Genomic DNA, 243,793 nt, shown 5'->3' on the forward strand with positions numbered 1-243,793 from the left:
ATGTACTCAGGGAAAAGCAGAAAAGCAAAAAGAAGGAAAAAGCGCTGGTCGTCCCACCATCTATACAGAAACCATTATGAATCCACATGATAATCCCTCTCCTCATTGTACACCTTGTTTCACATTTTTTCCAGTTTTTGTTTATTTGTCAGAGAGAGAGAGCACAAGCAGGGGGAGCCACAGGAAGAGGGCGAAAACTCGACTCCCCACTGCACGGGGAGGCTGATGCAGGACTGGATCCCGATGCAGGACTGGATGCCGGGACCCTGGGATTGTGATCTGAACCGAAGGCAGATGCCTAACCGACTGAGCCACCCAGGCATCCCTATGTCACATTTTTATACAAAATAAGTACATACAGAACACCTTACTTTGTACCACTTGTTTCCCATAGCAACATATCATAACCACTCTGTCATTCAATGTTCCTACATAACTGTAGTGAACACCAAAACTTCAGTACAAATGAGCAGGATAACATGAAGAGAGCAAGAAGATTAATGTCCTGAGTATCCTAAACATTAGATATTGCATCACCCATTTTAAAGATGTAAAAACAAAGGTAGATGAGTGACCAGTTAATGGTGGACCAGAAATGCCCACCAAGCTTATTTCCAACCAAAACCGCCACATACCCCTGCTGACTTTGCATGCGTGATTATAAGACTCGCCTTGAAAATCTGAATTTTTAACATTAGCATATTTGATCATAAACAGAACTCCAGATGAGAAGCCAAGAAGAGCCCCCTGGGGTAGCCGATGACCATTACTGAGAAGAACAAGTTGAGTAGAATTTTGCCTCTGGAATAGACAGCCAGGGTCAGATATGGTTTCTTGCTCTGTCAACAATCTTATGTGTCAAGATTAAAAAAGAATTCTGGACTAGATAGCAGGAGATCTGAGTTTCGTTCTCACCTCCTCCATTTACCCGCCAAAACGTCATGGCCAAACCAAGACCCTCATTTTATCTGGACTTCCTCAACTTTCCTCAGCTCTGTGCGAAGGTAACACGACCTGCTCTGCCAAGCTCAGAAGGTTCAAACAACAAATGAAAACAATGAAGCACTATCCAAACATAAGAGATCCTTACAAATACCTTTATGGATCTATCAACAGAGAATTTATCTGACACTAGAAAGTACGTCAAAGAATTTTAAATAGGGAAGGAAACTCTGAAGCCAACTAATTTTAGAAATAAGGAAACTGACTTCCTGAGAAGTTAGGAGGTTGGCTCAGAGTTTCACAGTGAGTTAGGAACCCAGCTATCGCCGGAAGACAGCGTTGGGATTCCCAGGGCCATCTTCCTTTTAATAAGACCCCCTTGGAGGTGATGACCTTCCCCGACATGCTCACAAAAATGGGTGGGTGAAAGGCAATTCAGTTCATTTCCGTTTACCTTGGTTCAATAAAAAATGAATGTCTGCCACATATCGTGACCTCCTCAGTCATCGACACCCAGCCCTAACTGTTCTACCTAAACTTCTATCAACTTTGAAGGTTGTAGTTTTCTCATCTAAGAAGAGCTGTCTGAAAAGAACGGGGCGGGAGGGGAAGGAACTTGGAGCTTATGTTTTGCACGTGCTGGGAGCTCTTGGCCCAGAAGCCAGACACAGGATTCTCCTGAATGGGACCTGAAGTTGTTGCGTCAAGTGATCACATCCTAAGCATCTGCAGAGCCCCCGGCGCCCGGAGCATTGGTTACAGAGTCATAGCGGTGAGGCCCCATCACATGAAAGTCACTTCCAGCTTGGAACGGATTGCAAATTCCTGCCTTCTGACTGGTGTTTCAGATGACTGGGAGCTGGCCTGTCTGTGGGCAGTCACCAAAGCATCAGAAGGAAGTCAGGGGGAGCAGAGACATCCGACACCCTGGGCCGACACCCACGATCACAGAAAACGGGATTTGTGGTGCTTCTCCAAGCCTTGCCTTGCCTTAAGGTTCCTGATCAAAAAATATATCAAGTTTCAATTTGCCTTCATTTTGAAACACAGAAAACATGCGTCATTTAACAGCACAGAGGTTCTCCTGTCCCAACCTGGAGGCTTTCCAAACTGTCCGCATGGCACTGGTGAGGATGACAAGGTTTCACACATGTATGTCAGAGCCTCCTCAGGCTTACTGTGTGCCAGGCACAGCGCTAAGTGTTTCACTTGCCCTGACTCATCTAATCCTCATACTCGGGCTCAGGAGGGAGGCATCAGTATCACTAATACAGCCAAGCAACCTGGGACGGTTAAATGACTCCTATACGGTCAACAATGGGTAACTGACAATGGAGGAACTTAACCCCCTCCACCAGACTCCAAAGCCCGAGCCACCCAGAGAAGAGGCCTCCCAGCCCTCCCCTCCACCAGGCAGAAAGACCTCCAATCAAGAAAAAAGCAATAAGGATTTGATCTCTGTTTTGTTAATTCTAGGACTATCTCAATTCCCAACCACCCATCACAAGGTTTCACAGCCTGAACTTCTGGAAGGTTTTCCTTATGTCGGAATGTTTCGTCACCCTTTATCCCTGCCCGTACACAGCACAGTCCCCCCCCAGATCCCAAACTGCCCCCTGAGAAGCCGGCCTCCGGCCCCGTTCCCATGAAACGGATCCCCTGCCATCACAAAGGGATTTCTGTCTGACCTCCATCCTTCTGACCACCGTTTAAGCAGAATGCTTCTTGCTCTCATTGACGTGAAAGAGCACGATTGTCCTCAATTTCATGTGGTCCCCACGGTTACAATACGTGCTTACATCTGGTGGTGTAAAACATGATTAAATTTTTTTTCCTAAGACCCCAGGGCTGGAAGGGGCTTGGAAATTCTATCTCGTACTTCCTCCTGCCTTCAGACAGGACGTTCCCCACCGCCCCAACCCTGACACATACCCCACTAAATCAACATAACATAGAAACACCCAGTGAGATCCGTAGGAAGGCTGAGTATGACTAATGCACCTTACATACTAGGAGAGCAAGGCAGAGTGACCAATCAAGCAGACTGTGGGGAAGGCAGGCACTGGGCTTCCTGGAGGGAGCCGTGGTCCCACACAGCCTTTCCCACAGCAGGGCAGCCCTCTCACCCACTGCGAGCTATAGACATGATAAAGGTACACAGACATGTGAGCAGAATATCTTCTTAAAGGCATTCAGCTTCATTTACCCAACGGTTCCAGCACTGCGCTAGGGCTACAGAGGAAGATATATCAGATTGCCAAGCCCCAAAAGCTCAGGCAGAGGCCTCAGTGTAGATAGCCACCTCCGTAATAGGCTGACCTTGAGCGCCCTCTGCAGGCAAAGCAGGGCCATCCGAGCTCATTGTTAGGACTGTCCCTTCCCTGACCCTCCACGATCCTCTGCAGTACGCGGAGCATGAACCAGGCCTCGGGGGAGTCCTGGCCCAGCACTGCCCCCCACCAGCTGAGCAGCTATGGGCAAACGAGCTGCGTGGATTGAAGCCCAGTTTTCTCCTATCTAAGGGCAGGGTTAATAATACTTTGTAGTGGGCTGAATGGTAGCCCCTTAAAACTACATCCTCATCATAACCTCCAGAACCCATCGATGAGAACTTAGTTGAGAAGGGAGTTTTCGCGGGTCTAATGAAGTTAAGAATCTGAGATCGCCCTGGATTATCCAAGTGGGCCCAAACCCAACTAGGATCTTCCCGAGAGACACCAAGAAGGAAAAAGACAAGGGAAAAGCTTAGAAGTCTGTGGAAGACAAAGACAGAGCTGGGATTATACAATCACAAGCCAAGAAATGCCTAGAGCTGGGGCGCCTGGGTGGCTCCGTGGGTTAAAGTTTCTGCCTTCGGTTCAGGTCATGATCTCAGGGTCCTGGGATCGAGTCCCACATCTCAGCAGGGAGCCTGCCTCTTCCTCTCTCTCTGCCTGCCTCTCTGCCTACTTGTGATCTCTGTCTGTCAAATAAATAAACCTTTTTTAAAAAAGAAGAAGGAAGAAGAAGAAGAAATACCTAGAGACCCCAGAACCTGCAGGAGGTGAAGGATTCTTCCCTAGAGCCTCTGGAGAGACCGTGGCCCTATTTGGACCTTCATCTCAGATTCTGGCCTCCAGAACTGTGAGAAAATAAATTTCTGGAGTTTTTTTCAATTCACTAAATTTGTGATGATTTGTTAAGGCAGCCCGAAGAAACACCTATTTCATGGGCTACTAGGCATGGAAACAATCCTATCCTGGAGTCAGCCCTTCATTATATAATTGGTGTTATTCTTGCCTTGACTGTGCTCAGAGTCAGCTCAAGCCCCAGCCCGTTCTGCCCACTCCTCCCAAAGACTGTCACCCTGCCAAGGGTCCAGATCAAGGTTTTCATTTAGGGTTGTTTATTTGTTGTTATTTATCCATTTCCTGTGGACACTGTTCAAAATAAGAACCCCACATTTTTGTTCAAATGAATCTGGATGGGACCCAAATACTGTACTTTAAAATACATTACACAACATAGTTCTGCTAATAGAACACAATAGTATTAATACAATATCTGACTGCGGATGTTTCTGAGACGAAAAGTGACTAACAGTCAGCCAGCACACTGACCAGCATCCTCTCTGCCCAGTTTGTGGCTGGGTCATAATGGGCAACTGCTCCCCTTGCCCCCACCCACAGGCCCTGCTCGTCCATCTCCAAGGAAGGGGGAGCATCACTGCAGCGGCGGGCTAGGCCTAGAACAGAGAGCGGAGAGTAACCAGTCCAGGGGGTTGAAGCTGGGTTTGGGAAAGCCAAGTTCGCACGGAGGAGCTCTGCGGAATGCGTGTGGGACTAGAGAACGACGGGGGAAAGGCAGACAGGACCCTGGGAGTTCCCACCTCCTTCACACAGCACTGCTCTTTTTATGTTTTATAAACTTGGAATATGCATGTGATTCTTTTTTGGAAAAAAAAAAAAAAAAAAAAAGGAAGGCACTCTCATGCTTTTTAAAAAACACATGTTTAAATACTGATAGGACACGCTTCCTTTGCAGGCGGAAAACTGAGGTCCGTGGAGTGGGCGGGGCCCACTCAGGATCACTCAGCAAGGGACAGAGAGCCAAGACCAGAAGGCTGGGCTCGCCACTTTATCCAGGGACCGTCTGCTCCAGCCCCAGCCAGCCAGCCCCACCGTGAGGCCTGGAGCACAGCCGCTATCAGCCCTGGGGGTCCTCTCCAGGTGCAAGAGCCCCTGTGCCTCTCAGGAGGACGGGATGGGAGGGGGCGCCCAGGCAGCCCAGTCTCCAGGCCACTGGGCCAGAGGGGGCATTGGTGCCTTTGAAAGCTTCCTCTCCACTCTAGCTTTCTCCTTCCTTAGCACCGGCACCCAAGCCTTATCTCAGGTTAGGAAACATCTAGCATGCAGGACTGCTGAAGTGTTTCTTAGAACACAGTTGAAAGGCTCATGTTTTCACGGAGAAGAAAAGGAAGAGCAGAAGCCACCCACCAATTACCTAGCAGCTTCTGAGAATGAGCCCTTATCTGCTCAGCCCCAGGTCTGTGCCCAGGGGCTGGTGTTGGCCTCCCACCTGGCCAATGGGACAGCCAGGAAAAGTCCAAGCCAGGGAGAGAGAGCCTAGCACACAAAAATAAAGATGCCAAAAAGAAAATAAAATGAAATAAATATTATCGAGAGAGCTGTGGTCTCCAAGCCCTGGGTCACTCCCAGCTGCTGTGCCGAAATAAAAAGACAATGAAGCACCAGCAGATGTAGGCCTACATGAGGCTTCCGGCACGGCGGGGAATGGCGACAAACCAGTCAGGTTAGACATGCCCTCAATGGACCCCAATGCGGGAGCAGGGGACTAGGTGCATTTGCAAGCTAAATGGCAAGGAAAGCCCGACAACAATTCCAAGCAGAAGAAGAAAATAATTTTAAAGGTGACACAGGTACTACATGGCTAGCAGATGACCAGTAAATGGTGGAATAAGTAATTACAAAAGAGTTCAGAGGGGACGTCCAGGCGAGCAGAATTCATAGGATTTGGCTTACTGACATCTCTCCTTTCTTAAGTGCCCACCGGAGTCTGCCAGAGTCTGAGGATTCCCCTGTGGACAGCCCTACAAGGACTGCGTGACCATCTCCACATCACGGAGCAAAGCTGGACGCAGAGTGACCGGGGGTCCCGCACCGTGGCTCAGGCACAGACCCGGAGAGGGCATGAGACCCAGAGAAGGACCTGCCTGGGCCTGGTACTTCCTAGGCGCGCTCAGCGAAGGAGGGGAAGGAGAGCGTGGGCCCAAGCGGACGGGAGGAGACATCATTGCAGGCCGGTGAGAGGAGCATCGCAGATCAGAGGTAGAACAGTCAAAAGCACACTCAAAGCCACTTACACTTGGCTGCGATAGAGGGTTCTGGAATGCTTAACATTGACTGAGGATTCACTACATGAGGCGAACTACTAAGAATGTTGCATGTATCACCTCATTTAAGCACCACAATAATCCTGTGAGGTATGGAGTATATTCATTCCCAGTTTGGGGATGAGAATACAGAGGCACAGAGAAGTTAAGTAACTTGCCCAAGATTACACAGCTGGTAAGTGGCAGAGGCAGGATTTGCACACATTCTGGATTGAAAACCCATGTATTTCATCGTACGTTATACTTGAAAGGGTTCCCTGGGAACAAGCTAAAGAGGCTGGATTCGGGGCAGGCACTGCCTTCAGCAGCAAAGAAATGAAACTGCGATGAAATAATTGTCCCCGTAAACACAAAGTGACAGCAGAGACGATCTCCTCAAGAACAAAGTCCAGGCAGGATGGGGCAGCAGCCTCCCCGCCCCGGCGGTCCTGTGCATCTTTCACTGCAGGGCACTCGTGTGATGGAAGCAGAAAGGATCGTGGGAGGGAAGGTGGCCAGGGAGGGGAATCAGTGGGAGGCCAGAGCCCGGAGCAGGAACCGGTAAAGGTACAAACTGAGCGGGAGTTCCAGGGAGACGGGAACAGTGGAGGGTGCCCGTGGCAACAATGGAGAAGAAAGAATGAAACAGAACGGGGGGGATGGGGTGAGAAGAGTCTGTGTTGCTGGTTGTGGGGAGTTTAAGCTATGGTGGACTCACTTTCTGACCCAGGAAGCGGGCTCATGGGTCCTCGTGGGAGGAAGGAGGCAGCGTGTCTGACACGGAAAAGTCAAAAGCACACTCAGAGCCACCAACGCTTGGCTGGGATGGGGTGGAATGCGTAACATCGATTGAGGATTCACTACATGAGGCGAACTACTAAGAATGTTTATGTATCGCCTCATTTAAGCACCACAATAATCCGTGTCTGTTGCCATGTCTGCGCCTGGCGCCCTCTGCCTACCTCTGGACAGGACTCACTATGGCAGTGGGAGGTCTGCCCAGCACCTTCCTCTAAGGAGAAAGATCAGACACGAGAGGAGAGGCCCAGGGCCCAGCCTCAAGAGCCTCCAGACTGCCTTGTAGAAACCCACGTGCCGTTCCCTGGCATCCACGCGGGAATTTCCTCTCACAAAATGTCATGTATATTCCTTCCCTCCCTTCTGCCAAAGCGACAGGGTGTGGGGCAAAGGGGCACTTGCTCAAGGTCTGTTCTTTGCAGGCAGTGCGCGGGGCATGCTCTGGAGCTGCCCACTCGGTCCTTGCCCTCCCCGGGCTCTGGGTCTCCCTCCTCCGACGTCACAGTTGAAGAATGGAGCTCTGGTGCGATTCGACCAATTCTCACGGTCACACGACTAAGGGAAGAGGCTCACGACAGGACACCATCCTCTCCCGTTTGCCGTGATAGGAGGGAGCGCCCAGTCCCACCGTTTCCCAGCTGAGGAAGTCCAGGCCCCGAAACACCATGCGGGAAGACGGCAGAGTGTGGCTGGTACCCCTCGTTCACAAGCTCTGGGTCCACGTTACTTTTGCCTTATTGTTTTGAGTACACTCGTTTTTTCCCCCTTGTTAGACAGCAAGTTCCTCACAGAAAAGGGGAGATCTTTCAATCCTGACGTCCCCACAGGGCCCACGGACAGCCACCACGGATGGCCCCTAAAGACACAGGCATGGCTTGCTGGCCTGCTGGATGAACTGACTGTTAAGTCACCTCCTTGGGCCAACAGTTCACTTCTTCAGTCCAGCCTTCCTGCTGCCTCTAGAAGTACCGTGCCAAAGCCTTTGTCTCCAACAGATGGGGTCCTTTTCCTGCTTAAGGCTAAGCGAGTTGAAAGGCTGCCTTCCCCAGGGAGGCTTCCGGTCCTCTCCACGACAATCTCCCTCGTCACCTCCTCCATGCTGCTCTGCTCTGCCCTGCGGGTCTCTGCTCCATGCTGCTACCCACTCCCTTCGGAGCTGTCATGACCATCTCTGTATTCTTAATAAAAGCTGAGCAAACATGTACAGGAATGCATGGCTGACTGGCCGGATGATGGATGGACAGATAGATGGATTCATCAATGAACAAACAAATGTGTAGAGGGATAAGAGGAGGGAAACACAAAGTACTGGGACACTGGGATTAAGAGGTTTATAGTAGAAAAAATAGTGGGTTCCATGGCACACGCTCTAAATTCTACAGAGCTTTACCCCTCACTTGCTGTGTCATCTAGGAAAAATCATTTACTCTCTCACGGACTCTTCGTATTGTTGTTTTATAAAAAAGGTTGCAAAAGACCAGAATTGCGGCAAGTCCCATTCTTCAGTTCTATGAATGGGAAGTTCACCCTTAGACAAACCCATTAACGGATGTTTTGCACCTCCACCCTTGGAAACAGCCAATCTCTTCAACCAGCATCTTATCTGAACCCACCCTTCAGGCCTCATCCCCACCAGGAGCTGCTATCTCGGAGGGGACCTCCTGGCGTGCTTGTGGACAAAAGCAATAGTCTTATCTGGTCAGTCTCTCCAGCACGATCCTGCCCTTGGAAAACAGGAACGGATTTGCAGACTACCTGGCCTCTGATAGTCTTCCCCTCCCAGGAACCGCGAGCAAGGACACCTTGGCTTCTGAGAAAGATGGTGGATTTCACGCTGCTATCGGGCCTGACATGGAGACAACTCCTAGGCCTGGACCCTTCAGCTAAGTTCAACTTCAGGTCAAGTCAGGGGCCCCCAGCAGCTCAGAGGCACAGGATCCACAAGGAAGGAATTTCAGAATGTTGCCAGAAGCTAACAACAGTCCCCAGCTGTTCCTGGCCGCCTCCTGCCAGTAAAGTAGTTTGGAGTGCGGGTCTTCTCTCTCTCTATTTTTCTATTTCCCTCTCTCTCTCTCTCCCTCTCTCTCTCTCTCTCACACACACAGAGCAGAAGGAGGAGTCAAATGAACAGCTGTTACTCTGGGCCAGGATGGAGGGCAGGCCAGGGGGAGCAGAGGCCTGTTACTGGAAGCTGCTGCACACAGCCGAGACCCCTGGCAGAGAGCTCTCCGTCCGGGACCCCTGGAGGACCCCTGACATTGGTGTACGCCACGTGACTTGGACACCTCTGTTCCCAGCCTGCCTGTAGCCTGGGGATTCGCTCAGCAATTCCTTTCGGAGCACACGCTGTGAAACTCTCTTCATAAATAGCTGTCCCAGAACTGGTCTCTCCAGAGCAAAATCGAGAACACCTACCTTGGAATGAATTCGCTCGCTCTCAGCAACCCCACCGCCCCCCACCGGCAGCCCTGCTCTTTGCCCGCCGGGCTCCCACATTCTCGGGTCTCATCTGTGATAAGTTGTGCCTGCCCCCTGTAGACCCACTCTGGCCCCTCTTCCTGATAGACTCCTCCACTTCCCCTGGGTGTGCTCCTTCCCAGAACTCAACGTGCACTTGTACCTGTTGGTGTGTCCTCGTAATGACCATGTCCCTCACCCCCACTTCCAACCCACAGTGACGGAGGCTGGGGCTCACTTCTGTCATCACTGTCTGTCAGGAACCCACATACTGCCTGGTCAGGAAGAGATCAACAAATAGTTGTTGAATAAAATGAACAGAATCAGGAATGAATTCATTAACTGCCAAATATAGAAGAGTATTACTGTCAGAACCCTAAAAAAGCAAACTCTGTACTTACTAAGAGCTGACACACTTAATACATGGTCTCCTAATTCATCCTTTTTTTTTTTTTTTTAAGATTTTTATTTATTTCAGAGAGATAGCACAAGCCGGGGAGGAACGGAGGGGATGGAGGGAAGGAATCTCAAGCAGACTCCCCACTAAGTGCAGAGCCCGACACAGGGCTCAATCTCACTACCCCGAGATCATGACCTGAGCTAAAATCAAGAATCAGACTCTCAGTGGACTGAGCCAACCAGGCACTCTGTTAACTCTTCCTTTTTTCTATGGAAAAGACAGAGATGAAGAAGACAGCCTCGTGCCCTCAGGAGCTCACAGGCTGCTGGGGAAGTAGATGGGGCACCTGCAGACGACAACTAGCACATTGTCACTGACTCCTCCTGTGTGGGGTAAGCACTGCCGTCCCCATTTGACCGAGGGGCCTCTGAGGCGCAGAGACCTTAAGTTCTTCACGCAGAACACAGAGCTAGTGAACGCCGGAGCTGGAATCCAGGTCTCCTGAGACCTACCAAAGGTTTTCTACTCTCTGTCCTCCTGTCCTTCTCCACTTGGCCTGGTTTTTTCTTGCACTTAAAAACAGAGGGGCCCAGAGCTCCAGCAACCCACACCATTTCCCGGAAGTGACTCAGAAGGACCAGGAGGTGGTCTTACTTCTGGACCCTGTTGCCCTGCTCCCTATTCCTGGCTAGGTACTGGACCAGTCTGAGAAGGAAGCATGGACACCCACTGCAAGCAACCACCCTTGTCCCCACAGCTGGTGTGGACACCTTTCCTGGCTCAAGACATTCTAGAAGCCTTGCAAACAAGAGGCTTCTTTGGAATGGCAGGCACCGTGGACCAGGCACACCAATAGCAAATGGTCCATCTGACCTGCAGGGTTTTCAGGGTCCTGTGGACGCCCTGAAGGAAAGACGCATCAGACACAGAAACTGCTCCCTCCCAAGCAGCATCAGGGAGCGCCCTTCCAGCAAAGCTCCTTCCCTGGAAAGCACAAGGTTTGGGACTCACACAAAACTGCCTCTGACACCAACTGTATCATTTGGGACAAGCTACCCCAATGCTTTGAACTTCACTGTCCTCATCTGAAAAATAGATGCTCCTGGTTGTGGGGTGGACAGAGCAGATGGACCACACAGAGCCACTGGCGCACAAGCCACGTGACGTGAGTTCTGTGACAGCTCTCCCTGTCCCTGCTCTGGTCCTTAAACCTTTGTCGTCCCCCCCCACCCCCACCCCCCCGCTTCCTAGTTGGAGCCTCCTTCGGTCTCTATCATCCTGATATCTTCTGACTGTTCCTCCATTATCAAGGTCCCCAATCCCTTCAGGGGTGTAACTCCCACCTCCCCGCGGTCAGCATGCAGGAGAGCGCAAACGAGCAGATCCGTGTTTCCAAGAGCGCTGAGAACAGCTACGCAGAAGAGGAAATTCTGAACCAAACCGCCTGCAGAGGGGAAGGCTGCCGGGCGGAAGAGGTCCCAGCCCGGGCCCTGGAGCCAAAGCTCAGAGCTGAGCCAGGGCAGCAGAGGAAAATGGGGCCAAGCAAGTGTCATGGGGCCTTTGTGAGAGTCCTGGGTGTCACCAGGAGACCTCCAAACGCCATCCGGTGGCACTGGAAGGGTTTTACACCCAGGAGTGAAAAGATATTGCCTGTGTTTTAGCAGCAGCCCAGGCAGGCCGCAGAACGGACACACTTACATTTTCAAGGTGACCCAGGCAAGACAGGATGAGAGCAACGGACAAGGAGGATGGAGAAGAGGCAGTGGGTCAAAGGGCGTGCCAAAAACACGCCTGCCTGTTGATTTATGTGGGAGGCGGTAGAAATAACATAAAAATGCCTCTGAGGGGTCTCGCTTGGGAAGCCAGGTTTCCAGTGTCACCATTAACAGAGATTTTAGATGTGAGAGACGCACCCTCAGCAGGAAGAGAAAAGGAGCTTGATTTGCGACCGGCGGTATTGTCCAAAAAGGATGTGACCAAACAGGTCTGGAGTGGGGATAGAGCCCAGGGGACGGTATGAAGGTGCCTAACGGGATCCATAGGTGGGTAAGATCACCCTGGGATAGGATTCCCATTGGGAAAAAAAATAAAAAAATTTAAACACCAGCATTTCAGAGGCACCTGGAAAAGGAGAAGTTTCCTGATGGGAGCAGGAAGGAGGGGGCAGAAATGCAGGAGCACCAGGCAGACAGGGAGGGCCTGGAGAAGGAAAGGACCAGAGAAAGCAGCCCCACATGGGGTTACAAAAATCTATACAAATGCTAAAATGCACAGAACCATACACCAAAATGAGTCCATTTTATTATATGCTGAATTTAAAAATCAAATAAACGAAATACAAAAAGAGAAAGTCATTCTGAGATCCTACCTACCAACAGTGGAAACCACTACTAACATTTCAGCATATGTCCTTCTAGTCTCCTTCTAGTCTTTTTTTTGTTTTGTTTTTAGGCATTTTTTGAAATACAATCGTATCTACACTTACCAAGCACAAATGTGACTTTTCCTAATTTATGTTGCATTGTTTAAAATTCCATGCTGTTCAATAAATAAAGTGGTGCCAACACAGGAGACAGGGAGCGGGGAGGGGCCGTAGATACTGCTGAACCCCCAGCAAAGGGGAAAAGACAGCACAAGCCTGAGAAGCGGATATAGTTTCTTTCAAATTCATTTTAAATCCTACCTAAAGCTAGAAGTATACATCTTCTTAGAAAGTTCTCTCCCCATTTTTCAAAGAAGAGGGGAAAACACACACACACACACACACACACACACACACCCACCAGTTTGCTGCTTTTTTTCTGGGGCGGGAGGTGGTGGCCATTCTGGTCACCGGCGCAACAGTCCCGCACGCAGTAGCATCGCCATCTGCTGGGCGTGATGGGACCACGGGGGAGCACAGCCTGTTAAAGGTGCCCAGACCTTTGCCAGAGCCTCACCAAGACAGGCCTTTCCCCCTGCCTCCTCCCCTTTAAACACTCCACCACTCCAAGGCCACAAAGAATTTGGAATTAAACACAATACCAGGGAATACTGGGGTAGAATGCTAGTGGGACAGGACGGGATTTAAGCCTTTTGGGGACCAAAAAAAAAAAAAAAAAAGCAGGTTGGTGAGGAGCCCCACTATGGACTCTCAGGCCCCAGGCCAGCGCTGCCATCAGTGTGGGGAGACTCAGGGGCACCCAACGAGATCACGGGCTTTGCCACCAAGCAGATGAGCATCTGGGACTGACATCACAGCAATGTTTTAATAATTAAGTAGATTTGTTTTGCCTCCCACTGCCCATCCTCTCCCCACTTCTTTGTACACTCTGGACATAGAGTGCAAAAAAGGGGGTGTGTCATTAATTAGCTCCTCAAACTTTGTATATCTTCCCAGAGAGTATCTACAAGATATAAGTAAATAAATAAGCAAGGCTAGTCAGGCAGAGCCTATCACAGAAGCCAGGGATCCCCACCCCGCTCCAAGACCCCCTAAGAGAAGTTATACGGAGCGAGAGATTTCTCCTTACCCCGTTCTGTGACCCCCCACATATGAGACTCCCACCTGCTCGCACACAAGATCAGGCCCTACAACGCTGCCCCACTGGAGCCTCTGACGGTAGCTCCAACATGGGATAAGTCTTACTCTCCTTCTCCGAGCTCACCTGCTGACAGCCCCGGAGCAGGAGAGGCTGAGAGTTCCCAGAGAGGGAGCTCAGGGCCCCAGGACTCCCCGGGTTGGTTGGCTTCGTATTAGCTCTGAAACTAATGTGATTCTCGGGCCAGGACTGCAGCCAAGTAGACAGATGTGGGCCTAACAGCTGCTTCCAACAAGGGAGGAGGGCAGGCCAGAAGTGGCATCACCAAGCAAGTGGTTGGCAAGGGCCAGGAGGAGAGACAGAGGAGATCGGGGACCCTCTCTTCCCACCGTTTGAAGGGTCTGGTCTTCAGGCTGTAGTGCACACCCATGAGTCACGACCATGACCTCAGCCTCAGGGGAGCTCCATACTAGATCATCTGTGAAGCACAACACTCAGATGATAGAAATTTCTGGCATAAAAGAGAAGGTTTGATTTGGTGAGGTAGGCAAAATGCCCAAAATACCTAATTCCTCTTCTCTTTGCTCTCACTCACTGATTCCACTCACAGAAACTACCAGATCCTTGGTGTTTGGGGTTTTATGCTTTCTTTAATACCATGTGTTCATTTAGTGTGTCCTGTGGTCAGGCAGCATATGGACCCACACGGGGAAGACAAAAGCCAGTCAACGGGGCTCAGGCTTGTCCTCCGGGAGCTCGCAGCCATAGGCGGCAGCTTCATGCAGAGGGGTACGGGTCCTGGGACCAGACAGTGGGGTTCCCATCTGCCACTTCTTACCTGAGTGACCTGGGGCAGAATGCTTAAGCTCTCCATGTCATGATTTTCCTCATCTGAAAAATGCACGTGATGCTAGTCCTGACCTCATAAAGCTGATACTGAGCTTCAAGCAGGGCCAGATTCATGATAAACATTTAATAAGTGTGAGCAGTTACTACGACGTGGCAAGTCCAAAGGGTCCCCATCCTCGCACAGCAACTGTTCTGAACAGCACAGATTATAGGTGTTAGGAGGGGAGAGATCACCTTGAGAGTACACCGACTTAAAGCCTTCCGTGGATACTGTGGCAGGCAGAATAATGGTCCCAAAGACGTCCGTGTCCTCACCCCTGGCACCTGGAACTTTATATGGCAAAAGAGACTTTGAAGATGTGACTAAGTTAAGGATTAGAGGGGTTGGGGGAGGAGATGATCTGGGTTTAAGAGGCAAACCCAGTGCAATCAGAGGGTCCCTGTAAAAGGGAGACAGAACGGTCAGCGTTCCAGATAGAAGGTGGTATGATGACGGAGGGAGGGGGGAAAGTGAGGTGACGGGACCCCTCTGCCCTGAGTCAGGGAATGTGGACAGCTCCAGAAGCTGGAAAAGGCAAGGAAGCTTCCAGAAGCAATGGAGGTCTGATGACACCCTGATTTTGGCCAATGAAGGCTCATTTTGGAATTCTGCTTCCAGAACTGTAAGAAGATAAATTTATGCTGTTACTGACCACTAGGCTTATGGTAACTTTTCACAGCAACAGTAGAAAACTAATACAGATTTCAAAAAAACCAAGAGTATCATTTCCTTGCAAGTGTCTCTTTTGAAAGACAGCATAATAAAGTGGAAAGAACACTGGGCCTGGGGTTTGAATCTGGCCCCTATACACAGTTGTGTGTCTTTGGGTAAGTTATTTAGCCTCTCTGAGCCTCACTGTTCCATCTCTCAAATAAAGATAATGATTTCAAGTGTTGGCTACAAAACTACAAGGTAGGCTATACAGCAACTATATGGCTCTTTCCATGAAAAATACAGTGCCCTTCCCACCCACCCCCAAACATCTGACTATTGAAAGGCTCTAGCTTTTCTGTGCTTTGATTAAGGTGTTCACTGTACACAGGCCACTGTCCATTTCTAAGTACCTGACTTCTCTGCTGTCAGAGGTCAGGACTGACCTAGTTACCATGTGCTTCCTAGAGATAATATTTTGGTTTCTGTTGCCATGGCCTCCTGATAACCTGAACTCCACCCAGCCACACTCCCCCACCCTATTCGGGATGATGTCAGAGACCCCCTGGCTTAGAGTCTGTCCTCTGCTCTAGGTCACGCTGTCATCAGACCACCAATTCATCATCACCTCACCCTACGCTGGGATGCTGGACAAAGAAGGTCAGAACGTTCAGATGCCCATTGAAAGTACCACCGCTCTATCATTTCCACCGATTACAACGATGGTAGCCGACGCGGATTGCCCACACTGCACTAGAGACCGTAGAAGACAGTGGGGGGTGGTCTTCCAGCCCCTCTAGTTTTTTCCTGGGAAGGTGTTTCAGTAAGAAGAAGAATGCAGCCTCTGTTAAAAAATGACGTACCAGAATTCTACAGGAAAAGGCGGTCAGTGGTCAATAGTGGCAAACAGGAAAGTTTGTCTTGGAGATGTTTCACTCTACAAGAGTGAAGACAAGAGAAAAGCCCCCCACTCCCCACCCCGCTCCATCTCTGCCCCCACCTCTAGCTACAAAAGGGGTTCACATGAGGTTCATTCCACCCTAAACACTATCAAAGCAGGGCAAGATGGAACTCATGAAACCAGAGCAAATTCTGGGTGGGTAGTAGGACCACTGAGAAAGAATGAAGGGAGGGTATCAGGACAAGGGGGCTCAGAAACGTCCACGGCAGACCCAGGGCAAGCTCCCTGCGGCCCTTCCTCTGACTCCACACACACTGTCATCCAATAACGTGCCTTTCATCGCGGGAATGAACCACACATTCCTATCGTTCCCAGGGCTGCAGACAGAGCAAAGACGCTGCATGCACACACACATGCTTTTACTTCTCCTTGTCACAAGAACCTGTTGAGGCAGTTCTGTCATTCTCATAATGCAGATGAGGCACTGATGCCCAATGGTCAACATGTCCAAGATGACCTAGTCAGACGAGGCTCTAAACTCCACTCCAAGGCCCATGCTCCTTCCAGGCAATGCCCTACCATGGCCGCTGGCCCTTGCCTCCCCTCCCCACAACGGCATCCAGAGCCAAGAACATTTGCAGGACCTCTTCCAATAGGCCTGAAGTCCTGGGTGGTCTAGAAACCTTGAAGCAAGCGTTGAGTTTTATCCCAGAACGAATGAAGGGTCCTTCCCAAGCTAGAAACAGCTGGGCCCAGCTGAGGGGCAGGCTAAAATCACCTCTCCGTGCAGCACTGTCCAAGACAAGGCCTAGCTACTGAGGGGTTTGGAAGTGGGCCAGGGCCATCTGCACAGAGTGGACACTGCCGGTCGGCGCAAGCGTGGGGCAGGGTGGCCACAGAGGCCAGACAGCTGCTCAGCGAATGTGGCCCCGGGCTGGAGGACTGCAGAAAGGCCACGGGAACTCTGAGCATAGCTGGAAGTCAGGCCAGTACACACACATGCCGTCCCAGCACACGGAGAGTCACGTGTTCCCGGGCACCCAGTGTGTGCAGCAGACACTGACTGACAGAGACTGTCAGAGAGCTTCTCAGGGGCCAGACTCTCCACCACCACCTGCTGCAGGCCCTGAACCTCCTCCACTACGACTCTGCTTGAGTTCAAGTTCAGTCCTGTCCTGGGCCTTTCTCTTGCAGCCCGAAGAGACCTATTTGGGAGCTACTCCTCCCAAGTTCATCTTGGTTCTAAACCTTCAGCATACATAAGGATCACGGGTCTCATAGGTCCAGAAAGAAGAAGCTTGAATGTTTCACAAGCATCCGCAGGTGACTTTTTTAGAAGGATTATCCCCAGACTACGCTTTGAAGGGCCACTCCTTCTCTAGGCTGCTGTCTCCAAGCCTCCTCTCTCAGACCAGCCACTAGCATGAGGTGCTGGTGCCTGTGCTCTCAGATCTGCTCTCTGATCTCCAGGCTCCTGCTCCAACATCTGGGCCAGCCCAGTGGTTCAGCCAGCAGGTACTGGATCAGGTGGTGAACCTTACGAGACACCTGAGAACACCCTACCTGCAGGAGGGCTTTTTCTGAGATTGGTCTTGCCCGATGGATTCTACTTTGCTTGCTTTCTAGACCTCCGCACTCACCGCCCCAGCTCCCCTTCTTCCATCACTTGACTCGAGTCTCTCTTCGCCAGGCTGGGTCTCGTCCGAGCCTCACTTGACCCCTCCTGGTCCAGCCTTGACCCCAGAGAACCTCCTCCAAGCTACTCCTCATCCACCAAGGCTCCGTGGCAGGGGAGAGAGCCCCGAAGACCTCCACAAGTTCTCAGGCATCACGAAAATATATGGTCTGGCAGGAAGGAGAAACAGAGCAAATAAGTGCTTTTCAGACTTTGTGAAGGAAGCAGGCCAAACAGCAGGAGAATGTGGTAGGAATTCTGACCTGGGAGCCCAGATTAGCCTCCGGGAGGGAGGACATTCCTCTGAAGTGTCTGGGCTCCCTCACAGTCGCCTGTGAACTGTGCGCTCTGCTCTGTCAGAGACCGGTGCCGGTTCAGACCCACCATTCATGTTGCGAGTCAGCTGTGCGCAAGGCAGATGGCGGTAGGCGGAGGTGAAGAAGCCCCTCTCGTGACTCATCTGTGTCTCCGTCTACCGCACACCTCGATTACAGAAGTTGGGTTTTAACACTCCAGCATGATGCAGACAGTCCGACCCACTGCTCAGAGATGCACAGAGGAATGGGGTGAGATGAATTTGGTTGTCGGGAGCGGGGAGGCAAGGAGCCCGAGCAGGACACGAGCCCGTGTCTCCACAGCTCTAGAACAAGCTTGGGAGGTAAGGACAAGGGAGGTTAAAGGAAGCAAGGAAGGTCACGTGGACAACGTGGCGAGACGCGGACAAGTGCGGTGGGACATGAGGGCCTTGCCTCCACTGCTGCGGAGCACAGACCAAGGGAAGTCCAGGAAACTGACCACCCCCACCCTCACCACAGAAAATCACCCTGCTCAGCCCCATGTTACAGGCAGGGAAACGGGGTCCAGAGAGACGCGGTCTGCCCTGTGATGTGGACCCGAGGTCTGAAGCCAAGATGTCATCAGCCTCGCTCGGCCGGCCCCAGGCCTGTGCTCTGTCCGCCGGGCACGCCGTTCCCAGGCACGAGCATCTCCCCTTTCGGTACCTGGTTTCCCATTCATCATGAGGCTTCAAGGGCTTCTGTGATAGGCATCAAAGTGCCGCGCTCTGACCTGCAATAAATCACCGCCACTAATGGTCTCCCTGCTCCCCACGACCAGCCGTGCACAGCCCTGCTCTCGCTCACGCGTGCGGTGAAACAGCTGAGGCCGCTGCCTGCCTCCAGGGAAGTGTGGGAACCAGGAGAGAGGAGGGAGCCCCTGGGCCGCTGGGCCACATTCCTTTCCCTCCTCCTTGCCCTCCTGCCTCCAGCCTGCCCTCCCTCTCCCCCTCGCTCCCTCTCCCCCTCCCTTTCCCCTCTGGTCCCTCCCTCCCTCCCCCTCCCTCCCCCCTCGCTTCCACCCTCCCTTCCTTCCCTTCTTTCCCCTCCTCCCTTCTTTCTTTGGACCTTCCTTCTGGCATCATGTAAACAAGGCACTACAAACAAACAAATTCCACGGTAAGCCCCAATTCTGCCACCTCTGTCGTTGGTAACATGCCCCCGTACTGGGGTCTGTAAGGTTCTGAAGGTCTTACGCGGTATGGTCGGCCTCGCTCATGATCCCCTGTCCACTCTGGGCATTGCAAGGACACCCTTCTCCCTGTCCCCACGTGCTCCACGTTGGACAGCTCTCCGCTGCTTCTGGGCCAGGCTTCCACCTTGGGAACCCCTTGCCAGCTGCGTGGGGTCGCAGCTCCCACGACCACCAGCCCGTCCTCCCTCCCATGGGTCTCGCTGCCTCCCCGAACGCTGGCTGGTCTCCACTGTTCTGGAGCCTGCACACTCCCTCCCCACTCCCCAGCCCGGGAGAATCCCACCTGGTCTGGTGGCTAAGCTAAGTCCTTTCATTGCTTCTCCCAGTCACTTTGCCCATTCCTTCTCCTAACGACACAGGCCTAAGCTGTTTACCTCTCTGCGCTGGGTTTCTTCTTCTATAACAGTATCTACTCATAGGATTCCTGAAGATGTAATGTATTTAGAACACTGGCTGCCACACAGAGAAATCCTATAAACCATCGCCATTACCATCACTGGTATCCTGCCACCGCCTCCCACCTAAAGTACATTTTAACAAGAAGGAAGAACATGGTCTCAGAACAGAGAAAACCCTTTAAATCATGAACTTAATTTCTGGAACCCGTCTACCCTTCATCCCAAGATAAAACCTCATCTGGCCAAACAAAGAAGCAGGACACCCGTACAACAGCCCTAAAAAAAAAAAAAAAAAAAAGCATGGTGGAAAAAAAATCAATCGAAACTCATGAGGACAGAGGAGAGTCTGCACTGGCCACTCTGACTGGCCTTTGGAAAGCTGCATTCTCTCCAGTGCCCACACTGGCTCCCCCATTAACCATAACCCTCCCATGTAATCGGATGCTTTCGTGTTCGTGTGTTCATCAAGCATTCATGGGGCACCCACTGTGCACCAGCAATGTTCTCGGTTCTGAGAAACAGAGCAGCAAAGGCAAAGTAGGGGCACCTGCTCTGGGCTCCCCTCACTGAACTGTAAACTCCTAGAAGAGCAAATACCTACTGATCTGTCTGTCTCTGGATGCCCAGGAGGGTCTCAGGTTCAGACAAGTCTCAGGTTAAGGACTGAGACTAGCTCTGCAAGCTTCTCAGCCCAGATGAGTTATGTGGCTGTTCAGGCGACACACTGCAAAGACATTTGATCAAGTAACCCTTGGGTGCAGGGACAGCTACATCACTACGGGTCCCTGCGCAAAATAGCAATAGAGCAGCCCTTGTTCAAAAAAGAAGAAAAAAGTGTCCTTATGGCAATGAAGGTATAACGCTTTTCCACCTTTCTTGGCATCTTTTTCAATTAGTCTTGCTGTTATCTTATTTGCTATTTAATATCATTCTGAGGGAAAAATTTTGAGACCTTAATTAGGATGACTACTCCTCCCGATATTGCGCCATGCCAACTTTAAAGGCAAATATAAACACACTGAACTCAGGAAGAATCACTGAAAGTACACGATGCAAATTTGGTAACTGGTGGGGGCGCCTGGGTGGCTCAGTGGGTTAAAGCCTCTGCCTTCAGCTCAGGTCATGATCCCAGGGTCTTGGGATCAAGCCCCGCATCAGGCTCTCTGCTCAGCAGGGGGCCTGCTTCTCTTCCTCTCTGCCTGCCTCTCTGCCTACTTGTGATCTCTCTGTCGAATAAATAAATAAAATATTTTAAAAAAAAAATTTGGTAACTGGTGTCCCGTTCCTGCCAGAATGGCAGGAACCACACAAAAGTAAGTCGACGATTTTTCTTTGACTTCTTGATCCACAGATAATCTACCAATGCTCTGCCTCTGGCTCCCCGATGACAAGGAGGGACTTAAAGGGAAGGAACTTCATCTTTTGTTCTTTGTCATTTCATCAGTCTAAGGGGCTGATGAACCCAGGAAGTAGCACAACAATGGAGAGAACTTCACTATCTTCCTTCTGTGTTCCACACCAAGTTCCAGGTCACGTAGGAAGCTTGGCTTCTTGAGGCCATCGGCACCTCCGCCCCCGTGTGTGTAGCTACAACACGCCCACCTGATGGGCGTCAGTCTAGCTACAACACGCCCACCTGATGGGCGTCAGTCGTGCTCACCTCCCATGTGTCACAGCTCAGACTTCAGTGCCCATGGGCACCACAAACACTATGTGTGAACAAGAAAGCACCAACAACACCACACTGTGCACACTTCACTGTCCCATCAGATCCACTTTCAAAGTACAAGTTCAAGGAGAAAACTAGTAAGAATTTTGAGACTGTGGCAACACATCATTGAATCAAGGTCGGGGCCTTTCTAAGCATGGATTTTGTGCACCTGCACAGGTCACATGCCCATGCAGCCAGCTCTACCTAGACAGGACCGAAGGTTCACAGTCAAGGGAATAGTCCCCGAGGCCTGAGTAAGGCCCCAGCTGGAGCATCAGCAGCTCCTGAGGAGCCCAGGACACCACAGACCCAGTGAGGCTAGCCAGTTCGGACTGAATAAAGAGGGGAACTTGGTTCCTTCCAGAAGCCTCCTTAGTAAGGAGAGAAACTCCAGGTCCTACAGAGAGAATGGCAGGGAGTTCCCCACAGAGTTCAGAGAGGAGTTTGCGGTGAGAAGCAAGAGAAAGCAATGCAATCCTGCCAAGTCCAGCCTCAGAGAAGCCTGCTTGAGCCTCGAAAGGGAAACATGGCCAAGACAACATTCCCATACTCACCAGGTCTCAGAACCGAGGGCAATTTCAGTCCCAGCCAGAGCAGAAGCCTTACACACATGCTGGTTAACAGAGGCCAGAGAAGCAGCTGCGGCAGGGTGCTAGATGGGACCAGCCATTTGGCACCGGCCATGCAGACAGGTGGGTTTCTGCCATCACACGGCCCTCTTCTAGACCTTGTCCAAGCACTGCCAGATGGAAATGTGGAATGCCATCCTTCACCAACAGCAGACAAAAAGGGACAAAATTCCTCTTCTAACACAAAGCCTTCTCCAGCTGTAGAACTACTGGCTCTCTTTCTGGTATGCCACCGAGATGTGAAAACCCTTCCCACTCCAGGCAAGTGTCCATGCCACCAACTAGATGAGTGTCCTTGGCTAATTACTTTTATGGGCCTCAGTTTCCCCATCTGAAAATAGGGATAAACATTCCTGCTCCATAGAGGCATCAATGGAAGACAAATTAGGAAACAATGTACAGAGAAAAGAAAAAGGGAGGAAGGATTTTCCTCGAGCTTCTTCTGTTCTCCCCCCCCATTCTCTGAATCCAAGAGGACCTCACACAAGTCTTACACCATCCATGGGGCTTCTGTCTCCGATTCTCACCGAACTCGCCCTCCAGACGTTCAAGAAACGTGTTTTTCTATCCCACACCCTGGAGCAACTGGTTACAGTCGACTTGCTGACGCTCCCGGAAAGGTAAAAAATAGCACTGGGAGAGTTTCTAAGCTCATGGTATTTGTTTTAATAGGAGCACCCTTGGCACGAAGCCTGATGTGTCAGAGACACACAGTAGGTTGAACTAGAATCATGCCCAGCTTCAAACTCTTGAACAGTTTCTCTTTGACCCAGGAAGGAAGGAAGAAAGGAAGGGCAGGGGAGGCAGGAGGGGAGGCAGGCAGGGGAGGCAGGAGGGGAGGCAGGGGAGGCGAGAAGGAAGAAAGAGATGGATGGAGAGAGCAGGGGAGGGAGGGAGGGAGGGAAGGAAGGAAGAGAAGGAAAGAAGGTCGGTGGATCCCAACTTTGACACTACCTGGTCTCTTTCTATCTCTCCAATGTCCTCTCCCTTCCACTGTGACTCTCCTGTCCTCAAGCCTATTTTCTAAACGTCTCCTCGAAATGTCTACCTCTTTTCCACAATAGGGCTTTGCGTATGCCATTCCCTCTGTCTGGAAGCCCCTTTCCCCACGTTTGGCATGGGGGTCTCTTTCTTGTGTCTGAGACCTCAGCCTACCGGTGGTGATCCTTCATCAGCTAGTCTCAGGCGGTCTCCTGCCCTGCCCTGGTGGTAGAAACAGTACCTCTGTCGCTCATCTCCGGGTACCAGCATCTAGCACATGCATGACCCACGGTCGGTAATTAATAAGGATGTGTTCATGCATTAATGCATGAATGATAAATGAAATAAATATTTTTTCTTCTCCCCTGTGCACGCAATTCTTTGCTGGGTGTCTTACAAATGCAAATCGTGTCTCCCATTAGAATGCAGGCGGGGTGAGCGTTGTATATGGCTTTTGTTTCCAGCCCAGTGTGCAGCACAGTGCTGCACTTGTACACAACACTTAAAACATGTTTGATGGATGAATGAATAAATCATTGAATAAATGAGCAATCGGGCGCTTGCCCAAAACTTGCTGGAATGAACTGAATGGAGGAGACCTGCACGTGTAAAGGAAGTGCCACATCCTCGAGACAGGGAACATGTGTTCTGCATTTGTCAGCGGGGCTTTCTTGCGCTCGCTCCCTCCCAGGGCCGTCACCCATCAGCCTGCTAATGGGATCATAAAGGAAAGGGAATCTGGGTCCTGGGCTTTCTCAGAGTCATCAGCTCAAAGCCCTTTTAATGCGAGTTCCTGACTCAATTGGGTGTGGAGAGAAGAGAAAAGGTGATGAATGGCCCCAAGACAGGGAAACTCAGATACCTGACTTTGTTCTTATCTCGGCAAGAATGCGCAGCCTCAAAGAGTCGGCAGCCGGCACACTGAGTCGGGATGAACTAAGAAACTCAAGAATGTCCCTTGATAAATGTTTGCTGGATAAATGAATGAATGCTTCTGTTGCTTATTACCTTTTAAGTGAATAGGGTCAAAGGTTGGTATTAACCCAAGGCTCATGGGGTAAAATATTCTTTGTGACCTGGCAGGAATTATTACCAAGGGCGGGCTGGGCCAGCCGGTTCACAGGGCTAATGAAGCCAGGGTCACAGGTTTGAGGCTCCCTGGAGACTAGTTATCCGTAGGCAGAGGAAAAATCTGCTTCCCAGCCATACGCTGTGTGTTACAGTTAACGCCAGGCAACAATCTTGCAAATTCAAGCACTTGTCCCGGAGGGGAGGGTAATAGTAGGGATGGCTTAGGTGAAACCCTTCAGCAGAGAAAAGCAACCCAGATCTTGCTCACCTTAACACAGGACCCCTACAGGCACGGTGACGATGAGAGATCATATCTACTGGGTAGTCACTGTGGGCCCGGCAATGTGCAGAGCCCTTTGCAGGACACGTATGACCATCCCACTTCCCGGATGAGACCGGTGGAGTGTAAAGAGGTTTACAGGGTCCTTTCACGCCTGCTCTGATTCAGGTCATCAAAAGGAACTGGATGCAGCCTTGGGAGGTAATGTCAATCTCTTTCCTCTATGGAAGAGAAAAACAACAGGGGAAGAGATTTGCTGACTTGCCCAAGATCACCCAGCTGGGAAGTGGCAGAGCCCAAACCCAGGTGCAAGTAGTTGCCAAAGCCAATTACGCTCTCTTAACCGGGATGCCAGAGACACTGATTTTTTCTGGATAAGCAGATGAATAACATGGTCTTTACAGACAACAAGTGACTAGTTCAAAGTCACTGAGAGCAAGGCATTTCACTGTTGCCAAGAACTGCCACCGAAGACATCAGGTGATTACCTAAGACAGGTAATCTCCCAGATTCCAAGGCTAAGGAAGGGGGCAGTGATAGGCTGGGGAAGAGCCAGGCCTTGGGCTGGGGCCTTTTTGTAAGTCCCAGCTTTACCAGTCACTGTGTGTTGCTGGACAAGTGGCTCCACACCTCTAGCCTGGTTAGGCATGGTTCTAAATGCTTTAGCTGCATAACCACTGCTTAAGGTGGGCAGGACTAGTCCTCCCCCATGGATGAGAAAATTGAGCCATAAAATGGCTAAGCAGCTTATCCCAGGGACTCAGCTGGAAAAAGGCAGAGTTGGGATTCCAAGCTAGGTGCTCCAGCTGGAGTGCCTGGGCTCTGAAGGCAGCAATAATACTAATAATAATACCACCGACCTCAGGCTCTGGGGACCTTACGCATGCAAAGTGCACAGCAAAATGGCCTGTAGTAGTCTTAGTCCTTCAACACAGGGCACATTTTATTGTTAACTGAATTTACCACCTCATTTTTTAGTAGGTGCTGAGGAGTGCCCTCATTAGCTGCAGCTGTGATACAGACAGACGGTCCAGGGGCCCAAGGTCTGAAGTCAAGCATTTTGTGCAAGGGCTGAGCTGCAAGTTCTGGGGAGGCATCCAGCCCCACAGGCTGACTCGGGGGCAGGCCATCTTCACTCATGATGGCTGCTAGCTCAGCATGACCACTGGCCATGGAAGACAGAACACAGCAACAAGAAACCAGGGGCAGTCCACACTCAGAAGCTCTAGGAGCACGGTCTTCAGCCAACAAGACCTGAATCTTGAAGGTCTGGGCGCTCAGAGACAAGGTGACAGGCCCCAGGGAGAAGATCTTACTAGGGCAAGGCAGGGCTCGGAAGTATCTACATCAGGAAAACAAGGGCTTGTCCCAGAGAATGTAAAAGGGATGGGAGCCTCGGGTCAGGACAATTTTGTCCCAGTGACTGGGCAAAAACAGGAGACAAGAGGAAGAGCCCGGTGGGACCCGAAGTTGAGTTTCATGCACCAGATCATCTAGAGTTTGTTAAAGCTCCTGCCTTGGGACAAGCAGGGGTCCTGAGAGCTTGGCACAGGGGAAGGCATGGAGGATCTGGGAGCTTCCAGATGGCAGAAGACACCCACCAAGGCTGGTGACCAGGCAGAGCCCAACACGCCCAGACTGCAGCTGGATGGATGCTCGTCAGGGATGTCGGGGAAGCGGTTCTTGCGTTTGGTGAAGTGTTGCATCGGATGACCCCCAACCCACCTTCCACTCTGCCATCCCGTGATTCCACCAGGCTCATTCCCTCTTATGCCCCCCAACCCACCCCCGCATCAACATTAAGCATCTTTGGGCTCAACCAAGACAAATTAGGACTGCATACATGATTCCACTTCAGTTCCAAATATGGAGACAGCACAATTCTCCAAAATCTGAACCTGGCAGAGATGTCTCTGGGAACAATCTCCCTATAAAGTCAATGCTCATCCCGAGATCTAAGATTCCACAGTGGCACATCTGTTCTCATAGGTTGGGGAGGCAGGAGACCCACGAGTGGCGCCAAGTCTCTCGAGGAGCATGGATGGGATGGTCCCAGCCGTCAATGGAGCTTTGTGGCCTCAGTGGAAAGCAAGGAACACCCTGTCTCAGGAATGCAACCTCAGAGTGCTGAAGACAGCCACTCTTTGCCATTATGAAACCCCAAACACTCTGGGTGTGGTGGGGTTTTTAAAAGCGTATTCTGTACCACTGAGAAGCCTTGGAAATGTGGAGAGCACACCACCCAAGCCAGTAAATGCCCAGACAGCTCGGGACAGAGGCAAGAACAAGGAGCCAATGAGTTTGGGGCAGAGTGTCTCAAAGAAATAAACATGCGGTGAAGGTATTTCCATAGCCCGTAAATACTGTCTTTCAGGGGGCTCAGAGGGAGACCAAACAGCCTACCCCCACTATCCCCCGATAAAAGAGTGACACTGTGTATCTAAGCAGCAAGCAGCCAGGCACAGAAGCCAGATTTGCCAGCCACCCTTTAATTTATAGGCCGTAAATGATGGAGCCCATGATCTACTGCCCCTGACTTGGGGGATTTATCCTGGCTAGGAGCACACACAGAGGCCACTGATATACGTGATGGCCTTGGATGGAAAAAGGTCGAGCTCTCACTAAATGCTAAGTAAAGATGTTTGGAACAGACAGTTACATTACTAAGAGACAGTCCCAAACACATCACAGGAAGCAGCTGTCACTAACCATCCGGGCCGAGGTCCTGAAGGGGAAGACGACTCGGGATGCGGTCGCAGAGAGGCAGTCCCCAACAGCTGGTGGCCGACCTTGATCTCTAATGGCGTCCCCACTGTCCATCCTTGCAAGCTGTCCTCCTACCCAGCTCTGGCCCCATCCAAACCCACCCTGAGGTCAAGGTTGGTTCCACTCCTTCACATGAGCTGCTGGTATCAAAGCACCATGAGGGCCCAGACCTCATCTGTTCCACCGCTACTGCAACACAAGACGATTCAGGGCCCATCATGGACCAGACACTCAGTAACTCCTGATCCAATGAGCAGACAGAAACAGTGTTTCTTTTCATCCATACATCCGCCAGCTCTTCCCAAAGGGCATGACCAATACATCTTTTGTGCCTGGCCAGAAAGAGGACATTTGATAATGTTTTCTGTCACGCATATATATTTTATCACTGTATACAGTACGTGATACTGATTCGCCATTTGAGGTAGTGATACAAACATTTTGTCTTCAGATTTCTTCATATAAGAGTAGAGAGTCAACTGAAATACAAACAAACAATTAAATCAAAGCACAGCTTTTATACAGATACGGCAAAAATCTTAAACGTGGCACAGGAATGGTTAAACCTTAAGGAGTACCACACTCAACAAAGATTTGCTGATTAGAAACAGTTCTGGAGCGTGAACAGTCCAAGGTGAAACCACCCACAGGGAAGTGACATCTTTTCGAAGTTCGTCTTTATACACTGACTGAAATTTTCTGTCCTTCTTTTCTGTCCTTCCCAACACTCATGTTGTTTGTCACTGGTACAACCTTATTACTTGTTTATTTTCTAAAACCAGTCATGGTTAAGGACTGAATTGTGCCCTGCCCCATATTCATGTGTTGAAGCCCTAACCCGCAGTACCTCAAAACAGAACTAATTTGGAATTAGGACCTTAAAAGATGTTAAAATGAGTGTGTTAGTGTGGCCCAAGTACATTCCGACTGGTGTCTTTATAGGAAGAAGAGATTTGAGGGGGCACCTGGGTGGCTCAGTCGGTTAAGCGTCTGACTTGGGCTCACGTCATGATCTCAGGTCCTGGGATCAAGCCCCAGGTCATCAGGCTTCTCAGCGGGGAGTCTGCTTGTTCCTCTGCCCCTCCCCCGACTCATGCATGCTTGAGCGTGCTCTCTCTCTCTCTCCCTCAAACAAAGAAACAAAATCTTAAAAAAAAAAAAAAAACCAACTGAAGAAGAAGAAGAAGAGATCTGGACACACAGAGAGATACCAGGGGTGTGCTCACACAAGGGAAAAGACCATGTGAGGACACAGGGAGAAGATGGCCACTATAAGCCAAGGAGAGAAGCCTCAGGAGACATTAAACCTGTCAGCACCTTGATCTTGGACTTCTAGCCTTAAGAACTAGTGAGAAAGGGGAGCCTGGGTGGCTCAGTTGGTTAAGCATCTGCCTTCAGCTCAGGTTGTGATCCTGGGGTCCTGAGATAGAGCCCCACACTGGCCTCTCTGTTCAGCAGGGAGCCTGCTTCTCCCTCTTGTCCCTGCTCATGCTCTCTCTCGCTATCTCTCTCTCTCTCTCAAATAAATAAATATCTTTAAAAAAAAGAAGAGGAAGAACTGTGGAGAAATCAATTTCTGTTGTTGAAGCCACGGCCACCCCAGCAGACTGAGACAGTCGATACACTGCATTGTTTTCCCGTTGCTCACGAGGCGTCACGTGAACACGTTTAGATGTGAGTGCAGAGAATGGCGGACAACATCCCGGAGGACATGGGGCCAGTGTGTGAGCAGGGAGGACCTGAGCTCTCCTTGATTAGTATCACCCATCAGCAGGCTGATCTAATAGTGCCTACGGCATGTTCCCAAGAGTGGAGGTTCTGAAAACACTTATCTTCCCATAAAATCATATTATTTTATAAGCTATGTAGTACTAATCGTTTGCTAGTTTTAAGTAAAATATCTGACAATTCTGTTTCCATGGATTCTGTGAACAAAACCTCAAATGTCCTTCCCAAGAGTGGCCAAAAATTCATGCATTTTGTGTTATTTCACCCACACAAACTGCACTTGTGTTCCCATCGGGCAGTCAAGTGTCCATCTTCTGGGTAAAAAGGAGTTCATGATAGCAGGTGAAGGTCTGGTGTTCTTTTCACACAGTGAACAGGGCAACTATGTCCACACCCTTAAACAGAGTTGCCCTGTTCACCCTGTGAAAAGAACACCAATATATGACCTACAGCCTCTCCTCATGAACTTTGTATCTACTAGAAGAAACAGATGAGTGAAAACTCCCAGTCCCAGGCACAATGGAGTAAGCAGAACTCAGCCTATCTCTCCCAGTATTTGCAACTAAAAACTCTGCAAAGCCAAAGCTGATTGAACCAAAAAGAGAAAGAGAAAAGTCAGCAATTATATTCTGAGATTCCAGTACCCATCCCTCAGGAGTTGATAGAACAGGAAGCACACAGGAGATGAGAACAACGCTATCAACCAACCGGCCCCGACTGACATTTACAGAACACACTACCAGTACCAGGATACGTCAAAAAAAAAAGACAGCAAATCTAGTAAGTTGGCAGGAGCCAACAGTCAGAGCCTGTGCTTCTCCCAACACAGAAATCAGACACCCCCATGGGGCTGTGGCGAGAACGAACAGGACAGCGCCCATGACCCTGTTTTAAGAGGCTAAAAACCACCAACTCAATGTAACGATTAATCACTATTCGTTATATCAACATCCAAGATTATGAATGTGAGTCCTTATGACGTCCTGATACTAGGACATACCAAATACATTTCTTTTTTGGCCTAAATTCTTGCTTAACAGAAAACATTTTGAAAACCAGTAACTAAACTGTGTCCTGAGTCCTGAGATAAATACACACACTCACACTCACGTACCACAGCGTGCGTCTCAGACACATATGCTGTATATCACACACATGTTATGCATGAGGACACTCAGAGTAATTCCAAAACACCAATGCTATTAATATATTCATACATAGACATGATTTATTACATATTAATGAACACACGCACAAACATTATACACATTTGCAATGATGCCACCTTAACCACACACACACAGTCGATTACAGGTGTGTAACATAACGTCAGCTTATATTCACATATTAACTTACACTTTACATGGCAGTTTCATAGTCACCATTTCATTTAAGGTCCCCAGTTGTCTTCCACTGTAGTGGCGTTAGAAACCATCACAGCAAAGCATAAGGGGACAAGCATGGGTTCTGGAGACAGGAAGATTCGGTTTGAAATCCAAGCCACGTCTGTCTCAGAAGCAAACTCACAGACATATGATAATAAAATGTGGTAAGTGTGGTGGGAAACTGAAATAGGTATTAAGAAGCCCAACTTTAGGTACCTGTGAGAGACGATTCCTGGAAGAGGTATCGTCCGGACTGTCCCAAAGAAGGGACTGACATAAAAGTCGCGGACCCCAGGAAATGAGGACCGCGCACAAAAGCATGGCGACAAGGCGTCACCTTCCTTCATCCTCTTCCTGCTCTTGAATCCCCAACCTGTGACCTCTCCTTGGGTCCATACACGCTATGGACTAAACTGTGTCCCCCCAGAATTCCTACATTGAAGCTCTAACACCCAACATGACTATATTGGGAGACAGGGCTTTTAGGAAACAATACAGTTAAATAAGGTCATGAGGATGGATTCCTAGTCTGATAGAACAGCATCCTTTTAAGAAAAGAAAGATACCTCCCTTCCCTTCTCCCTCTCTCTCTCTCTCTTTCTCCATGCACCTAGGAAAGGCAAGAAAACAGCTGTCTGCGAACCAGGAATCTGATAGTCTAAACACCTCAGTCTTGAATTTCCAGTCTTCAGAACCATGAGAAAATAAAGTTCCACGAAGCTACTCCCTCTCCGGCATTTTGTTATGGCAGTCCAAGCAGACTTAGACACCCACCCCCCAGGCCTTCCCTTGGTTATGGCTCCACTACTTATTTTAATTACTGCCTCCCATTTTAGAAATGGTCTCTCTCCTCCACTTCAGTCCTAAACGTCCAGCTGCCAGATCAGACGCCCAGCCAGCACTCACAGTGCAGCAAAATCTATGGTTGGTCTCCTGTCCTTGTCTCACTGCAGATCACTGTCCCAATTTACTTATCTTAGCTAAGAACACCACCATCCTTCTAATCATCAAGAGGCTAAACTTTACTGACTCCTCCCTCTCTCCTTCCTGTACCATATTCTTCTATAGTTCTTCTCAATAACTTCCCTAATTTCAATTACTTTATTAAAGTCTTCTCATTGTTCACCTGTATTAAGTATCCTGCAGCATTACCAAGGGTTCTTTACCAAGGGTTCTTTTTCCAAAAATGGCAGAAATTCCAGGTTAAACTACCTTTATTAAAGAAGATAGTCTGTTGGCCAGTGGAACTGAAATGCAGGCTTCAGGCAAGGCTGAATCCAGGGCCTCACTGTTACCAAATACCAATCTCCATAGCTCCGCCCTAATTCGCTGAGTTGACCCTCAGTCAGGCTCCCCTCATGTAAGGGCAAACACAGTTTTGGACTCACATCCTACCTGTTGGCAATGCCACTGGTAACAAGGTGCCTTGTCCACTGTTCCAGCAAACATCCTGAACAAGTGATGACTGTGGCTCGAGAATAATGTACTGTGTGTACTCTTAATAGTCAGACCCAGTCCACTGACCCTAGCCACAGGGATGGGGGGGTCCCCCTAAGTCCTAATGACTGTAAGTGGGAGGGATGGGTCCCCAAAGCAACACTGAGGAGCTGATACCCTAAAGTAAGGAACACTAATAGACAAATAGACAGACAGAATAAAACACCTGTCCTGTATGCCTCTTAATCATACTTCTTAATTCCAATGTCACTCCACTCTCACTCATCTTAAAAATACCTGACGTGTCTTTCCTCTATTCCCTAGACTCTAGCGAACCCCACTGAAGGCCCTGCAGGGTTCAGGAATGGCAATTCACAAGCACAGTGAGAAACTTCAGAGCCCTCCTTGAATAAGAGGAAGAAACTTGGAAAGGGCTGAAGCTCTCATGACTGCGTCACTGGGAGGGAGAGCGGCGGTGGGGGGGGGGGGGGCGTTACGGTTTTGCTTCGTTTCCTGCAGCACTTTGGGTTGGTAGTGCTCGTAAACAGGTTTGTGACAGAACAATCCACACATCCAACATGGTATCCCCAGAAAAGCACCCAGAAACGCAGATTCTGGTGGCCCTGGGTTCCCCGTGCACCTGTCAGGAGCCTCACCCACCTGCTGGAGTCCTTGTTCCCTCCTCCTTCCCCAAGAGAGCTACAGTTTTTCTTTCCTCATTATGTCATGAGCCCCACAAGAAGGTAATCCTATGAGGACAGGGAGGAGATCAGTTTTATTTATGTCTCTATTTCCAGAGCCTGGGCGAGAACCTGGCAAGTTGTACCCCTAATAAATATTTATCGATTGAATGAAGGAACCAGAGGGTCCAAACATGATTATGTTTTTGCACTTTGGCCACACTTCATCCCGAGTCTAGGGTATGGCACGTGCTCCAGAGATGTTTACCGGATCTAATTTATTTCAAAATACATAAAAAAGGATCCTAATCAGATTTTCTTGTTTGGGGCCAGTGCAGATTTGGGGAAGCAGCTGGATTTGAGTTATCACTGTGCCAGCATCCCTAAAATTGACAGCCTCTAATCATAAAACTGTAGAACATTCACAGATGTGAGGCACTGACTCGCAAACAAGCCATGTTCTATTTTCCGTGTCATTCCTGTTTCATGGCAAGGGCTGCTGAAGCAAGTGTCAAGGACATCTGAAAACAAACGTTATCCTTTCTTCGATATAAATCATGTCATTTCGCGCCACCTATACGGAGGAATAACGGCCATGTATGCACATCCCTCCCTCGACCCCAAGCAAACTCTGCTCCTTCCAGGGTTTTCCCACCTCGACGCCCCCCCTCCACCCTGCCAGGTGGCCATCCGGGCTCAGCATCCAGCAGCTTCTCTTCTGCTTGGGGAACCCAGTGAATTTTAATGCTATTGAGCAACTCAGCTCAAACACTCCTGGTGTGAACTGAGTAAAGCTCTGGTTGCTAGGCAACCGTTACAAAAGAAGAAGAATTTCCAAAATAAAAAGTGACCCAGAATACACTTAAATCAAGTACAACTGCACACTTAATTTGCAATTGGTTGGGATGCACCCACACCTTGGCTAGATGGTCTATTTCTTGGTTACTCTAGGAAATAGCCTTTCAAATTTCTAATGAAGCAGGAAGTATTTCTGACTCCTCCCAGAGACCGAGTGAAGAAACAAAGAAAAATGTTTCAGTGCTGGGATTCCTGGCCAGCAATGGGGGCTCGATAAATATTGGTTGAATGAATGTATGGACGAATGAATGAATGGCTATGTGGGCACAAGGGCCTGCTTTTGCAACCTGAGGAGTCGTGGCCTTGAAAAATATAGACACGCAAAGTCATATATGTATGTGATGGTTTCAAAATAAGTCCACCAATTCTTTGGTCTTTCTCCCCTCAGGAGATAAAGCAGGGGTGGGAGTTGGGCTTAACAACTAATTTCTAACTAATACAATGGGACAGAATTCACAGCATGGGACTCCATCACAGAAAAACTGAAACTTTCCCTCCCTCCCTCCCCCTCTCTCTCTCTCTCTCTCTCTCTCACTCATTCTGGGGAAGCTACCTGCCCTGTCCTGAGGCACTCCAGCCAGCTATGGAGAGGCCCGTGTGGTAAGGAGCTGAGTCTTCCTGCCAAAAGCAAGGTGAGAGAATTATCTTCTAAACAGCCTCTGGCCTCAAGCAAGCCTTCAGATGCCTGTGGCCTCTGCTAACCCTCCAGTGCCCTCTCAAGAAAGACCCCCCCCCAACCAGCCAGAACCACCCCAGGGAAGGCCACTCCCAAACTCCCGACCCACAGGAACAGGGAAATATAAATTAAAGATGTCCTATTTTAAGCCATTGTGTTTTGGGGTGGTTTATTGTGGGACAATAGATAATCCTCTTTCTCCTCTCTGGACACAACACAAACAGAAACTCCTTGAGGGTGTCTCGCTCACTCTTGTATCCTCAACACCTGGCATTTTGTGAATTCAGTGAACTACGGGGAGCAGCTCACTGAATGACAAGCTTGTCCCTAATCCTTTAGGGGAAGCTATACAGACAGATTCACACCCCACAGACAGGATCATCCTTCACCAGGGAAAGAGACTTTTAAACAAAGAGCCATTAGAAAGCTTAATTATTTAAAAAGGAACTATTAACTTGAATTTTATAGAAAAAGAAAGAACATTAAAAATTTTTAATGAAAAGGAACTATTTGAAACTATGGAAACAGTGCTGTTAGAATTAGCATAATCCTCCTCCCTTATGGGGGTGGAAAGGAACTACATCCAGAGGGAGTATGAGGCATATAAGGAACATAATGTATCCAAGATAAGAACCACTGAGGAGCGGCGGAGCCTGAGAAGTCCATTCTTGTCCTGAGAAGGAGAAAACATTAGAGCACGGGACACAGGGGGAACGGTGGGTCTCGGGTCCCACTTGGGGATTTTCTGGTCCTTCTCCTGAAGCGACGTCATCAAAGGAGTTTAAGGACACAAAGGCCAGGTGAACAGGATTTCCCTCCTACCTTCGTGCCTTTGAGCTGCTGTGATGCTAAGTCCTCCCCCAGCCTGTGCTCCAGGCACACCTAGCAGGCAGTGGGGCGCACGCCTGCCCTCTGCTGGCCTGAGGACACCTCAAGAGTAGACCTGAACCCAAAAGGGCCCACATTCAGGCTCCCAGGAGTCCCACTTCCATTATCATAGGACATTATCATTTTAGGGGGGACCATACGCCCCTGCAGAAATAAGAGAAGGTGACCAATGGAAGGAAATCACTGTCTTATTTCCTCTGTGACAATTAGGGCCGTGAAGATTAAAGCCAGGATTTGTCCTCCAGCCTCAGGCAACTGAGGGCTAATTATATTCAAATGCAAAGACCCACTGATGTTTGTGTTTCTTTTTAACAACTGTTAATATGCTCTCTATCACTTCCTGTGAAGTAGGCCAGGAAAGAAGTTCGTGGCCGGAGTTACCTATCATCCCACTCCCATGGGAGGGGACATTTTTAAATACGCCCAATTGCCTAAGAATACCTAAAAATTAAAATAATAATTCAAATGTCCCAGAGCAGAGAATCCTACTCTTCTTGTCATCCACTGCTTTTGAGTCTTCCCGGGGTCACCATATCAAGTACCAGAAGGACTCCTAAACTTAACGTGTTACTGTTGCCCTTGGTTATTTCAAGGAAAACTCACTCTGTGTTGGCTGTGTGCTAGGCACTGTGGTAGGCTCTTGACATACATACTCAGTTGGGTCCCAAAGCACTTCAATAAATGAGAAAGACGAAGCTCAGAGAATCTGAATTCTTTACCAGAGGTCACAAAGCTGGGGATCTGCAGATTCTTGCAGCTGTCCCCACTAAGCGATCACAACACTCTGAGCTTCTGAAGACAAGCTCTGTTTCCAACACGAGAGTGAACCCCACACTGTCGCCCCCTCTGCTGTCACATGTGTTGACCAAGCTTCCACTGTTTTCAAAGAGTTTAATTTCTTGGCTGAATTTATTTAGAAATAATATATCCCTGCTTATTAAGAACTCTTAATCTGGGCTTTTGCTCAGCACAAGACAATCAGATTTATCACAGAATTCATAATGATCCTGGTATAAGCTACTGACATTTTACTAAGGTATAGCTTTTCTGAAACATTGAACATAGCTCTAAATTCCCCATAATTCAGGTCTTACGTCCCAGAGATCTTTAAGAGAGACATTTATAATACAATCAATGTAGTGTTTAAGAGGGAGATTCTATCCTGAGGATATAAAAAGAACCCAGCGTTAACCGCCTCTGCCACTGCCCCATTTCTCCCAGCCTCTTCCATGTTAACCCAGCAGGGAGGAAGCTGGAAGGGGAAGGAAGGGAGAAGTGGGGGCAGGGAGGCAGCCGAGACGCGCTGGAAGAGAGGAGACTGCCTTTCCTTCCATAGGTCCCAAAGCAAAGAGAGGACAGAGTGCCTGGAATCCCCAACAAGCTACCTGCTGTTTGACAACGCTGCCACCTTCTGGCACCAAGTGGAAATTCATGGGAAAAGACAAGCAGTCACGACCTACCACTCAGTAGATAAGCCAACAAAGATATGATCCCCATAGACGAATAAAGTTAGAAAAAAGAATAATTACCCTCAATACATTCCTGGGATCTATTTAAACTAGAATCGAGTATCTTCGCTTTTCAGGCTCCTATCTTTTCAAATATACCATCTACTGCCTGGACAATTGGAGAAACTTCTTTAATATTCTCGCCACGCCCCTGCCTGCCTCCTTCCATTCCACTGCCCCACCCAGCAGTCACAGCCTCCAGCGACTTCTCATTTTACCTGGGGAAAAACTTGTTGCTCTGGCCTATGAGAGAGCCCAAGCTGGCTGCCTGCAAGCCCGGTTTCAGCAGCTCCAAGAGTGTGTGTGTGTGTGTGTGTGTGTGTGTGTGTGTGTGTAGACAGCAACATTTTCAAGTGCTTTAAGTGGGACACTCCCTACCTCCTCAGTCAGCTGCCAACCCCTACCTATACCCTATACGGATATGCACACGTCTTCACACCCCTAAAGTCAGGAAAGCTCACTCGGTAACTCACGTCCACCCAGAACCTTAAGATGTGACCTTATTTAGAAACACATACGGTTGCAGATACACTCAGTGAAGAAGGGTCGCACTGGATTAGATGGGACCCTAAATCCAGTATGACCGGGGTCCTTATCAGAACAGATGCCATAACAAAGACACGCAAGGGAGAGGTCGTGTAAAGACAGAGGCAGACACTGGAGTGATACAGATTCAAGCCAAGGAATGTCAAAAATTGCCAGCAACCACCAGAAGCTAGAAGAAGGAAGGAGTCTCCCCAGGAGCCATAGGAGGGAGCACGGCCCTACTGACACCTCGATGTCAGACTTCTAGCCTCTGACACTGTGAGAGAAAAAACTGCTGTTGTTTTAAGCCACCCAGTTTACGGTCCTCTGTTTCAGCAGCCTTAGGAAACTCATACATTATTTGTTTTCTGATCTTCTACTAAAATAAAGAGCCCTGAAATAAACCTTCACAAACGTGGTCAAATTATTTTTTACAAGGGTACCAAGAGCATTTGGTGAGGGAAAAAACAATCTCTTACACAAAATCAATACACAAAAAATCTGCTGTGTTTCTATACACTAATGACAAACTATCAGAAAGAGAATTAAGAAAATGATCTCATCTACAATTCCATCAAAAAGAATAAAATACCTATGAATACATTTAATGAAGGAAGTGAAAGATCTGTACACTGGAAACTATAAAACATTAATGAAAGAAACTGAAGAAGACACAAAAAATTGGAAAGATATTCCATGCTCATGATTGGAAAATTAATAATGTTAAAATGTCCATGCTACCCAAAGACATTGACTGATTCAATGCAGTACCTACCAAAATTCCAATGGCATTTTTCATAGAAATAGGACAGATAATCCTAAAATTTGTGTGGAAACAGAAACACCCCAAATAGTCAAAGCAATCTTAAAAAGAACAAAGCTAGCAGCATCATGCTTCCTGATTTCAAACTACATTACAAATCTATAGTAATCAAAATAGTCGGCCTTGGCAAAAAAAACAAAAACAAAACCAAATCCAAACAAACAAACAAAAAACAGACACATCCATCGAGGAAACAGAATAGAGATCCCCAAAATAAAACCAAGCGTCTATGGTGATTAATTTACAACAAAAGAGCCAAGAATATACACGGGGAAGGCAGCCTCTGCAGCACTGTTGGAAGCACACGGCGAAGAATGAAACTGGGCCACTATCTCACACCACACACCATTAACTCAAAATGGATTACAGCCTTGGCTGTAAGACCTGAAACCATAAAAACTGTAGAAGAAGACAAGGCGGGAAGCTCCTTGCCGTGAGTCCTGGTGATGACTCTTAGACTAGACCAGACAGAAGGCACGAAACAAACAAGTGGAAAGACAGCGAAGCAAAACTGCGCACAGCCCAGGAAACCACCAACAGAACGAAAAGGCAAACTGCCAGACGGGAAAAAGTATTTGCAAATCCTATTTCTGATAAAGGGTTACTATCCAAAACATACAAAGAACTCCTACAACTCAAAAGCAAAAGCCAAACCACCCAATGAGAAAACGGGCAGAAGATGTGAAAAGACGTTTTGTTTAAAGAAGACATCCAGATGGACAATAGGTGGGTGCCTGAATAGATGTTCAGCCTCACTGGGCATCAGGGAAATGCAAATCAAAACCACAGTAAAATAGCACCTCACCCCTGTCAGAACAGCTACTGTCAGGAAGACGAAAATCAACGAGCACTGGTGGGTCTATGCACTGCTGGTGGGACAGTAAACAAATTCGGCCAATATGGAAAACAGGAGGAAGGCTTCTCCAAAAACGGACAGTGGGACTATCGTTATGTTCTAGCAATCCCACTTCTGGGAATCTACTTAAAGCAAACAAAAACACTGTGTCAAAGAGATATCTGCACCCCTATGTTCACTGCTGCTCTATTAAAATAGTTAAGTCATGGAAACCTGAGTGTCCACCAACAGATACATGGGTATATCCGTTTAAGAAGTGGTGGGACACACACACACACACACACACACACACACATTATGTAGTCATAAAAAAGAATGCAATCCTGCTATTTGCAACAATATGGATGGACCTAGAGAGCATTATGCTAAGTGAAGTAAGCAGAGAACGACAAATACTGTGTGATCTCACTTATATGTGAATAAAAAAACTTCACAGAAAAAAGAAATCGGATTTGTGTTAACCAGTGATGGGGTGGGGGGGACAGGTAGAAATGGATGAACCAGGTGGTCAAAAGGTGTAAGCTTCCAGTTATAAGAGAAATAAGTACTAGAGACGTAACGTACAACATTATAGCTATGGCTAACACTGCTGTATGGTATTTTTTTTAAGATTTTATTTTTTAAGTCATCTCCACGCCCAACATGGGACTCAGACCCACAACCCCGAGACTAAGAGTTTCATGCTCCACTGACGGAGGCAGTCAGGTGCCCCTGTGTATGGTATATTTGAAAGTTGTGAAGAGAGTAAATACTAAGGTTTCTCATCACAAGGGGGGAAAAGTGTGTTTCTCTCTTCTCTTTTTGTATCTGGAGGAGATGATGGATGTTAACTAAACTCACTGTGGTCATCATTTCATAATAGATGTCAGTCACGTCATAATGCTGCACACCTGAGCACACACAGAGCTGTATGTCAACTAGATCTCAGTAGAACTGGGTGGGGGGAAAGAACTGTCAAAGTTTAAAATAAGAAAAAAAATTTTTAATGGACAAAATATTTAAATAAAGACTTCACCAAAGACGATCCACAGATTGTGGGGAGGTGGGGGTGAGGGGGGCAGCACAGAAGTCTGACCCCATCAGTCTTTAGGGAAAAGCAAGCGGAAGCCGCAGGGAGGGGTCCGATGCAGCTATGAGCACGGCAAAAATCAAAGCACACGACAAGGCCCAGTGCTACCAAGGACACAGAGAAACTGGAACTTCATTGGGAATGCAAAATACAGCAGCCACTTCCAAAAAACAATTCGACAACCCTACGTGAAGTTAAAGAACACACACCACACAACCCAGCGGTCTGAGTCTTAAGTGTTTACAAGTGAAATGAAAACCTATGTTCGCTGAAAAACGTGCACAAACGAGTTCTTGTGCAGAAGAGCTCCAAACCGGAAACAGCGGAACTGTCCCGCCCTGGGGAGCCGGTGAGCGCAGCCTCAGCAGCAGAAAGAAGCCACACAGGGGACGCACGGGACGGCACATCACAAGATGAGACAGGAGCCAGGAGGCTCAAACGCACGGGGCTAAGAAGCCAGACTCCAAAGGGCGCGTACGGTAGGATGGCCTTTACCTGCTTAGGCAGAAAACCAATCAGTGGTTCTGAGGGGCTGAGGGTCAGGAGACCCGTAGATCACAAGAAGCCACAAGGATCCTTGGGTTGGGCGGTAACCCACTGGAGACATTTGCTGAACCTCATAAAAAGCACATACGGGTGTGTTTTAGTTTATATAAATTACATCTCTATGCAACCGACTCCTGATCACCCCGCACGACTGCTCAGAGCGCTTCAGTGAGCCGCTGCTGTCCTGCCAGCGGGGTTTTCGGACCCAGCCCCAGACATGTCAGGCCCCTGCCTCTCTTTCCAGGTTCATCCATCAACCTGCCTTTCCACCTACAACCACACACATTTCCCTCATCTCTGCACAGGTTCCCCCACCCAGATCACCTCACGCCTCGGCCCTCCATTTCAGCCCCCTCCCCGCCGCCCAAGGAAACCTCCTCCAACATCCCGGTCCGCTCCGCACTGCACTGCGCATGCTCGCGCACCCTCTGGCCTCATGTGTTTCGGGGCGCACCGTGCCTTGCTGGTGACAGGTGTCTGATCACTGAAATGCTAATTTTAGAAAACGAGTGATTGTAAGCACATTCTCTTCTCTTTGAAATACATATAAGTCCTTTTGGAAACTCAGTGTTAGGACTGTCTTTCTCCAGGACCTGAGAACCAGGGAGGGGTAAAGATGAAGAGGTATCACCCCTCCCAGTTCCTGGGGGAAGGGCCAGAACCTACATTCAATGGGTTCCTCGCTCCAAGTGGCAAATGTACTTCCATAAAAATAGGAGAAGCATGTTTTTCTTCTAGGTAAAGCTAATTAGCTAACATACATGGTCACCCCAATTACCAGGTAAAGTGAGTCACACACAATTCTGTGTGATAGATGGTGCTGTCAAGCCTGTTTCTCCGAAGACTAGTTACCATTTATCTTGCCAGTGTGTATGAAATTGATGTATTTGTGTGGCTGTATTAAAAAGTGAGATTTCTTGGTCTTCGCAGTCTCCATATCGCGTGATGTGCACCACATTCCGGTTTAGCACTGACTCAGTAATGATGCTCTCTTCTTTCTTGACTACCTTGGGGGGCAGGTTTCTTGGCTTGGGAGAAGAATTTCTTCTTCATTCTATTTCCCCAACAGCCGAATCTCAATAAAGGCATTCTAATTTCCCCCAAAGTCACACAGTAAGTGCGATAGCAAATTACCAAGCTGTTCTGCACATTATTTTCCTTTCTGATCTGTTTTGAGGATTAAGTCAGATCTGATAAGGCCCATGTTCACTGCACTGGGTCATCGTAAAGTCTCACTCTCTTCAACCTTAGGCCTAAAGTGTGTCTACAAGCCCCACTCACTTCCCAGTGGACAAGTGACCTTCAGACAAGAAGTGACCTACTATGAGGTTGACCTTTCATCTCATTCCAGTTCACACCTTCCAACATTTATGGAAATGGCGCTCCATGTTCCTCTTCCCTAAATTAAAAGCACTTTATTATTCCCCATGACCCTTAATAGCACTACCTTCTCCTTTTGCCCTCAGCAGAGTCTCTGACCTCTGTCTAAAATGTGAATCCGATCCTCCTCCCTACCCCTCCACAGACAGCTGCTTTGGGCAGGGCTGGTCTCTCTTCGGAAGCAAAGCCCACTGATTCGGTGGGGTCGGAGAGTTTAACCCCTTCCATCTACTGCCACTGACAGCGGGTAAGTGACACTGGGATGCTCCTGTAACAAAATGTTGTCGTAAGGATACTATAAGGGGTGTGTGTGTGTGTGTGTGTGTGTGTGTGGTGAGGGCATCCCTGCATCCCTGAGGAGCTGGACCGCAGCTGTACCAGGCTCACTCTACCTGGGAGCTCAGTTTGGGAAGGGACAGGCCAAGAACTCTGAGCTTGTTGTGCCCCCAGCACTCCCCAGTCCACCCAGCAATACAGCTGCTGTTTGCTCCAGATGGCTCCCCCCACACAGAGCCCAGAGGCAAGGGTGCTGGGGCACTGAGGCGAGCAAGGGAGGGAGAGGTGTAGCTAAAGCCCTGCCTTATGCTCCGAGGACATTATGTCTGCAGTTCGGTTTGGGATTCTGCTACTATCTCAGGGGCTTTGACCCGAGGCGATGGGGAGCCTGGAGAGCTCCCTGGGGCTCCCCAGGTGAACTGCTCAGAGTGGCTTGAGTGAGTCCTTGACCGAATAGGGACGATGGGATTGGGGCTGCACTTCGCCCCGTGCTAAGGACACCTCTGCGCTGGGTCCCTCTTTGTCCCTCTCCATGTGGGAGACTGTCTCTGTATCTCCCCCGGCAGCGTTTCAGGCCGTGCCGGGCGGGAGGGGGCCGTGGGTGGTGGGGTGTGTGTGTGCCCCCACGGCTGGGAAACGTCCTCAGCCTTCTCCACGAGTGGGCAGAGCCGCCAGTGGAAGCGTGCTGATGCTCCTTCCCCTCCCCAAAGCTGCTCTCTCCTGAGGAATACAAACAAAAACAGGACTCACTTCGAGAGGTCAGAGACTCCTGCTAAGCGTACCAGGAGATGGTAGGGCCACTAAGCTCACAGTAAATGAAAACATGCTGTACATTTAGGGAAGGCAGAAAACATAACACTGGATGTTTTCCAACTGTTTGTGAGCATGCACTGAAGGAAGGTGAAGGCTGCCGCCGCAGTGCCTGCAGGTCACCCCAGGTCCACTAGGGGGCGAGCGGGGTTTGCTGTTTACACATCATTACCAGGAAGAGACAGAACCTTTAACATGGCCCAGGGCAGCCGACCTTGGACTTACATGAACTACAGTAATCATCACGACAAATCAGAGAGGGACCTAAGTGTAGAATAGCTCAATAACTCGTCACAGCACTGCTGTGCAAGTTCAAAGAAAATCAGACTCTGTCAGCCATCTCGTCTATAAAATGGAAACGAACCCTCCTCTCTAGAGTGGCTGTGAGAAGCAGGACCGAGAGGAGGAGCAAGATGGCAGAGGAGCAGGCGACCCAGATTTCCTCTGGTCCCAGGAATTCAGCTTGACAGTCATCGCTCTGAACACCTATAAACTCAACAGAAGATCGAGAAGAGAAGAAGAGCAGTAATCCTATGAACAGAGAAGCGACCACTTGCTGGAAGGCAGGACCTGCAGAGAAGTGCACCGAGGCGATACACGGGAAGACAGACTGTGGGGAGAGGGGCCGGCTCCCAGCAAGCCGTGGCGCAGCAGAGCACAAAATCTGACCTTTTAGAAGTCTGCTCCACTGAGGGACATCGCTCCAGAGGCTAAGTGGGGGCTGGAGCTCTCATGGGGACAATGTGGTCTCGGGTCCCACGGGGTCACAGAGAGACCAGGGGTGCCTGAGTGTGGCAGAGCTCCCCGGTATCAGAGCAGGGAAGCCAGCTGCAGAGACAGAGCTGAGCAGGGGGCTCTCAGCTCAGAGCTGCCATAAGCTATGATCCAAGGCACAGTCGGGATATTGCTCCTTGAGCAGAGACCCCGCAAGTGGCAGATCCAGGGAGACCCCCCTCCTTCTTCCACCGGAGGAGTGGCGCAGGATCATGCTGCAGGAATCTGCTGGGAATGGAGACTCCAAACGGGGCTGTTTGCCAGAGAGAGAAATGCTCAGTCATAGGCTGGCTGAGCACGGAGTGCAGCCAGAGAGCAGGGAGACAGGTGTGATTAACTGCTTTTCTCTGAGGGCTCACTGAAGACAGGACCCCCAAGCTCTTGGCTCCTCCAGGGCCAGAGACTAGGAGGTCACCATTTTCATTCTCATCCTCCAAAGCTGTATGGAAAGCATTCAGGGAACAAAAGCCGGCAAGCACAAACCCAAGCAGATTGCCTAGTCTGGCCCCTGGCAAGGACGGTGCAATTCCATCTTGAGTAGACATTTGAGAATCACTGCAACAGGCCCCTCCCCTAGAAGATCAGCAAGAACATCCAGCCAAGACCAAGTTCACGAAGCAACAGAACTGCAAAACACCAGTGCTAAGGGAAAGCAACACACAGAATTTACGGCTTCTTTCACATTATTCTTTAGTCTTTCAAAGTTAAAATTTTAGTCTTTCAAAGTTAAAATTCCAAAAAAATTTTTTTCCTTTTTCTATTTTTTCTTAATTTTTTGAATTTTTCCTCTTTCCTATTTTAACTATTTTATCTTATCAATTATTTTATTTTTAAAAATATTTTTTGATGGAGACAAACCATAAGTGACTCTTAATCTCACAAAACAAACTGAGGGTTGCTGGGGGGAGGGGGGTTGGGAGAGGGGGCAAGTTATGGACATTGGGGAGGGTATGTGCTATGGTGAGTGCTGTGAAGTGTGTAAACCTGGCGATTCACAGACCTGTACCCCTGGGGATAAAAATACATTATATGTTTATTAAAAAATTTAAAAAATTTTTTTAAAAACTTGGTACTCCTAAAATCTTGCCTATTTCAGTAAATAAATTCCATTGTTTAATTATTTAAACCAAAAAAATATATATATACATATATATTTTGATTTTTATAGTCATATTCTATCCCTTCACTGTATTTAACCTTATGTTTTGCATACATAGAAGTTTTTCGTTATTTAAAATTTTGGAATACAGTTTCTTCTCACAGATCAAAATATACCCTAAATCTACTGGATGCCTTTTTTCTACCCTCTAGCCTGAATACCTTCTCCTTTTTCTTTTTCTTTTTTCAACCAAATTCTTATCTTATCAATTCCTTTTTGAGACCTTTTTAAATTTTCATCTTTAAAATTGGGAGGCAGTTTCTTCTAACAGATCAAAATACACTGAAAATCAAGTGTGTCGCTCTGTTCTATTCACCAGCCTAGTTTTTGGGTTTTTTTGTGTGTTTTTTTTTTTCCCTTTCTTCTCCCCATGGTTTCAGGTCTCTTCTGATTTGGTCAGTGTATATTTTTCTGGGGTCATTGTTACCCTTTTAGCATTTTGTTCTCTCAATCATCTATTTTTTTTTCTCTGGACTAAATGACAACGCAGAAAAACTCACCTCAAGAAGAAAAAAAGAACAAGAGGCAGAACCAACTGCTAGTGACTTAATCAGTATGGACATTAGTAACGTGTCAGAACTAGAGTTCAGAATGACAATTATAAAGATGCTAGCTGGGCTTGAATAAAGCATAGAGGGTAGCAGAGAATCCACTACTGGAGAAATTAAATCCCTCATTACAGAAATAAAAGAACTAAAATCTTACCAAGTTGAGATTTTTAAAAAAAGCTATTAATGAGGTACAATAAAAAATGGAGGCTCTTATTGCTAGAATAAATGAAGCAGAAGAGAGAACTAGTGGTATAGAAGACCAAATGATGGAGAATAAAGAAGCTGAGAAAAAGACAGATAAACAACTACTGGACCATGAGGGGAGAATTTGATCCCATAAGATGAAACAATATTAGAATAATTAGGATCCCAGAAGAAGAATAAAGAGGAGGGGGCAGATTGAAACAAATTATATTAGAGAACATCCCTAACTTGGGAAGGAAACAAGTCGCAAAATCCCGGAGGCATAGAGAATCCCCCTCAAAAATCAATAAAGATAGGTCCACACCTCATAATCTAATAGTAAAACTTACAAGTCTCAGAGACAAAGAGAAAATCCTGAAAGCAGCTTGGCACAAGAGGTCTGTAACCTACAATGGTAAAAATATTAGACTGGCAGAAGACCTATCCACAGAGACTTGGCAGGCCAGAAAGGACTGGCATAATATATTCAGAGCACAAAATTAGAAAAAAAAAATGCAGCCAAAAAAATTATATCCAGCTAGGCTGTCATTGAAAATACAAGGAGAGATAAAAAGCTTCCAGGACAAACAAAAATGAAAAGAATTTGCAAACACAAAACCAGCCCTACAGGAAATATTGAAAGGGGTTCTCTAAGCAAAGAGAGAGCCTAAAAATAACACACCAGAAAGGAACAGAGACAATATACAGTAACAGTCACCATACAGGCAATACAATGGCACTAAATTCATATCTTTCAATAGTTACCCTGAATATAATAAATGGGCTAAATGTTCCTATCAAAAGACACAGGGTATCAGAATGGATTAAAAAAAAAAAAAAAAACCAGTACCCATCTATATACTGTCTGCAAGAAACTCATTTTAGACCCAAAGACACCCCCAAATTTAAAGTGAGGAGGTGGAAAATAATTTAATATGCTAATGGACATCCAAAGAAAGCTGGGGTAGCAATCCTTGTATCAGATAAATTAGATTTTAAGCCAAAGACTACAATAAGAGATGAGGAAGGGCATTATATCATACTTAAAGGGTCTGTCCTACATGAAGATCTAACAGTTTTAAATATCTATGCCCCTAACATGGGAGCAGCCAATTATATAAACGAATTAATAACAAAGTCATCAACAATAATACAATAATAGTAGTGGACTTTAACACCCCCTTCCCTGAAATGTACAGATCATCTAAGCAAAAGAGCAACAAGGAAATAAAGGCTTTAAATGACACACTGGACCTGATGGACAGCACAGATATATTTAGAACATCCCATCCTAAAGCAACAGAATACACATTCTTCTCTAGTGCACATGGAGCATTCACCAGAATAGATCACATCATAGGGAACAAATCAGGTCTCAACTGGTACCAAAAGACTGGGATCATTACCTGCATATTTTTGGACCACAATGCTTTGAAACTAGAACTCAACCACAAGAGGAAAGTTGGAAAGAACTCAAATATATGGAGGCTAAAGAGCATCTTACTAAAGAATGAATGGGTCAACCAGGAAATTAAAGAAGAATTGAATAAATTCATGGAATAATTTCATGGAAAATGAAAATGAAAACGCAACTTCTCAAAATCTTTGGTTTATAGCAAAGGCTCCTGAAAGGAAACTATACAGCAATACTTTCTCAAGAAACAAGGTCTCAAGTACATAACCTAACCCTACACCTAAAGGATATGGAGAAAAAACAGTGAATAAAGTCTAAACCCAGCAGGAGAAGAGAAATACTAAAGATCATAAAAGAAATCAATGAAATAGAAACCAAAAGTACAATAGAACAGATCAACGAAACTAGGAGCTGGTTCTTTAAAGAATTAATAAGATTGATAAACCCCTGGTCAAACTTACCAAAAAGAAAAGAGGGACGCCTGGGTGGCTCAGTGGGTTAAGCCGCTGCCTTCGGCTCAGGTCATGATCCCAGGGTCCTGGGATTGAGTCCCACATCGGGCTCCTTGCTCAGCAGGGAGCTTGCTTCTCTCTCCACCTCTGCCTGCCTCTCTGCCTGCTTGTGTGCTCCCTCTCTCTCTCTCTTTCTCTTTGACAAGTAAATAAATAAATAAAATCTTTTTTAAAAAAGAGAAAGAGAGAGAAAGGCCCCAAATTAATAAAATCATGAATGAAAGAGGAGAGATCACCACCAACACCAAAGGAATATAAACATTTATAAGAACATATTATGTGCAATTATACACCAGCAGATTTGACAATCTGGAAGAAATGGATCCATTCATAGAGACATATAAACTACCAAAACTGAAAAAGGAAGAAATAGAAAACCTGAACATACATATAACCAGTAAGGAGATTGAAGCAATAATCAAAAATCTCCCAACAAACAAGAGCCCAGGGCCAGATGGCTTCCCAGGGGGAATTCTACCAAACATTTAAAGAAGAATTAATACCTATTCTCCTGAAACCGTTCCAAAAAATAGAAATGGAAGGAAAACTTCCAAGCTCATTTTTTGAGGCCAGCATTACCTTGATCCCAAAACCCACTCACAGGAGTATTAATCTTGGTTAACATGGATGCAAAAGTTCTCACCAAAATACTAGCCAATAGGATCCAACAGTACATTAAAAGGATTATTCACCACGGCCCAAATGGGATTTATTCCTAGGCTGCAAGGTTGGCTCAATATCCACAAATCAATCGATGTGATACAATATATTAATAAAAGAAAGAACAAGAACCATATGATACTCTCAACAGATGCTAAAAAAGCATTCGACAAAGTACAGCACCCTTTCTTAATCAAAATTCTTCACAGTGTAGGAATAGAGGGTACATACCTCAATATCATAAAAGCCATCTACGAAAAACTCACAGTGAATATTCTGAATGGGGAAAAACTGAGAGCTTTCCCCCTAAGGTCAGGAATAGGGCAGGGCTGTCAACTATCACCACTGCTATTTAACAGAGTACTAGAAGTCTTGTCCTCAGCAATCAGACAACAACAACAACAACAACAAAAAAGGCATCTGAATCGGCAAAGAAGTCAAACTCTCACTCTTTGCAAATGATAGGATACTATACATAGAAAACCCAAAAGACTCCACTCCAAAACTGCTAGAACTCATACAGAAATTCAATAAAGTATCAGGATATAAAATCAATGCACAAAAATCAGTTGTATTTCTATACACCAACAAGACAGAAGAAAGAGAAATTAAGGAGTCAATCCATTTTACAATTCACCCAAAATGATAAGATACCTAGGAATAAACCTAACCAAAAAGGCAAAGAATCTATACTAAGAAAACTATAAAGTATTCATGAAAGAAACTGAGTAAGACACAAAGAAATGGAAAAAACATTCCATGATCATGGACTGGAAGAACAAATATTGTGAAAATGTCTAAGCTACCTAGAGCAATCTACACATTTAACACAATCCCTATCAAAATAACCATCAACTTATTTCAAGAAAATGGCACAAATAAGCCTAATATTTATATGAAACCAGAAAAAAACCCCAAATAACCAGAGGAATATTGAAAAAGAAAGCCAAAGTTGGATGCATCACAATTCCAGACTTCAAACTCTATTACAAGGCTGTCATCATCAAGACAGTACGATACTGGAACAAAAACAGACACATAGATCAATGGAACAGAATAGAGAGCCCAGAAATGGACCCTCAACTCTATGGTCAACTAATCTTCAATAAAGCAGGAAAGAATGTCCAGTGGAAAAAAGTGTCTTCAACAAATGGTGTTGGGAACACTGGACAGCCACATGCAGAAAAAAGAAACTGGACCATTTCCTTATACCACACACAAAAATAGACTCAAAATGGATAAAAGATCTCAATGCGAGACAGAAATCCATCCAAATCTTTGAGGAGAACACAGGCACCAACCTCTTCCACCTCAGTCACAGCAACTTCTTCCTAGAAACATCGCCAAAGGCAAGGGAAGCAACAGCAAAAATGAACTATTGAGACTTCATCAAGGTAAGTTTTTGTACAACAAAGGAAACAGTCAACAAAACGAAAAGACAACAGACAGAATGGGAGAAGGTATTTTCAAATGACATGTCAGATAAAGGGCTAGTATTCAACATCTATAAAGAACTTATCAAACTCAACACCCAGAGAACAAATAATCCAATCAAGAAATGGGCAGAGGACATGAACAGACATTTCTGCAAAGAAGACATCCAGGTGGCCAACAGAGACATGAAAAAGAGTTTAACCTCACCTGGCATCAGATCACCTGGCATCAAATCGAAAGCACAATGAGATACCACTTCACACCAGTAAGAATGGCTAAATTACCAAGTCAGGAAATGACAAATATTGGCGAGGATGCGGAGAAAGGGAAACCCTCCTATGTTGTTGGTGGGAATGCAAGCTGGTGCAGACACTATGAAAAACAATATGGAAGTTCCTCAGAAAGTTGAAAATAGAGCTACCCTACAACCCAGCAATTGCTCTACTGGATAATTACCCCAAAGATACAAATGTAGTGATCTGAAGGGCATGTGCACCACAGTGTTTATAGCAGCAATGTCCACAATAGCCAAATATGGAAAGAACCTAGATGTCCATCAGCAGATGAATGGATAAAGAAGATGTGGTATATACATACAATGGAATATTATGCAGCCATCAAAAGAAATGAAATCTTGCCATTTGCAACAACATGGATGGAACTAGAGGGTATTATGCTGAGTGAAATAATCAATCAGAGAAAGACAACTGTCATATGATCTCCCTGATATGAGGAATTTGAGAAACAAGACAGAGGATCATAGGGGAAGGGAGGGAAAAATGAAACAAGATAAAACCAGAGAGGGAGACAAACCCTAAGAGACTCTTCATCTCAGCCAACAAACTGAGACTGCTGGAGGGGAGGAGGGTGGGAGTGACGGGGTGGCTGGTGAGGGACACTGGAGAGGGTATGCGCTATGGGGAGCACTGTGAATTGTGCAAGACTGATGAATCACAGACCTGTACCCCCGAAACAAATAATACATTATATGTTAATTAAAAAAAAAAAAAAGAAGTAGGGATGAGTCTGGTGATAAAACTGACAAAACTGACAAAAGTCATCCTCCCCCCCCATTTCACCTGGCTCCTTCCCTGTGGCCTGACAACCAGATCAGGTACCTGTCATCTCACAAACCCCTCACCCACGCGTCACGTCTAATTAGACCCTCTTCCCAACCACTGTCCCCTCACACACCACTTCCTTAAAGAACCATCTACATGCTGTGCTCTCGCTCCTCCCTAACATTCAACCTGGACCACCGGAAGTCTGTCTCCTAGTGAATGTACAGATGTCACCAAGAGCACACACTTGACTATTCCATCCTCGGTGCTCTCAACCTCCTAGATACTAGAACACCCTGCTCCTTGGAGTCTCCTTTACGGTATCATTTCTATTCTGCCTCCTCCACAGGCTCTGGTCCCTGGACAAACATTTAAATCCTACTGTTAGGCAAATCCCACATCTCAGCACTTGTTACATGCAGTGTGAAATCACCCAGAAAGAGGGCAGGACTGGGAGCAGAAACAGGGAAGGGAGGAGACCTCAGGAGAGTAAGACGAAGAGCACCAGACAGACCATCCTACGCAAAGGAGGAGGGACAAAGCCACTTACCAGAGACAGTTCTCCAGTGTCAGAGAGCACAGTGACAAGGTGCTTGACCAACCAAGGTGCTTGTGTAAAAGGCAGGTTCCAGGCTCCTCTTCAGAGTCAAGTCAGGGATTCTGAGTTTTTTGTTGTTGTTGTTTGTTTGTTTGTTTTTTGTTTTGTTTTGTTTTAAAGATTTTATTTGACAGAGAGAGGTCACAAGTAGGCAGAGAGGCAAGCAGAGAGAGAAAAAGAGAGAGAGAGAGGGGGAAGCAGGCCCCCCACGTAGCAGAGAGCCTGATGCAGGACTCGATCCCAGGACCCTGAGATCATGACCTGAGCTGAAGGCAGAGGCTCAACCCACTGAGCCACCAAGGCAGTCCCAGGGGTTCTGAGTTTCAGCCAGCAACACAGGGGACTATGATGGAGGGGTCCCCAGGCCCCACTGAGAAGAGCTGCCAGGGGCGGCCTGGAGGGGGCGGTCTGGGGCTGTAGGTGCCGGGCTGTGAACCAGTCCAGCAGGAATAACCTCAGCTGTCCTGGCCTGACTTCCTCCCATCCAGACAGTCTTACCCCAGACGACAACAAGCCGAAAATCTTTCCTGGAGGTAACTCCAGAGCTGGACAGGTTCTCTGCCTAGACGTAGGCGCCACTGAGCCCTGACCTTCATTTGGGGTCAAATGGAAAGCCTGTGTGTCTTCCCAGCCCCAACCCAAGGGCACTCTAAAGGCCCAGGATGTGTTTTGTAGGATCATTAGGTCCTTTCAGAGGGACCTGAAAGAAAGTTCGGTGCATGTTACAGATTCATGTGGTGGCAGAAGTGGTGGCAGTGTTTGCCAGTGGGAAAGGAAGGCCTCACTGAGACGTGACATTTGACAGGTGAGGAGCAGTGAACTAGGCATGTGGCTCTCTGGGGAAGGGATTTCAGGCAGAGGAGTGAGCAAGCACAGGGATCCTCCAGGAAGAAAGACCTGGTATGAGCCCAGGTGCAGGGCCTGAGAGAATTCATCAGAAAGGCGGGGTGGGGGGGGGCAGGTGGGGGCGGGCCCTTGCTGGTCATTGAGAGGACTTACTTTTTACCTGACGTGGGACTGGTGGCTCTTGGAGGGGGCTGAGCTCAAGAGGGACAAGTGGGACACGGCTTTTGAAAAGATGCCTGTGTTTGCCGTGTTGACCACAGACACAGTGGGGCAGGAAGAACAGAAGGAGGGAGTCTCGTTAGAAAGGACTGCAGTGACCCATCACTGAGCTGATGGGACATGGGGCCAGGGTGCTGGCCCAGGAAGCCACGAGAAGCAGTCGGGTCCTGGTCTGTGTGGAAGGTAGAGCCAACATCTACCAAGAGAGTGGGCTGGCGAGGTGGCCCCCAGGGCTACTCAGAGCTCTGACACTCAGAGTCAGGAAGGTGGCATGCATACATCAGCAGACTCATTCTGAAATGGGCTGTGTGCTACAGAGGGGGATGCGCAAGGGGAGCAAGGCGAGGTGGGGGAAACAGGAGTCCTGGCAAACAAAGGGAAGCTGGCTTGCGGATCCAGACAACCGATTCTGTCTGCATGTGTCACTACTGCGATCTCAGCGAGCTTGTAGGGATAAGGCTGTTTCCATGTCTCTCTCTCTCTCTCTCTCTTTTTAAAGATTTTATTTATTTATTTGATGGAGAGAGAGCAAGCACAGCAGGGGGAACAGCAGGCAGAGGGAGAGGCAGGGGAAGGCTGGCAGAGCAGGGAGCCCAATGTGGGGCTGGATCCCAGGACCCCGGGATCATGACCTGAGCCGAAGACAGACGCTTAACAACTGAGCCACGCAGGTGCCCCTCCACGTCTCTTATTTTTCGATGTTTAAAATGTGCGCTGTCACTCTCCCCACAACGAAAAGAGTCTCTGTGCTGGGGCCTCTGCCCTACTACCCTCCCTATCCCCAGCACGAAGATGTGCAGCGAATGTATACCTGGAACCTACAAACCGTAGCCGGCACTCAGTAACTGTCTGGGGACGGACTGCCCCACTGAGCTTTGGGCGGCTCTAATTATTCACAGACAGTGGGGAGAGACTGGAAGAGAGGAGAGAGGAAGAATAAGAAATAGGAATAGGAAAGTAGGAGGCAGAGAAGGAGTGAGTCAGAGAGTGAGAAGTCGGGGTACGAGGGGGAAAGAAGGGAGGAGGGGGGAGAAGAGGGAAGGGGAAGGGAGGGGGGAGTGGGGAGGAGAAGTGGGGGGAGGAAAAGAAAAAGAGCAGAGGGGAAAGGAGGGGAGGGGAGAAGAGAGGAAGGGGGAGGAGGAGGAGAGAAGCGACCTCCTGGAGAGCTGCGGAAAAGCCTAACCTGGAAAGGTAACTGACGGAGAGTTTTGGAGAGAGCAACATGTGCTGTGCGAGCGCCGCCACCTCAGTTCCCGTGCGTCTCAAGTAAACGGACATCACTCACTCTTGGCCACTCTCGCCGAGGATGAGAGCTTAAGAGCTTCCTGGTGATAAAGGGCAAAAGTCCAAGAACGCTCTTATGGGCTGTGGCAAGAGGGATGCAGAGCCGCTGAAGGGACAAAAACAGCTGAGTGCGCCCTACACACTTAGGACTCTTTCGAGAAGGAATCTGGAGCTTTTCCTCAAGCTTCTTCTCAGGCTTTTCTAGACCACTGCGTCCCCAGCCCCCCGTGGATCAGCAAGCCTTACCTGCTGCTCGCTGCTGGACCTGCCCTTGCCGCCCTGCCTCCAGAGGGCTCTAGGCTGCTCTGGGAGAGGAAACGGAGCCGGGTGAGTAAAGCTATCAGCCACTTCACCGCGATGATCTTTGCTCTAAGCCACATCCGTTCGAAGCCTAATCAAGAGAAACAGAAAAACGCAGGGTTCACCATGATGTGGTTTTGGAATATGGATGAGGTCTGACGGGGTGGGGTCCAGAGCCGAAAACCAAGAAAGAATTCTTGAGACATCTCTGGGGCAAAAAGGTGGTTTTATTAAAGGTGGTTTTATTAAAGCTGGGGGACCGGACCCAGGGGCAGTAAGAGCTGCTGCTCTGGGGCTGTGAGCGGTGACTGATTACATAGCAAGGACTTAACATTCAGATCCTAGGGGGCTTCCTGGATGAACGTCACACAGATCCTACCCAGAAGTGGGGGCAGGGGGGTGGGCGTACAGGGGGCGGTTGCTGAGGGTCAGCTTGCCTTCTAACCCCCTCATCAGTAGTACTTCTTCCTAAAGTTCTCCTTAATAAAGGAGAATTCCAGATAAATGCCAGTGTATAAGGCTCAGGGATGTATCTTTGATACACCTTTATCCAGGTCCGTTCTCAGAAAAATCTTTTGTTCTCGTCACTTTCTCTCGCCCACTGATCTCTTCCATGACCCACTTCCGAGACCCACACTAGATGGAGATGAAAGTCATAGCAAGGATTTTACAGGAATTGTTGAAGTTCTGTTTCTATTCAGCCAATAAATATTTAATAAATATTCAATAAATATTCAAAAGTTGAATTCTGTCTAGCTGGGAAACCCTGTCCCTATTTCCAATTTGTGGTCTGCAAAATTCACTTTGCATTTTCCCCTCTGCAGCTATGAAATATTCATTAATGCCTTCATCTACAGTGCACTGGTTTCAATTTCCACTTATACACAGATAACTAATTTACATCTCCAGGGCAAGTCTCAGCTCTAAGCTCTGATCTGTGATCTGTAAGACTGTTTGCGGGGTGGTTATTTTGGGGATTTTATCCTTTTTTTTTTTTTTTGGCTTTACTGAGGTATAACTGACAAACAAAAACTGTGTATGTTTAAGTTTAAGGCGCACAACTTGATATACTTTGTGAAATCTTGGCCACAACCAAGCTAATAAGCATATCCATCACCTCACATAATTACTGTTGTGTGTGTATGTGTTAGGAACACTTAAGATCTAGCCTCTTGGCCAATTTCAAGTATATAATACAATATTGCTAACTGCAGTCACCACACTGTTTATTAGATCTCCCAGATTTTTTTGTCTCGTATAACCAACACTTAGACCAACGTCAGTCCATTTCCTCCTTCCTCTAGCCCCTGGCCACCACTATCCTACTCTCTGCTTCTACAAGTGCGGCTATTTTTTATTTTTATTTTTTTAACAACTGATACTCAATTCATTAAAAAGGTTGATTTAAGCATCTGCAATGGTGGCTTCAGCCTCAACTCCTGGCCCAGTACTGATGGAAGTCACCTGCTTAACCGTCTCAGAAGGACTGTGCGAATCCATGGGTCTCTTGTGGATCCTCATCTGAAGACGATCTCAAGTCTTGGAACTTTCACCATGATGAGTTTTTCTTGTAGTGATTTTCAGACTCTTGGTGGGCATCTGAACTGGTCCTTTCACTCTGAGAATCCTTTTCCTTTGTGCCTCTGATCAAGTCAGTACTTAGCTTTTCGAAAGATTTACGTTGCAGCCAGTGAGAGTAATTCTATTTCAAGGAATTGCCGCCTCTGGTTCCATGGATGTCTTCCCCATGTCTTTAAAAGCCGTGGCTGCTGTGTGGCTTTCTGACGGGCTTGTTCATCCGTGAGAGCAGACAGTCGTGAGTCAGGGGCAGGAGAGGGGCAAGCCTCTACTGTAGCCGAGACCATATCTTCCGCAAAGAGCAGTGTGGCTCTTTTAGATTTCACACATGAATGAGACCTTGCAGTACTTGTCTTTCTGTGTCTGGTTTTTTACTTAGCATAATGCCCTCCAGATCATCCATGTTGCTGCAAATAGCAGAGTTTCATTTTTTTAAGCCTTAAAAATACTCCAGTGTGCGTATGCAAATTTCACACCTTCTTCATTCATTCAACCATCAAAGGACACTTAGGTTGTTTCCATATCTTGGCTATTGTGAATAATGCTACAACGAACTTGGGAATGCAGATAGCTCTTTGAGATATTGTTTCATCTCCTTTGAATATATGCCCAGAAGTGGGATTGCTGGGTTTTAAGGCAGTTCTTTTTTTTTTTTTTTAAGATTTTATTTATTTATTTGACAGACACAGCGAGAGAGGGAACACAAGCAGGGGGAATGGGAGAGGATGAAACAGGCTTCCCACCAAGCAGGGAGCGCGATGTGAGGCTTGACCCCAGCACCCTAGGATCTTGACCTGAGCCGAAGGCAGACGCTTAACGACTGAGCCATGCAGGCGCCCCTAGGTAGTTCAATTTTTAATTTTTTGAGGAACTTCTATACTGTCTTCCATAATGGCTATATTAGTTTATATTCCCACCAATGGTATGCAAGAGTTCCGATTTCTCCATAGCCTCACCTACACTTGTTAATTTTTTTTTTCTCTCTTTTTTTAGAGAGCAAGAGAGAGCACACAAGTGGGGATGAGCAGAGGAAGTGCGAGAGAGAGAATACCAAGTAGGTTCCATGCTGAGTGAGGAACCTACTCAGGGGCTTGATCTCATAACCCTGAGATCATGACCTGGGCTGATATCAAGAGTCGGATGCTCAATTGACTGAGCCACCCAGGCACCCTTTAATTTTTGTCTTTTTTTTTTTTTTTAAGATTTTATTTATTTGAGAGAGAGAGAGAGCATAAAGAGGGGGAACAGCAGGTAGAGCTATAGGGAGACCTGCTCCCCTATAGGCAGAGTCCCATGTGAGGTTTGATCCCAGACTTTCAACTGACTGGGCCACCCAGGCACCCCTTGTTTTTTGGGTTTTTGTGTTTTGTTTTGTTTTTTATAATAGCCATTCAACCAGATGTGCAATGTCATCTCATTGTGGTTTTGATTCGAATAGCCCTGCTGATTGGTGATGTTGAGCCCTTTTTCATATACTTGTTGGACGTTTGTATGTCTTCTTCGAAGAAATGTCCATTCACGTCCTTTGCCCAATTTTAATTGACTTATTTGGTTTTTGCTATTTATTTGTGTGAGTTCCTTCTGTATTTTGGATATTGACCCTTTATTCAACAGATGATTTGCAAATTTCTCCCACTCCATAGGTTTCCTTTTCACTCTTTTGATTTGTTTCCTCTGCTGTGCAAAAGCTTTTTATAGCTCAGTGCAATCCTACTTTTCTGTTTTGCTCTTGTTGCCTGTGCTTTTGGTGTTATATCTGTGAAACCAATGCCAAGACCAACATCCTGAAGCTTTTTCCCTATCTTTTCTTCTAGTAATTTTGGAGTTTCAGATCTTACTTTTAAGTCTTTAATCCAGTTTGAGTTCTTCTGTGACTAGTGTAAGACAGGGCCCAATTTCATCTTCTGCATAGGCATATCCAGTTTTCCCAGCAGCATTTGTTGAAGAGACTAGTGTTGAAGAGATTATCCTTTCTCCCACTGGATATTCTTGGTACTCTGTTGAAAATCAGCTGGCCATAAATTTATTATAAAGTATGAATCTATTCTGTTCCTTTGGTGCATTTGCTTGTTTTTATTCCACTCCCATATTGTCTTGATTACCACAACTTGTAATACACAAAAACAGAAAGTGTGATGCCTCCAGCTTTGTCTTTTTTTTTTTTTTTAGATTTTATTTATTTATTTGACAGAGAGAGAGAGAACACAAGTAGACAGAGAGGCAGGCAGAGAGGTAGGGGAATGTAGGCTCCCTGCTGAGCAGAGAGCCTGATGCCGGGCTTGATCCCAGGACCGTGAGATCATGACCCGAGCCGAAGGCAGAGGCCCAACTCACTAAGCCTCCCAGGCACCCCAACTTTTTTCTTTCTCAAGACTGCTTTGGCAATTGGGGCAGGCGTGTGGTTCCGTATAAATTTTATAAGTTTTTTTTTTATTTCTGTAAAGAATATCATTGGGATTTTGATAGGGTTTACACTGAATCTGTAGATCACTTCTGGCTGTATAGATATTTTAAAAATATTAAGTCTTCTGGTCCATGAACATTAATGTCTTTCCATTTGCTTCTCTTGTTTGATTTTGTTAAGCAATATTTTGTAGTTTTCAGTACATTAATCTTATATCCCTTAGTTACGTTTATTCCCAAGTATCTTATTCTTTCTGGTGCAATTGTAAAGGGGATCACTTTTAAATTTCCATTACAGACAGTTTGTTGTTAGTGTATAGACATGCAACTAATCCGTCTTGATGTTGTATCCTACAAATTTACTGAATTTGATTATTAGTTCTAACAGATTTTTTTATGGGGTCTTTAGAGTTCTCTGTTTATAAAATCGTACCATCTACAAACAGGGACAATTTTAATTTTTCTTTCCTGATTTGGGTACTATTCATTTCTTTTTCTTGCCTAATTGTTCCGGCTAGGACTTTCAGGACTATGATGAATAAACTGACATCCTTGTCTTGTTCCCAATATTAAAGAATAGCTTTCTTTTTGTTTTTTTTGCCATTGAAAATGTTAGCTATGGACTTGTCAAATATTAATGTTTATTATATTGAGGTACATTCCCTTTATAGTTCTTTGAAAGTTTTTATCATGAACAGGTCAGGTGTTCCATTTTGTCAAACACTTCTGCATCTATTCAGATGTGATTTTCATCCTTTAAATGACTTTGCGATTTTCATCCTTTATTCTGTTAATGTGGTGTCTCACATTAATTGGTTTTTATATTATTTTGCTGAGTTTTGTTGAGTCCCCCTTGCACCCCAGAGATAAATCCTGCTTGGTCATGATGTATGGTCCTTTTAATATGCTACTTTATTCAGTTAACTAGTATTTTGCTGAGGATTTTTAAATCTATATTCATCAGGAATATTGACTTGTTCTTTGCTTTTCTTGTAGTTTCTTTTTCTGGCTTTGGTATCAGGATAACACAAGCCTTATAGAATTAGTCTGCCAGTGTTCCCTCCTCTTCAAGTTTCTGGAAAAGGTTGAGAAGGACTGGCATTAATTCTTCTTTAAATCTGCCATAGACTTTACCTGTGAAGCCAAATGGTCCTGGGCCTTTCTTTGTTGGAAAGTTTTTGATTACTAGTTCAATCTTCATACTAGCTATAGGCCTATCCACAAACTGTTCTTTGTAACATTTCCATATAATTTATTCTTTAACCTGAAAGTTATTCTTTAGTTCCAATAAATTGGGGGTTAAAGTATATTATTATTTTAAATTTAATGGCATTGTACATCACAGAACCAGTCTATCTGTTGACAACCGTGCCCTGAACCTACAGGATGAAAGTTTTGCCTGGGGCAGTGACAGCCTTATTAAGGGTAAGCAATGAGCCTGGTGACCAGAACTCCACCCCAGAGAAGTGGATCTGTCTCTCCTCTGGTTTTTGAGGGGCTAGCTTGGGTTCCAGCACACCACCAAGCCACCCACAATATCATTTGATGGCCCCTTCTATATCTGTCCTCCCAAAGCTCTGTGGATGGACAAAGCCTGACCAATTTTTAGGGGAATGACTTTGCTCCTCCCTGTGTTGGCCAGAAATGTTGGAACAGTGCGATTTCTCAGTAACTGATTTCCTACAGTGTTGGTTCTTCCCTCCAGGTTGGGAGACAGTAACCGCCATCCCAGGAATTCTCAATAAATTTTTATTAAGCAGAAAAAATATATACAAATAAATAAATTTAATGGTACTGGGATAAAAACGTAATCTGAATAATATTGATTCTTCATATTTGTGGCGACTTAATGAGGTGTGTGTGAAAAGAGTAAGTCTCTTTGCAAGGAGTATACGGAGTTTTGTATATACTCAGTCAATCAAGCTTGATAACTGCATTGTTCATATCTCCCATGAATATCTCCTATGACATTTTCACACCTGAACCATCAATTACTGACCTCTTTGTCTAACAATATTTGTTTATACGTTTTCACACTTTGTGAGGTTCACTCATGTTTTGACTTACTACATGTTCTTTTTTTTTTTCTCAAGATTTTATTTATTTGTCAGAGAGAGGGAAAGAGAGTGAGAGAGCAAGCACAAGCAGGAGGACCAACAGGCAGAGTGAGAAGCAGGCTCTCCGCTGAGCAGGGAGCCCAATGTGGGACTCCACACCAGGACCCCAGGATCATGACCTGAGACAAAGGGAGATGCTTAACCAACTGAGCCACCCACACGCCCCCTACATGTTCTTGTTATTATAACATGACCCTGTTCTACTCCAATGTTTATTAAATTGAATCTATTCTGCCTAATATGAATATGTACATACAGGTTTTATTTTGATACTTACATTCTTTTCATTTTCATTTATTAATCATAGTGTTCTAAATCTGTCTTTTGTCTAAAGACTTCTACATTTTATTTTTAATCTAATCTAGCAACCTCTGATTCTTTTTTTTTTTTTGCAACCTCTGATTCTTAAGTGAGAGTTAATCCATTTCTATTTAATCCATTTATTGTATATTTCGTTTTCTTTGTTTTTTAGATTTTTATTTGACAGAGAGAGCACAAGCAGGGGGAGCAGCAGGCAGAGCAGGCAGAGGGAGAAGCAGGCTCTCCTTGGAGCAGGGAGTCTGATGCAGGGCTCAGTCCCAGGACCCTGGGACCATGACCAGGGCTGAAGGCAGTCACCCAACTGAGTCACCCACATGCCTCTACTCTGATTTATTTATATCATTTTATTTGAACTTTTTATTCTAAAATTTTATTTGAGAGAGAGTATGTGTGAATGAGAGGGTGAGGGAAAGAGACTCTGAAGCAGACTCCACACTGAGCACAGCCCAACTTGGGGCTCAGTTCCACAACCGCAAGATCATGACTTGAGCCAAAATCCAGAGTCATATGCTTAACCAACTGAGCCACTCAGACGCCCCTTATTTGAACTTGCTATTTTCCCTGCCTTTTCTTCCTCTTCTTTTTCTTTTATTGGATTGTGTTTTCTTTACTCTTCCCTGCCCACCCCCACCCTCACACACACACCCCGCCCCGGTCTGGAAGTTAAATATTCAATTTGTACTTATTTCCTGGTTTTCCTTAAATTTTGAAATACCTACTGGATTTAACAAAATGTAAAACTGACTTCCTTGTCAAAAAATACAAAGATAGGGGCACTTACCTTCAGCTCAGGTCATGATCTCAGGGTCCTGCTCAGGAAGTCTGTTTCTCTCTCCTGCTTGTATTCTCTCTCCCACTGTCTCGCTCTCTACCAAATAAATGAATAAAATATTTTAAAATAAATAAGGAATCACTCCCTTGAGAAAGACTTCGCTGACCTCCTGACTGCCCTGACCAAAGAATGAAGACAATCTATCATAGGTTCTGAGAGAATCAGATGCCTCTCCTTTATGAGACTCATCATGATTTACACATGCGCATGTATTTATTGGGGAGTTCATTTTGTAAATAGCTGTGCTTCTCGCTAGGCTGCAAACCTCAGTGGGTCAGAGACCATTCCTACTCTTTGTTTACCATGGCACTGCCAATTCCTAGCATGGAACAGGCTCTCATTAAAAATTTGCTGAATGAGGGACGCCTGGGTGGCTCAGTTGGTCGAGCTACTGCCTTCAGCTCGGGTCATGATGCTGAGTCCCGAGATCGAGTCCCACATCGGGCTCCCAGCTCAGCAGGAAGTCTGCTTCTCCCTCTGACCCTCGCACTTCTCATGCTCATCCTCTCTCTCACACTCTCTCTCAAATAAATAAATAAAATATTTTTTTAAAAAAATTGCTGAATGAATAAGTAAAAAAATGAATGAATAAGTGAATTTACAGAGGATCAATTTCCCCGGGAACCATGTCTCTCCTCATAAGCACTGGTCTTTGTTTCTTGTACTACGACTGGTGGGTATCCTGAGTTTGCCGACGCTGAAAATGTTTAGGAAGCATGACGGCGTCATCCAGGATGACGACTACCTATCCAGGGTCCCGACACCTAGCAGGACTGACTTTATCATGTTTCTACTGATTCATGGCCCACCCAGCACAATGCAGGCTTCTGGGTTTATTATTTTACCATTTCATCCCATCTTCATGCAAGTGATTCTCTTGTCCTATTTCAGTCACAGCAAGATTGAATAAAATCTTCAAAGGCATGAGTATTGTGGCACTATACTTAGCCAATTCACAAACATATATAAAGCACTTCTCTAGCTGCTATACATAAACTATACAACTTGCCTGGCTTCATCTTATCTATGGAGGCATAAGAAATGCATGTTTGTCCTTTGGAGGGGAAATTCCTCTCTTTGCCACTTCGAACATCTGAACCAGGTGCTCACTAGTCCCCTGATTCTGCCAGCATTTTGTGGCCTAGATCTTATCTCTGACCTCTAAAGATCACCTGCTATGGCACCTGGGTGGCTAACTGGTTAAGTGACTGTCTTCCACTCAGGTCATGGTCCTGGAGTCCCAGGATCAAGTCCCACAGCCGGCTCCCTGCTCAGCGGGGAGTCTACTTCTCCCTCTGACTCTCCCCACTCTCATGCTCTCTCTCTTTCTCCCATTCTCTCTTTCCCAATAAATAAATAAAATCTTCTGGAAAAAAAATAATAAAGATCACCTGCTACATATCTACCAAGCTAGATCTAAGGCCCATTCCAGCTACAAATAAGGGCATACTGATGTATGTGTATTACTTCACTGTGCATACATAACAAAGGCCTAAGTCTCTGAGGTATTCAAATCATGGTCAGCTCTCTCTGAATGACATACTAAGACCCGATGAATCTCTTCTGTAAGAGCAGAAGGAGCCTAGGACAACTGGGCGGCTCAGTTGGTTAAGTGTCTGCCTTCTGCCTAGGTCATGATCCCATGTCAGGGTTCCCTGCTCAGAGGCGAGTCTGCTTCTCCCTCTACCTGCCCCACCCACCAGCTCATGATCTCTCACTCTCTCTTACATAAGTAAATAGAATCTTTGAATAAATAAATGAGCAGAAGTAGCCCATAAAAAGCATCCAGTTTGTCCCTACAAGCTCGCTGAGATCACAGTAGTGACACATGCAGACAGAATCAGTTGTCTGGATCCGCAAGCCAGCTTCCCTTTGTTTGCCAGGACTCCTGTTTCCCCCACCTCACCTTGCTCCCCTTGCTCATCCCCCTCTGTAGCACACAGCCCATTTCAGAATGAGTCTGCTGATGTATGCATGCCACCTTCCTGACTCACTCTGAGTGTCAGAGCTCTGAGTAGCCCTGGGGGCTACCTCGCCACCCCACTCTCTTGGTAGATGTTGGCTCTACCTTCCACACAGACCAGGACCCGACTGCTTCTCGTGGCTTCCTGGGCCAGCACCCTGGCCCCATGTCCCATCAGCTCAGTGATGGGTCCCTGCAGTCCTTCCTAACGAGACTCCCTCCTTCTGTTCTTCCTGCCCCACTGTGTCTGTGGTCAACAAGGCAAACACAGGCATCTTTTCAAAAGCCGTGTCCCACTTGTCCCTCTTGAGCTCAGCCCCCTCCAAGAGCCACCAGTCCCACGTCAGGTAAAAAGTAAGTCCTCTCAATGACCAGCAAGGGCCCGCCCCCACCTGCCCCCCCCCCACCCCGCCTTTCTGATGAATTCTCTCAGGCCCTGCACCTGGGCTCATACCAGGTCTTTCTTCCTGGAGAATCCCTGTGCTTGCTCACTCCTCTGCCTGAAATCCCTTCCCCAGAGAGCCACATGCCTAGTTCACTGCTCCTCACCTGTCAAATGTCACGTCTCAGTGAGGCCTTCCCTTCCCACTGGCAAACACTGCCACCACTTCTGCCACCACATGAATCTGTAACATGCACCGAACTTTCTTTCAGGTCCCGCTGAAAGGACCTGATGATCCTACAAAACACATCCTGGATCTTTAGAGTGCCCTTGGGTTGGGGCTGGGGAGACACACAGGCTTTTCTATTCTAGCCATAGAGGGCAATGAATTTCACAGTAGCACTTTTCTCCAAAGCCTAGACTGTGTTTAGAATACCGAAGTTGAAGTTATGATCTATTCTAAAAGCTAAGTTAGTCTCATGTATTTGTTCTCTGTTTAAGGAACAATATCAAGCTCCGTGAGAGCTTCCCCCTCTCAACTGAATTTCAGACAGCTGTTCCATCTGCTCCTAGCAATATGCCCTCCCTGTTTGAGCGTATCAGCAAGAACTTGGTCAAAGAGATTGGAGCCGAAGACCTGAGGCCCATAAGATCCCTGCAGAGCGCCAGCAAATACCGAGTGCTGTCAGTATTACGGAAGAAGAGGACCCGCTCAAGGTTCTGGGAATCACCTGACGTTCCGGTAGAGTACACGCTCACGGACTTCCTGGAGCCAGGCTCTTCAGTCCCGGGTACTGTCAACAAGGACAAGGGGGCGGGGAGTGGAAAACATAGGTGCTCACAAGCAGTGCGGCACGCAAGGGTCCCTGAGACCCCCACAGTCAGCGTTAGCATTAGTTTTGCCAAAAGGCCCTGGGCAAGAAGCTATGGTTACTTGAGACTCTACAACACCTGGACACAAGCATGTATTAGTTCGTCTAATTCTCACCGCAGCCTCTTATGTCAGGGACATTATCCCCACTTACACAACGGTGAATTGAAACATAAAGTAATCTGTGCCAGGTTATGCACCTGGGAGTTAGTAAGAGTAGAATCCAAACTCAGATCCGCCTGTCTCCATATGCTTCACCCTTTCTGCTCCAGGGCGCTTCTGCCTGGGCTGGATGTTGTGCCTGCTCCAGAGGAAAGATGATGTCGTGGGCCCCCTCGACCGGTGCACACATGATGTTACTCTGTCTTGGGGTTTGGAGTGCTATCGCTGTTTTCCAGCCCCTGGGCCGATTCAGACATTTGTCCTCAGCAAGAATTTACATTTAAACATTAACTGAGGGGCACCTGGGTGGCTCAGTTTGTTGAGTGCCTGAATCTTGATTTTTGGCTCAGGTTATGATCTCAGGGTCAAGAGAACAAGCCCCCATATCAGGCTCAGAAAGGAGTCCACTTGAGGATTCTCTCTCTGCCCTGCCCCCACTTTCTCTCTCTCTAATAAATAAATCGTAAAAAATAAATAAATAGCCATTCGTGTGCTAGATTCTCAACTGACAGATGTAAGTGAATAGGAGGGTTGGGACAACACAGGACTCTGCCATTCACTTTCCCTCCGTTCCAGAGTAAATTCTTGGCTCACTCTAAGGCCACTTTTTCTGTCCCCAGAATTTGATGTCTCAGGACCGTTTCACCTCAGCAATGCTGCGGGCCAGAAGCGGAAGGCTTCTGCCAACGTGACTGCTGGGCTAGAAGCGAGGGTGTCAGGGGAAGCCACTGAATGCTGTGGATCCTCCCTTCAGTTCCAAGTTGTTCGTATCCTGACCCATAAATGGAAAGACCTTCAAAAGAGGTGAGGCCACAGGAAGAAAGGAACTGGTCAACAGGGCCCATAGCGCTCTCCTCGTGAACAAAAAAACCCCTAGCAGGCTTTGCTGCCAGGTTCGGAGTGTAGGCAGGACATCCCAGACCATGCTGTTCTTCTCGGGTATTTATTCATTCATTCGGCCAACTGGCCATTATTAGTTATCAGCTATCTATTTATTAAACCTGTGACAAAGAATCCGAAACTCTCTGCTTAGTAAGTCAAGTATGCAGCTGTGTCCTGGGATTCCATGTACCTGCATGTATATGGGCAAAGGCAGATATCAAATGATCCTCTGTGAGCTATGGACAGCTTCCTACGTCAGCTTAAATAGTGTGTTCACAAAGGCGACACACTGGTAGGCAACAAGTTAAAAAACAGCAAACCTTTTAGAAACTGAAAGTTACTTTCACTGGGCCTTGGGAAATTGCTGTATTCCTGGGTCCTTACAAGGACCTTATTTAACATAACATTTGCAAAAAAAAAAAAAATTTGCAAAGACTGTTTATGGTACAAAAGAGTATCTCAGATTCCTTAGCTGCGTGAAAAGAAATAACAAAACAATTCTCACTATTTCACTAGTGAAAGACCCAATTTCTAAGGTACCTTTTACTTAGCTAGCTCCAAGTGAAGTAAGTAAGCCTGAGGTCAAACCTTTAAATACAGGGGCCAGGGGCGGGGGTGGGGGCTCTGGAAGGCAGTTGGCGATTTCTAGTAAATGGGAAGTGGGCATTTAATGTATTCAGCTACGAAGGCACTTGCAGATCGTGATGGGAACTCTGGAGATAAGAAACAGGACAGGGGCAAGAGACACTGCAGGTGGTTGGCTTAAGTTTCTCTGGCCACGAACAGCTGAACTCGGGCGTAAAGAATGACAGAAGCAAGTAAGAGCAGGAGGAAAGGAGTTCAAATTGGGGTTTAGAGGTCCTGAAGCATGGGAGAGCTGGATGTTTCCAAGACCAAGAGGAGGCCAGGGAGGCCAAAGCTTAGTCAGCGGGGAGGAAAGTGGTATAAAATGAAGCAGATGAAGCAGGTAGAAGTCAGATGACACGTCCCTTGGACGCATGGTAAGGAGCTTGCATTTGTCTCCAAAGGCAATGGGAAAGCCCACATTGGATGCTCAGTGACCACCTGCACTGAAAGGCAAATTTAAGGATCTCACAGTATTCCCCACAGCTGTTACCAGGGCACCAGGCAAATGGGGCCTGGAGTAGAACCGGAGTTGGGTCTCAGAATTGAAATGGGGATGGACTTTGTCTTCAGCACTGCAGACCTTCCCCATCTCCCCCATCCTGGATTTTTCAAGTCAAGCTGCACAACCACCTTCTAGGGACAGTCAGCCCACCAAGCCCAGCTGAGCTAGTCATGAAGAATCACCCAGCATCCACCCACTTCATCACACTTTATCCACCCACTCCACATGCAGTGTGCGTAACCGGCCTGGACTACGGGACTTCCCCAGCACTGTTCTCAATCACCTGGCCTCGCTGACGTCCAGCCTCCTTCTGCTGAGAGGCCCTAGTACTGAAAATCTATAAACTACCCTAATAGGACAAAAGTAATTTTGGAAAATACAGATGTCTTTCATCATATGAGATGCACACCCTCGAACCCTGTCAGAGAATGGGGGCCCCGCCACCATACATAACAGAGAAGATGTTCTGTTGCCCTAAGCCACCTAACCTATAAGCAGTATCTTCCTACACATTGAGAGCTCACCTGTCAAGTTCCAAACACTTTCTACCCCATCCAGGTTCTTAGAAGAGTAACCTAGAATAACCCAAGAAGGCATCCCTTTCCCACTATGACCTTTCTCTTCCCATCTACCGCAGGAAAGTGCTGGATCCAAAGCTGTTACTGATGGTGAAGTCCCAGGACAGAGGAAACAATTTCTATGTGGTGACAGAGACCGTGGAGCTGACCCAGACTACTGAGCTGCATGACAGCGGAAGTGTGACTGCTACGGGAAGTTGCTCAATCCCTTGGACTCTTTTGGTCAAGGTACATGGTTGTCCCTGTTGTGGGTTGGGGACACTAAGAGCACAGCCAGCCAGCCTCACTGTCCAGGGGCTTTGCAGTCCATTAGGACCCATCTTTGGGGGTGGAATGAATAGGGCTAGTATTTCCCACTTCTCATGTGCCTGACTCCTGACCTGAGAGTATGTTCTAACATCCTCATTTTAGTATCTTAATATATGAGATTATTCATTATTGATAAAATAGAAGATAGACTTAATTATTGGTGATTATACTTTGCTTTGGGTAAATAATAGATTCTGGATCCTCTAAAGCATGGCTGTTCTACTTCATACAAGTGGGGCTCTGTGGCTGCAGAAAGAAGAGACCACAGTACAAAACTTCAGCAGTTGAAATATCCTAAATAATGGCAACCCCTGAGTAGAAAGTGTTCTATGGCTTACATACCTCAGTTTATCAAATATTAAGTCAACATGAACCATGATTCAGGAACATATAAAGTTTGTGTATGTGTGTTATAATGGACATTTACACACAATATATTTCATATGTAACTTGTCCTCACTTAAGAGATTTAGGAACTAAAACAAAACAAAAACTGAGATGTGCGCTAACGTTCCAAGATCTGTGAATAAACCCGAAAGGAGAGCAAGGCGCCACCCAGTGTTAAAGAAGTCTGAAACAAAACTCCGTCCAGCTGGGAGGACCGCCCTGGTCAGCTGCTTTCCCACCTGTTCGGACGGGTGGACTGGGTTTCGTGAGGACAGAACACCCTGTGGCACCTCGCACAGGGTGACTGCTCAGCGGTGTGTCCGGCCACCGCCCCAGCTGTTCACAACCAGTGCCATCTAAGTGTGGGCTCTGGGGCTGTGACATCGAACAGTCTGTAAGTCACCCCTGGTTCATGGCTGCCTCAGTTTCCCATGCCGTTGATTTGCACTTGACTCTCTTAGGTAATATTTGATTTGCCAGGACATTCAAAGAGTAGGGCTGAATTCTGGAGAAGCCATTTACTCACTTGGCTGCCTGAGGACAGTATTCTTGTTTCTGAGATAGGGTTCCCTCATCCATAAAATTAAAATATAACACGTCCGTAGAAGTCCACTACAATATGTATTAACAATCAGGTCTCTAGAATATAGTAATTACTACTCCATGGGATGGTTCATTTTACATTGCCGCTGTGACTGGTCCATGATACTTGGTTCAGCGTTACTCTGGGTGTGTCTGCGAGGGGGCTTCCAGATGAGCTTTGAATGGGCAGACTGGTAAAGCAGGGTAAGTGGGCCTCATCCAGTCCACTGCAGGTATGCACAAAACAAACGTGGAGAAAGACTAAGTTCACTCTCGGCCTGAGTGTCTTTCAGCTGGGACACTGTTCTGCCGTCAGACTGACTTACACTGTGAGCTACACCATAGACTTGCCTGGTTCTCAGGGCTTTAGATTCGGATGAGAACCATATCAGAAGTTCTCCTGGGCCTGCACATCTTGGGACTTCTCAACCATTATAACTGCATGAGCAGCTCCCTCACAATAAAGCCCTTTAGACAGATAAATATACAGACAGAGAGACAGAGAGCCCAGTGGTGCTGTTTTTCTGGAAAACCCAGACTGATAGTCTCAGTAAAGTTTGTCAGCTTTTCGCTTGATTTGAAGACAGAGTGACAATTTCTAAGCTCTTTACGTGCCAGACCAGAAACCGGAAGTCTGGCATTTTTTTTTAATAGAAGTCTACATTTTTTTTAATAGAAAAAACAAAATATAATAATCAAAGAAATATCCCCCCCCCAAAAAAAGTAAGGAAAATGTTCATTTTAAAATAAAGAGGGTTAGTCCTGGAGATCCAAAATGTGAATAACAGGAGTTCCCGAGAGAGCGGAAACACAGTCAGTCAGTCACCCAGGAAATAATACAAGAAAGGCAGGACCGGAGGAATGTGCTTCCGGATGAAAGAACCAACAGGAGGCCAGTTTCATGGGTCCACATACACCACAAAACCTGAGTGCGAACTATCAGGATATTTGCTTCCAAAAGAAAATCAAGAATATCTCTAAAAAAGGAAAACAAGAGTCATTTTCCAAAAAATTACAGCTTAGAATTCTATGTCCAGTCAAAATAATGCTCAGGTGTGAGAGTAAAAGAAGGAAGTCTTCAGAAATGCATGATCTCCAAAAATGCAACCCTACATCCCCTGGGAAGATGAGTAAGAGGCAGAGAGGGCACATGACGGACACAAGTAATTAACTGATAAAGGAAAGATCTGGAATGAGGAGAAGCAGTTTCCCCAAGAGTAAACAATGGATTTTCACGTAGATATTGGGATGTGAACATTTTAGGAGGATGGGGGAAGGATGGGTAGGCTGGGGAAGGGGGAAGAGTAGGAACCTTCTTCATTCAAAGGAGAAAATAACTGGATACACTTAAATCTGAAAAAAAAATAATAAATCACTGAAATACAAACATGAACCTGAGAAATATGAAATTAAATACTGGACCAAGAAGGATTATGGGGCGCCTGGGTGGCTCAGTGGGTTAAAGCCTCTGCCTTTGGCTCAGGTCATGATCTCAGGGTCCTGGGATCGAGCCCCACATCGGGCTCTCTGCTCAGCAGGAGCCTGCTTCCTCCTCTCTCTCTCTCTGTTTGCCTCTCTGCCTACTTGCGATCTCTGTCAAAAATAAATAAAATCTTTAAAAAAAAAAAAAAAAAAGAAGAAGGATTAAAGAGCAGGACCTGAAAATCAGGACCAAGGGAGAGTGAGAGGAGGAAGATGCTGGGTTCTCTGAGCACGAGCCCGAGTTTGAAGATCACATGCATACGGGACCGCACTGCCTGCTTTCTCTCCCCAGGGTCAATGCCAGGGAGAGGTTCACAAAGTGACAGAGAAGATGCTGACTCTGTCACAGGGCACAGTGTTGGCCTACAAGAGGAAGCGGCTGTTTTTTGAGGCGAATGGCTGGGGTAAGCAGAGGCTGAAAAGAGGCAGCTGGGGAAGGAAGGGGAGAAATGAGAGGGGAAGGAGCATCAGCGTGCTCACGCTTCCACTCGCGGCTCTGCCCACTCACGGAGAAGTGAGGACGTTTCCCAGCCGTGGGGGCACACACACCCCCCACCACCCACGGCCCCCTCCCGCCCGGCACGGCCTGAAACGCTGCCGGGGGAGATACAGAGACAGTCTCCCACATGGAGAGGGACAAAGAGGGACCCAGCGCAGAGGTATCCTTAGCACGGGGCGAAGTGCAGCCCCAATCCCATCGTCCCTATTCGGTCAAGGACTCACTCAAGCCACTCTGAGCAGTTCACCTGGGGAGCCCCAGGGAGCTCTCCAGGCTCCCCATCGCCTCGGGTCAAAGCCCCTGAGATAGTAGCAGGATCCCAAACCGAACTGCAGACATAATGTCCTCGGAGCATAAGGCAGGGCTTTAGCTACACCTCTCCCTCCCTCGCTCGCCTCAGGCCCCCAGCACCCTCCCCTCACACACGCATACCCGCGCGCACACGCGCACACACACACACACACACACACACAGAGGTACACACTCACACACTATTCTCTGTAGTATCCTCTCTGCAACATCTTGTCTCAGCACATTCCTCACAGAGAGCGTGAAATCACCCATGTCTTCCTGGACAGGACTGGGAACAGAAACAGGGAAAGGAGGAGACCTCAGGAGAGTAAGACAAAGAGCACCAGACAGACCATCCTACCCAAAGGAGGAGGGACAAAGCCAATTACCTCTACCTTACAGAGACAGTGCTGCAGTGTCAGAGAGCACCGTGACCAACCAAGGTGCTTGTAGAAAAGGCGGGTTCCAGGCTCTTCTTCAGAGTCAGGTCGGGGGTTCTGAGTTTTAGCCAGCATCACAGGGGACTATGATGGAGGGGTCCCCAGGCCCCACTGAGAAGAGTGGCCACGGGCGGCCTGGAGGGGGCGGTCTGGGGCTGTAGGTGCCGGGCTGTGAAGCAGTCCAGCAGGAATAACCTCGGCTGTCCTGGCCTGACTTCCTCCCACACAGATATTCTCACCCTAGACGACTACAAGCCGAAAACCTTTCCAGGACGCACCTTGGTGTTCAAGTCGGGAGACTGTAAGCATCTGCTTCGGCTCGGGTCACAATCTCGGGGTGCTGGGGTCCAGTCCCACATCAGGCTCCCTGCTCAGTGGGGAGTCTCCTCCTCCCTCTCCCTCTGCCCCCCACCCGTTTGTGCTCTCTGGCTCCTGCTCAGCTCTCGCCAATAAATATAATCTTAAAAACAAACAAGCAAACAAACAAAAACCTTTCCAAAAGGTGAGCTCCAGAGCTGGGCAGTTCTCTGCCTCAACTCAGACCCTGCTGAGCCCTGACCCCCTCTGGATACAAGTAAGAGCCATGCACAGGGCTCAGCCCCCACCACCCACAGGGAAATCTTTCCAGCCAGATTCCTCCACCGCCTCCTACTCTCCCCGGCCTTTGACCTGCACAGGCCTCAGCCACCAGAAAGCCTCCTTTCTCCTTTGAACACTGAATAGGGTTGTGGGGCTGGGGAGGGGGGGCTGCCTGGGTCTCCGTGTGCCTGGGGGGGTGCTGCCTGGGTCTCCGTGTGCCTGGGGGGGTGCTGCCTGGGTCTCCGTGTGCCTGGGGGGGCTGCCTGGGTCTCCGTGTGCCTGGGGGGGTGCTGCCTGGGTCTCCGTGTGCCTGGGGGGGGGGGGCTGCCTGGGTCTCCGTGTGCCTGGTGGGGTGCTGCCTGGGTCTCCGTGTGCCTGGGGGGGTGCTGCCTGGGTCTCCGTGTGCCTGGGGGGGGGCTGCCTGGGTCTCCGTGTGCCTGGGGGGGCTGCCTGGGTCTCCGTGTGCCTGGGGGGGCTGCCTGGGTCTCCGTGTGCCTAGGCACCACGTCAACTGCAGTAGCGGGAAGAGGTGAGAAATGCAGGGTAGGCAGAGGAGGAGGAGAAAGCTGGGTGCAGGAAGGAGAGCGGTGGGGAGGAGGCGAGGGAAGAGGGCAGTAAGGCTTTGGGAATGAGCATTTCTGTTTCTCTTTCCAGCAAAATGGTTCAGGGGTTTTATCCCGTTACCAGCAGGTGAGTGGTGGTTTTCAAGGCAGGATGGTGGGAATGCAGCCCTCCATGAGACCACTTTGCACGAAATCCCCCATGACTGCCTCTGCTGTCCCTACCTGAGGTGGGAGATATGGCCCCTGGGCAAAGGGCAGGAGTAGATGGACAGGAAGGGGTCAGGGAAGTCAGGGGCAGAAGGTCAGAGAAACTGAATGTCTTCAGAAGCTAAGTCTTGGGCAGGGGACGTACTTTCTCTTTCAGACGCCCTCACAAGCAGTCCCCTCCCCCTAATAGGTACGTGTCTGCTGGAGGAGAGCAGGGCGATCTCATTCTGCCCACATCCGGTCAGCAGGGCAGACTGCCCTGGCCTTGCCACCCAGGCCCTAGTGCCTGGCCCTAGCTCTTGTGGAACAGGAGAGGTGCAGGAAGGCCATGGGGTTGGAGGGATGGACCCAGACTGGGGCAGGAAGAGGACAGGCAAGAGGAAGTGGAGAGAGGACAGAAGCCTCCAAAGTGTCTCAAAAGCCGATCTAAGCAGGAGAAAAGAGATGATCACTTGTGCTTCTCTTTCCAGGAAGAGAATGCAGAGTCCTCCTGTAAGAGGAGTGTCTACTAAGAGGGAATTAAGGGACTTCCACGGTAGGAAGCTGCAAAGCTGAGAACCCAAACTGGAATTTCCATTCAACTCAGAACACTGAGCTCTTCTTCCAAAGAGATGTTCTTGTCCAATCTGCTTATTCATTCTTTTATTCACTTCTGCCTGCCTGCGACAAACATCCATGAAGAACTCAGTGGGCAACAGGCATTATTCTGAGCCCTAGGGATACAGCAGTGACCCAAAGAGAAACGCCTGTGTCACTGCAGCTCCCATCCCGCTGGCCCCTCAGTCAGCAAATCATCTTAAGGCCACCTGAAGTCTGCTAGCAGAAGCAGAAAGCCCCAAATTCTTTCCTTGGTTAACTCTTTAAAAAAAAAATTATTTATTTGAGAGACACAGGGGGAGAAAGAGAGACAGAGACAAAGAGCATGAGCAGAGGGCCAGGAAGAAACAGACTCACCGCAGAGCAGGAAGCCCGACATGGGGCTCAACCCCAGGATGCTGAGATCATGACCTGAGCCAAAGGCAGACGCCCAACTGACTGAGCCACTCAGGCACCCCAGTTCTTTGGTTAAAACTGTCTGTGGATATAGACTATACAAGTAGAATTACACAATAAGAAGGATAAGTCATGTGCACCCAGTATTACCCCAAGCATTTTCCATATGTAAACTCAATTTAATCCTTTTAACATCCCCATTTAACAGATGTAGAAACTGAGCCCAGGGCACGTAAGATCCTCATCTCTAATGGCCCAACATGAGAATCCACGTTATGTCACGCATGTCCCAGAAATGAGGAGCTGGTCATTTTCTCCCACTTTCCATGACCGCTTTCCAGAATCTCCATCCCTTCTCCCTGCTTTCTACCCCTCTCATTTCAGAGCTCAGAGTTAGAGGTCTGCTACTTCTAACCTATTCAGAGCTCAAACATGCCATCCGCAGAGATGCTCTTGGTTGATAAAAGGGCTCCTACTGATAGGGAAGGGCTGATCATCCCAGGAATGTTCTAATCAAAGAATTGTACCCATTCTCATTGTTGATTCCTGAGGGCAGAATTTGAGGACCTACGGCAGGAGATTTTCTGGGAAATGGAGGCCCTGTCCCTGCTCGCACGGGACGCTCAGGATGCTATACTCCATACGATCCTGAACATGCTTGGGAACCAAGAGGCTTTGCAGGACCTCATGGATGAGGTGAGGGGTTCTACAGCTACCTAGAGCTAATCAAAAGTGGTAATGGGGGCAGGTTTAGGAGATGCTGCTACCAAGGCACATGGAGGAGGAGGGACGGAGCAATTCCAGGGGAAAGAGGAGAATGTGAGAGATACAGGACACTGGCCCCAAGCACGAAAGGGCCAAGGAGTGCAGTCGCAAATACTGAGGCTGCGAGGAATCCCCTGGCACAGGTAAAGTGCCCTGACCTCCCCAACCTTGTTAATCACATACAGCCTTAAAAGACACAGACAAAATTATTTAACAATACTAGTTGTACTAGTAGTAGTATCATACTACCAATAACACCAATCTCCTACAGCTGGATAGGAACCCCTGGGATCCTCCGGATAGCTTTGGTGGCAAAATCTTAAATGAGATGCAAGAGGACATAAGAGACCTATGGATCCAGGAAAGATTTCACATCACTTACCTCCTTGAAGCCATAATGGGTAAGAGTGATCTGGGGGACATGTACGAAAGTCACAAGTTTGGCCGGCAGACCTCATAAAAGCCATGGGTTAGATGCCACTTCTCCAAAACCCTTCAAATATCATGATCTTCATCCTCACATATCACCTCTCTCCAAAGTCTGGCAGGCTTAGTGAGATCAATTTGCCATGTGGACAGAGAACCAGCTTCAGGCCCAGAAAGTGATTGGCCCAAGTTCATCCAACACATCACTGTGGGTGGATGATTCCAGCCTCTGGCCTCAGGATCCCATTCTCTGGACCATGTCATGTAGCATCCTGAAGACCATCCCAAGAGTAGAAGGGGGACTTTCTAGTATAGGGAACTTGACCTTCAAGTCCAGTGGATTATTCCTCTGCCTCAGAGTTCCCCTCTCATTGGGTCTCCTAGTTCACAGCGGGGAGAGGAAAATATGACTTTTCATCACTCTTTCCCCAAATGTTCCCAATCCCAGTGCTGAGTGACACCCAACGTGACCTGCTCGCCCAGTCCATGAAGAAGAGGATCCTGCTCCAGCAGCAGGAGCTGGTGAGAAATCCCCAGGGGCAATGCCCAGGGAAGAGGGTGAAAAAACTGGAGTTAAGAATGACTCTGAGGAGGGGCGCCCGGGTGGCTCAGTGGGTTAAGCCGCTGCCTTCGGCTCAGGTCATGATCTCAGGGTCCTGGGATCGAGTCCCGCATCGGGCTCTCTGCTCAGCAGGGAGCCTGCTTCCCTCTCTCTCTCTCTGCCTGCTTCTCCGACTACTTGTGATTTCTCTCTGTCAAATAAATAAATAAAATCTTTAAAAAAAAAAAAAAAAAAGAATGACTCTGAGGAAAAAGAGATGATGGAGGCTTCTGCCAGGAAGGGAGACAGGATCCTGCTCTGGCAACGGGAAATCCCTGGCTGCAACTGCCTCTAGGGAACAGGCCCAGTGGCTATGAGGCTACTTTAGGAGGGTCTCCATTTCCCTGGCAACCCCAGCAGAGGGGCCTGCCAGTTCTAAAATAGCCATATAGGAACCCAGGTTTGGGAACTGAGGGGCTTGGAGTCATATCCCTGCTTTAACACAGTTACCACTTGAGAATTGCTCTCTCCTTCTCTCCCCTCATACCTATATGTAAGTACATATGTGGTGCAGACGTATGCATACCCATATACACACACTGCCCGCGTGTACGCACATGCACACACATCTAACTCCAGATGCCACTACTCCACACGAGAAATGCTAGTGTAACCATTTAGCAGATGAGGAACCAATGCTCAGCGTTTTCCAGTAATGTGTCCACAATCACACTGATCACAGGACATGACCAGGACATGACTCCTGGTCCCCTTGACTCCAAAAGTCTTACCATTTTCAGTTACCCAGCATTGACCCTCTTGGGGACAAATTTTCTCTTTCCAACCTTAAATGCTGACTTGTAACATCAGATACTGTTTATTCTAGGTAAGGAGCATCCTGGAGCCCAACTTCAAATACTTCAAGGATATCCCCTTCACCCTCAAACCTGAGCTCCTTGCCACACTCCAGGACGAGGATTTGGCCATCACCTATGGCCTTCTGCAGGAGTGTGGCCTGAATATGGAGCTGAACAGCCCCAGTTCAACCTGGGATCTGGAAGACAAGCAGACTCTGTCTGCCCTGTATGGGACCCTCTCCCTGCTGCAGCGGCTGACAGTCAGTCCAGAGAGGCCTGGCCTCGCCGCAGTCTATGCTGGGAGCATCCCTGATGAGCTCAGGGGCCCAAAAGCCACCACTTCTGGCGTTCCGGGTAGCATGGAGCCAGGAATCAGCACACCTGAGGGAACGTTCTGAAGTGACAGATCTGTATCTGGATTCATGCAATTGTCAAAGCTCATCAAACAGTATCTAAAGATATGAGCATTTTGCTATATATTAAAGCTACTCCAAAACAATGTAAACAAATACTGAACTCTAGGAACAGTATGAATTGTTTGGGATGAAATGTACTGGGATCTGTAACTTACTGTGAAATGTATCAAATAATAAGGTGATTGATGAAGGGAGAGATAGATATGTGACCAGGAAGAGGTAGTAAAAGGTCAAAAACAAGAGGGTTTTTTTTTTTGCTTCAAAAAATAATTATCTCCCCAAATTATACCTGCATATTGATCACTATGTATTGTACATATTGCACATATGTATGCACATGTACTTTTCCAAAATTGTGCTTTTTGAGCTACTTTAAAGGGAACACTGAGGGATGTCTGGGTGGCTCAGTCGTTAAGCGTCTGCCATCAGCTCAGGTCATGATCTCACTATCCTGGGATCAAGCCCCGCATCAAGCTCCCTACTCAACAGACAGGGGGCCTGTTTCTCCCTCTCTCCTACTTCTCCTGCTTGTGTTCCTTCTCTTGCTGTCTCTCTTCTGTCAAATAAATAAATAAAATCTTTTAAAAAAATTAAAAGGAACAATGAGAGAACAAAAAAAAGAGGTCTTAGAAATGAAAACTATTATCCAAACATCATATGCCGCGGCCACTGCCCCTCAGGGGTCCCCTCGCCTCCGCCCGCCTTTCCTTCAACTCCTTAAAACCTCCTCAGCTCCATTCCTGCAGCAGCAGGTCTCTAATTAACAGATGATGGCAAAGCCCACCCACAGCTCCATCCTCCAGCAGCTAAACTACCAAACGGAGTGGGGTTTTCTCCATGATTGCTGGGCGGTAGTCCATGACATTCACTTTCAAGCACATAAAGCCGTTCTGGCTGCCTGTAGCTCCCCTTTCAGAATGTTTTTCTTGAACTGTCAGCACAGGACAGCACAACTGAATCTCAGCAACATAAAAATTAGTGCTGAGTGTTCTGATCTCATTTTGCAATTCATGTATTTAGGGAAAACCATGACTGCTCCCTCCAGTTTTGAGCAGGTTAAAGTGGCGATGAGCTGCCTACAGATGTACAACGTCCCCGACTGCTTAGAAGACATACAGGATGCAGACTGTTCTAGTTCAAAATGTTCGCCTTCTGCTTCTAGCAAACAGAAGAGAAAAATGGTTATTTTGGGGTAAGGCACAGTGGCTAGAAATGGCAGTGAAGCCAAAAGGTGGTGTGCAGAGCCAAGTTCAACAGTACCATGCACTTGAGAGCCTGATGAAGTCTTTACAGTCAGGCAATTTTCCCAAACCACTATCTGATGTATGTAAGAAAACGTTCAGCATCTAAATTATCTAGTCCAAAAGATCCCATGTCACGGCACTTTGGACGGAGTTTTAGGTGTGATAGTTGGGGATTTGGCTTTAGCTCTAAAAAAATTTCGAGATGAGCATGGGCTAACCTGCATTAAAGACATTCACACCAAAACACAAGATCCTACCATAAAATAGTAGATATGAGAGATGGAAAAATGGTACTACCCAAGCCAAATGTGGTGAAAAGGCATCTTCTAAAACATTTTGTACACAGACAGCTGAATACGGAGGAGACACCAGCCAGGCTGCTGCTGATTCCACTGCAACCGCCAGGAGCAGAAAGAGGGCATGGTGGAGTCTAAACTAGCCAGCGGAGAAAAAGCAGAGCTGCAGAGAGGGAAAGAATCCTTACCTAGATGGCCCAGAAGATGCCCCTACAGCTGAACTGAAAGACTTTAACACTATTAAAGTTACTGATAAAGACTGTAATGAATCCACTGATAACGATGAGTTGGTGAGCCCGCAGAGCCATTTCACAGACACTAGGCTGAAGAAGGTACCACTATTAAGAAAAGTGGTAGGGGGCGCCTGGGTGGCTCAGTGGGTTAAGCCGCTGCCTTCGGCTCAGGTCATGATCTCAGGGTCCTGGGATCGAGTCCCGCATCGGGCTCTCTGCTCAGCAGGGAGCCTGCTTCCTCCTCTCTCTCTCTGCCTGCCTCTCTGCCTACTTGTGATCTCTCTCTGTCAAATAAATAAATAAAATCTTTAAAAAAAAAAAAAAAAAGAAAAGTCGTAGGAAAAGTCTGAAACGGTGGAGGTCGATAAATGCTGATGGACCATGCTGATGGTCCTCTAACAGCCCAGGCATCCTGTGAGCTGCGTGCACTGACAGTAGCCACGGACCTGTCATCTCGTTCTTCAGCCAAACACACTGAACATATCTGTGTGCGGGGGAAATGTGGACAGATCCTCGTTAAGGGCAGGCAGCTTCAGGACCCCAGGCAAAGATGAGGAGAACCCCACAACCTGACAAGGAACGGGCTTAGGAAATACCGAGGAGAAGATGCACATGGGAGAGAGTCCCCATGAGCAGTCAGAAGAGATGTGTTTGTGGAAATGCTGGATGATTTTAGAGACAATCGTTTCCAGATAAACAGTATCCCAAAAAACCAATTATTTAAACATTCTGCCTGTCCTCGTCAACATCCTAATTGTGGCCAGTGTTCTGAAACTGAAAATCTAGTGCTTGAACACATGCCTTGCTGCCTAGACCAGGATGTGTTTTAAGATGCCATCGTGGAAGAAAATGAGAGACCACAGATGAAGGCATTTCTGTAATCCACGTGGAAAAGGATTTTATCAGCGGCATCACTCAAGAGAACACGATACTGTCCATACGAAGTTAAAACAGTCTGTTTGTTGGACACGTGGAAAGCACATAAGACCATAAGGCATGTCTGGTCCACCTGTGATCAAGGAAACCTCAGAAAACATGACCCCTTACGGCACATGAGTTCTCATTTAACTGCTGGCGGGGCTACATGCCAGGTCTGCTTTCCGATATGCCCAGACAGGAACAGCTGAACAGGACCCGGATGCTCATCTGCATACGTGTGGAACATACAGAGTGAAATTTAATCTGAGGAAAGATAGGCGATTACGTGATAATGCCAACCATTTGCAAAGAATAGAAGTGATTTTCTACTGTACTAATAATGCCTAGTTGATAGCAGACAAAACACCAAACCAAAGGATAAGAGCTATTTCGAAATCGATTTTATGAGATGAATTGTTGGGAAAAAATTTCAAGGCCATTTTAATACTTTTGTTTGGGGTCTTATCTACATTTTAGGTGTTATTAAATGTTTATCATTTTTATTATTTCTTAATAGAATTTGTTGATTTTCATTTGTTTTAGATATGATTAAAATTACTTTGGGGGCGCCTGGGTGGCTCAGTCCCTTGAGGCTCTGCCTTTAGCTCAAGTCAAGATCCCAGGGTCCCACTGATGGGCTCCCTGCCCAGCGGGAACGTGCTTCTCCCTCTCACTCTGCCACTACCTCTGCTTGTGCTCTCATGCTCTCCCCACAACCTCAGATAAATAAATGACTTCTTTAAAAAAATAAAATAAAATTACTTTTCAATGTAGACTACAAGTGGTCATTACCCCTTCAATGTCTATTAAACTTTAGTTTTTTTATTTAAAAAAAAAGAAATTAAACTATTATAATAAAAACTCAATAGAAGGATGAGAAAGTAAAGTTGAGGAGCTTTCCCAACAGGTAAAGTAAAAAGTCATAAGACGAAAAATAAGAAAGAGGGAAAAAAGGAATTTAGAAGAGCAGTTTAGGAAGCCTAACAGCTGGGTAAAACAAGTTCTCAAAAAGAGAACACACACACACAAGTGGAGAGGAAATTATCAACAAGATAATTCAATAAAATATCCCATAACCAGAATATGAGTTTCCAGATTTAAAGAACCCATCACATACCTGATACAAATGGATGAAAATGAGACCATATCAAAACACATCTGTGTGATGTTTCAGAACATGCAGGACAGAGTAAAAATCCAGGGAGAAGAATAAATGTTATCTACAAAAGATCAAACATAAGCATAACTTTAAGGGGTGCCTGAGTGGCTCTGCTGGTTAGGTAGTGGCTCAGTTGAGAGGATGTGATACAACAAAATGAGAGAGACCCAGGAGGAAGACACTGGCTACGGGGAAAAGATTAAGTGTAGAATAGAGACAGGGGGATTCCCAGGATGACAGTGTGGCTGGAGGGGGCACAAAGGACAAGTAGTCCCCATCTGAGCAGATAGGAAGGCTTTGGGGGAGATTTCTCCAGGAAGAGGAAATTGATAAAATACCTTGAATCTGGGGTATTAAATACCAGATTTAAGGAATTTTGGATTTAATTAGATACATAGAAAGTAGAAGGAAAAACAAAAAGTGACAATGAGAAACAAAACAAAAATCCTACAGGAAAGGAAAAATAATTATGCTTTATTAAAGCTCAGTAGTGTTTACATAGTCACAATTTGATGGGACCTGTGCTGTGGTGTAGAGCCAAGGGGACCTGAAATCCTCATCTCCCTTGGTATAAGTCCATGGACAATGCCACAACTGAGCAAGCTTATTGTTAAGAGATGTGAGACACAAAAGGCCACATATTATATTATCCTGTTCATATGAAATATCTAGAACAGGCAAATCCAGAGAGACCAGAAAGTCTATCAGTGGTTAGCATGAGGAGTAATGAAAAGGTTCTAAAACGGGCTGTGGTCATGGCTGCACCATTCTGTAAACATACTAAAGCCAATGACTTGTATACTTTCAAGGGGTGAACTGTATGGCTTGTGAATTACATCTCAAGAATGCCCTTTAAACAAGAAATAAGGGAGGTAATTACCAAAACAAGTGATCGTTTCTGGGAAGAAGCAACAGAAGTGGGGGGGGGGCATAAAAGAGGGGGCAGGATCAGATCAACTTCAGTAAGTCAATCCCAGAAAGACAACTATCATATGATCTCCCTGATATGAGGAATTTGAGGGCAGGCTGAGGGTTTGAGGGGTAGGGAAAGAAAAAAATGAAACAAGATAGGATCTGGAGGAAGACAAACCATAAGAGACTCTCAATCTGACAAAACAAACTGAGGGCTGCTGTGGTGGGGGGATGAGGTGGCTGCCTGACAGACGCTGGGGAGGGTATGGGCTATGGTGAGTGCTGCGAAGTGTGTAAGCCTGATGACCCACAGACCTGTACCGCTGCGGCAAATAATGCATTATGTTAATAAAAATAATTAATAATTTAAAAACAAAAGAACACAAAGCATAAGTATTAATTTAAGTCCACACGCCCTCATTGGAAGCTGGAGGATCACCCCATGTGTCAGGGTTAGGACTGGAGAGGGCGGGGGACCAGGACCCCTGCGCAGGGCTGCAAACCCTGTAGTGCCAGACGCGGGTTCCGAAGGCTTCCTGCGCTGGGCACAGCCTACAGTCCAGAACCATCCAGCCACCATCCTACAGGCAGCCGCCCCGGGCCTCAGATGGGTGTGGGCAGGCCGGGGACACGGGTCCTGGAGGGGTGGCGGGACTGGGAGGCAGGCAGGGGGCAGCAGGCAGGGGGCAGCAGGCAGGAGGGCAGACGTGCTCCAGGCCCCCCACTCCTCACCCCACCCCTTCCTCCTGCTCCCGGATGCTCCCCGCCCGTCCTTCTCTGGCCCCCACCTCCTCTGGAGAACGTCTACTTCCCTCCCCGACTCCGAGCTGGCGCTGCCCCCAGGCGGTCCCCGCAAAGTCCTCCTGGTCATCACTTTAGCCAGCCCCATCTGCCACTGCCCCGCAGCCGCCTCGCTCCACGCTCGCGCGGACGCGTCTCTGGCGCCCCCTGCAGGCCTGAGCAGGCCCGCGCTTCCCCCGGCCGCAGCCCCTTTTGCGGGGAGTGGGGGCGGCTTCCTCCATAAAAATAGCAACTATTGTCATCTAAGGCTGTGTTGGCCCATTCCCAACAACAGGGAAGTTTCTCTTTCACTTTAAGTTGGAGAGAAAAAGGAAAAAAGACTATTGGCAAAAAGACGAATATATTAACACTATAATTAAGACACTCTCTTAGACCTAAAAGCTTGTTTCTTTCTTCTGATTTTAAAGTAAATTAAAACATTTTGGTGGGCCCTAAAAGTAGTGTGAGTCCTGGGCACCGTGCCTAGTGGAGAAGCTGGCCCCTCACCTGCCTCTTTTCCCTGGGGCTGTGCGAAGGCTGGCCCCTGGCATCTCACATCCCGCTGGAGCCCAGAGCTCACTCCCCTGGGCCGGAGTCATAAGCTCCCGCAGTCTCCCTTTCCCCTGGGCTGTGAGTGCTCATCCTAAAACACATGCACTGGCTTGCAGTGTCCCTTCTCATGCCACCCCACCTCCTCTCCCTCTTCCCACCCACCCGGGCACCCACCACCTCAGAAAAGCAAGCAAGGCCAGAATACAAAGGGTAACAGCTTAACAACCTATGCCAACATCAACTTGTTAGTCCTCATAACAGTCCAATAGAGGATATACTGTTCTAGATAGTAATTGTCTATATTTTACGTAAATATGAATAAATTTCTGCTTTACAACTGAGGAAACCAAGGACCAGAGGGATTTAGTAATGTTCCCAAGGGAACACCTGTTCGAAAACTATGAGAAGGAAGTTCTTGGCCTTGGAGTTTCTCCAGGCCCCATGCTGGCAGGAGGGGAGTGATTTCCAGGGCAGTATTTCCAGGGCAGTATTTCCAGGGTGGTTTTGGCCACCTGTGATTTCCACCTCCCTGCTGACTTTGGAACCCAGCCCAGCATCAGAAGCACCTGGGGGAAGTGGGCTCGGGGCTCCCCACTCCTCACGCTTCTGCTAGAAATTCAGTTCAGCTGAGAGACTTCACTAAGGTCCCCATGGCTTTGGAGGACACCTGCCCTCCTCGCCCCTCCAGGAAAATGTCCTTCCTGTTTGCAAGGGATGCTAGGACTGTGGCCAGAGAACTGGGCAGGAGAAAGGAGCTGGTACCTGCAGACAGCCTGGACAGAGGCCCATACCTGCGCCCCTTCTGCCTGGTGAGGAAAAAGCGCAGACGTCACCCCTGGCCTTAGGACACCGCCCTTCATCCTTACACACTTCTCCCTCATCGCGGATGTGCTGGAGCCCAGCTCCCCCATCCCAGGTACTTTCAGATGGACAGGGGACAAGTAAAAGCATGATGAGAGGCCCACTGGGTAGCAGAGGGCTGCAAAAAAAGACAGATTCATGTGGCTGAGAAAGAAAGCCTCTGCCCAGACACAGAGACCCCTGGACTGCCTCGCCTGGAGCACGCAATGGACCCCCACGGACCCCCATCTTCCATGTAGGGGAAGGATAAACATCTTTTTCTTCCTGCTGTCCCCAGCTGCATGCTAAGTAATATAACTTTAAACAACAATAATGTTTAACACAGGTCAAGGGCTTGCTGTGTGCCAGAGACCCATGTTGGCAGTTCCTCGGTTAATCCTCACAACCGCCCTTGGGGGAAGACCCTGTCACCCTCCCCTCCCCTTTTTTAGATGGGGCAACTGAGGCTCTAGGAGTTAGTGGCTTGCTCGGGGTCGCACCCAGCCAGTAAGTGGTGGAGGCCGAAATGGATCCCAGGGCTGAGGCCTTGGCCACACTCAAACCTGCCCCCCTCGCCACCTGGCTCCAGCCTGGACCTCTCTTCCCACAGAGCTGACCTGTGGCCAGTCCATCCAGACCCGGAGATGGTGGCAGGAGCCATGACAGGGGCCATGAGTGTGAGCACCAGGCTGCCACTGCAGGTGACAGGGGACAGTGGGGTGACCCGCAGCTCCACACTGACTGTACACACACCCATGGTTTTCCCTCACACCTGGGAAACTCTGATGAGGTGGCCTGGGCCCACCAGGCCAGCTGGGCTCTCCTGGCCGAGGTCTGTCTGCCGGCTCAGGTCCTCCAGGCTGGAGTAGGGATCGGTGGGAGGAGAGAAAAGCCCAAGGCTCCAGCCAGCTTGAGGCCTCCGATGAAGCCGCTCTGAAGAGCAGGTTGGGATGGGAAGGTCCACCATCAGCAGAGAGCCCAGGGGCCCAGGGACAAGGGAGTGGGTAGTGAGAAGGGACATAAGAGAGCCCTGCGTGAGGTGGGAGCCGCACCAGGCCAGGACTGTGACACCAGGACCTCCTGGTTAGGCGGAGGATCCGAGCAGGCTGACCCTGGGCAGGGGATCTGGGCCCAGGAGCTGGGGGTGCCTATCCTCTCTCCACAGCTGCAGCCTACAGCTGGGCCCTCGGTGAGGAGCCCAACTTCCACGGCCTGCAGAAGCAGACAGGTACCCATTTGCAGGACCTGGCCACACTGCCCACAGAGCTGCAGCATCCACTGCTAAGTGCCCTCCCAGAGCTGCTCCAAGACCCTCAGGCCCTGCAGGAACTCCAGGACACAGTAAGGGGCCCACAGGCCAGACCAGGGACTGAGGACAGATCCAGGAAATGGGGGAGGAACAGGGGAATGAGGAGCAGGAACGGGATGTGCTCTGAGTCTCGGTAGTGCCCAGCCTTGGATGGCATGGTGAGGCCGGCCCTGTGGTGACCAGGCACAGACCTGGGCCAGCTTCTGTGTCAGACTCCCACTGAACATTTGCTCACTAAATCCCACAGGGGGGGACCTGGCTCAGCACTGCTGGCATCAGAACCCAGACTCATGCCATCCTCACTGGCATCAGAGGGCACACGGTGCCAGGGGATGGAGAACAGGAGCTTGGGTGGTTGTGTGGTTGGGTGTGGGGCCAGGGGACAGAGGATGAGACCCACAGCCTGTCCTTACTCCCCTTTGCCCCTGCCCTGCAGATGGAACAGGATCTGGATACTGGGGTGCTGGGACAGCTGGTTGGCCCTGGGGGCTTCATCCTAAGCACTGGCAGGAACCCTTCAGGCAGCCTGCTGACCTCGAAAGGCAGGGCCATCCTCTGCATTCTTGGAGCTCTTGTGGGTAAGAGGGATGACAAGGGGCTGGGGTAGGATGGAAGAGCCCAGAGGGAAGTCCTCGCAAGACCCCTACCCAGCAGCCCCTGTGTTCCCTGCTCACCCCCTCCGAGTGAGCCTTCTCCTGTTTGTTCTGTGCTCTAGATGGTCACAGGCCATTTCCACTCACATCTGAGTCTCTGTCCAAGCTCTGCCCAAAGTAGGCATGGAAAAGCCCAGCCCCCTTTTTCTCATTTTGCTTGTGCCTTGAGTGACACTGACCTTGCAGGACGCTCCAGCGCTTCCTTCGGTGATGGTTTTCTCAGCATCTGCTGTGTGTGAACAGGTACCAGGAAAAACTGAGGCAGCCACTCTCTTCTTTCAGTCTGTAGTGGGAGCAGACAGCACACCAATATGGACAGAGAATTACCGATAGCATGACAGTGTCTAACAGAGGCCCTGCTCCAACCCGGAATGGAGGTGAGACTCACAGAGGGAGCTAGGAACAGGATCCCCACACTGATGGCCTGCCGTGTGGACAGAAGCCCTGGGGCAGTCAGGAGGACAGAGGCTTTGAAGCCCGGGCCGGGCTGTTCTGTTGTTATCTTAGGGTCTTCATTTCCCAGAACCCCCTTCCCTGGGTTCTGGGTGAGAATCCCTCAAAAGAGGAACCAGCGTGAGACTGGGGGGCCAGAAGTGAAGCAGTAGCCATTCATCTCTGCAGGCTCCCTGACGGACAGATGCTGCCCAGAGTCCCAGTGCTTCCTCACAACTGCTAGTGCTGCTGACCAGTAAGGCCTTGGCCCTGTCCCCATACACAGAGGCCACAGCTCCCCATCAGCCTCTGTCAGCTGCACCTTGACAGTCCTCTTCCCACTAGCCTTCACGACTTTCCATCTTGCTTCCTGCACTCCAGCACGGCACTCCCCATGCTGTCATTGCTTGAGTAAGTCAGCTGGCTTCGGCCTCAGGATCTTTGCACTGGGTAATCCCTCTGCCCAGTGGCATATTCTTTCGCCCCAGATATTCACAAGGCTGACTGTGTTCACTGTTTATCTTCAGGCTCCCCCTGCCAGAAATGTAAGTGCCATAAAAGCAAGTGTTACGGTCTGTCTCATATGTCTGTACATCATAGGTGCCTAACGTCCATTAGGTCCCTCCCCAGGCATGAAAAGGAGATTGCGGGGCAGATATGCTCCCATGGGGCTAGAGGCATGCTGTTCCCCAAGACTGGTGCTTCAGGTTTGGAATCGGGCCAACCTGGTTTCTTATCATAGTTTTGCCCCTGACAGGATGAGGAATCACCATTATCCTAGTTAGTAACCATCTTCCAAAGCCGCTGGGGAGCAGAAAGACCTTCCTTCATAAAATGAAACCGACCATCTACCCTTCAAGGATCATGTTTTAGGAAAACTGAGGGGTTGGAAGGGGTGGGAACTTAGCACATCCAAGCAAGCACAGTTCCTACCTTCTTGAACTTTCTCGGGGAGGATGGCCCGAGAGGTACCTAGTGGAAATTGTCTCCACCTTAGGGCTCCAGTATCCCAGCCATTCCTGGGACACACAGGATGCCTCATATGCCTGGTGGTCCCCAAACCCTATCTCTCAACAGTCCTCAATGACACCCAACATTGCCTGCTGAGCCAGTCAGGAGAGACGGATCACACCCCAGCAACTGGAGCTCGTGAGAGCCACCAAGATGGGGTGTGCAGGAAAGACATCCGGGGAAATATCCCAAGTGGTTTGCTGGGGTCCAGTCCCCAGGCCCAGGAGAGCCCTTTATCAGCCCTCACTCACAGAGGGGGGCACACCCTGGCTCTGACTTCTGAGCCCCCAGGCCTGTGCAGCTTCTGCTGTGTGGGCCACATTCACTCATGCATGGATTTACTGATTATGCTGAGTCCATAACTTGTGTCACCAGGCTCTCTGCTGGAGATGAAAATACAAAAGTGAAAGAGGTTCCACCCCTCACAGTCTGGTTGAGGGACTAAGCAAACCAGTGACAACAGACAGCACCTGCTTTAGCTCAAACAAGCAGCTATGAGGACACCAACTACAGGGCTCGGGGCATTTTCCAGGGAGTGATTCTCCATGCAGTTCATGAATTCAAGGATGAAAAGCTGGGGGTTGGGGAAGCCAGGCAGAATCCTGGCAGAAGAGTGCCAGCAGAGGCTGGGAGTTACTGGAGAGCGCTGGAAACCAATGACTCCAGCCAGTGTGGTAAGAGCAGTTTTGGCGGTTCACTATTTTTTTTTTTTTAAAGCTTTTATTGAGAGAGCATGAGCGGGAGGGGCAGAGGCAGAGGGAGAGGGAGAAGAGGGCTCCCCACTGAGCAGGGAGCCGGATGCTGGACTGGAACCCAGGACCCTGGAATCATGACCTGAGCCAAAGGCAGCCACCTAACCAACTGAGCCACCCATGCATCCGGGGTGGGGGTGGGGGGTACACTACTTTGCCAAGCCTCAGCTGTAGTAGGAGATGGGGGAGCACTGGCCCCAGGAGGGTGGATTCCACTGATGAGGGACCTGGGAGACCTGTCTGTTCATTCTGGGTGGTTCCTTGCAGGTGGAGAGCATCTTAGAGCCAAACTTTAGTCAGAAGGAGGAAACCACCTTCCGTCTCCCACTGGAAGTCCTCTCATCCCTGCAGAGTGAGGATGTATCCCTCTCCCTGAGCCTGGTGGAGAGCTGTGGACTGGAGCTGCAGGGCCCAGCCAGCAACTCATGGGGGACCCTGACCTGGTGCCACAGCTGTCTGCACTCTCTGGGTCCCTCGCAGGGCTGCAGATGCTGGCTGCACCCAGCCCTGTAGCCCTCCAGGCCAGTAATGCCTGAGAAGGGTGCCACATCCTCCCCTAGGGTTCCAGTCCTCCTGCCTCTGGGGAGCCGCTGCCCCAGGCAGCCATAGGTGATTATGGGCTCCACCAGGACTGGCTCACATGCTCTCCTCCATCTCTTTCAGAACTGGTCTCCTGACATCAGTCACCCATCCAGACGCGAGGGGGCAGGGACACCCATTAGTGTAGGGTCTCACCTTGGATCAGAACTCTTCCTTGAGAGGCAGCAGAAGCTGGTTCCGGAACAGCCTGGGCTCCATCCAGCGCCCCAACACCGACAGCTGTGTAGCCCTGGGCCAGTTACTCCCTCTCTGTGCCCTCTCCTCCTGCAACATAACCCCCCGATGAAATGGGGCCAAGAATCCCTAGCTCACTTGACCATAGTGGAGACTTAAAAGTTGTCCATCAAGTGCCCAGAACAACGCTTGGCTGTCAGCTATCATTGTGTGATGCGGATGTTACTGATCGTCCGGCTACTCCGGAGGAAGCTGCAGGACCTTTCCGCAGGTGCACAGAGGACCTGACAGCCTCCCCTTAACGCGTGCTTTCCCCGCGCAGGATGAGGGACATGGGGGGGAAGTTCCACTCGGCCCGCAGGGGCCTGCGGGCTGGGACTCCTGGGCTGGGCCCTCCTTATAGACTTGTCCGGTGGTGGGAACGTGCGGGGTCCTATCCAGCAACGCCACACAGTGGCAAGAGGACTCTCTTCACAGTAAGAAGAGTCGCTGGTAAAACTCACACGACCCAACATGGCCGTGACGTACAGGCGCTGTGAAGGAGTGCGCGTGCGCGTGCGTGCGCGCGCCCATCCGTGTGCGTGGCGTGCGCGCGCCGCGGGAAAGGCAGAGCCCGAGGGTGCGCGTCGGTTTCCGGTCTTGCAGGCCTAGCTCAGTTCTCTTTCTTCCGCAGAGCCTTCCGCCGCCGAAGCAAAACCCGGCACGGATCCCTTGGTTTCGCCTAGGCCCGGCAATCACAGTATATGTTTGTTCCCCCTGAGCAAACTTACCTCACCGTCAAAACAAGGACCCTTGTTAAAAAAAAAAAAAAAAAGGTCTCAGAAATGTAAGAAGAACGTTTGAGTCTCCGTAACTCTGCTTCCCAGATACAAGCAGTATTGACATTTTGGTAACATCTGCCCTGCATATTATTCCCATGCATTCATACACATCATCTTCGTCTTGGAGGTAGCGGTGTGAACCTAGGCAAGTTTCGCAACTTCTCCGAACTTCTGTTTCCTCTCCTGTAAACCAGAGGTTAAAGCATCCATGTTAGAGAACACCGTCAAAAAGACGCGACTGCCAGCTGACCTGTGAGCTGGACCAGGCGCTCCCAGCCTCCTCACATCCTCCTCTGACCTTGGAGAGGAGAGAGGGTTCCGCTTGCCTCTTCTGCTCCCAGAGCCTGCTGCAAGGACTCAGCCTTGAGATGGTGATGCAATGTTGAAAACACCCGCATGGTGTATAAATGAACACAGTTAGGGCCTCTTTATAAACTTTTAAGATTTGGAGGGCCCGTGCCCATTCATCTTGTTGCTGCCCAAGACCAGACCTGTGTGTAAGTTCCCTTCACTGACATTAAAACTACCGACCTGAAGTGGCCTCCTGCTTTCTTAGGTCTCTCTCCCTGCCCTCTGATTACAGGGGCCAGTCTCCGATCATACCCAGGAACCTGAAGCTCCCAAGAAGACTGTGAACCAGCACTCTATGTGTTTGTACCCCTCAGTAACATGCTCACATACAGTGGCCCCTCAAAATTATTTTCCTCCCTTTGTAGGACCCTCTAGAGAGCCCTAACAGTACTCACAGGACGGTCCTTGTCTAAAATTCCCTTTCAGCAGCTAAGTCAGAGTCTCCAGGAGCTCTGAGCTGGTGGCCAGCAGAGGAGGTGGTGTGGATGAGCTGCCTTGTAGCCATCCGGGTCTGAAAGAAGAAGCATCTCTCTGCCTTTGACCATCCCTGTGCAGCTCTTCCCTTTCTTTGGACTTGCCAAAGCACATAAGGCACCGCCCAGAGGCCAGTGTTGCCTGAGCAGCTTTTCCAGATCTGAGGTGGGACCTTAGAAATAGGGAGAATGAGTCATAAAGCCACAGACAGGTAGAAGGGGGACCAGAACCCATACAGTGGAGTCTTTCCCCTGTCCAAACCGTTTTGGTGTCCACCTGCCATGCCCCTCCCATCTCCCACCCTCTTGCTGCCTAATGCTCCTGGAAAAACACTCCCCCTCTGGACTAACGGGGGCCAGAATCTCAGGGCAAAAGCGCTTAAGTAGTGAAAGATGCTAGTGCTTACTGAGCCAGAGATAATCTCGCTGCTCCTGCCAAATATGCTCCACTCACCTCCTTCCCACTTCTTTCCCAACCCGTCCCTCCTTCCAGGTGTTCAAGCCCCAAACTTGGATCATTCTTAACTCTAATCTGTGGGGGACACCTGGGGCTCTCCCTCAAAATATATACCGAATCTGATGCCTCCTCCCCACACCCACTGCAATGATCTGCCTTTATTCCTTGCCTAGACTGACTAATTGCCTCTTGGAATTCCTTAACTGGTCTCCTTGCCTCTGTCTTGCCTCATCTCAATCTGTTCTTGGCAAGGCAGTTAGAGAGTTACAGTTAAAACTTATCAAATATATCAGTTTATATCACTCCTTACCCAGAGCCTTCTGATGCCTCAGAGCAAAATCTAAAGTCCTCTGGTGGCTGCTATGGCTTTACATGATCTGATCTCATTACCCTTCCGACCCACCTCTCTCCCTGACATCCTCTGGTCATCAGGCACTCTCTTGCTTTGAGGTATCTGCCCTTGTTCTCAGCTCTATCTGGGACACCTCTCCCCAGATACCCGCACTGCTAACTTCCTTCCCTCTTTCAGTCTGGACTCTCATGAGGCAAGACTTGTCCACCCTACTAAATTGCTAACTGATCTTCTGCCCAGCCCTCCCAATCTACCTTAATTTTCCCATAGCCCTTAGTATCTTCAACTATACTGTACAGTGATTAAAATCAATCTAGTAATTGGTTACATCTGGACACTGGGAATGTAACAGTGCAGGGAACAGACCTGGTCCTGCTCTAATGGAACCAACCATCTGGGGTACGACACAGGCACAAAACAAAAAGTCTGCGATCGCTTTGTTAATTCCTGCCATGATGAGTGACACACAGGAGACTGCCAACACTGGTTATGGGAACCCAGGGCCTCCTCAGAGCTGAACATGCCCTAAGATTTCACTTTGGTCAAGCACATTGATCAACAGCATGACTTTCCCAGGTATCACTAACAAATGTGCTACTTTGGGAGATATGACTGAGGGCAGAGAGAGAAGGATAAAGAAGGGTGGGGGCAGGCCTCCTATTGTCAACTTTGACCAACCACAGATGGGCACTGGTGGATGAATACTCCCCTTGTCCACCTTTAGAAGGACAGATCCAAGGGGCTTTCTACAAAATTTCCCAGAAGGGCCAGAGGCACAGAGTCCCAACTTAAGAACCCAGCCTTGTATTGGCTTTCCCTTCTGGCCTGTTTCACTCTGCCCAGCCCCTGGTTCTGCTCCCTAGGACATTCTCCCAAAACTGCCCACAGTGCACAGCCCTTGCTCATGCTCTGCTTCTCATGGACACTCCAGGCTAAAACAGCAGGTTCTAGATAAGTGCAGTGGAGACAAAAACAGAGTACACGTGTTGCGGAGTGTCTGGGAGGTTGACATTTTCAACAGCAGGGTCAAGGTAGGCCTGCCTGGAAAGTAACATCTGCACAAAGACAAAGGGCATGACCCACCCACAATCCAGTAGGGGGACCTGCCACTGCAAAGGACTTGGGACAGCAGAATGACCACCCTGTGCTCAAGGAACAGCACGCTTAGCATGGCCAGGGGTGATGGATGTGAAGTAGACACATGATTCTTGCACACATACATGAAGTCTTGTCCTCACACTGTTGTTCACAGTAGTCTAGAAAAAACCGGAGTCCATCAAACAGAGGGATGCTTAAGTAAGTTATGATACATCCATATAATGGAATACTAGACAGCATTCAAGAAGAAAGAAAACACTTTTTATATAAAAATATGGGACAACTTCCAATTCATATTAAGTGAATAAAGCAAAGTGTGGAATCTGCATATAAGAAGTTAAATTTGGGGTGCCTGGGTGGCTCAGTGGGTTAAGGCCTCTGCCTTCGGCTCAGGTTGTGATCCCAGGGTCCTGGGATCAAGCCCCGCATCGGGCTCTTTGCTCAGCAAGGAGCCTGCTTCCTCCTCTCTCTCTGCCTGCATCTCTGCCTACTTGTGATCTCTGTTTGTCAAATAAATAAATAAATAAGTAAATAAATAGGACATACCTGTAATTCTATGCTTAAAAAAAAAAAGAAGTTAAATTTGGGTAAAGGGATGGAAGAATAAATATGAATGGTATAAATTTGAACCCAAGTCTATTGCATTTAGAAAAGCCATACTATTTCTCCTACAACCACACATTATTGAGTGATTTCTCCCAAAAAAGTCTTTTTTTTCCTCTCTTTTTTTTTTCTCCCAAAAAAGTCTTGAATGATCCTGGTGTTTTGTGTCAACACAATATTCAGACCACACCACAAAGAATATACACTCAACATTTCCTTTTACTGTGGCTTCTTCTATCCAAATGCCCTCTCTGAACCCCCAGAACATGCTGCCCTCCTCCATTCTGGCCCTCCCGAGCACTAGTCCTAGGACAAAGTCTAAGTGGGCTCTGGAAAGTTACTTACTAAATGTTGACTGACATAAAGATAGACTTGTGAACACACTAACCGAAGCAATGTATCAGTACACTAGAGCTTGTTGCTTAAAATCATTGTGAACCGCCTGTCCATTTAGAACACTGGAACAACCACACAGTGTCTATTAGTTACAGGATCTTTAAAGGGTTCTTCAAAATTGTGCAGCTTTGCCTAGCACCCAGACTGAGGGAAGTAGAACTGGTACTGCTGACTACTCCAGAATAAATGGAAAACAATACATGTTAGTGGACAGGACACTTGGAATAGACTGTGTTGTTGTTTTTAATACAATTAAATGTCATGGTAGACATAATAAAACTGACAGTGAGCACTTTTTAAAAAAATTAACATATAATGTATTATTTGTTTCAGGGGTACAGGTCTGTGATTCATCAGTCTTACTCAATTCACAACGCTCACCATTAGCACATACCCTCCTCAATGTCCATCATCCAGCCACCCCATCCCTCTCACACCCCTCCCCTCTAGCAATCCTGAGATTAAGAGTTTTTTATGGTTTGTCTCCCTTGCTGGTTTCGTCTTCATTTTTACCTCCCTTCCCCTATGATCCTCTGTCTTCTCAAATTCTTCATCTCGGTGAGATCATGTGATAATTGTCTTTCTCTGATTGACTTATTTCGCTTAACACAATACCCTCTAGTTCTATCCACATCGTTGCAAATGGCAAGATTCCATCTTTTTGATGGCTGCATAATATTCCACTGTGTGTGTCTGTGTGTGCACACACACACACACACACCCCTTCTTTGTCCATTCATCTGTTGACAGACATGTAGGCTCTTTCCATAGACTGGCTATTGTGGACATTGCTGCTATAAAGCACCCAGTACTGCAATTGCTGGGTCATGGGGTAGCTCTATTTTCAACTTTTTGAGGAAACTCCATAATGTTTTCCAGAGTGTCTGCACCAGCTTGCATTCCCACCAACAGTGGAGGGTTCCCCTTTGACAGTGAGCACTTTGATATGTACTGGGCATTACTGGCATTTTCTGGGCATAATCATCAGGGCTGCTGTAGAGGAGTAGGTATCCAAGTATTAATCATTTTGTAAGTGAGGACGTGCACTCACCCAAAGTCACGCGGACTTAAACTGCAGTCCACCAGCTCCAGTCTGTTTTAACTCTTCACATTCCTACTGCCTTTTGCAGACAGTATATAAAAGACATGCAATAAACAACATGGAATCAAACATTAGAGATTTTGTTTCAATTCTCTCATTTACCAATGAGACAGAGTTCCAAAGAAATGATGTGGCTTGGGTTTCCTGACTCTCACTGCAGAGATCCTTCCATGCCATCTTCTGTGATCACCCTGTACAGAGTTTGAAATATACTCTGTAAGGGATTATGAGAATTTATGAGCTGGAGTTTATTCAATCTCAAATGGAACCAGAACGGCAATTTTAACTCAAAAGACCTCGATTCGAGCACCAATACTATCTTTAGGACGAGTCTAAACTGTTTGGAGCACTCTCAAAATAGTCCAGTGCTTTTTAATCCCAATCTGTAAGGGGGAAATAGCTCATTGAAAGGTCTTACTTGCCCACACTGAAGGCTGTAGAAATAGGGCACTGGTGAAGAGTGCCCATTACAATGCAATGGGTACTTTGTATGGTGAGGGAAGACAGAAGAGTGTGCAAGCACTGGCCAGAGAGGGGTAGAGATACTGAGCAGAGCTGTGTTTTAGAGGAGAGCGGGGGTGAAAGGAGGCCCAGCTCTGAGTGATGAAGACTTACCAAAGTGGAACAGGGTCCCACCTCCCTCCAATACACAGGGCAGACCCTGCCCACTCGCCCTGGCCCTCATTTTTGGTGAGCCCATGGCCAGTATCATCATCCCTCACTCTAGGACGAATATTAAATGAGATCACACTTGGTAGGTGGCAAGTTGCCGATTTGTTCTCTTTGGCCATCTGAATGGCAACTACTAGACCTGAAATTAAGTCTGTGGCAGCAGGGACAGCTCCTTTTATCTCCCTGAGCCCCATACTTCCATCATACCCAGTTCTCGAATAAACCTGCTCTTGTAACTAGCGAAGGGGTCAGCAAACTCTTTCTGTAAAGGGCCAGATAGTAAATATTTTTGCCACTGAGGGCCATATGGCTTCTGTCACAAGAATTCCATTCTGCTGTTGTAGTGCAAAAATAGCCAAAAATAATATGTAAACAAGTGAATGAGGCTGTGTTCCAATAAAATTTTATTTGTGGATACTGGAATTTGAATTTTGTATACTTCACACATGCTATGAAATAGTCTTTTGATTTTTCTCAACCTTTTACAAATGTAAAAGGTATTCTTAGTTCACAGGCTGTACAAAAATAGAGGAGGGGGGTGGACTGGCCCACAGACCAGCTTGCCAGCCCACAGACCAGCTTGCCAGCCCTCCGTCCAGAGTTAGATTCTTCTACTTCTCCCATATGTGGAGCGTGCGCTGTGCCGACCACACAGGCCACAGCAGTATTGCCTTTTCTCTTCCAGCTGCCTCATTATTTTTTACTTGTATTCACTCCATTCGAGCATTCGCTTGGCCCCTATTCCAGTCGGGGCACTGTACAAAATCCTTGGGGCAGAGGGAAAATCAGACATGGCTCTTTTCTGAGTCTCACAGGGTCAGAAAAGGTACCCACAAACGTAGTCAGGTGTCAGAGGCACTGGATGAGACACCTGTGTTACATTCCCAGGGCTGCCGTACCAAACTAACACAAATGGGGTAGAAGTGTGTCCTCTCACGGTCCTGGAGGCCAGAGGTGGCAGCAGGGTTGGTTCCTTCTGGAGACTCCCTCCTTCCAGAGGGAGAATGTATCCCATGACTCTCTTCCAGCTTTGGGCGATTGCCAGGCAGTCTTGGATCTGTGGCTCGTCCATGTGCTGCTCCTATCTGCCTCCATCTTCACATGGCCTTTTGCTGAGTCTGTTTCCCCTTCTTTTCTCTTACAAGGATTTGTCATTGGATTTAGGGCCTACTCTAATTCGGGACGTCTCATCTCCAGATCCTTGATAATATCTGTAAATACCCTTATTCCAAATAAGGTTGTATTTTCAGGTTCCAGGTAGACATACCCTTTAGGGAGCCACGATTTAATCCATTACAATACTCAGAAGACTGGGGTTAATGTTTTCCTGAAGGCTTCATGAAGAAGGTCTCAAAAAATGCAAGCTGCTGCTCATCAGATGGACTGAGTGGGGAAGGGCAGGGCAGGTTTGGGGACCAGCCAGAGTTAGGGAGGTGTGACATCACATGCAATTTGTAAGCTGCAGGCAGCTGAGCTGAAGACGAGCTGGGTATGCACTGGGGGAGCGTGCGATGAAGGCCAAGGAGGTCAGCAGGGAGTCCATGATGGCGCTGTGGGCATCACGATCCAGCACTATTAAGCCAAAAGGATTTGGTGGAAGCCTCTGGCACTCCTTCCACTTCACATGCACTGCCAGAGCGGAGACACTCAAGACACCCATCACACCACCAGCACAACGGGACTAGACAACCTTTAAGCTGCATCTCACAATCAGGACATTTTGATCTCATGATTAAGGTTTTATGATCTTCAAATAACATACACACTGGTTTTCTACCACTGGTGTCAAGGCTTGTGGCTTCAAGCCCCCCTTGCACACACGCTCCTCCCCATGGTGAGGGCTGCTCTTCCTGCCACCCTCCCTCTTCGCCTCCTGTGACTGCCCTCTCACTCCTGGGAACTGTGAATCAGGCAAGTGCAGTTTTCCCCCTATTACTACAACCATACAAAAGTAAATCCAGAGTAAAAAGCAGATTAACAACAAGATCACTGGTCTTACTGCATTTGGCAAGATTTTAAAAGCAACTAAAACTACCTACATAGACAATAATGAAGAAAAAAACTAATAACAAAGAACCAGTTCTCCTCTACAAGAAGTGGTAATATTTGATGTTTGTATGCATTCTGCTAAAATAACACAGGGAAGGCTTTACAAGCTTAAAAACAAAACACCAGTAAACCAAGCCACACTTAGAAAAATGAAAGCTGATTTTTATTTTATCATCAACAGCCATTCTTTAAACATGAACATGCATACGTAATATTCTACGCACACATCACAGTTTTTAACGTTAGTTAATAAAGGTTAAACACACAACATACATCCTTACAAAAAAAGTCAAATGCAAACTTAAAACTTTAAACAAAAGTCTTACTAATTTAAAAAAAAGTTTGTGTTGGGTACCATTTGTACAACACAGTTAATTTAAACATTTTCATTTTGGCTGCACATGAAAAAAGCGGCAGTAGAAAATAAAGTCATTGAGGGTTTTTAAATAGCAGAATAGGCAGTTTTGCCATGCAGGAGAAGCAATATTAAATATTAGTTTTCAAAAAAAATCCACATTTAAAAATATTTAGTTCAAGTCACAGAATTTTTCTCAGTAGAGACCCCAATGCAATGCATAATTAGCTGCCTTAGATGGCCCGTTTGAAAGGACAATATCCCTTCAGAGTATAACTTTACTGATTTTGGCACAGAAAAGAAGTCTTAAGAACAAGAACATGATTAAAAAAGAGGGAAGAGGAACAGAGGCAAGAAATAAAAAGCAAGAGTACATGAGATAGTAATTGCAATCACTAAAAACTGTGCATTCCCAGTCACTGCAGAATACTGTCTTCCGCCCACAGCAGGTGCGCACGCCACAGCTGCTACTGCAGCATGGACTTGATTTGCTTGGAGGTAGTCTCATCATTCAAATGTTTTGTTGTGTACCTACAAATAAAAACAGAAACAAAGACAAAAACAGCAATTTTAGGGAATTAAAAAAAAACAACATTACCTGCACTGGGTTCTAGAATTATCACAAGGTGAGCAAATAGATAAATCTTCTCTCACAATTGTGCCTTTAATTTTCAGCTTCAACTGGGTTCAGGTTCTGCCTCGCTTAGCCTCCCGACCAGCTTTTTGACAGAAGATCCAATAGCTGTGTACTGAGTCACAACTACCTTGCTGAAGTGAGCTGGTTAAAGCCTAGGGAACACCTCCCACTCGGAGGAAAACAGTCTCCACTCCATCACAGGGACTGACAAATCACTGGCCCAATCTAAGCCCCCACCTATTTTTGTATGGGCTGTGAGTGAAGTGCCCTTTTATAATTTTAAATGAATAGGGAACGAATCAAAAGAATATTTCACATTAACATGGAAATTATATGAAATGCAAATTTCAGTGTTTTTTTTTTTTAAAAGATTTTATTTTTTATTTGACAGACAGAGATCACAAGTAGGCAGAGAGGCAGGCAGAGAGAGAGGAGGAAGCAGGCTCCCCGCGGAGCAGAGAGCCCCATGTGGGGCTCGATCCCAGGACCCTGGGATCACGACCTGAGCCGAAGGCAGAGGCTTTAACCCACTGAGCCACCCAGGCGCCCAAATTTCAGTGTTTTTATAAAAAGTTTTTTTTATTAGTATTTAATTAATTTGGGGGGGGTTAATTATTTAATTATTTATTTTGACAGAGAGAGATCACAAGTAGGCAGAGAGGCAGGCAGAGAAAGAAGGGGAAGCAGGCTCCCCACTAAGCAGAGAGCCTGATGTGGGGCCCGATCCCAGGACCCTGAGACCATGACTGAGCCAAAGGCAGAGGCTTTAACCCACTGAGCCACCCAGGTGCCCCTTTTATAAAAAGTTTTAATGGAAGACAGCCATACTGATTTACTTCAATATTACCTACGGTTACCTTCTTGCTACAGTGGCAGAGTAGCTGTGACAGAAACCATGTGGCCCCAAACCCTAAAAGGTATGTTTACCCTCTAGACCTTTACCGAAAAATACGCCGAGCCCCACTCAAGTCCCAAACCATCACATCCCCAAATGTCTCAATATTCTGAGTGCCTTGTTTCCAACTAGACATGTTTTGCTATAGGCAAGTAAACATAAAAATCATGAAGAGGGACCACTGGTTTATGAGAAGATTCACCACAGGAGCCCTTTAATAGCCCAAAGTCAGTGAGTAAGCCTGCTATGTGTCCGGCACTGTTCCAGGAGCTGACAATCTGGCAGAGCAGACAGACGGTAATACACTCATACCGGGGCAAAGGAGAAAATTACTAGATGGGGCCTTCCGGACCGGAAAAGCCCAGCTCACGAAGACACCGCAGGTCACAGTGAGAAGCAGGGAGGTTATTCTAAGTGCACATGAAAGCCAGTGGAGGCTATCAGGTAGGGCAGTGATAGGGGATTTCATTTAGGTTCTGAAAGGACTGCTCTGGCAGTTGAAGAACTGTAGAGAAAAGAGGAGCAGCACAGGGACCAACCAGGGGGCTGTTCCAGGGGCCTCAGTGAGGCGACCAACGCCTGGACGAGATGAGCAGCAATGGAAACAGGTGCTCAATGCCTGAATGTGGGACAATTCAGACAGAACTTAATCATGGATCAGTTAATTTGGCTTACAAGAATTTCAAATTTAATCTTTAAGGAATAGATCATTTTAAAGCAAGTACACACAGATGGTCTTTGTGTCTTCAAGAAATTCTTGTTTCATTTCAAATCAATTAAAAATTGAAGAGAGGACCTGAACTCAAATCCTGCAGAGATAAGGACACACATGTACTTATTAAGTACTTGACATATTCCCAATGTTTTACTTAGAAGGCTACTTCCAAATTGTTCACGTACTACTGAAGAGACCAGAGCACCTGGCATGTGATAGATGCTCAATTAGTACTCGTGGAAAGAAGACAAGAAAGTAAGCAGCCAGGCTGGAAAAACCATCCCTAAAGAATATTTACATTAAGTGGCAAGTGATGTAGCCAAGACTAAAGCCTTCTGTTTTCTTTTCCAAGTGCAGATAAAGTATATTTAGCTGCGCATAATCCTAATGATGTCAGCAAATAACAAATGTTTAACATCCTCCCCTTTCTTTTTTTCCCCCCTTTCCTTTATGCACCTGAACAGGGGAGAGAGCCATGCAAGCGGCACACCGACATTTCACACAGAGTGGTTTAAGTACCACTACTTATCAATGTTCTCAGACATCCCAGGAGCTGTGAGTGCTTTCCTCTTTACCAGACACAAGTTCTTGCTGCTTTTGCAGGATGTGATCATGCGCTTCCTGCAGTTCTGAGATCCTTCCCCTCAATGGGGCTGACTGGGAGGCAGACTGTCACATCATTACATTCTTCTCAAGAAATGGTCAGGAATGGAGGCACCTGGGTGGCTCTCAGTTAAGCATCCAACTCTTGATTTCAGCTAAGGTCTTGACTTGGGGTTGTAAGATGGAGCCCCATGTCAGAGTCTGTGATGGGTGCGGAGCCTGCTTGGAATTCTCCCCTCTCTTTGCCTCTCCCTCTTTAAACAAATAAATTAAAAAAACAAACATGGGGCGCCTGGGTGGCTCCGAAGGCTCTGCCTTCGGCTCAGGTCATGATCCCAGGGTCCTGGGATGGAGCCGCACATCGGGCTCTTTGCTGAGTGGGGAGCCTGCTTCCTCCTCTCTCTCTGCCTGCCTCTCTGCCTGCTTGTGATCTCTGTCAAATAAATAAATAAATAAAATCTTTAAAACAAACAAACAAAGAAGCAAGGAGGGATGGAGGGAGGGAGGGAGAAAAAGAAGGAAAGAAGGAAAGAAAGAAAGAAAGAAAGAAGGGAGGAAAGCAAGCAAAGGGCAGGAGCGCCTCACACACACCCACAGGAAAATCACGTTTGGACCCACACGGCATTGCCGCACTTCAAGCGTAACAACAAAGTTTCTTTTTGAGAGCGTATGACTTTTCTACCAAAGAAAATCAAATATTATTTAACTTTACTCTGAAATTTAGTAAAGAACGGAGTTATCTAGCACCGAATCTTAACTCCCAGCTCTAGCTTGCTCTCTCATGATGAAAACACTTGGTTCCATTTTTCTATCTATAAAATGCAGGCATGACTTGCTGCTTTTCTGTAACCACATACTGTAAGTTGGAGGCAGTATATATAATGATAGAGAAGCATTTAAAATAAACAGCATATATGTGTGTATGCAATTAAAATTTTAAAATTTTTAGCTATTGGGGTGCCTGGGTGCGCCTCTGCCTTCAGCTCAGTCATATTCCCAGGGTCCTGGGCTGGAGCCCCATATCAGGTGCTCTGCTCAGCTGGAAGCCTGCTGCTCCGCCTGCTTGTGTTCTCTCTGCCTCTCTGTCAGAGAGATCAGTAAAATCTTAAAAAATAAAAATTAAAAAATTTTTAGTTATTAACTGCTGGCTCTGAGGAAGTTGATGGAGTGAGTATCTCTAGTAAAGCAGCTCCTCAGAAAGTAATTCCACAAAACTATCTCCCATTCTCTAGAGGTCTAAGTAACAATTAACAATTGCACAGCACTTTTGGGATTACAAAGTGCTTTTCAAATAGTATCTCCTTTGCTCTGAAAGTGAAGCACATTAGGGGCTGTGGTAATTAGTGTGAGCAGTATTTCTCAAAGTGCCACCATGACATCAGCGAGGGTGTTTACTTATAAAATGAGGTTCCTGAGCCCCACCCCAGACCTGAGAGAGACCCTCTGGGGGATGGTGACCCAGGGATCTGCATTTTCCCCTCCTTCCTAGTTATTCCAAAGCACTCCAGGGTTTGGTCACATAGAAAACCTAAGGCTCAATGCTACAGCATCAAGCATACAGGATTTTAAGAATGAAAACCTGAATATGAAAAGATTCCGACACTTATTAGCTATATGATCTGTGAGTCTCTCAAGAGCACAAGGTAACTATTTGTTCGATGGAGACATCCCCAAGCACCTCATATCTACCATCTTCCTGCAGTGTGGATTAAATAAAGTCATGCGTATGAAACGGTATGAAATGACATATGAACATACAGTAATATAAAAATGTTACTAATTATAACCACTACTATAAAGCATCAAGTGCACCAATGAACCTTACACAACTTCCCAGGTGAAAAAGAACCAGACATGTAACACGTTCACTATGTAGAAAAACAGTTCAAGAGTTATCTCTGCGAATAAACCTTCATCTTCTACTTTCCATTAGATATGTGAAACAAACACTGAAAACAGTTAAGTGGCCCTTGCCTCAATGGGGCTTTTCTTCCCTTTTCCTCAAACACAGACTCCTACCTCTCACTTAGCCCTCATGCCTGGTGCTGCCCTAATGCTAGAATAGAAAAGACCCAACTACCTTTAAATTCTGAAAAACAAAAGCAAACTCTGAGGTTTTTTTTTTTTTTTTAAAGATTTTATTTTTTCATTTGACAGAGATCACAAGTAGGCAGAGAGGCAGGCAGAGAGAGAGAGAGGAGGAAGCAGGCTCCCTGCTGAGCAGAGAGCCCAATGCAAGGCTCCATCCCAGGACCCTGGGATCATGACCTGAGAGCCAAAGGCTTTAACCCACTGAGCCACCCAGACGCCCAAACTCTTGAGTTTTTAATGTGCGGAGCACTGCCCCTTCAAGGTAAAGAAATGTAACACCAGGCCTGGGGCTCCTGGGTGACTCAGTCAATTAAATGACTGCCTTTGGCTCAGGTCATGATCTCAGGGTCCTAGGACTGAGCCCCACATAGGGCTCCCTGCTCAGTGTGGAGTCCGCTTCTCCCTCTCCTCTGCCGCTCCCTCTGCTTTTGCTCTCTCTGTTAAGTATAAAAATCTCAAGGAAGGAAGGTAGGAAGGAGGGAGGAAAAGAAGGAAGGAAGGAAAACGGGCAAAGAAGCAATACCAGGTCCTCCTAGACTTTGATTCCCTCTTCCTTTTCAAAGCAGGTTTCCTGTCACTAACTGGCTTCGCGGAGTCTCACCAGTAAGAAAAAAAGGGTCTTGGTAGACAAACCGGGCTGACTGGGTCCCAGGGTGTCTTCAGAAAGGAATCAAGTAGTAAAGATTCACAATACCTCAAATATGGATAAAACCAATGAAGTTTATGTTGTAAAAACCTCCAGAGTAAAAAATTCCCAGAAGTTGAGGTTTCTGTAGGCTTATGGTTGAAATAATTTGACATTATGAGGCTTTTTATTGTTATATTATGATCCTGACTCTTTCTGATCTTTCTGTAGAAACGACCTCCTTTGCTCAGGTAGTCACTGCTCACAGAATACTTTTCATAATCCTAATAAAATCATTTACTGGTTCCATTCAGCTGAAATGATACAGCACAGAATTCTGCTTTATGATGCACCAAGTGTGACTAAGCATTCAAGAGGAGTAACAACCTGTTTTGCTCATTAAACATGAGAAATTTAATACTGAGCTGGACATCATTTTTGGTTATCACGTGAACTACAGTGCACTACAGTAAAAAGCAAAGACAGCCCATGACCTCAAAAAGTCTCTTTATAAATATTTCTGTGCTCATGCAATTTTGTGTTTAAACACAAAATAATTTGAGCAATGAGCAAATTATCTTTTATGTTAGGGAAATTAAATTGCAAATTAAATCTCTGTAGTTAAGATGTTATAGTATGCTGAGATTTGCATTTAAAAATACAGCAGCATTCAAGAGATGCCTGGCTGGCTCAGTCCATAGAACTTGTGACTCTTGATCTCAGGGTCATGAATTCAAGCCCCATGCTGGGCCTAGAACTTACTTTAAAAAAAATGGAAAGAAAAAATCCTCTTAAAAAAAAAAAATTACAGCATTCTTAGGAGTTACAGTAACAACATCAAGTAGGTTTAAGCTGAGAAAAGACAGCAAATAACTGTTTTTTCATTATAAGAAATATTGTAAGAAATATACAAAATAAATAAAGATATCTGTGAAATTAGAAATGTAATGATATTAAGGGAAAAGAGCTAGTTTTTGCAGAAGAGTTTTTATGGCATTTGTAAAAAGTAAGTATCACAGACCTATGACTATCTATAAAGTGTAAAGAAAAAGTTTTGCAAGACTATATACCAAAATTAAGAGCAGTTTGTTTCAAAATAGTGAGACTATGTGATTTCCCTATTTTGCTTTAAATCTTCCTGTTTGCTGAATTTTATTTTATAATTAGCATGTTGCACATTCATTAAAAAAAAATAAACATCCCAAGCCATCAAAAAATGAAAGCCAAAATCTTTGGCAAAGAAATAAAACTGCTATTTTCAGGTGAACGCCCCCCCCCACCACGCACACTATCTTTATTATAAAAATATTGTAACCAACAGTTGAAACCAAGAGTGACAATAAGCAAATGAGATCTTCCCATTTCTAACATGAACATATAAATTCATATTCTTTGTACTACTGGCATTTTGAAGTATTTCCTTATAGATAGTTTTTCTATACATATTCACATGTATATATATATATATACACACCTGAGAGCATTTAGAAGACCTTCTACACTATTGGGAGGTTGGTCCTTAAGAACTTTGATACAACCTTTCATCTAAGAAGAAAAGGAAACAGAAAAGGTAAAAATGTTTTTCTCATACAACAGTCATTATCTCAAAACAGTAGTACTTAAATCAGTACCACAACTATGGAACTCATGAGAAATTACATTCTAGAAATGTCAAAATCATTCTTCTTAAAAGAGGGGGAAAAAAATCAACCCAACTGTTATTTTGTTTCTTTGTCAAGCAAAACTTTTAAAGAACTGAATCTGGTCAAATGAAAGCACTACACACACGAATGAGAGAACAAAGGGTTGGCTAAGGGACGACTTCCCAGAAAAGGTGTGGAGAAGCTTTTGAGAAAACAGACTGAACACGTAGCCAAGGAAGAGAGGAGCCTTTCCAGGTAGACAAACACTTTGACAAAAATAATACATCTTATCACACACTGAGAACAGCATTTTGCATGGCTGAAATGACTAGCATAGGGGAGTTTACAGAGGGCCTCACAAGCCAAGGAAGACTCAACTGTAACTAATGGGGTAGGGACTTGTGATCGGTTCTAAAAAGGGAACTCAGTAAAGATGGTATGTAAGGCACATGAGCCTGATGATTTTGAAAACATGGAACGTAGCAGAAACAGCACCGGCTTGGAGTGCCTGGGTGGTTCAGTCAGTTAAGTGTCCTCGTCTTGATTCTGGCTCAGGTCATGGTCCCGTGATCCTAGGATCAAGCCCTGCACTGGGCTCTGCGCTCAGCGTGGAGTCCCCTTGAGATTCTCTCTCTCCCTCTACTCTTCCCTCAACTAAAGTGCCATGCTCTGTCTCAATAAATAAAATAGAATGAATGAAAAGGGAAGGAAAGGGAAAAGGTAAGGAAAGGAAAGGAAAGAAAAAACAAAAAACAGGAGAAAAGAGAAGAGAACAAAAGGTGAGCACAGGCTTTGCAAGCCATGGAGATGTAGGTTCAAAATCCCGAGATTATACTATGTAATTTCCCTGAATTTTAGATTCTCTATTAGTACAGAGGAAATAACATCTACACCCTGGGAGTATTTTCCGAGGTAAGAGGGAAACTAGCATAAAATTCCTGAGACACAGTAATAATCTCAATAAATGTTAATTCATATCTCTTCACAGAGGATGGACATGAATAAGAGGTAGAGAGGCTGGTGGGCAATCAGTAAGCTAGACACGAAATGCCGAGAGCCTGAGCTAGCTAAGAAAGGAAAACTGGAAGACAATTCTCACCAAATACTGGTTATAATTCTGATGAACTAGATGTGACAGGGTTAGCGTGAGAAATTACGAAACAGAGAAACCAGAAACCTGCTGTATTCCTAATATGAACTTCTGTAGAGACAAGCCAAGTAGGAACCCAGACTAGAGCCACAAATTATTATGATTAGGAGGGAGGAGAAATTCTGTATTATATGGTCTTTTTTCATTGGGAGAACATCTACTGAATTTCTATACACATTTGGAAATAAGTCTTTTGTTTGAAATGGCTTTTGGTCCAAGAATGAAAGTAAACTTCTCATGTCTAAGTATTTATTTATATTGCCAAATATGCAGGACGGCTGAGGAGTAAGAGGGACAAGGAGGCATGCTAAAAGACTGCGGCTGTTGTACGCGGCTATTAAAAACCCAGCACAAAACAAGAGGGAAGAGAAACCCACTATTATCAGAAACTGTAAAACTGAGGGCTGTGACAGGGTGCAACCTGCAGCTCTTTTAAATAAATGCCTATGAATTCCACTTCCAGAAATGGTTTGAAATTAAATAAAACAATATAACTTACATCAATCTTTGAAGTTTTGGCAAATGCTCCCACTGGATGTACATGGTCATAGAGTATTATGACACCCACCATTACCCTCAAGCAGAATGACACCGTTTCTTCATTTGTAAATCTGCTTCTGTATTCCCTGGAGGGTAGAAAAGATATGGAGGGATGAGGCACATCACTACTTAATGAACTGATCCAACATTCAGTTGACCCTGAAGGATGTATCCTGTTGATCTCTAAAAGGAACGCTAACGTATGCCCCCCTTTCTCCAGGGTGAGATTCCCAGAGAACTGAGGTGGGTGCAGCAGGTATCACGTATTCTCATCTCTGTATGAACCCTCCTTGGTGTTATCACCCTTTCTGCTTGGCAGAGATGAGGCAAATTTAGAGAAATCAAAAGTAGCCCCACAGTAATGTTTTCAGGATAGGTGCTTTGTAAAGGTTGTTCCCGCCAATATGATGAAAAAAGCCACTAGCTTAATTGAGCAATATGCTTGCTATTTAGAAGCTAACTTAATCTAAGTATTTACATTATTATATCACTGGATTCTAATTTCACTAAAATTCACTCTTATTCTTCTCTCAATTGGGAAAAAGGGAAACAGAACTTTCATCTATCTATAAAGCAGCATGACATAGCAGAAGGCGTCCAGAACCAGGATGGGGCCATCCAGCCACGTGTGGCAGACCAGACCAGCCAGTGTGCATTCAAGTCCCTTCATTTCCCAGGACCTTGCTCCCCTAAAGAACAATGATAACGATGAATAGTTGCCCTCCTACTTCATAAAGTTTTCCAGTAAGATGATGTGTATACTACTGCTTTGGAAAATGAAAAGCTCCACAAAAACAAAAAGTTATCTAATAAGACCATTTGTTATTTAGGAATCCAGGAGGGATTCTTTCTTCCGACTGCTAAGAAAATCCAGCCAGACACCACTATGGTATACATGATAAATGGCTTGAAAGTGAAGGGAAACCCAGCAGAGAATTCAGATTAGTGTTGGAAAAATAAATAAAGACTGAACTAATACTGAGAGAGGGGTTAAGTGGAAGAGTAACTCTAGACCTCTAGCAAAAAGACAAGGTTCTTAATGAAAAGGAGAGAACGCTGATGAGAAGTATAACCAAAACACCAAAGCTCTTCCCCTATTTCAATAAGAGCACCACAAAATTCCCCATTCCGAAGAGTCAAGTAAGCGAGTCTGACTGGCCTTAGGCCTTAGGCACCTGAAAATCCACTGTACTTTCTAGTTAACCAGTTACATTAAGCTCCAAATTATTTTAATATTGTTCACATATTAACTTTGGATACTTCAGATATACGTATTTTCCGCCTTCTAAATAAGACCTGTTCGTATCTAGACAACCGTTTCAAGAGGATTGTTAAAGTGAAAAAGAATCAGCTAATACTCACGGTGTTTCGAGCATGACTCTGCATACACTAGCCATGGTGCTTAGACAATCTGTGGTATTTTCTATTGGTAAATTTTTATTCTGTAAAAGTGTATGGAGAAAAAAGTGAAAGTGATAGTTATTACTTAAGCATAATTTAAAACTTAGCATAATGTGAAAAACTGACAACTTTAAATGTTCGTTTCTACTCCTAATTTTGTTTTTAAAAAAAAAAGGGGGGGGGGACTAGATTCTAGATACTATTCCAAGCTCTAGGGAAATGGCTATGAGCCAGAGAACCAAGACCCTGCTCTCCTGAGAGTCACTTACATTGCCGCTGAGTGGAAACAATCATTACATGCAGACAGGCCCTTACAGGTCATGAGGTATAGGGATTTTATCCCAAGGATACTGAGAAGTCACTGGAAACATTTTATACAGAGGAAGAAGGGCTTCTTAAAGGGCTTTTTAAATGTTTGAAACATTTTAAACAGAGGAAGAAGTGGTTTTTAAAAAGAAGATTTTTTTGGCTGCTCTTTGGAGAAAGGACTACAGCGGGGTAAGAGCAGAAGAAGTAGGACCAGGGGAACACGAATGCTGTAATCCAGGTCCGAGGTGAGAGGGCCGATCTGGAGAGGGAGAGCAAGAAAGGGGCTAAGTTTTCAGACTCAGGGTCTATTTTAGAGGGAGAGTCAATAACACTGTCTCACAGAGGAGATAAAAGAGGTGAGATAAAGAAAGGAATTCAGGATTATAACCCATAAGTTACCTCCCTTTATAGTGGTACTATTAATTAAGACAGAAAAGACTGGAGAAAGGGCAGGGTCAGGAGATAACACCCAACACTTTGTTTGGCCATGACACCACTGAGGTGTTGACTATACATCCAAAGGGAAGCTGCTCATAGGCAGGTAGATGCGTGCATGTGGGCCCTGGGGAAGGGACAGGACTCAGTGCTTACGCACTCAGAGCTGGCAATGTCACAGGGCCTGCGGAGGTCACCGTGGCTGCAGACAGGAAGAATAACACGAAGATAATCAACCATCCAGGCAACGCTTACCTCTGATACAAATTTTGTCGTGGCATCACTTAAGGTTTTCAGCATTGGGGTTGCCTCAGCATAAAACAAAGACATTCGATTTGCCAATTCATTATTTACTTCATTTTCTCCTTCTGCCTATGTAGAAAGTAAGAGCGTGTGATATCAGTTCACAAATTATTAAATATGATAACATCTATAAAAGAAGAGCCTAGGGCGCCTGGGTGGCTCAGTGGATTAAGCCACTGCCTTCGGCTCAGGTCATGATCTCAGGGTCCTGGGATCGAGTCCCGCGTCGGGCTCTCTGCTCAGCAGGGAGCCTGCTTCCCTCTCTCTCTCTGCCTGCCTCTCCATCTACTTGTGATTTCTCTCTGTCAAATAAATACATAAATTCTTTAAAAAAAAAAAAAAAAAAAAGAGCCTAGGCAGAGTGCCTGTTTCGCTAATGCTTGTTATTCTATTAAGTACCCTTCAATTATATTTCAGATCCTCGTGTGCAAATAATACTTAAATATTCTTTAAAACAGGTTAAAAATGATATTAAGCAATTTTTCAGAAAGATTAACATCTTTTAAAATATTGTAAATAATATTAAGCTGTTGAGTAAAACCTGGATGGGCTGCCTACTATAACAAGGCATTATTCTTAATGCTATGGAAGACAGGAAGATGAGGAAGACGCTGCCCCAGCCTCTGTTTTAGGATCACACAGGTACCCAAAACACACTAAGAAGTAATGACCAAAAAAAAGAGGTGAGAGGAAGACTACATTAGACTGGAAGAAACTGAGACGGACAGACTCTGAAAACAGCCTTTGCAGATGGGCAGGTAGGCACAGCATTTCACAAAGTCAGGGAAGAAGAGCATGTTTTCAAGTGGCTTAGAGTAATCCAGTGTGTTCAAGTGGCTTAGAGTAATCCAGTGTGTTCAAGTGGTTTAGAGTAATCCAGTGTGTTCAGTGTACAAGGGGGCCACGGCCAGCGGACAGTAAGGTTGGGAAGGAAGGCTGGGGTCAGACTGCAGAGTGTCTTAAGAGCTAGCTTAAATTCGCATTTTTCTTCTGCATGTAATGGGGGGCCCCTGGACATGTTATTAGAAAGGAACAACAACTAGGTCAATTTTCTTTTTCTTTCTTTTTTTTTTTTAAAGATTTTATTCATTTATTTGACAGAGAGAGAAATCACAAGTAGGCAGAGGCAAGCACAACAGGGAGGGGCGGCGGGGGGGGAGGGGTGGTGGAAGCAGACCTCCCGCTGAGCAGGGAGCCCAATCCGGGGCTCAATCCCAGGACCCTGAGATTATGACCTGGGCTGAAGGCAGGTGCCAACCACCGAGGCACCCCTAAAGCAAACTGACTAATGGTGGCGGGCGGAGTGTGCCAAAGGGACCATAGGTCAAAAAATGAGTTCTACAGAATGCCTCCCAACAAGAATGAGAATGAGGCTCTCAACTGGAACAGAAAAACAAAGATGAAAACAGGGGTGGGGAAGAGATGTGAAAGATATTTCACTTGGCAACAGTTGGATGTACCTGTAATTACTGAGGATGAAAGACAGGGCAAAGATGAGTTTATGGTGTCTGGCCTTGAGAGGTAGCAGGACAGCTATAACAGGAGGACTGACTGGGTGTTACGTGTTTTGATTTGATTGGATTCGATTTGACATGGTGGATATGAAAAAGACAAATGATAAGTCAACATCACAGCAGAAACTGGTCTATGCAAAACCAAACTGATGTAAAATAACAGATGCTTCATGGAAGAGAAATCCTTTTCCTACCAAGGCCCATCTTACAATAGACACTTCAGGAAATACTGACTCAATGAAAAAAGAAAAAGAAAAAAAAAAAGAACGGTCGCTCCTTTGGCATTTTCTTCTTTTTATTTTTCCTTTGGCACTTTCTTTAACCTCTTACGCCACTTACCACTCCTTACACACTTATGTAATCTTTAGTATTAAACTATCCAGTTGAGGCTACAAGGCTGATCCTAGAAATTTCCCCATTTTTCACACCAATTAGCACAATGTAGGTTCCTCAAAATCCCTAAAGAAATAGAGAACAATTTCTATTTAAGGTTTTACTTATGGTATTTGACTCCCTGGAGGTAGAAAAGGGTAAAGACAAGGAGAAATCAAGGCAAATCAAGCCCAAGTAAAGCAGAAGAGCATTTATGTAGTCAAGGAACAGGCACAAGAGTGCTCACGGTCCATGACCTTGCTCTCCCCTCTTGCCAGCATCAGTATCCTCCCATTCCAGGTCAAATTCTCTCCAGGATTCTTCCATTCTAAGACTGTGGAGTCAAAAAACTCACAACCACGATTTCACAAAGTTTTTGTGCAATTTAAATGAGAATCCACATGAGGCACCTGACTGGCTTGGTCAGGGGCTCTTGATCTTGGGGTTGTGAGTTCGAGCCCCATGTGAAGTGTAAAGATTACTTAAAAATAAAATCTTTTCTAAAAAAATCAAAAAATAAATAAAATGAGACTACACAGAGAATTTTTAAGTATCAATGTTGTATGAACAGACAGCAACTGTACTGAAGGAAGGAGTCATGGCGATTGAAGGGACTCAGTGGAAGGGCAGGCCAGCACTGTGGGTGGTCGGGGGCATCCTGCCCTTTCCTCTCACAGCGACAGCCCATAGTGAGTTACCGACTTTATCATCAGCTTGAACTTCATCTGAATGGACGAGCACATGAACAAGCAAACTAACGGCTATCATTACTATACCCAATTCAAAGCATTGACTTACTGGGACGTTATTAATCCTCATACGACTCAATGTTCTTCTGTAATAGCTGAAATCGTTCTGTATGGCGGGATTTGTCATCTAAAGAAGACATTCACGAAAGAAAAACATATTATGCACGCTAAATGACAGTGTAAAAATTAAGTGAAAAATCTCCTAAATACAGCTTTAACGAGTTAAGTGACAACTCCCTAATTTAAGAACTAAAACTGGCATAACCCAAGATAGCTTTTTGTACCTAAATTACATAACATTGTACTTAGTCCTTCTGAATATAAACCACGTAAACTGTTTTATAGTCATGATCCATATACTTCCCTTCTTTTCAGTAATTTTAGGTAACATACGAAATAAACGGTTGTTTCCCAAAAACCAGTATTATCAAATAAAAGAAAAAAGAAGAAATATGTAAGCACTTAGTTTTGAATTAATACAATAAAAAGTACGTATGTCTTGGTACGTCTATATGGTCAACAGTGCAATCCTCAGACTAAAATTTTATATACAAATTCTTTGTGCTCAAAGTATTAATAAAAGAGAATCGCTTCCTATTTTGTAAAATAAATAGAAGGCTGTAATTAGGAATCCACCTCTACCACCTATCAGATAAGGTCCTCGAGGTCTTGGAAAGTTGGAAGGACCCACCTCACACCTGGTTACTGTGACAGAGTCTCAAGTGGATCAGGTCTCCTCACATGAGAGTTACTACCTATTTCTTTACACTCAGTCCTTCCAACAATGTGGGGGCGGGGAGAGTGTGCAGGGAAATAGGAAGACAACATAGAGAGATGAGGAAGAAGGCAGGCAGGCAGGCACAAGGAAGAAAGGAAATCTCTTAACATCTTTATATAAAGGAATGCTGAGAATTAGGGATGAGTAGAAAAGAAAAAATAGTATTAGAAAAGGTGACTATTGCTCCAGAGATATTTTTAAAATGAAGTTAAATGAAGACAAACTATTGGGTAATTTGCTATTTGCTACACGTATAATACATCAAAAGATTTGCCCTTTTAAATGTAGTTTTCCATGTTTTGCTATGAACCAACAGACACCACGTAAACACACTGTGAAGGTCTCCAGGCACTTCCTACTGTGCTCACTGAGAGGCTCACGACATCCATGCACCTCGGGGCCAGTAGGGAGGCCTACCTTGAGCTCGTCGAACCGGAGTGTGAAATGAAGAATCTCTGCGAACTGTTTGGCAAGAGCCTGCTCTCGCTCTAGATGCTGCGTGGGAGAGTACGGGGTACTTGTCAAGGCTCCCAGAAGACCTCTTAGTGCTGCTTCTACAGAAAGGAAGATTAAAATCTTAGGCTGTAGCTCCCTGATTTTTATTTAAAAATGAGCAATTTATAAATGTTATGATTTTAATTCCCATAAAAATAAGGTCTCTTCAAAAGCCAGATCATCTAAATATAATCACTGAAATGGAACAGTGTTAAACAGAATAAAAACCTTGAAGGAACCAATTCAGCTTTAAAATTCCATAAACCCAAATTCAAAATAACACAGAATGCAAATCTAATGAATTTAACACCAGGATCAAACAGCAAATTTTCTGTTTTCATCATTCTACGTAGTGTTGGTTTTTATGAACTGGTAAAGGGTTACCCTACAGCTGAGTAACTTTCAGTGGCATCATGTCCACAGTCAAATCTCCACATGGCTGGGAATCAATCAGCAACTGTTCGTACTTTGAATATGTTGCTTATTTATAAACACAAATTGCTTTCTTTCAGATACTAAGGGAAATGAAGTTTTTGATTTAATAATTAGCTTCCTATCTTAGAGCTTGGCATCTTAGAATCACAATATAAATATCCTGATTCATTATGTAAGTAAAACGGTCCCTTCGAAATAAATGCTTTTTGGAACTAATACATACTGTGTTTAAAAATAGATATATTTCACTTCAAAAAAAAAAAATCAAAGAAATCAAACTAATTCATTCATAGATTCCAGAATCAGAAAGAAATGCTACTCTATTCAGAGAAAACAGGAACTTACGGTAGTAGATGGTGATCCAACATTAATGAAAAACTGTCAGATTACTAATATTTATTAATAATAAATTTATCAGATCATCAACCCTTAACTTAAAAAAATACCAGCTCTACTATTTATGAAGACCCTAATAAGAACTAACATCTCTACTACGCATATGACTTGGTCTCCTATTAAAACTTTCACCGTCAACTAGGACATGAGCATTACGATGGGTACATACTAAGTTTCAAAGATTTAGACTCCCAAGGGTATAGCTAGTAAATGCTAGATGTTTCTGACTCGACAGCCTTATTCTTTCTACCACAGTACAGAACTGACTGTCTCTCAAATAAAGCAACACTCTACCCAGCCTTCTGTAACCTTCTAAAACGTGCATCTATGGATTACTACACAGGAGGTACTTCTTGTATGTCTAATATGTGCTGGTACTAAGCTAGATAATACAGAGACATTATTTGTCACCTACACAATAACTCCAAACAATAGTTCTTATCTTTTTTTTATAGCAAGTCAGAAAAAGTCCTGTCGACTGTGTGCCAGGCACTGGGGGAACAGAGATGAAAGCAGACATGCTCCTTATGCCCACACGGAGCGTGACTACACAGAGAAGAAAGACAAATTATTATCGTTGTGATGTGTGTTAAGAAGTACATGATACAATGACAAAATATAAAAATAAAACCTCACCTAGTTTAAGGCTCAGGAAAAGACCTCTCTGAGTAAGTGACATTTGGGCTGAGACTGAGGTGTGCATTAAAGATGAAAAAGAGTTTGCAGGCAGGGCAGTGAGCCCGATCCTGAGCTGAGAAGAGCAGGACACAGCAGAGGAATGGCAAGAAGACCAATACATGTAGAAATGAGAGCACAAGGAGGAGAGTAACCTAAGACCAGAACAATACGTGTGTAATTTATGTGCCATAGTAAGTATTCTGCTCTTGTCATCCTAATGTCCCTGGAGAAACTACTTGAGCAGGGTGGTGCTATCATCAGATTAACATTTATAAAAACTCCATGTCATCTGCTATGTGTAGAATGGATTGCAGAAGTACAGATGGTTTACAGAAGTGCAAGAGTGGATGTGAAGGTCAACTAAAAGGAAAAACACATTTTAGGTATTTTAAAAAATGGCTACTCATCTCTTGAGATTCATTCCGTCTGTCAGTATTAATGTAAGTGGAAAGCAAAGTTTGAGAGAGATGAGAATAGTAAAAAACTGTTAAACACACACACACGCACACCAATACTGTTACAGGCTGTTAAAGAAAAAAGAAATTTGCATTTCCTAGACTTTATCAAGTCTCAGGGTAAAATTAACATTCAAGGTGCTCTGCCACTTTGGGAGATGGCAGAGCCGCCTCCCGGCCCGGCCCCCCCACCCCCAAAGAGTGCAGTCCAGTCACTAGGCTGAGCTGGGCTGGACAATAACCATGTTGGAGAACTTCTGTCCCTGAATGGCTGAAGCACTCAAGGGCAAATCTGCGAAAAAGGGGCATCTCAAGACAATGGCACTGCATATCTGCCTCTGGGACACCTAGACCAGCCTCTCATTTTGAGAGCCTCTGTGGATACAAAACAATCCTACTAGTCTTTAATGCCCTGTGTCAAGAAAGGAATCAGAGACAGAAGATCCCAGAAGACGGCTCAGGTCTCTGGCTGAGCTGTAAAGAAAGGGATGTCAAGGAGACGGTGATGTAGGGATTGGTCTTCCGGATGGAGCTCCTAAAACAAAATCACGTGAAAAGGATTCTTAGGAAAGGTGACAAGAAGAAATTAACAAGTTACTAAGTTCTAGAAGAAATTAGCTGGTAGATCAGTGCACAACGTTACAAGGAAGAGACTAACTGGGAAAAATAATAAAGACAGATTAGTCCACAAGTAGAACAATAATGGGAAATGACTGGATGCCTAGGAAGAGGAGGCCCCTGTCCAAAGTTCTCCTTTAGAGACAAGCATTTATTCTCACCACTGCCATCCACATCTAAATCAAAGACTTATATCGGAACTTAAATCCTCAGAAGAGAACACAAAAGATGTGGATGGTGGGTGACTTAACATAGCCAAGAAACATGACCACACTCATTGTGGGCAATCTAGCCCAGAGAAAGTGAGCCAACATGTTGGAGAGACCTACCCATTATGATCCCAGGGGATGGTCCCTATTAATAAGCCCCTGAAACAGGAAGATGACTGAGGAAAGACAAAGGAGTCTGTTTATTGTCTGATCATACAACCTTCACTGAGTTGCCTCAACTAGGAAGGCCTCAGACTAAAATAAGCAGGTACAGAATATTCCCCAGGCCGGCAATATTAATCTTATAGCCTAAGGTCAGTGTATCTTCCCAATTAGTCGAGTGATCCCTTCCCCCTCTCTCTAGAAGGATGCAAACTGGCAAGGGATCAGGGTCCCTCTTCTGGAATACACACCACAGTGTATCTGCAGTGCTGAGGCCAAGCACCCTCTCCTTGGGATAGCACGATTCTGAAGGATCATGTGGATCTTAACAGGTGGTGCTTTGTGGGCTATTTGTAATGTTTATCCTCACCGGTGGCTCAAGCAGGAACAAAAGAGACAAAAGGTTTAGTGGATATAGACCAGATGGCCTACCAGACTTGAAGTCCAGATAGGGTACTGAAAATCAGAGAATTTAAGTCATGTGGTCAAGACCACACAACTAATACATGGCAAACACCAGATTTCTAATAGGAAGCTATGCCTCCAAAGCCTAAAATCTGTATTATTGCTCCTCCTAAATACCCAATACATATCTGATAAATCAAATGTGTGTATTCATTTTTTTAAAAAAAGATTTTTTTTATTTATTTGACAGAGAGTGAGATCACAAGCAGAGGGAGAAGCAGACTTCCCATTGAGCAGGGAGCCTGATGTGGGGCTCCATCCCAAGGACCCGGGGATTATGACCTGAACCCAAGGCAGATCCTTAACGACTGAGCCACCCAGGAACCCCCAGATGTGTGTACTCATTAGTTCACCCTCACTCACTCAAGAAACAGTGAGCTCCTATCATATGTAAACAAGGATATGTTACTGTCCACAAAGAACCTGGAAACATTATTAACCAGGTTACTGGGGAAGAGATGAGGAGTAAACTGTCCTATATTAAATTTGTACTTTCCTTATAACTTTACAGAAGTCCTTAGAGTAATCAAAGTTCCAGGCTCCCACATGACGGTATGAAAAACGATAGCTTCTTGGTATTACCTATATTATAATATACTCTGGTGAAATGGAACAGAGACCACTAGCCTGATTTAATTCCGATAGTTAAAACATGAGAAAACATGTAACCCTGACTGGTTTGGCCTATTTTACAATTATTCTTTTCTAACTGGCAAATGCTAAGAGACCAAGATGAGTCTGAGTAGGCCTGAACACCATCCAAAGCAATGTAACTTCAAATGCAGCCAGGAACTAGCAGCACAACAAACACTCTAAATATGAAGGAGTCAAGATGGATAATCACAATTAAAACACTTCAGTCCAATGAAGCTACAAAATTACAGATTACAGAGATACTTGATCAAAAGGTTGGCAGTGTGAAAGAACTGACTGTCCTGTTGAGGTAATAAGCTACAATTTTTATTTCTAGTAAAAAAAGGATAATTTGTAACAATACTTCTATTTCAATAATCTGTACCTTTAACAGTCTGTCCTTCATCTAAGAAAAAGAGCAGTTCTCTTAGTTTTTAAAAAATGTAGGCATTTTAAAAAAACAACAACAAAAAAAAGTAGGCATTTTAAAAAATTGAACTTCAGCTTTGAAGTAGGTCGCAGACCCAAGTGGCCTAGTAGCCAATATGAAAGTTATGGAGAGCTAGATAGAAAAAACTAGGAAGTGACAGTGACCTACTACAAACTATAACACTCAAGCCCTACACCAATGGACACAGAGATGCTTTGCCATAGAGATCGCTCTAGCCAATACCAATCAACTGTCCAAGCTAATGATTTTTCCAAGGCATCTAGAGACTTAAAAACATACTAATAAACAACAAAACACAGAACTCAAGTAATTACCAATTTCTAAAACCTGGCAACTTATGTCTTTCAAATTACTCCAACAGCTAACTACCTAAATCTTAACCTGCTCTTCCTCCTCCTTTAACAAAAAGGGAATTCCAATTCTGCTTACTCACTATATGGAAGATACAATTCTGATCTTTGAGTAATTTTTCCCACACCAGGGAAAAAGCAAATGGTTTTGAATGCTTTTTGTTTTAATAACTCCCCAGATAATTTTGGGCACATCATCAACTTGCTATTTCTCATCTTGTACCATTTTAGATACATGAACTGACCATAATCAGCAATTATTTTTAAGGATACAAAAATCTAAATAACCCAAGGGCCTGATGATTAGTTCCCACACATGGGACAGGATGTGCTGTAGAGCTGGAGAGAAATTCTAGCACGTGTTTCCAGGACCCTTTAGGCTAAAATAAACAAATAAGAAAGTAAGTAAGTAAGTAAATAAATAAATAAATAAATAAATAACAAAAATCAGGCATTTCCTTATGGAAGTTATAATTTATTGGGGGAAATGGTCTAAATAATTTAAAGACCTAGGTTGATAGGGATGATACAATTATGCTGTAATATTACAGTCTAACAAGATTGCTGTATCTATGTAGCATATAAATTTAGCAAGGTGAATATAAAATACTCTACATTAATTCCTTATCAATAAATGACTTTTTCACTAGGGAAGTCATAATTATGAAACTTTCAACTTACCTAACCTCTGAGAAAATTCATAAAATGTCTTTAATTTGCCTACTAGTGGGACAACTGCACCCCAAGCCTTCTCTTGCAACTTCTCATCTGCTGGATGCTGGATTGCCTTCAAAATCCAAAGAATAAAAATAGTTAGAGCTTTAAAAATCAAAACAGTATTATTTTTACATTAAAATATAGGTTTTGGCAAGCACAGGAAACCCTGGTATACTTGATAAAATATGACCTGCCTTTCAGACCACTAAGCAATCTTTTGTGAACACAGAGGGGTCACTCCCAAAGAAAGGTATTTTCTTGCTTTTATCTTTCTTTTGCTTTTCGTACTCTTTTATGGAACTTAAGGCCTTTTTTTTCAACCATCTGGTTTGTTTTCTCTAACATTTTCAAACAAGCTAAACATGCTATCTGAAAGTTGAAACTCATAACCAAAATGGGGGAGTCTCTGGGGGGTTCTTCTTATAAACATTATCAGGAGGTATCGACATGTTTATATTTTCCAAAGGCAACTAGTACTCTGACTCCATCCACACTAAACTGAAAAACAAGAAAGCAAAATAAAATTGAAAGCAGACAGATTTAGGGAATGCTCTGAATAAATAAGCTACAAACTAAACAAATGGGCTATGTATTATTTACACAATGCGTCTTATAAGCTTTCCGCTACATGAAAATTTTGATTTTTTTATATGAAACTTTTTTTTTTAAAAGATCATATTCATTTATTTGAGAGACAGGTAAGAGCTTGAGAAGGGGAGGGGGAGGCAGAGGGAGAGGGACAAGCAGTTTCCCCATCAAGAGGGAGCCCTGGCAGGGGTGGATCCCAGGATTCCAGAAGTCTAGGACCCCAAGATCCCAAGACGACCTAAGCCTAAATCAGATGCTCAACCAACTAGGCCACCCAGGTGCCCCCTATATAAAATGTTTATGAATTCTATCCAAACACAGTAGGATTCTGAAGTGAATCCCATTTATGTCACTACCTACAATTTTAATATTAAAGAAAATCAGACGTTACATGTAACAATCCTTCTTTCACATTAATATGAATATTTCAAAGGGACTGTGATACTGTCCTGACAAATACGAAAAGTTCTTTTAGCCTCAAGACCCAGTCTCAGCAATGCTTTATATCAAGTGGTAAAAATCTGTTTATTATTCAGGAAATAACCAAACAGCTAAAAATGAAAATTTTCTTTTCTTGAGAAGCATATCCAACTTCTCTTGCAAGAGCTAAGAATTATTTTCAAAATAATAACTCATTCTCATAATATCAAAATGGTCTGGCAAACATACCTACTTTCAACTACAACCTACCTACAACTGAGTGAGTTAACTGCTTCTCTGACCCTGCCCTGCCTGCATTTAGACTGGGACACTGGTTGCTCTTTTATGATAACATGTTATGGTTCTCACTGTAATTGTGATTCCTTTTCCTTTCACATTAGTTTCACTGCGTTAGGCGACATTTCTGGTACAGCACCCAGACAGCCCAACATGCAAAGGACACTCAGTACAGGTTAGCGGTGAGACTGTCATGGAGCAGATATGTTAACTCCCAGCTCCAAAAATGTCACAACTGGTATAGATTCATCAAAACAGTAGCTGAGTGTTCTTATTTCCCTCACCAGTGGCCTATCCTAGAGAATAAGCTTTGTTTATTTAACAGATTCTGTATTAAATCAAATTTTATTCTATTTCAATCATGTTTACTAAAATGTTACTTAAACAAAAATATAAGTAATTCCACATCCACAGCACAGGTTTGTACATTTACCTTGCTCTTGAATGATACTGTTTCGGAGAATATTTTCTAAAATGTAATCTAAAAAAAAATTTTATAGATCTCATTTTACAACTAGCCAAACAGACCTCCAAAAAAGGAAACCATTTTATAATAGCACTTGCATTAAAATCACTACCTTCATAAACCAACCAATATTGAACTTTTAACAATTATCATATATAGTAAAACTGCTTGACAGTGATGTGCATTTATTAGTAAATCTGAACACTTTATTTCTATTGTCTGTGTTTTTTCATAGGTAGAATAGTAGTTCTCCCAAGTTTATTTAAGTCTTTCTATTGACAGTTACTGTAGTGGTATCTGTTCTCTGTATATTTGTATATAATCAGCTTTTATTTGTACCTTCCTTTCTTAAATTGTTTTCCTATTATTCTGAAATATGCTATTTCTGCTTAAAGAGTTCAACCCAGACATCAATATGCATTCCTCAGTGAAAGTTTCTTCAAATGCTTGAATAGTTACACACTTACCTTAATCTACAGATTTAAATGCTATTTTGTTTTCTAGCTTACATATTTTTTATCTATTTTATTTACCTATTTCTCTGTCCTTAATTCCTTTACCAAAGAATTAATGAAGGTACCTTAATAGGTAGCCTGGTAAGGTGAATCTCTTACTATCTCTTGTGATTCTCCCCTTTCCTTTTAGTGTTATTTTTCTATGTAAACTTTAACTCTGTGACATGTATTTATTTGCCCGCACTACCAACCACGGAATGCCACAAGTGCACTGAATATGGTGACGGCGCTAAACTGGGTGACCATAGGGTCCTACGGTACTCCAACCTTTGGTCACTGCCTCTAAAATTCCTGGTTTCACAGCTCCCTAAGTCCTCTTTGAAATGACTCCTAAAGGTTTCCATCATTTTACTGTCTTTTAGAAGATGACAACTACATTCAATTAAGTCAATAGATGCATTTCATTAAGTCAATATAAAGACTGTAGTGAGCCTTTCCACAAAGAAGGAGAGTAACCCTTCACTTGGTTAAATTAAAAAAAAAAAAAAAAAAATCCTAAGGGCGCTAACCTTAAAAACAGATAAAAGTCTGTATCTCTATAGTTTTTTTCTTTATTGCTTATGGGAAACAACTGTAACCAGCTATCAGAATTCAACCATAAAACTTTAAAAAATTTAATAATATAATACTGAACAATTAAAAATAATTTGTAGCACTGATAATCAATATGAAGACACTAAAACACTTTTAGAACAAACTATGAATTGTTGTGACCTACAGGAAAAGAATTTGTCAATTAGTTAATTAAATCCTGTTTAATCATTTAAATCTTCCATTTCCACAAATGTTTGGATTTTTCAAATTATGTTTAAATGTTTAGGATTTGAATTTCACAGAAATGGTTATATGCCTTTATTTACTGAAATCTAAAGGTTTCACTTAAGCTAATGATACTGGCAAGATTCGTCTAAGCTCTTGTATTTATTTCTTCGACAGTTACTAAGTGCTTCCTAAACACTGTTTTAGGTGCTGATGACACACCAATTAGTAAGAAACCAGGTTTACCCTCCTCCTCAAGCTGGAGGTGGCAGTGGAGTTATCAACATTAAATTTCAATAATTTTTTAAAAAAGTGATAGTTACCGTAAAAGAAATGTGTGCAAAGGACTGGGGCAAGACAGTAGGGGAAGTAATTACTGGGATGTGAAAGGAAGGAAAGTGTACGTGTGTAAGACGTTCAAGAAACAAACAGCCCAAGCCAGGAGAGCTTAAAAAAAAAAAAAAAATGAATTCACAATATCTATAATTTCCCTCAGCTCATGATATCACCAATGGCTAATCTAAACCAGAAACCCTGGAATCATTAACTCCCCTTCTCCCTTATATTAAACATCCAGTCAATCACCAAAACCTGTGGCCCCTTGGTCCAAAACTAAATCGTCTTGAATCATCTTCTGGTACCTACACTTAATTCTGCCTTCATTAACACTACAAATGTCATCAGAGGAATGGAGCTGGTATGCGGACCGTAAAACCAACAGACTGCTCCTTGACAACCTCTGCACTGTTAGTTATACAGAAGAATAGAAGAAGCAGAAGGGTGGGAAAAAATGAAGAAATAGGACAATGCCCTTAAGAAATGCATCATGAGAAAGAGATAGGTCCAGAGGCTAGGGTGTTTCTTTGGGTGGTAGAGGACACCCAAGTATGTGTATATTCTGAGGGGAAGAAGCCAACAGAAGAAAAAACATAGAAGATGTAATTAAGAGAAGGAATAATTAAAAGAGCAAAGTTCCAGGGGAGGATGCAGAACAAAGGTAGAGACATTAATCTTGGTACCAAGTAGAGATACAGCTTTTTCTGAAAAACAGAAGTGGAGTAAGAGGTAGTTAGAAACCTGGATGAGTTCAGAGGCTCAGGAGAAGATAATTGAAGAAACCACACCAGATATTTGCTCCATGGTGTAAAGTCATCAGACAGTTGGGGGAGTCCAGACCACAAGGATGACAGCAGCCTTCTCCCAGGAAGCATAGGAGTGGGGAAAAAAATAAGAATAGCAGGACAAAAGGCCACAGAAAGTTATGTTCTCTTCTCTGCCCAAAAAGTATGTATGTATGTATGTATAATAAATAAATAAATAAATAAATAAATAAATAAATAAATAATATAAATCATCCCTAATGGATACTGTAAATTTCAGATATGAGAGCAACCAAAAAATAAAATTTTCTCCAACATACATAAATTACATATTCAGAACACCATTTTCCTTTAACCCTTGTATCACTAAAACCACATCTGAAATAGTCCAAGTAAGTGATCATTCTTTAAGTGTAATACTTAATATGCAACAGAGAATTCACAAGTATGTACAAAAGGGCTTAAGAAGAGGGACACAGAGAATTTTAGTTTATTGGAAAATGTTTAAACATCTTTACCTCTCGTATTTCATGGCCAGCTCCTCTATATGATTGCAAATCCTCCAAGATACCTTCTGCATCTTTTAATACTACATTCACCTGATTATAAATTTCCTTCTCAGACTCTGTAGGCTGGGCATCTAAATAGCAGGAAAGCACAAAAAAATTTACAGTCACATGATTTTTTTAAATAAATGTGTAACTCTAAGCAATGAACAGTCTCAATTTCTAAAGATGGCTCACATCTTATTCAATGTTAACTCCGAACTTCTCAGAAAAGACTGGTAATTATTTCATACTTCTACAACATTTGAATAGCTAGCCTCAAGTCTGTAAATACACAAGGAGCAAGGGACCATCAAACATTACTATTTGTCTTAAGTTACAAACCATGACTTGGTATATTAAATAAAATTGAGAATTTTAATTCAAAGTTCAAATTGTGATAGTGGTAATAATCACTTTTACTACTATAGTAATCATTACCAGTAATGACAGTAAATGCATGAATAATGATTTATTTTAATGCAACAGAAATGGAAAGCCTACTAACATATCTTGTTCACCTATGGTTTAAAATGGAAACTGCTTTATTTTCCTAGAAAGTTCATTTTAGTGATTTAAGTGTCAATATAAAATAAATTAAAAACTATCTGAAAATAACAGTTGTTAGACGTTCCCCTTTCCTAGGGACCACTTTGAATTCTGTGCCAATGAACTTCTCTGCTGATAAGCACAAGGTCAAAACTCTTGTGTAGAGGAGTTCAAATTATGACACTGTTTCAGAATGGCTAGGCTGCTGAAAACCAGATACTTGCAGCTATAATACTGTCTCTGAAATTCTGAAATACTAAAGCAAAAACGGGTTCCTCGCACACTTTGGGACAGAGAGAAAAATGAAGGGAGAATTATAGTCATAAAAAGCACAATCAGGAACACAAACATATGGGCATTTCTACCACCTGTGGTGTTAGTCACACAGCATATGCTAACAGATGACTAAATCTGGATTTCTCTCTCCTAAAATTGAGGTAGCAGAAACCCTGTTTTTAATAACTTGGTCATTTGTTTCTCTAAGGCTAAATCTTTTTTATTTAATATAATTCTTTTCTTTTCTTTTCTTTTCGAGAAAAATGGGCAATCTGTGTGAAATGGGAGTTTTTCATAAACCTTTCCATATAGACTACATTTGATGCTACAGATAAGGCATAATGCACTAAAAATTATAAACATTATGATCATCCTCATATTTTAGAGAGGAACAGTGTTGGATGAATTCCTCCACACAAAAATTTTTCTTATGGAGTCAGGGGAGGAAGACCAAATTGATAATATGAATTCAGAACATTTGGGATAAATCACTTTGTCTACCAATCATATACAACTAGTACTTAGACTTTTCTACATCCACTTTACCTTCCCACAAATACAAAATATATTTATTTCTTTCCTTAGAAAATTTAAAGAAACTTAGTTCACACATGAAACTAGGAGTCCAGATGCCTAAGAACTGTAACTTTATTTTGCACATGGGGCAAGTCGTAACTCAATTCCATCTATTAAAGCTGCAAACTAGTCAAAAATATTCCAGTTTTTTAAAAAATCAACAGGGTACCAAATTTTAACTTCAGCATACTTAAACAGTACTATGGCAACAATAACATTCATGTGTAAAGTCCACTTAATAATTTGTGTTCTTGTATCTGTTCCATTATTTTCTGAATCTTTCAGAAATCATCTACTTTTTTAATAAAAATACTGTGACAAAATAATTACACAAGAGGAGCCAAATTAAAAACACTCTGTATCCAAAGCTGTAACGTATATTACTAGAAGTAAATATTTATATTGGAGCTAAATGATTTCTTAAAAATCAGGGTTTGTTATTTAGCAGTAATAATTTCTCATATTTAGCCAGACCATATTCTCCAAATTAATAGTAAGACACACACTAAAAAAAAAGTACACCTCATAATTTTTATACTTACACCAGATGCAATAGAGAAAAATAATTTTTTAACATGCAAAACAGCAGTTTTATACTTTTTCATATGGAATTGTGAAACTACAGACATAACATCAATAGTAGACACATATCATAGTTTTAATTCATGAAGTGGGAATTCATGACAAAGGACAATATTTTGACTGATATATTTATCAAAAAATACTTGTGAAGTTTGGAAATACTAAACTGTATTTTTGGTGTGGTGACTAGCCGTTAACAGAAAAATGTGACACTGAGACTTACATACAAAAGAAACATCATTAAGTAGATTTAAGTAGACCTTGAAGTGGTTAATAATGATCAGAAGTTTAGTAAGTACCAAGAAATTTAAAAATAAAGGAGAAGATTCCAGTTTCCCCTAAGGGTGGAAAAAATACCCAGCACCACACTGATTAAACATTTTTTAGACTGTCACAGGAAAGTCACATTTATAATTTTGAAAGCTGCTGAAGACTGCTGTAGAAATGAAGACAAACAGAAAGTAGCAGACAAGTAATAAGCACTACTTTACTGAGAGCAAGTCATGCAAAAGGGTGAAATACTAGGGAGGGAGAAGGACTATAAAATAAAGCATTTTTTCAAAATATGGTATCATATAATGCAACCAAGACTTGTCACTTTGATTTTTCATGGCAAAGAATGAAAAGTTTTATTACTTGAAGAAAAAACTATCACTTAACCAGCTGACAAAAGGACATTCATTTGAATGCAAAATAAAGTATCTACTACTTAGAGTAGTAGTGATTACTCATCAAGCTTAGTTTTAATAGCTGTTCAAGGGAAATTAAGGCATGTTTCAGTTGCTCTTATTATTTGAAGGTAAAATTAAATACTGTAATTTCACACTGGTTTCCTATTAAAGAGTCACTGAAAATAATTGCTAAAATTCAATCTGAATTTTATACAATTTTATACAAGTAAATATTTATGATCTATCTCCCTAAGTTACATTGAAGCAGGGACCTCAATGTATAGCACATAGGCCGTACAGGATGTAAACTCAGTCCCAAGCAGATTTTCTGTAATAAATTATTTGGTGAATGATTGAGAAGGTAGAGACACAAATGCACCTCCACCATGAGTTAAAGGAAACTATTATGCATTTTCAACTCTGTATGAATATAATCTTTCATCATTTCAGAAAAATAAATAGAAGAAAATGCCACCAGAATAAAGATATTTCAAAGTATAGGGAGGGCAAAAGCAACTGAAAATATGCAAGAAGTAAAATAGGAAAATAAAATTAGACTAAAAGAGTGGATTTCAGTAGTTTTACAAGATTGCAGGGGACAAGTGACACAAACGACACAAGAATTAGAGGAAATGTATGATTAAATGGAAAGGCACTTTAACAAAGAATTAGAGAAAGTAAGATTCCATTCCTCCTTTACAAACAACCACCTTTATTTACTCTCCTATTCTGGTCTGCCTTGAGATAAGTTAAGTCAAGTTAACTAACAGATACTGAACCTCTAACACTCAGAGAGCACTCTGTGAAGGACTGAAAGGGACATAAAAATAAATAGAAGTCCCTATTCTCCTAAGAACCACAATTTAATGGACTAACAGATACAACAGTTACTCAGGCTACAGATGTGTCATTAGAATGAGCTGTATCATTATCAAATAAGAAATTAAAAAAAAAAAAAAACTAGAAGAGGCTATACTGCCCCCAATTCAGTGCTTTTTATACGCTGCCATTAGCATAACTGCTGCCAAATTTTATGGGGGCAATTCTGGGCTTATATCTTAGTTGAACCATTATTCTTAAATAAAATCTTATTACATAGTTATAATTTTAAAAAGGTCCTCTTTCTAGTTCACCTCGAGTAGGTAACAGTCTATTTCATTTAACACAGAATGTCATTTCATGCCTTAAGGCCTTTGTAGATGCTGTTCCTTCTTCCTAACAATGTCCTTCACTAACTTACCCTGAAACATTCTAACTCACCCTCTACAACACAATTCAAAGGTTACCATCAGAAAGTCTTCCAAGATATCCCATCTACTCACTGCTAGGTCAAGTTAATCCCCTATGATCTATACCTTGAATGGTAAAGGATGCAAAGGAAATTATTAGTTTTTCTATCGTATTATACTGAGAACTCCCAAAAGGCAGGGGTTGTATCTTTGTTATCTCTGGATCCCCAGCATCCATCTACTGGTTGGCATACCGGAGGCAAGCTACAGACATTTGTTAACTGAACTGAAAAACCACGTATGTGCATGCATGTGAATAAGTGAATCATGATTTAAAGACATTTTCATTCTGTAAACTACAGGATTCCATCAGATCATGTTTTATATGCATAAAAATACTTAATTTGTATACAACTTGATACAAAATGCCAGTATATCTATCTGTATGGAATTATTGCTCTAGCTGCCCAATCATGGAGACACAGTGATCTAGATTTAACCACTATAAATGATCGAAGAGTAAAGCCAAATTACTCTGGTAACCTGAATTATTATTGTTCAACCAGAAATAAACAATGTAGTATGAAATATGCTACTTAAAAAAAGAATGTGGCTTTATTCTCAGTAATCACAAGGAAATGGCAAATCAACTATATTGACAATTCCTAGTCTGCTATGAAGCTGTTGAAGACAAGACCCATGCGTTGGGCTATAGTCACTGAAATAGTCTAATGATAAGATAAACTTTTACAAACGGGAATATGCAACAGATCAAAGATAAAACTGATTAAGAGAACTCAATGTTAGAATCAAAAGAAAACATTTAAGGGCGCCTGGGTGGCTCAGTGGTTGAGCCGCTGCCTTCAGCTCAGGTCATGATCTCGGGGTCCTGGGATCGAGCCCCGCATCGGGCTCTCTGCTCAGCAGGGAGCCTGCTTCCTCCTCTCTCTCTGCCTGTCTCTCTGCCTGCTTGTGATCTCTCTCTGTCAAATAAATAAATAAAATCTTTAAAAAAAAAAAAAAAGAAAAAGAAAACATTTAAAAACCTAGATAAGTAACAACCGGCAAACTCTGGCCGAGTATACAGTATATCAAGTGTCAAACTGGAAGTTCTACATTGGCTGATAAGGACAACAAATACGTTTTACTTTACATCTGTCTTTAGTTAACACTTCATATATAGTTCTTCATTACTGGTTATTAGTGTTGGTAGCAATTTTAACCTATTCCTGTCACTAAATTAGCTAATTAAATTTTAAGGATAATGGTTCAAACCCCCAAAGACTGTAAAATCAAGACCAAATAATACTTAAAATACTACAGTGAATTCGTGCTTCTCACTTGACCACAACATGATGCTAGGTTTATAAAAAGATCAAGTGCCAAGTCTTGAACAAGATCTTGACTGTATCAAGCCAAGATTCTGCAAATGTAAGGAATTTGAGACAGAATAAAAAGGAGACAGAATAGCAGAAAAATATACAAGACCAGTTTGAAACAGATGCAAATAAACTAAAATACAGCTCTAACGTAAGCTGCCTCATCTGAAAGAATAATCTTCAAGTCAGCAATTTGCTTAACATCCCCAAGCTGATTAAAATTCATGCCAGACATGCACTTAAAATGGCACTGTTAAATTGTTGAGAAGGGTCAAGAAAACTAATACTCATTTAATAAAATCTTCCCCTAAGAACCCAACAATTTAATATGGTCCTGATATTCACATTACTTTTCTTTGCTAGCCTGTACACAGGACCCAAACTGTAACAGAACAGTTCTAGGAATGTAGTAAAATTTAAAGAAAAAAGAAAAAAAAATCAGAGACCACAAATAATTCCATAAAACAGAGATAAGCTACAAACTGATTCATATGAACTGTCCTAGTTTAAAGAAAAAATATATAAATTATCCATAAAATAGAATGAATTATATAATATCACATAAACTTAAGTTGATGGAAAATACAAAGACTCTCTGGAGATAGATTTTAAGGGATTTGCTTATTTTGTTTTTAAAACCCAAAAAGGTCTTAAATTTTAAGAATTTAAAAATCTGTTCAAATGCTTTAATCTCAAATAAAAATGCATAGGATCACACAACTTAAAATTTTTTATCTCTTCACCCCTTCCTAACAATTTTCTAATAATGATCAGTTAAAACAGCAACATTCACAGTGAAACAACCATTTAATTTCATTGTTCTCAATCTGACAACCAGGTAAGCTAAAGCGATACAGACAGCCAAAAAGCAAAAGCTCTCCAACATGCACAGGGGTCAATGACACTTACCTGCCACTCTTAGACCATATTACAATAGGTCATGCAACATAAAACAAACAGAAGGCAAATTACTTAAAGGTCTGTGAACCCATTATTTTTCTTTTTATTTAGAGTTAGGAAAAAAAAAAAAAAAAGGATTCCTGAAATACATACATATAATGAGTTTAACTTTTCAAATTAATTATCTGTAAAGATTAAATAATTAAGGTTCACACTTACCTTTTAATATTATGCCCAAATTACTGAGCTTTGAATGGCCTTCATGAACAGATTTGTAATTTAAAATACTTCAATAGATACATAGAGTAATTAAAGCCTAGTCAATTTTTCTCAACTGCAATAAATTTTCCCCCAAATATTGCTTCTATTAACAAATCTCAAAGTAGCATTTGTCCTTTCCACCAAAATTTTCTCATGAAAATTTTCATTAGAGTATCTCCAATTACAAAATAATGTCCGACTAGGAGATAAGACTCTCCTATAAAAATTCAAGTAAAAACATTTTATCATAATTTAATCTATAAAATATGATTTCTAGTTCTAGAAGGCACCAGAAATTTTACTCAAACAATTCATAGCTCAGTCATGCAAAGCAGTTAAAAGATGGCAAAGTAGAAACATTCATTTAGTGCAAGACAGACGCAGTCTACTGCAGGCAAAGAGAAATAGATATAAAATCATCTTCTCACTTTCAAAATCAAGGAAAAAATTTGGCCCCTGCTCAAGGTCTGTGCATGTCAAAACTTTAAGAAGATTCCCCATGTTAAGGTACCTGTCAAGACAAGAATGAGAAAAGAGAAAATATCCCTTTATAAAAAAGAACATCTGAAATTAAAAAAAAAAAAAATAGTAACAGGGAAAATGTTCATTAGGCCATGAATTCATCCTTCAGGTTACCCAGACTGTGCTCTGGCAGACAGCAAACCGGGTTCTCAGGGTGTTGATATGTAGGACCTAGAGGTGAAATGTGGTTTTCCTGTACACAATGGCACAACTGTTGGTCTAATTCTTCTCAAAATTCTCCCAAGACAAGTTTCATTAATGGCCTTATAATGAAAAATTCTTTAAGTATTCCAATAGTGCTAGTATTCTGAAAAAGAAATTTCTTATCAAGAATTATTCACATGTAATCTTGTTTAATATTGCACTGAAACAAAGATTTATTTCAAAGCCAAATATGGAGAGTTTTGGCCACAGCTCACCTTTGCATTTCATCTTAACATAGCAGAATATTCAGCTTACTTCCTGTATGCCATTCATTAAAGCATATATTTCTAACCAAATTTGGATTATTAATAAATTTGTGGAGGTTGTATAAAGTACTGACTCTGGATATGCAGCACCATACTGGTTTTCTGTAAGATTATCACAGGATTCTGAGCAAACACATTGCTGGGCGTAGTCACCAAGGCATACTATTAGAATGTTCATCATAAGGCTGGTTGCTTCATGGACTAATGAAAGGACGGCACTGGCTACAGACTCAACATGATTTTAGCAAATGAAAAACTAAAGAATTATACATATGATGGTGATGTTTGCCTACGATTAAGAAAAAAATCATGCAAACTTTGTTTGATCCCCATATTTTATTAACAAATATTCGGGCCAGCCTTCACTGCGGTGTGACCATCTTTCACCTTTACCATTATGCACCAGCTGTGAAGGGCTAAAGAGACTTACTTTCAAAGTCCAAGAAAAAATGTGCTGCATTGTGGTCTATGTCCCTGGTTAGCACCTTAATGAGATTACCCATGCCAGCAAACCTAAAAATAAAAATGGCAACATCATTTAGTTCCAGTAAAAAAATTTTAAGCAGAGGCCTGGGATTTGGCAAAGGCTGGCTTGCTCATAATTACCAACAGGTGCAGGTTTATATACTTCTGGCATTGAAAATTTGGAACAACAAAAGCACATTGGCTCTGAGTTTAGAGCCCTTTCCCTCTTTTCCACACATCAAAAAAGTTACATAAAGCAAGATTGGAAAAAAGATATTTTTACATATAACTTGCAATATTTACATTTGATTAGTAACTATGCTAGTGTTACTCCTTTAAAATGTTTGAGGCATATATTCTCAATTTAACATCAAAAACAGATCTCTCAAATAAGTGAAAACTGAAACTATTATTTTTAACAGGGAGAGTTTCCACCCTATTGGGAATACTAGGAAGACAGTATTTAAACCACATTTAACCATTAAAGACCGAAGGGAGTTATCCATCGATGACCCATTTAGAAAGTTTTCCCACACATAAACCAGTATTTCTTACATCTTCTATACTCCTAAAATTAATCAGATTTTTCATTATTTAACTCAAAGACGGATAATTCAACAGTATCAACTATTTACAAACACTCAAAGTATATGACTTGGAACTTAACACAGCAAACAAGCAAAAGGGAGCCAGCAATCATCACAACTTAGTAAGTTTGCAGAGGAAAAACAGTAAAAATTAAGGCATTAGCATAAATCTTGCCCCCTAATCTGCCATCAGTCAGTGAGGGTGGAAGGAACATCCGGGAAACCAGGCTCAAACTGTGAAACTGCAGTAACTATAAGGAAGGCAAACTGTGATAGCAGAGGCACCCCACACCCTCCCTTCTCAGTTTCAACTGTTTTTTCTTCTCCAAATAGGGAACTGCTAGCAAATATAAATGAAACAAAACAAAAAAGTAACAGTATTTTTTATCAGTGAAAGGAGACATCTTATTACTCACCCCCATTACAGACCATCTGAAAAGAGTTAGGACTTCTGGGCATCTATACTGTCCATTCCCCCCACCCCTTCCTCTACTTACTCTCTGGACAGTGGCATACTTATCTGACTCTGAGCATCCCAAAGAGGAGCTAATAGTATATGTGTAAGTTATTTGCTTTATCAGTCAAAGTGTGGTGGACTGACCACACACTTCTTAGAAAATGTTAAAATTTATTCACAAATGATAAACACTGAAAAGTCCTCTCTTCCAGTCGGAGAGGTCAGAATCTATCTTATTTTTGATATTAAAATCCTTCTTACACAGAATTTCACTGGAAAGATTTCATACAATGTTTTACACAGATAAACTGAGAGTAAAAGAAAGGGAAATATTTCATCTTAATTATCTTATCCACTGAAATTCTAGGCTTTTTTATAGACAGAAAATATAAGTGTTTTTCCAAAATCTTCACATCCAAATAAGACCTCAAATTGGTTACCAAATTTATTCAAGAATTGTTTTTTTCCCTTTGGAACTATTTGGAAATAGAGTACTTCACAGCTTTAATTTCTAAGTTTTCACATATATATGGAATATCTGTTTCTAAACCTATATAAAAGTCCTTCACTAACAAGAACTGAGACCAAATATACAAAGAATTACCTAATGGTATCAAAATTTCAACTACAGATGGAAAATAAGCACAAGAGAGGACTGAAATTATCTTTAAGAGAAAAAAGGCAGCACACCATTTGGTGTTAAGACAGTACTTCTGTGGACTCGAACCAGAATTCCACCTCTAGCTGACAAGCTGTCGGACCTTGAGGATGCCAGTTAACATTTCCAGGGCTCATTTTCTTCATCAGCAAAATATACATACCACAGAAACTATTTTAAAGGGTTATTAGGAGAGTTCAGTGAGATTAAGCACTAACTTAGCACAGGATCTGGCACACAGAAAGCATGAGATAAATGTTGGATACTGTTAACTATAACCCTAGAATTACAAAATTATTTTTAAAAAACAGTAATAGCTCTACTTCTTTAATACAAGCCAGTCTTCAACTTACCAATGAATTTCAATGTCATAAATCACAGTAAATGACAAAGACCGCTTATTTTCAAGAATATTGCTGAAATGCTATCCTAAAATTATTCTTACGAGATCATCATCAGGTACAGGAGGAAGGGAGATTAGGTTTCCTTACCTTTTTACTTGTATGCACACAGTCGATCCTCAAGGAAAATACTCAAAATTGGCCAAGTCTGTCTGCTTCATTTCCCTATACAAACCTCTGTGAACTTCTTCTACTATGTGGTCCTTCTTTCAAGGCACCCTAGCCCGATGTGACCTTAATCCCCTCAACAAGTACTCAAAAATTTAGAATTTCTTACCTCTTCATCCCAAACACTTAGTTTGAAAACGGCCCAGCTTATCTAGTACAGGTTTCTCAACTGCAGTACTATTAACATCTGAGGCTGGACAATTCTTTTGTGGAGAGAGGACTGTCTCACACGGTAGGACCTTTAGCAACATCCTGGGCCTATATGTATGGAGGCTACATATGCAATATAGCACACAAGTTGTGACAACCAAAAATGACTCAAGATACTATCACATGTTCCCAGGAAGAATCATCCTTGGTTGAGAACCACTGAATGTAGTATGAATGCATACAACTCAGAAAGTTTCTTTACCAAAGAGCACTCAAGAAAGATCTACATAGGGATGCCTGGGAGGCTCAGAGGGTTAAGCCTCTGCCTTTGGCTCAAGTCATGATCTCAGGGTCCTGGGATCGAGCCCTGCATCAGGCTCCCTGCTCAGCGGGGAGCCTGCTTCCTCCTCTCTCTCTCTGCCTGCTTGTAATCTCTCTCTGTCAAATAAATAAATAAAATCTTAAAAAAAAAAAAAGAAAAGAAAAATAAAAGAAAGATCTATGTAGGCAAACCAAACTACATGTGCCTGTTTGAACAAAAACTCACGGAATTCAGGGAGTTAGGGTGGCTCAGTTGGAGGAGCAGGAGACTCTTGACCTGAGGGTTTTGAGTTCAAGCCCAACGATGGGTGTAGAGATTACTTAAATAAATAACTCAGGGAATTTTTCAAAGACCTGAAAACAGTTCATTATAATATCATCAGTTATTATATCTTTTTAATAAGGATAAACGAATAATCAAAACCATATCCCTGTCTTGCACAGTTTAACTCTTTAGCCAAAACCACAATAAACAAAACCTCTCTATCCCCTGATTTCAACAAATACAGTATGGTAGCTGTCAGGTCTGGTAGGTACCAGACTGCCGGGGTACCCCAAACCCCAGCTCTGCTACTTATTTCTAAGCCCTGCAACTAGAGTCAGGTTTCTTAATTTTCCCATGCCTCATCTGTAAATCATAAATAATATTAATATCCACTGCAGAGGGTTCATAAAATCAATTAAATGGGTTAACAGAAGCAAAACTTGTTGTAACCATGCTTGGCACCTATTTACTGCTATTGCTATGGCCATGTTAGAGGATCTGTTCCAGTAGCACACCCCAAGGAACGCTGAGGCTTCAGTGTGTGGAAGCCATATTTCCTGCCACAGAGAAAGCCAGTCTGTCACAAAGGATAAAGCCAGAATGCACTAGAGAAAAGTGTCCTGAAGTCACTAATTTCTAATTCCATTTGTTCCTGAACTCTAGGCTGCCATTTCCCTTGGTTCAGTTGCTGGATTTTCCTCTGGCTTTAAGATATCCTAGTTTATTTCAACCAATTTCCTTTTTATCTGTTTAGCTGAGGTGGGTTTCTGTCATTGACATCTAAAACATTCTGACTAGTAAGATTTCTAAGTTTTAGATTAATAAATGTGATACAAAAGACACTAAGAGATAAAAAAGAGAGTGTTAAACTCGGGCCAAATGCTTTTTATTATTTGAGAGGCACTAGTAAGTAATAAATAGTATAATTTAGAATAATAAACTGTTTTACAATCTGAAAAACTAAATATTATAAATAAACTAAATATTATAAATATCTACTAAATAAGCTAAGAAGAAATGTTACACACAGAAATCAGATATAGGTCACTTCAAGTGTTCACAGTATTTCTGGTAAAATTTTGTGATTGTGAGCTCTTATGTTATATGTTTGTTTCCAAGTTGGTGAGTTACCTGCAAAGGAACTTGCTCTTCCTGGCCTGGAGTCTGTGGAATGTATTTTTGAGCGCACAAAAGGCACTTCATAAATACACTAAACCATTTTCCCACAAAACATTTGAAAAGAAGCTTCTTTAATTAGAATAATAGAAGCCAACAGAAACATAACTATACGTTACAGTTAATGTACTATTTCCTCCCTTTTTAGAAAATTCCTAGGAGATGCTGTTATTTCATTTACCCTTCTGCGCTCAGGGGCTTTATAAAGCTGCCTCCTCTGCCTAGAATGCTAGTCCCCAAGATTCTCCCACGGCTGGCCTTTTTCTCATTCTTCAGGCCCCACTAATGCGTCCTCTTCAGATGCGATCTGTCTGCCAACCTTATCCACAGTAGATGCCTTCGATCACATTACCCAACTTCTTCCGTCAGCATATTTAACATAATCTGAATTACTTTATTTGTCAGTTTGTTTCACATTTGGTTGATAAACTTACTATTTCTGGGTGGGGGATGAGAATAAAGAAAAGCTCAAACACATCAATTAGCTTCCTTATAAATGAGGGTTTCTTCAACTCGGCATTATTAACACTTGAGCCATATAATCCTTTGTTGCGGGAGCTGTCCTGGGCACTGCAGGATGTTGAGCGGTACTCATTCCAGGCCTCTACTCACTAGATACCTGGTATCACCCCAGCACCCAGCTGTGACAACCAACAGCGCCCCAGATGTTGTCAAATACCTCCTGGGGGGCAAAACTGCCCCAGTTAAGAACCACTACTTTAAATGTAGAGCCACTAACATGAAATGCATCCTCAGTTCTGCCCCACTATCCTATCAATCAATCTACTCTCCCACTTCACCAGGTGACCATTCCACAAGGCTTATTTATTTTAAATCTCCTCACACCTCTAACAACCTATCTTCCATCCTCAAGTGCACGAAATGACTTCACTACGTTGTCGAAAGAGAGAAAGAATGAATCATCTACTGTTCTTTCCACCCCTTCTTCACCAGTAACCATTCAGTGTGCTTCTCTGCACCTATTCCCGAGAGACCTGGTTCTCCTACCCAAGGCTTCAGGTCTCCCGTACACCGTCTTGCGTATCGTCTTTACAGCAAGAACTGTTCACACAAGTTGCCTGTAGTTATTTCTTTCACTTTTTACCTCCCATTCTTTCAATGTTCCAATCTGGCTTTTAGTCCCACCAATATGATGAAGCTAGTCCCTGTCAAGATCCCCAAAGCTTGCATCTGGCTAACTCCAAAGGGCAATTTTCATACTTCAACTTCGATCTCCTAACAGCCTTTGACCCAGTTTATCACTCACTCCTTCCTGAAATATGTTCTTCATCTGACATTTAGGACAATCCGTTCTTCTGAGTTTCTGTTCTACTTTAAAGCTGTTCTTTTTCCATACCTTTCCCTTCGGCATCCATAGTTACTTCTTCCATCCTAAACAAAACAAAAACTTTCCTTGATTGCATTTCCCCTTCCAGTTCCCACCCTATTCCCTGCTTCTCTTGGCACCAAAATTCCTTACGAAGAGTTGCTTCCACATTGTCTTTTAGTCCTCTCCAACCAGGCTTTTGTCCCACCCTATACCACCAAAATTGTTTTGGCAGGTTCATCAAATAACCTCCATGTTGCTAACTCCAACGGTTAATTCTCAAGTCCTCACCTTACTTCCCCTTTCAGGAGCATCTGACATAACTGACATTTTCTCCTCCTCAATACACTTTTCTCATCAGCTTAAAGGAGAGCCCATCTCACCTCTTCACTGCTGTATCAGCCTTGTTCTTGCCACCATCATTTCTTGCTGGGATTACTTCGAAAACCTCCTAACTGCTTCTACTTCTGCTTCCTGTTACAATGTCTTTTTATTTAAGAATCAAAGCAATCTCTTAAAAATATAAATCAACCACATCCTTTCTCTGCTGAAAAACATGCAATGGCTTACACATGCACTCAGAATAAAATCCAAACTTCTTACCAGGTCCTACAAAAGCCTACATGATCTGTCCCCGACTCAATCTGGCCTCATCTCCCACTACTCTCCACAGCAGCCTGTTGCAGTTTCTCTAACAAAGCAAGGTTTCTCTCTCCTTGGAGCCTCTGGACCTGCTTTTTCCCTTGCCTGGAATGCTGTGTCACACACCTTCAAATGAGAAGCTACCGTGCTTCACACGTCACAGTTTCAATCAGACCACCCTACAGAAGGCTTTCTTGACTAATCCACCTGTAAAATCTCTCTTTCCTATTCCCAAACTGATGGTTATCACCATCTAACACAGATCTATACCTTTATCTATTTGTGTCTGCCACTGCAAGGTAAACTTTTAAGAAGATAAGGGCTCTATTTTGTACAGCACTCTATCCCAAGCACCTGAAGCAATGCTTGGGGATGTACTAGGTAGTCATAAATATTTTCTCAATAAACAAATGACTGAAAATACAGAAAACAAAAATTTGTAAAGTTTTAGACGTGTTTCAAGAAAGGAGGAGGAAAAACCAAGATAAATACTGACAACTGAAAACTGAATTAAAAAAAAAAAAAAAAAGGCCTGAGAATTTAGAAAGCATGCATGTTTTCCCAGTCAGAATAATGAAAATTCTCGATCTCTCTCTCAGTAAAAGCCACAGTCTTATGAGCAACAAGAATTTATGAAATACTAAAAAAATTAGAGAAACAGTGACAGATAATATGAATATCAAGAAAGTTTACAGTATGCCCACCTAACTAAGCAAGAACATAATATCCTTCTACAGCCACCAGTATGGCTCCAAGTAAGAATGGAGACTAGCCTACATCATAATTCTGATCTTTGTAAAACTGAACAGCATTCATAACATTAAAAAAGAAAGCTTGGAAATGTGGGTTTAAGTTTTATTTAGTTTCCTTTAGACTGTAAGTCTTCCCCCAAAAGCCCTATTTGGGAATTCTTCAAATCTGAGGAACTAAAAACAGAGTGTTGATCCTGTACTATCAAAATTTTACAAGGAGAACAATCTCCAGTACCAAGCCAACATCTATTATCATCTTCAACGTGGATAAAGGAATAAAGAACTCAAGGAAATACGATGAAGTGTTAGAGAAAAGGAGATACTGAAAAATATACTTTCTTCTCTTTAAAACAAAAACTCACAACAACAGATTTTATAGGAATGCTTTAATACAAAACTATACCTTCTAATTTATAGTGACTAAGAAAGTTTGAGTGCAAAAAAACTTATTGAAGTGACCACTAAAAACCGCCAACCATTTTTAGTGTTGAAGACAAAGAACTTCTTCTATCTATCCAGCTCGGAATTCTAGGCAAAAAGGTCTTCTAGAGAACATATTACCATAAATTGCTGCTGAATCATATTTTGTTGTGCATAAAAACATCACTTAATATTAAATATTGTATTTCTCTGTATTGTCGGACATTTAGACCTGTAAAAGCAACAGGAAGAGTTTAAAATGGACAAGATGGGGGCGCCTGGGTGGCTCAGAGGGTTAAGCCTCTGCCTTCAGCTCAGGTCATGATCTCAGGGTCCTGGGATCGAGTCCCACATCGGGCTCTCTGCTCAGCAGGGAGCCTGCTTCCTCCTCTCTCTCTCTCTGCCTGCCTCTCTACCTGCTTGTGATCTCTGTCAAATAAATAAATAAAATCTTTTAAATAAATAAATAAATAAAATGGACAAGATGGTGGGTTAATGGAGAATTCAACCACACTTCTGCTTTACTTACCAAGAGATTTCTGGTTCTCATAAAACATGTATCATGAATCTGAAGAAATATTAACAGAATGGAAAATCACTAATGAAAAATATGATTCAATTTTCACTGACAATGAAACACACATGATGAAGGCTAAGGGTAGCTGAGGAATCACAAGCTTAAGCTTTGTTCACATTCTTCAGAGGTGTGTTCAGAAACTAATTATGACACAATGTAATATAGCAAAATATATTTTGCATTAGCAAAGATATAGTGAATCAGTTTCATAACTCTCCAAAAAAACCCCACCAGATATACAAGAAAGAGATTCTGGAGTTGCTCAATCAAGCAGCTAAGTACTTGTTAAAAAATCTACTTTAATATTAAAAAATTAATATTGCATTCTGAATAATAATACCAACAAAAACAAAATTACTAATAAGCAATGGTTCTTTCAGAGAAAGTACTTCACCTACCGGAACCTGTTGAAAAATTAAATTAGCAGGCTCTTAGAGAATAATTACACTGGGTTCTGAGAATTAAATAGTCCCTATGGCACTTGACAACCCATTAAGTATCGGAAATATCTTAAAATACATTAACCTGAGGTCAAAAGAAAGTTACCCATTAGACTATAAACACATACTCACATATGCAAAAAATTACAAACAAGCTATCTCCTTTCTAGTAATTATGATGCTTTAGTTTCCAAAGAGAACGAAGTTTAGAAAGGGTTATCTAGGAATATTTATCATAAGGACCTTCTTTAACATTACAGACTGAAGGAACTAAGGGCATCAAAACCATCTTGCCCTGAGTGTGACTTAACTTAATTTTCATGTCCCAAGCACTTTGCAGAGGCCCTTGAACGCTTTGAGGACTGAATGAAAGTAAAAACAAATGACTGAGATCTTTCTGTGTGCAAATACTATAGGACATATGCTAGAATGATCCTTCTAATCATTTCACAATAAAGAAAATGTTGCAATTAGGTGAATGCAAAGTTAAAAGGCAGGTAGAAATTCAGTTTTGCTATCCTGCAAGCCAGTTATAAAACTCTAATGCCATATTTCTAGGTAAAAGGTTTATTAAAGATAAACATTTCTCAAGTGACTCCATGAAGCAGCAAGTACAAGCTAAAATAGAAGGAACTTCAAAAAAATTTCAAATGGTATCAACAATATCACTTAGCACATCTGCTTCTAAAAAGCACCATCCCCTTCAAATACAGCACAAAGTCTTGTTTACAGAACTACTTCTATAAAAGTACATCATCACTATTTGAAAGCCAATGTTGATTTAATATTGCAAATGAACATCAGAGTAGCCCAGGAGTCACTGAGCAGCTGACAATAGTGTAAGAACAAAATATTTTCAGTAGCTCAAATTTTTAAAATCTGTTCAAATTAGTAACATCGTAATAATTACATTTCAGTATATTTTCTGATAATATATTCCAGAAGCATATTCTATGACGATTTTTGGCTTTGGTCTTAGCTGAATACTGACTTTATTGGCCAACTATGTATGTGATGCATCTCTGATACAAGCACGCAAAGTAAATCTTCAAAGAGCTACAGAGTAAATAGCCAATAAATACCTACTGAATTCATTTACAAACTGTAAACAGGTTAGATCTAGTGGCATTTCTCTTATTTGAAGAATCATTCAGGTACACAGTAATTTAAAGGAGAGGTACGATCTCCTTTAACATGGCTTCTAACATGGCTACACTTACTTTAGGAACATAGTGGTTGATTGTACTGAACATACTAACTTTGTGCACGCAGTGGGAAACCTTCAATAGTTAGTTGAGTGCCACTGTAACGGAGAGAAATAACCACCTCAGGCTAGCCTCCCAATAAAGCATCTATATTAATTATCCCGACATGACACTATCCGCTCCACTGACTGCACTACAAATGCACATCACACCCTGACCTGCCAGTACCTTCATCTTCAATTCTTTCTTCCCAAGAAGGGAAGCTGCTAAACAGAATCTTTCTTCTAACACAATCACAATGACTGGGCAACAAACATTTTTTAATAAATGCAGTAACAAGATATCCCTTTTCCTCTTGCCCCTCCTGTTTTCTGATCTTTACAAGGTAAACATGTTTAAGCAGAATCTAAGCTCCCAGGACTTCAACTCTCTCTCCACTCCTGGTTCCACAACATTTGGTAAAATAAGCAGACTGCGCATCCCCTCTGGGATCCTAAGACCATCTGAGCATGCACTATCCAAGTGTTAGATAGAATTCTAAAAGGAAGCATGAAAACAGTGGCACTGTACTCAAAACAAAAAAGATGAATGATTACTGTGTGGTCAAAAAGGTAGACTGTGACAGTTATTTACCTACTAATGCTCACCACCAAGCCCATCGTTCTATAATATCCTTTTAATGTTGGGACAAAAAAGCTGAAAAGGGTATCTCCTAGATGACTTTGTCAGATGGCTTCTCACTGGGCCCCACCAACTACAAGGAAATTGGAAGGTGGGAAGAAAGAAGGTCCCTCTGTGGGAGCTTCTAGCTGACTGAGTTGGAAGAGCATGAGACTCTTGATCTCAGGGTCATGAGTTCAAGCTCCATGTTAAGTGTAGAGATTATTTAAATAAATAAAACTTGGGGGGGGGAATCACTGTTTTCAAGTCCTGTCAGCATTTCCTGTCATCAAAAGCTAGCTATTTGGGGGCACCTGGGGTCGCTCAGTTGATTAGGCGTCAGACTCTTAATTTCGGCTCAGGTCATGATTTCGGGGTCGTGGGACTGGGCCCCTGCATCAGGTTCTGCGTTCAGCAAGAAAGTTTGCTTGTCTCTCTCCCTCTGCTCCTGCCCCCATTCACACATGCTCTATGACTAGGGGAAAAAAGATTTTACTTATTTTGGAGAGAGAGAGAAAGAGCACAAGCTGGGGAAGGGGCAGTGGGAGAGGATGAAGCAGGCTCCCCGCTAAGCATGGAGCCTGATGTGGGGCTCAATCACAGGATCCTGGGATCATGACCTGAGCTGAAGGCAGATGCTTAACCAAATGAGCCACTCAGGGGCCCCTAAAATCTTAAGAAACAAATAAACAAACAAACAAAAGTTCACTACGGCTCTAGGCTCTAGGCTCCAGCTCCCAGGGAACGCCAAGCAGCACTGCAGTCCCTGACCCCTCCGGAGGTCTGAGCTTCCAGTCTTACAGAGGTCCTCCTTCAAGCTCCTAAATTCTGTCAAACCTACCTTTCCCTTCTTTCCCCCAGCTCAAGAAGTGAAAGCTGCTTCCTGTAGTTATCATTAATATCTTAGTTACCTCATGAGACAGAATAGCACATGTATATGGTCTTTATCCCACCTGCCCTCCCCATGCCTAACCCGGGATCCTAAATCCCTTGGAATTTCCTGGGTGACAGGGGCATCTTTTAATGAGTCCCCTGTAGCTTCAAGATGAGGGTTGGTCGCCACAAAGACCAAGGCACACTTAGACTGCAGCCCTACCACGTGACCTCTGGCAAGGGGAGAGGGACTAGAGATTGATCACCAATGGCCAATGATTTAAAATCAGTCATGCCTATATAATGGGACCTCCATAAAAACCCATAAATGATGGAGCCTGAGGAAATTCCAAATTGGTAAATACATCCACATACTAGGAAGGGAACACACCCCAACCCCACAGAGACAGAAGCATCTACGCTCAGGACATTTCTGGACCTCACCTTACATACCTCTTCATATGGCTGCTCATTTGTACCCTTTATAAAATTCCTTTATAATAAACTGGTACTAGTGTAAAGTGTTTCTCTGAGTTCTGTGACCCATTACAGCAGATTTTTAAACCTGAGGAAGGAGTCACGGGAACCCCCCACCCCTGGCCCCCTTTCACACCTGGACGGTCAGAAGTACAGGAGGCCTAGATTTGTGAATGGCATCTGGAATAAACTGGAGCATTGTGGGACTAAGCCCTTAACCTGTGAGGTCTGCGCACCAACTCTGCATAGCTAGGAGTCAGCATCAGTACTAAAATGAACTGTAGGACTGGTGTCTGGAGAGTTGGGAGAATTGACTGGTGTGGGAAAAAAAGCTCCACACATTTGGTATCAGAAGAGGTGTTGGGAAACACTTCAGAATTAATGTCAGCAGTGCTGTGAGTAAAAACTTGCAAACCTTTTTTTGCTCAAGCTTCCAACATTTGTATAAATAAATCCACATGTTAAATTCCTTTTGAAATATACCTAGCAAGGTTTCTGCTATCTTGGTTGAAATCTGACTGATAGAAAGTTTTAGAGAGTAGCTTACTCCTTATCCTTACCCACAATATCTAATCTATCATCATCAGATACTAGTGTAGCTATTAATAAAGAGATCCTTTTATTCTCCTTCCTTTGTAAAATGTAGAGGAGAAGATGCAGGATTCAGGTATTACTGGGTGCCCAGCCACACTACCACCAGAGAACTACTAAAATTTCACCATAAATCCCAAGAGCAATATAATTAGCCCAGTAATAACACGGAGAGGAGTTACCAGTCTTGAAGAGAGTGACATAAATGAACAATAGAATGGCAACGAGGAGACCTAATTTCTAGTCTTTACTCTCCCACAAAATATGTGACTTGACCCAAGTCAAGTACTTGGTTAGACTGAATCTCTCATATTGCTTCTGGCTATGACTCTACACGTTACACTGCATCTCTCCTAATGCTGACATCTAGTGGATACACTTAGATTTAGTATGTTAAAAGAAAAACCTTGGGACGGCTGAGTGGCTCAGTCCATCAAGCAGGTACCTTCAGCTCAGGTCATGATCCCAGAGTCCTGGGATAGAGTCCCACATCGGGCTCCCTGCTCAGTGGGAATCCTGCTTCTCCCTCTGCCTGCCGCTCCCTCTGCTTCTGCTCGCTCTCTCTCTCTTTCTCTCTCTGTCAAATGAATAAATAAATAACATTACTTACACTATTTTTTTAAAGATTTTATTTATTTATTTGAGAGACGGAGATCACAAGCAGGCAGAGAGACAGACAGAGAGAGAGGGGGAAGCAGGCTCCCCACTGAGCAGAGTGCCCGATGCAGGGCTTGATCCCAGGACCTAAGGATCATCACCTGAGCTGAAGGCAGAGGCTTTAATCCACTGAGCCACCCATGTGCCCCTATACTATTTTAAATAAAAGACTCACTAGGATGCCTGGCCATGTGTGATAAATACAATAAATTAGGAGATCAATACTATTCCTTAAATGGAAGTGAACCATAATAAATTACTATCACTTCAGACTGTCATGGCATCTTTGAGTTTGATTCAGAGATTACTAGTAACAGTACTCTTCCACGCCTCAAACCACCACTGCAAATTAATGCCTGAGTTGCAAATTTAAAACAAGAAAGCAAAGACATGCTTCCTGCTACGATGCTTTACATCAGGTACAAACACAGGTTATTAGAAGGGCTAATATAAAGTTCCAAGGCAAGTAAGTAATTTAAGAATGTACAGGAAGGTGATGAGAATATGAAAAAAGCCAAAAACGCTGAACCCCCAAATTACCTATTTTACAAAGATTAAAAAGATTTCTCTTGAAAAAATATGATCATTACACAAGAAATAGAAATAGTACTGTGAACTCACTTTTTAAAATGTACCCCTATTTTATGGGCACCTGAGTGGCTCAGTTGGTTGGGTGGCTGCCTTTGGCTTGGGTCATGACGCTGGAGTTCTAGAATTGGGCCAGCATCGGGCTCCCTGCTCACTGGAGAGTCTCTTTCCCACTGCGCCCCTCCCCCAGCTCATGCCCTCTCGCTCGCTTGCTTGCTCGCTTTCTCTCAAATAAATAAAATCTTTTTTTTTTTTTTTAAAAGGATGACTGGGGCGCCTGGGTGGCTCAGTCCTTAAGCAGCTGCCTTCTGCTCAGGTCATGATCCCAGGGACCTGGGATCAAGCCCCACATCAGGCCCCCTGCTGGGCAGGAAGCCTGTTTCTCCCTCTCCTATTCCCCCTGCTTAAGTTCTCTCGCTCGCTCGCTCTCAAATAAATAAAATCTTTAAAAAAAAAAAGGACTACTATTTTGAAACCCATAAAAGATTATATCCATACATATATGGTAAAATATATAAAAATGCAAGAGAATAATAAACACCAAGTTTGAGATACTTTTTATCCCTGGAGAGAGACAGGGCCATAGGACCAGGCAACTTCAAAGGTCTGGGTAACGTTCCAGTTCCTCAGTTATCGCTGGATCCAGGGAGTCTTTTAGGCTTTCATGCTTACAAATAAAGGTATTCTTTTGTATCAATAATTTTTTTTTAAATTAAATACAGAGGGGCACAGCTGGGTGGCTCGTCAGTTAAGTGTGTGACTCTTGATTTCCGCTCGGATCATGATCTCAGGGGTTCCTGAGATGGAGCCCCATAATATGGAGCCCTGAATCTGGCTCTGCACTCAGCAGGGAATCTGCTGAGATTATCTTTCTCTCTCCCTCTGTCCTGTCCTCCACTCTTCTAATCTTAAAATTTAAATGTATAGTCACTGATACACTGATACTGATACACATACAACTCATTCAAAGATGCCCAACAAAAACGACTGGATTGGAATTCAGGTGTCTGAACACTTTGCGATACCCATGCAACAATGCATGGATGAGCCATTAAATAAAACCCCTTGCATTATGTAAAACCTTGAGTACTTCTACAGCTAACTGGTGCTGACAGTGCCTGGTGATAGTTGCTATTTTAAATCAAACCACCTTTCCTTAGTTCCTGTCTGCCGAATACTACAACAGACAGTGAGTATCTGGCACAGAGGAATTCACAGACGAGTGGAAGAGACCAGCCACGACGGTGCGGCATGCTCCACGCAGAAGCACGCAGACGACGCAATGAGCATACGGAAAAAGGAACACCTCACCAAAGCCTTCCTAGAGGAGCTGATTCTTAAGTCCTTCTTGCTTTCTATTTCTTAAAATTAGAAAATAACTTAAACATAAATAAATATATATACTCATATACTCTACCACCAGATTAAAGCAATGACATTTCGCCGTATGTGCTTCAGAGGCCTCCCTATGTTTCTGAGCAGTTAACCTTCCAACCTTCCCCAACCAACTTTCCCCTCCTCCATCCCCTAAAACTAATCCTAAAAGTATGCTTCCTTTCCAAACATATTTTACAATTTTTACTATGGAGGTCTGTATTCATAACACAGCTTTTCAAATATGCATGATTTATTGTCCATATTCTTTTAGAACTTACTTTTCTCAGTCAATGTTTTGAGAATTACCCATGTTCACTTAGTATACAGTATTTCGTGGTTCAAAGAAACCAGTTTATTTACTTATTCACCTATTGAGGGACAATGCCTTTTCAATTTTTCTCTATTAGCAAAGTATGCTTTACACATATCCTTTCATACTACATATACCCATGTACAAGAGTTTCCACCAGATGGCCATATAGAAATTAAAGGGCAACTATAATTTTACTACATTGTGCCAAACTGCTCTCCACAGTACTTCTATCAATTCACTGTTCCACTAGCAAAAGATCACCTCTCTTCCATCCTCCAAAACCTCAAGCTTTAACGTTTAGATTGTGAAATATCTCAATGATGCTTTAATTTACATTTTCTTGATTACCAGTAAAAATGTGCCTCTTCATGTTTATAGGTCATCTGTAAAATTTATATTCATGCCCTTTGTAACTTGTATTATTTATTTTTCTACAATCTTTCCTACACCTACATTTCTATACACTGTAGTCCACACTGCGGGGGCCCAGAATCTGTACATGACATTCTTTCCAGTTGTTAGGTTATGTCAGTAAGAGGCACTGGAAAATGAGAAGGCAGGAGAGAGAGAGAAGCTTTCTGTCTCTAGCCAGGACACACCAGCAACTGCTCTAAGAGCAGTCAGATAAGGGGAGGCCAGTATGTGCTGCCCCAGTTAGAGGCAGAACAAAGTGCAGCCTGTGGGCTGCAGTCTAATGGTGGGAGCAGCTTATCTCTGGTAGCAAAGCCATCATCCCACCTTTTTTTTTTTTTTTTGGCCATTCTATGTCTTTTCTTCTCCTTTGCTCTTCTAGTCTAATACCTTCATAACCAATCCTCTATATTAAATTCCCTGTTTAAAATACCCAGGGTGGTATGTTTTCCTAATTCAATTCCAGCTGATATGCCACTCTCCAGTCCCCACAGTTGGACTTTAGGAATTCTAGATAGGACTTTTGGGTACCAATGTTTTGATGGTGCCATGCTTATACACATGGCAAATATTTTCTCCTCGTCTGTAATACTGCAGTATCCTAGTCTTAACTGTGTCTATGGTGCCATCTGTCACATGTAAAATCCACTTTTCTTTGTGGTCTGTGCTTACCATTTAAGTAATGATTGATCTGCAAAAGTGCCTTAGCTAATCTGGTCTTTTGTTCACCCACAAAACTGTCAAGTTCTACAAATTATCTTATTGGGATTTTGACTTGATTTTGCATTAAATACACAACACACACACACACACACACACACACCACTCTGAGGCAGAACTCTCATCTTTATCATATCAACCATTTTTTCATTTAATCTATGAATATGAGATTATAAGAATATAAGATTACATGACTACATTTTTAACTGTTAAACCATCCTTGCATTCCTGGTATTAACACTACACAGTCACTTAAAAATTTGTATTTCTAGATTTGGCCAAAGATTCCACTTTAGATTATTTTGTAAGTAAGACAACCTACTAATTTTTTTCTCTGTTCTTGTCTGGTTTTGCTACCAAGCCTATTTTATATCAGCTCTTTCTATTCTACATAAAAGTGCAAGAGATAGAACATGAATGTCTGTGTCCCCTTATAATTCACCTGTGAAATCCTAAAACCCAAAATGATTAAACCCTTTGAAAGGTGATCGGGTCATCAGTGTGGAGACCTCATGAATGGAATTAATGCCCTGACAGAAATGACCCCTGAAAACTCCATTGCTCTTTCGACCATATGAGGACACAGCAAAAGGACAGCTGTGTTATGAACTCGGAAGTGTGCCTCACCTGAACCCAACTATGCTAGCACCTTGATCCTGGGACTTCCAGCCTCCAGAACTATGAGAAATAAATTTCTGCTATTTATAAGCCACCTAGTTTACTGCATTTTGTTATAGCAGCCCAGACTAAACACAACATGTGCTAAATGGAAGACTCAAACTTGACTGTCTAGTCAAATATGTACCTGTTCTACAACATCCATGCCAAGCAGCCAACTATATGACTATATCCAGGGGTAACTCATTCTATTCTCAAATGATTCAGAGGCACCTGGGTAGCTCGTTGGTTGAATGTCTGCCCTTGGCCCGGGTCATGATCTTGGGGTCCTGGGATCAAGCATGTCAGGCTCCCTGATCACTGGGGAGTCTGCTTCTCCTTCTCCCTCTGTCCCCACCCCCTGCTTATGCCCTCTCTCTCCAAGAAATAAATAAAATCTTTTAAAAAATTTAGACTTTAGTCAATTTTTAGAAACTTTTTTAGGAACTTTAGTGGAAGATTAAATGATGCACAATTAATCCAACATGAATCCTGCGAAGAATCACACAAAGCTTATATTAAGCTAATATTTGCCCATTTGCTAATTTCTCCTCACTGGCCTCAGTTCTCACTGGGTTCTGAGAATTAAATAGTCCCTATGGCACTTGACAACCCATTAAGTATCGGAAATATCTTAAAATACATTAACCTGAGGTCAAAAGAAAGTTACCCATTAGACTATAAACACATACTCACATATGCAAAAAATTACAAACAAGCTATCTCCTTTCTAGTAATTATGATGCTTTAGTTTCCAAAGAGAACGAAGTTTAGAAAGGGTTATCTAGGAATATTTATCATAAGGACCTTCTTTAACATTACAGACTGAAGGAACTAAGGGCATCAAAACCATCTTGCCCTGAGTGTGACTTAACTTAATTTTCATGTCCCAAGCACTTTGCAGAGGCCCTTGAACGCTTTGAGGACTGAATGAAAGTAAAAACAAATGACTGAGATCTTTCTGTGTGCCACACACGATGCCAAGTAATATATACACAGTATTATCTTATAAAGTTCTCCACCATTTTGGAGGTTGTCTAACACTACAATCCCCATTTTACTTCTGAGCAAACTGAGGGTCAGAAGGATTAAATAACTTTCTCAAAGTCAACAAATTAGTAAACAATGAGGCTAGAATTCTCACTCACACAAACCTGGCTCCTAACAGTTCTCTTAACCATTCTGCCATCTTCTTCTTAGTCATAGATGAAAATACACATAATTCAGCCAAAAAGAGTAAAGAAAATTAAAACTCTAAGAAAAAAAAAAGAAAATTAAAACTCTGAAGTCTTCTTGAAAGAAATTAATACCAGCATGAAAATTTCTAAATTAGGAATTAAAATTCTCAGAGAAAAAAAATATTTTAAGAAAAAAAAACTAAACTAAACAAAACACTGACTAGAAAAGATGACAGATGGTGACTAAGAAATGTCCTTAAATATTTCTCTACCATTTGTCAGGTCTCTCTGTTTGGACCCAGCATATTAAAGGAATTCAGTACAGTGACATTACAGTTCCTGAACTTCAATTAAAACCATTCTCTTAAATATAACTCCTCCAGACTCATCATAATCAAACAGAATATGAAAACAAAATATAAATTTCCTCTTCTTGGTAATCACATAATCTTAAAAATGTGTACTTGAATAATCTTCCTACATTTAAAAATCAGTACCACTTGTAAGGCTAAAAAGACTCCAGCAGACCAAAATGCAGAGTATATACATCATAAAAACATTCTGAACAAAGTATACTATCTAATAATTATAGCTTTTAAAGTTTTGTATAGCTTTTACTAGGACAATATTTATATAAACAAAAGTTCAAACTACTTAACAACGTTGAGTATTTTTACCATCTTTCAAACGCTGCTGGTAAGGAGAAAGAGAAAGGAAGGGAAGGGTCCCAGAAACGGTAGAAAATCAGCCCAGAATACCGGGTTCATGAGAGGACCTGAAATCATGTAGCTCAGGTTCTCTAATTTTATAGGAAGAAACTGAAGACTAGAGAAACTCGGGGATTTGGCAAAAGCAGCAAATTAGTTTTTAGAAGTGGGGCTTAATCTAATGATCCTGATAGTGAAGCCTTTGAGAACATTTTTAAAATACGGCATACGGGCAGATCACGTCACCAGAACAAACCAAGTGCACCACAACCAAAAAATACCGCAAAGTCAGATGCCCCACTGTGTCCCCTTGAAAAAATAGTGTTTCTGCTATCAGTCAAGCTTCAACAGGTCTGCCAATCCCTTTATTGGTAGTCAGCTACAAGGTTCTGAATGACCATTTGTCAAATTTAGTAACACCATTCTGGGCTCTTCCTAGCTTAGGCTGGCACATAATCATTGTACAGTTCATGTTACTGAATTAACTGTAAACATTTGATGACTTTTTATAAGTCTTGACCTTTCTTTCTGATTCCATAATACAAGCATCAGACCTAACTATTTGTATCCTTCTTGTGGAAATCATGATATTTTTTTTCTCATTAAACTTTCAACATCTCAAGCTGGTATTTTATTTTTTACATGTTAATTTCGTGTTCCTTAAAACAGAATGTGAATTCTCTGGAGATGGGCACTCTCCAAGGCTTACCACTTATCTGCAACTCCCTTTTCCACAGAATATGCCACTGTTTCTGTGATTATTGACCAGCAAATTGAAGTTTCTTCAAAGCTATTTATTTCAAGAACGTCTAGCCTACACCATTGGGATATTTCTTAAGAAATGAGTGTGTAACTCCACTCTTTAAAGATCAATTATACACAACATTAAAAAAAAACACACACTTATTCAAATATGATGGAGCAAGAAAGCCTAGCTAACTTTTCATAAGCATGAGTTCTTAATCTAGGGTCCAGAGGAAAAATTCAGTGACCTGTGGACTTGGATGGGAACCTTTTCACTAACCTCTAGGTGAAGTTTTACAATTCCTTCAATCAAAATTATAGGCAACAATGCAGTGTACTAGAAATACCTATGAACTTATCATCAATAGAAATCAGAGGTATTTTCATATTATACTACAGTTACTGCAAATTCATCACTATTTAAAATTACAATAGTTAGCAAAATTGTTGCTGAAGTTTATTCTCTACTGTGAGAAGCATACATATTACTCTATCAAAAAATTTTATTTTTAATATTTGTTAGTTATACTTCAATATAACTAATTTCCTTTTTAATCTTATGTGTCTTATTTCATAACATCACAAATCATTTTCAAATCATTATTCTGGGAAGGGATTCACAGGCTTCACCAGATTACCAGAGGTCCACGGCCCAAAAAAAGGTTGACAACTCCCGCACTGTAACATACACAGAGTAGGTGAGGTAATTACAATTCCAAAAAGATGATCATGATAACTGTCTTATTATCAGCTCTAGTAAAATGACAGGCAAGTTTTGAAATGTAAATATCTCTGTTTAAGACTAGGAAGAGCACAGAAAGAAATTTTAAGCTGCTCATTTTCACTTGAAGAACACAAAATATATCTACAGAAAAATTACATTTGTAAATACCTATTAACTTGTTATAATTGAAACAATTACAGAATGATAAATGTTTAAGTACTGAGGACACCTGTATCAGTAACTTTTGTGTCGGCTATTGTGTTCTTGGCAAGACTTTTTCAAGAAGACCAAAATTGGTAACAGCTAGAATTCTTATTGATGAAAGCATGGAAAAGTGTCTTCCTTTGTAGCACATACATATTAAAACCACTAGAATTATGGGTTAGACCTTTCCTGATTAACTATACTGGAAACTAAAATGACTTAAAAAGGAATTCAAAGAAAAACACATATCTTCTCCTACTGAAAGAAAGTTGTTAAAAAAAAAAAAGTTCTAATTAATTTACATTTTCCCCACTACTTCCTATTCTAAGAAACTAAACAGTATAGGGTATTTCCTAAAGATATTTTTAGCAGTTCAATATTATATACAGAAAATCTTCCTTAAATTATATTGAGCCAATGTAGTTTTTTTTACTTAAATCATAACTTTTCATTTATATCTGAATTATCATTTCCCCCAAAAGACGTATTTACCTTCAGCCAGTGCTGGTGATTCTGTTCTTGTCCTTCTATCTGTTTAAAGAAAGAAAAAAGGAAGAAAGTCTAAAACATTATTATATTTTAAAACGTGTAATTTTATTAAAGTTAACTTTAACAAAGTTTATGAATGCCATCACATATCACACACATACGCTATATACACTTATGTGTGTGTATGTATATGAACAAACATACACCTCCTTGAATTAAATCAACAACTATTTACAGAGAACCTACTAAAAGTAAGCCATTATGTTAAGCCCTGGAAAATACCAACAGGCTTAGATAAGACACCCTAATTGCCACCCTCAAAACACTCAAAGACTACAATCTTTACCAAGGGAAGTATATAGTCCTCATCATATCATGAAGCAAGAGACAGAAAGGGAAGAAAATTTCTAATTCATCTTTTTTCTTATAAGAGGGGCCTAAAATTACCAAAAAAGATATATTTCTATACTATTATCATAGTTTACAATCATTTCCTTTCAATGTATTAAAAATACCAGTTTTGTTAGAGGTACTAAGATCCTTATATTCCATGACAATAACCCATTACTTGCCCGAGGTAAATCTGGCAAAACCCAAGTGAACCACGAAGTCCTCTGTAAGACTGGTTTACTAATACTATTAAGGTATCTGCAAATCCTAAAACATCTGAGGTAAAATTAAATCTTCAAAATGATTTTATTCTAACTTTATAACCAAGAGCAACTACAGCCACTAGAACAAACTAGCTGAGTTCACATGCAGTGGGGGACATATTTGACTAAGGTAACTACTCACCTTTACATAAAAATCTCTTTTCCTAATTGTTTATTCTATGGCCAGAGTCCTGGACTTTGTGAACACAATTTCTATATGCTTAGTAACATTTAGAGGGGATAGGGCACTGCCTTCCAAGATGGTAAATGACCAAACACGTACATTGTCTTCTAAAGGCTAAAATGTGGTGCTGTGTCTCTGACAGATAAGAAAGGGAGGGAGGGGGGCGCCTGGGTGGCTCAGTGGGTTAAGCCGCTGCCTTCGGCTCAGGTCATGATCCCAGCGTCCTGGGATCGAGTCCCACATCGGGCTCCTTGCTTGGCAGGGAGCCTGCTTCTCCCTCTGCCTCTGTCTGCCATTCTGTCCGCCTGTGCTTGCTCTCTCTCCCTCTCTCTCTGACAAATAAATAAATAAAATATTTAAAAAAAAAAAAAAAAAAAAAAAAAAGAAAGGGAGGGAGGGACAAAAAGGTCCTGGAACCAACAGATGGAAATAGGATTGACAACCTTCAGGTTCACTGGATTAGAAATTCTGATAGCGGAGGAGGAGAACAGTGGTTTCTGCCAGAAGACACAGGAAATATTCTGAAGCAACTACCACCTGGTTATCTTGGACTCCTTACCAGACCAGCATGCTAAGGAAAGAGTTACCATATCGGGGAGTCCTGTAACAACGTTGCTACACAATGGGGACAGAAGGAACTCCATCCAGAACCTAGGGAATTCGACTGGGGCTGCAATGCTCAGTAATAACTGTAAGTGAGCAGCTGTAACAGTTATGACCCAACAATGATAAGTCAATTACAGGCATTGATCCCTTGGAGAAGGTCTGTGTCATTGAACCAGGACAACGCCCTGACCTGTTCAAGTGCGGGCTGAAGGTAAGGCAAATCTACAAAAAGTCATAGAGGACTGCAAAAATGAACATTATTTCACTAACCCTCCTATTATAAGTCTAACATAGACAGTGTTGCCGGCCACAATCTTGAAAACTCTGCAGCAGAATGGACTAAACAGCAAGTGCTTAATGGAAGGTTGTATGGGATACTTCTCACACACTGCCTCACAAGTTCACTTGAGCTGAGGCACCTCCCCTTAGCTGCACTAATGGGCTCACTTTCTGCTCACAAGCTTTGCTCTAAGAGATGCTTAGAGGAACTCTTCAGCCATCCTGGGATATATGAACCCTGACCTGGAAGTATGAAGAAGTTAACATCAACAACCTTTGAGCAACCCCTAACCACTGGGGAATGGGATCTAGTATATAAATACCCCCTCCTTCCCACCCAAAGGCATATTCTTATTTCTTATGTCTTCTCAGAGGACTTCCTCAGAATTGAGGTCCAGGTACTCACAGATGTGACCAGGTCAATACAGACCCTTGTTTTGACTTTTCCTTCCTCCCTGTTCCATGGGCCCCAGTTCTCCAACTTGTTTTTTTTTTTTTTTCCCCCTTAAGATTTTATTTATTTATTGAGAGAGAGAGAGACAGAGAGAGAGACTCAGAGAGGGAGAGGGAGAAACAGGCTTCCCACTGAGCCCGGAGCCCCATGCAGGGCTTGATCCCAGGACCCCGGGATCATGACCTGAGCCAAAGGTAGACATGTAACGGGCTGAGCCACCCAGGTGCCCCACCAACTTGTTTCTTATTAACAGGTCCCTAAATTACCTGCCTAATAAGGGTCTGTCTCCAGCTCTGCTTTTGGGATGAAACCACGTCAGGACACTTGTCCTTTGGGACACCATACTCCGTTCCATCTCATTCTCACTGGATGCTCTTTATCTCTGTTGCTGAACTTCTCTCAAATCCCCAGATGCTGATGTGCCCAGAATGCAGTCCATTCTCCTCTGTGATTTCATTCCATCTCATGCCTTTAGAATCAACTACGTATCTCAAATTTAATTATCCAGTCTAGACATTCATCTCCAATTCCATACTCTCATAGCCAATGCCTATTCAATATCTCCTCTTGGATGTTCAAACAGATACCTCAAACTTAACATGTCAAAACTAAACTATTCATCTTCCCTCCTCACACCTGATCTACCTAGTCTCCCTTAACTCGGTTGATGGCATCTCTATCCTCCCAATTGCTCAAGTAAAAACCTTGGATTCCTCTGCAACTACTTTCTCTCATACATCCCAAATTCCACTACAGCTCTCTTTACCTAAAATCTTCACACCTACTATTCCAGCTTCTATTAACTCGAAGTGGAGGGTTCAGCTGCATTAGCAGTCTTAGGTCTGTGATTACTTCTTAATCCAACAGCCTCCAGGGGCTGCAAAGTTAAATGCATCTGGATTGGGTGGAGCCACATTAGAAGTGCTAACTAGGGAAACAAATGTCTATGCTTCATCTAAGGGGTGCCATGGCTACTGACATGCCATGCTAAAAACACAGGTGATCTGGGGCTGGATATTCAGGTAAAACAATTTTTAGAGGTTATCAACTAATTAAGCTTTAGAAATAACCAGTAGGCCAAAAGAAACAGTCTGAGGGTTAAATTTGTTTGATGAAACGTGAATCTGCAAATCCTGCTCTAGGATTGGTCTATAATTTATATACCAATAATCCTAATCTTTCTTTTTTTTTTCTATCAGCTAGGTGATGAATGGGAGCTATTTATGTTCAAAGCTGAACCATTCTGGTTTTCCTCAAAAGCTCCTCTTGGATCAATGTTACTACAAATGGAATGAATAAACACATTTTCTGCCAAAAACAAACTTCCTTCCCTAAGGCAGACCAAAGCCACTCAGAAATAAACAAAACAAGTGGCTTGGCTGACCACTCTCATTAACCAGAGGAGCAAAACCAGTGCCACTTGCATAAAGCTGTGGGGAAAAATTCTATTCATTTTATCTAATTCTTAATAAATCAAGAAGTAAGAAAACACTTGTAATTGTTTTATCCTTAGAAATCAAATGTCAGGTCATTAGTAGTGAATATCAGATAGTATGCAAATTAGATAATCCAGGCATCTAAAATCCACAAACCTAGAGGTTCTTCAAGGAAGTGTTAAAATTCTTTTGCCTCCAGCAAAACATAAAAGCTATGACTTCAGAGCATTCTGTCAACCACATTTACAGCTCTGCAGCATTTCAAATGATGACACATAAATCTAACTTGTTATGCAACCTACACTGCATTCCTCCTTCATTTGGGTATATGAGAAAATCAAACTCAATTGACACACACAAAGCAATCTTAAAGCCATCGGAGAAACAGAAACAAACACTTGAATGAAAGGGCCTATTGACCGTGTTCCCAGATCAGACAACATTATGAAAGTGCATTACTATAGAACTCCAGCAAATATCTAAATTTTGTTTTTTAAAAAAGATCTTATTTGGGAGAGAGAGCGTGCTCATGTGCAAAGGGAGGGGGAGAAGCAGGCTTCCCTCTGAGCAGGGAGCTGGGATGAGATATGGGACTCCATCCCAGGACCCTGGGATCACAACCTGAGTCCAAGATAGCGGCTTAACTGACTTCACAGCCACCCAGGTGCTCCCTTAGAAAGTTTTAAGAACTTGAAAAGGTTATTCCATATCCATTTGAGGGAAAAAAAAGAAACAGGCAAATCTATAAAAAAATTTTAAAAACAGAAGAAAAGAACCAGTCCTACACATTAATAACTAAAACTGAGTGGAACTCATACAGATATATAGTCAGGGGAAGAGACCAGAGAAATCACAATGGTCAATAAATGTAAAAGAAAACTCAGACCAAATACTGACTGGAAAGTCTATTATGTACACAGTACCAAAATAAATACCCAAGGAGATGTTAGGATGAAAAAGACTGACTGCACTCTCTAGAAGCATTCTACTCTTCCTGTAGCAATTAAAACATTCAAGGTAAAAATGAGGTATCATGAGAAATACTACATAGACAGTTGTGGCAATTAAAAGAAGCTATCTCAGCTGGGGCAGAGCATGGACACTGACTGGGTACTGGAAAATATTTTATGAAGCCCTGGGAGCTGAGACAGATTTGAAGAATGAACAGCAAGCAGAAAAAGGAGGCAGAAGGCTCAAAGAGAATATTCCAAATGACGAATGTATAAAATAATCACTATATAGGGCAATGAAGAAAACTTTATTTAATAAATGGTACTGAAATAATCCCATGAAAAACTGAGATACAACCTTCTCAGCCTATATATTCTAAGTAGATTAGAGTATACTTCCTTAAAAACTAAGTCTCAAAAAAAAAAAAAAAAAAAAACCAACCCAAAACCCTAAAAAATAATACCTTATTTCTATAGGAGTAATTTGAAGCAAAATAAGAAACTTAGAGCTAGGTTGAGTTCGCACTTGTTTAATTATTAGGTTCTTTGAACAGTTATTTTATTTGTAAAATCAGATTTTCATTTATTTAAGTTATCTAAGCATCAGTTTTACCTATTTGTAAAGGAGCAAAAATAATCTCAAGATTTTATGAAGACTGACAGAAATGCCAGTTTTATTGAACATGGTCACTACTTCTCTTATTAACACTAAAATTACAAGAATATATAGCTATCAATTTTGACATTCCATTGCAAGCACAGTACACGTAAGAATATCCATGTCTGAGACACACTAGAACTCAAACATCTGAATACAAATCTCAGGCTTTTATATCTTATACCATGATTATTAATGTATGTGTAGCACTTAGAACAGTCCCTGACATACAATAATATTCTGGAAATGTAATGATCATCATTATCATTACTATATAAATCATACCTATACACCTTTTCTAAAATGTCTAGTCTCTTTAAAATGTAATTAAAGATGAAAATACTGTAGATACAAAATGCTTTATAGTTTTATCATTTTCTCCCACCTTTTCCATCACTATTAGTGACCAACCACATCAATTCTTTCAAGTCTATCAGTGACTGTTCACTGAATATCAGTTACTCAGGTCATGCACAGACTGTAAAGTGTGTCGCTGTATTATCCCCTTGTCTCCTGGTGACAAACCTGCATGACATTTTAGAAAAATGGATAACCAAACAAGGGAATTTTCCAACAAAGATAAAGTGCAGCAAAAACCCAGGAAGTGGTAACCCTGCAAGTAAAAAATCTAAGAGAACATAAATGAAGTTACAGAAGAAAGGGCTGACTGCAAGAATGTGCCACTACTGCCCTCAGAGAAACTAAACATGCCAGTCAGAGGAACTCTATGAGGGTAAACTTCATCACCATAAATGAAGAAAGTGGTTACAATGAAAAGGAGGAAAGGATGAAGACGTCCCAGAAGTAATACCACCACCACCAAAAAAAAAAATTTCAGATTAAAAAAATTCTGGGGGCTGGCACCTAAAAAACTCAGTTAGTGGAACATGTGACTCTTGATTTTAGGGTTTTAAGAGCCCCACACTGTTCAGGAAAACAGGAATTCTTGGATATATTTCAAGACACTGAGAATACAACGGATAAAATGTTAGAAGCAAATCCAAACTTCGAAAGAAGTATGACAATGTGGCCAAGGCATAAAAATAATGTTCACTCCAAATTATAAGCTCTATGAAAAAGAAAAAGCAGGCAATTACTCACTTTTAATTAGATGCAACCTATGTAAAAATATATATAAATATCAATATATCTAACGAAATATAAAACAAAGGAAAACAGTGTCTTTTGGAATCAAAGAATACAATGCCCATCCACTCAAGTCCTTCTCTACAACTGTGAAACTTTGCAGAATACCTTTGAATTATACCTAATAGTAATAGAAACACAGACAAGTTCAAGGCTGGGAAACATAGAGTCCCAAAGCTAAGTTTTCATATCTTAATTTGCCACAGACATTTTTTCTATTGGGGAAATACATAATATAAATAAGTGTTTAATACCAATAACCTAAAGTACTAAAACAGAGATAATGTTCATACAACATGTTGTAAGTGTAACATATTCTCATTCCCTTTTTTTTTTTTTTTTTAAGAGAAAGAGTGCATGCACAAGCAGGGAGCATGGGAGAGGGAGAGAGAAAATCTGAAGCAGACTCCCTGCTGAGCGTGGAGCCCCACAAGGATGGATCTCATGACCCTAAGATCGTATCTGAGCTGAGATCATGACCTGAGCTTAACCAACTGAGACATCCAGGTACCCCAACATGTTCTCATTGTGTCTGAATTGTATACCACAAATTTCAAAATACAGATAGTTGTATCTTGAGTCACCTGTGCAATGTTTTTAAAAGCCTATTCCATATACTAGAATGAAAATCCAACATATGCACAAGAAAACTAGAAACCACTAATAAAATCAAATACCCACATCCCACTCTTAAAATTTCTTAGTTCTTAATGTATCATTAAAAACTAGAGAAGTAATTTGCAAAATCTGGTTGGTTTAAAGGCAGTTTGTGTTATTCATAAATAACATAAGCCAGTGCAGCGTTTAGTTCAGGATGCTGCAGCATTATGTCAAGCAGGAGAGCATTACAGACCTGATCCCCATTCGGCCGTGAGCTTCAGAGAGAAGGAGCTCTGTGCCTGGATTGTCATACACTGCTTTCCTAATTCCATAGAATTCTATGACCAAAACAAATATTTAATCACCTTCCTAGCAAAAATATGCATCCACATATAAATGTATTTTGACAGAAAGAGTCCATCGGTGTTTAAACTCTTGAGCAAGAATCTTAAGTCTCTCAAAGCTTCAATTTCTTCATCTGTAGAAAGGGAGATAATACCTACCCCCCACTAAGACTGAGACTCAGAGAATGAGAGGCACCTATTACACTGTCTGGCTCTTTTCCTAGGTCTTACCCATCACATCAGGCCAATCTTACCCTCTGCACAGGTGCTGTTAGTACCATTCTTATAGTTCTAAGGGACCAACATCAGAATATTACAGAGTTTGTCTGTCAATTCCACAAGTATTATTAAAAATGTATATGTCTCCAGCAGTGCTTATGACACAAAGTAACACGACAATCTTTATCTTGAAAGAGGTTAATGACTTCCTATGGAAATAATACTCCCACACATAAAAAGTAACAAGCCCATAATAATTCTGTCCACACTGTATTATCATTACAGACTACAATTATAATAGAAATTCAGAGAACAGAACAGTGTGAAAGAAGAGTATATTCCAAATTTGGGTTAAGTATCTTCAAATGGACCAGATAACACATCATTTCAACTCATCAAAATGTCTGGTTCTTTCCCAGGACTGAAAGCAGTTATCACAGCCTGTTCATTGTTATTACAGCCCCTGAACTAAGCACAATGCTTGAAACATTGTAGTCTCCAGTGTGCACAGGAGTGGATGAGTGATTTAGCAAACAACAGGAAAAAAGATGTAAGCAGGGGCGCCTGGGTGGCTCAGTGGGTTAAGCCTCTGCCTTTAGCTCAGGTCGTGATCTCAGGGTCCTGGAATAGAGCCCCGCATTGGGCTCTCTGTTCAGCAGGGAGCCTGCTTACCCCTCTCTCTCTGCCTGCCCCTCTGCCTACTTGTGATCCCTCTCTCTCTGTCCAAAAACAAACAAACAAAAGATGTAAGCAGCCTGTCATAAATACAACTAGTTTGGAGTTGTGATCCCCTAAGACTGCCCACTCTGCTAAAAGGATTTGTTTGGGAAAAATAAGTGATAAGATTGATATGTAGGTAGCAAATACCTGACAAAAATTTTAAAAAGTGTGCAATTTCTCCCATTAAAAATTAAAGTGATAGAGACTTTAAATAATACACTAATGGTTTTATAGACAATGATTTTTCCAGACTGACAAAATGACTTAATGACAAGAAATGCAGATAACTGATCTCTGGAGATCTAGTATCTCTGGGGAGATATTGTACATCTGATACATGATATTATTGCACAGCTACCTGCCTTGGTAGCAGTCAAATAACAGATTTGTAAAAGGCTATTAAAAATGCTCTGCCACAATCTTAAATGTGAACTGCTTCCTAATGGCAATTCTATGAAGATTAGAAGACCTCCAACAGGCCAGATGTTATGCAATGCAGAGTATAAAATGCCAAGTAAAATAAGACCTGCCCCCCAGAAGCTCATAGTCTATGAAGAAGACATGTAAAAAATTATTACACTGGTGCATCTGGGTGGCTCAGTCGGTTAAGCCTCCGCCTCTTGATTTTGGCTCGGGTCATGATCTCATGAGATAGAGCCCCACTTAAGATTCTCTCTCCCTCTGCCTGCCCCTCCCCACCATGTGTATGCATGCTCTCTCTCAATAAACAAAAAAATATATAATACTACAATGAAATAAGTCAAATACTACAGAACTGGAGTTCTTTGGATAAACTAAGATGGGAAAACTGGAATAACTGAATTATACCTAGAGGATAGTCTCAGAGAAAGAACCGATATTTGAGTCTGCCTGATATGTTTTTAAAAATACCATCACCATTAACAACTTTCAAAGGCATTTTTTAAATTCAGTAAGTTTTAAATTAAGGTTTGTTTAGGATAAATATAAGCATATTCACTCACCTGGAAAAGCGGAATATTCTCTCCTTAGAGACATTTTAAGTGCCGACTGTTAACAGTTCATAATAGATTAATGCTAAAGTCCTTAAAAAAAAATGCCTTGCTAAACTGAGACTGAGGCAACATTAAGAAATTCATAAACAATGCGTAAGATTTTTCAATGTGACTAAATACAAAACACACACACACGATAATTTTTTAATAACTACTATTCCATCTGCCATGCATGTCTGAACCTTAATCTGTCTGCTCTTCTTTTATTTCTACTTACTGACGTTTAGATAATTCCAGATTTTAACTACTCAGTCTGAATTTACAAACCAGGCGCCTGGGTGGCTCAGTGGGTTAAAGCCTCTGCCTTCAGCTCAGGTCATGATCCCAGGATTCTGGGATGGAGCCCAGCAATGGGCTCTCTGCTCCACAGGGAGCCTGCTTCCTGCTCTCCCTCTATGCCTGCCTCTCTGCCTACTTGTGATCTCTGTCTGTCAAATGAATAAACAAAATCTTGAATTTACAAACCAGATGCAGGGAAACATTTTCAAAAAAGGACATGTACTATTCTAACTCTTTAATGACCAAAGACTATGTATGTATGTGTTAAAGCTTTATCTTTAAAACAAATAGATCAACATGCTACAGTTCCTGGAATGGGGAGTGGGGTGGGTGTAGAGGCTCTCTTTTCTCTTTAAAAACAACCCTACATGTCTTACAGGCTTTTCTCCTAAAAATGAAATGTCCACTAGTAGCCACAGGTTACCTAAAACATCAATACACAAAACTACAAAAGCATCACATCATATAGATTAACTTTACTTCTCAAATGAGCCGGTAACCCCCCCCCCTTTTTAAAGATTTTATTTATTTGACACACACATACATACATACACAGAGTACAAGCAGAGGGAACAGGAGAGGAAGGGAGAGAAGCAGTGCAACTCAGGGCTCAATCCCAGGACCCTGGGATCATGACCTGAGCCAAAGACAGATGCTTCACAGACTGAGCCACCTAGGCACCCAAGAGCTGATAATCCTTTAGTGGAATCCTAACTTCTAGAGGTTGTGCAGAGATAATCAAGTTGAAAACATTCAGTATTTGCAGATTTTGGCATATGCGTGTATGTATATCACATCATGTTGCCTACTGTGTAATCAGAAGGGACTGTCACTTCCTGAAATCAATGTCAACACGCATACATACTATTTTGTGCTACATGCTCAAAACAGTGCATTTGAAGGTTTCATTCTCAAAACAGTAGAAACACAAGAATAGAAAGCAAATCAACAAATTAAAACTTCAACTAGAATTGCTTTGGCTATGTTAAATTCACCAGGCCAAGGCCTCCAAATAAAGATATGGAGGGTCAATGGAGCACAAGTGTAGAGGTCAGGGAGGATCAGCCCACCAATACTGCCCCTCTACTCCCACGACTTCCTATCTTAAGAGAATGGTCCAAAGACCCTGGATCCTTGAGAAATCATTCACAGAGACAGAAACAAGACCAGTGCCACAGTGTCCTGACCAGACTGTTACTGTAATATAATCTGCTTCTTGCCCTCCTGTGGTTATTGCTCATTTTTTGAACCTGAATTCCTAACCTCTCCACCACCAATTCTGTGAGCTACCTGCCATCATGCCAATAAATTACCTACTAAGTTTCTCCAACTTTTAACCAAAGACCCCTGAATGAATTATAAAGACTATTCTGGACTCCTATAGAAAGCGAACTATAACTCCCTTCCTAATTTAAAGCCATTCCTACAAATAAGCAAAACTATGTTACAAATGTAACTTGGGGTTCAGAGTGTAAATAATAAAGATACTCTGAAATTAAAAATTATATAAATCATTTTTGAGACTTTTAAGAGGTACCTATATTATTAAAATTTTAAGTTTCAAAGTATAAAATATGAACATTAAAAAAAGTGGAAGAGAACATTTGGTCATGACATTTGGTCATGATCTCTGGGTCCTGGGATTGAGCCCCCGCATGGGGCTTTCTGCTCAGCAGGGAGCCTGCTGCCCCCCACCTCTCTGCCTCCTTGTGATCTCTCTCTTTCAAATAAATAAAATAAAAATCTTTAAAAAAATGTATTAGTCCAATAAATAATTTTAAAACTTCCCAGAAAAAGAACACTGAAACATTTCGAGGAAAAAAGGACACTAAAATGATACTGATTTGTATGAACTACTCTCTCTGTAATAAGAGGCCTTCCTTTGTTTTATATATTCTAAACTGTTCAAGAACAGTAATGAAAAGATTCTCCACCTGGTCTTACCTTTTCTTTAAGATCCTTAATTCATGTTTCCTCACTAAAAAACAACATGTAAGTGAAATTAGTTTTCACTCTTCCTGAAAATGTATCACATTTCAAATCAAAAGTGGAATTTTTAGCTCTCCTAAAAACCAGCATTTCTTACATCCTGGATAGCATCCTGTAGTCATACTCAATCCCCTAACCCATCTGGTATTTTCAGAGAATACATTTAGAAGAAGCAAAGCACATATTAAGGAGAGTAAGAATATATTTAAACCTTTAGGAAGCATTTGCTATAAGGGAAGAGGGTTATTAATATTTGTGAATACCTACTGTATACCATGCATTTTGCTACAGATCACAATTTTTTCATAAAACACTGCAAAACAGATGATGTTACCCTATAATGTTACCCATTCCATAGAAAGTAAATGAGGAACATGAACCTCAGAAATTGGTTTACTTAACTCATGTCAGTGTTAAGGGTTCATCTGACTCAAGCACAGATCTGACTGGTCCCAAAAATGATGACATTTTAATCCATAACAAAATGCCTCAATGGGCACATTCTTCTTTGTTTTCATTGATAGTTTTCTTAATAGAAAAACAATTGTAACCATTACCCTGTACAAGCAAAACCTGTGGGATATAACCATAAAGCAATGTTTTATCTACCACTGTCCTTTAAAGTTATTCTGTGGCGGCAGTTTAATGTCCCTGAACTTTTATTTAAGCAAGCCTATGACTCTGGTCATTTTCAAGTTATAAAAACTGTCAGAATTTAGAAACTGAAAGACCCAGTTTAGTAGAATGGTCACAATTTGTCATCCTGCACTACCGCTTCTCGCCCTGTGCCAGTTCCGTCCGCAGCCCGCTCACTTTCAGGCCTGACAGGAGCACAGTGCTTGACCGGCTCTCCCTTCCACCTCACTAGCCCTGCATGTAGCAGTTCAGGGCCATGAGAGGGCATGGGCACTCTCAGCTCAAAAAGTACTTAAATTTGATCAGTCAGGGAATGCCTTCTGGAGTTCCCTGCAAGCTCTCACCCACTCTAGGACTGGGATCTCTCACCACAATTTCTTGATGCAAGATAACACATCTCCGGCGGGAATCCGACCATTTCTTCCTCCCCACTCTGCCTCATACCACCCTGATCCACTCGGGGTGCTCATCCCGTCGATGGGAAACATGTGCCCCTTCAGAACTCAGGGAGGATGGGCAGTCCATCCCCGCAGTAACCTGGCTTTGCTGTGCTGCCAGAGCAAACAGCTTCTCTTTCATGCAGCAACAGTGAGACATCAACCCACTGTGTCCCCTAAAACTACACAAGTTACATATTCAGCTCTCAAATCATTACCAGAAAGCTCCTGTACTGGAGAGGGAGCACGCCAAGAAGGGAGAGGGTAGGTTAGAAGAAACTCCTAGCACACTAACAACCTGGTTTAAAAACACTTTTCCAATTTACAACAACTCAGTTCAAAAACTATTCTAGTATACAGCTCCCTGATTTTTTTCTATCAACATGTGGGGTGGGTATTTAGCGGTCACAAATCCATTTTCTGGCTCTTAATTTTGCATACCTGCATGGGATGCTTATAACTCTCTTTAGAAACGTGCACCTCTCAACTTAGGGCCAAACTCAGAATAAAAAGAGTTCCATTTTCACATCTTATTACATGATATATTTAGCACTTCACTAAATTTTCCACAAAAAGTAGGAAGAAAAATCCGTAATCCCACCACAGTTAGCCAGTTAACACTTTAGCATGTTGATTTCCTTTCTGTAAAGAGTCCATTTGTCATCTGAGAATTTCTTCTTTTAAGTTTCCTTTTTAAAATCTTGTAGAAAAACACCTCATTTATATAATCCTATCATGCAATCCAGTTTCCCACAGAATTTCAGCATGCTTTTCACAAACACCAAATTTCCATTAAGCCAATGTAAAGGTGGCTTTCTGAAACTTGTCACACTGTCAATCCCCAAAATCAAAACCATAAGGCTCCCACTGCCAGAGATTAAACTTCAATCTTTTAAAATTAAGACAATTCTATATGGTCTCCTATATATGTTATGCCTCTAAATGTAACTTGAAGCCCTGTAGTCACAATATAAAACTCATACTCCAAGAAGCAGGTGAATGTCTGGGGAGTTTCTGATCATGGGATCTGACCTATGCCCAAGATGAGAAAGTGTTTCAGGGACTGGTCACAGTTCCACAATGATTGCTGGAAATATCATGAGACGAAGCTTTATCATGATTACACGCAGGCTGAACCCATGAAATGCAACAGAGCATATCAACGTGGCAAGAACAAACTTGCAGCATGGATTGGTCCTCACATGACTGCAAATAAAACTCTATCACCACACATACAATATTTACTGGCTCCACACTCGTGATCACAACGCCAAGAATCAATCTAATGCTCAAGAGCAGATTTATGGAAACTTTAAAGTGTTTAAAACTGGATTTGGGGATTATTTTTGTTAATGTTCCACAAATAATCTACCACCCATTCACGGAGCACACTCTAAAAAAATTGTTTTAAAGTCATATTTCAGCAGATGAAGTGAGAAATAAATTCCAATTAACATGCTACCAAGAAAAAAAAGCACTCAGTTCTTAGCCCAAAGAATCTTTGCTTTTCTCAGAAGTGGATGTCAGTGAGAACTCACAGAATTACAGAAGTGCCTGAAGAAAGAAAAATAATCAGTTCTCTCTTAAAGTTAACAATAAATGTATTGACTCAAAAGTACACAAGAACAATGAGCGTGGGCAAATACTGATGCGTCTTTATGTCTAACTGTGGAGGACGTGTGTACACTCATACAACATGCACGTATGTGCAGAGATATCCGGAGAGATGTTCACCAGAACACTACTTAGATGGCGATTTTTGCCTTCTTTTTTTTTCCATTTTGTCTCATTTTTAAAATAAATGAGCATACACTTTTACAATGAAAGAATGCTATTTGCACTATTAAAATATGGCATGATGAATAAAAACAGACACATAGACCAATGGAACAGAGTAGAGCCCAGATATGGACCCTCAACTCTATGGTCAAATAATCTTCAACAAAACAGGAAAAAATATACAGTGGAAAAAAGTCTCTTCAATAAATGGTGCTGGGAAAATTGGACAGCTATATGTAGAAGAATGAAACTTGACCATTCTCTTACACCGTACACAAAGATAAACTCGAAATGGATAAAAGACCTCAACCAACGTGAGACAGGAATCCATCAGAATCCCAGAGGAGAACATAGGCAGTAACCTCTTCGATATCAGCCACAGCAACTTCTTTCAAGATACGTCTCCAAAGGCAAAGGAAACAAAAGCCAAAATGAACTTTTGGGACTTTATCAAGATCAAAAACTTCTACAGAGCAAAGGAAACAGTCAACAAAAACAAAGAGGCAACCCACAGAATGGGAGAATATATTTGCAAATGACAGTACAGACAAAAGGTTGATATCCAGGATCTGTAAAGAACTCCTCAAACTCAACACACACAAAACAGGCAATCATATCAAAAAATGGGCAGAAGATATGATTAAACACTTCTCCAATGAAGACATACAAATGGCTGTCAGACACATGAAAAAATGTTCATCATCACTAGCCATCAGGGAGATTCAAATTAAAACCACATTGAGATACCACCTTACACCAGTTAGAATGGCCAAAATTAGCAAGACAGGAAACAACATGTGTTGGAGAGGATGTGGAGAAAGGGGAACCCTCTTACACTGTTGGTGGGAATGCAAGATGGTGCAGCCACTTTGGAGAACAGTGTGGAGATTCCTCAAGAAATTAAAAATAGAGCTTCCTTATGACCCTGCAATTGCACTACTGGGTATTTACCCAAAGATACTGATGTAGTGAAAAGAAGGGCCATCTGTACCCCAATGTTTATAGAAGGAATTGGCCACTGTCACCAAACTGTGCAAAGAACCAAGATGCCCTTCAACGGACGAATGGATAAGGAAGATGTGGTCCATATACACTATGGAGTATGATGCCTCCATCAGAAAGGATGAATACCCAACTTTTGTAGCAACATGGATGGGACTGGAAGAGATTATGCGGAGTGAAATAAGTCAAGCAGAGTCAATTATCATATGGTTTCACTTATTTGTGGAGCATAACAAATAGCATGGAGGATATGGGGAGATGAAGAGGAGAAGGGAGTTGAGGGAAATTGGAAGGGAAGGTGAATCGTGAGAGACTATGGACTCTGAAAAACAACCTGAGGGTTTTGAAGGGGCGGGGGGTGGGAGGTTGGCAGAACCAGGTGGTGGGTATTGGGAGAGGGCACGTATTGCATGCAGCACTGGGTGTGGTGCAAAAACAATGAATACTGTTACGCGCTGAAAAGAAATTAAAAAAAAAATACACTAAAAAAAAAAGCTCATGAATAAAACAATAGTAACAATTAATAACAAAAAAAAAAGGCATGACGAGCTACAGTAATCAAGACATGTGGTACTAGCAGAATAAGAGACATGTAGACCAATGAAACAGAAAAGAGAATCCAGAAATAAACCCATACATCTAGGGTCAACTGATTCTCAACCAAGACACCACGGCAAAGCAACAGGGAAAAGGACAGACAGTCTTTTCAACAGATGGCACTAAGACAACTGGTTATCTACATACAAAAAGGTCAACTTAAGAAATTTACCTCACACTATATATAAAAATTAATTAGGGGTACCTAGGTGGCTCAATCAATTGAGTGTCCGACTCCTCATTTTGGCTAAGGTCATGATCTCAGGGTCGTGAGATCGAGCCCTGTGACAGGCTCTGTGCTTGGCACAGAGTCTGCTTGGGATTCACTCTCCTTCTGATCCTCCCACCGCTCACATGTGCTCTCTCTCTCTCAATAAGTAAATAAAATCTTTTTAAAAAGTTAATTAAAAATGGATCACAAACCCAAACATAAGTAGTAAAATGATAAAATATGGAACATTTAGAATCATAGGCATAAATCTCATGGTCCTGGGTTGGACTAAGACTTCACGGACACAGAAACAAAAGCAGGATTCTTAAAAGCAAAGAAAAAGGTAAACTAGACTCTATCAAAGTTCAAAACCCTTGCACCTCAAATGATACCATTAAGAAAATAACAAGACAAGGCACAGACTGGGAGAAAATATTTGCTAATCATGTGACTTATAACTGCCTGGGATAAACTGTCTCACAGCACCTGTTTAATCCTACTTTACAACTCAAGGACAGTTTCCTATGACACTGTAAACCAGTTAGACTTTAAAAAAAAAAAAAAAAATTGCTCACTCATCTCTCTCTTATGAGACCCAAATAAGACTCGAGAAAGGATCTGAGAGACCAGAGGCAGGGAAAGGACTTCACTAAAGCTTTGCCTGTATACCTCAACTAGGAAAACATGAGATGTTTAAATATTCTTTAATTATTTAAAATCACAGGCTATCTACTTACCCAAACTAAGCAAACTGAGAATGGTTTAAAAATTAAATTTGATTTTAATAAAATATAGGTGGATTTTTAAAAGCTGCTAAGAACACTGAAAATCAGCTAAAACAAAGTTCTTAAACAAACTTTTAATATGCTATTAGACTACTAAGAAGGGGTCAGTGACACATACCAAAGACAGAACACTGGCCAGTTGTCACCATGACACATACTATACTGGAACTTTGGCACACCCATTTCAAAGGGTTGCCAACCCCAGGCTACATATTTCGACTACAGCTTCAACATACTGTTCTATAAATAAAAAGGAAAAGCTTTGGTTTAACTATATTCACATTTTAATATAGGAAGCCCCAATTATCAGAGAGTTTGCAAAATGTAAGCTTTTATCCACTAGCTACTTAGAAGTGGTGCCACCATAGCTATTAAATTTCTTTACATCTCCAGCTCTGTACACTCATGTACACTTTAACCCAAATGGACAGAATAAATGAAGCTAACTTTTCTGAACTTCAGAAAACAACTTGGTAAATAATATTTATGTTAATACCAGAACATATTAAATATTTAAGTAAAAACAAGTTTAAACATAACAATCTTCAGCAAGTAAAGTTAAATTTTGAAATAATATTTCTTGAATGTGTTTACAGAAAATAACTGGACAGGAGTTAAAAATGCTGACTGATAAAATGAAGCCCAACCCCCTTTTAAAAAAATGAAAAAAAAAAAAAGTTTAAACCTTCCTCCAACTATAGCCGCTTCCCCCGCCTTTTAAAACATTTATTTATGGGATGCCTGGGTGGCTCAGTTGGTTAAGCAACTGCCTTCGGCTCAGGTCCTGATCCTGGAGTCCCGGGATCGAGTCCCACATTGGGCTCCCTGCTTGGCGGGGAGTCTGCTTCTCCCTCTGACCCTCCCAATTCTCATGCTCGCTCTCCCTCTCTCTCTCTCTCATTCTCTCTCTCTCAAATAAATAAATAAAATCTTTTTTAAAAAAAAATATTTATTTGTCAGAGAGCAAAAGCACGTACCCACAAGCAGGACAAGCAGCAGGCAGGGGAGAAGCAGGCTCCCTGCTGAGCAAGGAACCCTAGGCATGACTTTACCCCAGGACCCTGGGATCACAGCCTGAGCTGAAAGCAGATGCTTAACTGACTGAGACACGCAGGCATCCCTATGCTAGCCCCTAAATCTATACTGTCCCAAGATCTAAAGGAAAGGAAACCTCATTAAAAATGTGCTTATATTGTTGTTAGAATTTCCCAGAATTTTAAATAGAGAACTATTGTATGACATAAACAAAAACACAGTAATCTCATACTTTGCAACCCAAGGTGGTTTTCCCATAGTTCACTTTAATATGATGTCCCCCAAATTCTTAAGAAACATGTATCATTTTTTTCAAAAGATGTCTGGACATGTTAGCCATTACATTTTGAGTAGATACCAACTTACCTTGGAGAAAATACATCTCAAATGCTGATGCTCTGACTACTGCTATTAGTAAAAGTAATAATACTGCCCTTCCTCTCTTGCACAGGAGTTTCATGTTTTCTACCAGCATCCATGAAAAGGTGGCATGGTAACTTACTAGCTTGTAAGTAGGGTATGATCTCAGATCATCATGGTTCTGGACAGTTTTGGCAGTAAGGATGGGATACTGACAGAGCCATCCACGACTTTCTAGAAGACAGAGCATAAAGGCCCCCAAAGGCAGAGGTCTACGAAACGGGAAGACACCCTGGGATCTGAGAGTGGTCCTGACGGTAGGTGGGAAGAAGGTGAAAATATGGACCCCTACCGCCCTACCTGTTAATGAATAGGAGCTGGATTAATGTTCAGAAACTGAGTAGTGAGAATGGAATTGAAATCAGCCATCCAAATGGTGACTCGGTAGTAGTTCATTCTCCTCTGGACTGGCAGAGGAAGAGATATGCCAAGACAACGGGGCAACAGCCCTGTGTTTCCAAATGAAAGGCAATGTGGCTGTGACTATTGAGCTCTGGAATCCCCAAAACTAAAATTGATTATGTAAATAATGATGGTCTTGCTGCCAAAGTGAAGGTTTAGTTGGACAAAAGTATTAGAAGTTCCTTTGACCGAACTATGAGGGAATGACCAAAAGGGAATACAAAGCTTTGACTGCTGGTACAGATGCTTTCTCCCTCCATGCTGCCATCTCCACCCTACTCTACTTCTACCCCCAAAACTCTTCTGCTTTACAGAAAAAATCATATAGTATGGGGCTGAGGTCTCCCTGACCCCAAGGCCACAAGGCCAATAAGCTGCCTAGAGAACTTTAGAGAGGGACTCAAAGCTTTAAGGTTCGTTTAGATATAGACACCCATGTCATCACCCTACCCAGTCCCAAGAAGGGAGAGAAAAATCTAGATTCAATTAATAGAGTTTGAGCAGGATTTAGAGGGAAAAAAAAATGAATGTGACCAAAGGACAGGGCTCTTTGGGCCAGTTCAATATTCTGTTGCTGCCTCTACATCCCAGTGTGTAGTTAGAAGTTTCCATATGTTACGTGGTTGTCCCTCCCCACCGTGTAAGTGCCAGAGGAGATTCTCCCAATCAGGAAGAGTCACATGTACAAGAATACTAGTACTTTTGGGGCCCCACAAGCCTAATGACCCGTTTTTTGGTTGGGTCTGTGTGACTTGCGATTTTATTGATTAGAGCTTCTGACAGAGGGAGGCAGTCTCCACCTGCAGGTGCCCCAGGGGGTTCTCAATTCTTTGTCTCTGCATGCTCCTTCTCTAAAGTAATTGTGAGCATACTATTGGCCGCCTGTGGAAACTGAGTGCCTGACTCACAGAGGCCTCATGAGTCTCCAGGCTGATATTACTACTTTGGTTTTCTAACCTACTGTCCCCTCCCCACCCCCAATTTACTCTAAAGGGCAGTTTTTAAAGGGGTCAAATGTGTCCCAGCTTCCAAACCTCCAGGCTTATCCTATGAAAAAAGCATTTGTCATTCACTTTACCAGCTCCCCCTGCCAAATAAAGGACCCAACAGCGTAAAGTGTCAACTGCTAATGTTCGGCAAGGCTCTTCTCTCCCTAAATCAAATTATTTGGAATCCTGAGCAATCTTGCTGCAAAGAAGGTATAGGTAAGAGCTTAAGCCAATTGGGGTGCCTGGGTGGCTCAGTGGGTTGAAGCCTCTGCCTTCGGCTCGGGTCATGATCCCACGGTCCTGGGATCGAGCCCCGCGTCAGGCTCTCTGCTCCGCGGGGAGCCTGCTTCCTCCTCTCTCTCTCTCTCTCTCTCTCTCTCTCTCTGCCTACTTGTGATTTCTCTCTGTTGAGTAAATAAAATCTTTAAAAAAAAAAAAAAAAAAAAGAGCTTAAGCCAATAGAAGAGAGCTGATAAAAGCAGGTTTACCTTTCATTTCCAATCAACCTAGATCCAGACAGGGGCTGCTTAGAGAGCTGTTTCCACATGGTTTGTCTCCTCTGTCACTGTCCACAGAACCCTGAGAAGCTGTAGGAATGCAGGTGCAGACTCAAGGCGTGGTGGAAATGGACTGTACATCATGGGGCAGAACCCTATGCTCTTCTATCCCACCTGGACAGAGCCCAGGGAGATTGACCTCCCAGGAGTATCCACGTTGGTCTGATAACCTAAGTCTAGGATGGGCCAACTCCGTAACTAACAACGTCGAGAGTCAACTGAAAATTCATATTTGAGCATACATCTGGTTTTGTCTTAGCCCCAGCAGTATCTCAGCTTTACATGAAAAAGTAGTAACAGGACCCTGGGGAAAATTTATGCCCTACTCTATTACTGGAAGCAAAGTTACAGGCTCTACAGAGCCTAAGTCCAGTAAATCATCAAATCTTATGGATTTAATCCCATTTCTCCATTGTCAGTACTCCCATGCTGATCGCTATCAATTCTTCCCTGGACTTTAACAACAACAGCCTCTTAGTTTGCCGACTTGTACTGAATCTTACTTTACCTTCAATCCATTCTCCAAAAACTGTCAGAACAAGCTAGTATTTCACCTCCCCTCCCTTAAAATCCTATAATGGTTTCCCTATGGCCTTCAGTCTAAACTAACCTGAACTTGTTAACACCACTCGTGCAGCCAGGCTTCCAGTTTACCCATTGTGTACCTCCTTCCCACCCCTCTTTTACAGAACCAGTATCCATTTCTAAAATGTACCTGACCTCTCTTATCTCAAAGCTTTTGCCTCTCCCTCATTTATGCCCATGCATTCTCCCTTTTGTCTGACTGACTACTGGTCCACTCCTTAGGTTTTAGTTTAATTGGCATTACAACATGGGCGTTTACCCTGACTCCTAAGATTAGGTACCTATGGAATACACAGACTGAACTCACATTGTCTATTTTTCTCTCTCCTACTCTAAGGAGAGACCACTAGTATTTTATTCACTGTTATTATAAGCCTGCTCCTGTGTTTATTAACTACTTGCAGGATTAATAACCATCATATACCAAGTATTATGCTAGTTGTCAAAAAATACATTATCAAAAGCAAGGTTTTTTTTAAAGATTTATTTATTTGAAAGAGCAAGTGCGGGGGGAGGAAGAGAAAGAATCTCAAATCAGTGGGGAGTTTGCTTGAGATTCTCTCTCCCTTCTCCCTGTGTCCCCCTTCCCAAAAAAGGAAACATGTTAACTTAATAAAATTATATTTTGCCCTCCCTACCACATTGCACTGAAATATGAAAACTTCGTAAGAATTGTGAAGCACACAGCAAGGATATTATTATTTCCATTTCATAGGTAATCGGAGAATCTTCACTCTCTGAACAAAAGCCAATCAGGGCTTAAGTGCAAGGTTTTGTCCATACATACTAAAATTTTACAGTGAGTAGAATCTCTCAGTTAAAGTACAAATCAGAAACTGTAAAAGTCTACTTCAAGACCTAGTAAATCACGGATTATTTAAATTAGTGCCTTCAACTCTCTGTTACTCTCAAAAAGAACAGAGAAATGGCATAAATAATCCCCAAATAATTTTTGGGAATATGTCATAACTTTTTTCATAGAAAGTATGTCCTAAAATTGTTTGACCTGAATTATTATTCAGTGTAACATGAATTATCTGAGAACATGCCAATTTATGATTAGAAGAAATATTCTAAGCACAATGAAGTGTATTAGTTTAGGTTTATAATACAATACCAGATACACTGCACCAATGAGAATGTATCAAGCAGAAATTACTCCCATGGCAGAATATAACTGTACAGAATTGAAAACTTCACAGTGTTGCATACAACAGCACCACAGAATGTCATCTTTACAAAATAAATTAAATAGCTATAAAAATATATCTTTGCATTAGGTCTTCTACTTAAAACAAAATCACCCCAACATCTTCAGAAAAAAAGCCATTCTCACCAATGGTACCACTATCAGGACAAAGGATGTGTCACCAGAAATGTGTGTGTACATTTTAAGAATGATTTCCTTGTTCAAAAAGTTTTACATATGTCACTCACCTTCATTCCAATATACTTACAGGAATGGGCAAAGGGTGAAGCTAAGCAGGAAATTATAATCCTGGCTCACAAGATAGTAGAGAAGTGGTGAACATTTTCCATCCTGTATGTCAGCTGACAAAGTTTTTAGGTTGGCTGTCTTAAGTATGCCTTCTAAATATATAATATAAAATACAGGACCTCAAATTAGTACTTTGAAATAGAATTTTAGTAAAGACTACAAAGCACAGAAGCCTGGGTTTATGCCACCCACCCTACTTGGGAGGCATACTTGGAGAAGTTACCTAAGCTTTCTGAGCCTGACATTGCTAATGTTAACTTGGAGTTAACTAGGAATTAACCTATACCATGCAGGATTGTCATTAAACTGATAAAGAACTGGTAAAGAACTTGGCATACAGTACACGCTCACTACCACAGCATAATAATTAAAGAGCCAAGACCAAGTTCTATCACTTAGTAGCTGTGTCACTTCAGTTATTATTTAACTTCAGTTTCCTAGTGTGTGACATGGGAATACTAACACTCACCTAACAAAGTGTTATAAAGACTGAATTTCTTAGAACTCAACCAGGCAAGTGGTAAACACTATGTGTCAGTTACTATTAATGTTATCATTACCACCACCACTGAAATATTACTTAACCACTGGGATGCCTGGGTGGCTCAGTCAGTTAAGCATCTGCCTTCGGCTCAGGTCATGATCCCAGAGTCCTGGGATAAAGTTCCACATTGGGCTTAGAGTCTGCTTCTCCCTCTGCCCCTGCTCACTCATTCTCTCAATCTCTCTCTCAAATAAATAAGATCTTTCAAAAAAAAAAAAAATTACATAGTCACTGTCACATTATTGATGATACCTTCCATTTCTGCCACCTGAAAAAATATCTCAAAAAATTAACCTCATTTTAGTGAACTGATCATAATACAGGATGGGCTTACGCAGCTGAGAATTTTTATGGTGACTTTAAGTGCACAAGATGTAACCTGAATTGACTGTTGCTCAGGAATACTGAGAAGATATCAAATATCCATTCTAAGTGAACAAATCCACTCAATGGACTAAAGCATACCACAAAATGACATGTCTACTGTACTTTCTTTGTATTTTCTCCCCCAAAAGATCTCAAAGCAGTAGAAATAATCAAATACAGCAATCCTCAAAATATACAAACTTACGAAAACTGCAGCTGAGAGCAATCAACGTTTTTCCCCAAACTTTTGCCACACAATTACAAAATGATGCTATAGTCAAAAACTCTTTGACCTTGCCATTCTTTCAATTATTCAAAACATTTGGGTATCTACTGAGCACCAGGCTAAATTCTGGTGCAGTAAAAGAAAAGGAGAGACCAACAATAACCGTGGCAATGTCACTAACAATATAATTAAATACTTCCAAATATTATAATTGTGTTTCCTTAAACAGTGAAAAAGCAAATTATAGGCCCTAACGGTTAAGTGCATCAGTACTTAATGATTTAAGTAACCTCATATAAGCAACAGTCCAGGATTTTCCCCAAGGAAACCAGGAGTATAATGAAATAGGCATCCCTCTATACTCCTCAATTACTTACAATGGTAAATGATCATTCCAAATATGAGTATAATAATCTCAAGAGTCAAACTATGTAACAGATTTTTTAACCTATTCTGGGGGAAAGTTCAGAGAAATAGAAAGTTCTAAGTCTGATCATGTAAAATATCACCTGTAATCTATCAGAAATAAACTATATTCGCTTAATCTTAGAACCTGAAATTTTATTTTTGTGGGGGCAACTAGAATCAATTTACTAATCATGTCTTCCTTTGATGAACCAGCTTCATAGGAGAGAAAAATCTAGCCTCTATTCAATTATGAAATGATCTAGAGTTTATACTACAGATCCAGGACCTGAGACAATCCATGAGCTTCCACTGGAGCAGCTATGTAACTGTTAAAAGTTCTAAAAAATTGAAAAATGTATTACCTAACAAAATTGTTCTGCCAAAGAAAGGCAATCCTAACTATGAGTTATAGATCTTACTGCTAGAGTGGTTATCCAAAACCTATAAGAGAACAAACATCCAAGTGCCTTTTTAATACCTAGCTCCCCAGAAAGGCTATTAGAAAATGCTGACATTAACGCTGATAGCAATGGTATCATTCTGATATCCAGGTAGGTATACCACAGGACTAAAAACCTTTCTTTGACTTCATTATTACAGACTATGACTGTCATATGAAAAAAGGGGAGCCTATCATTTCATTTCATGGATGCTGATCAGGCAGTTGTAGCCAACTACAACACTTCACCAAGGGGTTATCGAATAAGCCCCAATTACCAAGTGCTATAGACACAAAGCTTCTGTTTCTATTATTAAATATAATTAAAGAATTAAAAGGATCAGTGTATTTTTCTAGAGGTACCTTTGTCTAAATGATTCGCAATAAGTCCCCAAAGACCCAAGTGATTGAAATTCCTTCAGCTATATAAAACACTCCTCTGGAATGTCAGTATGCCAAACTGCAAGACTGTAAGAACACAAAATTGACTGATACACATTTTCCACATAAAGATTATGGAGTAAAATGATGGCAAACGCAATAAATACACAGGAGGGGGGAAAAAATGTAAACAAATTCCACAAATCTTTGTCTTATCCAGAATGGCACTTTGTGGTACTGCAAGAATTCAGGCATTTAATCGGTATTCCACACACCAGGGGACCCTCATGACTGCTGTTGACAAATTCGAGGAGAAAAAGTCTCACCAACCAACAGTAGTAACAGGTAATGTTGCAAATCAGTCATGAAACCAAGAGGGCAGGAAGGTGGAGGAGTAGAAAGAGTAACAATCTTCTGCCAAATTTTACATTCTAAGAAAATTAACCCATCATAGATAACACTCCCGGGGAAAGGAAAGAAAAAAAAAAGATGATGATGATATTTGGTACAGCCTAGAATAGCCATGAGTTACAGACACACACAGCAATTGCCACTTGCACTACATTTTGACAGTCACAGATTTGGGTAATTATAGTAGAAACTGTGTGTTTTGGCAACACCCTAAGACCACACCCTAGGGCTGAGAATCTGGACTTTGTAGGGCTGGGAATTTAAGAGGTCATCGCGGTGTTTGGGTTGCACGGTCCGGCCGCGCAGGTGGAAGGGCGGAGAGGGGCAATAAAGACACCAACTTTCACGCGGGTGACCAGGAGGGCTGGCGGCCGCGGCGAGGCGTGGCGGAAAAGGGAAAAGGGGGTGTGGATCTGTGGGTGAGTCCGCGGAGAAAGGGAGGGAGGAAAGGCGGCCGCGAGGAGGAAAGGGAGGTGGGCGCCGCGGCTGGGGGGCGAGCGCCGACGCGGGAGGGGAAGAGCCGGCGAGCCGGAGATCACGCGCGGCTGCCGGCGCTGGGGTTGGGAGGGCGCGGCGAGCACGCGCGCGGAGTTGCGGGTGGGAGGAAGGGGAGGAAGAAAGGAGGTCCGAATGAATGAGCGCCGGCGGCGCCGGGGCCGGGGCCGCGGAAGAAGGGGTCGGGGCGCCGCGGGCCGGCGGGCGGGGGGCGCCCGCAGAGGTGCAACCGCAGAGCCGGGGGTGGGCGCCAGGGCGGGCCCACGGCGCCGGGGGCCGAGGAAGCCCCGCGCCGGCGCGGCCCCCACCGTGCCCGCCTCTCCGCCAAAATGGGGTCGAGGGGCAGGAAAGCGAGGGGCGTGAGGGAAGGGGGGAAATGGTAAAAATAAATCACTCACCCTCCGCGCGAGCCTCCGGGCTCTCTCAGCCCCGCTCCTCCGCCCTCCTCGAGCCGCGGCCGCGGCTCCTCAGCGGCGCTAGAGGGAGCCCCGGGCCCGGAGCGGGGCAGCGGCGGCGGCCGGACCAGGAGCCCCTCCGCACCTGCCCCTGTGGCGGAGCCGCGACGAGCCAGGCGGCGGCGGCAGCAGCGGCGGCGGCTCCGAACGGGGAGGGCAAGTGACCCGGATGTACAGGGTAACGGCGAGGAGGGGGAGGGGGGGAATGCCAGGAAGTGAGGGCGCCGCGGACCTGTCCGGCCGTGCGCATGCGTCGCGCGCCCGCCCCGCAAGGTAAATCCTCGGCCTTCCTTCCCCGCCCCTCTTCTCCCGCCCCTCCTGAAGGGGGCGGAGCGAGGCCGGGGACAGGTGGTCCGGCGCGGGAGGGAGGAGAGCAAGGGGGCGCGGCCACCGCCTCCGCGCCCCCCCCGCCCTCCTTAAAGGGGCAGCGCGTCCGCGCGGAGATGGCATCTGGGTGGGTCCGAGTCTTGCAGCCTTCTCATTTTACAGAAGGAAAACTGAGGTTCAGAGGTCGGCGGTAGCTGCCTCAGGTCAGCGAGCTCGGAAATAGCAGGAACTGGAACTCGGAGCTCGCAGTTCAGGGCTCTTTGTGCTGAACTCAGCGAAGCTGCCACCTCCCACCCCTCTCCAGGCCTGGAATGGCTGGGCTGGTTGGCACGCCTTTCCCTCTCCGCCAGGTACTGAACTTCACTCCCGCGCCCCGACAAGGCAGAAGCGCTGGCAGGTTCCCCAGAGGTGCACCGTTATTGCCTGTGATGGTATCGTGGACACGCCCTGGGGAAGTGTTAAATGATCAGTCTGAGAACAGAAATCAGGCGCCGCTTGAGACTTGTACCTTGCCACGCATGGCTCTTTCAGATAAATGAGGTTTTTGTTCTAGGGTTCCGCTCTGGGCAAAAATGTCCGGAGCGGAGTGTGGGGGGTGGGGTGGGGGGACAGAGAACTTGGACGTGGCCCAGGGCACAACATATTATTCCCCTAATCCACCTTCACCCTTGAACATAAATGCTCCCTCTTTACATAAAAAACCTGAACATCCCATCTAGCTGGTTCGTCCCAATCCCACTATGAAACTCAGATTTTTTCATTAACACTAAAGTATAAATGATCACAATGTTACCTTTCTCTGGAATATTTTATGTTTGAGCACATCGTCACCGTGGAGGTAAATGGTTCTGAATATTTGGGGTCAAGGCCCTACTGAAAATCACACAAAAGTAGGGGTTTTACTCCCCCAGAAAAACTGCATACAATGTCAGGCGATTCATGATCCCAGGAAGCTTACCTACGAAACCCTGATTATGAACTCTGTTCTGGTCAAATAGGTAAAATCCCAGGAACTATCCAGTCCTTACCAGATACAACCAAGAAATCAGTCCTTGCCCCAAACATAGAAGAGCAACCCTTACCTTATTTTAGCCTTTTGTCTTCCCATTGAGTTACATGGAGACTACATCGTATGAGCTATACTATATAGAAATGTGTTAAAAGAGTCACAGGGAGATTAGATGGCTTTTTCAAGGCACACACTAAAGGCAAGAGTCCTAGGCCTCAGCCTTTTGCCCTAATTATCATAATTTAGGATGATTTAGGGGTCCTATACTGTATCTATTATAATCTTCATCAATTTTGATTAAACTGAGGGAGCCAATTTTTTGCCAACACTGATGCTAACAGGATGGTCTTCACAATCCAAGAACTATGGTCCATGTTTATGACACACTGATACCCATCCTTAAATAACCATGGTCCAGAGAAACCCACCATCCTCGATTTGTACCAAGGAAGAGAGTTCATACACCTGCCCCATCCCTTAAATATGTGCTCTGTGTAACCACATACCTCTACCTCAATATCCCAACAAAAGCAGAAATATCTTCCATTGTATTCCCACCCCCATCCAGTTTAGCTCAAATATCTCCCATTATGGGGAACCCATTACTGCACTGTCAGCCTCTTCTCATTGTGAGGAACCTCTTCTTTTACACTGAGCAAAAATCTGATACCCAACAATTTTCATCCACTGGTCCTAATTTCATCTCTAGAGAGCAACACAGACATGATGCCAGCCTGAGGGAGCTTACAGTCCAGCCAAGAAAAGTCCATGATGAGTGATAACCATAAAATAAGATCAGCCCCCTTTCAGAAATACCTTTCTTCTTGTCAATTCTAGACCCATTCCTAGCCTGTGTCACAACTCACATGTAAGCTCGATCACTACCCCGTGTAGGACATCCTGAAAATGGGAATAAAAAAGAAGACCTTAAGAGAAGTGCTGAATTTATTCTTCCCCAGTCCTTTCTTTGTCATCCTGCCTGAATGTAATCCCACTTCAGCTGAGATCGAAGCTTTCAAAGTTTTATGTTGAAAAAACAAGCAGGAGGATGCAAAAAAGAGGTTTACATAAGAGAACTAGGCTCTTAAAAAAAAAAAAAAAAAAAAAAAAAAAAAGAGAACTAGGCTCTTGATGATTTAATCACTGTGACTTGTTAGCATTTTTCTTTGTGAGTCCTTCCTATGTGCCAGGCACCGTACTAAGCACTTTACTTGCATGTCCTCTGTTGCTTTTTAGAATCTCCCTATATGGTACTGTTATGTACATCTTATAAATGAGGCAACCAAGGCTCAGTATCAGAACCAGGATTCAAACCCAGTCTGTCAACTCCACAGTTGTCCATTTACATAACTAGACTCTGTTTTTGTGAATTTCAGAAGTTCCTGATGCCTTCTTTAAATGCTGTTTCCTTTGAAAATTGCACTACTGAATCAACTTGAAAACATTACAAAGAATCAATTGTTTCACTTAATCATTGATACATTCAATCAACACAAAATTCTGCCCCTCTATTATGTCGTAGGCACCATGCCAAGGGGTTAAAGTGGAGTACAGTAGACAGGGTAGGTGCCTGTCCTGGAGGGGCTCAGGATTTAGTGAAAGAGCTGCGACCTCAGATGACGGCAGAGCACGATTCGCTGTAACCTAGGAAAGCGGAAGAACCAGCCATCCCTGGAACGGCTGTGAAAGCTTCAGAGAGGATGGGTTTGGTCTTGAAGAGATCAGGAAAGGGATGAGAAGAAAAGGCACGTGGGCAGAGGAAGGGGAGTGCATGACATGCTGGAGGGAAGACTGGGTGAGATGGTGGAGAATCACCTCAACCACCATGCTACGGAGATTAAACTTGCCTCCTGAAGGCAGTAACAAGTGAACAGCAGCGTCTCAGCAAGGGAGAGACATATTTAGATGTTGTCTTATATCAAGATCACTCCAAGAGGGACTACAGTGGGATTGAGAATGGGGGCCTGCAGACCACTGAGGTTGCTGTGTAGTGCAGGAGAGAACTAATGAGAGCCTGCTTTAGGAAACTGGCAGTGGAGAGCAAGAATGGGCACTAGAATTAAGATACTGATGTCGAGGGGTGTCCAGGTGGCTCAGTTGGTTAAGCAACTGCCTTTGCCTCAGGTCGGATGTCAGGGTCCTCAGATCACGTCCCATGTTGGGCTCCTTGCTTGGTGGGGAGCCTGTTTCTCCCTCTCCCTCTGCCTGCTACTCTGCCTGCTTGTACATGCTCCATTTCTCTTACTCTCTCTCTCTGTGTCAAACAAGTACATAAAATCTTTTTTTTTTTTTTAAAGATACTAATGTATCTACAGGAGTTTGTAACTAGTTGAATCCTGGGGAAGAAGCAGCAGGAGCTGTGGGACTCTGACATTCCTAGCTTAGCAGACCAACTGGAAGGTGATACCACTCCACCCCAGTACCTTCACATAGTTTTCATTCCCCTCCTCTTCCCACCTTTACCCATGTGAACGCACGTTGCTTCAACTGTTGTCAGATACACGCAACTGTTTCCCAATGCCGTTTCAGATTTCTACAGTCAACATTTATCATTTTAATGGCTGCAGAACATTGCATCACATTGAAATAGCTCCATTTCCTTCAGTTACTAAAGGTTCACACCCTGCATGCCTCGTTTATCCTAGACTCATCTGGTTCTGAGCATTTTGCAAGGGATGGGTTCGGTGAGGGAAGAGGGCGTTTAGGTGAACGGTGTAAGAAAAGTGTGGCCACAAGCGCCAGGGAAGCTGCAACTCTAGTGGGAGTCTACTGAGCAAAGGTGTGGCACAGACAACTGCTGAGCCGTGGAAGAGAACACATCAGCCTTCCATTTATTCCCTCATCCAGCAATGCATTCTCATGAAGCTGAGGACAATAGAGCAGAACCCAAACCCCCTCAAAGCTCTAGGTTCAGCCCAGCCAGGGCCTGAGTCCTGTTCTTACACTTTGTACAAGTTACTCAACCTCTCAGGGCCTGTTTCCCCACAAGTGAGTTGTAAAGATGAACCTGGTGAAAACTTACAAAACTAGAATGGAACTAAACGTGCGTTAAGTTCAATAATGATTTCTGGTGTTGGTCCCTTCCCTATGCTTTCTTGACTCCCATCGTTTTCTTGAGTTTCTGAGCAAAACCACCAGGCAGCAATGCATGTACTAGAAGTAAGAGCCTGAATCTGCCAGAGTGAACCAGGGCCACTCACTTGACCTCATGAACCTTTCATTTTCCATCCGGGAAACCCACCTAAGAACCTTGCTCACAGGAATGTTGCAAAGCTCTCCTTCAGTACTATACAGGAAAATGTGTTCAAAGACCCAAAGCACAATGTTATTAACAACTATTACTGCTGTTAAAGACATTGCTGTATTCTTGGTTTCTCCCCACTAAAAACAAACACACACACACACACACACACACACACACACATTCCCCCTCCACATCAGTTCCTTGGACCGAAGTTTCTGGGTTAAAGGAACAAACCACTGTTACGGTTCTTGATCTGCACTGTTCAGATCGCTCTTAGGGAGGACTCTGGATGGTGCTACCATACTTAACTCAGGATCACCATATAACTCCTCAGCCTAACATTCAGGGACTTCTGTCAACTGCTTCCCTCCTCCTCTTGGTGGAAAGAAGAAATATTGAGGAAAGAGGTACCCTCCCAAACATGTCCAGGATGGGTAAGAACAAAGACTCTAGTGTCCTGCCTTATGCCTGAGCATCCAATGGGCGAGTCTGACAAACCCAGAAGAAGACCGGGAAAGAAGGCCTGGACATCCCCAGGGCAACACTCCAGGCCTGTCTGGCATGAAAGATGGCATCAGAGCTCCTACCCAAAAGCAATGAAGTACAAAGCCAACAACTCAAACCCTGACATACTCCTGACACTCCCGTGACCTAGCAAAACATTAACCAATCTCTCAGGAGTCACAAAGTTGTCCTTAGGGCTGTATTTCCCCAGAGGCTCTGTGTATGAGCCTCTGTCATGTTCCCAAATGTAACATTCTCACAAGTGGGCAGTTCCACAACATCCGCTTTGGCCAGCCTTCGGGGTGACCTGCAGGAAGGTGGCAGGCTCTCACAGCTGGTCCTTCCCTGTGCCTCCAGTATGCCTTCCAACCTCTTTAAGTGGCTGTTTCTTGGCCTTGCAGTTCAAGGGTCACCTCCTCAAAGTGGTCCTCCCCATCGCCCCACACCTAGCTCCTGTCAGTCATTCCTATAGGCAGTACTTATTACAACTGTAAATATTTTTTTATTTTCTAGCTTAAAAATGTTTTTATTCTTTTTTAAAAGAGTTTATTTATTTGAAGCCCCTGGGTGGCTCAGTTGGTTATGCATCTACCTTCGGCTCCGGTCATGATCCCAGGGTCTTGGGATCCAGCCCCACATCGGGCTCCCTGTTAAGCAGGGAGCCTGCTTCTCTCTCTCCCTCTACAGCTCCTCCTGCTTATGCACTCCTGCTCTCTCTCTCTCTCAAATAAATAAAATTTTAAAAAGAGATTTTACTTATTTGAGAAAGAGTGAGTGAGAGAGAGAGCAACACCGGGAAGGAAGGGCAGAAGGAGAGGGAGAAGCAGATTCCCCACTCTACACGGAGCCCAAAGCAGGGCCGGACCTCGGGACACCTAGGGTCAGGACCTGAGCTGAAGGCAGACGCTTCAACATCTGAGCCACCCAGGTGCCCCTTAAAAATGTTTTTAGAAAAAGCCTCCCACGAAAACACCAGCTCTGTGAAGGCAGAGGCCGGAGCTATCTTGCCCAGTCCAACATCTGTCATTGTGCCCACACTGCTCTTATGAGACCCTCAATAAGCATGCAGAATGACTGGGTAAAAAAAGGAGGTTCCCAGCCACTCCATACCTTCCTTTCACCCCAACTATATGAATAACACATGTTGACTGCAGAAAAATTTGAAAACACAGATGAGCAAAAGGAAGAAAATATAAACACTTATGATCCAACCTCCCACCATGTGGATACCCTTCCAAATGTTTTTTCATATCTATATAAAGATAATGCATATATTTTTATAAAAATGGTTCCTATTCTAAACTAATCTGCTGTGCTCCATTTCATGGTGTATCTTAATCACCTTTCCTTAATAAAAGTACTTGAGCTGCCCTGTTGTGAAAAGCTCTGTAACACTCAGCCCTGTCACTATACCATAAAGGATGTAACACATCTCCTGGTGTTGAGCTAAAGGGGAGGTTTCTTCAATGTCAATAAAGGTAACATGTTTTAACACAGCACTTCCCTCTTGACAAGCTTCCCATTTTTTCCTCTCTGTCTGTATTGCTTTGGACCTTGTATTTCTCCAGAACCGTACTCCCCACCGCCCATTCACCACCTGGAGTTTAATATTAGAGTCCCCGTCAACTGCAGAAGCAAAATGGTCTGCAGCTGACATCTGACGAAGCCAGGACAATGCCTCGGAGTTCAGTTGGAGAATCTGTGGCAGGTACAGGGGACAGAAATCAAGATTTGTGTTTTCTTGCCAAGATTTTAATGTAAAAAGAGGAAGAAACTTCCAAAGCAAGCCTTAGTTTGGCCTCCCCAGCCCTGCCCCAAGGCAGTTTTTCCCAGTTTTACAGGCTGGTGGTTCACAGGGTTTACTGATGTCCTAAGCAGTCTGAACCCCAAAGCCCACTGCCCCATGGAAGACAAAGAGCTGGCTGCAAAGAAACCCAAGAGGGCACGCTCAGGATGTATTTCCTTTCCGGAAGTACTCTTCAGGGCTCTTTTAGCCCCTGGCAGGGTTCAGGAGCCATGTGGCATTTTCAGCACTGACAGTCACTCCCCTCTAGGAGGAAGGGCCTCCCCAGGCCTGCCTGGCAAAGCAGACCAGAAGAGCACACCCCACACCAGCAGGAAGGAGCCGTGCCCAAGGGCACCCACCACATGGCCCACCTGCCCGCCCCCAATGTGGCTGGGCCCAGGAGGGTGTCACCTGAAGGAGGGGGACAACACGTTGTCCAGTTGGAAATGGCACCAGACGACGGGAGGGAGAGGAACAACTGGGTGGGCCATCTGCTCCTGGACCTCACCCCACAGTGACCCAGAAGCCCAAAACGAGGTTCATCTCTCTTGCCCCACCCATCTTATACAGCACCCCATGCAAGTGAGAAGACAACTTGATCTGTAAAGAAAGAGACTCCCCAACAGTGTCAAGGGTCGTTAGGTTACCCATGCCATTGTCAAGAGCTTTTTTGTGAGTTTCACAGAAACACCAGAAGAGATGGGTTTGCTTTGAAACAGCGTGGCCGAAGGAACCACCACCACCACGAGCCCTCACACTGATTGCTTCGTTCTGCCGGTTTTGAACAAAGTGATTTCCACCCATTTCACAAACTCAATCTTTATAATGACAGCTTTCAGATGAGAAATGAGCTATAAGAATTTTAAGTATTTTGCGGGAGGTCACAAAGCCCCTGAGACGCGGAAGGAGGATGGGAGCCAGGTATTAGCCGCTGATTACTTGGCCTGGGTCATGCTGTTCTCCTTGCCTCCTATACCCCTTCCTCCCATCTCTCTGCAAACATTCCTGGCACCACCCAGTGTCCAAGCTCCAGTTGAACTACTAGGCTACTCGTGCATAAAATAGGTACAATACCACCTAAATCACCATTATTGTGAGGATTAACCGAAGTAACGGAACACAAGAAGCCGCTAACATTCACTGATGTTTTACCCTCAAAACAGCAATTACATACAGTTAAACCTAGTATGTCAGCATTCTTGGAGAACTCTTAAGTGTTTAATAGATGTGCATTCCTGATTATCTTCCTTTTTGAAATTTGTAGCTTTTGTATCCAAACTTGGAAGGCGGCACATCATGGTGACTAAGAGCTCAGACCTGAGTCTGAATCCCTTCATTTCCTCATCTGTAAAAAATAGGAAAGTAACAGTCTTTGCTGTCAGAATTAAGTTATTTCATGGAAAGCACTTAGCACAGTGTCTGGCAAAAATAAGTGCTCAATAAATATTAGCTTCTTCTATTATTTATTATTATTACTGTTATTATTAACTTGCTTTCATTAAGATGGTATTGGTGTAAAACTGCCCCCCATTGTAGCATTATTTATAATAAAAACCAGAAACAAATTCAATTTCCCACAATACGGAAACAGCAAAGCAGGGCTCTGAAAGGATTGAAAGAATTAATGAAAATCAATTTAATTAAAATTTAAAAGCCCCTGCTTTGCCACTTAAGGGCTGTATAATTTTGAGCAAGTTATTTCTTTTCTCTGGACCTGTTTTTCCTCACCTCAAAAATGAAGGATTTGCTCTCGATGATTCGTAAGTCCTCTCCAGATTTAAAGTTTATAGTCCTAAGGCTCTAAATGCTCTAAGTAAAATATAATCCATCAACATCAAGGATAATATACAATCCCTGAGTACACAGGCAGTTGGTAGCAACATGAGAAAATATTTTACATACTCCTGACCTTCTTTAACACTCCTGTTTCTTTCTGCAACAGTGGTCACCTCTTAAGAGAATTTGTATTAAGCATGTTGTCTCTCTCCAGGAACCAGGCATAAGCTTCAAGGAGAGCCAGGATTTAGGTCTGGTGTGTTCACTGATCCATCTACCCTAGCCATTATAATGATGTCCAGCACATAGTAGGAGCTCAACTAACATTTGCTGGTTGAAAATTTGTGACTATTTTAGAGGAGCAAAGTACAAAACTGTATATATACAAGAATGCCGTTAATATACATGATGTAGCCCCATGGGGAAGTGGCAGATAGGCTCAGAGAGGTTAAAAGGAGAGAATAGGGGTGAGATTTTTTTTTTTTTTAATTTTCCTTCAGTGTTTTGAACAATTTGTTTAAAAAGATGGCCTTCAAAAAGGGAAGGGGATAGCCAGAAGAAAAATAAAAGAGAATTAGAAGACTTGGCCAAGGGGGCGGGAAGCGACTCTGAAGGAGGGCAGAAGGGGTGGCGGGTCGTGTGGAAGCAAACAGAAGACTCTCTTAATGGAAACAGAATCACAGAAGCAGAAAGGAAACTAGGTAATAAGATGCAGAAAAGAAAAGCTGATTTATCCTGGACTTTTAATTACAAGCTAGTATCTCTTAAACTATTCCCAAGTTGACAGGCTTCTCCCATTAATTGCCTCAATTGATGGAAGCTTTAGTGAATTTGAGCACAAAGGGGCACTTGGGGCTGTTACCTGTTACTCTTCCCACAGGTCCTGAGACTTCCTGTGATAGGCTACTGTGGATGTATGAAGGACAAGTTCCACATACTAAGGTTAACTGGTGAGCCACGGCCCTTGAATTTCATTAACCAGCTAAGCAGCAATTCCATCCAGGGTTACACACTTTGGTGGGAGGGGCTACACACCAAGTATAGGAACAGTCTTCCCTTCCAGGGGATGAAAGTCATGCTGCCTTCCTACAATACAGATCAACACACATCTGCCAAAGAAATGATACAGACATAGGGCCTGGAGAAAGAGTAATTCCTTTGGCTTTGGGGAATTAGAGGGGGAGGGGCAAGAAGTTGTCAAAGGAAGGCCTGGTGTCCTGAACTTTATCAACTCACAGGGACCCTAGCACTCTTTGCAGGCTTAACTGTGAACCCTTTACCTGTTTCCATCTTGCATTCGATCATATATGACTCTTAATGCCTCCAGCTTCCCCAACTGCTTTCCTGAGCTCTTCCATGCATTTGAACTTTGGGCAAAGTTGGATGCCCCACTGTGAGAGTGCTCAAGATCTTGTGCTTCTTGTCTATAGCATGCACATAACTGTAATTGCACAGTGATTTCTGTACTTCCTTAAATACTGGGAACCCCACAAGGATACTACTGTATCCCCAGTGCTAGCACTGAGCCAGGCATCATGCCTGGCATAAAGCATGTACTCAAACAGGTACAGCTGCTCAAGCCTGGTCCAGCCTGAGTTATCCCAGTGCTAGGGCCATAACCCTACTCCAGACTCCCAACATGGACACAGCCCTAAAACCAGGGGATCAGATGAGCAACGTGAGAAGACAAGATATAAACCCTCCCCACCAAAGTCGCTAAAATGATCAAGTGTCTAACCAACTAGCTGAAATACAGAACAATGCGGTTGATGAACATGACCTGACAGTGTGAAAAAGTTATAAGTTTTGAGGCTACAGAAGAAAAGACATTGCATAAGATTTAAAAAACCAAAAAACCAACCAAAAAAATCCCCACCACCTTTCTATGAGAGAACCAATATGATCCAAGTTAAGAAGCAGGTTAGCTGGTTTAGCTAGCTTGCTCTCTAAAATCCTGGTGCTGATTTCATGTTCGAACACAGGTTTAATGAGAAAGCATCCCTCCTTCCATTTTAATGCACAGACCACGGTAGAGAAAAAAAATGCTACCCCGCCCAAACTCTGGTCTATCTAAACCCACAGCCTTGAAGAAAATGTCTGCGGTATCCATTTCAGTATTCGCGTAGCATTTTTATTTAACAGGACATTTGCATTAATAAGTACCTGATGGGTCACCTAATTTTAGACATGTAAGGGACCTTGGAATTCGCCTTCAATCTAACATTTTACACTGAAGGGAACTGAAGGCCCAACAGGGTCTCAGAGAGGTCTCAATGGAACACAATTTCCAAGGTCTGGACTTGGAGTGAGAGTCCGACACCTGCAGAGTTCATTTCCAATGGTTGGATCCAAAGGTTGAGGCATCAACAGAGTCCATAAAAAAAATCTCTACTAATAAGCATGTATACAACATTGGATGTATACATGCCTCCAGCTTCCCCAACTGATTTCCTGAGCTCTTCCATGCATTTGAACTTTGAGATCACACATCTGGTGTGATCTTTGAGGGTAAACAAAGTCGATGAAAGTATTATGCTTATTTGGCCCTTCACTATACACAAATCTCTTCCAAAGCAGGGGGAAAAAATGTTAGGAGACGTACCAAATAATAAAGAGACAAGTGACAATGCAGGTTGTATGGGACCTCTCAATCACCCATACAGTGGGGAATGATGTCTTTCTTGGTACTAATACCAAACTGATTTATAGAGTTCCTATAAATGCTCCTTCCTGCTGCTGTGCTTGCCTTTGCCCATGCTACTCTCTATGCTACAAACACCCTTCCCAGCACTACCACACCCCACGGCCAAACTCCCACCTACCCACCAAGACTCCAGCCAGGCATAGTGTTTCACTATCACTTAGCTCCTGTTATCATCTATGGTAACCCATGTCCCTACTGATGCCCAACAGTCCTCCTAGGATGCGTCAAGAAGACCAGCAATGGTATGACGTTCCTATAGCACCATATATCCCATTGAGAAAAGCACTACAAACACACCAGGTAATGTTTCATTAATTTATTTAACCTGATTCCTTGAAACACTGACTGATTTTGATGGATGAATCAACCTAACCCAAGATTAATAGCTTGGTTTTCTACACTCATTTCTCTCTCAAAGCCGCAAGCCAAAATCAACTCACTCTCAATTTATAACTTTGCAAAATATGCTTTTGCATATCGACTCCTGAATCCACTGTGGTTATTAAAAGGATGGCTGCATCCGTCTGGATGGGCCAGGTTATGCTGTGGTAACAAACAGCCCTGGAATTTCAGCCCCAGTGATGACCACAGGGGTCATTCTGGGGTCAACAAGATCAGCCCAACAATTCTATCTTTCTGGACTATATCTTACAATCCGGATTAAGCCACTCTGTGGTTGACATCGGTTTAAAAGATATGACCCCCCCCATTCCCGCTTTTCCCTCTCCAACCACCTACAGAGCTGTGTGGCAGGGCTGCAGTATGGATAACATGTGACAACATTTGTCACACACCCAGGATACTGCCTGGCAGATAGGCAGCAGTCAGTAAATGATAATGACGGCTAGTACCATTGTCATTACCACTGTCCCTACTCGTCGTCAGGTAATAACAGGGATGTTATTAAAATTCTCCTAGACAAGTGGTTCTTGAGCTTGTCTGCAAAGTGGAACTCACCCAGAGAGCTGAACTCACCCAAGAGCACCAACCCAGAGTTGGTGAATTAATTCATCTATACTATGTTCTGGGCTTTGGAATTTTAATTGTAATGAGTTTGAGAACCACTACGATACACAGGCACCAGATTCACATCTATACTTACAGAAATTTGCTTGTTCACCCATTCACATGTGCATACACAAGCTGGCCAGGTTCCCGGAGTCCTGCCCCCTCTATGATAGTGGTGGTCACATAGGTCATGATGAGTTAGGTTATACTGTGGTAACAAAAAAGCCCTAAACACTAGTCCTAATGACAACCACAGTAGCCACCCTCTAGAGTCAACAGGATGAGCTCAGCAGTCCCTCTTGACACAAAGCCTACACATCTACCCTTAGGTCTTTCCTGTTTCCTCTTTTGAACTTCACCCTTCTTCCAAGGTCCAGTCTAATGAGTTTGCCAGGCCCAGAGTAAAGCAGAACCAGAAAAATATACTGGTATGGACAGACAGGGAGGAGATCTGTACAAAGGATCACCACTGAAGACTCTCAGTAATGGAGACCATGCTTTGCTTGGCTCTCTATCCCCAGGACCCAAAACATGGTAGACAACTTGATAGAAATTTAGATAGGTAGATTCAGTGTCATCAGTAATAACCTGAAAAAAATGGAAGGCAGATACAAGAACTCCAAAAAAGAGTATCGAACTTGAAAGTCAACTGTGTCAACTTGTCACCAGCCACCATTTTGATTTCCCCATTTTGGTAATTTCTCCCAGGATGAAACCATGTGTCCAGCGGGGTGCAAGTAAGTGAAGGTCAGGGTATCTATGAATAAACCAGTGCTCTTTCCCACGGGTGGCAAAGCTCAAGACATGCACCGTAGGTGCAGGGGGCAGTAAGAACACAGACATCTGACCACCAGCATACACATGAGTTTTGGTCAATCATCTCCTGCTCTGTTGGATGTTCTATCTTTACAGAGTCTGGAGAAAACCAGAAAACCGGCTTGCATGTCCTTGTTTTGGCAGTTTAATTTAGGAATCACACTGGCTTTACATAAACTCTTCACCAAAAAATATATTCTGTCTTTGGAGCACATGAGTTAACTCGGGCCCAGGGGAAAGAAGCATTGTATACAATTACATAATAGTTACTCTATTACTTTAAAACCAAATGGAAGCCTCAGGCAGCAAAGTCAAAAGGAGAGGGAAATCATTTTTGTAAAATTATCTGAATGCAACCATCTCTTCTGATGCATTGTGAGTTGACAATGGTTCTGCTTTTCTCAGAAGCTCATTCAATTACAGCTTGCTTATCTGGATCTGCAGAGGAGTTTTCTTCCCCTCTAGAGTTAGCTAAAGAAAAAAGCCGGCAGAATTCCACTAATAAAAGCCTGAAATGAAAAGCGCTATCTACCCCCAAGGCCCTGCTTGTTGTAAAGGCATCATCAGATGAACCTTTGTAGGTCTCTGCAACCATCCCAGAAAGAAGAGGAAGGAATATGGGATAGCCTCTAAACGCCATGCTCTCTTAGGTGTGTGCCTGCTAACAAGCGACTTAACCTCTCTGAACTTGCTTCCTCATCTGTGAAATGGAAATACCTACTTGACAGGGACATTATGAGAACTAACTAAGGAAACACGTAAAGTGCCTAACGTTCAATCAGTGTAGTAAATGCCTTTCCTCTGATCACTGCCCACATCTCAGGAAGCTCATTAGAATGTGAGCTTTTTAAGAGAAAGGGCATTTTTTTTTTTTTTTTTTTAATTTCAGAGACGGGACCTTGCTCATCTTCCCACATGCATATCCTACACATTGCCCCCTTACAGACTGTAGCTGCGTCTTCAACATCCATTCTACCCTTCCCACCAGGCAGTATCCTTCAGTCATTCCGCCCTCATTGCCATTTCCAGGAATGATGAGTCTAAGCCACTCAATGTTATCGCATTTCCTCTGCCGCCATGATGGACTCAGATGGAGGCGTCCTGAGGTGGATCTTATCAGAGGGAAGCTCAGGAATCTTGTTCCTGAGCCTGGGGAGAGATGCTAGCTCTTCCTTGCCTGGACGTGATCCAATAAAAATGTGGTCTGAGAGGTCCCAGCAGCCAGGTCACCACATCGGACAGCTCTCCTCTGCATTCCCTGGAACTCACCTATTCCTCCTGACATTTACCGGCATCTAACAAAGCTGCTGGCAGCCCACTTACTACTATGAAGGGAGTCAACCTGAGAACAAAGCCAACAGACACAAGTGCGGAGCCCAGAGAACCACCAAGAAATGAAGCCGGAGCCCTGATCAAAGTGTGCCTGAAACCAATCTCCTATGTGAATCACTCCACTTCTCCTATCAATTATCCAGTTTGAACTAGGTTCTCTGTCCCTTAGGACTCAAAGCATCCTAACTGATACACCCTCCTGCATGGCTCAATGAATCACCAAGCAAGGGAGTGTGCAGAGATATCACCTCTTCAGTGATTTAACTCAGACTTCAAGTTCCCTGGGAGTAGGAGCCCTCATTGGTCTTCGCCAGCCAGTATCTCAGGCTTAACAGAGTTTCTGGACTCAGGCCCTCAAAAAATACTTTTTTAAATAGGTAAATGGAATGAAACTGACCAAATCACCCAGAATATCACAGCCTTTTAAAGGCCTACTCCCCAGATGTACCTCGATCAGGGGAACATGAAGAGGGAGCTCACAGGATTGGGGGCCATCAGACAGGCCCGAGCTCAAATCATAGATCCAACTGAGCCTCAGTGTCCTGCCCTACAAAATGAGGTTGTTAATATCTACCTCCCCGGGCAAGGAGAGCCATGCAAAAATACCTGAAGTTGCATTCAAGAAATATGTATTTCCCTCCTTCGTTTAGATAACCCTGCCATATGGCTAACCTCACCATATGGTGAGTCCTGGTCTGGGGTTCAAAAAATAGGACCATCATATGTATACAATATGGGCCAAACCCCCGATTACCCAGCAGAGCCGCCTGGGAGGGTGAAGACAGGTAATGCATACCTTGAGCCTCCCATCCCTCAACATACACCCATTCCCTTCCAGAGAGGGATCCTGGGCAGAGGGCATAGATCAACGAGGCCTCTGGCTGTGATGCTTCCTCTTTGTCTGCTGGTTGCTTCCTGGCAGAGGCAAGGAACTGGAGCAATCAGCAGCCCCACAATCATAGCCCCAGGGGCTGCTGGTCCAACCCTTTACAGGGGAGGCGAAGCTCAGCTAGACAGTCAGCTTCAGGAAGGCGGGAACCTTGCCTCATTCACCAGTACACCCCCAGCACCCAGTAAAAGAGTTCCTGAGCGCCTGAATGAAAAGAGTGAATGGATGTACAGGGAGTGATGAAATCAGGATTCTCAGAATAGAATGGTAGTGAAACCCTGTTAGTGCACACACTGCTGGTTATGTAGCAGGCAAACCCCAGCCCAGAAACGAGAGTGGACTTCCGAGGCTGGCACACGGGGACTGAACTCTGGCCGAGGATTTCAGTGCCTTGGTCTGAGCCACAGGTTCTTTCTCAGACAAGTACCATTATCAAGCTTAAATAAGATTTTTTTTATTTTTAGTGCAGCTACAAACAGGGAGAAAAGGTTGACAAAATATATACCCAGATATTAATAACAATTAGCCTTCAGTGCTAAGAGTATGGGAGGGCATTTATTTTTCCCTTTTGTGTGCATTTTTGGATCTTCTATAATGAGCATAAATGGACTGTCTAGTAAAAATAAAATGAAATTAAAAGTGGGGACATGCCGATGTCAGTGTCTAGCCCAGCCCCTAGGACATAAAGTGGGGACCCAGCAAAGACTCTCTTTCTACGAATGCCCTCCAGACGTTTGGAAATGGCTTTCATAGATCTCTTATTTCCTGTTAAATATTTCAGCTAATGTCATCCTCACAGGACTTGATTTCAAGGCTCTCTTTTATCCCTCCTCTCTGCAAAGGCTCCATCTGTTAAAACCCCACTCGGGGTATTGTATAAGCACGCTCCCGTTTGCTCATTCAGCTGTTAATTCATTCACTGAGTAAACACTGGTTAAAAATCTACCCTATTGGACATCCTTGCTTTTGCTTTACCCACACCTCCCTCCATGCACAAAGGGTTCCCAGACTTTCCTGGGAAACACCCACCTCCCCTCACCTTCATCCTTGTGCTCTGGGAGGTGCAGACCCTACCCCAGGATGGCCAATCAAAGCATCACCTTTGCCTATGACAGGGATTGGTCGGGGGATGGGCATGTGACTCAGATAAGACCAATCAGAAACATGGAGACTCAATTCTAAGACTTTGCTTGAACTGTTGGGAAAGTGGCCTTTTTTTTTTTTTTTTTTTGGCTCCTGCTAAAAGTGTTGATAGCCATCTTGCCACCACAGCCCAAAAAGAAATGGCAGGTGATGCCGAGGGATAGAGAAACGCTGTGTAAGCCTTCCCAACACTGTTTAAACCACGCTTGGATTTATATCCCTGGACTTTTCAATGGCATAAAGCTCCCTTCTGTGGAAGGCAGTTCAAGTTGGGTTTCTCCATGGAGGTCAAAAGAATCCTGGCAATGACCTCAGAAGGACATATGCTGCACGCTGGCTAGGCACAGAGGAAGAGATGACCCACACCGTCTTTCCTGGCACTCAGCCTGCTGTGGAGACAGCTACAAACAGCTACAATTATTTAAAGCCAGTAAGATAACTGCTTTAACTAAATACTACACGGAACAAGAGGAGCGTCGCGTGGGGGGAGCCAGGAAAGGCCTCACACAGAAACAGCAGTGAAACTTACTCCGCATCCGCACTCAGGCAGAGGAGACAGAATTACTATCTGGGGAGTTAGGAGAACACTGCTGATACACATCTAGCTCCCAGAAAGCTAAAACCACTGCCTCCCACACCACACAGGGGCACTGATACTTAAAGTACTCAAGGGCACTCTGTGAATGAGCCCACAACACAGCCTCTTGAGAGACCGCAAAGTGCCAGTGTCAAACAGCCCTCACTGGCAAGAGTTTCATCTGAATGGTACCGACGATGTCACACTCGGAAACAATACTCAGGGCAGTTTTTGTGATTTCAATGCTACCGACTTTTCACTCCAGTCCTCTTGCCCATTTGGATTACAGCTGATCAAATTGCAGCGTCAGAACAACAGCCCTCCGGAGATGAATAACCTGTTACTGCATTTGTTACCAAATGATAAGGAAGAGGGAAGAGAGCAGGCGTCTGGTTCCATCAAAGGCTTGGTGATGGGTTGGAAACGGGCCTGCCTGCAGGGAAGAACAGGAAAAGCACCCCTGGGAACGAACATTTCGCTCAGGAAGGCCGTGAAGGTGGCCTTTTTCAGGGAGCAAAGCTAGAGTTCTTCAGCCGTCTGATGATGCGTACACAAAAGAGTTGGGAAGACAATAATGAGTCAGAAAAGGTCACCGCAGGACAAAATCTCTTAGCCTTTGCTGTTTCTCAACACATCAGCGATTCATTTGGTCCACAAACACAGCTCCAGCTTTCTAGAGCAACAGCCTTACAGATGGGAAATTAATACTGACAGAACACTTGCTTGTGGTCTCAAGACAGGGGCCAGGGACTAATGGCAGGACAGAGAAAGGCTCGAGAGCCCTTCCAGATAACCTGGATTTCTGAGAAGCAGCTGGGTCACCTCTGCTCTAAAACAGCTGAAAGACTTCTGGGACTCTCTCTCCTGCTGCTGCACGCCACGTGACTTTGCACAAAGACGTCTCCTCCCCTCTCCTGCAAATGTGACTTCCGTGGACACGTTCACTGGACAACTTCTAGGGTCCAAGCAGAGCCTACCAATGGGGAGACCCACAGTGTAGGGGTGCGAGAGGACTGAGCCAGAAACAATGCGGAAGTGCCTGGTGCTCAGCATGTGCTCAATAAACCCCGGGGGTCAGCAACCACACGGAGATCTGCCAGTCTCCTCTGAAAAGGAGAGGGGCTTTCGTGTTGAAAACTCCCGAAGTGAAGTTTTCTGTTAACCAGTTTATTTTTAACAGAAAGGATACTATATGCTTATGCTTTAAAATTCAAAAAAGTATGGAAAACATACAAGGAGACATCTTCTACACTGTAGACCCCAATTGCCTAAGCATTCCCTCCACGAGGTAAGTGGTATTCCCTACAACCACCTTCTTTCTTGGTGTCGGCCAGCAACAGTCTATGCATAATCAAGCACATGATGTGTGTGGGTGGCTGTGCAGACCTACTTCTACCTCCCACTTTTCCCCACGCATGGGAACATACCACCTATACTCTTCTGCACGTTGTCTTTTTTTTTTTTTTAACTTAAGCATATACCCTGCAGATCACCCCTTCTTAGTAAAATGACCTACTATTTTAAACAATGGCCCAGTATTCCACTCTAAGAATATACCATAATCAACTCAATCGGTCTCCTACAACAATACATTTCAGCTGCTTCCAGGGTCTTGCTGTTACAAACAATGCTGAAATGAAGACACATTACATACATCTTCACATAGACCATGTGTGACTATAAGAAAGATAGGCTTTATAAGATAAGATCTTTGAAGAAGAATTTAGGGCCATGCAGTTAGAAATAGCATAGGACCAAACTGCCCTTCAAAGACCCTGAGCTCAGGGGAGTCTGGGTGGCTCAGTCGGTTGCATGTTCCACTCTTGATTTCCGCTCCGGTCATGATCGCAGGGTCGTGGGATTGAGCCCCACATGGGGATCCACACTCCCCAGGGAGTCTGCTTGGGGATTCTCTCCCTCTCCCCCGCCCTCCCTGCTGCTCGCCCATGCTGTTCTCTCTCTAAAATTAGTAAATCTTTTAAAAAAAATCCCAAAGATGCTGTACTCATTTTCACTGTCACCCATAGTGTGAAATGTATGTCACTTTCCCCACCCACATTCACAAAATGTTGCTTTGTTTTTTAATTTTTTTAAAAAATTTTATTTATTTGAGAGAGACAGAACGAACAGGGAGAGGGACAGTGGGAGAAGGAGAGGAAGAAGCAGACTCCACACTGAACAGGGAGCCTGATGTGGGGCTAGATCCCAGCACCCCAGGATCATGACTTGAGCCAAAGGCAGACGCTTAACTGACCAAGCCATCCAGGCGCCCTGTTCCATTTTTTTTTTAAACACAAGGGATGAAAGGGGGCCAGAGCTCCACTCTTGTCCCACTATCTCTCTGTGCCCCTGTGATATCAAACATGACATTATGACTTCCCGTAAGTTCATGCACAAGCCGGAAATCACAGGTTAAAAACAGAATGTGCATCAGAACCACTAGTGTCCTGAAGCCGGCTCACACCAACTCAAGACAGCTGAGTGGGCACCTCTCCCAATTCTGGGTTCAGGGACGGCAGATGGGTAGCTTGCATGGGAAGTGTTTATACCACAGAAATCAGCAAATGCTACAAAGCAAGGGTTCTTCCCCTCTACCCCAGGGAGACCTTGGTCAAACGTACCAGCACATCAGCGCAAACTACAGTGGAAATGAGCCTCTGCCATCTCTCTTTGACTATTTCTTCCCTTAGTAAGGCCACAGATTCTTGTGACTTGGTCACAGATTCTTGGAACCTAAGGACTGGAGGAGATGTGAAGGGACATCACATCACTGTGACATCTTTGGTTTTCTTCGCTGTGTCTTGGGATACTGCCTCCCCCTGGCCCGTCTGTTGAGACATAAGCAATCTCATCTCATTTTCTCTTCTTTATTTCTTTACCATTCTTGTGCATTCCCATCTCCTTCTGGTTAGTGCTTATTTTGGAGGATACTCTCTGGGACAGTAATGGCACACGCAGACTCTAGACTACATGAGGAGCCCCGGGGTCAAATCCCAGCCCCACCCTTACCCGCCGACCTTGGGCAAGGGCACAAACCACCACGCCCTAGCTTCCTCATCCATAAAATACACATGATACTGCTCGTGCCTTCCTTCTCACTTCCTTCTAAGGATTAAATAAGTTCATGTACGTACACAGCATAGCGCCCAGCACACACTAAGGACTTAATAAATGTCAACTAATACCACTGTCTCCCAGCTCACTAATTACTTCTTTGGCTGTGTCTAATGTGTCAGTTAATCCTTCGCTGGATTTTAATTTGGATGACCGTTTTTCATTTGAATTTGGCCACCCTTCAAATCAACCTATTCTTTTTCATCTTTCTTTACGTTTTCCTTAATATCATCTTCAGTCATTCATTATTTTAAGTATGCCATTTTATAGTCTCTTTTAGATTGTTCTATTACTTCTGGCTTGAAGCAGTTCATTTCTTGGATAGCTCGTATTATTTACCTGTGAACTCATCCCCAGAAGCTCTTTCTTTCTGTGGGAGTCCTGTTAGGTCTCGCTTTTGCTGAATATCCTTATGGGGTGATTTTGTGTTTGCACTGGGAATTTCCAGGGCACTGAACCAGCTTTTCTTTCCTTTTCTTTTTTTTTTTTTAAGATTTATTTATTTGACAGACAGAGATCACAAGCAGGCAGAGAGGCAGGCGGGGGGGGGGGGGCGGGGAGCAGTCTCCCCGCCGAGCAGAGAGCCCAACTCGGAACCCGATCCCAAGACCCTGAGATCATGACCTGAGCCGAAGGCAGAGGCCCAACCCACTGAGCCACCCAGGCACCCTTCAGCTTTTATGTTCATTTTTCAGCTGGGGAGGTCTCATAATCTCATACACAGTAACAATGCAGATTCCACAACTACATACGGTTTTTAATCTCCTGCTGACACTTTTCCACTCAAGGCAAGCTTCCTCTCTATTTTGCCGAGCAGTGGAGTTTTTCTAGCTTCTCTCCATGAAGAAGTGTGACAGTTATGGTTTCCAGGGCTCAATTCCACCTTGGGCCCGAGTTTCATTTTAGACCCACTGTGGCATTAAAATTGGAACACCCAGACTCTATGGCCTTTTCCTGGTACAAAAGCCCCACAGGCAGTCATGGCTTCAGCCCACATAACCATTTGGCTTAATTTTCTCTCTCCGTTTCTTGCACTTGCAGACTTCGCTTTCTGATGAGCTCCCCTAGATGCAAATCTTCTATTTCAGCCCACTCTGCGTTCATATCAGAACAGACGCACAAATCAGTGCAGTCTGCCACAATGGCAGAATGTTCAGGTCTCCAGGTCTAATAGAACAACCTACCCCGGGCTTGAGCTCTGTCCACATCACAACGGCAGCTTACTCAAGGGTTAGCTTCCAAAGTCAGCACGGATATGAAAACTGAAAGGAGTCAAAATTCTCCTGGACAATCGCACAGTAAGATCTCACAATGCAGACTGACAAGCCCTCTCCCAACACAGGTCCAACACAGGCGGTGTTCCTTCAGCACTGGATTTGGTTTCCTAGGTTGAACACCCAAAGAAAGCTGGCTTGGATTTCAGAGCTGGGTTGTAGGATAATTAAAATCTATAAATAAAAGAAATACCCTTGGTGGCACAAGATGCTCACACTCTAAAAAGCCATCGGAACAAAGAGTGACAGAAGGAACAGCAGATCTGTCTCTCATTCACACTCACTCCAAGAGAGACGCCTGTTGGGAGGAATGACAGGATCACCCACGCTATTCAAAGTGTTATTTTTATCTGTACTTTGTTTTTGTTGAATAAGTATATTTGGATCTAGATAAGTCTGAAGCAGGAATCCGTGCTAGGATGGATATAGGACTTCGGTAGGTCAGAATAGTGGTTAGCCCTGGGGCAGCACTAACTGTGAAGGGGCGTGAGAGAATGTTCTGGAAGGATGGAAATACCGAATGCCCTATCTGGGTGGGGACAAGATGGGTGGTATAGTAAGAATTCATCAAGGGGCCCCTGCCTGGCTCAGTTTGTGGAGCACGCGACTCTTGATCTTGGGTTTGTTAAGTCCAAGCCCCATGCTGGATATAGAGATTACTTAAAAATAAAAATCTTTAAAAAAAAAAAAAAAGATTTGTGCATTTTACAATAAGTTATACCTCCATGAACATAAAAGTTACAAGCGTACAAGAGAGATTGATGCAAAGCATCCTGCTGCCTGATCTCTGATCTACAGCTCATGCTCTCCAGAGGCAAGCCAGCCAAGCGCAGGGCGGTGAGCAGACCAGGAAGACGAGGGGCCAAAGAGGCAGAAAACGGAAGAGCCGGTGGGGGTAGAAGGTACCAAGCTTCTCCAGGCTGGTTTTCCATGAGAGCCTCCCAGCAGTTAAGAGCCCTGGCTCTCCACCCAGATTGCTCAGATGTGAATATGTCTCTACCCCTGTTTGTGTCCTCGGCAGACTCCTATGCTGAAGCCCAAGCTCCAGCGGGATGGTGTTAGGAGGTAGAGCTTTCAGGAGTGATTAGGTCCCAAAGACGGAGCCTCGTGAATGGGAGTTGCACCCTTGATGACAGAGCCTCCAGACAGCTCCCTCACCCTTTCTGCCGCATGAGGTGATCGTGAAAAAACGGCCACCTGGGAACGAGGAAGAGGGCCCCACCAGACACCGCCTCTGCCAGCACCTTGATCTTGGTCTTGTCGGCCTCTAGAACTGTGAGAATCAATTTTCTACTGTTCAGTGCCCCCTAGTCTGTTATTGTTATAACAGCCCAGATGGACTGAGAAACCCCTTGCATTTGGAGTGAACTTGGGCAAGTTACTTCTTTTCTTTGAACCTCAACTCTCTCTTGAAATTTAAACAAGGTAATTCAGACAAAGCTCCTGGCATGAGATCAGCTCTTCAACAGTGCTCAATAAGTATCAGCGATTATTACTGTTACTGGTCACAGGAGGCGGAGAATGTCTCCTGCCCTCCAAGGTTCTCATGGAAATCAATGATTTAACCTGATAACCTGGTAGTTTCTCTAAGTATACGTACGGTAAAATGAAAGCACATGGATTCTAATTTCAACGGAAACAGGAGGTTGTTTCTACTGAACTGAAATCCATGTCCTGGCCTGATATTACCATCCACTTTCATTTTTCTTCACAGTGTAGTGGTGAAGAATACAGGCTCTGAGGCAGACGGCCATGGTCAAATCCACCGTTACTTACCAACTTGGTAACCTTGAACGAATAACTCAAACTCCAGGCCGCAGTTTCTTCTCCTGTAAAACAGAAGTATAGCAAGGGTTAAGCAAATAACAACAGACCTGAGCACATGGTAAGCCCCCAGGAAATGCTAGCCACTACGAGTCTTCCCATATCAGAGAGAAGGTCTGGGAATAACAACTCCAAATTCCATTTCTTCAGACCATTAAAGTTTACAGAGCATGTTTCTCAAACATCCTTCTCATTTAACATTCAAAGTAGTTTTATGTATTACAAATAAAGAAGTGGAGATTAAAAAAAAGAAAAATGGAGATTCAGAGAAATTAAGTAACTTGCTCATAGTTGCATAGCTGAGTAAAGAGCAAAGACCCAAACCGAAATCCTATGACTGACAGTGTGGCTGGACTGTGGGTCCTAGGGACCAAGAGTGGGGCCAGGCTGTCCTTCCAAATTCAAAATTCTAAGATAAAGGACGCTAGAACTCTGAGTTACAACAGCATACCTTGGTCCCAGCCCAACTTGAGTTTGATCTGGTCTGAATCATTCTATCCCTGAATCACTTCCTGTTTTAGGTTTCTTCTTGGCTGAGAAAGGAAAATAAATATGTACAGCACCCCATGCTTGTCACCCTCAACATCTCTTACAGCAGCAGAAACTTATGAATCAAAGGGCGTTTTCATAAAAACATAGTTAACCAACGTCCCATGGAGCACAGTCACCAGCACGAGCGTGAAGATGAGAGCAACGTCCATGGCATCTAGATGTCCTCATTATCGTGTGGAAGAGAACCGGAATGCCTTTTTTTGGCCTTTATTTTGATTACAACTTTAGCTGCCTTAATGTGTTCTCTGTGCTTTTCACTGGGTACTGAACCACAGGAAACCACTCCACTGGCCGCGTTTTATTCACAGAAGGTTTGGGGGCAGAGCCTGATTGTGGCAGGAGGACGACCCTGTGGGCTGATCATGTCAACCCCTTGTGCCCCCCGCCCCCCATCTCTCCTCTGGTTTCCCTGCACGGGTTTTCTTATTTCTGTTCCAGTTCTGTGTGAATGGTTTAAAATTCCATTAAAAAATTTTTTAAAAAATATTTTTAAGTAGTTTCTACACCCAATGTGTGGCTCAAACTCACAACCTTGAGATCAAGAGTAACACACTCTGGACGCCTGGGTGGCTCAGCGCGTTGGGCCGCTGCCTTCGACTCAGGTCATGATCCCAGGGTCCTGGGATCGAGTCCCACATAGGGCTCCTTGCTCAGCAGGGAGCCTGCCTCTCTGTCCGCCTCTGCCTGCCTCTCTGCCTGCTTGCGTGCTTTCTCTCTCTCTCTCTCTCTCTGACAAATAAATAAAATCTTTAAAAAAAAAAAAAAAAAAGTAACACACTCTACCGACTGAGCCAGCCAGATGCCCCTAAAATGCCCTTTTAAATCATGACCACAGAACTGCTTGGTGTCCAAAGAAAGGGAATTTAAGAACCATCTAAGCATACTTATAAGCTCTATCCTTGAGTATGTGCAACACATGTCCCATGCCCTGTAGGGAAGTGTGTGCACACTACACACACACACACACACACACATGCACACACACACACCACAACTACAGTTCTCTGGACCCCTCTCCCAATGTCTTCCAAGTACATAAAAAATTTTATTTCTGTCTTTCAAATGTTTTGACCGGGTTTACAAAGTACAGAATGGAAGCTAGTTGTTTTCTTGGGGGAAATTGTTAGGGCCTTGGGAAAAAGGATCTCAAAAGCAGAAAAAGGGCACTAACTTTCAGAAAATCCTTTCTTTTTGTTTGTTTGTTTTAAGAAGACAAAGAGTAAGCTGACCATAGCATCACCTAGAGATAAACCCAGGAGACAGCAAGTAGCTCCCTCAGAAGGAAAGTGTCAAGGGTGACTTGTTTTCACTTCCATGATAGGGACTATGGCTCTAGAAACCAGATCTAATCTTGTCTCCTCTTTAGACTCACACATGGGCTCCAGCCCCTTCTCAGTCCCTCAGAGCTGTGTGACTTTGAGTAAGGCAGTGTAACCCTCTGAGCTCCCATAGCATCTGCTGTAAAGTAAGAACTCTCATTCTTTCAAGAACTATCTACGGAGCCCCTGTGATGTGCCAAGCATGTGGCCGTGGAGATAGTTCCAGGAGTTAAACCATCTCAGCCAGCCAGGAGCTCTTGTGGATTAGTGGACCAATGACAGGCAGACAACCAATTAGAGCAGAGTATGAGAAAGTACACAACAGTGATGAGGACGGTGTTAGGCAATCACAGAAATGGGTATTTAATTAACTCAGCGAGGGATGGCAAGCGGGGACTATGAGAAAGGCTTCTCCAAGGAGGTGGTATCTAAGCTGAAAACAAAAAGACAAGTTAGAATTTGCCCAGCCCAGGCAGGAGGGGATCCAAGCAGAATCGAAAGCACATGCAAAGGCCTGCAGGCTACGTGGTCAAGCACAGGCAGTGGGAAGAGAGATGTAGGATATCAGACCTGGTTATGTAAGCAGGTGGGCTTGCCAGGGTATCCTGCCTTTGGCCTTAAGGGCTGTTTCTATGGTCTTCTGAGAGCCCGGGTCCTCTTCCTGCCCTGACAGCCCTTTAATCAGCATGCAGAAGCCTCTGGGTCCATTCTAGGGCATCAGGGAAGTCCCAGCCATCCCACGTGGGCCCTCCTCCTTCCTCTTTCTTTTCCCCTGAGGAGTGGCTGGGCAGAGTGACTCAAAGAGGGAGCTGTCTCTTCTCCTTGTCTTTTGTTTCTAAAAAAAACCACGCAGAGCTCACACAGACAGTCTGCGTTCCCACCAACCCCCTTCTCCCACCCAGCCCCTGGCCTAGCTGAAGAAATGCTGGGACCCCCTGTGTCCCGCTCTGCCTCCTCCAGGACACTGGAAGCTATCTGAGGGCTGACACGGAGTTTGGTCATCCTATTGTGCCCAGCACCTGGGAATTCTGCCTGACACATAACAGGTCCCCGAAGATGCCTACAGAACTGAACAGATTTCCTCTCTCTGCAAAAGAGCCCATATCCAGATGCCCCCACTACCCGCCCCCCTCCAGCATCTCTGAGCCCAGGGTGGAGACCTGAAGACCCAGAGCAGCCCCCTCAATGCTTCTCCCCCATGACTCTACAGGCGACACCAGGGTCCCAGAGTCATCCCACCTGGACAAGGACGATCCCCTGGTGACACAGCGAAGAACCCCAGGCCCAAAGGAGTGATTGAGTTGCCCCAGTTCTCTTGGCAGACTCACCACAACGCTTTCCAAAGGACACAACATTCTTAACTGGAAGGCTCTACCAGAAAACTGGTTTATTTTCAGGGATCGTGCTTAACATGGATGGAACTAATGGAAGCTTGTGTTGTTTCTCTCCACCAGTTACATCACACGATTCCCGGGGCTTTCGGAGCAGGATGAAAAGTTCCCACTGAAGCAAATCGATCTGTGAAGATGACCGTGAATCCTTTTAGGGACTTTTTAGGGACTGGATATGTTTCTGATTATGGATCATTTTTTAGGTTAACTCTCGGTGATGTGATCTCAGGCTCTAACCATTTTTAAAGAAAAGCTGAACTCCCCACACCACTTAATTCCTTCATGTTTTTTCTTTTTTAATGTTTTGATGTTAAACAACTTGACTATGACATCAAAGACGACGTTTAAAGAAGCCATTTGGACCTATAATCCCTCCACCAGAAGAATTCCTCATAATTCTCTGTGCCCTCTTAAACTCTTTATTCACAGACCTGTACTCTGTGCCTACGTATGTATTTCATTAAAAGGAATTACCTCTAGCGTAGAAGTCACCTAACGTCTTTGGTTGTTTTTTTTTAAGTAACAGATTAACTTGCCTAAGGTTTTTTGTTGTTTGTGTTTTTTAAGTAAAAACACAAATCAAAAAACAACACCTTAGGCAAGTCACTGGCAAGATCCACGCCCCGGAGCACATCCCAGCAACAGATTAAGCATTGCGGGCCATTCTGGGTCTGAGACGTTTCCGGCCACATTTTCTGGCCGGTGTCATTCAGCTGTGATGCTGACACTTCCCACATTCCAGTTCGTAGGAAACAAAGGAAAACAGGTGTTTTTTTTATTCCACCTGGTGTAGCAATGACGGCTGGCTGCTGAAGAGTTTACGTCAGTATTTCCCTGTCGGTGAAAAAACATCTCCCAGAGCCCAACACAGACACCCTCACCCCTGGCTTAGCCAGAGCTCGCGGGAGTCGGATGAAAGTTGTTTTTAAAAATCCTGCCCCTGGCTCCCAACCCTGTCCACGCCAAGTCTCTCTAGGGAGGACACCCCAGCACCTCGGTGACTCTCGGCCTCCCCAGGCGACTCACCAAACGAGCAGGACCAGCTGGAATAACTCATTAGCCGAAGGAAACCCACGGGAAAGCTTATCTGGAAGTGAAGCACTCCTCGTAATTAAATAAAATACAGACGTAAAAGTACCTAACGGTGCCTGTGACCCAGAGGATACCTAATAAATGTTAATTAAGCACACAAAAATAACTGAAATAATTACTCTTCCTCCTGAGTGAATTCATCTTGTAATTTGATTGGCTTGTTTATCACTTGCTGGTTTTTTTTTTTTCCTTAGCCATGATTCATTCTATCCCTGGTAATAAAATCATAAACTTATACCCATAATCCTGTTCAATTATAAGAGCTCTGTAATATTTCCAACAACCCTTAATCACTTATTTAATAAAACTTCCCCTCAGAACAGTGGCTAATCTATACCAAACGCTCTGCTAATGTTAGCTATTTATAAGAATTATTATTATTCAGAATTCCTGATAAATCTTCCAAAGCACGTTGAAACTCCTCTTACAGTCTTCAAAGGACTTGACGATAACAGAAAAAAAATATATTAGGGCGATATTTTACAAACTTAGGAAAACAGACTTCAAAGCAAATCAGTGCTTTTTGTAATTTTGTCAAGAAAAAAACTGTGATCACTGAACAGGTGCCTGGTTGATCAACCCAGAGAAAGTAGCCCAGAGAAAGCTCCGCGCTAAAGCTCCGCAGTTTCCATAGTTACTGGGAAATGCTAACACTGCGGTGAGTTACAGTCTCTCGATCCTGCCTGCCTCCTGAGAGAGGAAGGTAAGATTCTCCCACAGATTCACATTACCCCTCAGTTCTGAGAAACCACAGGTCTTTTCTAAAAAAGAGATCTAGGAGAGGGAGAAGCAGGCTCTCTGCTGAGCATGGAGCCCTATGTGGGGCCTGATCTGCTTGTGCTCTCTTGTTCTCCCTGTCAAGTAAATAGAAAAAAAATCTTTTAAAAAATAAAAAAAATTAAAAAAAGAAGAAAAAATATAATTGCTTAATCCAAACCACGAGCTTTTATTATGAAAACTTCCAAACCTCTGGCTTGCCCCGCTCGGCTGGGATGCCGGTCCTCATCCTCCATACGTTGTGCCAAGCACGGGAGACATCAACAGCTGTGCCTGGGGATTTGCTGTACCCAGGCCAGGATTCTCACAATTCAGGAGTCCCTCCTATTGCTTGTACCTGAGCTCACTGTATTTGGCCCTCCCTGTGCTTCCACCTCCAGACGTCTGCTGTGTCAAGTTTTAAACCAGCTGGACTTAAAACATACATCCCAAAAGAATCATGATGGGAGGGATGCCTGGGTGGCTCAGTTGGTTGGACGACTGCCTTCAGCTCAGGTCATGATCCCGGAGTCCCGAGATGGAGTCCCGCATCGGGCTCCCAGCTCCACGGGGAGTCTGCTTCTCTCTCTGACCTTCTCCTCACTCATGCTCGCTCTCACTGTCTCTCTCTCAAATAAATAAATAAAATCTTTAAAAAAAAAAAAAAAGAATCATGATGGGCACTGCTTTATATGCATGTTATATGTCAGGAAGAAGTACTGCGGTCTGAATGTGGGTTTTTCCCCCAGATTCACACACTGGAATCCTAACATCCCATGTGACAGCATTAGAAGGTGGGGCCTTGGATCACCTGGGTGGCTCAGTCACTAAGCGTCTGCCTTTGGCTCAGGTCATGATTCCAGAGTCCTGGGATCGAGCCCCGCATCGGGCTCCCTGCTTGGCATGAAGCCTGCTTCTCCTCTGTCAAATAAATAAATAAAATCTTAAAAAAAAAAAAAAAAAAAAAAGAGGAAGATGGGGCCTTGGGAGGCCTCAGTGGCTCCATCAATTAAGCATCTGTCTTCAGCTCATGTCATGATCCTGGGGTCCTAGGACTGAACCCCACATCAGGCCTTGCTCAGCTGGGAGTCTGCTTCTCCCTCTCCCTCTGCCCCTCCCCCTGCTTGTGGGTGCTAACTCTTTTGCTCTGGCTCTTTCTCTCTCAAATAAATAAAGAAAATCTTAAAAAAAAAAAAAAAGGCGGGGGGAGGTGAGGCCTTTAAGAAATGGTTGGATCACAAAGGGCGAACCCTCAAGGATGGGACAAGTGGCCTTATATGAAAGAGGCCCCAGAGACCTCCCTCACCCCACCTGATGATACATGAGACGACTGTGACCCAGAAGCGGGCCCTCACCTGACTGTCACAGGTCAGGCAGCTTCACAGGGGCAAGAGAGATGGAGAGGACAACAGAGATGCCTCCCTCCGAGCCCTCACCCTCGGGGGAGCGTGCACCCTGGCGCCTGCAACAGCACGTGACGAGGGCTCTGACAGAGGCAGCCACGGGGTGATGAAGAACTCAAGCACCGGGTCACAGAGGCAGCGCCAGACACCTGGCCTGAATGAGAACCAGAAACACAGAGGTAACATCCCGGGACAACAGTGTTAGGGAAGCGCTGCCGTTCACATCGATCATTCCCTCAACTCTACCATCTGAACCCGAGACCCCATCCTACGCCATGTTTATAACCACCCAACGTTTGGCTCCTTTGGTAAGATCATAAGCACCTTGAAGGTGGCAGGCACTTGGGTTGGGAGCAGAAGTACTAATGTGGTTTCTCTACTCTTCAGTGTATATAGTACCACAGAGAGTTAGCCATTCCTATTTCCTGAACATGAAGACTTCCGGAACTCTCAATCTCTGTTACTACTCCTGTGGGTCAAGCACTGAATTTCTTGTGTGAGTTGGTGGCGGGAAGGCTTCATGCAAGTGATTCCAGTTTATCTTGGCTGATTTGTTTCTGTTGTTGGAAAAACTGCCATGTCTGGAGCCCCCACTGCCACAGAGGATCCCCAGAGAACACACTCCCGGACTCACAACCGTGTGCGCCATCTTCTGCCCGACCTTTCCAGAACCATAGAGCATCAAAGATGCAGCCTGGAAATAAAAGCATTTGGAGAAGCCATCCGCCATGCTGGAGTTTCTAAAGTATTCCTTGATCCCTTCAGAATACCCCCTTTCCTATGAGCCAGGGTCTCCCTGACCCTGCCAACCTGTATCATTATGACCTTGCCAAGTAGGCAGTCCAGAAAGGCAGCTAATGTACTGGGGAGAGATGTCCTTGAAACACACTCCCAGGTGCTTAATTTCCTCATTATAATTAGCGCTAACTGGCTATGGAAATTTTACATGACAACAGGACCTACGATCTTCAGCAGTACTGTGTTTATTTGCAAAACCAGACATAAGCCTCACCCCAAGAATGTACTTCAGATATTGAGGATTATAGAAGGTTCTGAACGCTTGTGCACACACACACACACGTGCACGAAGTTACATATACATCGACTTTCTACAATCCTAATACCACGGAACATACCAAACACTCCTAACTTCCAATGCACCTTCCCTACCCAGATGTGAACCCTACACATAATTTGGGATTCTTCTGAGAGAGCGTAACAGATTCTAGGGTCCACCACAAGTTTGCAAAAACTCTCCGGCTTTGCATGGTGGGGAAGGGAGGTTGCCTGGGCGGCTCCGTTGGTTAAACGTCCAACTCTTGATCTTGGCTCAGGTCTTGATCTCAGGGTTGTTGAGTTCAAGCCCTGTGCTGGGTGCCACACCCAGTGTGGAAGCCTACCTTACAAATAAATAAATAAATAAATATTCTCTAGCTTGGGTTACCACCAACCCCCCCCCAAAAGTAGCTTCATTTTACCTATTTAGTCATATTAGCCTCTGAAGGAATAAAGGCTTCACACACTGTCCCCCTGAAGTTGTCATCCTCTCTTGAAAGACCACGAAATGTCACGGGAGCATACAATCCTCCCAGCCCCAGGCCTGGGATCTGGGGACACATGGCTGTTACCCCAGGCATTTTCTGTCAAAGACAACAGTCAGCGATGGGACCTATTAATTACCATTTCCCTTGGCATCCCTTCTCCTAGAGCTACGGCCCATTTTCAGGATTACATTCTGCGAACAGGAGAGAAGACAAACATGGTGCCTCTACTTTCCCTCATCACAACCTCCCTGCTTACACGGCACCCATGACCCCCACCTTCCCATGATCTATCCCTCACATATGTAACAATGTTCTTAATGAAGCTGTAGTACTTGCAACCCTGCATCCAAGTGATGAATTCGGACAAATCTTTAACCTTAAGAAATCTCCAGTATTTTAGGGGAAGGGAAGAGACGACACAGGGTGCTTAACACGTTAGTAAATATTCAAAATAAATATTTTGGAGCCTTAACCAATCATCTCTTTGATAACCTTAATTATCACTGTATATAGTATCATAAGCGGTTGTGATTCTTTGTCGTTCCACAGGGCATTCGTTTAAGAAACGGAGGTGAAGCGGGACGCCTGAGTGGCTCAGTTGGTTAAGCTGCTGCCTCTGGCTCAGGTCATGATCCCAAGGTCCTGGGATCGAGTCCCACATGGGGCTCCTTGCTGGGCAGGGAACCTGCTTCTCTCGCTGCCTCTGCCTGCCTCTCTGCCTGTGTGTTCTCTCTCTCTCTCTCTCTCTCTCTCTCTCTCTCTCTCTGGCAAATAAATAAAATCTTGAAAAAAAAAAGAAAGAAAGTAAGAAAGAAACGGAGGTGAAGTGGAGGAGAGCAGGAGGAAGGAAAAGAACGTGCCAAACAGCCACAGCGCCGGACTTCACGGCATCGGCATCTCGGTTAAACCTGCGTGCGCCCTGCAGGCTAGCTCTGGCCCTTATCAAAGGAGAGAATGGAGGAGCCGCTGGCCCACAAAAGAGCAAGAGGAAGGCCACGTAGGCCACGTGCCTGAAATGCAGGTTATCAGCCACATGCTCTGTGTCACGATGGTTCGCCTTTAAAGACAGTATCACTGTTTACTCGAAAAAGTGACACTGATAAAGGCACAGAATATCCTCTCTGCGTATCCCTGCTTCTAGAGGTGCGGGGACGTGAAGACTAGAAGGACAGGAGCTGCCTGGGCTCAGACAGCAGGATCCGAGCGGAGCCACAGCAGCCACCCGGTTTCCCCACGGCTCACCACCCCGCGACAACGATGACGGTCACTTGGCCTCCTCCCATTTCCAACTCCTTCCCCTGCTTAACTGCTTCCCAGGTGCCGGCTCTGGGTCCCGGTGGACCGTTCAGAGGGCCTTCACTCCAGATGGGGGCCCCTGCTGGGTATGCCTCACCCCTGAGTCCCTGACTGATGCCATCCCTTAGTCGGCTAGCTCACTGCTGAGCTTTCAGTGACCCTTCGCCAAACGCTGTGTGTCCTGGACCTGGGCACAGCAGTGACACCTACATGGAAATAGTGATGAACAGAGAGACCGACCCATCCCAGTGTGTCAGGGAATTTTCCAGCTTTAGCAAGGCAAATCCCAAGTCCCAGGAAACCCCTCCGTGGCAAGTAAAGCCACGTATCTCTCATAGTAGATCCCCACAGGGTCAGAGAGCCTGCTCATGCTTTCTTCTTCCTAACCATGCTCGGCTGTACAGGCTGGGCCCAGAGCCCTCTCTGTCTCATGCAGAAAGTCCAACAGAACTTTCTACAGGGAAGCAGATGCTCTCTGTCTGCACAACCAGGGATGGCGGCACCAGCCACACACGGCTACTGAGAACCTGCACTCTGGCCGATGTACCTGAGGAACTGAGTTTTTCCATGTTCATTAATTTTAATTAGTTCAAACTTAACCCCTGTGGCTAGTGGCTACTGTTTCCAGCTCAGCTCCAGTCTTATGTACATGGACCTGGGGTCCATGGCTGCGCAGAGGAACGAGCTTTGGAGTCAGACAGGCCTTGGCCCCAATCCTGACTCCCTCATTTACAAACGTGCCACAACTTCTTGGGAAAACAGGTTTCTTCATCTGTAATCCTTACAAATTTACTAGGGAAAGGTGTTCAGAAGTGGCTGGCCCACTAAACTTCAAATTTCTTTAGAAGCAGCTAAACCAAATTTGGGAGGGGTGGGGGGGGCACCTGTGTGGCTCAGGTGGAGATCTCAGGCCAGGCTTCCTGCTCAGTGGGGAGTCTGCTTAGCCCTCTGCCCGTCCTGTCCCCCACCCCACCCCACCCCAGTGTGTGCTCACACTTTCTCTCTCTGTGTCAAATAAATAAATAAATAAAATATTTTTTTTTAAAAAAAACAGATCTAGGTAAAAATGCTAAAAAGAATTTGATTCTGAGCCCCAAAACTGAAGAAGTGGGATCACTTCAACCAGAGCTTCAAAATACACGTCAGGTTTAAATTTGGATTCTAAACTGCCACCGCAGTCCCATTGGCCTCACTGTGACTTGATTTCTCTCCCGGGCCTGTGGACGGCTGTCACTGGGTCCCATCAGGAGATGCCATGGGGCAGCAGGCACGAGGTAACTGGGAGACACTATGTCAGGTCACCTGAGCATGGCCCTATACGGTGCCCTGCACAGGGATCCAGCCAGGTCGCAAAGCAGGGAGGAAGCAGTGCAGAAGACACAGGCTCTCCCAGGCCTCTGTTCCTGGGAGGGGACAGAGAGGGGTGAGCTGGAGCAGAGTGTGCAGGGGACCAAGAGGGGTGACCTGGAGCAGAGTGTGCAGAGGACCACCCTAGAGCTGGTCCTTCCCAGCACAGAGTCCCCTGCACACCTGTCCCTGCTCCCTCCCGGGGGAACCTGCCTGCTGCCCCCTGAGGGAGCTCCCTGTGGCAGATCCTCTCTGGAACCCGTCCAGGGCAGGAACTGGAGGAGGGTCCCCAGTGGGGCAAGCTGCAAATCACCATCACCCTGGCAGCTTTTCAAAAACAGTGTTCCCCAGGACTGGGAATTGGTGTTTGCAAAAAGCTCTCAGGTGACCGCCACACAGCTGGAGACTGGGTGGTTTTCATCTGAATGCTTGGGAAGAGGATTCTCCAAAGCAGCCAAGATGAGAAGGGTGCCCAGCAGAGAGAAGTGCTATCCACTGGCTGCCGGAAGAAGTCTCCTTCTTAAGGATTTCTTCCCTTGGCTGCAAGTGCAGCAGTCAGAAGGCTGGAGAGCTCTGAAGCCGGAGTTAGGGCCCAAGCTGCTCCTCTCCTTCCCACCTTCTGGTTCTCCAGAACCACCCCGTCCAAGAACAAACCTGCCTCATGTCTCGTGTGTAGCATTAGTGCGGCCATGGTGGGGGGTGTCCCCCTTGCCCACTAGCCCCTGAGCCGCCCAAGGCAGAAGCCCAAGTCCTGTACCTCTCTGGTCCTGGCGTCCCAGGGCTGGGGCTAGCACTACGGAAGCCCTCAATAAAGGCTATTATTGTGGTTCTTACCCTCATTTCATTGAAAAGGAAACCAGCTCCTAGAGATGGTATGACTCACCCCAGGCCCCATGACGCTGGGGGCAGGGCCGGGACAGGAACTCTGGGCTCCTGGCTTCTTTCTCTTCCTGATACCCCAGGTTATACCCACCCCTCCCCCACCCTCCCTGCACACACACCAGTTTTTCTCCCTCTTTTGGCCAACATGCAGGCTCTGCCAGTTAAGATAAATTCTCATTTAGTATTCTAGGGCTTTAAGTCATAGGACTCCAAACAGTCAGGGGGTTCTTTTAAGAGCACCCTGTGCACACTATACACGCAGCCAGTTGGGGTAAGCTTTGGACTCTGACCCCCCCTAGGGACCCACTTAATAGCTGGGCGCTCTCCGGCTTCTTAACCTCTCTGGGCCCAGCCTCCTCAGCTATTAACCGGGAATGATAGTGTTCACCACTGCAGATTGTGGGGAGGATGATTAGCTGAGATCAAAGGGACCAGATGGGGCCAGCAGGAAGCACCGACAGGTGGCAGGGACTGATCAGATGGCAGGTGCATACCCGTCTCATCACCGGCTCCCTGCTCCGGATTCTGGCCAAGAAGAGCTTCCCCAGGCTGCACCCTCCTGCCTTATTTACCCCTTTCTCTTCCCACAGGCCACCGTGGGCCAGCGGAGCCACCCCACAGCCCCTCTCCCGACCCCTCCTCTTGGGTGCCTGGACCACCCTGGGGGACCAGATGACTACTGAGGTGGCCGACGGCATGAGAGTCATCCCCACCCCGCCCGCCAGAGTCCCCAGAAAAAAGCGAGAAGTTGCCCTTCTCTGGTCCTCCTTCTAGACTTTCTTGATTAAAATCAAATATGTGCACCGTCTCCCAGGCCTATAAACTTGAATTGCTCACAGGAAAAAAAAAAAAGGTGCAAAGAGAGTAGCATGGGCAGAGGTGGCCTCGCAGAACCTCAGAGGAAGGGCTGTGGTCTTGAACGAGCGCACAAGGCCAGCCGAGAGCACCGGCGAACGGGGACAGCCACCCTCTCCAGAGTCACCTTCCCTGCTTTTCTCAATCGACAGCCACAAAAAATCAATGGCTTTCCTTCTGTGAAAGGCCCCGCTGAAAATCACCAGAGGGTGGGAGTGTGCACAGGGGCTGGGGGAGGGACGGAGGTGAGGAACATTCTACTCCAGGCCCACCCCAAAAGCTCTCCCACGAGCAGGAAGCCGGCCGCTGCTTCACACCAGCGTGGCGGGATCAGTGGTGAAAATAGGAAATACTTGGAAGGGGGTGGGAAGTGGTTGCTGCGCAGAACCCTCAGTCTCAGGGCCCCTCAGCCCCCAGCACCCCCAGACCTCCCCCAAGACCCAGCAAGGAAAGGATGACCATCAGGCTCTGTGGAAGCTTCCAGAAATTACTCTGGTAGGTTAGGCAGTCTGACCATCAAACCCGGACACAGGGGAAGGGCAGGAAGCACGCACACAAAATGTGGGGGTGACCAGAAGAGAGACAAGGCTGTAAGAAGTTTGCTGGAGGGAGACAGACGGACAGACAGCGGGGAGGGGACAGGTTCGTACGGCAGTGGCAAGACTCACCGTACTTCCCTCTGTCTAGGCCACTCACTCCATCCAGGTTCCCACCCACCGCTTCAACAGAAGCCTCCCTAAGCAGGCCAAAGCAAAGTCCATGCTGAGCTCCCTGCAGTGCTCAGGAGCCGTCTTTGCCTGCCCAGCCTCCGTGTTCCATCTGGTGATGGCACCAGTTTTCCAATGAGGCATTTCCCAGTGCTCCCCTGCACATACTCCAGGGGCCAGGATGTTAGCTAGGAGAGTGCAATCAAAGTACAGAATCTTCTAGAACCCATGGCTGGCTGCAGAATAGGCATATGACCCTACATGGCCATAAGACTCCTCTTGAGGTTCAAGAACGGGCACGGGACCCTAAGTGGCCAGTAAGAGACTCCTCCAGCGGTCGGGCTCCAGACACTGCAAGAGGAGGCCTTGTTTCCCCCATGGCGTGGTGAACAGGAGAACACATAAGCCCGAGTCCACGCTGCTGGGAGGCTGCTGCCATCTGGAGAGGAGAGACTGCCTGAGAAATGAGGAGGAAGGAAAGCAGGGCTGAGAGACAGAGACAGAATCCGGCCCCTGCATCAGCCAGGCCTGACACAAGAAATTATCTTTTTTAAACCTAAGGTAGCCTGAGTTTGTTTTCTGTCGCTTGCAACCCAGAGCAATGACAGACAGTCCTCAGTGGGTTTATAGGAAGCTGCCTGTTGCTGCCAGGCCCCGCTTCCTGCCCTGGTTGCCATTTCAGGCCTGACGCAGTGGCTTGTTGATGGCACGGGGTGGGGGGTGGGGGGATGGGGGGGGCAGGGCTGGCTCCAGGCCCTAGGCCATCGGCTCGGCCATGGGGCACAAAGCATCCCTCTCTCACTGTGGAGCCCAGACCCCGGACTCTCAGCCTTCCCTGCATCTCCCAGGCTGCCTTTCCTACTGCGCACGTCCTTCGCAGGTCACAGACTATGAGGCAGGTTCCTTTCACACCCCGGGACACCACCTGGAGAGAAGATCTGCGACCTCCTCCGTGGAACTCCCCTCCTCCGCGGAACTCCCCGACTCCATCCAGGGGCATTCCCACACTCCGCCCGACAGCAAGGCTTCCAAACAGCAGCTGCCACCATGAGCTCTTGGAGAAGGAGGGCGACCCCTCGGGCTCTGTGACCTACAGGCCCTCCCTGGAGGTCAAAGCCCCCACTCTCCACAGGGAGGGAGGATGTGTGGGAAGCATCTCGTGCACAGAGCCTCGACCCTCCCAGGTTACCAAGACCTTCCCCAAAGCTCTCCAACATCCACCTAAGATGAAGCAGCTCTGGGATCAATGAGCCTTTGTCATGGAAATTAAAGGAGTCCGTTTGTTTCCACTGGAACCACCACCAGCTGTGGACATTTCATCCAAAGCCACAGGAAAACTCTCTGGCTAAAACATCCGTTGACACTAAACATCATTTGACAGCATTTCTGACTCCAATGTGCAGAGCTCATGTCAAAATAGATTGGAGAGATCGTCGGAAGCAGCCTTCCCACTTTACGGAAGTGGAACCTGGTAATCTGAGAAGTGAGATGCCCGCACCCCTCCCCCAACCCAGGGTCACACAGTCAGGAGGCTGAGGAGTCCGCAAACACTGGGCTCTAGACTCCACCCCTCCCCACCCTGCCCATCAACCAACATTAGAGATAACTTCACCTCCATTTTATTTTATTGTGACACTAATTCGTATATGCTCACTTAAAGTCATCTAGGCCACATGTATCTTCTGCTCTTTGCATTGTACCTCATCCGGAAAATGGGGTCTCGGCAACTGGGGCCTTCTCGTCTTACTTAGACTTAGTGGGTTCTCACCCTCTCCACTACCACCCCTAACACTAGCAACACAGACAGGAACAGCGGCGGCGGCTCTTTGTGAAAATACCTGCCTCTCCCGGACCCGGCAAGCTGTCTGAGGACATCCCTCATGGCTCGGGGTTGTGTCGGGTACGCCTCATTCATCTCTAAAGAAAAAGCATCTTGCAAGGTCACAGTGATTTCAGGAACAGCCCAGAAGGTGAATTTCTGGCTGATGCTTTTGCTCGCTGTGTGGCCTTGGACAAGTCACTTAGCCTCTCTGAGCCTCCGTTTCTTCATCTTCAAAAATGTCAGGAATACCCCCCACTGAATGGGGTTTGAGCCCCTCGAGCTCCTCGAGGGCTTGGCCCATCTGCTGACCTCGGTCGTCATCCTGAATTTTCTGCGTCTTTCCCCTCCTGCCACCCATCAACAGCTCAGCCGCTCCGGCCGGGCTGACACCATCGCACCCACAGCCCATCCCTAGGACACAGGGTCAGAGCCTACGTGGCTGGCTTCCTGCCTAGGGGCCAACCTTCCCTTGGCCCGGTCAGCTCCAGGGTCCAGCTCTACAGCCGGTCATCTAGGTATGGGCCTCGATGCCCAGGGCAGGGTTTCTCCTCAGACTGAGTATCTCTAATGAAAACCATAAAATCACTCAATTTCTCCCTCATGGGATCCAATGGCATTGGAAGCCAGTCACCAAAGTCTACATGACCCTTCTGCACAGGCAGCAATAAAGAGAATAAAATAGAGGAATACTTGCCAGATGCCTTTACTGATCTCAATCCACAATTAAGCTGGTGCTCTGTGTACTGCTGCCGCTGAGGAACAGAGAGGGACCTCCCTACCCACCGAGCCCAGACTGGATAATCCCGCTTTATGTCTGGATCTCACCCCACATCACGGCCCCCACGGCAGGGCCAGGGCCCCTCACCACCGCACCCCTGGTAAGCAGTCCTCTATCTATAGGCTGAACCTCTGGGTCTGCTCCCCAAACTCCACCCCCAACCCCCAACCCCACCCAGTGGAGTCTAGACTTGCTCAGACAAAGGGGAAAGCAGAACTTATAAGCAGAAGCTGGAACTGGGGGACGGTGTGCTAATACCAGAGCAGACCAGCTTCGGGTAAAGAAGAAAAACATGGTGACTTAAGGCCGTTCATGGCGGGAACTTTCTGTCTCACCACTTATAGTGAAAGTACCATATCAGGTCTCACCCAATGCCAAAACCCCAGATTTTGGCAAATGCTCAGACAAACCCGGCGATAAGACAATGTAGGAAGGATCAAACATCACAGGTCAAGAACCCCAACAGACTATTTATTTGTTGAGCTGTAGGGCTTACAATGAGGGCACGGAGGAAAAAGAATACAGAGAAGCTGCTGGAACTTATTTCTTCAAAGCCCAGAAAAGAGAGCGGCTTTTCTTCTCTTGTCTACCTCCTGCTACAGCCAATTACTTGTAGCAGAAACAGTCCCTTGGAAACACTCTGTGGGTGTGTGCCTACGAACACACGTGTGCCCATGCATGCACGGCCATGTACACCCGCCTGTGCTCAGCCCCTTTTGCAACATAACATCTTTTGAGAATTAAAAGTCAGGGAGAGGGGGTCCCCCTAGATGGCTGGTGAGAATTAAAAACGTTGTAACCGCTTTGGAAAACAGTGCGGCAGGTCCTCCGAAAGCTCAACATAAAACTCCATACAACCCAGCAAATTCTACCCCTACGTATCCGCCCAGGAGAAATGAAAACCTATGTTAATCTAAAGACTCACACGCGAATACTGACAGCGGGCTATCCATGAGCCCCAAACCGGAAACCACCCAAATGTCTACCCACGTGGAGCAGAGAGGCGAACCCGCGGGGAGGCAGGAGACCACGCGGAGCGTCTGCACCAGGCGCATCCCCCCACCGCAGAAAGGAGCGAAGCATTCATGCGTTCGACAACGCAGAGGAAACTCGAGAACATTACACTCCGTACGAACGCCAGGCCCAGAAACCACATAGTACGTTATGTCACTTCTACGAAGCACCCCGATGGCAAGTTTATAGACGAAATTAAGGAGACGAAAAATAGATTCGTAGGTACCTGGGGCTGAGGTCCGGGAGTAACTGTAAAGGGACATGAAGCATCTTACTGGGTAATGAAAATATCCTAAAGCTGTATTACGGTCATGGCTGCACCAGTGAGTAAAGTGACTAAAAACTACTGAACCGTATACGTGAAATGGGTAGATTCTATGACACCTGAACTACACTTTGAATCAGTTTTCTGCTGCTGCTGCTGCTGCTACCGTCACCCCAAATGTAGCTGCTTAAGGCAACACAACTTTGTTATCTTAGAATTCTGGAGGTCAGAAATCCAGACGGGGCTCCACTAGGGTGTCAGCAGACCGCCACTGCCTCCAGAGGCTCTGGGGGAGAACATGTCCTCTGGTGCTTGGTGGCTGCTGTATCCCTGGGCCTGGGCCCCTCCCCCATCTCCAGCGCCAGCAGCAAGCCATGCTCAGGTCTCGTTTCCATCGCTGACCTCCCTCTGACTCTGACCCTCCCTCTTAGGAGGCCCCCAGATGATCCAGGGTGCTTTTCCTGTCTTAAGATTTTTTTTTTTTTAAGATTTTTATTTATTTATTTGACAGACAGAGATTACAAATCGGCAGAGAGGCAGACAGAGAGAGAGGGGGAAACAGACCCCCTACTTGAGCAGAGAGCCCCATGCAGGGCTCGATCCCAGGACCCTGAGATCATGACCCGAGCCGAAGGCAGAAGCTTTAACCCACTGAGCCACCCAGTCGCCCCTGTCTTAAGATTTTTAATGCAGTTGTGTCTGCAGGTCCCTGCTGCCAGGTAAGGGGATGTGTTCACAGGGTCCAGGGATTATGCACGGATATCACTGGGAGGTCATTACCTACCAAATGCCCCCATAAGTAAAACTGTTAGGAAAACAAAAAAGCTGCCAGTGTAGGACGTGGCCAGCATGTAGGGCTCATGCAGGTGAAGTGTCTCGAACCCCCGCTGTTGGAGAAGCCCTCGGGAGCCCTGTCCCAGGGCACCACAAGCAGCATAAAGGTCCTGAAAGGGCACTCACTTTGTCTTCAAGACACAGGAGGGAATAGGGCAAGAGAAGGACAGATCCTGACAAGAAGACCTGGACAAATGGTCAAGTTCTAGATGAGGGTATGAGGGGACAGGGGAGAAATGCCTTTGGTTTTCACAGATGTGACTCTCCATCCCTGTCCCCCGCCTCAAGGTCAAGTCTAAGAAAAAAGAGATGTCTGCAGGAATCAAAGTCTCTGCATGTTCTGAAATTTCCATTTCATTGATTATTTTAAAAGAACCCAAATTAAGTCAGTCCCCAGATGATCTCTGATTTTGGCAACCATCTGCGTCAATAGGGAAGGAGCGCCCCCCGCCCCCGCCGCCCCGCACCACCGCCACCACAGAACAACCCCCACAGCAGGGACCATGCCAGATGGTCCTCATTGCGGGAACGGGAAAGCACTAGCAGGACCAGGACCCGACTCGGCTCCGCTCACAGGCAACATTCAGACCCTCAGCACCCCCTGGCCCCATGCCCCTCCCCACTCACACCTTACAGCAACCCTGCCCAGGATCACCTCTCCACCCTGCCCCCATCAGGTCTAGAGCATTCCTGGCAGATGGAAATGGTGCCTTCCTCCCCACCTCTTCTACTGGAGTGCATGCCCCTGGTGCCCTACGCCGTGTGGGCACAAAACAGGTGTCAGGGAACACCTGGGACCACGTAGATGTATGGACTGCGTGTGGATGTTTTATATATGTAACCGTATTTTTATCTGTAGTATACAGTGGGTATTCAAAAATGCTTGTTTTCATATATGTGTACAGACGTATGTGTGCATGTTTTATATATTCAGACACATTCATATGTATAAAATCACATTTTATATACAGAACACAGGTGTTCAAAAAATGATGGTTTCACATACACCTGTACAGCTACGTATGTACGCATGTGTACGTTTGCGTATACATGTATGTGAAGGAAGGAAGAGATAAAGAAAGGACATGGTTTGAAGGCAGAACAGGCTGAGGAGCTAAAAAGAAAACACTAGGAGGACAGACATTACGTCCCTTCTGTTCCCTGTTGAATCCCAAGTCTTACACAGCAAGGGCCTGCCGGGCACTTAGTATGTGCTCAATAAATACTGGCTGAATGGATGAATGGCGAGCCCGGTTTCATTCAAGGAGCATTCACTGAGCAAGTACTTACCAAGTGCCAGGGGTGGGGCAGGACTCGGGGGAGCCAAGGTGAACAAACAGGTAGAAGTAGTCTCTGCCTTTTGGGGTGGTGGTGGGGGGGGGAGACCTAACTAATAGGAATTACAGGACACAAGCCACACACACCACATACAGATCGAGAGGAGAGCTTTGAAGGGAAGGAATGGAGTCTTGACATGAAGGGGAAAGTCTCAAACCGAGGAAGGAAGCATCTGCCCTGCAAAGACCCAGGCATACATTATCCGGCAGAGGGAACAACATGAACCAAGCGTGGAAGACGCCCAGTTCTCCGGGGAACGTAAAGAGGCTGGAGGATTACAGCAGGCGAGGAAGGGCAGAGAGCCAGTGGAGAACTCAGGAAGACAGGGGATGGGGCCTCAGGACCTCGGGCTCCCTTTAGTGTTTCAGTGACAACAGAAAGCCACGGATTTACATTTTCAATAGGAGCAATAGGAAGGATGAATGGGGGGCGGGGTGGGGAACGTCCCCCGCAACAACATGCCAACCTGTTCAAGAGTGAGAAGCAACACTATTAGCCACCCCTGAACAGCACTTGGAATGCTAACACGTGACTCTGCCGTGATTACTTCCCTTTATTTTTCCAGACATTTCATAAGCACCTAGGATGCACCAGGCACTGTGATAAATGCTAGAGAAACGGAGGTAAAGGAAACATGGGGCCCTTCCTCCAGGAACCTGAAGTCTCTACTATCCAAGATCAGCCAACTTGCCACAGATGAGATGAATGTGACTCAGACCAATATTTATGAAGGGGGTAGAAATTCAGCCTCCAGATCAACAGTGTCCTGATGTCCACCCTTACTTATCATTTATTTGTTTATACCCTGCCTCCTTCCAGGAGAGATCTGGCATAACTTGCAACACAAACAGGACAGATGAAGAGGATAAACAGAAAGAGAAAGTGACAGTGAGAACAAAGCAAAGAGACTGAACTAAGGGCCCTTTATGGCTGCTGATGACTAAGTACAAATTTGGCCCTGAGTACCCTGGCACCCAAAGCAAAAAGAGATAGAGGGTGAGGGAGAAGAACCACCTTTCCTCTGTGGTAGCGCAGCTTTTCCTGGCTGTCCCTAAATTCTAAAAATCAAAGATGTTGTCTACTGTGGGTGGACATGGGAGGTGGAACCAGGCAAGGTGACCTTGGGTAAAGTTACACCTACTGGTTCATCTGGTTCACTGCAGAACTCTCACGGAACTTCCCTTATACCGGGGCTTCTCATCTAGCTCTCCTAGTTACTCAGCTAGAGACTGGTGTTTCTTAATAACTTTGCTCTTCTCACTTCCTCCTTGCCATTGCCAAGTTCCCACATGTGAAGACACAAGTGCTGTCAGTCCGTCTCCAGCTCTGTTCCTTCACTGTCCAGCATCGCTCCTCTGCCACTGGCTCCCGGGCTCAGAAACAACCTCCTCACAATGTCCCTGCCGCTAGCCTGGCTCTTTTCTACAATTTCACCAGAGATTTTTCTAGAAATTATGTCTGGGTTGCATCACTCTTCTGCTTACAGTACTCTCATGAGTGGACCCAATCCACCCTTGCCCACCAGGCAGCAGCCATGCAGCTTGGGCAGCGCTGACCATGTCTCCTGTCCAGGCGGCCCTGGCCAGACCCTTAGCCCATCAGCACACAGCATTCTCGTAGCCATGGAGATTGGCTTCAGGCTACACATATAACCTAAGAATCAGAGAAGAGAAGTAGGTGTGAAGGCTGGAACTGCTGAAGCTATGTTAGCAGCATGAGGAAAGCAGCCTGAGGATGAAGTTCACAAGGGAGGGCAGAGCTGAGGGAACAGAAAAATGAACCAGGGCCCAGATCCAATGCCACCTACAGCCTGCTTACCTAATGTTTCAGTTACACATCACATGCTCATTAATTTCCTTTCCTCGCCCAACCACCTTGACTTGAGTTTACTGTTATCAGCAAGCAGAAGCACCTTTATTCTCCATAATCTCAACAGAAAGTACAAACTCCTTAGTATGGTGTCGAACGGAGGTCAGCAAACGACAGCTCATGGGCCAAGTCAGGCAACCATCTGTTTTTGTCAATAAAGTTTTATGGGAATACAGCCATAACGCGTCATTTACAGACTGCCTGCGATGGCTCAGCTGCGACCGTGGCAGAGTAGATCAGCTGTGACCATACAGCTCACAGGAACTAAAATTTTACCATCTGGTTCCTTACAGAAAATTTCTGCTGGCCCCAGGGAATACAGGTCACCTGCATTCAGGCCTCTGCCTTCCTTCCAGACCGACCAGCCACCACCAACCTCCGCCCGCACCCACCGGAATACCTGCCACCTCCCTGGCTTGGTTGTACGGAGCCTTTCTGTAAAATCCCTCCCACCCGTCCATGTGGTCGCGCTGATGCCCGGCACCCTACCAGCTCAGGCAGCACCTCTTCTTTGCACGTCCCCCGTGAGGGTCAGGGGTCCCCTTGGGCAAACACAGCACCTTTGTCTGGCTCTTTCCTCCCACCTTGCTGAGCAGAATCATCCAACGGTGCACCTGTCTCCACCGCTGGACCCCAAGCCCCTTACCGCCCAGGATCACAGATGCATTCTCTCCGCACCCCTGCGCTTATGCACACAGTGCAACACGTCACACAGCAGGTGGCCCGATGTTTAGGGACCTGAACTGTCAGGGCTGGAATCTCCAAAGCCTGAGTGGGCTGGCTGGTGTCTCCACCACAAAGAGGGAGGCAGCAGGAGACAGGACAGTACCCAAGGCAAGGGTGCCCATCTCACCATGCTTCCAAGGTCTGTATGACCGAGGAGGGCCTTGCTGTGGCCTTGGCCGTGCAGCTCAGTCGGGGTTACTGATTACAGACAAAAGAAGTCGGCGATGATTATTTTATGGAGAATGGGAATTTGATGAGAAAATAACGAAAAGTCCCAGAAACAGCAGGCAGGCTGGAGAGCTAGGCTGGGATAAAGGAGCGAGGGAGACTGGGCAGAGGAGACATGTGACCAAGGCCATGCCACAGGATGTCGGCTTAGGACACTCGCTGTTCTCAACTGGACTCCCGATTCCGAAGGACTGCTCACTGCCGCCACTCTGTCATGGCCCTCGGCCAGGACCCACGCCACGTGGCCCAGCGGAGACAGGGACAAAGAATGTCTGGTGTACCTCAGCCTCTGTACTGAGAGGCTGAGCTCCACCCCCTTCAAAGACCTACACACTGGAGGTTCCCCCAAACAGGAAGGCAGAAAGGATGCTGAGTTCCCAAAATATAGCAAGTGTTCATGGGACACACCAATGCAGCGAACTGCAGAAATTAAGTAATGGTAGATCCATGAGCCCTTTCTCTCCATAACCGGTCCCTAGAGTGGACTCAGGAACTCCCAGGGTGGCAGAAGTGAGGCCCCTGCCTGTGTCTACACAGCGCCAGAGCCAAGTGTGAACAAAGGAAGTGTTTCTTCATCTCTCACCACAGAGAGCAAGTGTCAAGCAGAATTTCAAGTATCTGCTATTGCAAAACATCTAAAGCAGTAGCAAAAGGTCATTTCCAGAAACATCCCTCTCCCTCTACCACACAGAGACACGAAGCTGCAGGTACATTCTGGACAGCTTCACTGCCATTATCTGGAATTCATTCACTCATTTGTTCCTTCACGCATTCATTCATTCACTCTGCAAACTGTCCTAAGACCCAGATGCGTCAAGTCCTACGCTGGGTATCTGGGTTACAAAGATGAATATGCTGCCGCCCTTGACTTCCAGAAGTCCAGTCAACTAGCGGAGAAGAAAGAAACAAAGTGCCTTTTACTCTGGGGATGGCAGCTGCGGTGGAGGGTTAGAGGGGATCTGAATGTAAGCTGCAGACCTCTTTCAGCATGTGCCGGGCCTCACTCCATGTCTACACACACACACACACACACACACACACACACACTGCGCTACCCCCTTAGTCAGCCACCAGCCCCAGGACCACGGTCCAGAGGACCAGGGCTCCGTGTCCAATCTGGATCCTACTGAGTTGTTTAAAAATGTCAAGCCTTGGGCCGTCTGCTTCCCTGAATGCGGAGACAAAAGGCAGAGGAGGACGGCCGAGCTGTGCCAGCACACACCCTAGCTCTGGCCAACAGTCAGGCCTCAGAAAACAGGTAATGTTAGTCTCAGGTGCCTCTGCTCTATCCTCCACAAATCGGTACCAACCCCTGCCATTTGCATCAATTTCTGGTTTATTAAGCCCTTTTGCACACTCCCTCATTCACCATTGACTGAACACCTGTTTCCATGCGAAGCACTTTGCTCAGAGCCGGGAATGTGAGGAGTGATAAAACACAGCCCCCTCCGGCTTGGATGCCTCTTCCCCTGGGAAGCCTTCCTTGGTCTCTCAGGCTGACTTTGATGTCTGCCACCCCATACACAGTTCCCTGTATCATCAATGTCTTTCAATCAAACCTCCCTGGCTTAGTGGAAACAGGGACTCTTGTACCTCAGGCACCACTGTATCCCCAGGGCGACTCAGAGTGGAGCTGAATGAGCCCCACCCACAGCCCCTGGGGAGTGGAATGAGCCCCGCCCGCTTCGTTTCCAGATCAGGAAGTTTGTCTCCGAGAAGCTGGGCCTCTAATCGCACTCTTCATACCAAATTCTGCACCGACTTGGAACCCCAGCCAGCTCTGGCTCTCCCTCTTCCCACGAGCCACAGAACCCCATCTGCCCTCCTGTGATCAATTTACTGTTGGGAATTCTACACCCTCCTTCTGGACATTTTTAAGATACAAGCAGACAGAGCCTGTGATTAAAGGAAAAAATATGGATGCCTAATGATGGAATGTCAGGCACTCATTTATTCATTAAGCAAATATTTACTGAGCACCCCCGCTAGGCTCTATCCTGGGAGCAGAGAAGCAGAGCGAAGGCACCAGAACCACGACCTGCCCGCAGAGGTCTGACCACGAAGCGGTGTGATGCCAAGTGGTGTCCCTCTGGCGAATGAATGAGCGAACGGATTGCAGGGGACATCAGGTGATCACAGCAGATGACGTCAGGAGGTAATCCGAGCTGAATCGGGGCACGCGGTCTATGGTCAGGGGAAGACCACGTGGTCTTCACCCCCAGGCCCCTCTGTAGCCATCAGCGTACCCCAGCCTCCATCTACCCTCCTGCGCACGTCCACAGTGCATGGATAGAAGGAGCCCGGCCGCTGCTGGCTTCCTAACCAAAGTCAAGGATTTGTGTTCACTTGGGGTCCATAAACACACCCAAATAAAGGGTTTAAGAGAAAGCAGATGAAATGCGGGGAAAGACAAACTGATAAAATCAGGGGACGATGCTGTGAGTTTTCAACCATGGCCGTAATTAACCAAGTCTGGCAGGGAGGAAGCTTGGAGGCCGAGGCCCGGGATGTGCGCGGCGCCCGCGGTCCCAGGGAACATGTAAACCGTCACTTCCTGCAGAATTAATTAGTCCCCGGTGGGAGATCCGTGCTAGGTTCCCCAGGACCATGCAGCCCACGTAGCTTCCCCGCCCGGCTCCTGCCCCCAGGCTGTCACAGAGCTTGTCAAGACAGCATTTAAAAATCCGTGGACCGGCAGGTCAGCTGAGGACAACCTTCGGCAGAGGAACCTGTGTGCCTCATGAAATGTCAGAAGCTGAGGCCGCCCTCTCCCGGAACATTCCCTGTCTCCTCACCTCCCAAGGCACCTCGCCCCTGGGGTCACTGCACCAGACACGTAAGCGACACCTGCCCGCACACATGTTCTTCCTCCGTCCAGGCAGGAACCTGGGGTGAGGAGAAGCACCTCTCTTCGGAAATATGGATGAGAGTCTGGCCTGAATTTGAAAACAAGGGGCCAAAATGGAGAGCCGCCCGGGAGCCCCCAGGGGTCCCCAGGAAGTGGGTGACCTCCCCGAGATCAAAGGGGGCAAATGAGGGGCGAGGCCCAGGGCCAGCCTTAAGGAAACCGTGAAGAACAAGTTTCCACAATTAAAGACAACAGCGGGAGGGGATGAGTGAGGCCCGGAAAACAGTCGATGTCTTTGATTAAGCACTGATGAAATTCCCCATCGCCGCTTTACTCTGGCTCCCCGGAGGTTCCGCGGGCTTCGCAATGTTTCCAAAGCAAACGATCCTGAATACACGTTATTCCCCCAGCCACCGCCCCCCCACGAGACGCGGCCCTCCTGCCTCCTCCCCCTCTTCGGAGCAGCTTCCCCATGAGTCCTTAGTGTCGCATAATGGCAGCCTGGGCTCTTCTCTGTCGGAGATGAAATTTATCACCAGCTTTTGCGCTCTGCAGGCCCAATTCCTTCACCAGAGCCTCAGTGTACGTACCAGCGGCTGTGGGCACTTGCAACTGAAGTCCATCTCCCTGGACGGATACCAGCTGTCACCGAGCCAAGGCCCGGATATCACTGAAGCGCACTCAGAAAACGGACGTGTTCTAGCACCAGAGTGGAGTCCGTCCGGAGTCGGCGCCAAGCATACCTGGATTCTGAGCATTCTGCGTAGGACTGATCACGAGCGCCGCACGCACACTGCAGGACGGCCCCAAACCTGAGCTGATCCACGCATTTATACCTTGTAGCTCCCTGAATGCTGGCCTGTCTGCTTTTGCACATGCTATTCCCTTTGTCTGAAATGCTATTCTCAGCACAGGACTTCAAAATTCAGCACAAACTATCACCTTCTCTGTAAAGCCTTCCCCAGCCTCTCCAGCAGAGTTCACTTTAATACATCCTGAGTATGTGAGCGTGGCCAGGCACAGGGCTTAGCCAGATGGACGGAGAGGAGAAATTATTCTTTTTAAGATTTATTTATTTATTCGAGAGACAGCATGAGAAGGGAGAGGTCAGAGGGAGAAGCAGAGTCCCCGATGAGCAGGGAGCCCAATGCAGGACTTGATCTCGGGACTCCAAAATCAAGACCTGAACAAAGGGCAGTTACTTAACCAGCTGAGCCACCCAGGCACCCAGGAGAGGAGAAATTTTTTAATTGAGACCCTTCCAGGCTAGCGTCTCCAAACAACTTCTCACTTGAAATTCTATTTTAAAAATTTTATTGTGCAATATTTAGGATGGACTCTCTCTCTCTCTCTCTCTCTCTCTATATATATATATATATACACATATATATGTAAAGAGTAATCAAACCATCTCTTGTACCCACCACCCCGCTTAAGGAATAAAATACAATGAATACAAAGTCCCCTGGGTACCCCCACTGCAAACATATTCATCACCCCAGTTCCCCAGAGGAAAGCACTGTCCTAACTGGGCACTTATTACTGCTGTGCCTCTTTCTACTCTTACCCCACAGGATTGTATCCCCTAAACAACGTGTGTCATTGTTTTCCAAGTCTTAAAATTTTTATGTCCCTAATACTTTGCATATGAATACACTGACTTGTTTTTATGTCCATTTCCTCCCACAGTCCAGGACTCTGTGAGCAGAGCCCGCACCCTGCTCATCTCTGTCTTGGGGGACCTGCCCCAAATCCCAGCACACGGGCATGCTACATTCCTGCTTAGTGGAAGTGGGAAGGGAAGAAGAGCACGAAGGCAAGAAAACGGTGAGGACAGTGTTTTTGCTCACTGGACCCAAAACGGGAGCAGGGAGAGGGGCGGAAGGCTTCCCCGCGGCTACCTGTGGCACAGCCTTCCAGAAGCCTCCTGCGGTCTGTAGACTCCAAAGGCACAGGGACCCAAGTGCGACGGGGCCCAGAGCTGGCTGAGGGGACAGGGCAGCATTTGCTGGGAGGAACAGAGCGCACAGTGCCGTACCCAGCACACAGTAGGGGATCTGGCTGCGTCGGGTGAATGAAAGCCCACGGCTACAGATAAGACATCGGAAAGCCCGGAACAAGACCCCATGCTAGTCTGGAGGACAGCCAGCTCTGGCACCATCCAACAGAGAGGACAGTCCTCACTCGTGGAGGACCAATGTCTTCCTGCGCTCAGTTCCACAGCTGAAGCGCCGGGCTACTCACTAACTTGCCGTTCACTGCACAACACAACCTCAGGTGGCCTCGGGAACTCTGCAGGAATCCCGGAGAGGGTCATACAAATGAGAAGACACTTAAACACGCAAGGAGTGGGGGACGGAACGGAGAGGGGAGGACGGTTACGTGGCCACCATGAGAACAGGTAACTGTGAGAGAACGAGGGCTACCAGCCTCCAGGATGCAGGAGGGGTGCTCCCTCCCTCAGCTACGCTGTGTCTCCGACTCTCTGAGCTCCCTGTAGGTCTGAGGGGGGGCATGTGTGAGGAGACCACCAAGCGGAGTTTAACCAGGACTAAGAACTTAAGGCCCAACTCTGGCCCTGACCTGCTGTGTAGCCTTGGACAGATCACTCAACCTCTCTGGGCTTCAATTTTCTGAAAATAGGACACACTCATTCTGCAAGCACTCTTGGAGCAAGGGCTGCTGTGAGCCTGTCGCGTGGACCTGAACCAGAAAAAGGCCCAGCCCCAGGGCCTGGCGATGTTTAATGGAAAAGGCCACAGCATAAACACAGAGCATGCACGGATGCAAAGTGTTATGATTAGACTTTATTTGCTGTCACATAAGCCACTTTCTGACTTTTTCTTCTTCTTCTTCTTCTTCTTTTTTTTTTTTTTTAAAGATTCAAGACATAGTGTTTGGTCAATGCTAAGTAGAACAGAGAGAGCCAGGAAGCTCATCTTTAATTCAGTGCTGACAATACTCAGCTCAGCTCAAACTTGGCAAAAATGCTTTCTCCCAGCACGTCTATTCATAGACGTCTGTTCCTAGAGTTAGCTCGCAATTGTTCAGTCTAACAGAGGAGTTGTCCCATGCTCTAAGGCGTGCAGGAGGGCAGGAGAGAGGGGGGCGGGGAGACGGGGAAGGTAGGGGAGAGGAGAGCAGGGCAGACCTAAAATAGACTCCTCTGCCCTGCAGAAAGCAGCAGGCCCTCTGGAAGGGTGCAAGGTGACAACGTGCTCCGGGTACGGTCATTAGAATGGGGACGTGGGGAGGTGACAGCCGTATTACCCAACTCACTCCTAGGTAACGCGTGCTTCCTGATGGCCGTTCCACAGGTGAAGAGGGGGAGGCTCGGAGAAGCGAAGTGGCAGCCAGAAAGAGTGTCACAGCTGGCCTGTGTGCCCAGCAGTGGCCCCCTCAGGAGCCCCCGAAACCGAGACCGCAGGGAAATGCAACCTTGGAGGGCCAGAGGCTTCACCCTTTCCTAAGGGCTCCATCTCACACAAACCCTCCCATTTGCTGAGCTGAGGGGAGCTCCCCTCCAGGCGCCGACAGGGATGAGGGGGTGCTGCCAGGCACCCTACTGTCGCCAGTTCTCACTCCGTGCCCTGGTCCCTCGCTTTCTTCCTCTGACCCTGCACCCTTCCTCTGACCCTCTGACTGCAGCTCATTCGCTCACCCACAGCGGCACATCTGCCTGATCTCCACACCCCTTCCTCCGCCAGCTGCTGAGGGCACAGCCCAAGTGCCCACAGGAGGCCAGAGGGCGACAGGACTGGGGGAACCGAGGGATGCTGGGGACAATCAACGTCTGTGTGAGATGCTAAACCGTGTCCAGCTTCGTATCTGAACACAGAAACACAAACACACACACATAAAGATGATGCACCTTGGGGTTTTAAATGAGCATTTAAAAAAACACTCCAATTTCAATTTGCCACCCAAAGCAGAAAATTAATTCATATCCTTATTCATCAACTGTCCACTGGGCACCTGTGCACCAGGCGCCTTTGGACGCTCAGTGCCTTCCTTAAAAAAAGGCTAAGGAGTTTTTAACCAGAACCTCTCCAAAATGCAGGCAGAGATGACAAGCAGGCTGCATGACAGACACAAAACTTGAGCGAAAATGGCATTTTAAGTACCATAGAGACTGTCTGGAAATTTGCAATCCCATCCACGGGCATAGCTCAGCCCCCCGCTGAGGAGCCTGGGGCTGCTCCTTCTGGGTTGCTCAGAAGGCTCACACATCGTTTCCGTGCCCCCTGCGTCCTGCCACAGAGCACAGGCTGCAGCTTCTGACGTGCGATCCCGCTCCCTGAGAGGTCAAGGCACCCCCTCCCCCAGGATGCGGGGTCTGGTGGGGGGGACGGAGGGGACCTTGTACTAGTACACGGAAGCCACTAAGAATGCGCTGGACCACGGCTCCCTCCGTCTGAACCAGGAGCTCACTGTGGCCCTTACAGACCCTGCGCCACCTAAACAGAAAACATTTTGGTACTCTTCACGGGAAGCTGTCAATCACCTCCCCTCTCCCTGAAAGTAACTTCAATGGGCCTTGACAAGAGTTGCTGGCATTGTAGTGTCCCCAGATGCCCTTCACGCCATCAGCCACTAAGGGGGCGGGGAGTTGGGGAGGAGAGGAAGAGTTGAAAAGTCACAGGACCTTTGACCCCAGGTAACCTTCTTTATCAAAGGGCAACAGTGGCTCTTTCCCCAGGGGTCGAGGAGGCTCTGTTCAGGGCGGTCTGCACCTTCAAGAACTACTACCGGCTGTGTCTTCATCCAACCGTCTTCCAGTCTCCCACCAGGCCTGTTGGTATTTTAACCTCAGGGATGCCTGGGCCTCGGTTCTAGTGATTGCTCTGTTCTGTCGTATACTATTGATAAAATGATCTAGACGTGGGTTTTTCCTTCTTTCCCTGCAAACAGCAGAGTTCTAGGTTTCTTAGAAGAGACAAGACAGGAACACAGAAGAGGTAATATCATAACCACGTTGCAGAGTATGCATGAAAGAGAGAAAAGAAATTTATCCATATTCATATCCCCCTAGCACAGCCTCAGACGCCATCTTGGTGTATATTTCCTTCTAATGTTTTTCCTACAAACAACTGCTTTCTCAGTTTCTTCCCAGACTCTGGAGCCCTCATTTGAGTGGCTGCAGGATAACTGATCCAAGTACTTGGTACATTTCAGACACTTAGGTTACTTCCAATTTATTGTGTTACTGTAAAAGGGGCTGAATGGACAATCTTTTTTTCCTTTTTAAGATTTATTTATTTATTTTAGAAAGAGGGAGAGAGAGGGCAGGAACAGGGGGAGGAGCAGGGGGAGGGGCAGAGGGAGAGGAAGAGAGAGAGAATCACAAGCAGGCTCCCTGCTAAGCACAGAGCCTGATGGGGCACTCGATCCCAGGACCTGGGGATCACTACCTGAGCTGAAACCAAGAGTCAGACGCTCAACCGACTGAGCCACCCTGGTGGCCCCTGAGCTGGTGATCTTTCCACAACATTCTGTCCATATCTTTAATTGCTCCTTTAGGAAAGCTTCCAAGAAATAGATTCACTGTGTCAAAGGTTACAAATATCTTCATGGCTCTTGACATGAATTGCCCTGGTTTCCAGAAGGGTCTCTGGAAGACCCAGTTGGCCACGAGCAAAAAGATACAAGTGCCTTCATGGGACAGAGACACTGTTCACAGGTATCATGGGGTGGGGACAAGGGCACCCGCTGAGTTTTCTCTGCAGCGAAAAACTCTGCAGCGAGCTCTTCCAGAACATTCCAATCTCTATGTATCAGCACATGCACTCTCAGGGGCGTTTCAGCTCCCCCCTGCTGAGCGGGAGCTCCATAATACACATACGAATGAGCTCCGAAGTGGAATCAAATACTCCCTCGCTTCTACCCCCAACAGCTACTTAATGGGATGGGGCAGGGAAGATCAGGTTCCCTTTCTTTCGGTTTTAAGTGTCCAAGGTCTTGAGGCAAAGATCAATTTACCTGAGAGAGGCATTTTCCAACCACATTCCTGGTCCTGAAGGGAGTGGCTGGCGGAAGGGGGTGGGGATGCTCCAAAAGTCATACCTCATTTATTCCTCATTTATTTCCGCAAAGGGGAGGTCTAGGGTAAAGTCACAAGTATGCAAATGTTGTTTTTCTACACTTCCCCTGCATTTCGCCACTGAAACTTTGAGAAATGCTGCTTGGGAAAGAGAAGGTCCCACTGGGAGGCAGTGACTCAGGGAGCCGGGGTCATCTCCCAAGGCTGGGGTCCCTCAGGGGCCCAAGAGCCCTTTCAGATCAACTCTAGATTGGGGCATTGGACCCCCTCTTCAAGACTACAGCATCAATGACAGTCATAAAGGTCCTACTCTAGGGGTTGCTGGGACCTGAGACTTTGCTTTTATTTAAAAAAAAAAAAAAGAGGGAGGCCTCACTAGACTGAGAGAGGCTGCCTCTGTCTGTCCTCTGGGTCTGATGCACAATGGCTGGTTCCCCAAGAATTCTCTCCCGAGTTAATCACATTCAAGCCGGAGAGAGCCCCGGACTAATCCCGCACACCAATGTAACAGACACGGCCCACCCCCGCGTCAGGAAGGCTGCATGTTCTGAGGAGGTCCCCGACACGCCACAACATGAGTAGAATCCTGTCGTATCCTGCTTAAATTCAGCCATATCTAGCTCTACTCAAACAGCCAAACGCTTTTCTTTCTTTCTTTTTTTTTTAAGTTTAAATAAGGGGCGCCTGGTGGTGCAGTCAGTTAAGCGTCGGACTCTTGGTTCTGGCTCAGGTCGTGCTCTCGCCCCACGTCGGTCTCCATACTCAGCGGGGAGTCGGCCTGACCATCTCTCTCTCTCCCCCTGCCCCTGCCCCTTCCCCCGCGCACACTCGCTTTCTCTTTCTCTCTCTCAAATAAATGAGTAAATCTTATAAAATAATAATAAAACTTTAAATAATGTAAAAATGTGTTCTACCTGGCTGTGCTTAGTTTGGATTCTCTTTATGTTTTGGATACGGTACCGGGTTGTACATCACACACTACGTTTGTACCTTCCTTTTACTCCTACCTGTTACTGCACAGCGTCACACACAGGAAGCCACAAGGATGCAAACGGTCCCTCGGGGACAAACCGGGAGACCGTCCGACATCATTTTCACCGTGGTGCGCTGACTTCTGGAAGACCTAAGACGTGACTCTGCTACGTAAGCTCTCCTCTCCTTCGGTGCTTTGAGGTCGTGAGGGTGTATCGTCAGTGAGGTGGTGACAGAGAATCAGTCTCAGATCACAACAGGAAACCAGGCCAGCCAGCGCCGAGAGGAGGGCCCCTGCTTTATACGCTGCCTACCGAGGACAGGCTTGCGCTGGGCCCCAAGCCAGCTGTGCAGCCCTCAGCCGGCCTTTCCCCTCCCTGGCCTGCTCCCTCATCCTTTCCAAGACTGGCCTGGGTGACCCTCAAAGTCCTGCCACTCCCATCACCTCGTTGGGTCTCCGCTGGCTGTCTGAACAGGTCCCACGTCAGAGAAGAATCAGCGCTGCCCAACTGGGATTTCCAGACAACGACCCCCTGTGTTGACATGCTGACCTCCTCAGCACTCCGGCCAGGTGGCCCTGAAACGAGTCCCCTCTAGCTAGGAGACGTGTCCTCTTTTACTGCGCATCTCCTGACCCACGCCTTACAGAGTCTCTTTCCTAGGTGAGCCACGCCTACAAAGGCCTGAGAAGGATGGGACTGGGTGATCTTCAATGTCCTTTCCTTCTGAACACCAGCCAGCCCTCCCGCAGAAACCCCAAGTTAGAAACAGACGGGACGGGGGTAAGACATGACAGGACCTGAGGCTTCTCCAGCTGAGTCTCTAACAGGATCCTCGGCACTACAGTCCCCTGAAAGAGCTCGGTAACAACGCGGCTCCTTGGCCCTTCCACCCAGGAAGCGTAAGCGTAAGCACCCCACACGGTGTCAGATGAGAACTAGGGAAGCGGGAACGCGCACACAGAATGTTCTGGCAAGTTCACGTACTGAAAATGGATGGGAGGAGCCGGCAGACGTTTTAAAACAATGTCACTTATTTTCTCAAGGCTACAATGACCAGTGTCCAAACACAGAGATTTTCCTTCCAAACTCAACCCCCTGCCAAAGCATGAACCCACAGCACCTATCTCCCCCGCCAAATCTCTCTCTTGTGGGGGTGCCCGCAGACCGTGCGATGTGCTGCAAATCCCAACACCGAATGCATCAAGAGGTGTATTAATAGGGTGAGTCAGTTTCATACTGAATTTACCAAAAAAAAAAAAAAAAAAACCAAAAACAAACCCTCACCACTCAAATTAGCCCAAGTCACCCCTCTATTTGCAAGAGTACTCTATGAATTCTGACCTTCCTTGACCTGCTGGCGGTTCTGGCCATGGTGGTGGCCTAGATGCCTCCCACGAAAACTTCCCCCTTCCAAAGCAGCGCCGAGCAGCTGCGTGGCTACTCTTTGCAGACAGCTCCCTTCGGACGGTTTTGGACTTACGGCCGAGATTCACTTGAAGGAGGTAGTCAGAATAGCAGGGGGGCACTCCAGCTGGCGGGCTACGTTTTCCTTCGAGCTCTGAGTTTCTCGCCGTCCTCACCTGTGAGATGGGGACAAGGCGACCTGCCTCACACAGATCCTATGACCGTAAGAAATAAAATATGCAAATACACGTTGTCCATGCTCAACAGGGGAAGTTGTTATCATTCCAGGGGAGACGGACACAAAACAAAATTACAAAACCTACCACATGGTGCTCATGGGACCCCTACGATCAGGGAGGCTTTGGCCTGGGCCATAAAATCCTGCACAAAGGGTTGCAAAGGACTCTCCCTGCTATCCTGTCCCCAAACCCAGCCAGAGAGCATCTCCAGTTTCTGGGTTACAAGAATGGGCCGAGGGAGGGGTGAGGCAGGAGGCTGGGCCTGGGGTAGCCCGAGGGAATAAAACCTTCCTTCTCAAACTGCACAGACCCTTAGGGCCTTGTGTGGGTGGCAGAGGGACCCACACTGTGTATCCCCACACAGATCCCTCACCAGGCCCAGCACATAGTAGGTGCTCACTTAGTGAGAGTCACTGAAGAACAGGATACACCCAGCTTCTCTGTGACAAGCTGAACACTGACAGTGAAGACACGCTCAGAAAGGACTGGAAAAGATCACTCAGCTTCCGCTCACAGGCCCCTGTGATCTTGGGCACACGGCCTGGCGTCTGGTGCCTTGGGGCTCAGAGCAGTACACAAAGCCAGAGTTCCGGGGAGCAGACATTTTAGGATGTTACTGACCGAGTTTCACTTCCACATTGTCTTCTGCATTCGACTTCAACTCTGGTTTTGAGCAAAGCTGGGGCCCTGCCCCTGCAGGAAAAGCCTCCACTGGTGGGCGGGCTCCTCTCCCAAAGCCCCAGTCCCGGAGGCTATATGGATCGCAGCCTTGAACTCTAGAGCACCTCTCAGCCGTCAGGCCCTGAGCCAGCCGCACTCAGACCTCTTCTGATGCAAGAGCCACAACGAAGCAGCAAAGCAGGCACGGGGACGCCCGAAGGGGTTGTGCAACCCGCCAGACTGTACGGCACGGGCGCCGGGGGCGACCCGAGACGCGGCTGGCCCCAGCTGCCCTGTTCTGCCAGTGTCCCCTGTCCAAGAGGGGCCAACCATAGCCTCTGGTTTTCCGTAAAGCCGCCGCGGCTGTGCAATGTTATCTTGAAGAAGCACCCGCCTCCCATCAAATCCATACCTCGCACCTCTGCCAAGAGGATGGCCCTGGGCTGCCGCTGGATAGATCAGTCCTTGCTCACCTGTGATGAGGTCCTGGGGAAGGGGGACCTTCGGGGAGGGTTTCTGCCAGGGGCTGGCTAGCAGCTCTCCTGCACACTGCCCTACTGAGTCCTTCAAACCACCCAGAGAGCTGGCCGTTGTCAGTACAGGTTCAGCCCTGACAGCCCTGGCCCACCAAGGGGCGGGTCTGGCCCAAGGTCACGCCAATGCTGAGCAGCAGGCCTGGGGCTCCTGGGGCTCCTGGAGCTCCATGGGGCAACGGGGTCTGGTGAGTGGGCTCTGGGTTTAAATTCCAAAGAGCTCCAAGTGGCCAGACAGAGCCAGTCCCAGAAACTCTCTGAAGCGAGGAGCAAAGGCGCTGCTGCCCAAGCCCCCTCCCATCCTGGATTCCTCCACGTCAATGCACCCCACGGTACTCCCCATACCTGAAGATGCGGGGCGGGGGCACACGGGCCATCAGCCTCTGAGCGCTTGTGAACTTGACACTGTCACTTTTCCCACCTCAGGCCTTCTTTTCCACTGAGGGTTTATGTGCTTAGTCCTCTGCTGAAGAAAGGTCACCAGCACGGATACCCCGAGCTGAAACAGGACACCTAGCAGGCACCAGCCCCTGGGTTGGGGCTGCTTTGCACTGGGGACCACCCCAAGATGCCCAGGGGCAGCCACTGTGGAACCATGCAGAGAGGCCCAGCTAGGACCCGGGTTCCAGGCCTGATCTGGCCTCTTGGGCAAGATGCTTCCCCTTCTGGGTCCCAGTTCCCTCACCCGCTAAATTCAGAATACTAGAGGCCTACACGCCGACGCTCTGAGCATGAGCTTCCTGCTCAATCCTCCCAGCCCAAACCACGTGTGAAGACCTGTTGCACTCGCGCTGCTTCCCTGCCCGCCTCAACTGTTCTGAGGACAGAGGTCTTGTGGTAGATAAAGGAGGGCTCTCGCCTTGCCACCGCTCTGTGTTCTCACTGGCCTCTGTTCTAGGCCCCCATCTCACTAATCGTAGGTCTTACGGGCATGGACGCCTCTTCCACTAACTGAACCGTCGGTGGCCTTTGGGCCCTCGGGTGTCACACTCAGATGCACACTCAGGTCAGCCCAGGTCCTGAGTGAATGAGGGGGTAGGGGCCTTCATGCCCTCCCGACTCAAAGTGCGGTCCACGGACCAGAGCTTCCCATGGGAAAGCATAAGGAATGCAGAATCTCAGTGCACCCCAACTTCTGACTCAGAATCTGCAAAGGAACCCCAAGTGATTGAGGGGCACACTCCAATTTGGGGAGCACTTTTCCAAGATGCTCCCTGGGTCTGGCTTGCCCCCACCCCACATCCCTTGCTTTGACCACCTAGAAGCCTCCCAACTTATGGGCCTGAGTAGGACTCTCTAAAATGGACCCTGTCATTACCCAAAAGAGATTTATCTTAGGAACCTTCTAGAAGACTGCCACAGATTCTCAAAACAGGATCTGAAATGTACAGGCCCTGGGGTGATTCCTGGCATGTGTTACCTACTGGCTCCCCACCCCCACCTCCCCGAGTCTCCAGGAAGCTCCAGCAGCTCTCCAAAATGTTGAGGTCCCTTACCCTGGGCTCCCTAGATGGCTACCGCCACCCTCATCAGCCCCTATAAACGGATGGTTGCCCAGCTGCCAATGTCCCCAACAGAGACAAGCAGATCGGCAGGCCACCTGCCCCTCATGGGCCCTGAGTCCGTGCTCAGAAAGTGCTTCTCCTTCATTCCCTACTCTTGACATTTATTCAACTTGGAAAGAAAAGAAACTTTTCCAAAACACGTTTCCAGTTTTTTAATAAACCCTGCAATGCCTCTAATGGTATCAGATCATCTTAAATATTTATTAAAATCACTCTCAGCCACACTTCTTTAAACAAATCTCCTCGTTGACTTCGATTATTTATATATTTATGAACATGATGTCTCCTTCCCTCGGAGCAGATGGCAGCTAGTAAGTCTTTGGAAAGGAGAAAAAAAAAAAATCAATGGGACAAACGTAAACTCAGTGACTCCCCGATTTACTCTTCTTGACAAGCTCTGGTACAATTTTCTTCCCATTCAGTGGAAGCACCATATGACGGCCAGTCAACATGAGTTCTGGAAAGCATGGAACCTTGAACTGGAATCTGGGAAGTTGCTGCGAGCCCAGGGCTCAACTCCCAGGGGAACAGTAGAGGGTTGGGACAGTGGGACAGGGGTCGGGATGGAAAGAGCCCTAGGGAGGGGAGAGAGGAACCCACATGCGACATGTCAGAGTTGTTCTTCATGACAACACTCATGTCCAAGCTGAAGGAGGCCCCGAGAGAGAGGACAAACCTTGCTCAAAATTGCAGAGCTAGTAAGCAGCAGAACCAGGATGCGAACCCAGGCAGTATGGGCTCTAAGGCCATACCCACTCGCCGCCACCAGCAGAAAAGGACGGGAAAAGTAGAATTGCCCTTAACATCATGCGCTCTTGGCTACAAAGTTCCTCTTTCTTTCAACCTGGTGAGGCTGGCTACTCCTTTTCAGACCATCAAACACTTCATTCCCAAGCAACAGGACCTTTGCCCCTCTGAGAATCACAGACACTCGGGTGTTGCTGTGAGAGCTGGAAGGCGTCCGTGCGAAGGTGGTGAGAACACAGGAAGTGAGGGCCAGGAGCACATCAAGAGTTAACTTCACGAGCGAGTTGGGGAGAAAAAGACCTTTGCCCTCGGAAATGGATGAGAAACACCATCTTAACAATCATCGGGCATGTATCAAGTGTCCCAGACAGGGAAGGTGAAAAAGAATAAAATCAGCCATTCTGCCTCCCCGCCTCCGGCCTCAGTTTACTTCTCTGGAGAAGCTCCAAGTCAAGTTGAAACAGAGAAATGGGTCTGGCCTTTGAGAGGCTCCAGCTGAGGAAACAGATGAGAACTGCCATGCAGCTGAACTGCCATGCACTTAACAGATGAGAACACCGAGGCTCTGACCCTTGCTGACAGGCCGATGGGGCAGTATGGGGCAAAAGTGCACGTGTGGTTTTGGGTCTTGCCCTCTTACTCAGGAGCCTGTGGAAGTGGACTGGCTGGAGCAGAGATGATGTCACCCACTCGCGGGTGAGGAAGGGGGGTCCCAGGAGTGTAGCAACCTCCCTAAGGCTGCCAGACCAGTGTGTAGCTACAGAGGACCCGTTTTAAATCTGATTCGTCACTGACACAACACTGCCTCCACAGCGCTCGCTGGGACATGCTTTCCCTGAAGACGGCCAAGTCCTAGGCTGCCGAAGCCACGAGACGGGGGGTCTCCTCAAACAAGGAGGTGGCTCACTCAGCACAAGACCACGGGACACCGGTGTCCCTCTAGAGTCCCTCCTGCCACGGTCTGGATCCTGAAGCCAGAGCTGTCAGAGACTGGGATTCCAGAACAGGCCATCAAAATGCACTTGGCAGGAACTGCCAGGGAACAATCTCAAGGTCACCGACAGGCCAGTGCCCTGACCTTGAGGTGGAGACCGAATGTACCTCCGCAGAGAGCAAGGAGGAAACCATGCCTCTTTTGTTTGTCTGTCACCAAACGTGTACCGTGTACCCAAGCACATGCCAGACAGCCTGCCGGGTGCCAGGGGAAACACAAAGGCCATTCCGAAGGGAGCGGAGCCCACAGAAGAAAGGGAGAGCGCGCTGTGGATGGAAGACGGGCAGGGATCCTGAGTCAGCTGCCTCCTGGATGAGGGTCCAGGCCCAAGTCCCACACCCTTGCGAAGTCTTGCAAAGTAAGAATAAAACCTCTCTGTGACAGGTAACCGTGAGCACCCCACGTCTTAAAAATGAATCTGCCCGTGTTCAAACGGCACCAGGCTGCTGCAAGAAAGCGCCTGCTCCTGCCTCTCGCAATGATAGGCGCACCCAGGCTCACCTCCTGCCCTCCGGAGGCGAAAAAAGCCATAGCTAAGATCCTAAGAGCAGCGCGAAGGCTTTGGGAGCTGAGGGAGAAGGGCCGGCTGACAAGGAAAGCAGAATCACCTGAAAAATCTCCCAAAGTGAGGTGCAGAAACCCATACCCGGCCTTTATGTGAAGGCCATTTCCAGGTCCCCCTGTGCCCTAACCCTCCCTGGTCTCCTTCAGCGCACGCACTGCTCCTCCCTACCCCAAAAGTCCAACAAGATCTGCAAATGCAAATTCCAACATGCCTCCCCCGGGAAGAAAACTCAGGCCAGCTGACCACTGCCACATGCTCCACCAAGGAAGAAAACCACCTCTCATCGGCTTCCTCCATGTTTACCAGGAACCCCCAACTCTGGGGAAACAGCCCAGCTGTTAGCTCTTGCAACCCTCCTCGGACAGTCATCTGGCAGTGACAATCAAAATGATGCTTCCCTTTCATTTCCACAGAACGCAATCTTTCAAGAATAGGAGAGGCTCAAAGTCAGATTTTAAGCTCCTTTTCACAAGGAATCAATATTTTCACAAGATAATCCTCCTCCGGGGAAGGGATGGATTACACAGATCCCAGGTGGCAAAATGTGGCTCTCTGGGGATTGCAGGACGGCTGTTACTGGGCAAGGATGCCAATATGCAGACCTACCCCCACTCACATCTTAAAATTCACGACCCAGCTCTTCATTTCACAAATATCTACCCGGAGCCTCCCATGTGCCCAGGGACCCCCTTCTAGGTGGGGGGAGGGGAGGGCAGGAATTGGAGGGGAGACAGTGGCAATGACCCCTCCCATGACTGCGCCCCCTCCAGGCCAGGAAGTCCACGCTCACTTTCTCTAGGCCTTACTCAAAGCACCCACTTCCCAGCCAGCCAGCTAAGACTCAGAGAGGGTAAGCGATTTGTCCAAGGTCACACAGCTTGTAAGGTGGCAGGGCCAGGAATTAAACATAGGTGCAAAGTCCACGTGATACTCCCCAGCGGGGCCTCCTGCCCGCTCAACCCCTCCCCCATCGGCTCCATTTCTTGCAGCAGGGCGGGGATCAAAGCCGCCCCCCACACCACCCCCGCCCCGGGACTCCCACGAGAGAAGTCCGGGTTCCTCTTTCTTCCTACCCTCAACCCAGGACACACAGGTTCGAGACCCGCTGTGTGTGACCGTACCCCAGGGAAGCCCTGCAGGCTGCAAGAGCGTCCACCCGGTTGCACTGAACTTCCATTAAAAAAAAAAAAAAAAGATGATGAAAAGATAAAGGGCAAAGAGGAAGTGCTCTTTAAACACAGGCGGGTGGTTACCCCAGGAGGAAGTCTTAAAGCCAATGGAGATTTTGCTCACCCCCTCTAGTTCCTCTATTCGAAGCGACTGGCCTTCCAGCCCCCCATGCAAGCGGGCTGGGGGCTGCAACTGCGCCAGGGCTGGACCCAGCGCCCTCACCTGGCCCGCAGGAGGGGTTTCGGGGGAGGGTGGGGAGCCACCCCGAGCGCCCACTCGCTCCCGGCGCGGGCCCCCAGCCCCGCGCGCTCCCCGCAGCGGCGTGGACCCGGGCGGCGGCCCCGCGGCGTATGCGCCCCTCGCGCCCCGCCGCCCTCCCCCCAACCCGCGCCGCGTCCTCGGGTGCCCCCCGCGCCGCCCCCGCCCCTGCGGCGCCCCCTCTCCCACCGCCGCCCGCCCGGCCCGCACCCCATCCCCGCACCCGTCGCGCGCGCCCCGCGCCCGCACCCGCACCCGCGCCGGGCGCAGGCGGCTCCGGGGGCGCGCGGGCGAGCCTGGCTGCCCGGGCGGCGGCGCGGCGGGGCCCCGGGCACGTACCTGGCGGCCCGGCGAGCGGCGAGGGGAGCGCGGCCGCGGGCGCTGGAGCGCAGGAGCCTCGGAGCCTCGGGTGCCGCCGCCGCCGTTTCCGGGTTGGCCGGTCTCACGTCACCGCCACAGGTTCGCGAGCGGCCCCCGCCGCGGCGGCAGCAGTCGCAGCGGCAGCAGCGGCCCCGGCCAGTGCCAGGCGAGAAATAACTATAAAAGGAAGAGACGCCTCGAGGAGGAAGAGGAAACGCTGTTTACCTTCGAGAAGCCGAGCCGCCGGCGCTCGCACAAAAGGAGGACGCTCGCCGACGCCGCCTCCCCCCCGCGCCCCGTCCCCGCCGCATCGCGGGGCCCAGCGTCAGCGCGCGCGGCGCCCCGGGACCGCCCCGCGCCGGCCCCCACCCCAAAACGCGCTGCGGGGGCCGGGGGTCGGGGGGCCGCGGAGGGGTGACCTTGGGCGAGTCACCGCAGCCGGGTGAGCCCGTGCGTGGGGCGCGCTGCCGAGGCTGGGCCGGGGGCTGCTCGACGCCCCCCTGACCCAGACCAGGAAACCCCAGCCCCAGGAGGCGCAGGGCTGGCCCAAGGTCACAGCCTTTAGGACCCGTCTCCAGCTTCAGCCGCAGCCTCCCAACCTTCCAGGCCAGTAGGGTCCTGCCCTGGGTCCGCTTCCCCCATCCCTGTGCTACGGAATGATGCCAACGCCCGGCTGGCCCACCTCGCGGCGGGGTCGGTGACAGCGTGGACATTCACAACTTTCGGCCGTCAACAGATATTTGTGGAGAGCCTCCTAAGTGCCGGCACTGTTCTAGGCCCTGGGGACACAGCTGGGAACCCAAACAAAATGCTGGCCTGGGAGGTGGGAAAGGGGGCAATCACTAAGCAAATGTCTGATGTGTCTGGTGGGACTAAATGCTATGAGGGAAAATAATGCAGGACAGGGGGAGAGAGAGTGGGGGTACGGGTGCCATCATGAGTGGCTCCCCCAAGGACTTTTAGTACAGAAATTCCCAGACAGCTCCTCGCTATAGCAATAGCGTCGGGCATTGTAGAGACCCCGTCTTTCCCCTTGTGTGTTATGGCAAAGAATGCATTTTCCTCCATGAAACAACACAACATGCCTAGGGAACTGATCGGATACTCTTCCCTCTGCCTTGGTCCCTGGACCCTCAAGCCCATCCTATCATAGTCTTGAAATTCAGCCACATTTCTTAGGAATATAGACAATGTTCTTTGAAGTATCTTTCCACTGACCTCTAGCAGGGTGTCAAGAATTACATCAAATGCCTTCAGCGTCTTTCCACCACCTACCCACTCTTCCAGTTCTCCCGCATGAGCTGGGGGCTGGGATGTGCCCAAATCATATCAAGTGCTGAGTTACCTGATTATAACCCGCCCGTTTCTTTTACAAAGATGTCTAAGCCTTTAACAGGCCCGGTGCTAGGAGCTGGGACCCCGGGGAAGATCCGATTCCAACAGGACTTGCAAGGGGCTCCCGGCCCCATATCTGCCAGAAAGCAGCCCAGATGCCAGCTCATAGAGGAGAGAGGGGGAAGGGTGTCTACTCAACTCGGAAGGGAGGGAGCCCCGGAGAGGGCAGAAGATCATAAAACTCTTCCTAGAAGTTCCAAGAGACAGTTGGGCAAAGTGAAAAAGCATCATCTGGAAGCTTGCCTGAGCGTCTGTGCCTTCATCTCTAAAGAAAGGAACTGAGGCCCACCTCACCAAGGTGGAGAGGAGGTGACCCAGCTGGGTCTTAAACTAGGAGCTTGAGTAGCAAAGGGGTTGGAATCAGAGCTGAGCTGAGTCCGTTTCTTTCTTGGCCACTTACAGAGTGGGCATTAATAATTCCGAACATTTCTGAAGTTCTAACCGGTTGCCAAACACTGTGCCCGTCTAATTTAATTCTCAGAACAGCCCCATGAGGCAGGTTCATCATACTCAGGGTTGTGCAAGATACCAGAGCGGAGACAGAGATGGAATTTGCCCAAGGTCAGGCTAATTAGATAGATTGTCTGGCTCCAAAGCCCAGCTCTTCACTATGGGCCTCAGTTTGCTCGTTTATTAAATGGGATTGACAATAACTGCTTCATTAGGTTGGGGGGGCGGTGGTGGTAAATAAAACAACACGCGTAGAACCTAGCCCATTAGGAAGACTCAGGAGAACGCTCTCAGCATTGTAATTATCATCACAATAATTGTAAAAGGCATTGGGGTAAAGACCTTTCTGGCATGCTTGGAACTGCAAACAGTTTGGAGCGAATGTAACAGAGTGTAAATGTAGGGGGTTGGGAAGCAGGGAAGAATAGGTGGACGTGTGTGCAGGGGCTGGATCACACTTACCCTGCACTCCACTGAATTCAGAGATGTCGGAGATGAAGAGTCCGACTCGTGTGTATGATCTGCACTCACTGGATACCGTGAGGCTAAGCGGATGACTCTGGCCTCTGATCTTGCTCACCCAGTCAGGTCCTGATAGATGGGACACAGTCAAGCAAATGGAACCTGGGGATAGTGCCTGGAACACCTATGGCCATTCACCCCTACAATGACCTGCTCTGTTCCCATCGGGTATCAACCCAGGCAGTGACAGAAGCCGAGTGCCTGGGACTGTTTGGGCTGCTGCAGCAGAAACACAGAGCCTGGGGGACTTACGCGATAAGCATTTATTTCTGATGGTTCTGGAGGTTGGGAAGTCCAAGATCAAGGCCCCTACAGAGTGGGTGGCTGGTCAGGGAGGGCCCCCTCTCTAGTTTCCAGTCTTCATTCAACATGTCCTCACGTGAAAGAAGAAGAAAGGGCGCTTTCTGGGGTCTCTGTGACAAGGCACTCATCCCATATATTAAGGCTTGCTCCCAAAGGCTCCACCTCCCAACACTACCCCACTGGGGATTGGGTTTCAGCATATGAATCTGGGGGGCCAGGGAGCAGGCCACACAAACATTCAGCCTGTAATATTTGGTGTCCTGAAAAGAGTATTGATTTGGGGGTCAGGATGTCTTGCCTGGAATTTCCAGCTGTTCAGCTTTAGGCAAGTCATTTAACTTC

General features: G+C 45.4%; 2 protein-coding genes, 1 non-coding gene and 2 pseudogenes across 13 annotated transcripts; 2 read left to right on the top strand and 3 right to left on the bottom strand.

The window, feature by feature from the left end:
* Nucleotides 1-54,761: 54,761 nt before the first annotated feature.
* On the bottom strand, nt 54,762-63,260 carry LOC116574978 (annotated as a pseudogene).
* Nucleotides 63,261-63,584: 324 nt separating this feature from the next.
* On the top strand, nt 63,585-75,948 carry GSDMC (gasdermin C). Its single transcript, XM_032316012.1, has 10 exons — nt 63,585-63,798; nt 64,661-64,844; nt 66,689-66,857; nt 69,682-69,793; nt 70,849-70,920; nt 71,853-71,888; nt 73,518-73,657; nt 73,998-74,127; nt 74,601-74,674; nt 75,580-75,948. The coding sequence occupies exons 1-10, from the start codon at nt 63,585-63,587 to the stop codon at nt 75,946-75,948; spliced, it is 1,500 nt and encodes a 499-aa protein (XP_032171903.1).
* A 788-nt stretch (nt 75,949-76,736) lies between these two features.
* LOC116574981 lies at nt 76,737-79,005 on the top strand (annotated as a pseudogene).
* A 17,341-nt stretch (nt 79,006-96,346) lies between these two features.
* On the bottom strand, nt 96,347-241,117 carry CYRIB (CYFIP related Rac1 interactor B). Of its 11 annotated transcripts, XM_032316819.1 has the most exons (14): nt 200,858-200,896; nt 200,359-200,411; nt 150,874-150,912; nt 137,808-137,846; nt 128,926-129,008; nt 122,048-122,169; nt 117,349-117,454; nt 111,738-111,874; nt 110,592-110,669; nt 107,860-107,976; nt 106,822-106,901; nt 105,419-105,545; nt 103,601-103,671; nt 96,347-97,091 (listed from the first exon to the last, which is right to left on the bottom strand). In XM_032316819.1, the coding sequence occupies exons 5-14, from the start codon at nt 128,996-128,998 to the stop codon at nt 97,028-97,030; spliced, it is 975 nt and encodes a 324-aa protein (XP_032172710.1). In that variant the 5' UTR covers nt 128,999-129,008; nt 137,808-137,846; nt 150,874-150,912; nt 200,359-200,411; nt 200,858-200,896; the 3' UTR covers nt 96,347-97,027. The 11 variants fall into 11 exon arrangements, with proteins under 11 accessions (XP_032172710.1, XP_032172714.1, XP_032172708.1 ...); XM_032316823.1 differs by lacking the exons at nt 128,926-129,008; nt 137,808-137,846 and adding an exon at nt 129,920-130,002 and having other exon boundaries at nt 200,858-200,906; XM_032316817.1 differs by lacking the exon at nt 137,808-137,846 and having other exon boundaries at nt 200,858-200,893.
* Nucleotides 171,248-171,432, bottom strand: LOC116575603. Its single transcript, XR_004279862.1, has one exon. It is a non-coding gene; the product is annotated as a small nucleolar RNA SNORA73 family (small nucleolar RNA).
* Nucleotides 241,118-243,793: the final 2,676 nt, after the last annotated feature.

This window comes from Mustela erminea, chromosome 16 (assembly GCF_009829155.1).
Source record: "Mustela erminea isolate mMusErm1 chromosome 16, mMusErm1.Pri, whole genome shotgun sequence".
Lineage (NCBI taxonomy): Eukaryota > Metazoa > Chordata > Mammalia > Carnivora > Mustelidae > Mustela > Mustela erminea.

Excerpts from the sequence above, each read along its gene's own strand:
- GSDMC (XM_032316012.1), top strand. The coding sequence starts at position 63,585 with ATGCCCTCCCTGTTTGAGCGTATCAGCAAGAACTTGGTCAAAGAGATT. Across the intron at positions 63,799-64,660 it reads GCCAGGCTCTTCAGTCCCGG|AATTTGATGTCTCAGGACCG; the intron begins GTACTGTCAACA and ends TTCTGTCCCCAG. Across the intron at positions 71,889-73,517 it reads TTTTATCCCGTTACCAGCAG|AATTTGAGGACCTACGGCAG; the intron begins GTGAGTGGTGGT and ends TCCTGAGGGCAG.
- CYRIB (XM_032316816.1), bottom strand. The coding sequence starts at position 241,092 with ATGCGGCGGGGACGGGGCGCGGGGGGGAGGCGGCGTCGGCGAGCGTCC. Across the intron at positions 111,875-117,348 it reads TGAATTTTCTCAGAGGTTAG|AAGCAGCACTAAGAGGTCTT; the intron begins GTAAGTTGAAAG and ends TCCTTTCTGTAG. Across the intron at positions 107,977-110,591 it reads TGAGGATTAATAACGTCCCA|GCAGAAGGAGAAAATGAAGT; the intron begins GTAAGTCAATGC and ends CTTTCTACATAG.